Here is a 288,358-nt window from a genome sequence, read left to right as displayed (position 1 = left end):
TATTTCATGTTTATTATACACGACATGACAACTATATACAAGAAAAAAAATCATTATTCGAGTTCTAAAATTTTGTAAAAGAAAAAACAGCCAGGGTAATATTAAATTGAAAAACCTGTTTTAATCCACCTAGTGGTGCAATTGTGCCTTTCTCATTTATCCAAACTATAATTCCTTAGCTATTTTTTTTTCTCTTTTTTTAACGACTTAGAGTGAGTCAATCTTTTACCTTTTTTATATTGTAACATAGCATATGGATATTCAATTAGCAAGGGACTGGAAGGTGTGAAATATTTTTCAATATTAAGAGCCATAGTACTTAAGGAAGAGCGAGGAGTTGAAGGAAGAAGGTTTAGAAAAGCGTGGAATATGGTCATATGGTTCTTCTCCCTGAACCATCGAAATAAAGAACAACAACCCCTCACTCGACCGGTTGTTTCAACCAGGAGCTAACACCGTACCTGCTACTGTAGAATCGATCCCTAATCGTCCAGACCATAACAGCATTAATCGTTGGTTCAGCAACATAAGACCAGCGGCAACATCGCTAAACTTCAAAATGAATGAAAGAAAACATCAGACCCCAATCAACTAAACCTGCACACTGTGCATCAAAAAGCCTCCTTCCCTGAGTCGTCAGCGGTTCAGAAGATGCTGAAAATATCCGGTGGGTCCTCGACGGAGGTGGCGTGTGGAACCCGAGACCCTCCGGGTGTCAGAATCCACTAGAAACCAATAGCTGCCACCTTTACTCCTTCTACAGAAGCAACAATATCAGGTCAAAGGTTCTCCGAGTTCACACGCGCAGCAGACTCATCGCCACCCGTCCTACCGACTTCCGCAAGATCAGCATCAGCATCATTTCTACGAGAAATAGAATAGTGGATATCAAATGGAAGACCAACGGCATGAGAGCTGGAAGGTGGAATTAGACACCATCCTGATTGAGGTCGCAAGAAAGATTAACTGCCATCGCTGTATCGCCATCATTGAGGCAGTTAATACCGCTAATTTACAAAAGTATCACCTTTCTTCGTGGTTGATCCAAATCCACCTTGGTTCATTAGCCCCATGTTTTAGGCCTATTACCGGAGCCTGCGGATGGCCGGTACTAACCAATGCTCCCCCAGCCCTTCCGCGATCGCTTAACGGTTCCTTCGCCATACACGATCGGGTGCTTGAAAAATTTCCAAGGGACTTTCTCTCTCATCCAGAATCTTGTAGCCAAACGTCCACTATCGTTCAGCGGGTCCTTCGTCAAAACAAGACAGGGTGTCGACACACAGAACAGACGTCCATCTTCATCATTCAACTTGTATAAAAATCTCTCACGGTTTCCAAGGTAGTTGGGATAACTAAACCAGGTGCGCTACTGTCGTCATGTTTTTCAGTGGTTGAGTTCGACTGAATTGACAACGGATATACCTCTACCCAGTCAAACCATTCCGGAATCGATTCGGACTTCTGAGTTTATTCGGTATGAATACCAGCTCAAATGCATCAACCGATTGAGTCGGAATCGGTTGTTTTCTTTGAGCCAGATTCCATACTGAATCCATTCAGGATTTCGAACCGGTTGTGGTATGGATTTGACGGATAGTTTTGACCAACGTATCCGGTTTGGCGGCGCTAGTGTTTGTTCGATCATGGATGTCTGTTCTCTGTGGTGTCGAAGAGGAACAAAGTAGTCTACCTTCTCATCTTGCTCTGAGAAGAAGCAAAAATCGATCCGCTAGAGCTATCGGAAAAGCCATTAATTTTGCCTACCGATCTATATTTAATCCGTCACACATAGCGTTGCATCAATCTACTGTGTAAAATAGTGATGAGCCACAGCCACACAGCCAAAATTACACCCGCAACTGGCGAATCGTGTTGCTATTCACTTTTCGAAAGGTTCCGCGAAACCAATTCAGGACGTGCAACAATTACTAAAAGATGGAGATGGAGCTTTATTTGGCGGATGTTAACACGGCAGGCTGTTTCGAGTTCAAATTGTCTTTGTTTAGAAAGTATAGGATACTCTCGGTAGCCGGCTACTGAGAGTTCCATAAAAACGTCAAAAGCTAAACAAGATCTTTTCTGTTTTCCAGCGATCATGCACTCGAAGACTAACTAAACAAGTGAATAATAAACTATGCTTTACAAGTCGCATCGCTTGCTTGGAGCGAATCCTAGACCCTTCTAATCCATTGGAGGATTACCTATGGTAGAATCTGATAAGTTCTCTTCCTTCCGTTAAGTAGGTGAAGCATCAACACTTCTCGTCTAACCTATCTTTTATTCTTTCCCGTGAACGATGGAGATGGGGGAGGCCGACAAAGGTGGCTATCATGCTGTTGAGATTTCAATACGAGTCGGATTGGTATGAATTGCTACTTACTACTTCCTAAGTAACTTTTGTTAGATAATCAGCGATTAAATATGAAGAAGTTATTGTGCAATCCGCCAAAATTATAGTCACAATGCAACGCAGTAAACTTATAGCGTAATACTACGATGATGTCAGCTCAATAGTCTACATCATAAACTGCATGATATTTCCGAACGAAGCGGACTACCGGATTGTATACTCGCATTCTTCTGAAAACGTCCCTTTCCAGTTGTTTTTAACTCTACCAAGGGAACGATATTGTTTTTCCCTTTTTGGATTCAACCCTACTACATACATGAACTCCGCTACACTGTGGGGCTACTGGAACAACCCTTTCTTTCAAACGGTATTCCCTGAATCAGCAAAAAATCAGTCTTATCTCATCGCAACAAAACGTTTCACAATAGCCATTTCTTCAATCCGGAGTGCAAATGTAGGAAACTAACCGTCCTGTGGAGAGATGCTTTCACATTCTTTACCATGTGTGCCAGTGCGTTTGCGTAATCGCACGGACATGGAAGTCTTAAAATTGTTTCACGTTTGTGTAGTATTGTTTGGCACGCGAGTACGAATGCATTTGTAAGACTTCGTGAGCGTGGTCGTTGAGTATTAACATAAGCAAATGTTCGTTAGCGTGAGCGAATGCGTAAGCATGAACGCATAGGTGTGGGCAAATGTCCCTTGTTATTATAAACTTGATTAGTGTTTTCAGAGCAGTACGAGTAATTGGCTGTCATAATAGGGCTACAAAACTGTGTGGAAATAGGTCAACTGACAGCACGGCAGGATGTCTTGTTTAGGAGAAAGGAAACATGCTAGGCATTTTACGTCCGCCAATTATCGGCGTGGTAAAGAATCGGCAGCGTGAAGAACACTTGCTTCGGCGTATAGTAAAATGTAACAGCGAATGCGTCGCACATGTCTATCTCTATGTTGTGGCAATTTTGCGACCAAATATGAAAGGATTGTCGTCGTTCGCAAATTAATTTCTGGCATGTCGTTACCACTGCTCATCACAAGCATCTAACCAAACTAGGGAAGCTGTTTCCCATCCTACCCGGAGTGTACTTACTCATTAGTTTTCAAACCGTACGGGAATCTCTTTTGAACGATATATTATTTACACAAAAACACGCAGGGAATGTGATTTGGATCCTCTAGCTGGTAGATAATACTTTTGGCTTGTAGCAACGCCAAAAACGACTCGGGTACAGCAGATGATGGTGACAAACGGCTAATGGGTCAGTTGGGCAATTTAACCATACCTATTTGCTGTATGAGTGGAATGATGCTCAGACAGTAGACACGCAAAAATGTGCGACAGCACTATCTGTTTTGGAAGGAACTTAATTCATTTGTTACTACATAAAGTATTATTTATACCAAAAGCATTTTTGATATGACAATTCAAGTTGAAAAATGTGACCGTTAACAAAATATTGCACATGGTAGGAAAAAAGGGAATGCACTATTGATAACAGCCTTCCATGTGCCAGGTTTTTTCGTGCACTAACCCTCTTCTGTACACCGTATACACGACAAACGCTCCAGTTTTGTTCACGTACGTACGCAACTGTTTGCTCGCATGTGAATAGAGTAATTATTGTTCCAATTTGCGAAACGCATGATTCATTTACAGACACACTTTTCCCTTTCTGCGCAGGAAAGTTGGAAATGACAACCTTTGTGGTTTTTGTGGGTGACAAAAATACCACTTCCATTCATGGAATCAGCTTGCAGGACAGCTACGCTCTCCTCAATTCTGAGGAATGATGGAATGTGTGTGAAATGAATGTGTGGAATATCGAAGAAGGGCACACTTATCATGTTTGGCAAGCAATTATTTGTCATAAAAGACCCGGGCGGATTGTAGAATAATGTTTCGAATTTGTCCGGGTACATCGGCGTGGTATTTTCTTGTGGACATTTGTCTCTGAACTCTATTTCAATATATAATTGGCAAGTGAATTTTTCAGACATGGACAATATTTTTTTGTTTGAAAAGAATATCAGCAAAATTGAGAATAGTTCCATAACATTAGACTTTTATTGATACCAAAGAAACTGATTTTTGTTGTAGATATTCGAAGAATGGCTATGTATTATATTCTATACCACAATTTTTGTGGAATATTTAGAATACCCTCAAGTTAAATAAATACAAATCCATGAAATCTTCCATATTTTTCCTGACTTTCCAAATTACAAAAATGTTAGGGATGTATATTAGCAGCGAATTGCTTTCTACAATATTCTGTAAGAGATCGATTGGTTATTTAAGTATTTGGAGCTGGGTTAGTATTGGGAGTTTGGTCAGTATTGGGAGTTGGGTATTCCAGCAGTGAATCGAATATGCAAAACGGGATTACTATTAGAGCTGTGCGCCGCCGCTGCCAATGATTTTCACATGCAGCCGATTTCAGAAAAAAATGATGAGCGCGCCATGATCCTTTTTTTGCTGCGCCGTCGATCATATTCAAACATGCGCTAATTCTATATTTGAGCTTAATGTACAATGAGAGTATGAAACCAGGTATGCTCTTTGTGAAATGATCTGCTTATTGAACATAACGCTTTTTCCCAGGTTTCGAAAGATTTTGCTAGTCATGCGGAAACAAGCTTTCGCACAGAGCGGCATTTCCGTAAGCATTTCAACTGTTGCCATATCTGCGCCGAAATAAAATCCGGCTATGCAACTATGCTTTCTCCTCTAAGGAGAAAATGGTTTTAAACCACGTTTACCTCTTAACGGCACAAAACCTTTAACTAAATTAGTTATGGAATTTGCGTTTCGACTTCCTGTAATTATGTTTTTGTCGGATTTTGATGAGACGAAGTCGAAACGCAAATTCCATAACTAATTTAGTTAAAGATTTTGTGCCATTAATACGTAAAAGTGGTTTAAAACTATTTTCTCCTTAGTGGAGAAAAAATAGTTTTTGATTTTTCTCCAGTAAGAAGAAATCGTGCATATCGCATTGACTTGCTAAGTTAAATCAAGTTTCCACTTCATTAATTCTCACCAGCTTAATCAGAACTCTTTTTCATGCGGGACATCACGCAGGATTAGGGGTTTGCTGCGAAACACAAATCGTATTTTCGTTTTTAGAGCTAGCTTAGTCCTGATACTAAGTTAGTGTTGGATACTGATGAGACGAAGTCGAAACGCAAATTCCATAAAAAATTGACTACTACTAAGTTATACTGATATTATAAATGTTTTCTATCTGAAAATGTCTAAGGACCACGATGACATCAGAATTTTCAAAATTAAAATATGCGTTTTCCGAAAAAATGAACTCCTACTTTTTAACTGAAAAAATCGCAGAGTCTTTTAACGCAGAGTCAATTTAACAACCAGTAATTCACGAAATGACGAAACATTACTGTGTTCCGTTTAATATTACATGAAACATATACTTTACATGCGCAATGACTTAAAATTACACTTACTGCCATTGAAAACAACCGCAATATGTGGAGTAAAATTACATGATTGACGAAAATCAACGTCATGTAAAATTAAAATCATACACAAAACTAAGTCATTTTTGATGCTCGTATATGTCAGAGTCCGAAGACGTAAATTTACACGATTTTTTCTAGGTGTGTATTTCAAATTATGTGTCTTGAACGCTAGACGCAAATGTGCATTTCATAAAATAAATGTCCTGAGATAAGTGGCGGTTACAATGTTGATAGAAGTGAGGTTTTTAGAGTAGAACGCATCTTTTTACTCTTAACTGCGAACCCAAAAATTTGCAAGGTGCTGTTTTGAACTTTTCTTCACAAACTACCGGACGTTCACTTGCAGTGTTGGCGTGGTGTATACGCATGGTGGTTTATTCTTGCGGTTTAGTACTTTAGGTTACTTCTCTTCGAAGAACGCATCAGTGGCCAGTGCACGTGACCCAGAACGATATTTAATTTAATATCGTGGCTAATTTTTGGATAAATAGATAATATACAAACACGAACCGACTGCGTGAAGCGGTTTGAACGGGAGTTCCATCCTGAGAAAATTTTTCTTTAAAAATGATGCTGGCGCCTGATTCCATGAGAAACCGGCCGACCACAAAATATGACCAATCGTCGATTCGAACGATACGTTGAAGTTGAGTTCGGTTTATGAATCTCCTTGATTTTCTCTGACAATTGCAATGTTTTGATACGAGAGAATTTTTTTAAAAGGGCGTAGACATTTCTATGCGCAATAATTTTTAATTTTTAATTTTTGCTCGATTACTATATTTTATACAGCAAAACTTTCTGACAACGAGTTACAGGGAACAAATATATCTGTACGAAAAAAATATACACTGAAAAAAATGTTGTGTCATTTTTCATAGAAATGATAATTTGCGTTAAAAATGTAAATTGAAAAAAAAGCCAGCTCTCTAATTGTTTATATTTTGTCAACAAAAACGTAAAGAAAAAAGATACATTTCGAATGTAATTGTATGATGGAGAACTTATCGGTAAAAAACTTTTTTATCGTTTAAATCAAAAAGCATTTAACAAAAATGTTCCAAAATGCGATAGTTTTCGAGATATTTGGAATTTTGCTCCAACATAAACAGATAGTTCGTGTGATTATGCACTTTTTAAAAGCTATTCGCGTTACCCTATCATAAAGCGTCAAATGTCAAATCTAATGTTTATCGTTTTAAAGACGTATAAGAAACTTTTTCAGTGTATTTGAATCATGGAGAACCTTTCAATATAAGTTTTCCTAACAACAACCTATTTTTATAATTCATACTATTTGCAGTCAAAAATACAACTTTATTTTTGATTATGATTCTAAACGCCATTTAAAATCAAAATGCTAATAACAAAAAATTTCTAAAATGTCGTATTTCTCGAGAAGTTTTAAATTTTGTTTTAACAACACAATTCTTTTGTTTTACCCTCTCGCAGGTTGATGGGATTGACGGTATTGTAAACATCATCAAGCCACAATATATTCAATAGAGTTATCTAAATATAAGGACCTTCGCTCTTTTTAGTTTTTATTTGCACCAAGTTCTACTACTAGAAGTTAATTAGTTCTCATGTTAATATTCCACCAAACATTATGACTACTGAGGATTTGATTTATATAAGAAGCCCGCTTCAAGATGTTGATTACAATACGCCTCGATAGTGGTGTGTCGGGGAGGCCGGGAGGGCTGATATGAGCCTTTTGTCTGTTCTATACCTTTCCTCTATTCACCAGCTCATAACCAACAATCAACCAGTAACAAATAGATAATTGAGAAAGGATGTGCTATGTGTGGTGATTGGCTATTCAAGTATTAGTAGTGTTTGAAGTACTAATGTATGTCTCATGTGATGATCATAACTTCAGCTGTATCTTGTACCTATCTAATCTATTACATCTCTCATATATTGTCTTTTATTTCTTCTTTTCGAGTCCTATACTGCCATTCTACACCCGCCTTCAGCTGGGTCAACAAAGATGGTGATAGTGAACGTCTTAACACTCACACATTCTCAAACGCGGTCTCAGCGGGAACCTACAAAAATGCCATCGTGCACGCGATAACGAATCGGTCATGTCCGAAAGTCTATCCTTGATCCTAGAAGCCTAGGTCCATGCCTTCAGCTGGACCAATTGAGAAAATACGCCCATACCTATTAGACAACACGTCTCATGGCGACATGACCGGGAACCCTATCGATATAAACGATCCCACTCTCTGCCAGAATTCAAACCGCGCACTGAAAATTTAATATCAGACTCACGGTTCGCGCAACCATTCAAGAACACACGTTACAAAATCACGTCAGCGCACAAACGTTAAAGCCCCTCGCGATTTTCCAAGCAACCTACGAACTCGCAAACATGATTACACCCCGGTGATAAGGTGAAAATCTCAGCATAAGCATAAGCATAAGCATAAGAGATCGCCCGTAGTTGCTACTCCGTTATTGACCAGAACCAAATTAGGTTGCAAAATGTTGATTGGAACAACATGCTTGGGAATAACATGATGAGCCACATTGTACAATCTATTCCGATCCCTGCATGCTGATCAATACCAACGCCGGCTACGTCCGAATGCAGATCTTCTGGGAAAGGAAGGAATGTTAGTTCGATACATGTTGCTACTAGAGACCGAGGAATCCTCTGCATCTCCACATGTATCACGGGAAGGGGAGAGTTGTTAGTGAGTGTGCCAATAGCGTTATCATGTAATAATTGCTCTGGGCAGCCGGCTGCCGAGAATTTGGGAAATTTATCATTTGTTGTATTAATACGATTAGCAAAATAAGCAACTTGAACTCCGGATAGCCGGCTATAAGAAGCACTGCTTATATTTTTTAATAATATTCAATCACGCGACGAATTTATTCGTGGTTTCTATCGTGTCGGTGCTGATTTTACCCGGCGATCGTTTGAATAAAATGAGGAATCTTATACCGAAGGTTCATCAGACTCTTCCATAGATGTCGCGGAGTTGGTAGTTTGGAAGGAAATAAGGTCTAGGATTCGCTCCAAGCAAGCGATGCGACCTGTAAAGCATAGTTTATTAGGGATCATCCATAAATGACGTAGCATTTTTTGAGCAATTTTTACCAGCCCCCTCCACCATCGTAGCATTTCGTCACAAACCTCTAAATACTCCCTGGTAATTACGTAGCTTGACGGTAACTCTCCCCCCCCCCTGTCCCCGTGATTTTTTTTTAAATAAAAACCGATGTTAGTCATTCCCCTTTGAAAAAGCTACATAGCCTGACATGACCCCCTACCCTCCCGTCGTCACACATCATCACAAAATGCAAAACTCTCCCCTCTCCCATATAATGCTACGTCATTTATGGATGATCCCTTAATTTGTAGTTCAGTTAGTTTTCGAAAACACGATCGCTCGAAAAAGATCTTGTTTACTTTTTTGTTCTTTTAAAATCTGGGTAGCCGGCTACCGAGAGTATCCTATGTTTTCTAAACAAAAGCAATTTCAACTCCACACAACCGATCGTGGGAGTATCTCTACGATATATTTTTTGGGTTGCAAACTATCGAGTGATAACACGTTATACAGACAAAGAGTTATGATAGCTCTAGATGTTATAAATCAGCGAAAGTGTTTCCTATTTCTAATATCGGATTGTTTGTGAAATACATGTATACGAACGATTATATCGAACATTGAAGGGAAATACAAAGGATCGTTAACCTGATGGACGGGCTTGTTACCAAAAACGGAACTTGAAATTAGATTCATTAAAACAGACGCGGCGAATTTTCAGTACGTATTGATCCGCGTTCATCGATACTAGTCAAATTAAAGTCTTATTGGAGCTGATTATTCACTTACCAATAGCGTTTTCAATATAATAAACTTTCCCCAAAAGTTGAACAAAATCTATTTTCACACATCGTCGAACCTCCTGTGTATTGAAAATGTCCAAAACTATTGATTGTCAACTGCCAATAACTTTCCCTTCAATATAAAACACTCCCGAAAAGTTGGCAAAAAATTCGATTTTGACACATCGTCGGACCCCCCCCCCTGTGCTTAGAAAATGTCCAAACTATTGATTTTCAACTGCCACAACATGTCCTTCAATAGTTATTTATTTCTAAACAATTGAAATTTAACCGCATCAACTTCAACTCGAATAAACTATAGACACTCATAGTAATAGACCAGCGAAGGTACTTTTATCGAGCCAAACGAACTGTCAAAATCCGGAGCCAAACGAGCATGACGTCATTCAATGCAAACAAGCAGAACAAGTATTGCGATTTTATTTAAAAAAATATATTTTGTTATTCACAGTAGGCTTCACTTTTCGTGTTCGTATTGGTATTTCACAATGTTATTTAGAAATATATTTATTGTGTTCAATATAACTACACAAAAAACATTTTAGTTATGCTCGTTTTCATCAACTTTGTGTTGGATTGGATTGGATTGGATTGGATTGGAAATTGGATTTTTTTCTCAATTTCTTGTTGCTCAGTATCAAACATATAACTTCTCTTTTGATTCATATATTGAACCACTTGAAAACTTATTTTGATAAAAACAGATGATCGAATACAGTCGAGCACGTTCGAGCTTGCACATTTTTGGGTGATGCCAGTTTAACATGCTTGTTTTTCTAGTTGCCAGTTTTGCGATTCCTACATCCGCGAGTCTATTACCATGAGTGTCCATAGAATAAACGGGAAAGTAACGCAAAATGTATCGCGATAACCACCGATGAATTATCGACGATGACGATGAATCCGACGATTCATTATCGTTAACGGAGTTTCCGATGACGTTGACGGGTGGTTAACGTTATCGACGATGACGATTAATTATCGATTAACAACCCTGAACCTTAAGGTTCGCCCAGGTTAAGTCTTCGGTACGGAGCAATACCTCGACCTAGGAACTTCTAGCATGTTGTTAGTCGCCTCTTACGACATGGGAGCAGTTCCCAGAGGTTCTATTCTTGGCTGAAATAGTGCAAAAAGATTTCAGCCCGCCGGACACCACACGGCTTTATTCTCAAACGTCTCCGCATTGCCCAAGAACTTGGACGAGATTGGAGAAAGGAATTGCGACAATACCTTTTGACGTACCATTCAACAAAGCACCCTACGACTGGAAAATCGCCAGGAGAAATAATGTTCGGTCGCCGTATAAAAAGTAAACTGCCAATAATTTCATCGTTTCAAGAAGATGAGAATGTTCGAGATCGAGATGCTCTCATCAAAGAGAAAGGTAAAGAGTACGGTGACATACGTCGTAGTGCGCGAAAGAACGATATACAGGAAGGCGATCAGGTGTTGGTTAAACGAATGCGGAAATCAAATAAGCTAGATACCGATTTCTCTAATGAAGAGTTTATTGTTCGGCGTAAACAGGGTACTGATACAGTTGTCCAGTCCACAGAAACAGGAAAACAATACAGACCAAGTGCCGCCCATCTTAAGAAGGTTGGTGACCGACAAGACATCCCTCACGAAGTTTCAAGCAGAGATGCATCCGACACCTCATCAGAAAATATTACAGTAGACAGACGAATTGACAAATTAGGTCAGAATGCGAAATCACTACCTCAAACGTACTCAGCAGACACTAAACGAGTAAGACAACAGCCTATTAAGTATCGGGACTATGTACCACACTAAGACCGGACTGAAAATAAATAAATTGTTAGACTACTAAGCAGAAGGTCATTTCATTAGCGTAAGGGGGGGTTGTAGTATATTACGACCTGATTAAATGTTAAGCTAGATAATAAAGATGTCCCACCTTTTAAATACTATTGTAACATGGAGAATGAGGACGACCTGAGAAGTATTGATCTTGGTTTCGGCAGTGGAAGAGAGGAGGATCATAATTTCTTGGACTTCGACGGACACGGACGGAGATAAGGGAGTCAATACTACAATTGTAAATGTTATTTCCCACAACAAAGATTACAATCTGATTATGATTCATATTTGGGTTTATCAAAATATTAAGAAAGTTCAGTCGTTGACATTCACAAGGACGTAATGATTCTTTGTCTTATGCAAAACAATCTAAACAGGGACTGGGGAGTACACAAGCCCCCCCCCCATCCTTTCACCCCCTGACCACGTCCATGGTATTCAGCAATTCACTCCGAACATCCCACTCAAAGGCACCAAGTCTCTGCGATGAATATATTCTCATTTATTTAAGTTTTTAATGTCGATGTCGGTGGTGCACCGGCAGTGTTGGAAAAAGTAACCAATTTCTGCATTTGTATTCTACTACAAGTTTCAAAATCGCTATAACTACTCTTTGAAAACTCGTAGCCAGCTACGGTCTTCGACAAAGTTGCCAACCAAGGCCCGAACTATAGTTTTATAAAGCTGGCCTTTCATACTGAGTGAAACAGCGATCCTTAACAACGCAAACGCAAAACAACTAACCTCCCCACATAAAATCCCATACAAACCCCGAACGCAATGCGCAAACCCGGGAAGCAACCAACCGCTACCAAACCCCGCACAGGCACCTGGGACCACAAAAGGAACTCAAAAAGTGCTGTGCCCGCTAGTTTTAATCATTTTGAAGTTTTCCCATACAACCGCGAGCCACCCTAATATACACACAGACATTTTCCGATTTCGACGAACTGAATCGAATGGTACATGACACTGGGTTCTCCTGGCCTCGGTTAAAAAATCTATTTGTAGAGTGATTACCCTTTCTTCATATAATAAAGGCAAAAAGCTGGCAAAGTGGTTGAAATTCAAATTAATTTTTCATCATCAAACCGCCCTTGAGTCCCCGCCCTCTCCAGCTTTGCAGTCACTTTACCGGAAACAGTATCTTACAAAATCTCGAGCACCTTTTCAAATGGACGCAAGTAACACTGAGAGCCTCTCTTTGTCTACTTTCTCTTTGGTTTACCACGACGTCATTACAACACTTTGTACTAATTTTCCAGTACATATCGAAAGCCGACGGTTTTTACTACAATATTATGCAAAGAGTAGAGTAATAAATGTTGAAATGGCCGAGTAATGAACAGAAGAGAAAGACCTCAAAGAGAATCTCTCACTGTTACCCACGTCCATTTGAAAAAGTACTCGAGAAATGGTCAGACTTTTGAGACAGATCATAACTAAACGTACACTTAACAATTCTACCTTCACTAGCGCCGCATAATCGGAGTTTCCTAATCTTCTAAATTCGACTAACCTTCAGGCAGTACTTAGCCTCCAGAAGAACTTTCCCGAAGACATAACGATTTTTAATTATCATGATACTGAAATCAAAAAATTGAAAGAAATGGCATGTTCACTAGCACTGTCTAGCGGATGAAATTCGAATGAACCTTCATATCATTGAACAACCTTTCATCCCCAAAAACTACCGAGAATAACATCTACCTAAACCATAAGACCTTTGAGATAGAACATAATCTTCCATATACTATGGTATGCTATTATGCATTTTAGTGCAGCCTAGTGGACAAATCTAAAAATAATTTATTCATTGACATGCAGCATTTGATCTACTGCGGTATATTGTCAAATTGAAACACTAGGGCTGCCTGGCTTGTTATTTTTTCGAGAGTTGTCCTAATGGAGCTTTAGAGCTAGGTTCTCAGAAGTGCTCCCCGTCAGAATCACATACTACAATTTGCAGACGAGACAGGCAATATCGGCCACTAAAACACTGCTTTAGGCCAATTGTAGCGGGCCGTGATTCTGAATGTGATATTCATTGTACGGTTCAGGTATGTGCGGGCGTAGAGACTCGCGATCGCGTGTGTCATCGCGATAGACTCGAGCATTTGTACGTTAACGTTTTCGATCGCGTGTGCGTTTGTACGTCGCGTGTGCTAACATGTATGTAACTTCGCGTGTATGAATTCTATTTTATGCACGTGTGCCTTTCGCATATTCACGTGGGTTCTAGTGGATATGAGCTTTATTTTTTTATTGGTCCTACTGAATGTATACACCTAAGTTATTAGGACAGTGAGTAATGGTTTCCGGACGTGATCGATCCATGAACGCACCGTGATAAGGTGAAAATCTCAGCACTCATAAACTTACCAACACGATCTCAAGTGTCAACCTACAAACTCCCGCGCTCGCGCCATCATGAATCGGGATCGTCCGGAAGTATCTATCCTCGGTACATACAATCTAGGTCCTTGTTAATTAATAAAAAAATAATAAAATTGAAAAATAACTACCATATCCACTAGACAAAACGTTCCATGGTGACATGACCGGAAACTCTAGTGATATGGGGTAACTCTCTCCCTGTCAGAATGTGATCCGTACACCGAAAACTAAAGATCAGAATGACGGTCCGCGAATATATCAATCGCCGCACGGTTTCAAAATCGAATTTATACATGCGAAGTCACATACACGCGACAAACACGTCAACATACGAACGCTTAAGCCCTTCGCGATCATCTACGCACACCTATGCCCGCGATCGCGTAAACTTGATAACACTGCGGCAATTGTGTGAACGTTTTAGTACTTACGAAGTTACAAACGCGATCTCAAACGCCAACCCGCAAATGCGCGATCATGAATCGGTCACGTCCGGAAATCTTTAACCTTCATTCTAGCAATTTAGGTCCATACATTCAGTTGGACCAATCAAAAAAAAAAAATAAAGCTCATATCCTCTAGACCACGCGTTCTACGACGACATGATTGGGAACTCTAATGATATGGAAGAGCCCACTTCCTTCTGGAATCTGAACCGTACACAAAAAATTAAGTATCAGATTCACGGTCCGCGCGCGATTATTCTAGAACACACGCGAATATGCAAAAGGCACACGGTTATGAAATAGAATTTATGCACGCGAAGTTACACGTTAGCACACGCGACATACAAACGCACACGCGATCGAGCACATTAACGTACAAATGTTCGAGCCCTTCGCGATGATACACGCGATTCCGAGTCCCTACGCCCGCACATGCCTGAACCGTACAATGAATATCACATTCAGAATCACGGCCCGCTACAATTGGCCTATTGGTTTTATTGGGAGACATTGCCTGTCTCGTCTGCAAATTGTAGTATGTGATTCTGACGGGGAGCCCTTCCGAGAACCTAGCTCTACAGCTCCAGTAGGACAACTCTCGAAAAAAAAAAAAAAAAAAAAAAAACAACGCAATTCTTTTGTTTTATTACGACCGTTTCAGAAGTTATCCGCATTTATCTATCAACTACAATAGGTTTTTCAAAACGCCAATAATATTTCCAGTAACTTTCTCTTTGACATCAAGGTGATATTGTAAACCATTTGAAAGCTATACGAAAGCAATCAAAATACTATTCAACCATAGCGTCTGATGATTTAACTAAATAGTTCGATCATATTTTGGTTGTTTTCATGTAGCTTTCAAATGGGTTATAATATCGCCCTAATGTCAAAGAGAAAGTTATAGGAAATTGTTTGGGTTTTTCGAAAAAATTATTGTTGTTGATGGAGAATCGCGAATAACTTTTGAAAAGGTAATAATAAAACAAAATAATTGAATTGTAAAAAAAAATTAATTATCTCGAGAACTACCACATTTCAGAAAAAAAAAATTTAAGAGCATTTTGATTTAAAATGGCGTTTAGAATCATATTCAAAAATAAAATTGTATTTTTGACAGCAAATAGTATGAATTATAAAAATATGTCAAAAGATGTTGTTAGGAAAACTTTTTAAATGAAAGTTTCACCATGATCCAAATACACCGAAAAAGTTTTTTTACGTATTTAAAACGATAAGCATTAGATTTTTGACATTTTATGATGGGGTATCACGAATAACTTTTAAAAAAGGCATAATCACACGAATTAACTGTTTATGTTGGAACAAAATTCCAAATATCTCGAAAAATATCGCATTTTGGAAGATTTTTGTTAAATACATTTTGATTTAAAACGATACTTAGAATTATATTCTGTAATAAAATCACAGTTTTGTATGTCAATCAGTATGGAATTTAAAAACATGTTTAAAGTTATTATTAGAAAAACTTTTTTACCTATGATTTCTCCAACATACAATTATATTCAAAATATGTCTTTTGTTGAATGTGAATGAAAAATGTGTTTTTTGCAACTTAACTTTTTAGCACAAATTTTTATTTTAATGAAAAATGACACAATATTTTTACAGTATATAATTTTTTCGCACATATATATTCATTCCCTGTACCTTGTTCTCAGAAAGTTTTGCTGTATAAAATACAGTAATTGAACAAAACAAATTAAATTGTTGCACGTAGAAATGCCTAGGGGAAAGTGAGGCAATATGAGCACCCTAAGGTTGAAGGCAAATATATCTGCAGCAAAACATACAAATAATCCCAAATTATCCTCTATTGGTAGAATACAACATATTCTTCACATGCAGTTATTAAACGTTCTGAAGAAAATTCAAAATCTTTGAAAATAATCGTTGTTTGTAATGATCGATTTTCGGCTTGGTAAAAACCTTGTGGGGCAATATGAGCAATCTTAAGGGGCAATATGATCATGTCGCAAAAAATTACATTTTATAACAAAATTTAAAAATTATTTCACTTATAATTAATAAGAATCATATTTTCTATTAATTTAGTGACATTTAGTTGCCAATGAAATTCATCTTATAGTTTTTAACAGCATTTTCGGAACTATTAGATACAAATTTCCATTTTGTTCTAATAATATCTTTGCGAGTAATTTTCTCGAGCAAATATTATTATTCATCGTTCGTAGTAACTTCAGGTATTAAACGTTTACATAGGGATAACTTTTCCGGATTTAATTCATAAACTTATAAGAGATTTGCGTGGTGCTCATTTTGCTCCATCCTGTAGAGCTATTTTTGCAATTTTTTTGTGGTAACTATAAAGTCTTGTCAGGCCCGTAGCCAGGATTTTGTTTCGGGAGGGGCTTAAAAAAATTGCATGAAGCTTTTAATTGTGACAATTTGATATAGTCACTAGAAACTAAATTAAATTTTGAAAAGCTCATAATGAAATGAATTTCAAATCTAAGACAATCCTAAAAATATGTTCATTGTCACAAGAAAGGTTATAGTACTTACTCTCGTTACAACAAAGTATATTCTAGAGTTCACAGTGTTTATGCGCTAACCGAATATGGCAATGCTTGACGGTGCTGGAAAACACTAGGTGTTCCAAGCTACACCTTTAAAAGGCGTAGAAGATGCTAAACCGAAATGAGTAGAAAAATATCCATAAAATGTTCGAACGAAGAGAATGTCGAAATTCGCACAAAATCTTCTGATTTAGCGAGCGATTTGTAGATGCCCAGAGACGGTTCAACTTCTATTTTCTTTGTCTTGCGTTCTGCGAGTATTACCAGTTCTATTTAAATGAAACTATTTTCAAGACTAGCCTTGGTCTGGTAGATTAGAGCCCCAATTAAGAAGGATTTTTGGTGATCAATAGGATCAAAATATAAATTTAAATGATTAAATAAACTGAAGGAAACTGCCCACAATTTAATTTATTAAAGAAAATTGTCTACAAATCGAACGAAAACACTGATTACTAATATCTTCTAATTTTCCTACAAGTCGCCAGTCGCCGTGCATGTTTCGTTCACCGTGCTGTTTCAAAATCACGAAATTTAAAGAACTAGCTCCCTGAATCTATCGGAGAGATCCAGATCCCAAATCCTCTCGTTTCATCGTTTTATTGAAACATTCCAACTAAAGTTGAATCAAAATTTTAAATACACGGTAAGTTGATCATATAACGTGCACTGGTGCCAAACAAATGTCCTCAACTACTTATTCTCGTTTTGTTGCTAATAGTTTTATATTATTTCTAAATTGTGAAGTATTTAGATAGGTATTTTTACGGTGACTATGAGAGCGGTTTTCATTTTGATAAAAAACAGGGTTTGAAGTCATGTCAAATCCACCTAAACGCACGGTAACTGGTGACTTGACGGTACGTGAAATTTGTTAAATGTATTACCAAAAGAACTAGAATGTCTATCTTCTGACGTCGCAAAAAGCAGAAGTAAAAAAAATCGCTACGCTTTAGCAGGCTATAGGCACCAGTGAATCAAGCTAGCTATTGTTCTATATCAGTGCACATACAAATTGTATCGTTGCTCCTGGCTGCGGAGTGAAATGAGTTTGCCAAATGAAGCAAAAGTGTCTGTGCTACGGGATAACACGAACAGTTCAGGAAGTGGAACAATTAGTTAAAGTGAAAATGGAGCTTAATCTCGCAGAAGTTACCTATATTCAGCTACATCACGTAAAAAACTGTGTTTTGGTCACGTTTAGAAGCTTAGCACAGGCCGAAAACTTCATTGCAAAGAACAACATGCAACACGAGGTCGAATTTAATAACACCAGAATCAAGATCCCCGTGCATATGGAAAACGACATGGTGGACGTGCGTATCCATGATTTGGCCCCGCGCACGAAGGAAGATGTCATCAAACGAATCATGTCGCAAATGGAGAAGTAGAATCTATTACGAATGATATCTAGAAAAAATTTTTCACCGGCATTCCCAACGGCGTTCGTATTGTGAGAATGCGAGTGACTAAACCAATACCTTCTTACATGACTATCGAATGCAAATCACCGAAGGATGGCGTGACCTATAAGCAAACAACGCTAATCACATATCCCGGGCAGACCCCAACATGCCAATTCTGTAACTATACAGCCTACTACGGAAAAACATGCGCCGAAGCAACTAGTCAAAACTCATCTACTACAGCCAACTCTAACTAGCAGCCACCGATACCTTCAGATAAACCTAAAACAACGATCCAATTACCCAATAATGCAGGTACAACGACCACGACAACCGCTCCCAAACCAACAACTAGCATCGCCAATAAAGAAGCAAATACCGATGAAGACGGATATACAACAGCGACCCATAAGAACAAGAAACAAATAAGAACCTCTGATCGTGAACAGCAAGAAAGCAGTACCGATGACGACATGGACGGGAACGATAACGCGAGAGAAGGCAGACTGAATGACCCCCAAGCGGCCTCACCACCAAGGAAAAAGATCTCAACACGCAGCAGTAAACTGCGTCAACAAGATCTGGCAGACCGACATTCTTAGATTTTTTTTAATTTTTACTTATTGACCCACGGCTCAGTTGTGCTAACGCATTGAGCCGTTTCAAATAAAACTTTAGATTGAAAAAAAGAACTAGATATTATAAATATGAACAAGCTCAATAATTTCAGCATCTTTTTATTCCGACACATGGACGGGTATACATCGCACTTACTTCACCTCTGCCGAAGAGTAACGTAGGTGTAAGGCCAACATTCTTTGATGATTTCTGTTGTTCTGTAGTTGAGTGCCCAGAAAATATAGAACAGCTGCTCTTGGGTCGATTTCAATTTATTTATTATTTTCTCTCTCTTTTTCTTCGTGATCTCTGCTCATCTCTCTCATTTTATTTCATAACGAACACAAATAAAACGAAAACATGAAATCGAAACATTAATCCCAACTTATTGACTGTAGACTCAACTAGTTACAACATTTTAGTCGCTCTCAGTGATAGGCTACTGATGTTTGTTCACTTTATCGTCACGTCGTTTTTAGACTTACATGAACATTAATTGGAAACCATCGAAAGAAACAGAAATGCTACTGCTTACAACATTAAGTTTATTATGATTGATTGACTAATATGTGGTTTAGCATCAATTGACATCCGTTGAAAAGTAAGAATAAAATTACAACAGATAGTCCTACCGCTACTATGTACGTTTCTGTATATCAACAACATTAGTAATATACGACGGTATACAATTCGTGGGTTGATGAGCACCTCAGAAAAACCACTGTTTTACCACTTTTTGGCTTGTTTATTTTTTGGCGTTTTTCTTGCTTATTGTTCGATTGTTTAAAATATCACTACTTTGCGGACTAATAATGTTTAAATACGGAACGCATTCTCTGCATAAAATGAAATTGAGTGTCAACCGAAATACTTTACTATTGCATTAAAATGACGCGAAAACAAAAACTGTCTTCTCGACTATATTGTCATCAACTAACGGAAATGTTTTTGTCTAGCACGCTTGAGTGAGATGCCTGATGTTTCTACTAAGTGTACAGTGCACTAACCTATTACAGAAATTCAATTTGCTTATGCTTTAACTAACTTTATTCTGGCTAATATATAACATGATATCTGAGTTTTGTTAGACACAACCACTAGCGATAAAATTCTCATTTTGGAACAGTTTTTGAGCTCACTTTTCTATAAAACTTCTGCATTTTATTATATATTTCGTTTATTTTATTCGGTTCAATGCATTAGCTAAATGAAGCCTTGTGTCTTCAATATATTTCCATGATGTGAACAGTGAAAGTGATAAAACGTAAATGGTTGTCCTACAGATCTTGTGCGAACAACTAACGATTGCGTGTGGAGAACTATTTACTAGGCTGGGAAATATTTTTTCTAACCAACAGTGTCGCGGTGGTTGTTCATTTCTATCTCGTACACTTCCTTATAATCATAGTGGTTACTGCCATGTCCATGTTCGCGAATTTCTGACTGGTGTCGACTTCCTCAATGATGGTGCCGACCATTGATTTTGAGATACTAGACGCAGTTTTTGCCGTCAATATTATCCGAACAGCAGCCAAAATTTGGCAAATGTTTGTTTTTCAGGAAATGGTTTTGGAGACTATGTATATGCAAAGATATAATGTGTAAAATAATACTATCGCATTCAGTTTTTACGTGCAGGGTCAGGTTGGAGGAAATATGTCTGTTCACCTAGATTTTCACCACAAAAACACCATTTAATATATAGGGAATTACTTCCTAGATGTGTCCTTTATAATAAATACCATTTTTTTTCAAATGTGACAGGAATCTTTTAATAGCCACGGTGCAAGTAAGTGGTATCAGATCTTGTAGCCGAGCAATGATTTTCTCATCGTCCATATATATGAGGATCAACCACATGTTTCAAGTTGTTATGCAAAATGACTGGTCTCGCTGGGCTAATTTGTTAAATGGCATCAGTACTGAACGCCTGACATGGTTAAACTCGTTAAAGGCGATGTTCGTAAGCATAACCTCCATATTCACCTTCAGCAAATATTTCACATCATGAATGTTGCTCCAGCCAAATACGGAGGCTATTGACTTCAGGTCTTTTCGCATAAGATCGATCTTATGCGAAAAGACCGGAAGTCAATAGCCTCCGTATTTGGCTGGAGCACTACTTCTTGCTTCTGCGACTCAATCATTCGACAGATCCCCACAGCAAGAATTAAAGTAACAGTTTCTTTTGTTCTTCCGACGAGTCACACAACATGAAGGGAACTGTTTTATCACACTCAGCATACTGAGTAGATATCCTGACCGCTGTCTTCGGTGGTTCGAAATAGCAATCTTCCTCACAATTCTCACATTAATTTGTTGAAACCAAACAAGACACAATTTTTTTAAGAGTCACCGAAAAACATGTTATTTCTTAAATTTATTTTTGAAAATTTTCGGGGGGGGCTTTAGCCCCCTAGCCCCCCCTCTGGCTACGTGCCTGAGTCTTGTTAAATTATTTATGTTCGAAATAGTTATAAAGACCTTAAATATTACGGAGATGTATGCCGTTTTCAATTACCGCACACATACGTCATGCGAATGCTTATTTCATATATCTTGAATCTTATAACATTTTCAGTTCTTTGACATTCCGTCAGATATTTGTATTTTTTGTGATTTAAGATTTGTTTTAGGTCACAATTGAAATATTACGTCATCTAATGGTGACTGACGGAGCATTCGTGCAAACAAAAAAATCGAAAAATGTTCATAGATTCTTGGAAAACGGGGGTGCTCAACTCGCCCCACATGGCGATATTGCCTCACTTTCCCCTACGCCCTTTTAAAAAATGCTTTTGTTTCAAAATAATCTTATTGATTATGGAAAATGTATAGTCTTCTATGCCGGTGAAATGGGTAAAGTTTCATTGGGATCTAAGATAGTCGGTCACGATTTTAACGATTTTCGAACGGATCTTCGTGGAATTCCTTTGTCAATAACGTGTGATATCAAGACATGCTTCATGGTTGTTCCCAAATAGTTTCACATTATATTCGGAAGACCTGCGACCTCAACAAAGTAGGGCAACAAGTTAAATGGATGTTGCAGCCATCGATTTATTGAAGATGATTTTCAAGAGGTGAATCATATCGAACAAGGTTAATATTGGATTTTGACGATTCATTGCGGATATGATCGTTAAAATCGGTCATATGAGTCGCCCGCAATAAATTTTTAGAACCAAAAGGGCTAAAAACTTTTAAAGGTAATATTTCCGTCCAAATTTTTTTGTTTGTTCGCGAAGAACATGTCTATACAATAGAAAATACAATAGAAGTATTCCATTGAAATTTTAATTATCTATTTTAGGGGGCCCGTTTTTGAATTTGACTCAGCAGTTACAACACGTTTGTTGATACGTTGAGGTCTTATAACAGTTCTCCGATGTCTTTTCTTATGATAAAACCGATGGAATTATTTTTCTTAACTGCTTCTTTTCCAAAACCTTCCGTTAATGCGTATTTGCACATTACGTGTGCACTTAAACTGGGGCGACCTTTCGATTGAATACTTCCAAAAACAATCAACTAGACAGTACACAGTTTTCTTTCACAAATGCTGGAGAAGAATGATAATGAAACATCAACATTTGTTGCACCGAGTCTATACGAAATAATATACAAGCGGAGACACACAGCCATTGTCCTAATTCTGACTAATTTCTGAAACTCAGCCATCCGGGCCATGGGAAAATGTAAGCGGTTTGAGCGGTTTCCATGCCATCCACCTGAGAAAATGGAAAAGACAATCAGTTGAGCAGGGGAAAGTCATTAACGTTCAAAGAGTCAGAAACATTCTCATTTTGTGGACTTTTGAGCAGAGACCTAGTATATAAAAGATAAACGGAATCGCATCAAAACACACACACCAAAATAGATCCATGGTCAATCTCCCAACCAGAGAAAGTTTAGCATAAATTGTAGTTTTTTTGCCCACAAAAGTCGAAGCCGCAAATTGCTGGCTAAAGCACAGAACGGAAAATTTGCGTCTTGTAAATCACAGCTCTCACTGCTGTCTGAAGATAATCCCCATAATTTTTGACTGAGAAGGAAACCCTTGCACTACCACTTCTATTGGCGAAAAATGTATTTCTTTACATTTGCAGTTTAAGAAGTAATTCAAAGCTACTGAAAGCATACTAAACATAACAGTATCCTCTGCGTTACTTAAAATAAATATATTTCATCCGATCCTTTTCCAGTTTATTACAAGTATTATCCTCGTAATACCTTTTTATACCAAGAGCACCGTTTCAAGCCTTTCGTTGTGGTTGTTGTTTTTGAGCGCTTTCTGCGGCAGAATTTTTATTAGGTTCTTATCGCTGCTTGTAGAGCACCTAATTTGTAGCAAAGCAGTAGGTATCGGTTTGTGACGATAGTTTTTCTACGATCCCGTTTCTTCTGCGGAAAGATTTCACGGTGGATTAGAGTTGAGTATAACTTCATTGCTAAAAAACGGATGATAAATAAAATATAGCTCGGCGACAGTTGTGTTGAAGCGTCCATTAAATTCTGCGAAATGATTTGTGCTGATTTTTAATGCTGAATTTTATTAACATCAATGTAGATATTCACCAACGTAGATAAGTGCTGATTTTTGTTCGATTTGTTTTGTCACATTAACGTACATTCAATAGAGTTATTCAAAATTTTCCGTCTTGCCCCACCAGTACACGTATTTTTTAAACATTCGTACTTATTCACGCATAAATAAACTTACCTGTTATTTCCACGAAGATGTCACATGAAAGTTACTTTATCGAAATAAAAGAAAGAATCCGCGAAAAAAATGATTTTTTCCATGATAAACCTTAAAATCGCAAAGTTTGAAATTACATCCGCACGAAGCTGCACTACTGATTATCAATATTTGCTTAAATTGTACGCGTTTAGCAGTATTCAAGGGATACTAAGTGTTTCATAATTCAAGGGTATCCATAATGATAGGGTACACATACAATACAATGGAAGTTTTAATGTTATATCCTTAAAATAACCATGTCTTACATACAGTTGTCCTAAGCGGCTCTCATTCAAAATTTTCCAAAATTTGATATTTTTTTATTGCATTTTTTGAAAGGTACACTATATTGTGTTAAACGGGCTTTTCGATCTGTGCATCAAAAAAGTTTCTACAGACCATTGTTGGACGCGGCGTCAGAGGCTAATCGTGAGTTATTTAACCACAGAAACAGTGAAAAACGAAAATTTTTGGTCAAATTAGTTGAAGTCACATTTTAGGCCGTCATTTTTATTTTTTTAATTTTGAGATATATTATCTCAAATTCTTGTTTATAAATAACAAAACATTTTTTCCTATTTTTGCTGAAATACCACTTTTTTAGAAGGGATTTGCCATATTGGATCGGCCATTATGAATTTTGAAAAACTGACTTCAGATTCGTTAGCAGCCGTAATTGTTACAAAAGATTGACATTCTACCATGAATTATTCATCGAAATTTTTCATAAAACTTTAAACACGTTTATCTCAAAACATGATTTTTCATTCGTGTGCTCCGTCGTTATACATATGTAAACTAGGCTTACCACCAACCGCTCCCGTATGGCAGATGCAGCTATTCAAACAGTGTTGCTATGATTAATAATAAAATCCACTTGTTTTGATGTCATGCTGCTTCTTTAGTTAATAACTTTTCTCAGTGAATTTTTACAAATTTAAAATGTTCCACGAATGTGTTCAGTAGAAGAATACCTTTAGAAATATATAGTGTTCTCATGAATTGATTGATGAAGTGATTTTTTAAGAATTTGTTTTCAATTTTAACCGATTTTCCATACTAATTTCCATATAAACTTTGAAATTTTTGGAGGGTCCGTAGACTCAACCGATTGGTACCAAAATTTGCACAGTTACTAAGGGCCATAAAAGGAATCAGTGGACCTTGGTGGAGCTAAAAGTCAAAAATTGAATCAGTCTAGTGTTTACCGTAAATATTCAACCACTCATTTAACGTAGTTGGCGTGTATTGGAAGGTTTGTGGGCACGATATAAATAAAACAAACGCATTATTGTTTCATCCCTAACGGTACTGTTTCGCTAGTAATGGGCACTGTTTTAACTCTCCTCTGTTTCAAATCTCCTCGGTTTCCCCTACTTGCCCCTGGCGAAAGCCTGAGCCACCGTCCACGATACAAAGCATAAAGTTTATTCCATTGATGGGGTTACTGCATTGACTCTTCCGTTTTTTGGTTGATCGATAAATTCTCGGAATAACAAACCGGTAGGTCACAATGAAAGATCCAAAACTTGACTTCTTACTGCAGGATACAAACCGACTTTGAGGGTCGGTGAATAACTGGCATGACATTGGTCGGGAATCGGCAACGAAAACACTCAAATAAAACATTATAAAAATCGCTCGTCAAGAAACTGTCTGACAGTCAATGGTTGTCTGACTTTAGAGCCTTATTGTTAGTTTTGTGTTTCAGATCAACCCTGAGGCAGTGGACAGTACGCAATTTAGGAATTCAACGCGCTCCTAACCTTAGACAGAACGACACCACGGGCGCCATTTGTTTTTTCGCCTTGAACACATTTATAAATGAAGACGAAAATATAAGCTTTTTGACTGTTTCCTTCTATGTTTTTCCATTGGCCCACAAAGAAATCCAAATTTTGCTTACTTTTTGGTCATGTGAATGAGAACCTTCCCTTTAAATAGACATAATTTGTCTGTCGGATCGTAAAATAACCATATAGTGAATTTACAAGTTACTTTTCCATAAATTGTTAAAATGCTATGTTTCCGGGGAAACCAATTCCATTGCATTAGTTGCCGTCCAATTAAGCGTAGTCGTAATTATCGAGTGAAATTCATGTAAACAATTACAATTGGTCATTAATCACGTTAATCCCGCATATATAAGTCATTCTTATTGCCAATATACTTTCCGAATTACGCATTCAAATGGCTGAGAATTAATTTGTGCCAACAGTACTAGCGAATCACAGTACCGATTTCCATTTTATGGCTCTCATTCGACATCGGCGACAATATTAATTTCACTTCAATTGGTTCCATAATTATAACCGTTGTGTAGGATTGCTTTCATGAAAGTGTACCTAGCGCTAAATGGATTTTTTAATGGATGCAAAATAAAATGTTTGCAACTCGTATCCATCACCGTTTTGATCACCGCAGGACACTGAGTCCTGCGAGTTCGTCGTTGAATGCAAAGAAACCTGTTTCACGGTCCGTTTAATTTATTGTTCATTCATTAATCAAGGAAAGTTTACAAAGTACTGGGGATCGTAAAAAGTGAACCATTAAAATTTAAATTGACACGCATGTCGCCGCCGGTCGCCGTGTAATATAGAAGCGAAGCTTTTATGGGCACACATATGTATGTAAACCCTTCGATTCTACTGGTGGCTCAAAAAGCAATTGCGAGTTATGAATGGGTTGAAACAATGACGTTGTCGGAAGCCTAATAGGTACAAGCTACATGTTTGTTTATGAATTAGTTTTCCGCAAGAGAATACAGTAATGTTTCGATTATATCACGGTCGGTCTGTATTTTAGCGTGATATATTTGATGCGTGATATATTCAAAACAAGCCAAAAAATTACATTCAAGCATTAATCCACGTATTTCTATAAACAGAAAGTAATGAAAAGGTCAAGTTAGTCAAAAGAATAAATCATAGTACGGTAATGGGCCTATTTTTGTCATGCTTCTATAATCACTCTACCCATTTGAAGCCGTTGGCAGCGTCTGCCATCTTTGTTCAACGCATTGGGTAAAACGGTATGGAATCAGTGGATAATTTTTTCCCACACAGCTTCACCTTACGTAGCACATACCGTTTTTTAAAATAGTTGAACCACCCAAAACTAAACTTAAAGGAAGCCGCCACATTAAGGTTTTGGACAAATATCTTGACTATTAAAATCAGCATATTCGAAAAGATTACGATTCAGATCTCGTAGTTTCAACATCCATAGAAATAGTCCCATCACCAATTGTTGATGCTGTCCTTTCAAAAGAAAAGTATTCACATCGATTCAAGAGAAAATGCATATCTAGGCATACCTACCATATCTTGCGTAATTTGTTTTTCTCATTATTTTGCTGGATAAAATTTTCTGACATAGTGGACCTAATTTTCATAGCTTTCAATATTACTTATCCTCTTAAAAGCATTCTTCTACATTTTCTCCCTATATTTTTGAAATAGTTGACTGCCAAATGGTCCCTCCTTTGTAGCGATCGTATCCTTCGATGGCTAAGTATCCTCCCGAAGATTCCTTCAAATTTTTCCTAAACGGTTTAAAATGTGATGTTTTCGCATTATGTAAAACTTGGTTAACTTCCGATATAAATCTCAACTCAACAACACGATTTTTATATAATTCGTCTGGATCGAGAAAACCCTTATGGAGGAGTACTTTTGGGGATTAGAAAGTACTATTCTTTGAACCGAATTAACCTATCTTCGACACCACGCATTGAAATTGTCGAAAGTTATAATCAAAGACATTTGCATTGCTTCCAACTACATTCTTCCTAGAGCCCCGGTAGAACACCGAACGCATTGGAATCCTTACCAGCCCCGCGGCTAGTTATAGGAGACTTTAACTCGCATTCAACATTAATCCACGATCTTTGCGGCAATTTTAACATGACCATCTTAAACACAGGGGAAGTGACGCGGATTCCTACACCACCAGTGCCCGCAAGCGCGTTGGATTTATCGCTATGCTCGACATCGCTACAGTTAGATTGCATGTGGAAGGTGATCCCTGATCCCCACGGCAGCGATCATTTGCCTATCGAAATTTCAATTGCTAACGGTTCAAGACCATCAGAAACAATCAATGTGTCGTATGACATCACACGGAACATTGATTAAAAGAGTTACGCAACCGCGATATCCGTTAAAATCGAACCCACTCAAGAACTTCCTCCGGAGGAAGAGAACAGGATTTTAGTTGGCTTGATTCTCGACAGCGCGAATTAAGCTCAGACTAAACCAGTACCCGGCCCGAATACCCATGGACAGTCTCCCACCCCGTGGTGTTATTAGCGTTATTAGCGCCGGTTCGTCGACGGGTTAACGAGAGAAACAGCGATGGGCACTCTTTGGGGTACCGCTCGACGTATACGTAACCGAAACAGTTCCAACGAGAACGTGGAATATTCAAACCGCTGGATATTCGCTTTTGCCAAGAATATCTGTCCGGACTCTGTCCCGATACCGTAATATACCGCGCCGCGTCGCCTAACGATACCGCAAACGAAATACCGTTTTCGATGGTGGAGCTCTCACTTGCTCTCTTGTCATGCAACAATATCGCCCCAGGGTTAGACAGAATCACATTTAACTTGCTGAAAAATATGCGTGACACTGCAAAAAAGAGCTTGTTGATCTTATTTGACAAGTTTCTTGAAGGTAACATTGTCCCTCATCACTGGAGGCAAGCGAAGGTCCTCGCTATCCAAAAAACCAGGAAAACCAGCCTCCGACCACAACTCGTATCGACCAATTGCAATGCAGTCCTGTATTCGAAAGTTGTTCGAGACAATGATCTTATTCGCCTCGACAGTTGGATCGAAGCAAATGGCTTACTGTCAGATACACAATTTGGATTCCGCAAATGCAAAGGGACGAACGATTGCCTTGCGTTGCTTTCTACAGAAATCCAAATAATCTATGCTAACAAAGAGCAGATGGCACCAGCCTTCTTGGATATTAAGGGGGGTTTTGATTCAGTTTCTATCAACTTTCTGCCAGAGAAGCTGCACCAGCATGGTCTTTCACCTATTTTAAATAACTTTTTGCTAAACCTGTTGTCTGAAAAGCACATGCACTTTTCGCATGGCGATTTAACAACATCACGATTTAGCTACATGGGTCTTACCCAGGGCTCTTGTCTAAGTCCCCTACTTTACATTTTTTACGTGAATTACATTGTCGATTGTCTTGCCAATCATGCACGCTAAGGCAACTTGCAGACGACGAAGTGGTCTCTGTTATAGAGTCCAAAGCTGCCGATTTGCAAGGACCACTGCAAGTTCTTTTGGACAATTTGTCTGCTTGGGCTCTTCAGCTGGGTATCGAGTTCTCCACGGAGAAAACTGAGTTGGTCGTCTATTCTAGGAAGCGTGAGCTGGCGCAACTCCAGCTTCTATTAATGGGTGTAAAGATCAATCAGATCTTCATATTTAAATATGTCGGGGTCTGGTTCGACTCTAAGGGTACCTGGGGATGTCACATTAGGTATCTGAAGCAGAAATGCCAACAAAGGATCAATTTTCTCCGGACAATAACTGGAACATGGCGGGATGCCTACCCAGGAAACCTGATCAGGTTATACCAAAAAACGATATTGTCTGTGATGGAGTACTGGTGTTTCTGTTTCCGCTCTGCCGCGGACATACACTTCATCAAACTGGAAAGAATCCAGAATTGTTGCTTGCGCATTGCCTTAGGTATCGTGCACTCAACCCATAAGATGAGTCTCGAAGTGCTGGGATGCGTTCTACAGCTGAAAAATCGATTGCTCATCCGATGCGACATTTTGAACCCGTTGGTGAACTTCGAGAGGCTCAATTCTCAAACCCAATTTATGTCCTTGTACTTTGACTACATGGCACAGAGCATCAATCCTTCTACTGTTTCTGCGGAATTCTTCGACACACCCATGAAGGAAGAGATTCGTGGAATCCCGGACCATATAAGCTCGGAAGTGATCCCCAATATATTTTATAATAAATTCCGAGTAGTCGACTGTGAGAAAATGTTCTACACTGACGGATCAAATCTTCATTCAAGCTCAATGATCCCGTTTCAGTTTACGCCGCAGAGTTAGCTGCAATTCAGTACACCCTTGGGATCATCGACACTCTGCCCACAGATCACTAATTCATCATTTCGGACAGCCTCAGCTGTATCGAGGCTCTTCGTACGGTGAAGCCCAAAAAGAAATCCCCGTATTTTCTGGGGAAGATACGGGAGTCCTTATGTACGTTATCTGAAGAATCTTATCAGATTACCTTTGTTTGGGTCCCCTCTCATTGTTCTATCCCGGGCAATGAAAAGGTCGACTCTTTAGCAAAGGTGGGCGCATCAGATGGTGACATACACGAAAGACCAATCTGCTTCGACGATTTTTTAGTATATGTCGTCAGAGGACACTCAACAGTTGGCAAACCTCGTGGAGCAATGGTGAACTTGGACGATGGTTACATTCCATTATCCCAAAGGTATCAACGAAGCCTTGGTTCAGGGGGATGAATGTGGGTCGGGATTTTATTCGTGTAATGTCCCGACTTATGTCCAACCACTACACCTCAGATGCTCATTTGCGGCGTATTGGGCTTGCGGAGAGTAGTCTGTGCGCTTGTGACGAGGGCTAAGCACGTCGTCTGGGTATGCGCCGGGTATTTGGACGCCAGGCCTCAGTTAAAGAATTCCCTTCGGGCCCGAGGTAGACCACCCAATGTTCCAGTCCGAGATATGCTGGCAAATCGTGATTTCTCCTATATGTCCCTTATTTATACTTTCATAAAAACGAGAAATATCCCAATTTAGCCCCTCTCTTTTTATTTCTCGTTTTTAAAAGTTTACTCCTGCCGTGTGGAACCGATTAGCTCCAGACTGCCACTATGTAACCGCCGTCGACCTTACCACTACGGAAACTGAAGCGAGAGCGACTCGAGGACTCGAGGCTTTTGAAGGATTCCCACGGGTCCGAAAAATAGCATCCGCCAATCCGAGCTACTAGACTGAGGCGCTAATATGTTTCGCTGATCTCCCGTTTGTCCAAAAGTTACAAGTTTTGCTCTTCTCTTCCGGTCACCATCTACGCCTTCTCTCCCCTGTCCTTGATACAACTGCTTCTACACCGATTTTGGAAATAAACCCCCCTCTAACTATACTCTCTCTTTACCAAGCATAAGTGTCCGATAAAAAATCAAATTTGTATTCCGTATTCCTAGTTTTAAGATAGTTGTAATTTTACCTCTTTGTTAAAACTATTGTCTCCCATCTTGTAAATAGAATTGTATCCCTAGTTTTAAAACATCTGTGAAATTTCTCAAAAATATTTGTTCCCCCCTTTTGTGCACCAAACTATATTGCTTTTAAAAACACTGAAATATTTCGTAAAAAACTATTACTATTGAATTCCATATTTTCATAAAAAATCTTTTGCTCCGTCTCTTGTATATAGAATCTTATTTCTGGTCTTAAGATAGCTGTAAAATTTTTCTCTTTTATAAAAAAAATATTTCAACTTTGTAAACTCCTAGTTTTAAAATATCCAAAATGTAAAAACAAAAGAATTTGGCACCGCCAAGCTAACGCATTTGTGCCTATCAAATAAACGAAATGAATAAAAAAATTCTCAAACCCATGTGTCCTTGTACATCGGTTATATGGCATAGAGCATCAATCCTTCAACTGATTCTAGGGTATACTTCGAAACATCCATGAAAGAAGAGATTCGTGGAATCGCGGACCATATACGCTCGCAAGTGATCCCCATTATATTTTATTATAAATTCCGAGAAGTCGACTGTGAGAAAATGTTCTACACTGACGGATCAAATCTTCATTCAAGCTCAATGATCCCGCTTCAGTTTACGTCGCAGAGTGAGCTGCAATTCAGTGCACCCTTGCGATCATCGACACTATGCCCACAGATCACTACTTCATCATCTCGGACAGCTTCAGCTCTATCGAGGCTCTTCGTGCCGTGATGCCTAAAAAGCAATTCCCGTATTTTCTGGTGAAGATACGGGAGTCCTTGTATACGTTATCTGAAAAATCTTACCAGATTACCTTTGTTTGGGTTCCTTCTCATTGCTCTATCCCGGGTAATAAAAAGGCCGAATCATTAGCAAAGGTGGGCGCATTAAATGGTGACATATACGAAAGACCAATTTGCTTCGACGATTTTTTAGTATATCTCGTCAGAGGACACTCAACAGTTGGCAAACCTCGTGGAGAAATGGGGAACTTGGACAATTTCTGCATTCGATTATCCCGAAAGTATCAACGAAGCCTTGGTTCTGGGGAATGGATGTAGGTCGGGATTTCATTCGTGTAATGTCCCGGCTTATGTCCAACCACTACACGTTGGATGCGCATTTTCGGCGTATTGGGCTTGCGAAGAATAGTCTCTGCGCTCATGGCGAGGGCTATCACGACGTCGAGCACATTGTCTGGGTATGCGCCGGGTATTGTGACGCCAGGTCTCAGTTATAGGATTCCCTTCGGGCTTGAGGTAGACTACCCAGTGTCTCAGTTCGTGATATGCAGCAAATCGCGATCTTCCCTATATGTCCCTTATTTATATTTTCATAAAAACTACAAATATCCCAATTTAGCCCCTCTCTTTTATTTCTCGTTTTTAGAAGCTCCCTGTCCTGCCTTGTGGAGCCGATCAGCAACAAAGTACCACTATGTGACGGCCGTCACGCTTACCAGCGATTCTCCGCAGATCCGATGAATCCCTCCCATCAATCCTTGTCTTGACGCAAGCCTGAGGCTCTACGTTATTTCGCTGATCTCCCGTTTGCCTGAAAGTGGCAAGTTTGGTCTTCTTTACCTGTCCGCCTATTCTCTTCTGTCCCTGATATAACTCCTGCAACACCGATGTTGAAAATAACCCAAATTTTCATTATGTATTCCTACTTTTAAGAGATCTGTTTTTTGTCATCAAAACTATTCTTTCCCACCTTGTATATCGAATTGTATTCCTAGTTTTAAGATTGTTGTTAAATTTCTCATAAAAACTTGTTCCCCTTCTCATATATCAAACTGAAGTCTTAGTTTTAAGATAGCTGTAAAATTTTTCGTAAAAAAACTTATGTTCCCTCTTTTGTATATTAAACTGGATTCTTAGTTTTAAGATAGTTGCAAAAAAAATCAAGCAAACTATTGTATCCCACTGTTGTATATAGTATTGTATTTCTAGTTTTAAGATAGCTGTAATAATTTCACTATTTTATAAAAAAAAATATTTCAAATTTGTAACCTCTTAGTTTTAAGATATCCAAAATGTAAAAACAAAACAATTTGACACCGCATTTGTGCCTATCAAATAGGGGAGAGGGGGTAACAGTGAAACACATTTTTTCTACGATTTAAATTTGATGATAATACATGATATTTGGGTTGCCAAAAGTGGTACATAGTACCACTCTATTATTAAGTAATACATAGTGGAACCCGGGGCTATTCGGACCTACCTAAGCAAATCGCCCTTTTAGGTGGATATATGTGAAAAAATAATCGGTCAAAAGTCCTAAATGTTAGTTTGAAGCCTAAGCTACATTTTGGTGCCATAAAAGTTCATTTACACCACTCCATGGCAGCACAATGTGGCGATTTGCAAAACTCTACGTTTTTCCATCCTTTTACAATGTAGGGGTAATTCGGACCTCCCTACGGGGCAATTCAGATCGTCATTTTTTTTTTGTTTTTTTTTACAATGTAACTGTATTTACCCATGAAATATTTATTAGAGAAACTCCTTAAGAAACAAAAAAAAAATAAATAAATTTCGATACAAAAAATTAATTTGGTTAGTCACAGCTGTCAATTGGCGCATCATGTATTTTCTTTGCTATGCCGTGTGTAATTGCCTGCGAAGCCGCAAGCCGCTAAACAGTGTGTGATAGAATAGGGGGTCCGAATAGCCCCGTACGCTAATTTCGCACAAAAGTGGTTAGTGTGTTGAAAATATCTGTGTTTTCATCCAAACAAAAATCATTCCATACAATAAGAGCCTCAAGCTATCTTAAGTACATACCTTTCATTTTTGCCTTTCTCATATAGAAAGGTTATGCAATCACTCTGAAAAACGCCAACCTAATCCCGGCCCGGAGGGCCGAGTGTCATATCCCATTCGACTCAGTCCGTCGAGATCGGAAAAAGTCTGCATGTGTGTGTGTATGTGTGTATGTATGTGTGTGTATGTGTGTGTGTATGTGTGTGTGTATGTGTGTGTGTGTATGTATGTGCGTATGTGTCAAATAATGTCACTCATTTTTCTCAGAGATGGCTGGACCGATTTGCCCAAACTTAGTCTCAAATGAAAGGTGCAACCTTCCCATCGGCTGCTATTGAATTTTGGATCGATCGGAATTCTGGTTCCGGAATTACGGGTTTCAGAGTGCGGCCACACAGAAATTTCTCATAAAAACTATAGGAAAAATTAAAAATAGAATTTTTATTTTTGATGCTAAATGTATTCAAGGTGCATAAAACGTCGAGATTTGATGCAAACACGAAAAAAAATTGACGAAGATTCACTTTTTTGGATTTTGCACATTTTTGCCTTTCTCATATAGAAAGGTTATGTAATCACTCTGAAAAACGTCAACCTAATCCCGGCCTAATTTTTTTTTCGACTCGCGTAAGGTTTCTGGATTTTAACAGGGGCGTAGTTGATGGTTTACGGAGAGGGGTTACACCCCTCCTCTACTGTTCACTCCCCTCCTTTAAAAATCTCCTTAAATCACCCCTCAGACCACCCCTCCCTTGCAAACCCATCATCTTTAAACCACCACTATATTACAAAGCATACCAATTTAAGCTGGGGAGTCGTTCGTTCATGGGACTTTCGCCCTCCTCACATACCCATCCCCGCATGACAAAATGAGTTAGCAAGCAGATAACATTGATCTAATGCTGATTAGGCTAATGGAGTATATTTTTTTGTTTCAAGTGTTTCACCGTCGACACGTAGCTCATCAAGTTCGTGGCTGGCATGCCATTGTGTATAAGTGCAAAGTGTACTAAGAATGTAATGGACATTTCCACAATTATGTTGAACATAAAAAGCCTCCGTGCCATAGTTTAGAGAAATGAGAAAGGCACAATTGCACCGCTAGGTGGATTAAAACAGGTTTTTTAAAAGCAAAACATCGATACACAGTAAACGAAAAACTTGTGAAAAATTGTATGTTTTAGAATAAAACTATCCAATTTAATTATAAATTTAATAAAAATTAGGCATATTAGAGCGATTTTAATTCTTGGCTACGAATGTATCCCGAAACCGTTGTAGGGTTAATGGACAATTATTATTGTAGCAAAAAGTACTACCATTAACTGCACTCGCAACACCCACTGTTTGATTTCGGGTCAATAGATTGGTTTTTATTGTTTCTACTTTCCGTAGATTTCTACTCGCTTTGCTTTGGACACTATTTGCTGTACGCTTTTGCTGAGTTTTACGCGTTTACTCTGACCGCGGCCTACGTATCGGTTTTAAAATACCTGTCGAAATTAATATTTTAAAACAGAAAGTTGAACCAATATTTTCCGATAAATTGCTGTTGACTTAATTTATTACTAATTATCATTAAAAATAAATCGCAAAGAGATTTGAGATGTGAGACACGTATTGTTGAATGCTCTCTCATGAATGTTCTTTTAAACATAAAATAATTGAGTCAGTTTACGAATCTGAAGAGACAGAATTTTATACAAGAATGAAAAAAATACTATATTTGAGCACCAGAAAATACGACGAATTCTAGCGATTTAAAGGTGCTACCATTTGGTACGGTTATATGTGTCTTCCATTCGTATCACGAAGTATAAAAAAGGCTGGGTTTTGTGTATAGACAGCGTCAAGAAATGGTTGGGTTGTTTTGTTCAAAACCCGAACCCGACCCGACCCCGACAATTTCTAATTTGAAAAACCCGAACCCGACCCGAGCCCGAATGTTCAAAATTTTAAAAACCCGTCGGGTTCGGGTCGGGTCCGGGTTTCGGGTCTAAAAACCCGAACCCGACCATCTCTACCATATATGCATATTAGCTGCAATCTACAAAATTTGTCCAAATTTACCAATTTTGCAAATGAGATGCAGTTATCAGATCTCTCTCAAAATACAGCAACACGTGTAAAGAATTAGAAATTGTGAAATATGAGGGAATGAGACGATTCTGACCATGCATTATTATTTCATTGCGAATGTTTCATAGTTCCTGATGATCAACTGTTATTTTCTCTCCCCTAAATGAACTGAATAGAAAAAGCTTTGAGCGCAATGCGCAAACCCGGGAGAAGCCAACCGTTCCCACATTTTGCACCGGCATTTGGGAATACAAAAGGAACTCAAAAAGTGCTGTCCTGAAAATTGACATGAGCCACTCTAAGGTTTATGTGCATAAAAATCGCCATATAACAAAGTTCCTAAAGATCATGCTTTGGGCCACTATGGACAGGCACGAATATTAATTTACACTAAAGAAGTTTTTTTGTTTTGATCGTCATACTGAAAAAAACACGCACATAGATAATTAACAAAATAATCGTACTGGAATCATTTTCTTTTTTTTTAATTTAAAATTGATGCAACATTTTTCTGTGTGATAGAACCCGAATTTCAATCATTTTATCCGCATGAATAGTCAAATAATAAATGTGTTGTGGACAATGCACAGTGGTCCGAATCCAGAATTTAGGATGACAAAAACATTTGTGACTAAACTACTGGTTCTAGAGATTTTACGTCTTCGGAACAAATAATCTGTGTCAAATGGGGCATCTTTTGAGATGGGTGCTATTAGGGTGGTCCTTATTGTTTGTACGATCTGAAAATTATTTTCGAAATAAGAAGAGATAGAACAATGAAGTGTTCCGCAAAATTGTAGTACAACCTTTTTCACGCAACTTTGCTAAGGACGTCTTATTTGTAACTTTAATGGTTTTAATTTTACAGCTATTAAAATGTTGTGTGATAGGGTATCCCTAATAAAATCAGTTTTGACATTAAAAATGTCTTACTCCACTATCTGGGGCTAGGTGTCATTCTAAAATCTAAACTATCTCCCATGTAACGAAACTATGTAAGGTTTGCACGCTTATAACTCCGATATTACTAGATGGATTTTAATCATTCATACACCAACCGATTCAGAAACACCTAACTTAAATATTGGTAATAATTTAATATCTCCCCAATAAAAGTAGACTTTTAAAAATTGGTAAAATTAAAAAGTTCACGGAGAACGGGAAAATTACCATTCGTGAGGCAGATTTCTCAGACACAGCCGTCATTAGAGGGTAGGTTAGTGGCTCAATCACACACGAAAAGTCATAAATAGAAGCAACGCATGTCCGTTTAAATCAGCCCGGGGACAACTTGACAGCTCCCATATATTGAACTCATAAGCAAATTTTGTGGTGATTTGGTGATGTCATGGCGGCTCGAATGGAGCAAAATTTGAAAAAGGCGCATCCCATTTACTATTTTCCATATCTAAAAAATAATCGATTTAAGCATTTCTTTCATCAAATTTATTTCGCTGTTCACATTAGAAACTGCCCTCATTCTCCCATACTTAAACAGAAACATAGATTCCATTTGGAATTTAAAAAATCCGAAAGAAAATAAATCGATTTTCGGAAATACAAGAAGATGACTTTCAAAATCAAGCCACTACCACTTATATTGGAATTTCCGAAAATCTTCCGAAACTAATCAACATCTCCTAAGGCATGAAATCCTCCGGTAGAGCCGAGGAGAATGCCAGAATAATTCTGAAGGGATCCATACCAAAACCATCGCAACATCTTCCGGACAGAATTATTGCAAAAGTCGAACAAAACTCTGGCCGAAGTCGAACAAAATTGTACATTCCTGGCAGCATTCTTGCTGAAACCGAGCACTACTGGTTTGATGCCAGAATTCTGATAAAAGCACACAAATTTTATTCAAAACCAATTTTGCTAAATGTGTAGAAAATCCTACATATATTGTTTATTCTCCCAATCAAAATGCTAGAATTCTTGACGTTCTTAATGAACTTGAAACAAGATGTCGCAGGTTCACGAATTGTTAAGCTTGGTGATTTACTTTCATTGGCCAAAAAGTTTTTCATTTATATTTCATTTATAACACCAATGATTTACCGATTACAAACTTCACACAACAAGAAAACCAAAACATTTTTAGGAAGGAAGAGAGCCGGTTGCTAAAAACAACACCTTCCAGCTAAATCTATAATAAGATTTATGCAACTTTGCTGACGGTTTCCAATCAGGGATAAATTTAATCTCTAATAATATTTTTCTTTATCCACATTTTGGAATACGCTTTTTCTAAATGTTGTTCTAGCCGCATTGACGGCGTTCATAACACACGTAACGAAACACGCTTTTCTCTTGAAACTTTTTCGTGTCGTTGTTCGTGGTAGTCGTACAGAAAAGGCATACTAGCGCCACCATCAAATCGGTGGTACATATATGAAACAAGCACTATCTGTCAAGTTGTCCCCGGGCTGGTTTAATTCAGTTTTCAGTCTTTGTCTGACCAGCGAGCTGTACGGACGCTTTTGTATACGCGCGTAAGCAAGCAAAGTCGAAGTGACGTGGAAAAATACAGTGGATTTATTTTTCGTTTCCCGCGAGTGTGACAACCGGCATAGACCGGGAAAGCATTCGCTGCCCTTTTTCGGCTGGGTAGCGCCGACGGGAGTAAACATAGAGTCGCCAGCAGAAGGTTAACATTGACGAACTCATATATGTTGAAAAAGAGTGATATGTAAATTGTAGCAAATTTCCCGTGTTAGTGACAACCGGCATTGACCGGGGAAGCATCTGCTGCCTTTTCATTTGGATGACGATACCGGGAGTGAAAAAACCGCACACGAGAAGTGACAAGAACGGTGCAAAAACCGCCATCAGAAAAGTGACGCCACTGGTAGTGAAAAAGCCGCCATTAGTGCAGTGAGGTGGCTGGAGGTTTTTAAAAAAACAAAGCGATCGTATGTGAAAAACTACTATCGGAAGAAAAATTGACGTTATCGGTGAGAAAAACCACCATTGAAGATCCCGCTGGCAGTGAAAAAACCGCCATCGGTAGAGTGACGCGGTCGGCGATCAAAAGTGAAACGGTCGTGAAGCAATCGTGGAAAAAACCGACGTGGTGACGTGGTCGGTGTGTGAGTCGAGAGAGACGCAATTGGCTGTAAAAAAAAACCTGTCGGAATAGTGACGTTTTTGTAAAACCGGTTATTGTTGCCAGTGCACTTTATTTCTCGATTTTCTCTGCAATAAAACATTGAAGTGAGTGGCTGTTGGGAATATTTTGTTCGGCCGAATGGCCTCATCATCGACATACGGGCTGCCTCGACCGCCGGATGATTACGGAGCAGGCCTGCCGAGATGGATGGATGCGGAAGGAAAGCACGGAAAGGTGATTGTGCTTCTACTTAAGGCTGCTAATGAGGGAATACTACCGAAAAATCATCTCTTCACAGTGGGTAAGTCGATCCAATTATTAATCGGTGGCGCATATACTGCTACTACCGAAGCCAAAGGTACTAAATATGTTGTAAAAGTGCGAAATCAGGAACATGCCTCCAAATTGCTCGGTATGAAAAAATTAATTGATGGAACGCCGGTCGAAATAACAGCACACCCCACGCTTAACTATAGCAGATGCATAGTTAACTGTCCAGAAGTAAGCGATATGACACAGGAAGAGCTACTAACAGAGTTGGCTCCTCAAGGAGTAACGGCAGTGCGTCGCTTTACCAGATTGGTGGACAATATGAGAGTGAACACGTCTACAATGGTACTGACCATGGAAGGAACAACTTGGCTACAGCATATTTTCTTCGGAGCGCTTAGAGTGGCAACTCGTTTTTATTATCCTGTACCCATGTTATGCTTTAACTGTCTTGAATACGGACATACAAAGGCTCGATGTAAAAGTGCACCACGGTGCCAAAATTGCTCGGCACATGAACACAAAACCGAAGAGTGCAAAAATACTGAAAATTGTTTCCACTGCAAGGAAAGCCACAAACCGACCGACCGTAATTGCCTGATATACAAACGAGAGAACGAAATCATCCGGATAAAATCCGAACAAGGATTATCGTTTGCGGAGGCCAAAAAACTATACGACAGCCGAATCGGTGCTAAATCGTACTCCAACGTCAGCAAAAGACTGATCATACAGCAAGAAGATAACAAGGACAAGGAAATCGCGAATCTGAAAGAAGAAATAACCGCCCTACGGAATCAACTTGCTGCTGTGATAACCGAACTAAAAGGACGCTCAAACTGCCAATGCCAAAAAACCGACGAAGGAAAAAAGAAAAAGAAGGAACTGCAGAAAAAACGCCAAAAAGAAGTCTCGCCGGAAACGCCAACTGGATCCGAATTTCGTCCCCCACCCTTGAAGAAGATAACTTCCGGAACAACTAAAAATACTGAGCCCGATCACCCAAAACAAACTTTTTCGACACAGTTAACACTAGAACACACTTTTGAAACAGAAATTTCCGATGTAAACACAGACGGTATGAGTATAACGGACAACGAATCTGACAGATCTGACACTATTGTTATCAACCGAAAAGGAAAAAAGAAACTTCTCCGACCTAACAATGACGCAATCAAGCAATAAACAAGCAAGAAGACAAAGAGACCAGTATGTTGATAACACTTTCGCTATACAGTGGAACATCGCCAGTTTGAGACGCCGACTACCTGAATTACAACTGCTAATAAACCAGTACTCACCCTGTGTACTGGCGCTGCAGGAGACCATGACCCCGATAGATTGCGCCCCCACCATTAAGGACTATGATTTGTACTTAGTTGAAGGAATAATAAATAACATTAAACACGGAGTAGCACTGGGAGTGCGAAGTGATATTCCCCACAAACAACTACAAATTCGAACAGAGATGCAGGCAATAGCTGTACAAATTGACACAGGTTCGAAGTCAACAATTGTAAGCGTGTACATCCCTCCAAGCGAACGATCAAACAGAAACATAGAAAAACAGCTCAGCGAACTCATACTTCAACTACCAGAACCAGTAATATTAATGGGAGATTTCAATGCTGCTAGCACTGAATGGGGATCCAAGCATACTGATCTGAGAGGGAAAATGATAGAACAGTGGTGTATTGACAAAGGTCTAGTTTTCCTCAATGACGGCACCCACACCCGAATAAGTCTAGCTGATGGATCAACTTCTGCAATCGATCTTTCCATAATATCCTGGCAAATCTCAGCCAGATTTAGCTGGCAGGTGGAGGAAGACAATCACGGCAGTGACCATTATCCCATTAGATTGGTTACTGGCCGCTCGTCTCCGACAGTCTGTGCAAGGCCACGATGGAAATACGACAACGCCAACTGGGAGAAATTTCAGAACGAAATTAAAGATAACATGGACATATCGAAAGAATACTCCGCCTCCGAATTCAGTCAGCTTATCTTCAATGCCGCCAAGAAATCAATCCAGCGAACTAGTGGTCGCCCAGGACCTAAATCTGTACCATGGTGGAATGACACGGTAAAAAAAGCCATTAAGTACAGAAGAAAAACACTTCGAGCACTACGACGATTGGATGACAAAGATTCAAGAAAAGTACAGGCGCTAAAGGATTTCCAGGAAGCACGAAGGGATGCTAGAAACGCTATTCAAGAAGCAAAAAATTCGAGCTGGAAGAAATTTGTTGAGGAAATCAACCCAACCACTACATCCAAGAAGCTATGGGAAAAAATCAACGCACTAAGCGGAAAACGGAGAAGCAATAGAAAATATCTGCGAATTGACGGCACATTCACTGACACCCCTGCCAACATGGCCAATTCACTTGCTGATCACTTTGCAGCAGTATCGGCAACTGATGGCTACTCGAAAACGTTCCAGGAACGTAAGGAACAAGAAGAGAGAAACGTACCCAACTTCAACACAGAATACTCACCACTGGATGCTAACTTCAGCTTTAGCGAATTAAACTGGGCACTCAACAAGGCTGCAGGGCTATCTGAAGGTCCTGATCGAATTGGATACCCACTGCTGAAACATCTTCCCGTACAGGCGAAATTGGTTCTACTAGACATATACAACGGTGTTTGGAGTAGCGGTAACATTCCAACCGAGTGGAAAGAGGCTACTATTATACCACTCAAGAAACCCGACAAAAAAGGAACCGAAGCAGAAGAATACAGACCGATATCACTAACCAGTTGTGTCGGTAAAATTCTTGAACGGATGATAAATCGGCGATTGACTGAGGAAATAGAATCAAATAACAGACTTGGAAACCGACAGTTTGCCTTTCGTCCAGGCACCGGCGTGGACAGCCATTTTGCTCAACTTGAGACGATTCTAGAAGACGCGCTAGAATCCGGCATGCATGCAGATGTGATAATGCTGGACTTATCGAAGGCATTCGACAGAACGTGGAGACACCCAATTATCTCTACTCTCAGCCAGTGGAACGTTGGGAGCAGGATGCAGAAGTATGTCCACAACTTCCTGAACGAAAGATGCTTTAGAGTGTTTGTAGATGGTGCACTTTCTGATCGACGACCACTTGAGAATGGAATACCACAAGGCTCAGTGATTTCGCCAACTCTCTTTAATATCGCCATCAACTCCATTTGCGAATGCATCCCGGAAGATATAGATATACTGATTTACGCGGACGACTTAATCATCATCGCTGCTGGAAGCTTCCCACGAGCCGTTCGAATAAAAGCACAAACTACACTAAACTGTGTGCTAACCTGGGCTGAACAGCAAGGGCTTGAATTTTCTGCTGCAAAGTCCAAACTGCTCCATGTATGCAGTGGCGGTAAGCACAAAAACGTCCCAGACTTGAAAACCCCGAAAGGCATCATCGAAAAAGTAGGAAGTACAAAGGTACTAGGAGTACAAATAGATTCAAATCTGAAGTTTATGAAGCACGCTGATTACCTCGTCAAAAATTGTCAAAACCAACTAAAGATACTAAAAGCAATTAGTAGAAGATATGCTAGCGGTAGCCGTCAAACACTTATCAGGATCTGCAACAGCATCCTGATAACCAAAATTACCCATGGATTCGGACTATATAGTAGGGGTGGTGAAAGGGTGATGAAACGGCTTCAACCGATCTACCACACTGCGATTAGAACTATCTCGAAAGCACATATAACCAGTCCCATACCTTCACTACTCGTAGAAAGTGGACAAATGCCTTTTGAATACCTCATGACCGGTTGCCTCGTTAGCAAAGCATGCAGCTGGCTGGAAAAACGACCAATAGATGAAAAACTGATCTGCCCTATGGTCAGAAGGACATCAGAGTGGCTGAAGCGGTTAACATCACGTCAACTGCCGACCATCAGTACCCTTAGCCGAGTAAGCGACAGAGCATGGAATTCATCCGAACCTGCTATCGACTGGAAAATAAAGAACCAACTGAAAGCTCATGAAGCCCCAGCAAAAATACAAGCTGTATTCAACGAGATGCTAACGAAACAATACTCCACATCGACAAAGTTTTACACCGACGGCTCGTTAGACGAGAAGGGCGTCGATCTGGGAGTACACAGTGAACACACCAACATCTCTATGCGCATTCCGGACTGTTGTACCATTTTTTCAGCAGAGGCATTAGCACTTATGATTGCCGCTGAAAATGCACCGATCTCTGGCCACACGATTATATTTAGCGATTCAGCGAGCTGCATTCAAGCTATTGACCACGGAAAGTCCCGACACCCGTGGATACAGGCTGTCGAATGCACATCGGCTGATAAAAATATCACATTCTGCTGGGTGCCAAGTCACTCTGGCATTACTGGAAACGAAAGAGCAGATCATCTAGCCGGTGAAGGTCGAACCAGAGAGTGCAACGATATCCCAGTACCAGCTAAGGACTTCGTGCAATATGCCAAAGCTCAACTCCGACAAGCATGGGATGCAGAATGGAACAACTGTAACACTTTCACGAGAAGTATAAAATCAACAACCGCGGCCTGGAAAGACAGGAATGATTCTTCAGAACAAACTGCTATCACCAGGCTCCGCATCGGGCACACAAAGCTGACGCACGATTTTCTCCTGGACCGGATAGACAAACCACAATGCTGCGGGGAAGACCTCACAATACGGCACCTACTGGTAGACTGTCAACGAAATCAGCAGAGTAGGGACCTACATTTTGCCAACCTGACTTTAGGTGAAATACTTGGACCAGATCATGAAGAAAAATTGATTGAATTTATGAAAGAAGAAAAATTATTAGATAGTATTTAAGTTCACTTTGTTAAATGAAATGTAGTTATTTATTTTTGATTGATGTGACGAATGAATAAATTTAAAGTCACATAAATAAAAAAAAAAAAAAGTTTAAATCAGTTGTTGCTCTTATCCCATAAGAGCAACATCTCCGGGCGATGCAATAAGCGCTATCGATTTTCGGCAACGTTGGTATTTGCACACACTCGCACCTAAGTGACTAAACCATATACGGTTAGTTTATAAATAGAGGTGACGCGTACACGTTTGAATCAGTTTTTGTTCTTATGTCGAACGGGTAAGATCATGGCTGCAGCGTCTGGGCATTTTCGGTAGCGGTGGCCGTGTGCGGATTTTTCGGGTACCAGCACGGTGTCAGAATGATTTGCAAAGTGGGTGGACGGGGTGGTTTGGATTTAATTCAATACGGTGTGTGCTGCTTAAGAGTGTTGCGTTTGAAAAAAATATATTTATTTTTATGCATGCGTGTGTGTTGTAACTTGTTAATCCATGTTTACGGCGCTTTGTAGCTGCGTAGGGTAAAGAGCCTATTGGTGTTCATGTTTCATATTTCGGTTATATGTTTTTTATCAGTAAGGCATCTGACAACGTGCTTTTGTAGTTATTGCACTGTTCAGCAGCGTAGTATTTTATATAGGAGAGTACACTCAGGTTTTTTTACGTGGATTTTGAAATTTACGCGGTTTTCATTAAAGCGTTTTTTTTTAATTTACGCGGTTTTCATTTACACGGCCTGTATCCCCTGAGTGAAAAATCTGAGTGTAATTGCATCGGAAACAATCACATTCCCAGCAGAACTTTTTGTTTTCTAATTTCAAACACTTTTGTTTCGTACTGCACACAACGGAAAATTTTAAAACAGAACTTACCGTCCCAGCAGCAGTTGAAGCGGGTGTTCTTTTTCGATTCAAATTCAAGCCATGTCTTAAGCGTTACTGGACTTAAAATTGTTTTCCCAGTTTATCCAGTCAGAATATCTGTCCTACCCTGTGTATTTAAAACACAGTTCTAATTGCGTTTTAAAGTATACAACAAATAGAACGGTTGGGTATACTAATTTAAATTTTAAAATAAATCTGTTTTAAATTATGAAACAAACCGCTGAACTGAAGATATAATTATGTCAGTCCTATTACCACATAAAACACCTATATTACATAAAACGCTGCAGAATTGGTTTAATAATACAATGTTTACACTACAGAGTTATAACACGTTTTAATAATTAGCAACAAGAAAAATGTCACCAAGATAGCATAAAAACCCGTTTTAACTGGTAGTGCGAACGTTGCATAACAATGTAATTTATCAAATAATTTCATTTTTTCCACCACTAATCGATCAAGAAATACTTAAACTTAAGATTGTTTTCTTAAGTTCATTAGTACATTACTGAAAATTTAAATGGAAAATGAAGTTTCATATTTCATGGAGAATCTGTATATTTCCGTTGGCGGGCGTGGGCTTCCTCATCACAGCTCTCAATATGGAACTTTTCTTTTGAATATATTTTCTGGACAGACCAGCCTATTTTTACTAGATGCACACCTAGAAAAAATCGTGTAAATTTACGTCTCCTGACCCTGACATATACCAGCATCAAAAATGACTTAGTTTTACGTTTGATTCCAATTTTACATGACATTGAATTTCGTAAAGCACGTAATTTTACTTTACATATGGCGTTGTTCTGAATGGTAGTAAGTGTAATTTTATGTCATTGAGCATGTAAAATATATGTTTCATGTAAAATTAAACGGAACACGGTTATTTTTCGTCAATTAGTGAATTACGGCTTGTTAAATTGTGTCATGTTTGCAATTACGTCAACGATAAAATTCAGAATTTTTTGGTGTGTGGGTCAGCCAAATAATGCCAATCACCTAGTGAGATACTTGATTAATTAATAGACTACCGTTAAAAGACCTTCAATAAATTATGTTTTGATGGGGAGGGTATATAGCAAATTGTAACATATGAAAACAGGCGAGTGAACAAGAACGTGAGTCGATATGTGTGATAGATAAAATTCATTTGCACGCTCTTGAAAAAAGCTACATTTTTAATGTCACCGTGGTCGTGTCCTGTACACAACCCTTTAATTTTTTTCGTTATAACTTATTAAATAATTTTTTTCCGTCAATAGCGTCTTCACAAAACTTTTAGAGCTTAATAAGACAAATATTATTTATATAGACATATTTGAGATAGCTCATTTAGCTCAAAAGTTATGAGCATTTTTAGCAAAAAAACACAACCTTTTCAAATGTTGATATCTTAAAATGGAGCAAGTGAAATTGATTTCTTTTTTTGTATTCGAAAGACCACAATTGATAGTATGTTTTATGAAAAAATCTCAGAGGTCATTTTTGTTTAACTCATTTTATTTTAGTTTGAATATTGAGAATATTACTACTATTTGTAGCATTAAAAGTAAAACGGTCAGTGTAACCTAGCAACTATTTTTAAAATAAGATCAGATAGATAAACAACATCTCAAATAAAATAGCCCGAGTGTGGCAAAGGGCCCACTGAGTTGTTGTTTCTAATGTAGTGTGATGTTTGGCTAGCCATCCTAGTCACACATATTTTAATTTACAGTATCAACTTTGTTAGCTATTTTCGGAAAATTTATGAATAAGAGAAACGAAAGATGTTAAAATCGAAAAACAGATAGGTATTCTAAAGTTAATCATTCGTAAACTTAGAACAGAAAGCTAGAGCTAGGCAGGATCATATGGGCATGATCGAAAGGAAATGTTAAGAATCGGTGGTCGATGACGACGTTTTAAGAAGGAAACACCAAAGTGGCGTGTTGGAAAGACGACAAATCGTTAAAGAAAAGATCGAGCCTCCGAATTAATGCGCCATTACCCAGTGGAGGCAATTCCAATGATGGCAACGCGACAAGAAAAGTTTTTGATGAATGGAGTTTGTGAGATCACGGGTTTGAATGCAGATTTATTGGATCAATTAGGTATCATTCTCGCCGTTATCAATAGCAAAGCAAAAATAAACGCCCATGTTTTTGCATGCTATTTGGAAGCAACGATAATGATTTACGATCACAAGTACGGTTGGTTCCTCTATCTGCAACCCTTCATTAACTTTTGGTACTTGGTTCGTCTATCGTCAAGCATGCTTTTCTTCCTGTTGGTAGCGTATGTTCCATGTTGATGTCCGAATCTTTTTCAAAAACCAAAAATATCAAAAAACCAACACAATACTCTTGTTTAACATTAATTTCTACGTAAGAAACAACTCACTTGATGTTTTTTACGTTGATTAAATGAAATGTACTGAGGACGAAAGACAATTCGTTTCCGCAGAACAACACGCGAAAACATAAACGACGTCGTAACTAATACAGCTGCTTCACGGCAACAGCCGAAATGATAGTCGTCAACGATGCTCTCTACCGTGTATCTAATTCACGGAACACGAGCTACCTCTGCAATAACATTGCAAAGATACTGCCCTATACTTATTGTACACCCGTACCTGTTTGACCCCATTCTACTCTATGTATTTCTATGGTTTTCTCGAAACTTGCGGATAGACTTATTCCTCGTTTCTAAAGCCTTTTCACTGAGGCATTAGAAACGAGAAATAAGTCTATCGTAGAAAAACTCTAGTAAGAGAACTGCGGAGAGAAAAACAGCATTTTTGGCAACGTATGTCCCGGCATTGTATGGCAACACGTCCAATGTTATAAGGATAGGCAATGTTCGATTGGATCGCTTTTTGACAGCTAAACGCGAATCCAATCGATTCAAAATGGAGTCTCCGCAGTTCTCTTTCTAGAGTTTTTCTAGTCTATCGGCAAGTTTCGAGAAAACCATTCAAGAAAATTTAGCAGCGTTGCCAATATTGAAGATGTATTAAAAAAATTGCGGCTTACTTCGGACCCTATGATCTTGTTGAAAAATAGGTCAAATAATGTTCCAGATTTCTAGATCTTCCGGATGCTACCCGGATCTTGATTACTCGTGACAAATTAACAGCATGCATGGGCCTTTCGCCGCACTTAAGCAGGGTGCTGGGAAGGTTTTCCGATTCCCAAATGGATTCTACCATGGCTGTGACTAAAATAATAATTCAGCGGACTCTTCGCCACATTATGACGTAGTGCTGGAAAGGTTTTCCGCGGCTCAGGCGAAACGAAATACATCGGAAACAACTCAGCGGGCCCTTCGGCACACTCGAGAGGTTTTATTTGAGATGTTGTTTATCTATCTGATCTTATTTGAAAAATAGTTGCTAGGTTACACTGACCGTTTTACTTTTAATGCTACAAATAGTAGTAATATTCTCAATATTCAAACTAAAATAAAATTAGTTAAACAAAAATGACCTCTGAGATTTTTTCATAAAACATACTATCAATTGTGGTCTTTCGAATGCAAAAAAAGAAATCAATTTCACTTGCTCCATTTTAAGATATCAACATTTGAAAAGGTTGTGTTTTTTTGCTAAAAATGCTCATAACTTTTGAACCAAATGAGCTATCTCAAATATGTCCATATAAATAATATTTGTCTCAATGAGCTCTAAAAGTTTTGTGAAGACGCTATTGACGGAAAAAAATTATTTAAAAAGTTATAACGAAAAAACTGATTTTAATAGGGATACCCTATCACACAACATTTTAATAGCTGTAAAATTAAAACCATTAAAGTTACAAATAAGACGTCCTTAGCAAAGTTGCTTGAAAAAGGTTGTACTACAATTTTGCGGAACACTTCATTGTTCTATCTCTTCTTATTTCGAAAATAATTTTCAGATCGTACAAACAATAAGGACCACCCTAATAGCACCCATCTCAAAAGATGCCCCAATTGACACAGATTATTTGTTCCGAAGACGTGAAATCTCTAGAACCAGTAGTTTAGTCACAAATGTTTTTGTCATCCTAAATTCTGGATTCGGACCACTGTGCAATGTAGACACATTCCACGCACTTGTATCGCTTACCTCATAAAAATAAATCTGCTAATATAAGTAAAAGTTGTTCTGAAATATGTTGGTATAGGTTTAAGGCTCCCAAATCATAGATATATAGAAATTTTTCAAAAGAATTTTATAACGGTCGTCGATGAAAACCAGAAATACATTTATGACTCGTTTTTAATAATTGAATTGATTTTTCCGTACCACACCGATAGGTTTGTAATAAAATTTATTTGGAATAATCTTATATTCCATTTAATTGTTCACATATTGTACAAAGATTTCATCTTCGGACGCAGATTTATTGAGTGAATTGATCGTCGGATAAAAGGGGGGCAAAAAATGACCATTTTTGCGTTGTCCCCTAACGCAAATATCATGTTTTTTCAATTTTCCATGAAAACAAAGCACGCTATCTATGAAATATTTTCAGAAGCTATTAGTACTCATCAATACCTTTCTAAAAATATGCTATTTGTATATAACAAGCTTTGGAATAGTGCTTTCAGAGGGGTGCACTGAAGTGTTAGGACGCTTTCCGTTGCAATACGACAAATCTTTCTGCAGAGTTACTTTGAGAGCCTACAGAACAGTATATGGACATAAAAGATATAACCAACCTATTTCAGCAATACCGCAGCCATGCAGTGTCATGGGTGGTCTCAGGGGCGGGGAGAGGGGGGGGGGGGGGTTCCATTAAGGGAGAGGCCTTGTAATATCGAAAAATTATCAAGTTTTTTATTACATATATCAATAAATAAACTATCTAAGGATATATCAACAATTTCAGAACAGAGTTCGAAGTGATTTCAAAGATATAGAATGGAACGCATTAGAATACCGAATAAGCATGAGAGCGCGCGGAAGAATTTGTTCATAGGGAATAGCACTCACTCGTCGTCACATTCTTTCAAATTAGCGGGATAATTATTGACCACTTGGAACTAACCCGGTTTGTCTTTTCGGGATAGATTTTCTTTAACATGAACCAAACATCGTAGTTTAATGCAGTTTTTTGATGTTTTATAGCACTTTAAATTCAAATTGTTATACTGAGGATACGCATTTCTTAGAATTCGCTAATAAAAGATACAATTTTACGAAATTCTCCAGTTTTCTATTATTTAGATAATTCAATGACAAGCCAGCCATCTGAGCCATAAGACCGCAATTGTGTAAACATTTTTAACGAATTTTTTTGTACTCTAGTATATCAAAATTTTCAAAAAACTGGATCTTACCATTCTTTTCCAAAAATTGCGTAAAACGGCTACATTTTGACTAATTTCCGCAATCATCACTAATAAGTGTCGTCTTGCAGATCTAGAAACAGTTGTGCAAATGCCAGAGGATGAACTGGAAGGGCGATATTCTCTTTCGAATTTTTTTTTTTCAACCGTATTACTCGTATTTCGCGACAACATTATATACAATATGCAAATATAATAACTGCTCGACTGAGTATAATCGTTTGACAGTCTTTCCTTTGTTGAATTGCTTCATAGTCACAGTTGTGTATTTGTAACGTAACAAAATATAAATATTGAACAACCCTATGACGTATTTTATCTGCCCTAATCACCAGTCACTTTTATTTTCAAGATTTTATAAGGTCAAAACACAAAGTCAGTGCACCAAACTTACATGAAAAAAACTTAGTTGGTGAATAAAATAAAAAATTTTTGAGTCATCCTAAGAAACAGTTAATTTTATTTCATATATTTTCCTATGTCAATCAGGAGCGGATCCAGAAAAAAATTTCGGAGGGGGTCCAAAATTTCGACTTTAAAATGTTCATTGTACAATACGTAATATGTAATACCCTCATTTAGTTAAACTCAGTTTTGGTAATCGAATCTGGATTTTGAACTTAGAATGAATTTAAGAAAGAAACTTTTTTATAAATTCTTATGATGTTAAAACTTTTGGGGGGGGGGGGTCCGGACCCCCAAGACCCTCCACCTGGATCCGCTACTGATGTCAATAATATATTAAACTTACCAAAACTACTTGAAACCACCTTTTTCGATCCATTAGATCCGCTACTGATGTCAATAATATATTAAACTTACCAAAACTACTTGAAACCACCTTTTTCGATCCATTAGAAAGAGGCGATTGTGGGCTACAATCTCTTCTATACCGCGCCACACTGTGTTATGCGGTGTGTCCTGTTCTCATTTCATATTAATTTGATTTCTTAATAAAACACATGAAGGTGAAACTAGAAATACATCTGGTTTGGCGTTTCAAATCTTTATTTTGAGTTATTTACAGGTTCAGAGGTAATATACATCGCTTTGTTTGAGCTTCAACAAATTCTTCAGTCGCGTTAGGGGACAACACTTCATATGCGACCGTTTGTGTTCATTTTAGTGTTGTCCCCTAACGCAGCGTTCGCAGCGGTCGTGAAAAAAATTTCTTAAAGACTCGAAAATCTAAGTATACAGTATTGTTCTGTGACTATCGATGATCAAATTTCTAGAACAAATAGATGCTCTAAAGTTTGAGACAGAGCAGGTTTTTTGATAAATACAAGTGTAGGTTAGAAAATCAATTTTTTGCGCTGTTGTCCCCTAACGCGACATTTTCACCTCTCAGAATGAAAGGACAACCTGAAAAACATCGAATCCATAACATTAACGTTGTGTTAGGACTTTTAAAGTATTCAATTAAGTTTTTTGAGACATTTCTGATTGATATTCATTAATTTCAATTTTGACGTTCTTTGGAAACTGCCTATCTTATAATAAAAACTTTTTGCAGGATTACTTTCCCATCGTGATGCACATAATTGATTTTTAAGCGAGGCTGATTGGATTGACATCATGGGTTGCACAAAATGCAATTATCAGGCGTAAGCCGACTGTAACGGAAAAACGGACAGCATGATTGATAGGCGATCTGACATTACACGAACGAATAAAAACTCCGGAGAAGGATTCAATTGTGTTACCCTTCATGGGTGTTCAGCCGGCTTTCGAATATCATGCTTATCTTATGGTCATTTGTATCGTGAATTTTAAATCAGAACGGGTGTGAAAAAAGTAATTACCTTTTCACTGACGAGTCAAATATGATTAACGAAAGGCAATATGGCCGATGACATGATTCCGCGGAAAACGATGCAGTAGCGTTCAGCGAAGTGAACGCGTCCGAAACGGTGTCTATAGAGTCTGCATGTAGAACGCGTAAATCTGGCATAATATAAACGAAGTAAAACGTCGACAAATGCGGTAAACTCCATGAAAAGAGCTCAACCGCATAGATGATTCGCTTGCCGCGTCAGCTTGTTATTGGCCTAACACTTCGGGGAAATTATTGAAACGGTAAGTTCACTTGGATTGACCCGAGGAAATAATTTTTATTCACATAAAGTTGTTGTATTCTGTCAATAAATTTTGGTTTGCCAAATTGGACAAATCGACAATGAATATAGGTAGCGTGAAACTGACAAACGCGTAAAAACTTTCGAATTAGTTTGTCATCTATTTCTCACCAAAATCAATTTCCCACGCCCGGACAGTAATTCATCAGTCCGGTCCCACCCAGCCAGCGGCTCCATTGCAGCCTAATGCGGGACGACTGAAAACCATTTCGTCCCATCATTTGCCGAATCAGAATAAATGAACATTCGCGCCGTCGGCAATAACTACAAATGGTTCTTTAATTCAGCACAAAGTGGCAGAAGATATACACCGGCGGCGACCATCCACCGGAATCGATGTTTGACGATGGAAATACCACCCGTGATCGGAGGCAGCCATCGCTTCCAACCATCGTCGTTCGAACGCAATACGGCGCAGTAATGAGTTTATATTGTTTCGCTCCAAAAGAGATACCCATCATTACGAGGGGGTGGAAAATGCTGATAGGCTTTCGGCGAATGAGTCGTAATTGTTTCTTCTGCTGTGCAATAATCATTTGCGCTCACTGTGCATTGTTTTTGATCCCCGACGGTGGTGCTGACACGACACGGCGGTAATAGTAAAAGCGGATGTGGAAGGATGCGAATTGTTGAGCAAGTGCTTACGAGACAATCACGTCTCTCGTCTCGGAGTTTTGGGTGCCGGCAGGGCAATACTGAAGGTGCTATGTTTAATTGCTATGGAGAACAAGAATTAATGTACGGCGGGTTGTTAAGCTTTGAAGCCATTACAAGTTCTTATACAGCTTTAAGCTCATTTTACTTTCCCAAAAATACCCAACAGTTTCAAAAACACAAGAAACGAATCGATGCAATCGATTGCACAACTAGCGGTAGGTAATGACAAGGGTGTAACCGAGGGGTTGACGTAGGACTATTCGTTGGAGTATTATGTGGTTGGTTTCGTGAAATAGGGGCGCAATACAAAATTTGTAAGGGTTCATATTAATCATTTGAAAATGTTTTTTCCTAAACAGTAAAACGTTTTCATAGTTTAAATCATTTAAATCATTGCAAACCATTCGTTTTCGAGCTCTCCATCGAGACAGAAGTTATTTTTTTCTAGTCCGTGCTGTGTATAACGACAAAAAATAGTTCTAATCCGCATTCAAGGTTATATTGCCAGTTTGGTTCGGTCCTCAGCCTTTTGTTCGCGTGTGAGGATTAAACAATAGTCAGCTGTATAAGCTGGATCGGTTCATCGTTGGACACCAGTTTAAAGCTAAGTGGTTTTTGTCATTTGTAACACATTTATTGCTTTCTTCCGTCTGCGCGGACGTTGACCCCGTGCGTTGACGTTTTCTGTGGTTCCCTCTCCGGATGGTCAAATGGAAGTTGAATCGGGTTCAACTCCTAAGGCTACCCCCCGGCCCAAATGCTATCCAGAACTCTCAACTGGCCCATTTGTGGTCTTCTTTCGGCCCAAGACAAAATCACTGAATTTTCCTCAGATTTCTAAAGACCTGACAGAACGGTTCTCGGCTGTGACCGAAATTTCAAAGGTCCGCTCGGACAAGATAAGGGTGTTGCTAGCCAACTCAAAGCAGGCAAACGATATTGCTTGCTGTGAGGACTTTACGCGGGATTATAACGTGTATAGTTCAGCTGTAAAGGTACAATCCGAAGGCGTTGTCACCCGTGAGAGTTTGACGTGCGAGGATCTGCTGAAGTACGGGGTTGGCCGTTTTAGAGACCGCTTACTTCAGCCAGTGAAAATAATTGAGTGTAAACGTTTGCACTCAGTAGTAGTTGCGGGGGATGGTTCAAAAACATACCCCCAATCAAACTCTTATCGGGTGACCTTCGTTGGTACCGCTTTGCCGAACTACATCCTCTTACACAAGTCTGCCTGTGCGTCTGTTTGTACCACGGGTCATGAATTGCACAAAGTGTAAACAATTGGGTCACATAGCCATCCATTGTAGCAATAAGGCCCGCTGTGGAAAATGCGGGGAGAATCAGTAAGAAAGCCGAAAAGTGTCATTACTGTACGAAGAGTCTGCATGATATCTCGGCATATCCCGCGTACAAACTACGCGGGGATAAACTGAAACTTTCACATGCAGGACGATCCAAACATTCTTTCGCAGAATTGCTAAAGAAAGCCACGCCACCATCCTCAACCAACATCTATGCTCACTTGCCTCCTGACAAGGGCGAGGCTGCATGGAAAGATAGAAACAGCTCTAGTGCTAAATCCTATTTCTGTTTTCAAATTAGTTGAATTTAACAACAAATTCCTAAAAATAACAAGCGATTTAGTTAAAATTCAGCTTTTATTTTTCTAATTAAGTATTTGTTTTGCCTTTCTCATATAGAAAGGTTATGCAATCACTCTGAAAAACGTCAACCTAATCCCGGCCCGGAGGGCCGAGTGTCATATCCCATTCGACTCAGTTCGTCGAGATCGGAAAAAGTCTGTATGTGTGTGTGTATGTGTGTATGTATGTGTATGTGTGTGTGTATGTGTGTGTATGTATGTGCGTATGTGTCAAATAATGTCACTCATTTTTCTTAGAGATGGCTGGACCGATTTGCCCAAACTTAGTCTCAAATGAAAGGTGCAACCTTCCCATCGGCTGCTATTGAATTTTGGATCGATCGGAATTCTGGTTCCGGAATTACGGGTTTCAGAGTGCGGCCACACAGAAATTTCTCATATAAACTATAGGAAAAATTAAAAATAGAATTTTTATTTTTGATGCTAAATGTGTTCAAGGTGCATGAAACGTCGAGATTTGATGCAAACTGGAAAAAAAAAATTTTGACTACGGTTCACTTTTTTGGATTTTGGCACATTTTTGCCCTTTTGCCTTTCTCATATAGAAAGGTTATGCAATCACTCTGAAAAACGTCAACCTAATCCCTAATTTTTTTTTTGACTCGCATAAGGTTTCTGGATTTTAACAGGAGCGTAGTTGATGGTTTACGGAGAGGAGTTACACCACCCCTCTACTGTTCACTCCCCTCCTTTAAAAATCTCTTTAAATCACCCCTCAGACCACCACCCCATCCAGCCCTCATACCCCTCCCTTTCAACCCCATCATCTTTAAACCACCACTGTATCACAAAGCATACTTATTTAAGCTGGGGAGTCGTTCGTTCATGGGACTTTTGCCCTCCTCACATACCCACCCCCGCATGACAAAATGAGTTAGCAAGCAGATAACATTGATCTAATGCTGATTAGGCTAATGGAGTATGATATTTTTTTGTTTCAAGTGTTTCACCGTCGACACGTAGCTCATCAAGTTCGTGGCTGGCATGCCATTGTATATAAGTGCAAAGTGTACTAAGAATGTAATGGACATTGCTACAATTATGTTGAACATAAAAAGCCTCCGTGCCATAGTTTAGAGAAATGAGAAAGGCACAATTGCACCGCTAGGTGGATTAAAACAGGTTTTTAAGAGAAGGTTTTAGTTAAATAAAATCCAGGACACAATCCATCAAAACAGAAACTAAAAAAAATTGCATTTTCAACTTTGTTTGCGGTTGAATTTAGGAATGAAAGCAGCATTCTCAACCAAATAGATAAAGAATGCTATTTTGTTTTTTCGGGGCTGTGTATATATGCTGTGAAAATTCAGCACGGCGAATAACAAAAACCTTTACTGAATTTTATAACCAGAAACATTGTTAAAAACAGGACAGTTGTTGCTCATGTCAAATTCACTTGAGCGAACAAAATAAATTGTTAGTAATTGGTGTTGTGGCAGATTTTTGCATAAAATATTTTGTGAATTAACGTTGTTTAGTTTTAGTTCAAAAGGATTATTGTCAATAAGTAGTGCACAGATAAAATGAGAAGTTAATGTTGCATGAAATTGTTCACGAAAAGTGTAGTATTTTGGTTGAAAATGATGGTAAATTTTCATTTTTCTCTTATATTCTGGCCCGGTGGAGTGAAATTGTGGCAATGTATGTATTGTCAAGAAAGAAGACTTAATATCAGTGAAACAATTATAGTATCATCGCATAATGTATTTATTTAGCATGTTTACGTCCGTTTAGTTCCCCACGTATAAGATGTGTCAGGGGTGGATGTTAAGCGCCATTTTGAAATCCAAGATGGCGACTTCTGTTTAATCAAAATTTTTGCAGCACGATCAGTATAGGATTTTTTAAAAATGACTGACGAGTGAGTGTCGATGATTGATGTTTAGCGCCATTTCAAAATAAAAAATGGGGACTTTCAGTTTAACGAAGTTCGGAAAAACCTAATCATTAAGGTTATTCTAGAAATGGTTCGGATGAGTTGTTTCCAGAGACAGATGTTTTACGCCATTCTAAAGTTGGCAACTTTACACGCAGAAAAATTAAGCATATTTAAACCAAAAATATGTGTTATTGAATCCTATCATTTATTGTTTATTACTTCATATAATAAACTTATTGGTCTGAAAATATTTTTTTATCGCAACAACAATAAAATTTTGTTTTCAATAAAATCATTTTTAATTCCAGTAATTTTGTTTTAATTTCAATAAAATATTTTTTAAAAAGAGGAATAATATTTTTTTTGAAACAATAAATAAATTTTATTGAAATTAAAATAAACAAATTTATTGTCTCCCGACCAATAATTTTATGATTGAATTTAATCCATATTTTTATTGAACCTACAAATCAAAGTTAAGTGAAATTTTATAATCTAATCACAGTTTTTTCGAAATGGAGGTGACGAATAGGTATTAGAGGTCGATGTTGTTTGAGGTTTTATGTGATTAATCCAGAAATTATGACAGATTCAAATAAGGAATATTTGTCAAAGTTTGTGGTTTACGTTTTTAGATCCCATTTACGGGAATATATTCCTAACAAGAAATTGTTATAAGCCAAGGTTAGGAACCATGGAAAAATTCTCGCAAATATTCCTCAATCCTATTCGAAAACAACTATACTGAATGAGTTACAGAATTATATTCATTTTGATCGGGTAAACCCTTTGCGACGCGAGTTTTTTTTCATTGTTAATACTGTTATTTTTAGCTTTATATAGGTTTTAGGGGTCACTAAGATTCTGATTCTGGCGTCAAAAATGTAAAATTCAAAATGCGGATCCAGTATAACGACTATGCGACCCAAAAAAAACGTGAATCGAGTTTTATACTGACGGTAACAAAATTTGCCAAATTCGTAAAAATGGTTGCCATTTTGTAGGCGCCATTTTGAATTTAACTCTCGTTAATCGAGTTTTATGCGCATTTTTTCGAAAAAACTGACCTACGAAAATTTTTACAAAAAATATATTATTTAGTTCAATATTTGAGATACTTTCAAAAAATGTTTGAGTCTCTAGGACTTTTAGTTCAGACACAGCCGAATTTATTGTAAAAAATAAGATTTTCGAGTTTTAATTGTTTATAACTAATAAGTAATTAACAAATTCACATATTTTTTGTGTTAGTTATACTCCTTACATCCGTACAAACATTGCGACGCGGAGGGACGTGTACGTCCCTCCGCGTCGCAATATTTGAGGGTGTTGGGGAGGGGGGGGGTTGCAAAGGTTTCAGCATGAAAAAAAAACACTTTTTTGAGATTTTTTTAAAACTTAGCGTAAAGCGAATTGATTGAAACTTTTATACATCACAGTGAATTATTTCAATAACATGTTATAATTTTTCTATGCAAAAATATCGACAAACGACTCGGTGACGAAGGTTTTTGTAGAACGCCTCTGGAAAAACATAATTTGCGGTGTTACCTGCCATTCAAAAACTACTCAACCGATTTCTTTCAAATTTTGCATAAACATTCTATTAAAAAAATACCTAACTCCTAGTTTTTAAGATAAATTTTCAATTAGGGGTTTTTGAAATAAATCGGTTGAGTAGTTTTTGAATGGCAGGTAACACCGCAAATCATGTTTTTTCCAGAGACAAAAAGCTTCGTCACCGAGTTGCTTGTCGATAGTTTTGACTAGAAAAATTACAGCATGTTGTTGAAAAAATACACTATAATGCACAAAAGTTTTGATCAATTCGCTACACACAAAGTTCTAAAAAAAATCGCAAAAAAGTGTTTTTTTACGCTGAAACCTTTACCCCCCCCCCCCCCCCCCTTACAGAAATTTTCGTTAAACCGGAAGTCGCTATTTTGGATTTAAAAATGGTACTAAACATTGTCCTCCGCCACCCTCGTCAAAACCATTTCGAAAATACCCATATTGATTGTATTCTAAAGGACTTTAACTGAATCTAATTAATGTCAAAATATAAGTCTAAAAAGCAGGAATTTTATTTTTTTAAATCAGTAGAAAAAACGCCAAATTTAACCAAAGCTGTCGTAAATTTAAAAACGCTTTTAATCCACCTAACAGTGTGATGAGACATTTCTTATAACTCTTATCACTCTCTTCGGATATTATATCGTTTGAGAACATTTAGAACTTGATGCTTCGCGATGTTTTTGATAACACATACTACATGGGATAGTGGCAGGACTCAGAGAATCACTCAAATCAGCATAGGACAACATCAGTGCTAGAAATCTCAAACCAAATCAATGGGAAGGCGAAAAAATGGCCCATAAAATAGACATACAAACGAATTATTGCTAATGCTCTGTTAATAAAATATCTAAATTCCTCAATCAATGCATTGTGGTGGGAAAACTGATTTTTCTAAAGGGGTTATGTATATTGTACTGAGCCAAAAAAATCGATTTTTTTTTAATCGATTTGAAGTTTATACTTTACTCAAATTTCCAACGCGACTGAGAATTAAGAAATCAACGCTTTTTCTTGAAAAAACCCACCATTCCACTATGGGTCACAAGGGCGGTTTTTCGGTACAAAAATCAATAACTTCCAAACCGTTCATTTTAGAGAAATTATGTCTGAGAGAATATTTTTGGAAATTAAATTTTCTTACTTTTAAAGCAAAATGTAGCTATGGTGGTCCTCTCAAACATTATTTTCGAAAAATTATGTTTAGAACTAAATGGTGTAGCAAGGTACTTACTTCAGCAAAGTTGTAGAAAAATGTTTTTCAAGTAACATTTTCAAATACATCAAAGTTATAGCATTATAGCATTATCGGTTTTCATGTTATAATTATTTTTCTTCTTTATCTTAGGGTGTCATTTTAGTGTTTCTGAAAAAGTCAGTTTTTTAACTATAACTTTTTAAATAGTTAGTCTATCTTCATACTCTCTATGAAGCAATTTTAGTACTCTTCATTGCGCATATTTCTGCTGAAGAATGTGAATCGATATCATTTTTCGTTATCGAATTACGATCATTTTTTTAAATAAAAATGATAGTTTTCAATGACCTCTAACTCAGAAGGTTGCAAAAACTAGCAGCTAAATTTGTACTCTTTCGAAAGTGCATCAAAAATACTGTAAAATATCTCAAAATCAACTTTTGCTTTTTTGTCGTTCAGCGAAAAATGTTGACATCAACATTATGATTAAATGACATCAGCATACGGCTGTTTTTAAGGGTCTGGTCATTGCCATTTAGAACCTGCTTTACTAGATCAAAAAGTCGAGTTGTTAAATGATTTTTTGAGCTTGTCAAATATATGTACACAAATATTGAAAACGTTAGGCTCAGACAGATATTTATTTTACTATTCTACGTAACTACTTTATTATCATCGTCATCACAATCGTCTGAACTCTCGATCGAAGCAGATCGTTTTCTTGTGCTGTGCATAGAGTGGATCAATATAAATATATACATTGTGAAGGCCAGTCATTGTTTGCGGCAGGCTTTGTTCGCCGGTGCATAGGTTGGTGAAGTGAATAGTTCAATAACCGGACAAGCCGCTATATAAGCTAAGTATCTTTTTTTTTCTCATTTCCCTTTCCCCCGATCTGTCGCTACTTCTTAGATCCCTTTCCCCTGAATATAAGTTTCATCTCTCGTTTACACCACGTGCTATCCTCGTGCCTAAATGGCCGAGGGCGAAGTAACATTGGATGGGAATGATATTCCCATGGATATACCGGATAAACCCGAAATTACTCCCTCCCCTGATTCCCCCAGTCCTCCTCGTATTAAAACATACCCACCCAGTTCAACTGGGCCCTGGGTGGTCTATTTCCGGCCCATTACGAAATCGCTTAATATTTTAGAGATCTCACGGGAGCTGACTGCTAACTACCCGGCCGTAGCTCAGATAACACGTGTTAGAGCTAATAAGATACGCATATTAGTGAATGACCTCGACCAGGCAAACCAGATTGCTCGCAGCGAGCGCTTTACAAAGCAATTTAAGGTGTATATACCTTGTTTGGCAGTGGAGATCGACGGGGTCGTTGCCGAACCGGGTTTGAAGTGCGAAGACGTGTTGAAGTATGGAGTTGGTTGCTTTAAGGACCCCTCACTTGAACATGTGAAGATTCTGGAATGCAAGCAATTGTATTCAGCAAAAACTGAGAATAATAAGACAACTTATTCATTGTCAGACTCGATTCGGGTGACTTTCTCCGGGTCTTCCCTCCCCAACTATGTCCTCCTGGATAAGGTTCGTCTACCGGTTCGCCTGTTTGTACCGCGGGTAATGAACTGCAGCAATTGCAAGCAGCTGGGCCACACAGCCACCTATTGTGGCAATAAGAAAAGGTGCGGCAAATGCGAGGGAGAACATGAGGATGATGCTTGCAGTGGAGAAACTGAGAAGTGTATTTACTGCGGGGGCCTTTTCGCATGATCTTAAATCATGCCCCGCGTACAAACAGCGCGGGGATAAAATTAAGCGCTCCCTTAAGGAACGCTCGAAGCGCTCTTATGCAGAAATTCTTAAGAATGCTTCGCCATCTGTCCCTTCCGAAAATTCCTTTGCTCTTTTGGCTGGCGTTGAGCAAGAATCTGACGACCCACAAGAGGGAACATCTTTGGTTAACCCAGGGGAGTCCAGGAAGAGGAAAAATCAAGCTTCCCCTAGATTGCCTCGTAAGGGTGCCAAGGTGTCATCCACTCAGAGTGCGCCAACTACAATCAATAAATCCAACGGAAGTGATGCACTAAAGCCGAAGCAATTTGCTCCAGGACTTGGAAATTTTAATTCTAACAAGGAGTATCCACCACTTCCAGGGACACCAAAAACCCCAAGTGTTCCCTTTTTTCAAACAAATACTCAGTCCAGTAGCGGACTAATGAAATTTTCTGACATAGTGGACTTAATTTTCACAGCTTTCAATGTTACTGATCCTCTTAAAAGCATTCTGATACATTTTCTCCCTATGGTGCAAACATTTTTGAAACAGTTGACTGCTAAATGGCCCCTCCTTGCAGCGATCGTATCCTTCGATGGCTAAGTCATCAAACGAGGTCACTGATTCGATCACTGTCCTACAGTGGAATTGCAGAAGTATCCTCCCGAAAATCGATTCCTTCAAATTCTTACTAAACAGTTTAAAATATGATGTTTTCGCATTATGTGAAACTTGGTTAACTTCCGATATAAATCTCAACTTCCACGACTTTAATATAATCCGTCTGGATCGAGAAAACCCTTATGGAGGAGTACTTTTGGGGATCAAAAAGTGCTATTCTTTCAACCAAATTAACCTCCCTTCGACACCAGGCATTGAAATTGTCGCTTGTCAAGTTCTAATCAAAGGTAAAGACCTTTGCATTGCTTCCATCTACATTCCTCCTAGAGCCTCGGTAGGGCACCGAACGCTTTGTAATATCACGGAATCCTTACCGGCACCGCGGCTAGTTCTGGGAGACTTTAACTCGCACGGTACGGTATGGGGCTGTCTTCATGATGATAATAGATCAACATTAATCCAAGATCTTTGCTACAATTTCAACATGACCATCTTAAACACGGGAGAAATGACGCGGATTCCTACACCACCAGCACGCGCAAGCGCGTTGGATTTATCGCTATGCTCGACATCGCTACAGTTAGATTGCAGGTGGAAGGTGATCCCTGATCCCCACGGTAGCGATCATTTGCCTATCGTGATTTCAATTGCTAACGGTTCAAGACCATCGGAAACAATCAATGTCTCGTATGACCTCACACGGAACATTGATTGGAAGAGTTACGCGACCGCGATATCCGTTAAAATCGAATCCACTCAAGAACTTCCTCCGGAGGAAGAGTACAGGTTTTTGGCTGGCTTGATTCTCGACAGTGCGAATCAAGCTCAGACTAAACCAGTACCCAGCGCGAATACCCATGGACGGTCTCCCACCCTGTGGTGGGATAAAGAGTGCTCAGAGCTGTACGCGGAAAAGTCCACTGCATATAAGGCCTTCCGGGAAGACGGGTTACCCGCTAGCTATCTACAGTACGCGTCGTTAGAAAGGCGAATGAAGAGTCTAATGAAAGCCAAAAAACGCAGTTATTGGCGCCGGTTCGTCGACGGGTTAACGAGAGAAACAGCGATGAGCACTCTTTGGGGTACGGCTCGACGTATGCGTAACCGTAATAGTACCAACGAGAATGTGGAATATTCAAACCGTTGGATATTCGCTTTCGCCAAGAAGATCTGTCCGGACTCTGTCCCGGTACAGAAAACGTGCCGCGCCGCGTCTCCTCACGATACCGCGAACGAAACACCGTTTTCGATGGTGGAGTTCTCACTTGCTCTCTTATCATGCAACAATAACGCCCAGGGTTAGACAGAATCAAATTCAACTTGCTGAAGAATCTGCCTGACACTGCAAAAAGGCGCTTGCTGAACTTATTTAACAAGTTTCTTGAGGGTAACATTGTCCCTCATGACTGGAGGCAAGTGAAGGTCATCGCCATCCAAAAACCAGGAAAACCAGCCTCCGACCACAACTCGTATCGGCCGATTGCAATGCTGTCCTGTATTCGGAAGTTGTTCGAGAAAATGATCTTGTATCGCCTCGACAATTGGGTTGAAGCAAATGGCTTATTGTCAGATACACAATTTGGCTTCCGCAAAGGCAAAGGGACGAACGATTGCCTTGCGTTGCTTTCTACAGAAATCCAAATGGCCTATGCTAACAAAGAGCAGATGGCATCAGTCTTCTTGGATATTAAGGGGGCTTTTGACTCAGTTTCTATCAACATTCTGTCAGAGAAGCTGCACCAGCATGGTCTTTCGCCAATTTTAAATAACTTTTTGCTAAACCTGTTGTCTGAAAAGCACATGCACTTTTCGCATGGCGATTTAACAACATTGCGATTTAGCTACATGGGTCTTCCCCAGGGCTCATGTCTAAGTCCCCTGCTCTACAATTTCTACGTGAATGACATTGACGATTGTCTTGCCAATTCATGCACGCTAAGGCAACTTGCAGACGACGGCGTGGTCTCTGTCACAGGGCCCAAAGCTGCCGACTTGCTAGGACCATTACAAAATACCTTGGACAATTTGTCTGCTTGGGCTCTTCAGCTGGGTATTGAGTTCTCCACGGAGAAAACTGAGTTGGTTGTTTTTTCTAGGAAGCGTGAGCCGGCGCAACTCCAGCTTCTATTAATGGGTGTAACGATCAATCAGGTTTTAACATTTAAATATCTCGGGGTATGGTTCGACTCTAAAGGTACCTGGGGATGTCACATTAGGTATCTGAAACAGAAATGCCAACAAAGGATCAATTTTCTCCGAACAATAACTGGAACATGGTGGGGTGCCCACCCAGGAGACCTGATCAGGTTATACCAAACAACGATATTGTCGGTGATGGAGTACGGGTGTTTCTGTTTCCGCTCCGCTGCGAACATACACTTCATCAAACTGGAGAGAATCCAGTATCGTTGCTTGCGCATTGCCTTGGGTTGCATGCACTCGACCCATACGATGAGTCTCGAAGTGCTGGCGGGCGTTCTTCCGCTAAAAAATCGATTTTGGGAACTCTCATATCGATTGCTCATCCGATGCGACATTCTGAACCCGTTGGTGATTGAAAACTTCGAGAGGCTCGTCGAGCTTAATTCTCAAACCCGATTTATGGCCTTGTACTTCGACTACATGGCACAGAGCATTAACCCTTCTTCATATACTCCCAACCGTGTTCGTTTCCTAGATACTTCTGATTCTACTGTATTCTTCGACACATCCATGAAGGAAGAGATTCGTGGAATCCCGGACCATATACGCCCGCAAGTGATCCCCAATATATTTTATAATAAATTCCGAGAAGTCGACTGTGACAAAATGTTCTACACTGACGGATCAAATCTCGATGGGTCCACTGGCTTCGGTATCTTCAACAATACTATCACCGCTTCATTCAAGCTCAATGATCCCGCTTCAGTTTACGTCGCAGAGTTAGCTGCAATTCAGTACACCCTTGGGATCATCGACACTCTGCCCACAGATCACTACTTCATCATTTCGGACAGCCTCAGCTCCATCGAGGCTCTTCGTGCGATGAAGCCCAAAAAGCAATTCCCATATTTCCTGGGGAAGATACGGGAGTCCTTGTGTACGTTATCTGAAAAATCTTATCAAATTACCTTTGTTTGGGTCCCCTCTCATTGCTCTATTCCGGGCAATGAAAAGGCCGACTCATTAGCAAAGGTGGGCGCATTAAATGGTGACATATACGAAAGACCAATCTGCTTCAACGAATTTTTTAGTATTTGTCGTCAGAGGACACTCAGCAGTTGGCAAACCTCGTGGAGCAATGGTGAACTTGGACGATGGCTACATTCCATTATCCCAAAGGTATCAACGAAGCCTTGGTTCAGGGGGATGGATGTGGGTCGGGATTTTATTCGTGTAATGTCCCGACTTATGTCCAACCACTACACCTTGGATGCGCATTTGCGGCGTATTGGGCTTGCGGAGAGTAGTCTGTGCGCTTGTGACGAGGGCTATCACGACATCGAGCACGTTGTCTGGGTATGCGCCGGGTATTTGGACGCCAGGTCTCAGTTAAAGGATTCCCTTCGGGCCCGAGGTAGACCACCCAATGTCCCAGTCCGAGATATGCTGGCAAATCGTGATTTCCCCTATATGTCCCTTATTTATACTTTCATAAAAACGATAAATATCCCAATTTAGCCCCTCTCTTTTTATTTCTCGTTTTAGAAGTTTTCTCCTGCCTTTTGGGACCGATCAGCTCCAGACTGCAACTATGTAACCGCCGTCGCACTTACCACTACGGAAACTGAAGCGAGAGCGACTCGAGGTCCGATGACTTTTGAAGGATTCCCCGCGGGTCCGAAGAATACCATTCGCCAATCCGACCTACTAGACTGAGGCGCTAATTTGTCTCGCTGATCTCCCGTTTGCCCGAAAATTGCAAGTTTTGCTCTTCTCTCCCGGTCACCATCTACGCTTTCTCTCCCCTGTCCTTGATACAACTGCTTCTACAGCCCCCTCTGAATATCTTGACCAAGCATAAGTCTCCGCTAAAAAAGTTCAAATTTGTATTCTGTATTCCTAGTTTTAAGATAGTTGTAATTTTACCTCTTTGTTAAAACTATTGTCCCCCATCTTGTAAATAGAATTGTATCCCTAGTTTTAAAACACCGGTGAATTTTCTCATAAACATTTGTTCCCCCTTTTGTGTACCAAACTATATTGTTAGTTTTAAGATAACTGTAAATATTTCCTAAAAAACTATTACTATTGAATTCCTTGTTTTAAAATTTTTCATAAAAAAAATCTTTTGCTCCCTCTCTTGAATATAGAATCTTATTTCTAGCCTTAAGATAGCTGTAAAATTTTTCTTTTTAAAAAAAAATATTTCACCATTGTAACCTCCTAGTTTTAAAATATCCAAAATGTAAAAACAAAAGAATTTGGCACCGCCAAGCTAACGCATTTGTGCCTATCAAATAAACGAAATGAATAAAAAAAAATCATCGTCATCCTCATAATTATTATAATCACAATCATCAACATCATCAGCATCGTCGTCGTTATAGTTATCTGAATCGTGTCTCTTTTCTCAAAGTGCTAACTCATTTAATATTGAACTTATTTCAGTGCGTTTACTGTATCGGGATCTTCTAACTGCAAGAACCGGATTAGACGAGTCCATTGCTCTAAAGAAAACATCTTCCATGTTCGCGACTCTTGAACAATTTCTACCGTGACTCAGTCGATCGTTCCGAGCCTCAGCTCCTTGTTCGCTCATGAAACTTGTTGGTAATGGAAGTGTTGACATAATATAAAATGTAGCGCATTTTGCCTTAAAAAGCAAATGAATTAAGGATTACCCTTCATTCTGTTCTAAGTAAGCGACGAATTTCTGTGAATGCTGTTTTGGGAGGAAGTGCAGTTTAAATCTTTTGTAGGAACTGTTAACGGCTTCTCAAAATATTTCGAATTTTTATCGAGCACTTTCGTCTCAATTCGATTACTGTCTTTCCAAAATTGATCAAACCTTTTACATGTTTTAATTGTTACAGCTTTTGCATTCTGAGTGAACTTATTTTTTTCATTTTGTCCCACATCAAATTATCTCATTATTTCCTCAAACACAACTTTTATTTTATTTTTATTTTCACCTTTGGCCACTTTCCAGAGATCGAACAACTTTATTTTATGCATTTTAACAGCACTAATAATACAAAGCACTACACGCGTTGATCAAAGCAGTCGTCGGCTACTGCGATTCGATTCATGAATGAGATTGATACCAATTAAACTGTCACGACTCGTGGTGTTGTTGTTTATATTTGACATCGAAGGGCAAAAATGCTGACTTTGATTTTGAAATATTTTATAGTATTTTTGATGCACTTTCAAAAGAGTACAAATTTAGCTGCTAGTTTTTGCAATCTTCTGAGTTAGAGGTCATTGAAAACTATCATTTTTATTTAAAAAAATGATCGTAATTCGATAACGAAAAATGATATCGATTCACATTCTTCAGCAGAAATATGCGCAATGAAGAGTACTAAAATTGCTTCATAGAGAGTATGAAGATAGACTAACTATTTAAAAAGTTATAGTTAAAAAACTGACTTTTTCAGAAACACCCTAAGTTAAAGAATAAAAATAATTATAACATAAAAACCGATAGTGCTATAACTTTAATTCATTTGAAAATGTTAACTGAAAAACATTTTTCTACAACTTTGCTGAAGTAAGTACCTTGCTATACCATTTTGTTCGAAAAATAATTTTTCGAAAAGAATGTTTGAGAGGACCACCCTAGCTACATTTTACTTTAAAAGCAAGCGAATTTAATCCCCAAAAATATTCTCTCAGACATAATTTCTCTAAAATGAACGGTTTGGGAGTTATTAATTTTTGTACCGAAAAATCGCCCTTGTGACTCATAGTGCATTCAAAGAAAATTAACAGTGCATATTTCCAGACTTGGTTTTATTTCCAATTTAGAACTATTGTGTTTTTTACATCCTAGATTGCATGATTCAGTGATCGAAACCCAAAACTTCATGAAGTATTTGAAATTATTAAATTAAAATTTGTGTTTGCTATTGAAATTGACAAAATGATTGTATTTATAGTATATAGTCCCTTTGGCGATTGTTTACTTTTTCGGTCCCACCTATCAGCATTGAAGTATCGCCCTTACGTTTTTTTACAATACCAATTTTACAATTGGTGGGGGTTTGGTGAAAATCGATCTTAATGTCTAAACGGCATAATTCCGAAACCGTAATATTTGAAGTTTTAAAATTATGCAGAATTAATTTTTCAGAAAATAGTAACAGAGCAAATAAGTACCAAAGTCCAAAAAAATCAATTTTTGTCAAACGTTATGTTTTCGAGTTTACATCAAATCTCAATGTTTCATGCATTATAAAGTCATTTGGCATCAAAAATACAAATTTGATTTTGAAAATTTTTCATTTCAGTTTATATGGGAATTTGTTGTGTGATTGCACTCTGCAACTCGTAACTCCGGAACCGGAAGTCCAATCAATAAAAAAAATCAATAGCAGCCGATGGGAAGATTGTACCTTTCATTTGAGACAAACTTTGTGCAAATCGATCCAGCCATCTCTGATTAACAGAGGTCACATTTTTCCACATACACACATACACACACATACATACAGACATACATACACACACAGACATTTTCCGATCTCGACGAACTGAGTCGATTAGCATATGACACTCGGTCCTCCCGGTCGGGATTAGATCGACGAATTTTAGAGTGAATGAGAAAGGCAAAAACATTTTAAGCAATTGTTGAAATTTATGCATTTTTCGTTGAGCAGTTCTATGTTTCATAGAATTAAATCAATTTTAACTAATAATTCCTATTAAATAAAGACCCTTATTACAGTACATCTCTACAAAAACGAGATCAATTTGAAAATAAATCTGAGGATTATGATTGATTACAGAACTCTGGAATTTTCTATTGGAATGTTTTCAGACAGGAATTTGATATTGATGCTATTAGACAACTGTGAAATCAAGACCAAGAGATCAGTTACATATCAGGACCCCATTCCGACAATTTATCAAAAGTCCTCATGATGTTTACAACAGGTTATCAATCTACGGATCAGATAATTGTTATTGTAATATTGAATTAAATCAGTCTGCATCAATAAATTTTCAACTTCAATCCAATTTTTTTTTTGGGTGTTGTGGGGGGGGGGGTTGTATGGTGTTAAACCCCAAAACCTTCTCTTGGCTACGCCGTTGCTTGGAGTTATTTATTTCGCTTTTCATTTTCCGATATGTTTCAGATCGATCCGATGGTTATAAGTTAGCAAAATTGCAGTCAGAAAGTTCGCACAAATGAACATTTTTGTACTGATAAGTTATCAAGTTCCTTCCAGATAACTTGGAAGTGTTCGGTGATTATTTCTAGCGGTTGTAGATAGTAAAATGAAATACAAAATTCGTTTTATCGAAATAATGTTTGGCTTATTTCAATGGATTATTACTATATTGAACAATAAATAAGCGACAAAGAGTAATCAACAAACAACAAGCCATAACTTTTAAAGTATTCAAAATAGATATTTGAAGTCTTCAGTAACGTTATTCGCAAAAGTAAGAGCTACAAATTTGCTGAAGGTATCATTTCGATATAATCACTTCCAAAAAAATTTGTGAAAATATCTCACTCATAGGGGGATTAATCAGCAAAAGCACAATACCAAAAGAAAGGGCATATTGCCTCCATTAAATTCTCCGAAGATACTATTGACCTAAAATAAGCCGTTTTGGCGTTAATAATAGATTACATGTTTTTGGTCATATTTCTGGCTATGGGAAATGATAAAAATCTTTCGTCCGCATTTAATGTTAAATATCTGTTTTGATAATAGTCCGATTTCAACAATCTATAGCTTGTTCGAAAGGTATTCGTTAAAGCTGTTTAAAACATATAAATTGTTAATCTACATTGTCAATTTCGACAGATAATTTAAAAAAACTGCAAAAAACGCCATTTTTGCGCATTCAAACATTCATATCTTGGAAACTAAACATCAGAATCAAAAACAAATTAATAGCGTTCATACTGTTTTTTAGTTCTTTCATTTAAAATTGGTTTGGATAAGATCGGTTCAGCCATTGCTGAGAAACACGAATGAGAATTTGTCCGATACATACACACACAGACACACACACACACACACAGACATTGTCCCAAATCGTCGAGCTGAGTCGATTGGTATATAAGACTCGGCCTTCCGGGCCTCGGAAAAAATCTTGAAAGTTTGAGCGAATTCTATACATTTCTTTTATAAGAAATGTAAAAATTGACATTCTAAATTTAACTACGAAAAAATTTAAATTTAAAAACAGAATGGCTTAAATTTAAAACTGACATTTGTTGAAATCAACTGAGGAAAAAACTAGATTGAACAAAACAACCTCCCTAAAATTAGAATATTTTTTCAGGAATTCAACGAAATAACTAGATAATTTTAATGCAAAAAAGTTTTGAATTTAGAGTATATATTAGTTGAAATAACAGAAAATAGCACTAAATTCAGCACAAAATTTAGTTGAGAAGATGGAGTATGTGTCTCCGCTAAAAGTGACAGCATCATTTTCTCGCCAAATCAGCAGAGAAAACAGAAATTCCAACTAGCATTTTAGCTCTTTTCAGGAAGATCGAGAACAACTAATCAAAATCAGCAAATTGAGAATTTTCTTAGTTGTCCTGAATAATAACTAATTCAATTCAGTAAACCAACTAAGGTTTTCGCATCTGAGCCGAATTTTGGTTCTCCGTGTGGTAACCCACAAGAGGGATCATCTACTAGGGCGACTAGAAAATATAGGAAGAGGAGGAACATTTCCTCTCCTAAAGTTCCTTGGTCACCTTCGGAGCCCCGTCAAGGTGTCCCTTGACGGGGCTCCGAAAGTGACATCTATTGGAAGAGTTACAACCAAACCGAAGCATGTAGCTCCTGGTCTCGGAGGATTAAGCTCAGAGAAGGAGTTCCCACCACTTCCAGGAACATCAAATATCATTCGAGAATAATCACGGCACTGGAATTATCAAACTCTCGGACATTGTGGACTGGATAATAAAAACTTTCAATATTACTGATCCTATTAAAAGTCTTATGTTAGCTTGTCTCCCTACAGTGAGACCATTTTGGAAGCAGTTGACTGCTAAATGGCCCTTCCTTTCAGCGATTGCATCCTTCGATGACTAACTCATCGAACGAGGTCACGGCTTTGATCGCTGTTTGTTCTACAGTGGAATTGCAGAAGTATCATCCCAAAAATAGATTCTTTCAAATTTTTAATAAATAGTTTGAGTTGCGATGCATTTGCTTTATATGAAACTTGGTTAACTTCCGTTTTAGATCTCAACTTCCACGATTTTAATATTATTCGCCTGGATCGAGACACCCCCTTTGGAGGTGTGCTTTTGGGGATTAAAAAGTGCTATTCCTTCTACAGAATTACCCTTCCCTCAATAAGAGGTATTGAAGTTGTCGCATGTCAAGTAACAACTAAAGGCAAAGGCCTTTGCATAGCTTCCATATATATTCCCCCCAACACCGCGTTTGGGCACCGACGGCTACAAGACATCTTAAAATCCCTGCCAGCACCGCGACTAGTTTTAGGATACTTTAACTCTCACGGTACAGCATGGGGTTGCCTCTATGATGATAACCGGTCTTCCTTAATTCAGGATCTTTGCGACGGATTCCTGCTCCTCCAGCGCGCCCGAGCGCCTTAGACTTGTCCCTTTGCTCAACATAGCTGCGGTTAAATTGCACGTGGAAGGTAATTCCTGATCCCCACGGCAGCGACCATCTGCCGATTGTAGTCTCAATCAATAACGGTTCAAGGCCGTTGAACTCAATCATTATTTCGTATGACCTCACATGAAATATCGATTGGAAGAGCTATGCTGCCGAGATATCCGACAACATCGAATCTACCCAAGAACTTCCTCCGGAGGAAGAGTACAGCTTTTTGGTTGGCTTGATTCTCGACAGCGCGAATCAAGCTCAGACTAAGCCAGTACCCGGCGCGAACATACAAAAACGCTCTCCTAATCCGTGGTGGAACAAAGAGTGCTCAGACGTGTACGCGGAAAAGGCCGCCGCGTGTAAGACCTTCCCGGACGACGGGTTACCCGCTAGCTATCGACAATATGCGACGTTAGAAAAGCGAATGAAGAGTTTGATGAAAGCCAAGAAACGTAGTTACTGGCGCCGGTTCGTTGACGGACTAACGAGAGAAACATCGATGAACATTTGGGGCACGGTTCGGCGTTTGCGAAACCGAAACAGTACTAACGAGAGTGCAGAATATTCAAACGATTGGATATTCGATTTCGCCAAGAAGGTTTGTCCGGATTCCGCCCCGGCACAGAAGATCAACAGCGCCGGGTCTCCTCACGATAACGCGAACGAAACACCTTTTTCGATGGTGGAGTTCTCACTTGCTATCTTGTCGTGTAACAATAAAGCTCCGGGGCCAGACAGAATCAAATTCAACTTGTTGAAGAATCTGCCAAGAGACGCTTGTTGAACTTATTTAATGAGTGTCTTGAGGCTAACATTGTCCCACTCGATTGGAGACAAGTGAAGGTTGTCGCCATCCAAAAAACCAGGAAAACCAACCTCCGACCACAATTCGTATCAACCGATCGCAATGTTGTCCTGTATCCGGAAGTTGTTAGAGAAAATGATCCTATTCCGTCTCGACAATTGGGTCGAAACAAATGGCTTACTTTCAGATACACAATTTGGCTTCCGCAAAGGCAAAGGGACGAACGATTGTCTTGCGTTGCTCTCAACCGAAATCCAAATGGCCTATGCTAGCAAAGAGCAGATAGCATCAGTGTTCCTAGATATTAAGGGGGCTTTTGATTCAGTTTCGATCAACATTCTTTCAGAGAAGCTGCACCAGCATGGTCTTTCAGCGACTGTAAACAACTTTTTACTAAACTTGTTGTCGGAAAAGCACATGCATTTTTCGCATGGTGACTTATCGACATCGCGATTTAGCTACATGGGCCTTCCCCAGGGCTCATGTCTAAGCCCTCTGTTATACAATTTCTATGTCAACGACATTGATGAATGTCTTGTCAATTCTTGCACGTTAAGGCAACTTGCAGACGATGGCGTGGTGTCTGTTACGGGACCCAAAGCTGTCGATCTACAAGGACCATTACAGAATACCTTGGACAATTTGTCTGCTTGGGCTATTAAGCTGGGTATCGAATTCTCCACGGAGAAAACTGAGCTAGTTGTATTTTCAAGGAAGCGTGAACCAGCGCAACTACAGCTTCTATTAATGGGTCAAACTATAGCTCTGGTCTTCACAGTAAAATATCTAGGCGTCTGGTTCGACTCGAAAGGTTCTTGGGGATGCCATATTGCGTATCTGAAACAGAAATGCCAACAAAGGATCAGCTTTTTTCGTACAATAACCGGAACATGGTGGGGTGCCCACCCAGGAGACCTAATTAGGTTGTATCAAACAACGATACTGTCGGTACTGAAATACGGATGCTTCTGCTTTCGATCCGCCGCGAACATACATTTCATCAAACTCGAAAGAATTCAGTATCGTTGTTTGCGTATCGCCTTAGTGTGCATGCAGTCGACCCATACGATGAGTCTTGAAGTTCTGTCGGGCGTTCTCCCGCTGAAAAATCGATTTTGGGAACTCTCATATCGATTGCTCATTCGATGCGATATCTTGAACCCGGTGGTGATTGAAAATTTCGAAAGGCTTGTTGAGCTCAATTCTCAATGTCAATGTACTCAATATCCCTGTACTTTGAATCAATGTTCCTGTACTTTGACTACATGGCGCAGAATATTAATCCTTTTTCTAACAATCCCAACCGTGTGCATTTCATAAATACTTCTGAATCTACTGTTTTCTTCGACACATCCATGAAAGACGAGATTAGTGGAATTCCGGACCACATACGCCCACAAGTGGTTCCAAACATTTTTTATAATAAATTCCGAGAAGTCGACTGTTCTAAGATGTTTTATACTGACGGATCAAACCTCGAAGGATCCACTGGCTTCGGTATTTTCAATCAAAAGTTCACCGCCTCCTACAAACTCAGTGACCCTGCTTCAGTTTACGCCGCAGAACTAGCTGCTATGCAGTATACTCTTGGGGTAATTGACACACTACCCACAGACCATAACTTCATCGTTTCGGAGAGCCTCAGTTCCATTGACGCTATTCGGTCGATGAAACATGGAAAGTAGTCCTCGTATTTTATGGGGAAAACACGGGAGATACTGATCCGAAAAATCTTTCCAGATTACCTTGGTGTAGGTCCCTTCTCATTGCTCCATTCCAGGCAATGAGAAGGCGGACTCCTTAGCTAAGGTGGGTTAGGCAGGGGCTTAGGCGAAGGTGACGTTTATGAAAGACCAATTTGCTTCAGCGAATTTTTCAGTATTACTCGTCAGAAAACCCTCGAAAGTTGGCAAAACTCGTGGAACAATGGGGAGCTAGGAAGGTGGCTACATTCGAGATGTGCTGGCAAGCCTCGATCTCCTCTATATGTCCCTCGTATACACCTTCGTAAAAACCATCAATATAAAAATTAAACTGCCCCTTATTTATTATCATTCTCAGAAGCGTCCTCTTCCACCTGTATCATACACCCACGATGGTTTGATGCGACTCGAAGGCGACACAAAACATCTCTGTCGAATGAGCCAACAAACATGGGACCTACAGCACGAACATCACACGCGCCACTCGAAGTGTTGCCGATCCACATCTGAGCCGTACTACGAAATCGTCTGGAAAAACCGCTACCGTCTTGAGGAGGACCACCCAACGTCCCAGTACATGATTCTCCCTGATGAAGGCCACCCGAGTCTGTAATCTATGCCGTTGATCTCCCGATGCCTGAAACTGAATTTTCTCCCCCTGTCATCTTTGTCCACCCCCCCCCCCACCTCCTCCCCTGATTCTTGTACCCAGAATTATAACCCCTACCCACAAATATCTTCCCGAAACATTTAGGTCTTCCTGTCGCTATTATTACCATTATTATATTACATATTCTCGTTGAAAATACCTAACTCTACTACCACATAAAATAACTCTAATTAATCTCCTCAAATCTTTAAAAAAAATCCAATAACGCCCTCTAGTTAATCCTACTTTTAAGATAGTTGTAAAATTGTCCCCCTTATTTCAAAAGTATTTCAGTTTTAAAATTGATTGAAATCCGAAAAGATTTCAAGAACGCTGGAACAGCCTGCTTCACTGATAATGACAAATTTTCTTCAGTGCCCGCTGTGATGTCTGCTACTTTTTTTTTGTGGCATAAATATTGGGCCTAATCGAAACAAACGTACACACGGAATAGGTCACCAAATATCCGAGGTTCTTAAAATATCCTCAAAGGCTCACACATTAGCCTTGACTCCTTTTATCTAATTTAGGGTCGATCTGTGTAGACACTTTAAATCATTACGTGAGGCCCCAAGCAGTGCAGAATTCACTTTTGGAGGCTTCCATGTAGATTGGTCTGGTGACGGTTCCAGATGTGAAGATAGCTGGAGCAGCACACGCATAACGCACGTCTGTTCCGCTCAATACCTCAAGCACATCTGGCGCCTTAAGAATTGTTATGTCAACATGGAATCAATAGCACACGTTGAATACTTTTCGTTCGATTTGTGAAAAAATATTTGCAATTAGTTGAGTAGGTAGGATGTTATTAAGGTTTATAATGTAAGCAACGCTTTCGTTTTGGAAATGTTGAAGTAACACGTAGACGTAAGTGATACGTCAAAACTCAAATAATCTGGTATACCAACCTCTGCCTTGCATATATTTCCAATCCGCAAAAAAAACTTCATCCTTTTGAGACAATTGAGCATAATAGTACTGTTATGCCGGTTCTATAGAACCACTAGGCAAATTCAAACAGCTTATCCGGGAACCTAAATATGCACATCGGATCGGAAGCACCTCTAAACTGACGTACGTCCGATTAAAAAGTTGGAGAAAACTTCGCTGCACGATGGAACTAAGCGGAAAATTCTTCCACATCTTTGTTTGCAAACCAGAGACGAAACCAAATAAAGAAACGCCGCATTTATCCGACTGGGTGAACTCGAACCGCAGTATTGGTGCAAAAACTTTTCAGATTACTTGTAACAAGTGCCGTGATAAGCTCACGAGTGTAAAACTCCAAAGAAGCGCCGTTAGACAGAACAGTTGATGCCCTTTGGGTAGATTCAGAATTTTTCTGCTAGGATGAAAAATCAGTCACTATTCCCTCTGAGTCCATGTACATTAAAACAGTATTGCTTCGAATACACGATGTTCGAGCGAACGAGCAACTTTTTTCCACGCTATGGGGTGGACATTTGTCACGAATCAGTTTTCAAATAAGGGCTCTCCATGGTGAGGAACCCTTACAGCTACCAACTATAAGCAGTAAGCACTTTGCCAGGAATCTTATCAGGTCCCGACTACAATGTGATATCAAAGAATAATTTATAACAACGAGGGTATTTATAAATAGACCATTGGACAGGTTTCACAAACTTTAAAACCAGGAGGCCAAGGATTATCTTCAACACGGTACTTCAACTCACTCGGATGGGAAAACAATTTTAGTGCAAATGCTGTCGAATGCTACCGAAGAAAGTAGTAATTCGATTCTTCGCCTGCCAATAAATTTTGTTCTGTTCTGCAACACATTTCTAGAACTTGAACATGATGGTAGTATTTATCAGGTATAAACATGAATTCAGCGAGAACAGGTGAGTATCAGCAACAATTTATTTCCATGTACAGCTGGATAAAAGTTTCTAGAGCTCGCGAGTATCATTTCTTTTTTTGTTTTGTTTATGTTTGTTTTTTGTATTTATTTTCTGGCTCCTCTGATTAGTTTTTCTTTTCGCGAGTTGTCTGACCCGCACTGGTGGCGAGGTATATTTCACAGTTATTGAAATTCAACGGAAATCGAATCGTACACTTCCCAAAGAGATGAAGCTGATGGCGAAACAAAGGTCAAACTCAATGCCATCCGTTACAAGGAATTTCCACACATTACTTCACGATCAAAAATAAACTACTCAATATTACTACGGTATCGCGAGCCTTGACCGCATCCCATATAACTAAGGTTCAGTCTGATAAGCTGAGAATGATTATAGGTGACCCTGAGCAGATAAACAAGATTCGCTGGAATAGAACTTCACGTGGGAGAGTCGATTTACGTCCTTGCTCAGGCGATAGAAATTGATGAAATGATTATCGACATGGGGGCGGACACTCGAGACTTTGCTAAAGTGTAGGTTTGTGAATCCAAGACTTCATGACTTCTTTCCCATCGGGCTCGTTTCGTGTGATCTATGCCATTTGGCAAAACTTTGTCCTCTTGGGTAGGAATTGTATACCGTTTAGCAATTTGCGTGCAAATATTTTCTTTTCCAAGTAACCTCGTAAAGGTCCCAGCTTGTTTGTTGAGGGTATCTTAAATATAACAACTAATGTTAACAGCACTCTCTGGGTCACTAAGCAACCCAAGTGGTTTAGGTTTCAATCAGAAAATAAACTACAATGTTAAATATACATGTTCCTCTTAAAAATATTTTTGTAACTTTTCGCACTGCAGTGCACAGTGGTCCAGAATGCAAATTTAGCAGAAATTTTACTCAAACTAAACAACTTAGCCTCTTTTAGTGTTTGGAGAAGTTTTCGCAGTTTGTGAGCCCCTTCTTTTTGTTAAAAAAAACAGTCAGATTGGTTTTAATTTTACAAAGATCAAAAAGTTAACTTTTTAATCATTCCAGCTAGAGCCAAACGATCTTCAGCGAAGTTGTAGAACGACAAATTTTGGAAAGTTTTGCTGAAGACATGTATGCTCTAGCTGTCAAACTTTTCATTTTACAACAAATTTAAAATATTGATAAATTCATATGGCACCATCGGTATTTAATGTTAACAGTTATGTGTCCAACAAAAAAAACACCTCTAACAGACCAACGAGGGTACCCGGGTACCCACAAATTGAAATGCTCATAACTATGGCTTCCTTTAACCGATTTGGACACTTTTGGATGTTTTGGATTCCGAAACTCGTCCACTTTTTGATTCTGTACTATAGAACTGGAATAACGGATCTGGTTTTTGGTAATCCGGATTTTCCGGAGTAATGTTCCAGTACTAGGATATGATTTGTAAATTTTAATAATGTCCTAGCAATATGAGTATCAAAACTTTTCAAATTGTCTCGGAAGTCTGTTTTTTATTGTTACGGGACCCTATGGCAAATTGGAAAAAAGAATTTGAATGGAATGGCCACTCACGGCCCCACGGGAACCTGCTCCGGAATGTCCGTTCCGGGGTCAAATCACCAAATGGTTCCAAAACCACGAGATACAGCCTACTGATGCAATTCCAAGAATTTTGATACCCATATTGCTAGTATTCCATTGAAGTTCGCAAATAGTACCCCTGCACATGAACCTGCTTCCGGAAACCCGGATTCCCGTGAACCCAATGATGTAACCCGATTCATTTTTACTAAGTCCAAAAGTGGATGAGTTCCTGAATCCAAAACGGCCAAAAGTATCGAAATCGGTTGGATATTACCTTAGTTATGGGCATTTTAGTTTTGTGGGTACCCACGTCGGCCTGTTACGTGGTAAAAAAATTCAGGAACCCCTCCTCACTCCCACCCTTACTATATCAAAAATATTATTAACCCAAAAGCTTGACTTAGTGAAGTTCTAAGATGTCACAAAGTTTCAATTTCCAGCTATGGATAAAACATTGGAATTTAATTAATTGAAACTTAAAAAGGTACCCGGGTACCGCGTCGGACACACAACGGTTAAGTGCCCTAATCAAAGATGCTAAATGCCATTTGAAAAAAGTTGAATTTTTTATATAAAAGTTCTCATAACTTTGAAACGAAAAGAGTTTAGTAGTTGGTGTTTTAAAGCAAATCATGCGTCCTAAAATAATCTTCAAGTTAGGGTACTTTAGTGTAAAATAAAAACTACAAAAGTTATAGAAATAAAACCGTTTTTTTAAGAAACACCCTTAAAGCTTACATTTGGATTTCTTGTGCAATGGAAAGTATAAAAGCTAGAGCTTGCATGTCTTTAGCAAATTTGTCTAAAATGTGTTGCTCTACAACTTTATCGAAAACAGTAAAGCTCGATCTCGAACCGTTAAAAAGTTCAATTTTAAATATTGTTAAAATTAGAACCACCCCAGGCATCTGTTTAAACACACTAACAGTGTGATAACACATTTCTTAGAACACTTAACGCTTTCTTCGGGTATTATATCGATTGAGATCATTTAGAACTTGATGTTTCGCGATTTTTTCGATAACACATACAGCATTGGATAGTGGCAGGACTCAAAGAATCGCTCAAATTAGCATAGGACAATATCAGTGCAATAAAACTCAAAGGTTAAATCAGTTTAATGGAAAAGCGAAAAAATTGCCCATAAAACAGAAATACAAACGAATTATTGCTAATGCTCCGTTAATAACATATATAAATTGTTCAATCAATGCATTATGTAGGGAAAACTAAATTTTCATAAAGGGGTTATATATGTTGTGCTGAGTCAAAAAATTCGAAAAACAAATTTTCGAATGGATTTGAAGTTTATACTCTCAATAGCGTTTACTCAAATTCCCCACGCGGCTGAGAACTAAGCACTGAATTTACAGCTCTTGATATCTCGCTACCTCTGAAGTGCATGCGTGCATAGTTCAAACTTCACTTCGACATCGACTTTTTCTAAAAATGACTTCCCAGTAGTATCTTTGATCTGAATTATTATCTCTAGTCCTAATGCCATAGAACAAATAAAAACTCTCTAAACCCGTTAGGGAAAATCATCATCATTACTGGAATTTTCTTTCTCACGAAACTTTACGATAACCTTCCGTCACTTCTATTAAAGTTTTTCAAATATTTTAGATTGTGAATCTTGTTAGGAAAAGTTGTTTAAGAAGCTTTGGTAATATTGTGTAGGAAAAAAGTTGAAAATTTATGAATTTTCTCCATCTGCAACATATAAACCCTTAAGTATACCAATTATTTAGGATACCCTTTTAACATAAACTATCGCACAAATGGGAATAGGCTCGCCGAATTTTAGAAGAAATCGAAAAAATAACCCCTTAAAAACTACCTAATAATTGGTGTAGTTCGATGCAATATGCAATATATCATCAGAAAATGGGATATACCTATTACTGTGAATTATAAATACAGTAAAAATCCGTTCTTATCTTCTCTATGGTGTATTTTAGGCTGACAAAATGTGGACATTGACTAAATCGCGACATTTTTTTTCATCATAATAAACTGAAGCTGTTAAAATAATCTTCCATCCCCTTGATGTAGTCTAATAACTATTTCGGAGTATTTAATATAGCCTTCTAGTGCAAAAATTTAAAAAAATGATTTTTTTTAGTTTTGCATTTTTGCATCTTTAAGATAAGGAAAACATGGTCAAGAAAGGATCAACTCAAATTCAGCCATGTTTGTCTGCTAGAACCCATAATAACATATTTTCATAGGGAGCTGATAAAATTGGGAGCTGATCAAATCGGTTCTTCAATGTATTGTAATAGATAGGCAGTATTCGAAGAAGTTTCTTGTGGACGAGTGTAGAACGACTTTGTTTCAACTTACTTGGAGTCAGCGGCGTAGTCAGAAATTCGTTTTGGTGGCGATTTGGTGAAAATCTAACTTACTGTCCAAATGGCATAATTACGAAGCTGTCATCTTTGATGTTTTATAATTATGGAGAATAAGTTCCTGTTTTAAGCAAATTTGTTGTTGTCATTTAAAACAACTTTATTGTAGGCATGAATACTGCGTATATGGAATATATCGAGTTATAAAATGATATTTACGAAGTGTTCCTTAATCTAGTTTTTCTAAAATAACTTTCTATTGTGAGCTTCACAAATATAAGCTTTGGATAAAATGTAAATTTTGTCGTTTATAAACAATAGGAGAGATTTATCATAAACAGTAAAATCATAATAATTTAATTTAAAGTTAAATAGAAATAGCCTAAAATAAGTTAATACCTTGAACACATGGAACCTTCATGTCTTCAACAAAGTGGTTTGTAACAGCACTGCCCAAAATTTTGCTGAAGACATTAAGTCTGCAACTAAATTTGTTTGAAGAGTGAATTCGCCACAAAGACTTCTTGGAGGATATAAAATTATTTTATCAAATGATGTGCTGTTTAACCCTTTCATGCCCAACTTTTTTCTAGTGCATGTAGGGTTTCAAAACTATTTTTCCTTGAAAAAAGTTGGGTCAAGAAACTCGAAAAGCCTATTTTCATGAAGATAGGTGCTTCCATGGCAGTGCTAGAAGTTGGTAAATTTTTACCTTCTAATACTCAATACAATTCTCCTAGAATAATTACAATAGTCCAATTACGTGGAAAACGTAGCCAACGTCAGTTTAAATTGATAAGTTTTATCAGTTTTCAATAATATTGCACCATAACGAAGATATATAAAAAAATCATTTTCCGTCGTCAACGTAAACTGTCCCTGGCAGCACTGCTCCATCGGAATCCAATCAGACTAATTGCAATAACTTCAGTTCAAGAGCTGATCCTTGTAACTGTTAATACTTAAATTAAAGGCAATAATCACATTAATGAGCCTTACTTGTTTTTGTGAGCAAATCTCACCTCAATCAAAAGTTATAGCTGTTTAAAAACGTTGTTGTCCACAAACAACATGGGCATGAATGGGTTAACGATTGTAAAATTCATCGAAAATACTAAACCTACGAAATTGGCGGAACGGAAAACGCCATTTCATAAATTCGTCTACTTTTGGAAGGTGGTTTTCTCGTTATTAATTCTATAACGCTTTCGTCTCAACTCGACGCATTCTCAAAATAAAAACATTTTTAGCGAATGTTGGAAGTTATGCAATTTTTCGGGGAGCAGTTCTAAGTTTCATAGAAATCAAAGCAATTCCAGTTTCGCTTCCTGTTAAAAAAAGACCCTAATCCATATTACAGTACACCCCTTCAAAACTGAACTCAATATGATAGGAAATTATGATTATGATTGATTTCAGAACTCTGGAATGAGTTTCTTTTGGAATGTTTTTCGGCAACTATTTGATATTGATGTTATTAGACAACTGTGAGATCAAGACCAATAGATCAGTTACAGATCAGGATCGCATTCCCACAATTTTTCAAAGGTCTTCATGATGTTTCAAACAATAGGTTATCAATGTACTGATCAGATAATATTGAATTACATCAGTCAGCATCAAAAATTTTTTAACTTCAATCCAATTATTTTTATTGTGAGGGGGGAGGTGGTATAATCCCAAAGCCTCCTCTTGGATGGTGTACTGCTTGGAGTTATTCATTTTGCTTTTCATTTTCCGTGAAATGTTTCAGATCGATCCGATGGTTATAAGTCAGAAGGTTCGAGCAAATGAAAATTTTTGCACCGATAAGTGATCAAGTTCCATCTAGACACCTTGGAATTGTTCGGTGGTTATTCTAGCGGTTGTAGATAGAAAAATAACATACGAAATTCGTTTTATCGAAATAATATTTGGCTCATTTAAATGGATTATTACTGTATTGAACAATAAATTGGCAACAAAGGGTAATTCACAAACAACAAGCCATAACTTTTAAAGTATTTGATGTCTTCAGTAAAGTTATTCGCAAAAGTAAGAGATACAAGTTTGCTGAAAGCATTATTTCAATACAATCACTTCCAAGAAAATTTATGAAAATATCTCACTCTTAGGGGGATTGATCAGTAAAATCACAACACCAAAAGAAAGGGCATATTGTATGCTTTAAATTTTCCGAAGATACTATTGACCTAAAATTATCCCTTTTGGCGCTAATAATACATTGAATGTTTTTGGTCTTATTTCTGGCTATGGGAAATGATAAAAATCTTTTGTCCGCATTTAATGTTAAATATTTTGATGATAATCCGATTTCAACAATCTATAATTCGTTCGAAAGGTATTCTGTACGAAAAAATATGTAAATTGTTTAGTTTCGTTGTAAATTTCGGCAGGAAATTTCAAAAATCTGCAAAAAACGCGATTTTAGCACCTTCAAACTTTCATATTCATTACAAGAGGATTTTACAATTTGTTTACTTGAGTTTTTTAACTGGTATAGAATTCTTAGTAGTGAAATATTGAAATAGGCTCAGATACCAAATTTCACAGCATTTTAACAATGTTTGACCCACGCCTAGGACGATTAAAATTTTTTCCATGAGAGAAAAATACATTAAATGCAATAACACGGTGCCACAAAATAAAAAAAATATGTTGAATGTACTTTTAAAGTGATCATTTGAAGTTTGTAGGTCTGGTCAAATCTAGTGGCAGATCACTTGTGATGCATTTTTAAAAATCAGCGAAATTAAATGTATTTCTTTCCATCAAAATATGCATTCTTACTGTATTTTGCATAGCGTGCTATGTATTTTAAAATTGCGTGTATGTCGTCGAAACCCTACAAATTTTTCTACACGTTAATTTTACGAGCGATTTTCAATTCTCTGAAAGTTTTAGAAAGAAAAGGAATTGACCTTTCCAACGGTATGCTATGTTATTTTGTTAAAAGTACTTCACGGTTTTGGGAGAAAAATATGAACGTAAGCATTATTTTGCATTTTTTTTTTTTGAAAAATATGAAAATCTCCCAACAGTTTTATTAGAAAACGTCTTTGTTTTTAAATAAATTTAATGAGATCATTTAATTCCGCATACAATGACGTATTTATGGCCAATCTCTGTAGGCCAGAGTTGTTATTTTTTTCCAAATTTGCTCGCATGAACTTTTAAAGGGACTGTCTCATATAAAATTTTCAAAAAATAATTTACTCAATAACTTATATATTCAAAAGTATGTGTGTGAACTTTGAACTTGAAATTGAGATAAATAATGGAAGATATAATTATAGAATCATGCGAGACAATACCTCACTAACTCTTTAAGAACTCATACGAGCAAGGTTGTAATTTTGAAAAAGATGATTAACTCTATCATTTTTCAACCGATTTTGATGATAAATATGTCGTTGGATGCAAAATTCTCTCTCGATTTTTTTTTCATTAAATTCTCTTTAATTTTTTATCAAAACAAAGACGCTTCTCTACAAGAATGTTGAGCAATTATCAAATTTTTCTGGAAAAATCGCAAAATTATGGTTGTTTTCATATTGTTGTCCCAAAACCACATAGTACTTGTGACAAAAGAACTTAACATAGCAAACCATTGGAAAGCTAATTTCTTCTTCTTTCCAGAACACTCAAATTATTTAAAATTGGTTGAAAATGACCGTGTAGAATTTTCTTTAGCGCCGAAAGTTTCGAAAGGTAGGTTTTTGCTATAAATCAAGATTTGTATTAAACAATTTTCATACATTATTTTGTGTTGAATCTGATGATATCTACAAATTAGGTCATTTGAAAAGTACAAAATCACTGTGGCACCGTGTGTAATATTTGAAGTTTCACTGGGTAGATAGTTTAGGAAACAATTTTAGTACTGGAATGGAAATATGTTCGTTTATTTTAAATGCTTACATTCCTGAAATGTTATTATACAAACGGATTTTTTTTGGGCTCGCTACAATTGCAGACGAGTGCCAGTTCAGTCCTGTCACCAAATTACTCTCGGATTCTGATGAGATGAAGTCGAAACACAAATTTCATAGCTAATTCACCGAGTCCGAACTTGACCTAACGAAAAAAAACCGTCACCGATCAACCCAGCACCAATTTGAAAAATGGTACTTATTTATATTTCGAATGCGATTTATTCCATATAAATAAATCTTATGGTAGTGAAAAGTGGTCCCTATCAGATCATCTTTAGGACTAATTCTTCCCACTTCATACCTCGAAACGCGAACTAAAACCTAACGTGTCCTGTTGTAATTGGATATCGGTGATCATACGATTTTGTGCCTCATCAATATGAAGTGAGAAGAATCATTAAGCGGATATTCTAACCATAAAATAATAGTGCAATCCGAAACCCGATCTACGGGAGTTCTCAATTTTGGTTGTACCTTGCTAACTTATGGGATTTTCGATTGATTCACACCGGTGTAGTGGAATGCACTGGAACTGCAGCATTTTTGCACTTTCTGGCAGAAGTGCAGAAAACTGGGTATGTTCCATTGACACTTCTGCTAGCAAGTGCAAAATCAGTGCACTCCACTACACCGGTACACATGAATCGAAAATCCCATAAGTTAAAAACACTCAAATTAGGTTTCGCTGTTCGGTAATTCTTTTGACGAAAGCTTCGGTAAAGATCAAAAGATAACCGGTTTTTCGGTAAACATGATTTATTTGACAGAAAATACGTCAAATTTCACCGAACAGTTTGTTATATACAAACGGTTTTACCAAAATCTGTAATTGAAAATACAATTCATTCGGTAATATCGCATTATTCCCGTATCCGGTACAAAAATACCGAACGTATGGTAAAATTATCTCTTCATTACTGAATTTCGGTAAATTCGGTTATTCATGAAAATTAACTGTCAAATCGCGGCCTTTTGTAACTTTGTCAAGAGTTTGGAAGAATGTTTTTTTGTTTATTCTTTTGTGGTCGTGCCCCAAAGTCCCTCTAAGCAAGGTCCTAGCATGCGTCAAAACTGTTAGTGGTAGTGAACAGAGAATGCCTATAAAACGTGCTATTGATGACGTAGATGCTACCATTCGCCCTTAGAAACCGTCACACATACGATCACAGAGTCAGTTTTCGTTTTGACGCATGCTAGGACCTTCCTATATAAAGACTTTGGTCGTGCCCGTGAGTAAAAGATGATCTCTTAAGAAAATTTCCGGTAAGCATTTCTTTAGTTCAAACGCAATGCAATGAAACGCCAGCTATAGCAACCGTTGAAATCCATCCATTATACATCCGTTACCGCTGCCATTCCGATGCATTGCAGCGCATAGATCTTTATTGATCGCAGTTAAAAATCATTCCAGGTTCTTTCCCGTGATTTGTTTCTACTATCGCATAGCCAATTTCCATTTTTTATTCAATTTAAAATTTCATTCAAGCTACTATAAAATTACGAAAGTTATACATTGTTTTTTAAATAAATTAAATCCGAACCATTTTTCATAATTAAGTTGAATTCAAAACACTGAATGTACCGAAAACGTCCGGTAACATTTGTAATAAAACTACCGAACTATTCGGTAGTTTTTGACAGATCAGAAAAAAATCTTGATTACCGAACGCTCTGTAACTAGTTCAATTGCCGAACTGATTACGGAACGTTCAGCTGTTGAAAGATCGGTAAAAAATTACCGAATACTGCGAATATTTCTAAGTGTGTACCCATCAGTTCACTAGTTGGTAGCGCAATGGTTATAATCTTCAAGAATATTCCCAGATATCTGGAAAAAGTGTTTCTTATTCTCCGTGCACAAGAAAGTAGCAAATACTTTGGCTCGAACTGTGATAGTATCGCAGCTTTATGTGCAGCATGTATGCTATTCGAGTAATTAATTGTAGTGTACCCCATGGAAGCCACATTATTCCTGATCTACATAAATTCCGACAATCTTGTCTTAAAGTGTCTAAAGCTTTCCTACGCGGTTGACTTCAAGTTAAACTGCAAAGTTTATAGCTAAAGTGATGCCCGGTTTCTGCAACAGCAGCTTGATATTTTCGCTAATTGGTATCAACTAAACAGATTGGTGCTTAATGCATCAAAGTACTCTAAAATGACCTTCACTCGTAAACGCAACCATAGTACACATATACTAAAGATTTTGGCATTATGCTTGATACCAAATAGTCCCTCTGAGATCACATCTCATATATAATTTCCAAGGAATTCAAACAACTTGGTTTCATATTTCGAATGACCAAAACATTTAAAAACATCTTCTTGATCTACCCTGGAAAGACCCAATATACTTTCCTATTTATTTATATTATTTGCTGGCTCGACACAAATATAAAAATTGGATATAGGTTTAAGGAAATGCTTGCAAGTAATCGTAGTAGGCGAAATGAAACATAAAATATGCTCAAAAAACATAGTGACTTCAATTCTCCTGGGAAAGTGTAATATACTGGTCAAATTATTAGATAAGAGGATACAGATTACGTGAAATTAACCTTGCAATGTAATGCAATTATTTGTGTTTGTACTTTTTGTCCGTATTTTTGATTGTTTGGTAATTGGAGTCCATATGTCCATTTTACATAAAATTGGAGCTACTTTACGCTAACCTTTTTACACAATCTGTATATTTGATCTAAAATTTACTCTTATTTTGGGATTGTAATGGAGCCCCTCTGTGAGGGCGACTTTACGCCAATTTTTAGTTCTTTATATCCCATATTCAATCTTGATATTCCAAAAAAAATTTCACCGAAGGTACTTCTGCCATATGTAAAACATCAAATAGCATCAAATTTAAAATTGCGTGATCGTAGTTCTTGAGTGTAATGTACAAAACATTCTATTTTTGGCGTAAGTAACCCCCGATGACGGTATAACACGAGCTTATTTTTTCACATCTGTTTTAGCCAAATAGATATTGTCATTATCCCATATGCTTGGCTCCAAATCAAGACGCGAAAATAGGATCACAATTGGTTCTACTGCCATAATAGGCACCATAACCTATCTTATACAAACGGTAAAGCACAAACATTCGCAAATTAAGCCCAATTAAACCAGGGTTTCGAGCTAGCTAGAATTCCGGAATAGTTTGATTCTCTCAAAGAGTAAACAGTTGTATTTTGTTTTGGTCCTGATTTCCTATTTACGGGAAAAATATACTTCATTGTAACAACAACTTCACCTTCTGTTGGACACCCCCAATGGCCTAAACATCTGAAACATCTTGTTCAATAAGCAAAACTGCGAACTTATTCCTCCAATCGACCGTTTTCCTCTATACCAGCAAAACAACAAACTATCGAAGGGCAATGTGCGGTCTGGCCACGCAAAGTTTTCAGATAAATTTGAATAAGGTCATTCTTGTTGTGACTTTTGGATTATGTATTTATCTTCCGACTATTCCGTATGCGGAGCGAATTTTGAATTTATTTCTGACGGACGTACCCCAATAGTGTCGTTGGCTACGATTTACGCATTGTAGCTGGGCGTCTTTGCATCCGGAATTAATTAAAATAATTCCTTTTCACTCGAGAAATCGAGTATTGCATGTTTCTACAGAATGTGTTAACTGAATAAATTATTTCCGGAGAGTAACATAAAAACCAAGAGACTAATTAAGTTGTTTTTACAATATTGTTCGCCCACAGCTTTTCTTGGCCTTGTCGTCGTGTGGATTGTGAACATCAAAAAGGCATGATAATTGAAATGTTATTTCAATGTCTGCGTCATTGAAGGAAGGCGGTTTCCTCTTAAATGCTGGACATTTCCATCCATAGTGAATCTTGTAAGTTTGTTTACTTCACGTTTATATATTTTGATTCCAGTTAAAGCTTTATTGTGTCTATGTTGTTCCTTATGTTTCGGTCGATCGATGGACGTTCTTTTTCACGTGGTGTGCTGTTCGTGTGCCGAGTAAAAGCTATGTTATTTTGCGGTATTTACCATGGATCCTAACCCAATGAAATTTACATATTGTACATCGCGTTCGATTCGGTGCCATATGCACGCGCGTAGCGAAAGGTGTTCCGGTGTTCTATCGAGGTGAGTTAAACATAGCCATGAGTTTTGGTTGTAGGTCTCCTGTTTACGGCATCGAGAAAGTTGAATGTTGATGCAATTGCGTATCGGTTTTCCACCGCATTGGTATTCCTGGTATACAATTATCCGCACTAGAACTTTTGTCTAGTTAAAAGCAACTTGAATTTAATGGCTGTGCGATGATTGTTTCCAATGTAACATGTTCAAGGATTGCATTGTATGAACAATCGATGTGATATATCCCAAAATATAACCTTCAGCTCATCGGGGTGGGTCGACAGTAGGCAACCCAAGGCAAAACACAAAATGCCCTCCAGTTTGATGAAATGTATGTTCGCAGCGAAGCAAAAGACTTCATCATCAACAACACAGGTTAAATGATGGAAATATTGCGCATTGCGTAAAACAGGGTTACAAGTTTTCAAAATAGCTTGCTCCTGGTTCAACACATTTGCGGAGGCGCTTCTGCCACGTGGAAGGCACCCTGGAACTCCTCGAATGGAATGTTTTTCGGGAACATGAGATTAAATGTTCTCCACCGACTACTAGTGTTTTACCTTCAGCTCTCTTCAGTCGGGATGGAACCGGGGTTTTGCTGCGGGCCAGGAAGTTGGTGATGACAAAGACAGTGCTCTGGTGGCTCCAGGTAGGAGCACTTAGAAGGCGTTTTATTAAAAGTGTTTGTATTTCACTTCAATAAAGTATTCATTGTTTCATTGGTTAATAAGCCTCTCTTTTAGAAGTGAACTGAAGTTCCCTCTCTCTCGCAACCAACAGCATAAAGTTCAAAGTTACTTTGCGCTCGTCCAGGACATGTCGCAAACTCAGATGATTCGCATTTCAAATGCCAAAATATTCTGACTCCTGCGGTAGCAGACAAAAGGTTTAAATTTCCGTCAAAATCTAAGCTGACTCATATGACCCAACTACACGCTTTTCTAAGCTTTCATCCTTCAACTCCTTGCTCCCTTGAGTACTATGGCTCTTAATGTTGAAAAATATTTCACATCTTCACAGAAAAATTGACTCACTCTTAGTCGTTAATAAAAAAGGAACGAAACGTTTCAATTATATTCTTTCCAAGCCACACACAAAATTTGATCGCGTTCCTTTGTTCTAAATAACTCCCACCGCACTGTGACCCTATCAAAATCAGATTTTGTGAGGAATTATGTCTAACCGATCGAATTGCATGTAGCACGTTTGGATCCTCCTATTTTGTTATCCATCAAAATTATCGGCATTACTTTCATCGTTGTTTTGATCAGGTCTTCCACGATGACATCGCACCATGTTCCAGTTATCACCCGGAGAAAAATACCTTCTGTGACATCCAGAGATGAACCGAACCGAGATATTTGAATAAGGAGACCTGATCAATTAATTAAAGCTGGAATTGCGACGGATCGCGTTTCTCAGAAAGAACGACCAGCTCAATTTTTTTTCGTGGAGAAATCGCTACCCAGCAGAAGAGCCCAAGCAGACAAATTGTCTAAAGTATCTTGTAATATTCTTAGCAAATCGATTACTTTGGACCAAGTAACAGGGGCCTCCCCATCGAAATATGAGCAGAAATTCACAAGATGTTTGTCGACATTACTCACATTATTATGTGTCTGACAGGAAGCCCTTTGGTTCGGCTTAATTGCCGAGGCGAAGCAGGATCGGTTTCAACTTTCGAATACAGTGATTTTTATTCACGGCATTATGACAAAACGATTTAAAAATTCCATGATTTCGTTGGTACTGTTTCAGCTAGAGTGCTCATCGATGTTTATCATGTTGACCCGTCGACAAAGGCGTCAGTAATTGCGTCTTTTCGTCGTCTACTCTTTAAAACTATCGCATGTTCATCATTCAGGCTTCATTCGTACGAGAACCGAACAACTCTATGTCGCACCTTTGGCATCCGGAGACCACGGGTGCGTCTACGTGTGTTCGTGCCGAATACTCTTTTAGTCTGTACATAAATGCAACCAAATCATGAATAACAAAGTCATAATGCGTATAGTGAAGAAAAAATCAAATTCCATCATGTAAGTGAATGAGTGATAATACATTTTGCACTGACTGGCTGTGAATGACGGAAAAATATGTTTCCATGTTTCAATGCACATACATACAGAAAGCTTTGCTCATGAATGTAAGTAGGTGTTAGCTCAATCGATTGCCCAACTAGTTTTCAGTTTTTTGTCGTTTCCTTATCTCTTACTGACTCGAGTGTATCCAGAAGCGGATTTGGGAGGTGTCTTGGAATAATTGTTCTAACTTGCTTCACCCAAATTAACTGATCAGTGATCACTTACCAGGAAAACGTCGAACAAACCAGTTGGACCAGACAGGACAGGGCAGTTTTGTTTTAAAATCAATAGGGTAAAGTGCTTGTTTTCATCCTATTAGGGAGGGTGCCTTATTAATTATTTAATTGCTCGGCCTACAATCGATGGAATGTTTATAAATTGGCATTAACAGCTTTGCTTCGTGATTAAGAACCAAGATAATAACACAAACGACCTGAAAACGATGAAATGCTCGTGTTTGAGCGCATCGAAAACCCGAGTTGAGTGTGTCTATTGTTACCCTAGTATTTGAATCATTGCGTTGAACAAAAACGGCAGACGCTGCTCTAACCAACAGCTTTAAATGGGTAGATAGATGCACGGCGAAAAGAGGCTAATTACCCTAATTTGACGCTGTGAGGTCTGTTGGTGGTACGTATTTATCTCACACCGACGCCATTGTTCCGTGTATTCCGGCTTACCCACAACGGTTAGCCGAGGATCAAGGCAGCAACTATTTTTGGTGGAAACGAACGAAAGCAGAGATCGCCACTCCTTTATCGATTTATGTGCAGCGGTCGTAGAAGCGGTTGAAAGGAGAACAACAGTTCGTCGACTGAAGGAGAATCAGGTGGTGAAGCAGCAGCAAAAAAGTTCAGATAGAATTAGGAAGTGGAAAGTGGAAGAGATAGAATAAAATTTCTGAAAGTGAGCAGAATAAAAATGAAGTTTCCATCGACTGTTCGGGCATTTTCTTCAGAGTCTCAACAGTGCTCACGGCAGAAACTGGCCGACACTTACAAGCGCAATCTTCTCTATTTCGAGATTTTTCAATAGAAAAAAAACCTGGAATGTCCTGCTTTGCTTCACCTCAATAGTAGGGGACGGTGGGGAGTTCTGAACCATGTGGAGTTGTGAACGCCGCCAATTACCGCTAAGCTATAAATGAAAAAATGTGGTAACTACTTTTAAATGTTTCCACTGTCATAACGTTACTTTCTCATTAGCAAGTGTTTCAATAATTCATGTTCTTCGTGAAGAGAAGCTTTTTTAATAAATTGTATTTGTTGTGTGGGGAGTCCTGTTATGTAGCTGATTTCAAAGCAAATTAGTGCGAAACATTCCTTGGGCAGTTGGCTTTCATTAACAAAAAAAAAATTGGATGAAACTTTAGTGTGTCGATGGAGATACGTATTTTTGAAAGATAGTGGGGAGTTGTGAACCATACATTATGATGTCCATCATAGTTTATTTTTTCAAACATGAACAGTATCATAATTCGAAAATCAGGGATGATTCATACATATTATGATTAAAAATATTTCATGTCAATTTTATGCGCAGAACAGGATTCTACCACAATTTTAATCATCCCGTGCCGCAACCGCGAATTCAGAAGGCTTGGCGCGAATCATTTTGTCACCTACGCATTGTGAATCAGATCACTTATCCATCTCATCTTTAGTTTAGAAATGTCTCAAATTTTATCTTCTATAGCCCTAATAAAATAAACCACAAAAATATTCCATTTCTTCTACTTTTTGCGATGGTTCACAATTCCCCACCAAACTAAAAATGCCGATTCCACGCATTTCACGCATTCTGCCATATCTCAAAGCAGATATCGATTCTTTTAAATTGCTTCAGCCTGTGGATGTATTAAGGTGTCCTTTACAAATACCAAGTCAAATTTCGAAAATCGACCAATGTTTATAGTAGTTATACCCCGAAAACAAAACTATGTTCACAACTCCCCACCGTCCCCTATACAATTTGTGTCTCTTACGTGCAGATCGAGTATACAATAGCAAAAGTCTAATATATGTAAGATAGAGATGGTCGGGTTCGGATTTTTGGACCCGAAACCCGGACCCGACCCGAACCCGACGGGTTTCGGGTCGGGTTCGGGTTCTGTAAATTTAAGCTTCTTGGGTTCGGGTCGGGTTCCGGGTTTTCAAATTTAAAATTCTCGGGTTCGGGTCGGGTCCGGGTTTTTGAAATTTTGAACTTTGGGGCTCGGGTCGGGTTCAGGTTTTTCAAATTACAAATTATCGGGGTCGGGTTCGGTTCGGGTTTTGAACAAAACAATCCAACCATTTCACGACACTGTTTGCGTCTATACACAAAACGCAGTTTTTTTTGTAGTAGTGAATTATACTTCGTGATACGAATGGATGACAAATATAACGGTACCAAATGTTAGCACCACTGAATCGCTAGAATTCGTGGTATTTTCTGGTGCTCAAATATTGTATTTTTTTCATTCTTGCATAAAATTCCGTCTCTTCAGATTCGCAAGCTGTCTGAATTATTTAATTTTTCAAACTAACATTTATGAGAGAGCATTCAACAATACGTGTTTCACATCTAAAATCTCTTTGCGATTTATTTTTCATGATAATTAGTAATAAACGAAGTCAACAGGAATTTATCGGAAAATATCGGTTCAACTTTCTATACTGGAATATAAATTTTGACAGGTATTTTAAAACCGATACTTACGCCGCGGCGACTTTTTCTCTACGTAAACAGTTTTGTGTGGTACATTCATACCCCAGAACTGAAATCGCTCTAATATGTCTAATTTTTATTAAATTTATAAGTAAATTGGATAGTTTTATTCTAAAATCATTCGTAAAGTACCCTGTTTAAAAATATTCGAGTTTTGACTATTTAATATTTCATTTTGTATAGAACAAGTCTTTGGAATATGTAAAATTCCCTTTTTTCTTCATATTGCTATAACTCCAGTAGTTTCAAATCGCTTTTGACGATTTATACGTCATTGTAAAGCTTATTGAATTTCCTTTTGAACGATTTTTTTTCAAAAACCAGTCAAAAAGTAGAGTAAGGTGGGGTAAATCCGACCTAGTAAATGGTTTTGGCTGTAAAATGCTCATTTTACATCGAATCAAGTCGTTTTATACACCAAATTAAAGGTGAAACTCCTGGGCAACTTTCTATATATAGCATTTTATTCGGATCTTGGAAATATTTTGAGATACAAGCGTTTTACGAAAATGTTCATTTTTGCTGTTTTCAAAAATGGTGGGGTAAACCCGACCCCCTATGTTTTTGGTTGATTTAGTGCAGGTATTATCCAAATTTTATGGTTTTTCAATGAGAAATCAATGAATGTTGTGTTATTGAATTGTAACATGAAGAAAATGGAGTTCAATGTCAATCTTGGAATGCTAAAATCACGAGCAATAGCACGTAATGATATTTCCATTTGCATCGCAGCAATTGCTTGACGAATACTATAATCATCACGTTTTTGAGTCTTTTGTCATAAAAATAATAAAAAATGACAATAAAAATATATTTCAATTTGATAAATAAACATTTTCTCAGCAATAAAGCGGTCGGATTTACCCCACTATTTAGAGGTCGGATTTGCCCCACCGCGTCATTTTTCATTACGATGCAATTAAAAAAAGTTTTGAAAAAGGTTGAACCAAATTCATCTAAGCACTTTGTAGGATTTTAATCAAAGAATTTAAATCAACTTACATTTTTTATGCAATCACTTTAACAATCAGAAATATCCTGTAGGCAATAATGCACAAAAGTCAAATCAAAAGTTTTAAAAACACACTTTTTGTCGTTTGAGCATCTCAATGTAGATTAATAAAATGCTGTCATGCCACCATTATGATTATTTTCGATGCTCTACACGACACCATTGATATTAGTTCGCGTAGTGCTTCTGATTTTCGGTAACAGAGGGGGGTCGGGTTTACCCAACGGTCGGATTTATCCCACCTTACCCTATATTTATTCTGAAGCTTTTTTGAAAACCAAATGCCAATACAAACGTCAAAAATACAGCAATATGCAGTAACGGAGATCAAACAGGAAGGCGTCAAAGGAACAGGTAGAGCCGGTGCATTGTAGGTGTATATAAAGTAAGTATGTTCCAGAGCCTGGGCGGCAGAAGATAACGAATGATACGTGTTGCATACTATATACAAATCATATTCACGAATGTGTTTTGACTCTTTCATCCGCAAAAGCAAAAATTACGATACCGATCCAAATGCATTTTCTAGTTACTTTGCTATAGTGCTTTGTTATATCAAATAACAAATAGGCAGATTTGGAACTTATACAATTTTACACAAGTTTCTCGCTTAATGCTTAAAAAAGATATAATAATTATAAAAAAAAGATAAAATAATTATTTTGAATTATGTACACATGACAAAACACTAACGCAAACGGTTTTGTGGGGTACATTTGTACCCCAAACAAACTTTAAGCGAGCACTGTTAAGTTGGTCAAAAGAAACAAATAGGTTGTACCTGCTTTAACGGAAGTTTAATAATCAAATTAGTTTATGATAAAGATTGCTTGCAATTAAAATAAACTGTAACGGAAAAATAACGATTTGAACTCACAAATTTGGTGGTACTATGGTGTCATTATGGCGGCATAAATTTAAAAAGGGCACATTATTTGTTTAAAAGCAGATAGTTTAGGCCAAATTTATTTTCTAGAGACTGTCTTTGTTCCATCAGACCTAAACCTAGCTTCACATCCGCCAGGTTTCGTTGTTCATGACACTCATATGGTGATGGTATAATAGGACCACTATCAAATCAGTGGGTCATATATGAAACAAGCACTTTCAGTCAGATTGTTCCCGGGCATGAGCCGGATTCCTTCATGAAAATACATGAATTTCCACGAGCTTAAGGAATTGATTGCAAAAATTTTGTGTGTTCTGTTGAAGCCATTAACGGATTTTTAAAAGTTTGGAGTCGTTCCGAGAGCTCCATTGGAGATGTCGAAGCATCTCTATTGGCGTGCGCACCGTGTAATCTGAAACATAAAATAACTTAGATACCCAATCATAGATCGTCCTAACGCTAATGATGGGACATCAAGAACACGTCAGAAAATCTTGATTGATACCCTTAGATACAGGTTTGATCGTTCCAACCAGTAACGTTGGTGACGTCATGTAAACTGTCGAATACGAATTGCCAATTGCCATAGCTTAGTTTAATACATGTAACAAATTATATGAAACTGCCTTGCAGAAATGGTTTCTGATAAAAAAATAGAAATTTTGGTTAAGTACGACGGGCAAGGTTGTTGGAAACTGTGACCATTAAGCTTTCCGTTTCCCCATGAATTAGCCGCCGATTTAACTTAATTTCCGGTTAAGATATCGACGATTTATAAGTTTCTCAGAACATTACAAATTAGACGTTCAATAATAGTAAATATAAATGCGGATTTTAATCGGCAGTGATTTGTTTTGCCATATGCAGATATAACTCAATGCGTATGGTGCTACTTCATATTCGAGTGATTCCACTATTCTTAGATGAGCCTAGGGTCCAGCTCGGGTGCCTGGAATTAAAAATTTTCGATCTTTGGTTGATTCTCCATATTAGCAAGTTGGATTCGGATCGGGCTTCTCAAATTTTGAATTTTCGGGTTCGGGTCGAGTTCGGGTATTCAAATTTTAAAATTCTCGGTTCGGATCGGGTTCGGGTTCTACAAAATGTTCATTCTCGGGTATGGGTCGGGTTCGGGTTTTTAAGTTTTAAAATGTTCGGGCTCGGGTCGGGTTTTTCAAATTTTATAATTTCGGGCTCGGGTCGGGTTCGGATTTTTAAATTTTCATGCTCTCGGGTTCGGGTTCGAAAAAATTGAAACCCGACCATCTCTAATGTAAGATACAACACAGTAGAACATGAAAAAATTGGAATATTTCTGGAATTTTCTTAACGCAATAAGGAGATGAAGCGAGATCTTTTAAAATGAATTTTACAATACTAGTTACGAAGCACAAAATGAATTTTGTTGAAGTAGTTTTGATACAAGATGGCGGCTTACAATATTTTCCCGTTGGTAAGTTTTTTTTGGAGAAGGATCACGGCCGGAAACCATTCACCCGTAATTTTGACCTAAAGCTTAAAATTAATATATTTTGAATCCTTATAACAATAGCAAGCGACGCAAGCAGCGTTTTTTTATATTTTGAATTTTCGCAAACTCACCCACAGAGTACTCATTCTTTGGAGAGAAAAAAACGCTGAAAATGTCATAAAAATCAACACAAAATTGATTATCTTGATAATATTTAAAAACAATTTTCAAAGGTTTGAACCACAACTACAAAACAAAAATGCTTCATAAATACAGAACAGTACTCGTCTTACGCGAACTTGCCTCTCTCGCAGTACTTGAAGCTGCTTAATTTTTATCTTCCTATAGTCAACTTAATTATTCAAGCATATTTAATATTCTAATTGCATGGGAAAAATAGTCGTTGACAGTATAATTTGATAGGTTATATCATTTTTCAACAATATTTCAAAACAACGAAGATATAGCATAATTTAATTTTTGCTGTGCACTGAAACCATTCCTGACAGCACTGTTCCAATGGAACCCAAGCACGTTAACAGCGACAACTACAGTTTTGGGGATAATACTTGAAATAATTAGTGCTGAAATAAAGGGTTATAGTCCCAGTTAGCCTTCCTCACTTTAGTGTGCAAATCTTGAATAAATAAAAAATTACAGCATGTTGTTGTTTGTAAACAGCATAGGAATGAATTTGAAATTCAAAGCCCAAATAATGGCATATTTGGTCAATATACTAGAGGTAAAAATACTTCAGTAGATTTGAGCACATATATTGCAAATTACCCTATATCCGGGGTAACTGGCAACAGGCATAACTTTTGGTCATCCCGAAATTTTTGATTTCGCAAGTATCATTTAGTATTGTTCATATACAGTAGGATTCCGTTTTTGGCAACAATATATTTTTTTCAGTTGCCTAACCTGGAACCTTACCAAAACTGGAACCTTATTTTAAAAGCTTTTATTTTCAAATTGTTACATCATAAATGTTACAAAAACATTAATTATATAAGAATATGTGAAATGGAATGAAAGAATGGAAAAATGAGCAACTTTCATTATTTTGGTGATATCAATTATTACAACAAAATATGTATTGAACTTTTTTTTAATGATTTACTATGTACAACAACAATGTTGCCAAAAACGATTTTTTTGTTGCCAAAAATGGAGCATTGCAAAAACAAAACGTGCTAAAAACGAAATCTTTCCGTACCAATTATTTTCCTCTATTCAACGAAGAAAAGAAAAAATATGAAAAGCTTTCGATTGACACCACATCACCGCCATTGCCGTCGTCTCTTTGAGCCATAATCTGCTAGCAACTCACGACCTAAAATTATCTACTGGCGGAATTGTGGATTCCGTGTGGATTCGTTCCAAGAACACCATTGGAGACGGCGAAGGAGCTCTACTGGCACATATGCCAATATATTAGAAACGAAAAAGTTATTCTTCACGTCATTAAGGACGAACATTCTATTCTGATACTCAACCGAGGTTGTCTACTGTTTCTTTGACAAAACGCTAATGCGCCATCAAGAATATATCAGACAATCCTAATTGATCCACTTCGGCACCAGTTTGGCCTGATTAAACCATGGCAGTTGTATGTGCAAAGATTCACAAAAAACTGTTTCTTGGTAATTTTTATAAAATCCCATTTTTTGAAAAGCAGTACATAGATTAAAATAAATTAAATTTTACGTCACAATGTATGATTTTGTGTTCAAATTTGAAAACACATCCCAACTTTAAAGTCAAATCCCAAACTTTGTTATATTCTAAATTATTGTGACAATTTCAAGTAAACTGTGCATCAATATACAGCATTACGTTCAGGAAGCGAAAATTATCTACGTTCAAAATCTCACTCTCTTGTGACTGTCAATATTTTGAAACGAGGTCGTGGATTGGGGTGTTAAATGTCTTATTCATCAATTTTCTTTCATTTTATTTCTTACTTGCTTATAGAATTTGTGAATGTTTTGAAATTCGATTTCGCCAAGCACTCAAATGGAAGGCTTTTTTTTTCAATTTTTAATAGATACTTCAACTACACACTCAATTCAGCACGTTTAGAAACTGGAATTTCAACAAAGTAAATTATTTCCCGTGTCTCGGCTATCAAATGCCACTTTTACTTATATATATAAAAAAATGTTTGCTGAGATCTCAGTAGTTAGGATCACGGAAACTTACATAAATAGCAGCTAATATTTGGCAGAAAAAATAACTGCATAGTAGTTTGAAGGCTAAGGATTTCAATAAGTTGAAAAAGTCAGGCATTTGACGAAAATTGATGTAAACAGTTTCGAAATTGTTCACTTATATTAGTCGCATAGTTTATAAAGAAAGGTTAACCGTAGACAAAAAGCAACAACGTGAGTTTTTTTGGTCAAATACCAATCGAAAAACAAACATTTTGAATTGCCAAAATTGAAAAATACTTCCCGAACAAATTATTTCAATTGGTATTCATAGAAAAATCGCATTGAGACATAATAAAAAATCCTACTTGAAATGTTCTATTTTTTGGTTTTCATGTCATACATATTTTTAAACACTGAATCGATCATAATTTGTGCCAATTGCAAATTTTTCTCTAAATAAATAAAAAATTAGTTTACAAAAAAATTTATCTTCTTGGATCAAAATATGAAAGGCTGGCGTCCAAAAGGAGGTAGCCCACATTTTTTTCCGAAATGATTTTGATATGGAGGGAGTTTTAATTCCCACATCACCCCCTTGGCTAGACCACTGGTTTTATTTCGTCGCACAATCGATCGAAAGACTCTTCTTTGAAGAACGCATTAGTCCATGTGGTCAGGAGCGACATTTAAGAGCCAGTATGTGTAAGCAGTGGTTGATGTGATCCGATTTGGGTGTATTTTTCGAAGGAAAGCGAAATAACTGTGAATGACATATAAGAAAGAAAGGAATTCCAAGAAAATATATATTTCTAAACAGGAAATCTTATGAAAAACACCGACTATATAGCGAATATCAGGAGAGAATTGAAACAGAATTGAATTTCAGATATTTCGCCAACGTCCATATCACATACGAATAAAAAAAAAATCGGAGAGTTCCATCCAAATCATATGTGACAAATTAGATCTTAAGTCGGATCCGATATCACAATGTACTGTCACTTTGTACATATCGCAGACTCAGATGATTCCCATTTGGTAAAAATGGCAAAAAAAATCCAGACTTCGGTAGAACTGCTTGCGAGATACACAAGGTGACTATACTCGATGAGTTGTTAAGAAAATTTTTTTATGAAGGTATCCTGTCCATGTTAAATTACCAGAAAATACTGAACAAACTTGTTATTTCGATGCCTGCGATGAAGGTTATACCTGTTGGAAATTTGGACGCTTCAAAAAACTCCCTGTGTCCATCCTTCAGAGCAAAACTTGTGCTAATCAGCATAGTCCAGACTGTCTGCGACAGTTTTCGAATCTCATCGAATTGAGTCGAAGATTTGAAAAATAAAAAAAAAATTAAATGCTAACTACAAAACGTTTTAAGATCTCTCAAGTTACTGAAAACTAATTTTATTCGATTACGAAGTCGATTTCCAATGTCATGGTATACGGGAAAGACAAACAAGTTTACTGATCGGAGCTCGTTTTGTATAGAATCCCACTATTCAAAGGTTAAATAAGAGGAGCAAATAACTAAACGATGCTGTTGCGTACACTTTAAAAAAAAACACTTCAAGATCTTTGAAGCAGCGTCAGTGAAAGAATTATCAGACCTTTTGTCATTTTTAACAAACATTAAAACATCACTGTCGGATTATTGGAACACAAATTGTCTCGTACATTTTTAGAAGATCTATTGAAAGAATTGAGTAAAACACAAAGTTGGAAAATATTCCACCGTCAGTGAAATATATCTTCTCAGTACTATATTAAACCACGATAAATAAATTTTCCTTTCTTGTGAAATATTTCTACGCAAAACCCGCGCCAATATTTCACCAACCACGTGCTCGATACCCACTGAACGGACCCCAGGCATAGGATCTCACGAGAAGAGAACCAGTTCGTACGAGATCCTACTCTCACTCTCTAGCGCAAACAGTCAGACAGCACCCAAAACCCCAAACGAAACGAAATGCTAGTGCGAGGAAAACATATCGTTCAGTTGGAAATTGACGGTTAGTGCGGCGCCATCGGTTGCCAAAATTGCCCTCCTTTGGTTAACTCGCGCGAAAAAACGAGACAGTGTGCTCTCTTGCTCTGCGGATTACCACGCGATGTACGACTTTTTCAGCCGCATTGTGGAGGCCACGCGGAATACCATAAACGCGCTGTCTGGATTTATGTGAGATTGCTTTTCCAAGGGTGGCTTCAGTGGTTGTGTCGCGTCAGGGCGGGAGAATATTCCCTTCACCCTACCCACACTATGCCGGTCGTTATGGGTAAAAGATTGGCCAGATGAACCAACACGGAAAGATCTACCGACTCCGTCCATACTGTCGAGTGACGACGAGTTTGCACAAGTGAAGAAGATTGTCCTTCTCGTATGGATCGCTAGCGGGAAACTTTGGAAAATGGGTTATATAGGATTATTAACGTCAGTTATTCTCGGTCGCTTGCGTAGTAGTTCATAATCTTGGGACCAGTTCTTCTTCCGGTGATAGATTGGTTTTGTTCGAGGATATAGAGAGTAGGCTTGGAGTCGGTTGGATTATGGTGAAGGTATGCAAATTGTGACAATTGCTGGAGCACCGAAAGGAGTATGTATCGAAAAAAGTGGTTGTTTCGGAAATTTGTCGACAGCTGAAAGTGATAGCGGTGTTTAATTATAGATGTCATCAGATATGCCGCACAATCGGCAAAGTGTATCGCAGTGGCATTTAATTAAAGATACATCGAAACAACATCAGTGGCGAAAGAGGTAAATCGTGCGATACACATAAGAAGGATTACGTTTTTTGGATTCGAACAAGAAATCGAGGATGGGATTCGAATTGTGTGTCTATATTATGTGCAGTGAATATTAAAAAGAATAGTCCATTGGAACCTCTTGTGTATATGCTAAAGTGGAAACAATTTTTAATGGTCATTCAGTGTATACTAAATAGAGAATTTGTACTTGCTATCAATCGAGAAGCATTGTGGAGTGTGTATCAGTGTATGAGGCCTACGAATAAGTGGATTATAAATTGGATTATCAATTCAATATAGTGTAAGTCCACTTGATCATAAAATAATTATTCTAACATCTAAAAATTAATGCAAAGCTTCGATTATTCTGAAAAGGGGTAAACCCAACTGTGATTCATCGAATTGACCATGGAAAACCAATTGGTGAATGATTCTTCCAAAGAGGGTCCAAACTCGTAGATATCATTGAATTTTGCAGATTAGTAGGTTAGAAAATCGAGTGAACAGACCATTCTGACTCAAGCGTATTTCCAGAAAAAAGAGTTTGCGGTCTTGGAAACAATTCTTCCAAGAAAACATTTTTTGAAAGTGGTTGATTCTAAAAAGTGAAAAAAGTTTTATTTTTGTCTCAAAAATTACGAAATAAAATATAAACGGTAAGGTGGTCCGAAATCGACTGGTGGTCCCAATCCGACTCGACGACATTCCTCAGTTTTCGTGCTTCCGTCGAATTAATCAGTGGTGGTTTTTGAAAGCTTCTAAATAGCCAACAATTTGGAGCTATGCCGCCATTCTCCTCTCGTATTCTAACCTATGGTTTTCGACCATTATTAGTTTTGACAGCTGTTATTTTGGTCTTTTGGGCAGAACGGAGCGTAATAGTGTTGTTTCTTCACAAGAAAAACTCAAAGATATGTTGTTTTGATTCTTTAAGGCCTTGACTTTCAAACACAGTTATAAGTTTATATCACATTTATCCTTCTGTATAAACGACAAGTCATTTTTCAAGAACAGTCGTAGTGGTCCAAAACTTACCCACTAAGGGTGGTTCAAAACCGATTCCCATGATTTTGCACTTTTCAGATTATTCAGTGTGTTTTCGATTATTTACTTGAGTTTTATTGACTGGCCAACAACGTCCACGTACATCAAGAAGAATTTCAACTCTAAAATCATTAACATCGCTGATGGAATCAGGTTTTGAGTCTCTTGAGCTTATTGTAAAGGCTCCGTTGCGCTATCTGAAGAAGAGAGGTCGACCACAGGGTTCAACATCAACTTTGACGTTAGATGCTGAGTTAGGAAAAGTAGACGAAAAAGAAAAGCAACAGAAGAAAAAATCAAAGCGAAAGAGGAAAAAAGAAAATCACAAGAAGATGCCAAACAGAAAAATTATAATCAAAAAAAGAAACTGAACAAAAAAGAAGAAACGAAAAAGCCGTTGAAATAGTAGCTACGACAGAAATGAACAAAGAAGAAGGAAGAGATTCATTTTGCTTTCATCAAGAAACACATTGTTTATAAAGTAGATGTAAACTAAAAATTAAGTTAAAAAATCGATTTAATCCACCAAACAGTGAGATGACACATTTCTTACACATATCACTGTTGGCTCATTTATTTGTTTTCAGAACTCACGAGAAGTTGGCTCTCAAATAGAGGTGCGATGAACATAGCTTGGAGTCATGCATGGAAAAAACCTCAAATAAACCGAATAAATCGCAGAAAATAAATAAAACAAATAAAATAATAAAGCAAAAGATGAAAAAAAAAAGTTCAAATTTATGAAATGATAAGGGGAACCCAGGCCAATTCTGCCCTACCTAAGCGAATCGCCATTTAGGTGGATAGAAGTGAAAAAATTCACCAGTCAAACGTCATAGTTGCTAATTTGAAACCTCAGCTACGTTTTGGTGCCATAACAGTTCATTTTCACTACTCCATGGCAGCGCTAGGTGACAAATTGCAAAACTCTACATTTTTCCATCCTTTTACAATGTTAGTACAATTCGGTCCTCCCTACTGGGCAATTCAAACCGTCATTTTTTATTTTTTTGCATTGGGATTATCTATGAAAAATTTATTGGAGAAACTCCTTAAGAAGCCAAAAAAATAAATAAACTGGTTAGTCACAGCTGTCGGTTGGAATATCCTGGAATATTGGAATATCTTTGCTGTGGTATATGCAATCGTGTGCGTAGCCCCAAGCCGCTGAACGGTGGTTGATGGAATAGGGGGTCCAATTTAGCATTCTGCTTAGTTACTGACACATAGCGAGAAAAGTGTTGAGAATTTTTTTAATTTTTTGCTTCAAATGGCTATGTGGTGGGATTTTCTAAAGTTATCTTCAAATAATTTTTTTTGTGTAAAACTATCATTTCATTTTTAAAACAAAAATACACGAGTTGTGAGAAAAATGTAGTTTTGGTTTTAAACTTGAAACATAGCATATTTAGCAACACTGTAACCAGAAATAACTATTTTTCTAGATTCCCTGACTCATTTCCTTCAAAATGCATATCACCAATTGTTTATAAACCAAATGAAGCCAAATATATGAATTAAAGTTAACTGTCGTAGTAGCCCCGGGTCCCCTAACATAAATCAAATTAATAAATTAAATAAATGAAATTGTTTCACCTCAAATGAAAATTGGATAATATTAAAAAACCAGTTATGAAATTAAATTGTTTCAAACTAACAAGTAGGATGAAATGAATTATAAAATAGCTGAATAAAATTAAATAAACTGAATAAACTTAATAAAATATATGAACCGAAAAAACAATAAAATAATGAAATGAACAAAATTAAAAAATGAATTAATTGTATGAATGAAATGAATTAAACGAAAGATAAATGAATTAATAAAACTAGTGAAATAAATAAAACACACAAGATGAATAATATGGACAAAATTAACCCTTAAACTTTTTCTAGCGCATTTAGAGCTTTAAAACCGTTTTTCCTTAAAAAATGTTGGAGTAAAGAAACACGAAAAACCTGTTTAAATTAAGATATGTGCTTCTTTCAATCCTCAATATACATATCCTGCAAGGTTATCAATAGTTCAATTGGTTGGAAAAATTAGTCGAATTCAATCTAAATTGATAAGATTTATCAGTTTCAAAAATATTTTAGGGCAACGAAGATATATCAAACTGTTTGAAAACGTTGTTGTTTATAGACAGCATGTGTATGAATAGGTAAATAAACGCAATGCAATGAATAGAATGAATAAAATAAATAAAGGGAAAAAAATTATGAAAAGCATAAAAAGCAAAAAAAAACAGATCAAAATGATAAATATAAGATATTAAACGTTATTAAAATGTTAAAAAATTGATATTCTTGATCAAATGAATAAAATGTATAACCAAAAAAATTTGTCAGATTCTTAAAGTGAAGAAAGTGAATAAAATGTGTGAACTGGAAAGAATGATTAAAAAGCATGACATGAAAAAAGTGAATAAAATTAGTGGATAGGAATAAAATATATGAAATGAATTAACCAATTAGAATGAATCCAAAGAATGAAACGAGCAAAACAGATAAAATGAGCTCAAGTGAACAAAATGAATGAAAACAACGCTGAATGCAAACAGGATAAAAATGAAATGACCATATATTTAAAATTAGTAAAATATTTAAAATAAATTAAATAAACAAAACAAAAAAAACGCTTTTAATCCACCTAACAGTGTGATGAGACATTTCTTATAACTCTTATCACTCTCTTCGGATATTATATCGTTTGAGAACATTTAGAACTTGATGCTTCGCGATGTTTTTGATAACACATACTACATGGGATAGTGGCAGGACTCAGAGAATCGCTCAAATCAGCATAGGACAACATCAGTGCTAGAAATCTCAAACCAAATCAATGGGAAAGCGAAAAAATGGCCCATAAAATAGACATACCAACGAATTATTGTTAATGCTCTGTTTATAAAATATCTAAATTGTGGTGGGAAACTGAATTCTCCTAAAGGGGTTATATATTGTACTGAGCCAAAAAAATCGAATTTTTTTTTGAATCGATTTGAAGTTTATACTTTACTCAAATTTCCAACGCGACTGAGAACAAAGAAATCAACACTTTTTCTTGAAAAGGACAATACTAGCAGTGATACCATTCAAAGACAATCAACAGTGAATATTTCCAGACTTGGTTTTATTTCCTATTTAAGAACTATTGTGTTTTTTTACATCCTAGATTGCATGATTCAATGATCGAAACCCAAAACTTCATAAAGTATTTGAAATTATTAAATTAAAATTTGTTTTTGCTATTGAAATTGACAAAATGATAGTATCGCCCCTTTGGCGATTGTTTACTTTTTCGGTCCCACCTATCAGCATTTATCGCCCTTACGTTTTTTTACAATAATTACCGTTCTACACCACCGATTTCGTCCGTGTTTTTTTAATAGCGATCATTGTTACTATTTACAGCTGGTATCAGCTTGATAATCCTAAAAAATACGAAAATAACAGTTTCGCCTCTAAACTGCTAGCAAAAAAAGTATCGCCCTGTTTGTTTGCATGGAGCGTGGAGGGCGAAACTTTAAATAAACAAACAAAAATACAGTTTCGCCCGTTGTATTTTTTGCTGTAGCTTAAGAAAGCAATATCGTAGAATCCAAATTTTTAGATAAATTTGTTGCGTTTCCAAACCCTTCAAACATATGTTCATATTTGGCTGATAAAATCGGGGTTTCAATGTATTATAATAGATATTCAGCATTCGAAGAAGTTTCTTGTGAACGAGTGTAGAACGACTTTGTTTCTACTTACTTGAAGTCAGCGGCTTAGCCAGAAATTCGGTTTGGTGGGGGTTTGGTGAAAATCGAACATATTGTCCAAACGGCATAATTCCGAAACCGTAATTTTTGAAGTTTTAAAATTTTGCAGAATTAATTTTTCAGAAAATAGTAACAGAGTTCGTGTCTTTAGCGAACATTGTTGAGACTTTATTGTAGTCATGAATATTAACCTGAGAAATTGCACCATAAATACTTCTTGGACGATACTAAACCTCCGAAATTGACGGTTTCAAACTGATGCTATCTTACTGTTTTTGAACATTTGACCTATACATATAATTGGTCATACAACAAAAATCAAATGCTCATCAAAAGCGATCAGGACCTGCTAGAGTCGAATGGAAATCGTCATTTTTCATAAATTTCTCTCTACATTCGGAAAGTGTTATCCTCGTTATTAATCATATTACGTTTTCGTCTCAACTCGACGCATTCCCAAAATAAAAACTTGTTTTAATCCACCTAGTGGTGCAATTGTGCTTTTCTCATTTGTCCAGACTACGATTCCATGGCTGGTTATGTTCAATTCAATGGTGGAAATGAGTATTACATGTTCAGTACGATTTGCACATACATACAATGGATCGACAGCCACGATCTTGAGATACTATGTGATACTGAAACATCGCTTGAAATCAGCGGCGGATCATGGAGAAAGATCTGGGAGATCCGGGTCCTTCCGAAAATTTTCTACTTGTTAAGAAATTTTAAACTAGTTTTAATTTTAAACTAGCAACCCCTCACTGCATACTCCCTCCGGGCCGGTATGATTGACGATTTTTAGAGTGATTGCATAACCTTTCTATATGAGAAAGGAAAAAATGTACCAAAGTCCAAAAAAGTCAATTTTTGTCAAACATTTCAATGTTTCATGCATTTTTCATTTCAGTTTATATGAGAATTTGCTGTGTGATTGCACTCTTCAACTCGTAACTCCGGAAGTCCAATCAATAAAAAAAATTCAATAGCAGCGGGAAGGTTGTACCTTTCATTTGAGACTAACTTTGTGCAAATCGGTCCAGCCATCTCTGAGAAACAGAGGTCACATTTTTTTCCACATACACACATACACACACAGACATTTTCCGATCTCGACGAACTCAGTCGATTGACATATGACACTCGGCCCTCCCGGTCGGGATTAGATTGACGAATTTTAGAGTGAATGAGAAAGGCAAAAACATTTTCAGCAAATGTTGAAAGTTATGCATTTTTTTGTTGAGCAGTTCTATGTTTCATAAACATAGACATCAATTTTAACTTCGCTTCCTATTAAATAAAGACCCTTATTACAGTGCATCTCTACAAAAGCGAGCTCAATTTGAAAAGAAATCTGAGGATTATGATTGATTACAGAACTCTGAAATTTTCTATTGGAATGTTTTCAGGCAGGAATTTGATATTGATGCTATTAGACAACTGTGAAATCAAGACCAATAGATCAGTTACATATCAGGACCCCATTCCGACAATTTATCAAAAGTCCTCATGATGTTTACAACAACAAGTTATCAATCTACGGATCAGATAATTGTTATTGTAAAATTGAATTAAATCAGTCTGCATCAATAAATTTTCAACTTCAATCCAATATATTTTTTGGGTTTGGTGGGGGGGTTGTATGGTGTTAAACCCCAAAACCTTCTCTTGGCTACGCCGTTGCTTGAAGTTATTTATTTCGCTTTCCATTTTCCGATATGTTTCAGATCGATCCGATGGTCATAAGTTAGAAAAATTGCAGTCAGAAGGTTCGCACAAATGAACTTTTTTGCACTGATAAGTTATCAAGTTCCTTCCAGACAACTTGGAAGTGTTCGGTGATTATTTCTAGCGGTTGTAGATAGAAAAATGAAATACAAAATTCGATTTATCGAAATTATGTTTGGCTTATTTCAATTGATTATTACTATCTTGAACAATAAATAGGCGACAAAGAGTAAACCACAAACAACAAGCCATAACTTTTAAAGTATTCAAAATAGATATTTGAAGTCTTCAGTAAAGTTATTCGCAAAAGTAAAAGCTACAAAATTGCTGAAGGCATCATTTCGATATAATCACTTCCAAGAAAATTTGTGAAAATATCTCACTCATAGGGGGATTAATCAGCAAAAGCGCAATACCAAAAGAAAGGGCAAATTGCCTCCATTAAATTCTCCGAAGATACTATTGACCTAAAATAAGCCGTTTTGGCGTTAATAATAGATTACATGTTTTTGGTCATATTTCTGGCAATGGGAAATGATAAAAATCTTTCGTCCGCATTTAATGTTAAATATCTCTTTTGATAATAGTCCGATTTCAACAATCTATAGCTTGTTCGAAAGGTATTCGTTAAAGCTGTCTAAAACATATAAAGTGTTAATCTTTGTTGTCAACTTCGGCAGATAATTTAAAAAAACTGCAAAAACGCCATTTTTACACATTCAAACATTCATATCTTGGAAACTAAACACCAGAATCAAAAACAAATTAATAGCGTTCTTACTGTTTGATAGTTCTTTCATTTAAAATTGGTTTGGATAAGATCGGTCCAGCCATTGCTGAGAAACACGAATTTTTCCGTTACATACACACACAGACATTGTCCCAAATCGTCGAGCTGAGTCGATTGGTATATAAGACTCGGCCCTCCGGGCCTCGGAAGAAATCTTGAAAGTTTGAGCGAATTCTATAAATTTCTTTTATAAGAAATGTAAAACTAAGCACAAAGCCTAGCTGCGCTGGCATTTTCCAACCGTTTTGCCTTTCTCATATAAAGAAAGGCTATGCAATCACTGTAAAAATCGAATTTTGAACCGAGGCCCGGAGGGCCGAGTGTCATACACCATTCGATTCAGTTCGTCGAGATCGGCAAATGTCTGTGTGTGTATGTGTGTGTCATTTAAACTCACACAATTTTCTCAGAGATGGCTGAACTGATTTTTGCAAACTTAGTTTCATCTGAAAGGTATAACGCTCCCATAAGCTGCTATTGAATTTTTAGTTGATCCGGCTTCCGGTTCTGGAGTTACGGGTTGAAGAGTGCGGTCACACAGCAAATTCCCATATAAACTAGTACCACCATGATGTTCAAATGATGTAAAACATATTAAAATTGATGTAACATTACTCTAGTTGGCGGGTCTGGATCACTAATGATCAATCAAAGCAGCTTTGACCACATTGTCCATTTATGACGGTTCATGACGCCCCCGGAGAACCCGCCAAGTTCCTAAGCTAATATCACACCCATTCCCCAACGAATTCTCTACCGATTTTCACAAACTTGATTTCAAATGAAAGATACAGTAATACCATGGACTGCTGCTGAATTTCATTCGGTTCTGACTCTTGCTTCCGGAGTTACAGGGGTGTTAGTAAGGATACACTGGAATTTCCCATATAAATCGGTACAATCGTAATACCTCAGAGGCTAAAAACTATTGAAATGGTCACCAAATTACTAATCGCAGATCTAGATCATTGATTGCCAATCAAACATTCTTTGAATATATTGTCCACTATCGACGATTCCGGAAGTCCGGAATTCCGGGCATATTCCACAATTAAAGTCACATCGGTTCTTCGGTGATGACTGAACCGATTTTCTCAAACCAAGTCTCAAATGGAAGGCAAAAAACGCAGTTGAGTATTGCGTCGCCGCCCCTCCCCCTCGCCTTGCCCTTACATCTCCCTCCTTCATCACTACCGTCCCCTTGGACCACCCTCACGCCCGCATTTCCTTCATCCACCCCGTATACCGAAATAAGATGAAGGATTTCTGGCGCATCCTCCACTCCCACTCTACTAACCCCCCATTCCCTCCACTTTCAAACCCATTCCACCAACATTTCAAATTATAATCACATGAAGATAACATTGAATTCATCCTGATTAAGCTAATTAAATATTATTCTTTTGCCTTTCTCATATAGAAAGGTTATGCAATTGCTCCAAAAACCGACTTTCTAACCGAGGCCCGGAGGGCCGAGTCTCATATAACATTCGACTCAGTTCGCCGAGATCGCAAAATATCTGTGTGTATGTGTGTATGTATGTATGTATGTATGTAAATTTTTTTATAGTAAGGTTAAAAAAGCTTCAAAAGCCTGGCCTGTAGTGTATTGGCACTGTGTGGGACTCACGACTCACGTTCGTGCCTAACCACTAAAAACATTCCTTACTTTTTACGCCCTTCTTCCCCACGGAACTACGTCATCGTATTACTTCGTGGGGGGGTTCGTTGCGCTTTCGTCGCACCTCTTTCTGCTGCTCTATCTCGGAGCCTCGCTTGGTTCATGGAGTGACACGACCTATGAGCTTTGATTTAACTCTCGGTTCCTCTCCTGCTTCTTGTCTCCATCCATTACGTCGCCGTTTATTTCTCGTCCCTGTGGTGAGCCGTTTAGGTGCTGATTCCCTGAGCCATTCAGCTCATGTTTCCGTGAGTCATTCAGCTCCCGGCCTCATCACGATCCGCTTGGATAGTACTCAACGGTGAACTCATCCTACTCCGACCTATGGTTCCCCGACGGAGGAATTTCCCCCGACACCGATACCCGCTTTCTTGAGCCGTTTGGCTCTACTAAAATCTTCCAGCTTTACCGCTTATCCTGCTCCGATTGAGAGTTCCCCGACAACGAAATTTCTTTCGTTACCGGTGTTTGTTTCGTGAGCCAATTAGCTCTTCTTTTCGTCACTATTCTGTCGGGTAGTCCACGGCGCCGAATCAGCCCTATCGTGAATTCCCCGGCGGCAGACCGCTCCCGATACCGATGTACGTTTATGTGAGCCATTAAGCTCCCCGCCTCGTCTACTCGGTCTAGTCCCCGGCGGTGGACCTAGCCTACTCAACGGCCAGCCAGCAGATGCTGAGGTCCATCCAGCGATTCCGGGTAGAGCGTAGCTTCCGGTTCACTGGCGCCCCAACGACCCACTTCTGGCTATTCGATGCGGTCTACTCGGTCTAATCCCCGACGGTGGATCTAGCCTACTCACGAGCTACCCGGTAGAGTGTCGAGGTCGGTCCGGCGATTCCGGTCGAGCCTGACGTCCGGTTCGCTGGCGCCCCGACGACCCGAGCCCGGTGCTACATCGCGTACTACTCAACTGGTCCCCGGCGGTGGACCCAGTCTACACCGTCGGTGAGTTTCCCGGCGGCGAAAGTTCTCCCGAAACCCTATTTGTGGTTCTACTGCGGCGTTCTAACCAATGTCGTTACTTTGTTGGTCCCTTCGCCACTTCCTTTGCAGCTCGGAGAGTATACTCGTAACAACTCTGTCGACAGCGTCCCAGATATGCTCGTCGCGGCACATCTCTTCGACGATATTATCTACTGTTATATCAGGCATACCCCTTCGGACTTCTTCGAATCTATGTATGTATGTATGTATGTATGTATGTATGTATGTATGTATGTATGTATGTATGTATGTATGTATGTATGTATGTATGTATGTATGTATGTATGTATGTATGTATGTATGTATGTATGTATGTATGTATGTATGTATGTATGTATGTATGTATGTATGTATGTATGTATGTATGTATGTATGTATGTATGTATGTATGTATGTATGTATGTATGTATGTATGTATGTATGTATGTATGTATGTATGTATGTATGTATGTATGTATGTATGTATGTATGTATGTATGTATGTATGTATGTATGTATGTATGTATGTATGTATGTATGTATGTATGTATGTATGTATGTATGTATGTATGTATGTATGTATGTATGTATGTATGTATGTATGTATGTATGTATGTATGTATGTATGTATGTATGTATGTATGTATGTATGTATGTATGTATGTATGTATGTATGTATGTATGTATGTATGTATGTATGTATGTATGTATGTATGTATGTATGTATGTATGTATGTATGTATGTATGTATGTATGTATGTATGTATGTATGTATGTATGTTTTTTTTTTTTTACAATGGAGAAGACCTTTATGTCCTAGCCCAGTACACGTGCTATTGGTAGGGTCCAATCTACCGCACGGGGTGCACTGGGGGCGTGTCGGACTCGAATGGTGACCAGCCATTAATACCGACTAAACTCCATTGGGCTTCGCCATCATTCCTCCCAGGAACTACCTCTCGGTATTACTTCTGGGGGGATGGCTGTACTAAATGTACTCATTCACTCTCACTCACGCGTTCATACATCCTGTATGAGGCTTACTTGGGTGCTCTCTCAATCGCACTTTGATTCACTCTCAAACACTCCCACATGAGGCTGACTTTTGTGCTCACCTTTTACATTCCATGCGAGGCTGACTTGTGTGCTCACCTTACTCATTCCTTGCTAGGCTTACTTTTGTGCTCGCCCTACCCATCCATGTGAGGCTGACTTGGGTGCTCACCCTATCACCTGATTCACTCTCAATCGTGCCACTCTATTGTACCTTTGTCACTCCCTCTGGCATCCCATGTGGGACATTTTTCTTAGGCCCCACTTCTGACATACCATGCGAGGCTGACTTTTGTGCTCACCTTTTTCATTCCTCGCTAGGCTGACTTTTGTGCTAGCCTCTACCAACCTGTGAGGCTGACTTTTATGGTCACCCTTAACATGCAGTGTGAGACTGACTTGGATGCTCACCCTTTCACTCCTCTGCCACGCCATGAGGCATCGATAGCTTAGTTCCAACATACTACGCTACGACCCTCCCGTCTTGGCATGAGGCAGTCCACTTATACGCCTATACACTCACTCTTCTGTCTTGCTTCGGGGTGGCTGGGTTTACCCCTTACGCGGTTGCCATTCGCTGCGCCAACCTGCCTCGGCATGAACAAACCATTCACTCTCTTATTTTGCGCTTGGCCTTTTTCGCTCCAGCTAACCAATCACTAGTTAGCCGTGCCCGTCGTCTGTTGCTCGGTTCGCCAGATTACCTGTAGCCTACTGGCAATCTGGATGGTAGCAGCCGAGACTGCGTTCCACTTCTCCACCGATTGACACATCCGCTGAATAAGGGTATCAGGGGTTGTGTCCCAGCCACAGACGTCAAGCATTGCTCTTCTTTCGACGTCGAACCGATGACATACGAACAGTATGTGTTCGGCAGTTTCATCTACACCTGGGCAGTCCGGGCAGACTGGGACCTCCGTGTGCCCGAATCTGTGGAGGTACTGACGGAAACAGCCATGGCCTGACAGGAATTGTGTCAGGTAGAAGTGAACTTCTTCATGGGGTTTTCCCACCCAGCTCGATATGCTAGGTATCAGCCGGTGAGTCCACCTGCCTTTCGAGGAGTTGTCCCACTCACGCTGCCATCTGGCGACCGAGGTCGCCCTGGTGCGCTCGCGGGCTCCCCTATTTCCACGTAGCTCAAAGCACTCCTCATCTTCCCGAATGACCAGCCCGACTGGCATCATGCTCGCTATCACGCAGGATGCATCGTGTGATACCGTGCGGTAGGCAGATATCACTCTGAGGCACATCACGCGGTAGGTGCTCTCCAGTTTCTGTAGGTAACTGGTTACCCTCAGTGCTCTTGACCATGACGGGCCGCCGTACCTGAGGATAGATACGGCAACGCCTGCCAGTAACCTACGTCTACTGGCGCACACCTTTGAGCTGTTGGACATCATTCTCGATAGTGCCGCAACAGCAGTCGACGCTCGTATAGTCGACATGGCTGCCGAAGGTCAGCTTGTCGTCTATAATGACTCCGAGAGACTTCAGACTTCGCTGTGAAGTGATCGCGACTTCTCCCACATGGATAACTGCATGTTGTGCCGACTTGCGGTTGTTGACGATAACTACCTCCGTCTTATGAAGAGCGAGCTCCAGGCCTCTCGCGCTCATCCATTCCTCCACCGTGCTAATCGCGTGTTCTGCGGTTAGTTCTACCTCAGGAATTGACTCCCCGTAGACCTCCAAGGTTACGTCGTCGGCAAAGCCGACGATCTTGACCCCAGGAGGGAACTTCAGTCTCAGAACCCCGTCATACATGAGGTTCCATAGCACCGGGCCTAGGATCGAGCCCTGCGGGACTCCGGCGGTAATCGGAACCCTTTTCTGACCGGCATCGGTCTCATATATCAGTACGCGGTTTTGGAAGTAACTTTCCAGGATCCGGTACAGACCCACCGGTAGGCTAAGCCGGTGTAACGAGAGCGCGATGGCATCCCAGCTTGCGCTGTTGAATGCGTTCTTCACGTCAAGTGTCACTAACGCACAGTATCGAATACCTCGCCTTTTTCGTTGGATCGCTATCTCGGCAGTATTTATCACTGAGTTGAGAGCGTCCACTGTGAACTTACCCTCCCGAAAGCCAAACTGGTTGCTTGACAGACCGTCCGTACCTTCCGCGTACGGGGTGAGCCTGTTGAGGATGATCCTCTCAAGCAGTTTGCCAGTCGTGTCTATCAGACAGATTGGTCTGTACACCGATGGGTCGCCTGGCGGCTTCCCGGGCTTCGGCAACAGCACCAGTTTCTGCCTTTTCCATCTATCGGGGAAACGGCACTCGTCAAGGCATCTCTGCATAGCTAGCCTGAACATGTTCGGGTTCGCTATGATCGCTGCCTTGAGAGCGTTGTTTGGAACTCCATCCGGCCCTGGAGCTTTGTTCATTGCTAGGAATTTAGCCACTGCGAGTAGTTCTTCATTCGTCACTGGAGCCACCATTTCGACCGTGCCCGCACTGTCTCGTAGTGCAGGTGGCCAGGGGCTTGTGGCTCGAGACGGGAAGAGTACTTCGATAATCGTTGCCAACCGGTCCGGAGACCGTTCTGGGGGTGAGGAACCCCCTTTGGTCTTGGCCATCACAATCCGGTAGGCGTCACCCCACGGATTCGCGTTGGCACTCTCACACAGGTTGTCGAAACACGCTCTCTTGCTGCTTTTAATAGCCTTGTTAAGGGCTAATTTCGCAGCTCGAAACACTTCACGGCGGTTCTCTCTTGCATCCTCGGTGCGAGCTCTTTGCATCCTACGTCTAGCTCTGAGACAGGCTGACCGTAGAGCTGCAATCTCGGCACTCCACCAGTATACCGAGCATCTACCGTTTCTTGGCAGTGTTTTTCTCGGCATAGTGGCGTCGCACGCGCGTGATAGAACAGCTACCAGCGCATCCCCGCTTAGACTGTCGGTGTTGGCCTCCAGTCCCAGGGCCGCGGTGAAAGCTTCGCTGTCGAAGTGATTGGACTTCCACCCGCGTACCTGACAGGGATCTCCCGCCCTCGGATGCTGCACACCATAGTTGATCTTAAAGCGGATTGCTAAATGATCGCTATGGGTGTAGCCTTCGTCTACCCTCCATTCCATGCCTGGAGCCAGACTCGGGCTGGCAAAGGTCAAATCAATCCACGCCTCCACTCCGTTTCTACGGAATGTACTAGCGGAGCCATCATTAGCTAGCACAGTATCGAGTTTCGCAAACGCTTCCATTAGCGCTTGACCCCTGCTATTTGTACAGCGGCTGCCCCACTCCACTGCCCAAGCGTTAAAGTCTCCCGCTATTACTACCGGTTTCCGGCCCACGAGGTCCGACGAGAGCCTGTCGATCATCTGGTAGAACTGTTCTATTGGCCACCTTGGTGGGGCGTAGCAGCTGCAATAGAACACACCATTGATCTTGGCAATCGCCACACCCTCGGCGGAGGGGTGTATTACCTCTTGAACCGGGAACCTTCCCGTTGTACAGATTGCCACCATTCCAGACTCGTCCGACACCCAATTGCCGTTGCCGGCAGGGATGCTGTACGGGTCTGATAAGAGGGCGACATCTGTCCTCGACTCCGAGCCCGACTGCCACAGCAGCTGTTGGGCTGCTGCACAATGGTTAAGATTTAGCTGTGTGACTCTCACGGCCAAGGCTGGAAGAAGTCATTTCAAATGACATTTTTATGCGAAAGTTCGGGAAAAAACCAACGCGACCGCCATGCTGCAACTGTACCTAAAGCTGTTATGCATGTAAATGGACGAGAGAAAAGCAAAAACGTTCGTGCTGCTGAGCGTGCCTGTTACATGTTCGGGAAAATTCGGTTATTCGGCTTGCTGCCGTAGTAGGGTTTCGTTCGCTAGCTGTTGCGAATGTATGTGAATGGCCCGTGTGTTTAACTTTCATCATCCGTTCCGTTGGAACTGTTGCAAATAAATTTCATAGCGGCGGTGCAAAATGAATGTAGTGAACGACAGTCATGGCTTATATTTGCAAGATTGGAATGTGCGGCAGTCCTTTTTTCGCTTGCTATAGGAAAGCAAAATATTAGCGGTCACATAGTATCGTTGAAGGTAAAGTTGTTGGCCACAGAAAATCTATAGTTTTGTATATTTACAATGCGCAGAGGGGGGGGGGTCCGCTGATGCCTCAAAATGGAAATGTTTTCAACTTTTCTGTGATGAGGAGGAAAAAGTTGTCCGTTGAAAATCAATAGTTTTCTACATTTACAATGCGCAGGGGGTCCGTGTCAGAATGGAATTATTTCCACCTTTTTGTAATGAGTTTTATATTCTGGTTGCAGTTGAAAATCGAAATAGTGAACTGGCGCCTTTCGATTTTTCTCCTGTTTAGCTCTTGCCCAACTAAAGCGCATCTGGTATAGATGATGGGCAAGTTGATTCTCTAACATGTACACAAAAAAAAACAAAAGGCGCAAGATCGAAGTTCGATTTTCAACTGCAACCAGAATATTGAAGGGGAAATTGTTGGCCGTTGAAAATCAATAGTTTTGTACATTTACAATGCCCAGGGGGGTCCGCCGATGCGTCAAAATGGAAATGTTTTCAAGTTTTCAGTAATGAGTTTTATATTGAAGGGGAAATTGTTGACCGTTGAAAATCAAAAGTTTTGCACATTTACAATGCGCAGGGGGGTCCGCTGATGCGTCAAAATGGAAATGTTTTCAACTTTTTGGTAATGAGTTTTAGATTGAAGGGGAAATTGTTGGCCATTGAAAATCAATAGTTTTGACATTTACAATGCGCAGGGGGGTCCGCCGATGCGTGAAAATGGAAATGTTTTTAGCTTTTTGGTAATGAGTTTTATATTGAAGGAGAAATTGTTGGCCGTTAAAAATCAATAGTTTTGTACATTTACAATGCGCAGAGGGGTCCGCCGATGCGTCAAAATGGAAATGTTTTCAACTTTTTGGTAATGAGTTTTATATTGAAGGGGAAATTGTTGGCCGTTGAAAATCAATAGTTTTGTACATTTACAATGCGCAGAGGGGTCCTCCGATACGTGAAAATGGAAATGTTTTCAATTTTTTGGTAATGAGTTTTAGAATGAAGGGAAAATTGTTGGCCGTTGAAAATCAATAGCTTTGTACATTTCCAATGCGCAGGGGGTCTTCCGATGCGTGAAAATGAAATGTTTTCAGCTTTTTGGTAATAAGTTTTATATTGAAGGGGAATTCTTTAGCCGTTGAAAATGAATAGAAGTTGTTGGCCGTTAAAAATCAATAGTTTTGAACTTTTACAATGCACACGGGCAACCGCCAATGTGACATAATGGAATCTTTTTTATGCAATAGTAGCATAATCCGGTTACAGAATGATGGTATTGCAAGACAAAATTTTCGTCATTCTTCTCCTTTAATCAGGAAAATATATTGTTTCATTAATAATTTTGTGCCAATATAAAAGAAACAATTAGACGAACAAAAATCATTTTTTTTCATATTCCACCATTACATTTTGGAATATTTCCATAGTAGAAATCTCAAAAGGATATGTTTTCGATCATTTTTACCGCTACCTTGCAGTATTTTAGTCACAAAATAGCGAAAACTCAGTTTGTTTACATTAGCGATTTAGGCCAGTGTTGCCACAATTAAATCTGTACCGAGAGTTCAAAAAAAATTTCTATCTGTACTCTTCTATCGAAAAAAGGACCGGATTCTGTACCCAAACAATAACGAGGTTGTTAAAATTTTCCATTCGGGGAAATCAAACCAGACATTCTGACTCGGTTGTTTTATTTGAGCTGGAATTCCGCAAGAACCCAGTAAACTAAAAGGCGGCGCCGTAACTTGCCGTTCACTGTAAAAGTAGTGTGGGAAACCAGTTAGAATTCCGGATAAGTTTGACTGGGTAATGTCAATATCAGCTCCAGCTCAAATTCTCACTGCCACTTTGTTTGCCAACCAAAGGTGGCCAACAGAGTGGCGGCGAGAAGCTGAGATGGGGTTGGAAATATCAATAAGATGCGAGAAACCGGCTTGCAAAAATTCAAATGGAGTACGTCAGAGTAAACGTATGCACTCTGAGAAGATTCATTCAGCTTTTATTAGACATCATCCCTTTGATTTGCTGGAAGCATGTTTCTCGCATATTGCATTATAATGTCAGCTTCAGTTCAAGCTCAATCAGTACCAGCTCCACTTCAGATTCTTTCCATCACTGCTGCCTAAATCAACTGTTTACTGGGATGCATCGCAGGGTTAAATTTTTTTACCTTGCTGTCATGTTAAAAATCTGTACCAATCTGTAATTTTTTTAAAAATTTGTGATCTGTACCCTAACAAAAAAAATTATACACAAACTTTAACCCATATAGTCCAACGATTCTACATATTGTATGGATGATACTCTGAACAGGTCGTTAGGCTCTTGGATCATTAGATGTTTATTACACACAGAAAAAAAATGTCGGTAAAAATAAGAGTTTTTAACTTTTGTTTTGAGTACTATTCTTCATTTGCTTAAAAGGAAAACTTTTACTTTGATTATTATTCTTGATTAATTTAAAAGTTTTACTTTCAACCTAATTCAGCTTTTTGCTGGTGGCTGCGTTTTCAAATGCGCACTCTATTTTGACAAGTCGTTTGTACAGTGTCAACTTTGACAACTCGTCAGCGGTGTCAATTTTGACAAGCGGTCTCATCAGCCTTGAGTTTCACGGCTATCATGTATCCTGCTTATTTATTTTCTTAATAAACGTTAAATGTCTAATTCAAAATTTGTTATTTTATTTTCAAACGCCTTTTTCGATGATTTTAATTTCTTCGTGAATTCATTTATAAGCATGTTTTCAGCTGTTTGAAAGTGTCGAGAGAATTATACGATTTGAACCTCGGCTCTTACCTAAATTCATCCCACATGAAATGACTAATAATAGCACACGAAACTTGCTTTTAAACTACCCGGAAAATCATCTTCTAACGATACAGTACCTAAACCTAGACCTAAACAATGTTTGTTCACACCTGATTTTGAATACAAATTTGTAGGAAAATTTAGCACCAAGAATTGACAATTGTCAGCTACAGCTGCATCTGCGTTTACCGAAGAAATCGGTTGCAATTCACCTGACTTATTAGTTTCGACTAGATTTAGTATCGCTGATTGGTTTTACTCAGTTTGATAATCGCCCAATTACATTATAAGACTGATTAATTGCCGTATTGGTCGACCGATTTTTGTATGCCGATGGCGAGTAGCGAATAGTTTTGAATAGCAGATGTTCTGTATCCACATTTCGAGTTAAGTGCCGCTGTTGAATGGGACTACAGTTGACTACCGTAGCGAAATCAGTTTAGTTTTTCAACTGAAAAACTATTTATATTTGACGTTCAATTTTAGTTGAGAGCAGAAGTGAACGCCTACCACGATCAAAAAATTGAATCTGGAGGACGGTTTGTCAAATTTGACAAGACGGATGATTTGTCAAAATTGAAATTGGACGGACGACTTGTCAAAGTGGGGTGCGGATTTGGGGACGCAGCCACCCACAAAAAGCTGAATAGTTGGCGTTGGTTGTTTTTTGCTAAGAGCGGAACACTCTTACTTTTACCAATATTTTTTTTCTGTGTGTAGGGATATCGTACAAAATCTGTACCAAAAATGCTTCAGAAATCGGTACCTTTCTAGATAAATCTGTACTTGCGGCATCACTGATTTAGGCCCTTATGAAAGATCTATGTCGAAGTGAGAATTGCGCATCAAAAGAAAAATGAAAAAAGAAAAAAAAAAGAAATTGATAGCAGATTGATGGGCTCTAGCAGATAAATCAAGTTGATTTCGAGTAAATCCTTTCTTGAGCATAATTTTGTTATCTTAGAGATCCGAAAAGAGTTAAGTGGCTGTATCTAGGGACAAAACAAGAATATTTTAAGAGCATCGGTTGATTAAAAAGAAAAAAAAAGTATATTTCTCGATTTTGTCAATGTCCCCGTTTTATCAGCCAAAAATTCACCAATGGGCTGATAAAAACGGGTCTTCACTGTATTACCATTATAAATCACAAAATGGTGGAAACTCGTCAACCGTTATACCGAAATGAAAAAAAAAACTGGAGAAAGTAGCTACTTGAACAAATTACATTACTGTAATTAAAATTAATCGATAAAAGTCATATTGCGGAAATTGTTCGAAAAAATACATCACAGATCGTACAATAAGCATAATATATTTTACGTTGCAGGGAAAAACATATTTCTGCCAAACCTTCTGCAAATAACCTTTTCATCCGTTTTCTTCGAGTAATTGCAATTTGCAAGTTAGTAAATAGTGTAGGCGGCAAAGCTTGTTGTTGCGCATAATTATACTATTATTACTTAACTATTGATTTTCAATGGCCAACAATTCCCCCTTCAATATAAAACTCATTACCAAAAAGTTGAAAATATTTCCATTTTGACGCATCGGCGGACCCCCCTGGGCATTGTAAATGTACAAAACTATTGATTTTCAACGGCCAATAATTTCTCCTTCAATATAAAACTCATTGCCAAAAAGCTAAAACCATTTCCATCTTCAAGCATCCACGGACCCCCCTGCGCATTGGAATGTGAAAAAACTATTGATTTTCAACGGCCAACAATTTCCCCTTCAATCTAAAACTCATTACCAAAAAGTTGAAAACATTTCCATTTTGACGCATCAGCGGACCCCCTGCGCATTGTAAATGTCAAAACTTTTGATTTTCAACGGTCAACAATTTCCCTTCAATATAAAACTCATTACTGAAAACTTGAAAAAAAAACAATTCCATTATGACGCATCGGCGGACTCCTCTGCGCATTGTAAATGTACAAAACTATTGATTTTCAACGGACAACTTTTTCCTCCTCATCACAGAAAAGTTGAAAACATTTCCATTTTGAGGCATCAGCGGACCCCCCCCCCCTCTGCGCATTGTAAGTATACAAAACTGTAGATTTTCAATGGCCAACAACTTTCCCTTCAACGATACTATGTGACCTCCAATATTTTGCTTGCAGTCCTTTCCTATAGCAAGCGAAAAAAGGACTGCCGCACATTCCAATCTTGCAAATATAAGCCATGATTCTCGTTCACTACATTCATTTTGAACCGCTGCTATGAAATTTATTTGCAACAGTTCCATCGGAACGGATGATGAAAGTTAAACACACGGGCCATTCACATACATTCGCAACAGCTAGCGAACGAAACCCAACTACGGCAGCAAGCCGAATAACCGAACTTTCCCGAACATGTAACAGGCACGCTCAGCAGCACGAACGTTTTTGCTTTTCTCTCGTCCGTTTACATGCATAACAGGTTTAGGTACAGTTGCAGCGTGGCGGTCGCGTTGGTTTTTTCCCGAACTTTCGCAATAAAATGAAATTCGAAATGACTTCTTCCAGCCTTGGTGGCGGGAAACAAAACTGCTGTGTGGCGGCATTCACGCACACCAAAGAGATTACATTCATTGAACGACATTCATACGTACACCAACCATGAAATTCGTGTATGACTTTCCTGCTCGGGCAGCAGCGTGAAAGTTTGTAAGCTTATGGCGTTCACAAAAAAATGTCACGTTTCCAGCCCTGCTCACGGCTTCTTCTTATTTAACTCGCCGAAGGGACACGAAGGTCCGCCCATAGCATGTTTATGGGCTTGCTTCTTAGCGGTGCAGATAAGGCACTTATATGCCTTAGTGCACCCCCGCTCTTTATGTCCCTCCTCGCCGCAGCGACGACATAGCTTGCTCCTATCTATGCCTTTGCATTCGTATGCTTTGTGGCCGGATTCAAGGCACCGATAGCACCTATCCACTGAAGGCGGCTGGGGTATACTAATAGGGCATACCGACCAGCCGATCTTCAGCTTCCCTTTCTCGGTTACCTTTTTGGCATCCGCCTTCAGTAGCCTGAGGTAGGCTACTTGGGTGCCAGAGGGTCCGTCTCTCAATCGCACAGAGGCCCGCTCGATTGTGACGTCGCAGTGCTCCTTGACGGCTGCGACGACGTCTTCTGCGGTCGTGAACTCGTCCAAGTGCTTGCACTGGAGAGTTGTTTCCGCACCTAGCGACCTGATTTGGGCGCCCTCACCAAGGACCTCTTGGGCCAAGGCCTTGTATACTGCACTTGATTGTGCGCCTCGCTTCAGCACCAGGAGCATCTCTCCCGTGTTGGTGCGTCTTACGCTACGCACATCCTGCCCAAGGGCCGAGAGTCTTTCGGCCGCCTTCATCGATTTAAGGACATCGGCGTATTTGTCCTTGTCGGTTTTTAACCACAAGGCTTCGCCTCTGTCCTTGGCCTTCCTCGCAGGTCGCGGTACCTCCGGTTTCGGTGCCGGCTTTTTCTTGGTGACCAGCGTCCAGGGGTTTGAGCCCCCCTGCCCCGGTCGTGCCGGGTTGCTGGTACCATCGCTCTCCACAGCGAGGTCACTCTCGCCCTCGCTTACCTCACCCAGGCGGCGTTTGACCTTGACGGTTGCACGCCGAGTTGTGTCGGTTTTGGCACCCTCGCCTGGCGACTTCCTAGGGTGCTTCGCATTCGATGCCGTCTTGCGATTGCCCTTTCCTTTTCCCTTCGAGGGGAACTCGGTCGCCGCTCCGATCGACGTGGCTGCTCCGTAGAAGGTAAAGGCCACTGTCTGTGAACCTCTATCGACCTTCTCTCTTTCCTCCCTATTGGAGGCCACTGTCTGGGTTTCTCTGTCGGGCCTCTCCCGACATTCCACCCTCTCAACATAGGCCTGTTGTTCCTGTCTTGCGACACGAACAGCTTTCCGGAGCTCCAGGAGGCTCAACTTCAACTCCTTGGCTATATTCTGCTTTGCGCTAGCGAAGTCGATTATAGAATCGAGTTGCTTCGCTACTTTGCGCATCGCAGATATTGGCCCCTCCGATGCATTGGTAGGGCTATTGCCTACCGCCGCTGGGGGGTCACTGGTGCTTTCGGATGCAGCACTCATCGCTCCACTACTCTCCCCACGGGGGGGAGACCTCGCCAAACCACCTCTAGCGAAGGGGTTTGGCACCTCCGATTGTTTTGTATATTTATTTTTGCTCTCCATATCAAATCCCACGAGTCGCGCGAGAAATAAATGTCCGCCACGCCAGAGCTCCGCATTAGCGTGGTAAGGGACGCTTACTGTGGGGGTTGCCCAGGTACCCCACAGGCTCCGTTAACGATCGAGCATCTTTTTCACCCCCTCGATCACTCATCCCTCGGCACGGGTCGCTTCACGCCTTGGAATTGGGGTTATGCCCTACCTTGCTTTACGTGGTGATCTCGGCCCGGATCATCACAACCATCCTCCTTTACCAGGGCTTTGGACCTGTAGCTCTGGTTCTCAATAGTTCCATGTACGTATGTTATTCCAGACATGCTACTATTGAGATCCGTCATTCGCTAGCGGAGTTGTATGTATGTATGTATGTATGTATGTATGTATGTATGTATGTATGTATGTTTGTATGTATGTATGTCTGTATGTATGTATGTATGTATGTATGTATGTATGTATGTATGTATGTATGTATGTATGTATGTATGTATGTATGTATGTATGTATGTATGTATGTATGTATGTATGTATGTATGTATGTATGTATGTATGTATGTATGTATGTATGTATGTATGTATGTATGTATGTATGTATGTATGTATGTATGTATGTATGTATGTATGTATGTATGTATGTATGTATGTATGTATGTATGTATGTATGTATGTATGTATGTATGTATGTATGTATGTATGTATGTATGTATGTATGTATGTATGTATGTATGTATGTATGTATGTTTTTTTTTTTTTTTTTTTTTTTTTTGAGAGCAGTAAAAAAATTTTCAGAAAAACCCTGAGTGAGGAAAAATGTACAAAAACCCCATTGTCAGGGAACGGGTTTGGGCTGCCATCACCCGACCCGCTAAAAACCACTGCTCTTGCCCAGAACCTGATTCCTCCCCGGCACTACCTTGCGGTATTACTTCGGGGAGGGGTTTTTATGTGCATAGCACGCACTCTAATTCAACTACTTCCTAGTTCGTTTCTTCCGTAGGGTTACAGCCCCACTCCTCTACACACCACCAATTCTCTACCATCCACACAGACTGGCAAGCTCTGCATGGCAGTCGGAAAGCTGGCTGTGAGTCGAGGCTTAGTACTCCTCCCCTACGAGTACAGTCTGAGCGGCAAACTTCTGACTGTCTAATTCACTGAGCCCTGCGGCTCGCTTGTGCCGGTTAGCACCGCAACTCCCTTCTCGCACCATTCAACGCCGTTTACTCTTTGAGCACCAGACTTGTTCGCGAACTACTCGGTCTAGTCCCCGACGATGGACCTAGCCTACTCCGACGGAGAATTCCCCGGCGAGAGAAGTTCTCCCGAAACCGAGCCAACCAACCAGATGTCGAGGTCAGTTCGGCGATTCCGGTGGAGCAGAGCGTCCGGTTCGCTGGTGCCCCGACGACCTGCGACTGGTGGTATTTCGTCGCGGTCTACTCAGTCTAGTCCCCGGCGGTGGATCTAGCTTACGCCGACGGAGAGTTCCCCGGCGAAGGAGGCTCCCCCGGTACCGATTCTTCTTTTGTTTTAGCACCACAATTTCATGAGCTCTTTGGCTTCCTCTCGTTCCGTTTCGCCCGATCTACTCGATCTAGTCCCCGGCGGTGGATCTAGCCTACTCAACGGGCCATACAGTAGGTGCTGAGGTCTATCCGGCGATTCCGGTTGGAGCGTAACTTCCGGTTCACCGGCGCCCCAACGACCCACTGCTAGCTCTGCGACGCGGTCTACTCCAATCCCCGGCGGTGGATATAGCCTACTCACGAGCTACCCGGAAGGATGTCGAGGTCAGTTCAGCGATTCCGGTGAAGCTTGACGTCCGGTTCCCAGGCGCCCCGACGACCCAACTCGGTGCTACATCACGCACTACTCAACTGGTCCCCGGCGGTGGACCTAGTCTACACAGTTGGAGAGTTCCCCGGCGGCGGAATTTCTCTCGAAACCCGATTTGCGGTTTCTTGTTGGTCTCTACGCCACTTCCTCTGCAACTCGGAGAGTATGCTCGAGACCACTCTGTTGACAGCGTCCCAGGTATGTTCGTCACGGCACATCTCTTCGACGATATTGTCCGCTGTCATACCAGGTATACCCCTACGAACTTCTTCGAATCTAGGGCATTCGAAGACCACGTGTTCCGGTGTCTCCTGCACGGTCGCACAACCCGGGCAAAGGGGTGACGAAGCATGTCCAAACCGATGCAAGTACTTCCGGAAGCATCCGTGCCCGGACAAAAACTGCGTCAAATGGAAGTTCACCTCTCCATGCTTCCTATGTACCCAGGCCGATACATTTGGGATGAGTCGGTGGGTCCACCTTCCTTTCTCCGCGTTGTCCCACTCCTGTTGCCATTTAGCCAACGAGTCCGCTCGAACCTGTCTCCTAGCGTTACGTGCATTTCTCCGCTGATAGCATTCCACGTCCTCCGCCAGGGTAATGCAGATGGGGATCATCCCGGCGATAACGCATACTGCCTCCGACGATATTGTTCTGTAGGCACTCGCGACTCGTACGGCCATCAGTCGGAATGTCCTGTTTAGCTTTTCACGGTTCCGCTTGGTTTTCAGCGCAGCACTCCAGGCAGGAACCCCATATCGGAGTATCGATGACGAAACAGTAGATAGCAGACGTCTCGTGCTGCTTCTCGGACCGCCGACGTTTGGCATGATTCTCGCTATTGCGTTCGTTGCCTTCGCCGACTTTCCACAGGCGTAATCAACGTGGTTGTTGAAGCTCAACCGGTCGTCGATTATAACTCCCAATTGCTTCAATGCACGTTTCGATGCAATCACGTGCCCTCCGACGTCGATCTGCATCCGTTGGACCGATCTGCAGTTACTGACCAACAACACCTCCGTCTTGTGGCGAGCTATTTGCAGCTTAACCCCGTTCATCCAGCTCTCGATCGCGTCTATTGTCTCCGTCACCGACACCTCCACTTCTTCAAGTGTCTCACCCATCACCGTTAGTGACACGTCGTCCGCGAAACCTACGATTTTCACTTTCCTAGGCAGCTGCAGCGTTAACACCCCATCGTACATCCCGTTCCAAAGGGTTGGACCGAGAATGGAGCCCTGAGGAACGCCCGCTGTGACACGCAATGACTTCTGTCCTTCGCTCGTCTCGTACAGTAGCACTCTGCTCTGAAAGTAGCTCTTCAGGATCTGGCACAGATAGTCGGGAACCCTCATTCTATGCAGCGCTGCAGCGATGGCTTCCCAGCTGGCACTGTTGAACGCGTTCTTCACATCTATCGTGACCACAGCGCAGTATCGATCTCCTCTTCGCTTCTGTTTAGATGACTTCTCGGCACTCTCGAGCACTATCCGAATTGCATCCACTGTCGATGCTCCTTTGCGGAAACCAAACTGCATCTTGGACAGTCCGCGCTCACCTTCCGTGAATTTCGTCAACCTGTTAAGAATGATCCTTTCCAGGAGTTTTCCGAGTGTATCCAGCAGGCATATGGGTCTGTACGAGGTCGGGTCGCCAGGTGGCTTCCCTGGCTTCGGCAGCAACACCAGCTTCTGGACCTTCCACATTTCGGGGAAGTTGCCTTCATTTAGGCACTTCTGCATCACTATCCTGAACATGTCCGGATATGCCAGGATCGCAGCTTTCAGTACCACGTTTGGTATTCCATCCGGACCAGGGGCTTTCTTTGGTTTTAGGCGCTTCGATGCTTCTACTAGCTCGTCGTTAGTCACTTGCCGATCCATGTTTGTTCCTTCTTCCTCGCCGTGCGGTGACGGTGGCCATATAGTTGGATCGTGCTTCGGGAAAAGACCCTCGACGATTATCTTCAGCTTGCTCGGACACATTTCGACTGGCGTCGTTGGACCCTTCATTTTCGCCATCACGACTCGGTATGCGTCACCCCAGGGATTGGCGTCTACTTCTCGGCTTAGCTCCTTGTGGCACTCTGACTTGCTAAGTCTGATCTCCCGTTTTAGAGCGGCCCTAGCTTCCCGAAACGATGCCTTATGCTCTTCTCTATCTGGTTCCGATCTTGCTCTTTGGGCCCGCCTTCTGGCTCTGAGACAAGCAGCGCGTAACGTACTAAGCGTCTCGTTCCACCAGTAAGCTGGACGCCGTTTGTTGCGTGGTTCCAGTTTTCGCGGCATTGTGGCGTCACAAGCCGCCACAATCCTTCTTGTTAGGTCAGCCGCATCCACGTTCTCGGTCCCGCCGTTCGGCCGAAGTGCCTCAACAAAGAGGTCTTTGTTGAAGGCTTTCGTCTTCCACTTTCGTTCGCCGGTCACCCTTCTCTGTACTGCCGCGGGGTTCCGTTGGCCGATACGGTAGCGAATCTCCTGGTGGTCACTATGCGTATACGTTTCGCATACTCTCCAATTCATGTTCGCCGTCAATGAGGGACTACAGAATGTGACGTCTATGATGGACTCCCTCCCGTCTCTCCGAAATGTACTAACAGAGCCTTCATTGCACAATCGTACGTCTAACTTCGCTAGAGCTTCCTGCAGGATACACCCTCTTGTGTTGGTTACTCTACTGCCCCATTCCACAGCCCAGGCGTTGAAGTCACCACCAATGACTACCGGCTTCCGATCGATCAACTGCTCGGTTAACTGCTCCAGCATTAGGCTGAACTGCTCTACTGTCCACCTTGGGGGAGCGTAACAGCTACATACGAAGATGCCGTTGATTTTGGCTATCACGAAACCCTCATAGGAACGTTCTACCACTTCTTGGATAGGGAATCTTCCCATTACTTGTATCGCTGCGGTTCCTGATCTATCCGCCACCCAGTTACCGTTATTAGGGGGGACTTGATAAGGCTCTGCGATCAAAGCGACATCGCACATAGTTTCTGTCGTAGACTGCCACAACAGTTGCTGTGCGGTATCACAGTGATTCAGGTTTATCTGGGTCATCTCCATCACCGTTGGCCTGCAGTCGCCTTCTTGTACGCTGGGCATTTAAAGCCACCCGTCTGATGGTCGTTCCCTTCCGCTGGGGTGCAAAGCAAGCACTTCGGCCTCTGCGTGCAGTCTCTCGCAAGATGGCCCGTCTCTCCGCATTTCCAGCACATCCCGGATCTGTCCGGGCCTTTGCAAGCCCCTGCTAAATGTCCAAAGCCTAAACATTTGAAGCATTTCTCTGCTTGTTTGTTTACTCGTGGGGCGGCTCTCAGTAGGCATCTCGACCATCCAACTGTAACCTTACCTACCTCCAGTGCCTTGTCTGCAGCGGTTACCGGTAAACGTATCATCGCTATCTGCGTTCCTCCGTATCCCTTCCTTAACCGGATCGTCATGTGCACCTCGCCCAGTTTGCACTGCTGCTTCATAGCACCTCTCAGCTCGTCTTCCGTCGTTATTTCGTCGAGGTCTTTGCACACGATTACCATCTCCGGGCTTAAGGCTTTAACTTCTGCCTTTCCGCCCATTGATTTAGTTATAGTCTCCTGCAAGGCAGAGCTACTAGTCGTAGTATTCTTCTTAAGCTCGAGGAGCATCTCATTTTTTTGGGTACGCCTGACTCTTAACACGTTTTCCCCCAAATCTTTCAGCTCCGGGTCCTCTCTGACCTTTTTGAGCAGTGCTGCGTACGTAGTCTCGTCATTTGCTTTGACGAGCACGGCTTCTCCCTTAGGCGCCTTCTGACGAGCCGAGGGTTCTGATTTCCTCTTCTGCTCCCCTTTTCGCTCCTCCTTCTTTTTTTGCTGTTTCCCGCGTTTCTCCTTCCGACCTACAACGGTGCTCCAGCTTTCACCCTGTAAGGTGGCGTCCTTTTCTTCGGCAGCAACAGCATCCTCGAGCGTCTGCCTCTTTGACCCGCCTGGTCTTTCTTCTCCTGGTGAGGATCTTGTCCTCTTTGGAGTTATGGGAACTGGCGTGTTCTCCACTCCAATCTGCCTCTCCTTACCCTGTTTCGGAGGGGCTAGGATGATAGTAGCCTTAGCCGACGCGGATGCTCGCTCAGCTGAATCTGCCCTCTGCGTTGCCGTATCGTACTCTTTCACGGCAGACAGTAGCGCCTTCCGGATTTTGATGACCATCTCCTTAATGTCTTTGTGGACATTGTTTCTCATGTCCACGAACTTGTGGAGCTCCTCCACCAAGTGCCTCGCTACCACTACCTTTGGCGTTTGTGGGGTGTAGCTCCTTCCGCTCTGCTCCGGCTGTTTTTGTTGCTGCTGTTGCTGTTGCTTCGGCTTCCCCTCCTCCTGCTCTTGCTGGGTGACTTCAGCTACTATTGGTGGTGGTGACCTCACCAACCCACCTCTGGCAAACGGATTTGCCGTGCCTGCTCCATTTATATCGGTTGCTTGTTGTTTCTCCATTTTATTTTATTGGGTCCCAACTCCGGGCCGCTATCTCCACTCGCTGCACATAGTCGCCTCTCGTGATCCCATGATTATCTATGCTGCCGAAAAGCAGCAGTGAGGTCATGCAAGGGTTGACACCATCTCTCATGGGGAGTAGTGTTCAGAGCCGGATCGGCGTAAATCGGGAATGCTTCAACCGAACCTAGTACCACCAACCAAATGATGGCGAGATTCGAACGTACCCGGAGACCTGCCAGGGTTTTGTTAGAACGGAGGCAGCCATGCTGTTAGCCCACTCGCCATTTCAAGTCGGTGTCATCCTTCCTTACTCAGGGAGTAGAACAGCACGTCTGTCAGCCCTAAGTCGCCATCCTTTTCGTCATCCGTGTCCTGTCCGTTGCCGTTCGCCATGGCCAGTATACCATAATCAAGATGTTACTGGCGTCGATCCTGATGTGCCGGTTGGCACTCCGGTTGGGCTAGAGTGCTTTTATTGCCCAGATCTTAGATTATTGGAATCTTAGGATCTTAGCAGAAGCGGCACAGACTCGCTTCGTCGGAGCTGCTTTCGGAGTTATGGCATTTTTTAGAGGTTCAGAAGAGCCCAATCTTAGCCCCACCATATCCTAGCAAAACTCCCCAACTCGCAGTAGGGCTGTGGGGGGGGGGGGTTCGTTAGGCCCCTAGACTCCTGTCCTTCCTGTCCCTGCTGCCCCCCATGTATGTATGTATGTATGTATGTATGTATGTATGTATGTATGTATGTATGTATGTATGTATGTATGTATGTATGTATGTATGTATGTATGTATGTATGTATGTATGTATGTATGTATGTATGTATGTATGTATGTATGTATGCATGCATGCATGCATGTATGTATGTATGTATGCATGTATATATGTATGTATGCATGTATGTATGTATGTATGCATAATGTATGTATGTATGCATAATGTATGTATGTATGTATGTGTGTATGTGCGGATTTGTTAACAAAATGTCCACATCGGTTTCTCGGAGATGGCTGAACCGATTTTTACAAACTAAGATTCAAATGAAAGGTATAATATTCCCATAGGTTGCTATTGAATTTCATTTTCAACCGACATCTTGTTCCGGATTACGAGTTGAAGAGTATGGTTACAAAACAAAATTTGTTCATTTGTCCACATCGGTTTCTCGGAATTTTCTGAACCGATTTTGACAAACTTGATTTAAAATGAAAGGTCCATCAGTTGCTGTTGAATTTTGTGTGGATCCGAGTTCTGGTTCCTGAATTACAGGGTGATACGTACGATCACGCACCAAATTCCGATTCTAACGAATTCTGCGATGAATGTAAAAAGGTGAATTTTTTTCCAAAATGTAAACACAACTGTTGTATTTGTAGATCTAGGTCACCAACAGTCATTCAAAGTCTCTTTGGCCACACTGGCCACCATCGACGGATCCGGAAGCATCCAAAGTCAGAATAACGGTTATATTGGTTTCTCGAAAATGGCTATACCGATTTGATCAACTTAGTCTCAAATGAAAGGTGTTGCATCCCCGGAAACTGATATTAAATTACATGTCCATCCGACTTCCGGCTCCGGAGTTACGGGTTGTGGAGTGCGATCACATAGAAAACTCCGATTCAAACCGATACCGCGATGAATGCAAAAGGTGCTCTTATATATACTTACCAAGTGTAATAAGAATGAAAGACATTTCCATAATGTTCTATTGTACGAACCAGCTATTAAATCATAGTTTGGAGAAATGAGAAAGGCACAATTGCACCTCTAGATGGATTAAAACAGGTTTTTCAAATTTCTAATTGTTCTGGACAAAATAAGAATAAACCTTTCTAACGGTGTGCTATACTATGTTTTTTGTAAAAAATACTTTACGGTATTGGGACAAAAATGTGAAAATTACCTGAAAAATTCCAGGATTAGAAATGTGCTCGAATGAATTTCTAAGGGTTTCATATAAAATTTTCAAAAAAGTGATTAATTTGCATGACCACATATACATTCAAAAGTATATTGTGTAAACGTTGAGATTAAAATTGAAAAGAAAATAGAAAGATTTTTTTTCCTTTTTTATTTCTACTAATATGTAGTCACATTTTCTTTTTTGCATTTTAACGACATTCAATTAGCTAGTGATTACTGGGTAGGGAAAGTTATGGAAATTTAGAGCCATAGTACTTCTTTTTTTGGTTCATCGAGTAACTACAAGTCTGTTTGATTGAATTTTATGTTACAGACAATTTTATCAAGAGTTAGCATGTCCAGCTCATCGACGTGGAAATGGTTGGATGTCCGCTCTTCGAACTATCGTATGTTAGTTCTGCGCTACTGAAAAACATTTTTTGTTCGTTCATAATGATATAAATAATGCTTCACATTACACATGAGGTCCATTGTTGCCTTGCCTTCAAAATCGTAGAACAAAATTTCTTTCGGTTTGAGCACTTTACACCAGACGCCAGACGAGGATGTGTGAAATGTGTGCACCCGTTTTACTCCAATTCTTCACATAACTCAAAGTTGAAGTTAAACCTGGTGCTATAAAAGATCAGGAAATTGATTGAATAAATCTAGAATGAAGGCACGAAACGTGTATACCCGTTTTCTCCAATTATTCCCATAATTCACATTTGAAGTTGAATCTGGTTCTTCATTTTGGAAAGGACTGAATGCGACTGCCCAAAATAGCATTTCTTATGTAAAAATTTTTAGGGAATCGATTAAAGATAATGGGAATAATCACACGAATCGCGTATACCCGTTTAACCCAAGTTCTTCCCAACTAAACTCAAGTGTTTAGTTAAACCTGGCTCCACCTTTCAAAAAAAAGTTGGATGCAGCTGACCAAAAGCAATAATTCCTATGTAAAAAGTCCAGGGAATCTATTGAATTCTGCGCAAAAGTCAAGTGTGAGGACCAGGTTCTACACTGAAGTCTTTTTATGCGGATTTTTATGCGATTTTTTCTGCCACTTTTTTATGCAGATTTTCAAAGTTTTTCGTTTTTTTATGCGGATTTGCAAAGTTATGTGATTCTTTTTATGCAGCTTCCTTTTAGTTTTTAGGGAATCACCTGAAACGAATTTTATCGAAAGATAGATCCTCGTGAATGCACATGCTCAATCAAAAGACATAAAATGTTCATATTTTTATTTTAGATTATTAATTACTAGTCTTTGGGTTGAGGATATGAGAAGCTTTCATGATGTCAGTGAAAATAAAAACAGAAAATGACTGAAAACCTTTTCGACTTTTTAACCGAGGCCTGCAGAACCGAATCTCTTATACCATTTGACTCAGTTCGGCGAGATCGGAAAAAAAGTCTCTGTGCGTATATTTTTTTTACTTGGTGGTAAAGCTTTCACGCCGACCCAGCACACGTTCAGTAGTTAGACCATACTACCGATTTCGTCCATCGTGTGCCAGAGTGAGCGACTGTGAACAGAAAAGATAACTCTAAACCCTATTCCTCTAAACTCCACCAAGAATTCCGACATTTGCCTGATCCCCCGGATTCCATTTGAAATGACTACTTCGGGGGCAGGCGTGCTAATGCACTTCACTTGATTCCAGGTCTAGCTGGTCGTGCTAGATTTCGCTTGTCTCATAATCGCCATATCAGTTATGCACAGCATGATATTCTATATGCCCTCCTCTCTACGTTGACCAGTTGGATGCCGTGGTTGATCCGGCATTTCCGGTTGGCGGGTGGCTTCCGGTTCACTGGTGCCCCGACGACCCTGGTGGTTTGTCGCGTTCGGTGCTATTCGGCGTATTCCCCGACGGTGTAGCTAGCCTACCGCGGCGGAGAGTTCCCCAACGAAAGAATGTCTCCCGCAGCCGTTGACGGACGCGTTATTCTTCCTTAGATGCAGTCCAGCGATTCCCGTTGGAGGATTGCGTCCGGTTCACTGGTGCCCCGATGATTCAAGCCGGCGATTCGTTACGGACTACTCGGAATAGTCCCCGACGCTGGATCTTTCCTACTCCGACGAAGAGTTCCCCGGCAGTGGAAAATCTTCCGAAATCGATGCTACACGGGCAGATGCCGAGGTCGGTCCTGCGATTCTGGGGTATGAGGGTGACTTTCAGTTGACAGGCGCCACGACGACCATCTTTCGGAGTTACTTCCCGATCTACTCGAACTAGTCACCGGCGGTGGGCCTAATCTACTCCGACAGAGAAATTTCCCGGCGTTGAAATTTCTCTCGAAATCGTTATCTCAATGCTGGTCGGTTAGGTGCCGAGGTCAGTCTTTCGATTCTGGGAAGTCACGGTTCCTACAGCATAAGTCATAAAGTAACTTTACGCTTGTCTGGACATGCCGCAGACTCAGATGATTAGCATTTAATGCCAAAAGATCCTGACTCCTGCGTTGCAGAAGACAAAGAGTTAAGTAGCCGGGAAACTCTAAGCTTGCTCATATGACCCTACTCCACGCTTTTCTAAACTTTCTTACTTCAAATTTTTGCTCTTCCTTGAGTACTATGGCTCTTAATATTGAAAAATATTTCACACCATATGTGTTTTTTATGCGGATTTTCAAAATTATGCGGTTTTTTTATGCGGATTTTCAAAGTTATACGGTTTTTTATGGTTTTTTATTCGGTACGTATCCCCCGCATAAAAAAACTTCAGTGTACCTTTCAAAATGCGGCTGATCAAAAGTAGTAACATTTATATAAAAAGTCCCAGGAATCGATTTATTTATATGTTCAAGGTTCTCAAAAGTTACCTTTAGAACTGAGTACTGGGCTACGAAACGAACATGAGGCAGAGGTCGATTAGGATCACAATATACAACGGAGTGTTAACACTGCAACTGATCAATGGAATTAAGATCGTTGGTTTTGCATATGACGTTGTACCTGTCGATAACCGGCAAGACTCTCGAGGAAGTGTAGAGTTGACGGAAGAGACAACAGACATCGTGGAAACCTGGATGGCTTATGTGAAGTTGCAGCTGCCTTGCCACAATAAGAAGGTAGAGCTGGTCAGCAACTTTTAAAAAATCCAGCGTGTCGTGATCAGCGTCGAGGGACACTCAAATTCATGCGCTGAAGCACCTGGGTGGGTCGATGATCGGTTAAATTACAACAGTCATATCGACTATGTATAAGAGAAGGCTGTGAGTACAACGAACGTTGGCAAGAATCATACCGTATATCGGAGGAGTAAGATGCAGCATGATACGCCATACTGAAGTATGGCGTACCGGCCTGGGATGCTGCGCTGAACTCAATGCGGAACCGGACGAAGTTGACAAGCACGCTTCGCCTAATGGCTTTTCGTGCCGCGAGTGCGTACAGATCGATATCGTCGGAGGCGGTATGTGTAATTGCCGGGATGATTCCCATCTGCATCACTCTGGCTGAGAACGTGGAATGCTACCAGCGGAGAAATGCACGTAATGCAAGGAGGCTGGTCCGAGCGGACTCGTTGGCTAAGTAATAGCAAGAGTGGGACAACGCGCAGAAAGGAAGGTGAACCCACCGACTCATCCCAAATGTATCAGCTTGGGTACATAGGAAACATGGAGAGGTGAACTTCCATTTGACGTGGTTTTTGTCCGGGCACGGATGCTACCGGAAGTGCCTGCATCGGTTTGGGCATGCTTTGTCACCCCTTTGCCCGGAGTGTGTGGTCGTGCAAGAGACATAGGAACACGTGGTGTTTGAATGCCCTAGGTTCGAAGAAGTCCGAAGCGGTATGTCTGGCATGACGGTCTGGTCTGGTGAACTGTCCGACAGTAGAGAGTAGGTCCACCGCCGGGACTAGTTGAGTAGTAAGCAAAGTAGCGTTTGGTTCGGGTCGTCTGGGCGCCAGTGCACCGGACGTCAGGCTTCACCGAAATCGCCAGACCGACCTCGACCCGGACTCGCTGGATGGACCTCAGCGTCCACTGGCTGGCCCGTTGAGTATTTCCACCGCCGTGGACTATATCGAATAGATCGGGACGAAGCGGGGAGCTAAATGGCTTGCGGAAACGAACATCGATATCGGGAGAAATCTATCGCCAGGAAACTCACGGTAGCCTAGATTCGCCGCCTTGCACTATCCGACTATATCGTTATGAAAATGGGAGTTAATTGGCTCAAGAAACAAACACCGACCTGGAGAAATTTCGTTGCCGGGAAACTTTCAGTCGGTATAGGATAATATCCGAGTCGATCTCGACCAAACTGCGAGCTAAACAGCTCAAGGAAGCGGGTATCGGTGTCGGGAGAAATTCCGCCGTCAGGGAATTATCGGTCGGAGTAGGGTGAGTTCACCATCAGGGACTGTCTGAGTGGTCGTAATGAGGCCGGGAGCTGAATGACTTACGCAAACATGAGCCGAATGGCTCAAGGAATCAGCACCTAAACAGCTCACGGGGACGAGAGCTAAACGGGGATGTAATAAATGGAGGCAAGTAGCAAGACCAGAGTCGAAAATTGAATCAAAGCTCATAGGTCGAGCCATTCCATGATCCAAGTGAGACTCCGAGATAGAAGAAAGAGTTGCCACGAAATCACAACAAGACCCCCCCCCCCCCACGAAGTAATACCTTGACGTAGTTCCATGGGGAAGGAAAGCGTAAAAAAGTAAGGATTATTTTTAGTGGTTAGGAACGTGAGTCCCTTACAGTGCCAATACACTTGAAGCTTTTTAAACCTTACTGTAAAAAAAACACACACACACAGAGACATTGTTCCAAATCGTCGAGCTGAGTCTATTGATATATGTTACTCGGCCCTCCAGGCCTCGGAAAAAATCTTGAATGTTTGGGCGAATTCTGTACATTTCTTCCATAAGAAATGTAAAACATTTAATAGTAATTACTACATTTTTATCATTTATAGCTTAGCGGACATTAACGGTGTTTACAACACTCCACCGTCCCCTAGTATTGACTATTGTCAAATCTACACACGAGAATCAAAACAAATATTTTTTCTCATTTTATGCTATTGTAGCATGTTAAAATTATACCATCCGCCGCGTTCTTTGCTGATGCTGTATGGTTGGCGGAGTGCACAATTGCGAAAATGTTGCGAAGCGAACGGAAATAGGTGAAGCAAATGATTTCCGGCCTGTCGGGCGTTTCCTTGGTATAATAATTCTACATCACTTTCTCTCTAGCATATTCCCTATCCTTTGCCCCTGATCGATGAAGCTATGGGCAACCGGTTCTATTTCCTCTGCAGCTATCTATGAATATGCCATCCGACAAAATCATCATCATCAGGCCACGTAACACATCCACAATCCTACGCCTCACATGTATGCTGAGGTAATATACAAAGCAGCTCGAACATACGGCAAATGACTAATGAGACCGATGTCATCCAGATTTGAGTTACATAGCATTGCGATTCAAATGTTAAATAAACGAATTGATTTGAAATTCCCTCAAACATAACTGAAAGGATCCTTCATTTTCCAACAGATCCGTTTTCTTTGTGTAATGTGATTGATTGATTGATTAGTTTTCCTTCTTTCCGCAAATCAATTTCAGGATCACGATACCAATTCTTCATTACTGAAGGAGAACTATGGATTCCCGCATTCAACCACCGGAAGTACAAGAATAGAAAGGAGAGTGAAAAATTTCAATTAAATAGCATCAAACGTCCAGCGATATAACTATTACAAACAAAAAAAATGCTGCATCTGTTCCCACCACTCAAACAGTGCAAAACCAATTAGACAGAGTGAAAAATGCAGAGCGCAATCATCGGCGGTCTATTCTTGCTGGCGAATCTACATCTCAATCATCACAAAGCGAACGGTAAGTGGATATTGTACCGATGAAGATAAAAAAATCGTTTCCCACTTCTAGATAGCACCGTACGAGAATTTTCGGGTCATCGAAATCAAACATAGCATTTTTTTCTCTACTGCGTGCTTGGTGATGATGACCAGAAGCACGAATACCGATGACCGTAAAATAGAATTAGCGCAAATCATTATAAACTAAACTCTAGAAGCAAATTACTACTTGCAATCAGCTAGCAGCCCGATCAGAAGGACATAACTGATTTATAACACCTGGAGTTATTTATTTCAAAAATATTTTGAAACAGAACCTGTTATAAATGCGGCTGGTTAGATGTTAAAATAACAAAAAATAAAACAAAAACCTGGCTAATGATAACAAAATTGTAACAAAATTTGATATGATTTTATCAAAGTTAAAACTAAATGAGATATATTTTTTTTCAAAAGTATATACGTCCTCTGTGAGCCCGATCAGAAAGAAATAACAAAATTATTACATACTGTGTTACTTTGTTATGATGACAAGTTGTATAATAACTCTGGTCTCGTTAGTTGGCAAAATAACACAAAACTTAACAGAAATTCTTCTCGTAGGTCAAAAATATGACAACCTGTGATAGTGTTCTATCAGAATTATAACAAATTTTGTTAGGTTCTCCCACGGCCAATATTGCTTGTATTACCTATTGTATAGTATCAACAAATTTAGCGTGCAGGTCTAAAAATAGAATAGAAAAGAAAAATATAGTATACATTAAGGCGTTTTCGTTTGGCAGCAAAAAGCTTCATGTAACAAAAGCTTTTTATAGTTTGGTCAAATGATTGCATACATGCTGGCTGATTGTTAATACAAATATATGACACGCTGATGGTTATTTGTGGGATTATAGCGATTTGAACCTGGGTATTCTGAGTTTCATGTGGATGTTTACTGCATGAACCAACGACGTTGCTTTCGGATGATGTTTAATGTTAGCATAATATTCCTCGCATCCGTCAAGGGCAAAACGATTATAGATGCATCTTGTATCCAGAACGCACACATTGAACTTTGCAAAAGCCTAAGGACTGTTTGTTTTCCTTGTGCCATACGCTTTGTTTTCATGCAGTTTTACTCACTACTACAGCTGTCTATATTACGATAGATTGAATAGCTTTATAGTATCTTTGCAGATTAGGAAAGTGGGGCTATTTTTAGATTCTGAATAGTGCACTTCGGCGCTTCTCTTGTACGTTAACATGTTTTACACGATTTCTAGTAATAATGTCGATGCGATATGGTAACATTGAGCGGATAATTTACATACGTTATTTAACGGAGAATACGACAAATGTTATTTATGATTACGAAAGAAACAAATTCCAAAGTTTCGAGCTTTGCTTTTTGAAAATTCAAGAGGTTTTGTTATTAGCACTTTTAATATGGGGAAGATTAAGCAAACCAGTACAATTATCTCAACCTAATAAATTCCTATAAATACAAATCTTTTACGGTAGTGCAATCTATCAACTGCGAATATTATAACAGATAATCAGAAAATTCGAGAAATTGTTGAGGAAAAAAAGTTTAATAACGACGCTTGAAAAGAGACTTCAGCGTATTAGTAAATAGACGGTCATTTGTGTAATGTAACAATCATTCCCAGTTGATTGATTGATTTGTTTATTGGGGCTTTAACCAAATGGTCATTTACCCGGTTTACAGTGTACCGTTAGCGTTCAAAGATAACTGTGAAAGAACATATGTATAACTTATTATAACATCGTCGTTATATGCGTACATTAAATCGTATTAGCAGTCCAATGATATCACCAGAAGATATAAACTTGATATATGTTTTCTTGCCTTGCTGATTGGGATATCACAAAGATAACACAGTGAGTAATAAATATCAACATGAGATATAAATTTGATAGCTTTCTGTTATGTCGTTCTGATCGGGAGCCGGCGCTACGATCGGCCAGCAATCACTATACCGGCCTTGCGTGCAAACTTGGATACAATGCATAGTGGTCCAGAATGTAAATTTAGCAGAAATCTTAACTTTTTGTTAACACTAAATAAATTAGCCTTGTAATATGTTTACAGTTGTAGTTGTTGAACTTTTGCAAGGCTCTTCTTTTCCTTTGAACAGTAGCTTGGATGGTGCTAATCTTGGCAAATTCTTAAACTGAACTTTTTAACCGTTAGAGATAGAGCTTGACTGTCTTCGATGAAATTGTAGAACAACACTTTCTAGATAAAACTGCTGAAGACGCACACACAGAACTGTAAATCGTAAATCGGTTGATAAATAAAAGCGCGGCTGTGTTTTTTGTATTGCATTTGATGAGTCCTACAACCTAAACTAGGTCTCTTGAAAAGTTCATGTTTGATTTTTAGTAGTAGCCTGTGATAGGATATTACTACCTTCTGCAGTTTCTTGGAGGTGAATTTACTACAACTTTACAGAATACATCCATTTTTAATGATACGAAAAATAAGAGGATAATTCAACAAAAACTCTACGTTCAAGTTTTTCGCGTTTTAAACCACTGTGTGACAGTTTCTGATCCCATATAAGCGGTGCCAGAAAAATGTTCAAAGGGAGGAATAAAAAAAAAGTTCAGAGACCGCATTTGCATTGTTTATGCCAAATGACTTAAAAATGCATGCAACGTCGAGATTTTAAGCTATCAAAACAAAAACAGAAATCGATTTTATTGGGACTTAGCTGATTTTGCTCCATTTTGCCTTCTGCATATAGAAAGGATATGCAATCGCTCAGAAAATCGACAACTTAATCACGGCCAAAGCTTTTTCTACTAAGATAGGTTTTCTGAAACTCCTGCGGGTGGATAGCTAGGAGTGTGCGGTTGGGTGTTACACTTACATACCCCCATCCCTTTCACCCACCACGCGCACCCACATAAATTAGTGGGATGCGGTAGGGATTTACCCACTCCCTTCACAATCCCCGCAGACCAAAACCAGTCGGCAGAGGACAACGTTGAACCAATGCTAGTAAAGCTAATTAAATATTATAGTTTCAGCTCATCAGGTTCGTGGTAGTGTAGTGTTTATATATAGGTACCAAATGTAGTAGACACTTTCACAATTATATTGTACATTGTGGTCTGGATAACCGAGAAAGTGACAGTTGGACTAAAAAAGATTTTTTGTTTTTGAGGGGACAGAAAATATTTCCGGGGTGAAAGAAATCACACATGTTCTTATTAGATATTCTAATAGTATATCCTACGTTTAAGGAAAAAATCTCGAAATTTCACCTAAATTAGAGCTGTAACCCTCTTAGTCACTCGAAAGTGGTGCACAGTGTATGATATCTCGCTGCATCGAGCGTTAAATTCGTTTATCTCGAGATCTGATTTTTTTAAAGTGTCTTTGAAGGGATCATGATATCTCAAGATCCAATGTACCGATCAAACAGAAATTTCTAACTACTGCTCTTGATTGTAGCGGCTAGTTCGTGTACGAAAATATTTATAATGTCCAGACGTTTCGACCGTTGGTTTCGGCCTTCTTCAGTGGAAATTATAGGTATCGTTTTTTTTTGTTCTTCGCGAAGAACAAAAAAAAACGATACCTATAATTTCCACTGAAGAAGGCCGAAACCAACGGTCGAAACGTCTGGACATTATAAAAAAGTAGTGTTCGATATTATTTATTGACTGAAAAGCCGGATATATCCCTCATTACGAGAAGTTATGCATTGTAACAGTTAAGAACAGTTGACAGATTTGTGGATGCAACTTAAACAATAATAGCAATAGCAAAATCAGTACCTTCAAATCAACAGCCAGTATCATTAGCGATATTAACACTACGGGTTCTTATTATGATCCGTAAGTGGAAAAAACAAGAATAAACATCTCACCACGAACACCATGCCAGCATTAAGTATGATAATAACGGCAACAACAGTGAAGTAAATGACCTCCAGGATAAACTAGGCGAGAAAGCAAACGTTTCTCGGGATGACAGAAGGTCTCCACGCGCAATAGCTAATTGCGTGCGTATGATCTGCCGGATACTCACTAACTTTTGTGCGTGTTTTAGTTTTTATTATAGAGGTTTCATCCTTAGGGTCGCCTCTTTTTTCGGAATATAAAAATGATTCAGATTAGTCGAACCCAAGTAAGCGCACCATTTATCACGATGCGTTTGGACAGCAGCTGTATGTATAGTTCTAGGACGTGGGTCGTAAACACTGGTTCAGAATGCTGAAAAAACTGACATATATTTTAATTGTTTTGTGTGTCATTGTTTCGGAACTGTTCCCATCAAGAGAATTTTCTACAATATCAGTTTCGTTTTCAGTGATTATTTGGTTGGTCATCTCAAATTATCAAACCCATTCAAAATAGCTGCGGGCCTTCGTGTGATACCATATGGCATCACCAGACAAAAGTGTAAGATTGTACCCTAGGAGTATACAATTTCTGAATGGATCAAAGCATAGATAAAACATTTTTGTTCTATGAAAAATCACAATTCGTTCGACTGCCATGTGGTAATCATTAAAATGCTGAGAAAAAAAACCTGGGTTCTTTCGTTTGTCTCTTGCGGTGAATGAGTTAAAATCATTATCTATTAGTCTCAATCTTTGAATAACCCAGCTCCGCAATATAACTGTTGTACTAATGAATCGCATAACAAATGCGTAGGAGTAAATCAATTGCCTTGTACACAGCTCACCCCGGTTAGATTTCCAACCCCATAGTTACACGGAAAAAATCCGTTCATAAATTCATGAACGAAAGATCTCGATTTCGTATTTATAAAACCCAAGAAACTAGTTCACCCCGAGCATGTACATGGTGTTACATTCGAATGTTTGGTTGGGTTATTGTTTTTGTACCCTGGACTTGTCTAGTTTTGGTTATGATTCTTGTTCATAATTTAATAATACACAGGCGACGGTCAAACGATGTTCATGATTTCTGGAACTTATTTGCGATATTTGTGATTTCTCGTCCCGTTATCGTGCTATTTTATTACTGAGTTTACTATCGGGTTTTTTTTGTCAGACTTGCAGGATTTGTGTTCATGATTTCAGGATCGTAGTGGCAATTTTCATAATTTACTTTCACGTTATCGTGATGTTTTAATCATGTGCTGAATGATCCCTGTTCATGATTCCAGGATTTTAGTCACGATTTTTGGTATTTTATACACGAGTAATGTGAGTTATGTTCATAATCTCAGGAGCTTTGTCATAATTTCTATTCACATTGTGATATTTTAGTTACGAGGAGAGATTTATGTTTATTTATGTCCATGATTTCAAAATGTTGGTCACAATTTTTGATATTTTTATCGCGAGTTGTGTGATTTATGTTCATGATTTCAGCAGTTTTATCATGGCATTCGTAATATCTCTTTGCCTTATCGTGATTTGTTATGTTTTGGTTACTATCGGTTTAATTACTCGGAGTAACGTAACAATATGAACTGGATCATAAAAGTAAAGCTTCGCGGTATCTTGTTCTGTGAACTATATCACGAGCACGATTTGTGGTGCTCAGCGCATTTTTCGTTTGCTGTCCAGACAACTAAGCCTTATCAAATAAATAAGATGTTCGAGATTGTAGTAGTTTGCAAATATCTATTGCTTATACCTATTACTGGTCGCTAACAGCGTAGCCTTTCAAAAAAAGTGCATTGAACAAAAATGATTCCACGGAGAATATTCCACATTTTGTGAAATAGATCTTGTAAAAATTCCATTACCATGGTGCATGAAATCGAAAATGATTAAGAATATCTACTAACTATAACAAGCATGCAAAACAGATCGTAAATCATGTACTAGGAATCATGAACCAGTTCACGAATTCATGAATAATATTTCATGATTTTGTGAACTACTTGACGAGCACGAATGGTCAGACTTGACTATTGTACTAGGAAACATGAACTAGTTCACAAATACATGAATAATGTTTTATAATTTCATGAACTATTTCACAAGCACGAATGGTCGTGACTAGTGCACTAGGAATCATGAACCAGTTCACGAATACATACTTAATATTCCATGATTTTTTGAACTTGCACGGATATCGGCTCGTAACTAATATATTAGAAATCATGAACCAGTTCACGAATACATAAATGGCAAGTCGTACCTATTATACAAGAAATCATGAGCCGAATACATAAATCATATATTATGAATTGGTTAATTGGGATTGAAAGGAATCATGAATAAAATTCCGAGGATCGCGAAATAGTTCTCGAGATAAAATCAACAATGTTTCAATGTTGTGAACTAATGTCCCTAAATCTATGAATAACATCATGAATCGCCCTTTGGTTTTATGAATAATATTCATGAAGTTGTGAACTTGTTTATATACAGACCGTGACTGAAGTTCATAAAACAAAAACAAATATTTCCACTAATAAAAGTGTTACTGAAGTAAAATTGAACACAATTATAAATAAAACACATTTTTTCACGTTCCTGTTTTCGTAACGATAAAACATGGTTGATCCAGAATTCATGGCGGTTCTTGACGATTTTGGGAACAGTTGTTTTCCGTGTAGGATTAGATGGACACGTCACCTAGTGATTAGGTAATTTTTTGACACTTTTCGTGTAAATTTAATTCACTTTGTATTGTTTACATTGCGTAAGTTTCATTGGCAATTGTGCAACCATTATATAAATGGCGTCGGAAAAACAAATTTTCCGCACGAATACAGAAAATCAATTACTGATTAACCCGCATAGTCTCCGCATGGATGACGAAGCTTAGTTCAAAGAAGATTTCCGTCAACTTCCTGGGTTCATTTTCATCACTGCTCGTCGTAAGTGCGATGTCCCTGAGGAAGTCAGAGAGCAGAAGATTTCTAAGTTTACCAAAAATACATGATTTGGCAGGCAATTTGCTCATGTGGAAAGCAGAGTACCCCGTTTGTGACAACCAAAATGGTCAATGGGCAGGAGTATTTGAAGGAATGCCTTAAAAAGCATCTACTTGCATTCCTGAGGTCGCACAATGATCCATTGCTTTTCTGGTCGGATTTAGTCTTGTGCCATTAATCGAAGGATGTCTGGAGAGACACAAGCCTAAGGAGGTCTATTTCATGCCAACGCATCTTAATTCCGCGAACGCACCGGAATTGCGGCCAATTGACGAATACTGGACCATCATGAAGCAGGCAGTCTGGAAGGATCCCAAGGAAGCAAAACCGGATGCAGAAATATGGGGAAAATGGATTTCCACACAAAAACAGGTCCAAACATTGTACAAAACTTTATAAGCGCTGTTAAGAGAAGGTACATGCATTTGGATATGATTTTGAAATTATATAAAACGAACATGGAGAAAGTTAATTATTATGTTTTATTATATTTCCTGAAAGGTTTGAAAACGGTCGGTTGAACTGGTTAATTTTAACTAATCTTTTCTTGTGATCCAATTTGATTCCGTGCACCCTTTTTTAATGAAAATATTCTCCTGAAATGAGTGCTAAATTTACAGAAAGCATTAAGCTAGACGCTCAATATTATACGAAATGTTGAATGAAATATTTTGCAGCAATTTTGTTGCTTTATAATCAAAATAGGTAGTCGATCTCCGATGTTAACGTCTTGTTCGCCACAAAGCTTGAGCTTTCAGGAATTCGGAAAAGCCCGGTACTCATGATAACGAGTTGAAACAAATCAACTAACCAAACGAACAGACCGTATTAATCAACTACTTTCAATCCAGTACGTGTTACATTAAATCCTCACTACTGGTCTCTAAAAGTGTAGAAGGCGCACACCCTCCTATGCTAGTTTGAAGCAAGCCGGAATAGCATTGCCCCTGTCAGAAAAGGTACCCTCTCAACCGGACTAATGTTGTTGATTCCGAAAAATAAATCTTTTTTCTTGACCGTAATTTATTGCATTTGACTGAAACCGGCAGGTACGAAAGCACACTTTTAGCAAACGCAGGTTCCTGTTCATTTTGCAAATTGAAGAGGGAAATAAATTACTCGCAGATCCGAATGGCCCCCTTCGTTTTGTTCGCGTGCCGCTACTCAACATAATGGGTCCTCAGTAAAAAAATGCCTAGCGTCATGTCGCATTCGCTTCTATTCCCGCCTCAGACTGCACACATAAGTTCCAGCAGAAAATCAATCTCACTTACTGTGAAACGTTTTTTTTTCTTCGACAGGAAGTTTGTTCCCTCTCTCAACAAAGAAAGGAATTGGATCATTATCCAGGACCTGATGAATTTCGCACGCTAGACAACCAATATTCCTTTTTTTGTTTGGCAGAGTGCGGCGTTAATTACGGATAAGAGGCAATAATTTTACGTTAGCGAATCACAGAATTACTGAATTTATGGTTGCTAGAAAAGGTTGTGGATTGAAATGATCCCCGTCGAGTTGATCTTTTGGCGATCGCAGCGTAATAGACCAGCCTTTTGTACCTCCCTTCAAACAAATTATTTTGAAATGTATTTCATTAAAATTAAATTATATTTGATCAAACATTATTAGATTTAATTAAGTTTCGATTTACCTCGTCTATAGCTTTCTGTTAATTCGAGTTTTAAATATTTCCCACCATTCCCGTCTATTCCGATGTGCATGATGAGGTTAGGTACTCAATCTTTTCACAGTTTCAAACAAACTGCCTGCAAACGCTTCCGACACTTATCGTTAATCTTCGCTGCTCATAAAGCTAATAAACGATTCAGCAAACTGGCTGCATAATGCTTGATGACCAGGTTATAAACTTCCGGGTGCCAGGTGGGGTCGTGGGTGGATGAAAAGGCTAAGAAAGTTATTGCTTTGATGCGGAAAAGTTTTAAGTGAAGCCTTTCTGGCCCAATCCTCACCGTCACTTCGTTTTGAGCGAGGGTGGAATCTGAAAACTATACCCGACAAGATGTTGTTTGTTTTTAATTTAAAACTGAAAATTAATTATCACTGCTCGGTGTTGCGATAAACGTTTCATCGGAAAGTACAAGTTTTGCGTGAAGATCACTTCGAACAATTTAATTTTGTTAACTCTCTCTTTCTCTCTCTTGGTTGTGTATCGATGGAGTGTCTCCTGGAGGACAATTAAAAGTTGAAAGAGATTCACTTAATTAACCTGGTGTATTTTAGCTGGCAAAGAGAATATGTAGGTACCAAACAGTGGGTGGATGAGCAGCAGTGAAACAAGCTTCTGCCAGGCTGAATGGCGTATCCAAGTTAGCCATGGATCAGATATGTATAGAACCTTTTTATTTTTCAAAAAATCAAAATTTTTTATTACTTTATCTGAAAGTACAATTCCTTTAGAATATTTTCCCAAATTTTTATAGAGATCCGAGGAATATATCGAAAGTTGCAGTGCTTTCAAGTGCGCTTCGTCTACGGTAACTTGAAATTTTAAAGTCGATTATCTCGAAATATCGTTTATCCAAAAATGATTTTCCCGTGATTACGATTGCCGAAAAACCACTCAACCGATTTTCTTAATTTTTTTTCAATTGATCGTAATTAATTTTTCTCGTACCTGTATGACTCCTTTTTTGCCTTTCACATGTAGAAAGGTTATGCAATTGCTTCAAAACCGACTTTTTAACCGAGGGCCGAGTGTCATATACCATTCGACTCAGTTCGTCGAGATCGGAAAATGGCTGTGTGTATGTATGTGTGTATGAATGAGTGTATGTATGTGTATATGTGCGGATATATTAGCAAAATGTCCACATCGTTTTCTCGGAGACGGCTGAACCGATTTTCACAAACTTAATTGCGAATTGAAGGTACAAGGTTCCCATCGGCTGCTGTTCAATTTCATTTAATTCTGATCTCCGGTTCCGGAGTTACGAATTGAAACGTATAGGTTAGGCTGGCCAGAAAAATAATGGATTTTTGAAAATTCAATCGGCCCACACCTAAGTCGATTCCTAGTCCCACCAGGAGTCCTTGCTCCAAATTTGAAGCAAATCGGACAAGTCTAGCTACCGGACCAACGTGCCTGAAGTTTGTATGGAATTTTTCAACAATTTACATGGAGAAAACCCACTATCTCACATTTTCACCGCTAGGTGGCACTGTATGCATTGTATTATCACTGTAAATGAAAATAAGAAAGATAATTTAACTGTGTATAACATTGTCGAAGACTGCTAGTCAATCTGGCTTTGTTGAAAGAAGTTATTAAACAATTAACGAAGTGATGTCTGAGTCAGTTTTGCATGGGGCCTAGCAGTGCATGGTTGTGTATCAGTACTTGAGTCCCGCGAACTATGAATTTTTGTGAAATAATGGTAAGATTTAGCTGAATAGTGTCTTCGGAAGAATTGTAGTAAATAATACGAGTTAGGTTTTGGTTAGAAAACTTTAGTTTCAACTACGACCGCATAGAGGGCACCAACGCTAACTTTTTATAGAAGAGAGATAGAGTATCAAGATGTTTGGAAGAAATACTGAAACATACCTGTTCTATAACTTTGCAGAAGATACCAAATTTCTATCTCTCTCCGTTGAAAAGTTAGTGTTGGCGCCCTCTAAGCGGTAATATGTGAAACTAAAATTTTATAATTAAAACATGACTCGTATTATTTACTGTAATTCTTCTGAACATACTATTGAGCTAAACCTAATGATTATATCACAAAAATGTTTAGTTCGTACGAATCGAGTACTGATACACAACTGATACTGTTAGGCCCCATGCAAAACTGGCTCAGACATCACTTCGTTAAAAGTTTAATAACTTCTTTTAACAAAGCCGGATTGACTAGCAGTCTTCGACAATATTATAGACAATTAAATTATCTTTCTTATTTTCATTTACAGTGATAATACTATGCATACAGTGCCACCTAGCGGTGAAAATGCAAACTAGTGGATTTTCTCCATGTAAATTGTTGAAAAATCCCATACAAACTTCAGGCCAGTGGTGCAAATTTTCATTTTCAAATGCCAACTTTCAGCTCAATGAAACCCAACCATGATCCAAATTCAAAGCATCCCTTAATCATTCACTTTCAAGTTGGCGGGTTTTTCATTACCAAATCATACGTTTTCATTTCAAATTGATGCTTTTTCATTCACCAACCAAAGTTGTCATCTGCTCTGTAGAGGCCAGCTTAGGTTAAATGTGACATATCTTGTGTTTTGAAGCTTACATGAACAGTAAGAAGTATGTTCCGAGTAGTTTTGCTTGAAAAACCTAGTCAATATCCCAATACATAGATATTCACAGGGTCAATGAAATCGAAAATGAATGGAAAATGATTGAACAGCTCGGCTGTTTGAATGAATGATGCAAACGAAAAACTGCGAATTGAACATAGTAGGGCATGATTTGAGATTTGTTCTTCCTTCAATTTCAAAACAACCTGGTGAAAATTTGCAGCTCTGCTTCAGGCACGTTGGTCCGGTAGCTAGACTTGTCCGATTTGCTTCAAATTTGGTGCAAGTACTCCTGGTGGGACTAGGAATCGACTCAGGGGTGGGCCGATAGGGGTCAGTTTTTCCTGTCACTCTAGGCACATAAAAAATCTAGTTATAGTTTGTCCACATCGGTTTCTCAGAATTTTCTGACCGATTTTCACAAACTTAGTCTTTAATGAGAGATGCAACGTTCCCATCGGCTGCTATTGATTTTTTGTGTATCCGACTTCCGGTTCTTGAATTATAGGGTGATGAGTACCATCACACCGAAAATCCCAAGTTCAACGTATACAGCAATTAATGTAAAAAGGTAAACAATTTACGAAATTGTTAGTCTAGTTACTTAGAGTTGTAGTTCTAGTTCACTAACGGCCATTCAATGCCTCTTTGGCAACATTGGCCCCCACAGATGGTTCCGGCATTCCCTAGAAAAATGGCCATCTTTGAAAATTAACAAATTCACATCGATTTCTCGTAGATCGTTAAGCTGATTTTCATAAACTAAGCCTCAAATGAAAGGTGTACGATCACCAGACTGCTGTAAAATTTTCTACGGATCGGTGGTATTGTTTCGGGAATATAGACTGAACTGTACTGTCATATATGACATTCACATATATAAGCCGAAACTGGAAAAATTTCAAAGCAGGCAATACAATAAAGCTCAACAATCGTATTTATGTATTTTTGTATTTTTGATGTCAAACCTCTTTAAAATGCATGGAACGTAAAGATTTGATGTCATCTCCATGGAAAAAATTAAATGGAATCGATTTTTTGGAACTTGGTTGATTTGGCAGCTTCCTGCCTACCGCATACAACAAACTTATGCTGTTGTTTGAAACCCAACTTACTAATCGAGGGCCGGAGGGCCGAGTCATATACCATTCGAGTCAGTACATCGAGATCGAAAAATTGTTATGTGTGTGTGTAAGTGTATCTATACATGGTTGTGCACATCGGCTTATTGAAGATGACTAAACCTATTTTTACGAACTTAACCTCAAATGAAAGCAATGTTAATCCGACTTACTGTTCCGGTGTTACGGAAAAATAAGTGAGAACACACAGAAAATATTATATCACAGAGGCATGAAAGGTGAAAATGTTGTTTTAGAACATCTGCTAAATTGCTTGAATTTATAAATTTAAGTAACTTGTTGCCTATTTCTGGAGATGGCTGAACCGATTTTTACGATTCAAATAAAAGATATAATTTTCCTATCGGATGCAAGTGAATTTCATTTTGATCTGACGTCTAGTTCTGGAGTTACGAGTTAAAGAACACGCTTACATAGAAAATCTTGTTAAAATTTGTCCACATCGGTCTCGAAATTCTCTTAACCGATTTTCATAAACTTAGTCTTAAATGAAAGCTAAAACGTTTCCAACTTCTAGTTCATGAATTACAGGGTGATGTGTACGATTACGCATAAACTCCCGATATCAACAAATACTACGATGAATGTATCAAGGTGAATTTTTTTCTAAATGCGACCACAACTGCTTGAATTTTTAGTTTATTTATTTATTTATTTCCATTTTTCATCTGACCCATGTTGATCTACATGAAATTTAATGTTGTTGTATGGGAAAAGCCCATTTCAAGGTTCACTTCAGAAGCAGACCTCGAATGCGCGTAAAAACCCATAATCTTTTCGCATGTTTTTCCTACAATAACAATGAACTGACATTACAAATTAACAAAATTACATACAAGGTATACAGCATTTCAATAACATTACAGAAATATTTTCACATAATCTTATAAGCTAAGTCAATCTCCTAAGTCTATTCTTGAAAACATCACTAGAAACATAAAAATCGAAATGGTCATACACACTATTGAAAACATTACACATCACCCTTATGGGTTCGTTCTGACCGTACTCGGTGCGCTGAAAGTCTAGTCTTAAAAAGTTACGTGATCTAAGGTTTCTGGGGGGTACGTTAATGTTGATTTGTGAGAGAATATCTGGGGCATCCATTTGGCCAGTCAATATTTTCCAAACAAATATCGCTCTGGATGTATTTCGCCTTTTTGCCAGAGTTTCCATATCGAGCAGACGACAGCGATCAATGTATGGTGGTAGCTCTGTTGGGTTACGCCACGACAAAGTTCTAAGAGGAAAGCGGAGGAATCTTGCTTGTACTGCTTCAATTCTGTTAGTCCAAATGCTCGTATAAGGACACCAAATCACTGCGGAAGCTTCCAGGACAGACCGAACAAGTGAAAAATACAATGCCCGCAGACAATATGGATCAGTAAACTCGTTGGCGATTCTTATTATGAAGCCAAGGTTTCTATTTCCCTGTGCTATAACGTGAGAGTAATGGTTTCTGAATGTCAGTTGCGAGTCCAAGAGTACACCAAGGTCTCTGATAACTGACACTCTCTCTAGCAATTGGCCGGCGATGTTGTAGCTCCAGAGAATTGGATTTTTTCTGCGCGTGAAAGATATTATAGAGCATTTGGACACACTGAGAGCCAACAAGTTGCGATTACACCAGTTACAGAAAGCATCTAGATGTCGCTGAAGTTCGATGCAGTCCTCTATTGACCGCACAGTTCTAGGTCCCTAACAGTCATTCAATGTAGCTTTGGCCAAATAACAATTACATCGGTTTCTCGGCTTGACCGATTGGACCGAACTTAGTCTCTTAGAAAGCTGGGGCTATTCCCATGAACTGCTATTAAATTTCACTCCGATCCGAATTATGGTTTCGGAGCTCCGGATTGTGGCGTGCGGTCGCATAGAAAATTCCGATTCAAACCGATACCGCGATGAATGCACAAAGGTAAAAATGTCTCTAGAAACAACTTACATTTGTAGTTCTAGGTCGCTGTCGGCTAACCGAAGTCTCGTTAACCACATTGACCATCATAAACAGTTCGGGAAGAGCCCCTGAAAAGTGGCCACCTATCGAATTTCACAAACTCATATCAGTTTGTTGGAGATGGTTGGTCCGATTTTCACATATTTAGTCCCGAATGAAAGATATATTATTCCCATAGACGTCTATTAAATTTTATACGAATTGGTTATATGATTCTGGAAATATAGACTGAACCGTCCGGTGACATATGAATTTTCCATATAAGCCGGAACTAAATGGTTTTCAATGGGAATGATCCCATGAAATTTCAGAAATCGAATTCGTATTTTCAATGCCAAATTCAGCTTTTTGTTATTGGCTGCGTTCTCAAATGCGCACCCCATTTTGACAAGTCGTTCGTCCAGTGTCAATTTTATCAATCCTAGCAGGCCCTGTTTAAAATTGATGAATGATTGGATGTTGGTGCGTTTGCTTATAATTACCTTTTTCACTACTTCGCGAATCAATTTAAACACTGACCAATTAGTTCATAATCGTATTTCTGGTTATATGAAAACTGCTGTAAGTGTCGATATTTAAACCTGAACCGTTTGTCATAACTTTGCCCAAAGCACTGAGCGAACAGCTCGGGCCCAGTCGATATTGATGATCATGATCGAATGTAGGCTTTCGGTTTGTTCGATGTTGAGCCGCCAGCATTTTTCTCGATTGCACACAGCCAGCAATTGCACGGTGTACTCCGAAGTCGATGGCTAGTTCCAGGTTATGTTCTAAACATAACTCAGGGTAGTTATCTCCGTGAAAACGATGTGACCTTTTAAGTCACATAAATACTTATAAACATGTACAGACCGATCTGAAGCTCGGGCCTCGGTATCGCAAGCTCGGCCCGCTGAATCATGCTTTCGAAGACGAAATTTGGAATGATTAAATAGGAACAACTTCATATCAATTTACGATAAATGTTTTTAACCACCAGATTTATCATAATCGTCATCTTGGACAATTTGCAGGGTAAGGATCCAGTCTAGATGTCGCATTGCATGTGGTGCAGCAGACTTTCCTAGAAAGGTTTCGATGTTTTCGATGGGAAACATACCTGTATGAAAATGTTTACAACACATGTAGTAATTGTTCACATTTCGGTGATTCATGTTTAAAGTTTCGAGTCCCCGCGCTTGCCGAAATTTCTCACGCGCAAAGTGGCCAGTAGGAAAGGAAATCCGGTTTTGACCTTTCCACAAACTGAATCCAAATCCGTCCACAATACAACGTGATGACATTTGGATTCGCTATATGTTTTTCAAAACCGTTTAGCAATATTCCCTCTTCTACGCAAATGATGATCACAACGAAAAAGGCTTCTAATAGCAAACGCACAATAGCAAATAAAAAAATTATTTTTATTGTTTGACACGAGAGCGAATTTTAAATAGGCATGCTGGGATTGATAAACTTGACACTGGACGAACGACTTGTCAAAATGGGGTGCGCATTTGAGAACGCAGCCACCAACAAAAAGCTGAATAGGGTAATTTGGGGAAAGATGCCGCACATTTCTTAAAATCGATCCTGCATCGAAATAAACCATTCAATATTTGATAAAATCATTTTTATCAATTGCGACAAGTTTCGAAATACTGTGAAATGATTTTTTTCATGAAAAAAAATTCATCAAATTTCCATGAACATTTTTTTTAAAAAAAAAAGGTCATTGCGGGAGAGATGCCGCATGTGCGGGTGAAATGCCGCACCATGGTCACAAACTAAAAAATGGTAAACAAAAGTATTTTTAGCTATCATTAATGTTTTTGTGATTAGGGGTCTTCAGCTGAGTTTCATGAGTTTGATTACACCTATAAATCGGCCAGCACCATCATTTTTCTTAAGGGTAATACCATTTCTAGAAACATTTTGTATTCAACATTTTAAAAATATTTTATTTTTGCAACCTTGTGTAACGGTTAAGTTGAAGTAACTTAATTAAGGGTACTGTTTATTTATATGTTTGCACGAGCAATATGTTGGTAGGGGTTCCTTAAAAGCAGTTTTTGGTTGTTTCTTCCAACAATGTATTTATATAGCTTTGGTTTGTTCTTGAAAGATTGATTTTAAAAAGCATCAATTCGTCGAAATTTTCATTTTTATCTCAAGACTGACATCACTACAAATCAATGTATAAACCGAAGTAACTAATACTTAGATACATATCGCCCGTTCAAATATATAGATAAAAAGACTTATATTTTGATGCGGCATCTCTCCCAATTGTATGGGAGAGATGCCGCACGACGACATTTTCCTCTGAAATTATGGATGCCCGTGCTCATGATCAGAATGCCTTCTAAAAGGTCTAAGCTACTCAACCGATACATGATTTACCAAAAAAAACTCGAACAATTTAAAAAAACGAAATTTTAATGTGGTACTGAAAAACTTTCGACACTCCGTGATGCAACTGGACGCACATAATCATTAATAAAAATGTTGTAAATTTATAATAAGGATTATTTTACATCTCTAGTGTTGTAATTCTTCAAAAGACAAACTCACAATATCATATTATCGTATAAAAGTGACCCTATATACGAGATATAGAAAGTGCGGCATCTCTCCCGAAATTACCCTATCTCTAAAATGCATGAAGCTTCGAGATTCTATATTATCTCGATATTTTTTTTACAAATTCGATTTGGTGTTTAAACCTTTTGGATATAAAATATTTGTCCTGCACATGATGCGAACATTACCCTTCTTCTCCTATCAGCTGATCAAGGCAACCAAACTATGTCTCAAACCGCCAATTACTGGTTATGATGGCTCAAGCTTTCGACTTCTTTTTTTCTCGTTTATAGTTGTCATGTCATGTATAATAAAAATGTACTATATACATTGGACAATTTATAATAAACATAATCATCCATGAAATCCTAGTGTTCATGATTGAGAAAGGCCGGTGGATTAAAACAGGTTTTATACATAAATTTTTGTTTGTGGATGAGAATTTTTTAAAACAATTTTTAGAGCTTAAAACACCGGTTTTTTAGGAAAAACGCTCCCCAAAGCAGGAAAATATTATTATGTATTCAACTAATCGTTAAGGTACGAGAAATACTCATATACTAATGGAATTTTTGGAGTTTTGGGATTTTAGTTGATCTATTGGTCTTCAATCGTGATCACCGTAAACCTCTTAAATAAAAAAGGGTTACAAGGAAAAAGCCATAACTCCGCCAGTTATAAATATATTTTTATAAACTTATGCATACTTTTTCACTGAAAAGAGTACTACCAAAATATTATAAGTTTGATGTAATGAAATCATGGCTTGATGCCGTGACGTAAATTCAAACTTTCTTGTCATGTTTCGCATAAAAAGACAGATTAGAGTGTTTTCGACTAATTTTCTATTCAATTGAACTAATGTGAATATTCTAGAAGTATATGGAGCTGTTAGAAAAGCATTTATCTTGATCAATTGATTGTTTTTGTGCTTATTGGCAATATCAGTTTTAACCCTCAAAAAGGCAAGCTAAAATTGTGAAGTTTAAAAGTGTTTCCTGTCTGTGTTTGTGTCGTGAAAAATCCAGCGAAAAAGTTCAGATTGTTCACATTGCCGGACCTGTGTGTAATTACCAGCCCCCTGGCAACCCTATACCATCATATGGAGTTTGACAGCGACCGACATATATGGGGCGTTATAGCTATAAAGCCCCAAACAAAGAATTATGTTCGGCACTATGCTCGATATTCAAGCATTCCACACGACGTTTTGCATCTTGTGGGATGATTTAATATCATATCATTCAAAAAATCGACATTTTGTAACTAAATAAAGCTTCTAATCATTCGGTTCAAAATCAATGTTTTTGCCTTTCATGGCAGTGATGCTGGCTGTACAGAGACGTCGTCCTTGACAGGAGGCTGGTAATTACCCACAAAAAATTTACGCGCTCGCTTCGCCATCTGCGCTCGGGTAGCGGAAAGTATTTCCCACATTGCAACTCGGCGCATAGTGAGATGAAATCGAAAAGCCGTGCCGAGGGCCGGTTGAAGTTAGGCAGTTCCCATCAGCAATATGGATGCAAGCTGGTATCATTGCTCAGAGCCGATGAAAAATCTTAATATAGTTAAATGCCATTTCTGTGAGCGCGCGGCTGATATGAAAGTTTTTAGGCTGGGTTCGTTCCAACTTGGATTTTGTCAATGGACAAACAAACTTGTTATGGTTTTGCGACGACTGTATCATCACGGTTAATAAGTCGAAAGAGCAGCATGCGTCTGCCGAGAATATGGCGTTGACAGTTTCGGATTGCTTCAATAAATGCTTCAAGGATGTACAAGACCAGCTTCGTACTACCAACAACCCAAGTAGCAATTTTTGTTTCAGTAACTATTTCATAACCACTTGGCAACAAAAAATATGTGCTGTTGCGACTGACATCTAACTTTCAGCGCGACCCAAAAAGCGCAGTTTTAGGCCGAATTTCAACATAATATTTATTGAGCAAAACAGTAAAAACTTGTTGCCGGTTCGTTGCAGTAACGATGCTAGCATAGCTAAATGAAATCATATTGTTTTCAACATGTTGATTGTAGGTCGCAACAAGATTACTTAATCATACCTTTTTGCCGATCACCTGGACTGTCAATCACAACTGAAAAGTAACCTATTTTCTTATAAATATGTTAAGATTATGTTACCAGTGGAAATGAAAATGAAGACCAAGTCCAAATATATGCTGATAATTTAAATATGAACAGTAGTGTCATTTTTCATATCAAAAATTGACAATGAAGCATCAAATTGCACTGCGCAGCAGAGTCTATCGAGTGATATTTTATTCTACTTCTAATTATTTCAAGCGCTCTTGGTGAAACCAAATCCGCAATAGTATTTAAAAACCATTTTTCATTAGGAAAACCGAAACATGCTAAAAATCCAATATTATTCAAAGAAAACACACATTAAACATAAATCAGGGACACAAATTGCTTTAAAGGTAAACATTTATTAAGGTTCGCGAGCCGGTTGAGGTTTTATTTCCAATATATTAGAAAATGGAGCATATAAGCAGTATGGCTTTCAACCCATCCAAGGCCAAATTAAGGATGTGATTTTGGTGAATACGAAACAATATGCTTAGCATACGGTTTGTCTTCATTGAGTAATTTTCAGTTTGCATCAAAATATACCTTTCCTTAATATGACCCTGTACTATACTATTCTTGCTGAAACGTTCTAGTTACAAAGTCGTATTCTTGTCATGCATACGTATCAGGCACATATCGTCATTATACCTTGAATCACAAACTCATATGTATTAATGAAAGGCATTCGCAACACTGAATTGACCAATTCATAACTAAAGTTCAGCAAAACAAAAATTAAGTTGTATTTTTGTTTCCATTACGTTGAGAAAATTCCCTGTTGCCACTTCATGCGCTACACTTCATATTATACAGGCGTCGAACTGTACGGTGGCGCCAACTATAACATGTTCGGTGTATCGGTAAAAATATAAACATGTGACATGTATGAGTTTAATGAGAAATTTTAAAAGGAAATTATTCTTTTACCGCCAAGGTAGCATTAATACCAATAGTTCAACTATTGGGTCATACTCCTAAAAGAAGCGCAGGGAAATATTATTACAAGAAACAATAACATAATCAATATCCACTAAAATTGGAGCTATTTGAAACAAACGGTAAATCAAATGTATTTATACTTGCGTTTCATATAAAAATCAATGGATAGGAATAAGAACTCAATTATTATAGGAACTGAAATTGGGCGCGATTACAATATGAAAAAGAAAACTTTAATGTTTTCCAATAAAGAGGAACTGATAGTATTTGATTGCTGTAATGCTGCTGCTTTCAACATTTTTCCAATTGGATTATTTGACAAACTGAGTTCGCATCTGATCATTAATTTGGGTCTAAAAATGCCGGAATTTTGTCTAGGAGGTTTGTAAACGGTATCTTTTCAATTGGCGTTCTTGAGAAATTCTTGCATTCTTAGACCAAATGTCAGTTAGCATAAGTTATTTATAACAAAATCTATAAGACGCTTCACAGATTAAACAGGGAATTTGCTTAATAGGTTGCTATTGTTTTCGGAAGGTACTTTAACTAAACGATTTGTCTCAAATTCATACTGCTCGTTCCGAACTATCTACCATCCTTCTTGTTATTAGTTCCGAAATTATTTTAAAATATTATAGTTGGCGCCACCGTACAGTTCAGTGCCTCTATAATATCAAGTGGAGCGCATGAAGTGTCATCGGTGAATTTTCGCAATGTAACGGCAACAAAAATACAACTTATTTTTCGTTTTGCTAAGCATTTGTTTTGAGCTTGTTGATTCAGTGTTGTGAAAGCATTTTGTTGATACGTGTGAGTTTGTGCTGAAAGGCGTAATGATGATATATGACGGATACATACGTATAACATGAATACGACTTTGTAAACTGAAACGTTTTTAGTAAGAATTTTGGTATTTGACAACTGTGAAATTGTCATAATACATATCACAAAATCAAAATCGCAACTAATTTTCAACAAACAATGCAACATCAGCAACCAGTTCGGAACATTAATGAACATGTTCTAGCTGGCAACATAAATGACTATTTGGTGATAAAAGATGTTATGAAATAACCTTGATGTTATCTATGTTCAACCAGTGCAACAAAAATAACTTTATTGTTCTTTCCTTGCAACATAGTTCGGACTTAGACAAATAAAACTAGTGGCGATTTGCTACTTGGGTATGTAGTCAGAGCTATTTCAGATAAGTTGCTCTCGAGCCAATCGCCGGTTTCAAGATCACTTTATCCAAATATAAAGCACCCTCGTGAACATGTTACCAAGGGTTTGCCCGACAGAAGATCCGCGCTCATCATTACTAGTGGAACTCGACTGATTAAAAATCTACCGAAAGTCATTGAAACAGTATCAAAACCAGCGGACTAGTATGGAGTCTAGCTATCCCGCATTGCACCGAAGGTTTGAGAAGATGATATTGCTGCCTTGGTTCGGGAGTGTTTACCTGACTCCTAGCCTGTTGTCATTAAATTGGTAAAAAAGGACACTGATTTGTAAACACTAACGTTTGTGTCTTTTAAAGTCGGTGTCGATCTCAAATATAGCGACAAAGCGTTGGACCCCTCGATTTGGTCGAAAGGGGCGTACTTTCGTCCATTTCATGATGAACAGCGTTCTTAGGATTTTTTGGGACCGAGTACAGGTACCCCGAATAGAGACACCGTTATCATCCCAAACGGCAGAAACTTCAGCGCTGCTTGTGACGGACTCGCAAGCAGAATAAAAACTCAACCAACGGTGGACTTTGGGGCCACTGATTGTAGCTCACGCAGCAGTCACAAAACTACCTGTGGCGGGGTGCTCGTCGCGGTCCATCGTCGCGGTCCATCGTCGTTTGAAGGCGTAACTGATCAAGGATATTCTAGGGGCATGTTTCGAGCAGGTGTGGGTGCGAATCAAACCGTTCCTCCTGGTGAAGGTTGTTAGACACCACCCTCCCCTGCATATTGTGCTAGAAGCATATCGAGTGGTGTATGACTGTAACACTTCCGACACCGTCAGCTATAATTTTAAAAGAGTTGACTACTATACTACCCATGATCGCATATTTGTCCCGTTTTCTATGGGATTTCCTATCTTTATGCGACTGACTTCGATCTTAGGCAGTATAGCATTATTGACTTTCTGTCGAATATTCACTGGAATAAAATTGTGGGCAATGATGATATCAACGCAGCAGTCCAGACCTTTTCCAATGTGTTGAGCTATGCTATTGATCGCTATATACCCAAAAGTACCGGCCATCACTCTAGGCACCCAGCATGGCAAACGGCCGAGCTGAAACGATTGAAAGCGACTAAAAGGGCCGCACTGAAAAAGTACTCTAAGCATGGGGGTTACGTGCTGCGACAACATTACTTATGTGTTAACCAGGTGTATAAAAAGACAGCTCCTCCGATTACCTCTTCGCCGGACTAACTATGGAGCCAACGGTGCCGTCATTGATTTACAGCGGACTTTCAACAGAATTTCATCCAGATCTGACTTTCACATCCTGCGTATTAGAATACAAACTAATTTTATAACTATTTTAAGAAACTATAATTAGGACCACTCTGTGTCTGTTGATATTAACTGTAAATAAATAAATAAATCCCGTTGTGTTCTAATGTGCCTATAAATTTTCGAAAATAGAAAATCATTACCTCTCCTAAGCTTCCTCGTAAAGGCCTGAGAATGTCCTTTGATGGCTCCTCGTCTCGGAAATCTTGGAAACTAACAGGAATTTCATGGGAAATTAAAAACCACAAGTATCCCTATATTCCATTCCCATGATTTTCCAAGGTTTAACACGATGCATTCGGTTAACTTCCCACGTATCTTCCACAATTTTAGCATTTTTCACCAAGGCCAAGTTAATCCTCGGTACCAGATATTGAAGTTGTTGGTTGTCAAGCCCAAATCAAAGGCAGACATTGTTCCCCTGTACATCGCACCTCAGCTGGTTCAAGTAGACGGTATGCCATAGGGTTGTCTTTACATTGATAACCGATCTATCTTACTACATGATATTCGCAACAATTTCAATATGATCATGACTAGTCCACCACCACGGCCAAGCGCGTTGGATTTATCATTATACTCGACTTGAATTAGTGTGCCTATTGATTGGAACAGCTACGCGTCCACTATATCTGAAGCAATCGAATCAAAACAAGAAATTCTTCCGGTGGAAGCATACAAGGTTTTAACTGGCATGATTATTGACACTGCGATTAAATGCCAGACGAAACGAGATTCGGCGCAAACAGCAGTGGACGGACTCCCATTCGTGGTGGGTAGAGAACACTCAGAATTATACGCGAAAAGCTCCTGTAAGGTCTTTTTGAATGTCGTATCGCTCGATTTTTTTTTCGAATATACGCAACGTTAAAAACACAAATGATAAATTTAATGAATACTGCAAACCCGGTTATTGGCACCGGTTTGTCGACGGATTAACGAGCGAAATAATGTTTCGTCTGGTGCAGGACAGGTATGCATCACTTCTATGTTAATTATCATGACAGGGTGATTATAAAAGATGCTGCGCTGCATACATTCTCCGCACAAAACGGAACGGATGGTTTTATATTTACCCATCAACGACCATGTCCACATAGCTACCGTTCCAAGGATGCTCACCATTCGATGGAGCATAGGAAGCACCCCTTACGTTTTCTGGGAAAAACATGGGAGTTCCTTAGTTCTTTATCTGAAAAATTGCATCAGATTACCTTAGTTGGAATTCTTTTGTATTACTCCATTCCGGGTAATGACAACGGGGACACTAAGATTAGATTTTTTTCTGCATATCGATCTGAATTCCTTGTTTTAAAATGTAGATGTGTCAAAATATATTCCCCTTAGTATTACTAAAAAATAAGTTTAAATTTTAAACAGATCCTAATTATTACACCATATTTTCAAGAAATTTAAATTGTAAGCCAAAAGAATTTTTATCTCCATAAAAAAAATTAAATTATTGTGCACCAAAAATTTCAGACGCATGCATTTTGTGCGCAAGACAAATATGCGGTTAATTTAAGGTTTTAGTTTGTTCCAAACTTTCGAGTGGGTATTTCCCTTCTCGGTTGTTTTCGAGTACTACCCACACTACCCACGGTATCCGCCGGCCCTAAACATCGATGAGGTAACAGCTGAGTTATGACCTGTCAAAGTAATCGTTCCCACCTCTTGGTAGTCATTGTAACTTTTACCCCTTTGCACAGTGGTCGCAATGGTACCAAAACGTGCGTTTAATTAATTGTGCTCTAGGAGTTGATCTTAGTGATTTGGTGTGTTGGGAATACTTTTTAGTATGTAACCCCTTCTTTTGATGTATACTGAATTGTGATTAATCCACCTAAAAGTGAGATAGAAAATTTATTTCTGCTAACTTTCGAGAGATAAAGTCATGATGTCAATGACAAAGTTGTAGAAAAGTTTACTACAAGAAAACTTCTTGAATATGCGAATTCTCCAAAATGTAACGGTGTTGAGATAAAGCGCGTTGTTCGTGAAAGGCATCCAAAAAAACATTTTTTCATTATAACTTTTTTCCGAGTTTTTTTTTCAATTCTTTAAATGTTCTAATAAGTTGTTGGATTTGAGAAACTAAAGAAATTTGTCGAAAATTTCAACATTTTTTTTAAAAACTTAGGAGTTATTGAATTAAATAGTTTAAAAATACCGCCATTTTGAACGTTAATTACTAAGAGATATGGAAATGTGGAAGACATTTTGATTCTATTAGAAAGACAGTGAAAAGTACTACAAGAAAAAATAGATCAATTGGCCTGTATGTAAAAATTACTTTCCAGCAATTCATGTTTTGTATTTTGTAACAAAATAAGTAGGGCTTTTTCAACATAACTTTTTTGGTGATTTTTTCTATTCGTCAAAAGCTCTAAAAAATCATTGAAAGTGTCAAAAAGCACATATGAGACCAGAGCTCTTAGTTTCTGTAATCTCAAACTTACAAGTTATTTATAAATAAACACGATAACAAATGTGAATATAGTCGTGATTCGCAGGTTGGGCAACAGCCTCTGTCAATCTAATGAATTGGATTCGCTAGGTGGACCGACTGACAAATGCCAAAAACTCCCCGAAGGAGACGTTAATAATGTAAATGCATCCGTTCACATTTCTATTTACTGTCTGGTAGATTGTCAAAGAGATTTTGGCGTTCTGAAGTTTTTCAGTTAGACAATGGTCAAATTAACGCAGGCCGAACTAAAAAGCGGTCCAGGAAAAAAGTGACCAACCTGCAAATCACGACTGTACTAAAAGATGCGCAAATTTTTTTGACAGTCGTAAAAACCACTACAAAAAGGTGTAAGCCATTTTCATACAACGATTACGTGGTCAGAATTTCCATTACATTAATTCTTCTATTTTTCAAATTGCGTTTGATCCTTCAAAATGCATGGCAAACATTGAATGATTAAATATTTGAAATTAAAATTCGACTGAGTTGAAATATACACGTGAAAATATTTTTCTAAAGTTTTTCTGGCAAGTCTGGTCCTGAAATGCAATTCTGATTACGAAATCGTTTCGTGAAAACGTCATCTAATACTTTTGGTTATGGTTCTTACTCCTGCAAATACTGTTCAAATTTGTGCACGTCTTATAACATTAACTTTCAAAGTTGTATTAATTTTTTAATATTTCGTAAATTTACAATCACAGAAACTTAGAGTTCTGGATTCATATGTGTGGTTTGATACTTTCAATGATTTCTTAGAACATTTGACGAATAGAAAAAATCACCAAAAAAAAAGTTATGTTGAAAAAGCCTTACTTATTTGCTCACAAAATTCAAAACGTGCATTGCTGGAAAGTAATTTTTACATACAGGCTAGTTGATGCCCGCTGTAACTAGTATTTTTTTCTTGTAGTACTTTTCACTGTATTTCGAATAGAATCGAAATATCTTCCACATATTTACATATCTCCTAGTAATAGACGTTCAAAATGGCGGTATTTTTAAACTATTTTAATCAATAACTCTTAAGTTTTTAAAATAAAAAATGTTGACGTCTTCGACAAATTTGTTTAGTTTCTCAATTTCAACAACTTATTAGAACATTTAAAGAATTGAACAAATTTCGGAAAAAAAAAGTTATAATGAAAAAAATGATTTTTGGGTACCTTTCACAAACAACGCGCTTTATCTCAACATTGTTACATTTTGGAGAATTTGCATGTTCAGGAAGTTTTCTTATAGTAAAATTTTCTACAACTTTGTCATGACTCTATCTCGAAAGTTAGTAGAAATTAATTTTCACTTTCACTTTTAGGTGGATTATTCACAATTCAGTATATATCAAAAGAAGGGGGCTTACATTCTAAAAAAGTATTCCTAACACACCGAATCACTAAGATAAACTCCTAGAGCACAATTAATTAAACGCACGTTTTGGTACCATTGCACAGTGGCTCAAAACAGCGTTTTGAGGTACTTAATTCAATGGAGTCAAAACTATCCATATTAGCGATTTCATATATTCTACAATGTTTGTGTGTGTAAAAATCGCCATCTTTTGGCAACTTTTTTTTTTAATTGATCATAGTTGGCTACAGAAAATTTAACTTTTGAATCGAATCGAAGCTGTCTTCAACAAAGTTGTAGAGGAGAGTATTTATAAATTTTGCAGAAGACATGTTGTCTCTGTCACTCATAGTAATCGAGTTTTGAGAAGTTCTCTATGGTGAACTCTTTCATTTCCTATTTTTACTTATAGCATCTTTATTTCTGATTTTTTGCGTTGACAATGTTCTAAAGATTTTTTATCATCACAAAACACACAACTTTTCCGAAGAGACCAGGTAGCTGTGAATGCTGTGTAAAGACTTATAGCTAATTTTGATTTAATTTTGGCCTGTTTTCGAACCCGTGTAACTTCACTATCGGCAAAAATTGTAATTATACTATCAATTATTCTGTCCTTCCGGCACACGCGCTAGTACACAGAGTTCGCGTCACTCAGGAAATCAAGCGAAAGCGTATTTGAATACCAGCGCCTACTCGTTCAGTGAGCCATTCACGCGACTTTAGGAGAGCCAGTCATAAAGTATTCAAAAAAGTATAACTTTTGAACGGGTGATTATGTACAAACAATTTTACCTTCGATTTGTAGATAAAACCTAGTCCTATCAGAATAATTAATAGTAAAGTTACAATTTTTGCCGATAGTGAAGTTACACGGGTTCGAAAACAGGCCAAAATTAAATCAAAATTAGCTAAAAGTCTTTACACAGCATTCACAGCTATCTGGTCTCTTCGGAAAACTTGTGTGTTTTGTGATGATAAAAAATACCTTAGAACATTGTTAACGCGAAAAATCATAAATAAAGAAGCTATAAGTAAAAATAGGAAATGAACGATTTCACCACAGAGAACTTCTCATAACTCGATTACTATGAGTGATAGAGACAACATGTCTTCTGCAAAATTTATAAAAATACTCTACTCTACAACTTTGTTGAAGACAGCTAAGCGCTATCTCTTTCAGTTCAAAAGTTAAATTTTCAGTAGCCTACCACGATCAATTTTTTTTTAAAAATAATATTGCCTTAAGATGGCGATTTTTACACACACACAAACATTGTAGAATATATGAAATCGCTAACTGTTTGACACGCTGTTTGACTCCAATGAATTAAGTACCTCAAAACGCTGTTTTGAGCCACTGTGCATTGCACAGTGGTCCAGAATGCGAATTTAGCAGGAATTTTAATTTTTGCTAAAATTAAATGACTTAGCCTTACAATATGTTTGGCAAAGTTGTTGTACTTTGCAAGGCCCTTCTTTTTGTTTAAACCGATGCTAGGGTGGTTCTAAATTTAGCAATATTTAAAATTGAACTTTTTAACGGTTTGAGATAGAGCTTTACTGTTTTCGATGAAATTGCAGAGCAACACATTTTAGACAAATTTGCAAGCTCTAGCTTTTATACTTTCCATTGCACGAGAAATTCAAATCGTAAGCTTTAGGGTGTTCCTTAAAAAACGGCTTTATTTCTATAATTTTTGAAGTTTTTATTATACGCTAAACTACCCTTTGGACAACTTGAAGATTATTTTAGGGCGCATAATTTGCTTTAAAACACTAACTACTAATCTTATTTCGTTTTAAAGTTATAAGAACTTTTATATAGAAAATAAAACTTTTTCAAATGTAATTATCTTCGATTCGGGCACTGAACATTAAATACCGTTGCTTTCATATGAAATAGCATTCTTTGTAGTATAGATCACCAAAAATGGCAAATACGATATTTTTTATATCTTGCAATATTTGCTCAATAAATAGTTTATTTTTAATAAAAAGTGTATATATATATATATATATATATATATATATATATATATATATATATATATATATATATATATATATATATATATATATATATATATATATATATATATATATATATATATATATATATATATATATATATATATATATATATATATATATATATATATTTAACTTTCTAACGAGTGAAGCTAGAGGTTCAATATATTAAGACAAATTGTTCTCCTTCAAAATATAAAATGCAAAATTTATTCAAAGAAAACCATTTTTTAAGAAACACCCTAATTTTTTTTGGTAAATTTCTTATGAAATGAAAAGTACACGACATAGAGTTTCAGTGTCTTTGACAAAGTTTTTTAAAATCTCATTTTCTTCAATTTTCTGGAAGACAAAGAAACTCTATCTCGAACTATAAAAAAGTTAATTTGCTGATTTAAAAAAAATAGTACCACCCTACCCACTATTTAAAATAATAGAAAAATATTGTAAAGTGCAATATTTTATCATGAAAACGAAACTACATTTTTTTATATTTTTCACCGTGAAAGTAATTTAAACATATTACAAAGAGTCAATTCATGGAAAACCAATTTTTTAATATAACTTTTTCAGTTTTCATTCTTTTCCGACGTATCCTTCAGATGTTTTTCAGAATTTTTGAAGACGAACATTTTCTTCTAGTACACCAAAACTCTAGCTTTTATTGTTCAGAAGATATAAGCACTTAATATATCAAAAATAGATTTTTGACGTAGGACTACGTCTTTGTTTTCGATATGGGGGTGCACTCTGCAAATTCTACAAAAATGGTATGTAACGAAAAGTGGTCCAATTTTAAACGCATATAATTCAGCCATCTCACGATAAATTTTCAATTTTTTTACGCAAATCGCCCGAAATACTTCTAAGAATAGATTCCAACAGATAAACCCAAAGATTTTTGATATCATAGCATTAAAAAATTAAATAATATACAACCTTGTCAAAATATCGCGCATTAACACACAGAAGATAGCGCTTCCCAAGCCCTGTACGACAGATTGGTGTACCTAGCGCGCTACGCTTCTATGAATGACGTCATCATCGACTATTTAAAGAACGGACTTGGCCAGACACGCTCAGTTCCCTGTTGAACGGCTGGCGAAGCAGATCACTGCGCTGTGTTTTTTACAGTCAGTGTAGCTGAGTTAGAAGTCCGTGACACTGGCTGTGGAGTGACGCTACACTGTGTCGTCCAACAGGCGACCGCTCAGTGTTGCCACAATTAAATCTGTACCGGGAGTTGAAAAATCTTTTCTATCTGTACTGTTCCATAGAAAAATCTGTACCGGATTCTGTACCCAAACAATAAGGTTGTTTTTAAAAAAATATTTTTATTATTCATATTTATCATTCGGGAAAATCAACCAGACATTCTGACTCGATTATTTTATTTGAGCTGGAACTCCGCAAGAAACCAGTTAGAATTCCGGATGAGTTTGACTGGGTAACGTCACTATCAGCTCCAGCTCAAATTCTCTCTGCCACTTTGTTTACAGTGGCGGCGAGAAGCTGAGATAGGGCTGGTATTATAAATAGGATGCAAGAAACCTACTTGCAAGAATTCAAATGAAGCAGGTCAGAGTAAACGTAGGCACTCCGAGTAAATTCGCTCGTTTTTCACTTACATATCATCCCTTTAAGGACATTGTACATGCGAGCCACAACAAAGCTCCTACGCCACACAGACCCCTCTCCCCTGCCTAGCCATGTATCTGACATGAGCAAATATAAAAATATGTTTTTCAACACACTAACCTTGCTGGTGTGCCACGAAACTACTACTTAAGGAAGCTAGAATATTTTCCTATGCAATCAATCCGAGTTTTTGACGGAATTCCATCTGTAGCTCCTGTTTTGTGCGAAAATATAACCCCTCTTCACTTGGGGTTTCTTTCGAAACACTCTTTTTCTCGTTTTCATTGCACTTTTTCAAATGCACTTTTTTCACACACCACTGCAAAAACACTCGCGAAAATTTAATCGTTTACTAACAAAACCTCAAATTTTCTGCCAATGTACAGATGACCAAAGGAAAATGTTCGGAAACTCTCATTTGTGCGTTTGAATTTTCACTTCAGATTTCAGTTTTTCCTAATGTAAACAAGCGAGTCGGTGCCTAGCAACGTGGCTTCCACATATCTTCACCTTAATTTGCTGGAATAAGGTTTCTCGCATATCGCATTCTAATGTCAGTTTCAGTTCGGGTTCAATCAGTAACAGCTCCACTTTAGATTCATGCCATCACTACTGCCTAATTCAACGTATACTTGCTGTTTGCTGGGATGCATCGCAGGGTTAAATTATTTTACCTTCCGGTCATGTAAAAAAAATCTGTACCAATCTGTACTTTTTTGCAAAAATCTGTAATCTGTACCGTACAGAATCTGTACCAAAAATGCTTCAAAAATCTGTACCTTTCTAGATAAATCTGTACTTGTGGCATCACTGCGACCGCTCCAACTGCTTCCTAAATGCCGCTGTAATGTTGCCAGTAAATTTTTGGTTTAACTAGCACATGTATTTGCTATTTGCGCTTGAAATTAAGTAATGTAGTGGTAGTAATAAGCTTCCCATTTTGGTTTAAACGCAAGGAGAGTTTTTAAAACAGGATTTGATTAATTAGTTTAGCTCATCTAAGCAATTTTATCAATTCTGTAATTTAAAAGGAATTTTACGGAACTTGGTGAATTTGGCCCCACTTGCAACTGGTATAATCAACCTGCACAAAGTGTTGCATAACGCAGGGCTGTTTTTTGGAACAAAATCATTCAGCCCTTCGCTATGCAAAATCACGATATTATGACAGATGGGCTAAGCGCGGCCGTTCCTTTCAATCGGGAAAGGCCGCGTGGAATTTTGGTGAAACGCGCTAATAGTGTCGTGGTGGTACTAGTTGTCTCTTTCGCTCTACCCATCATCATCAGCGTTGACTCATTTTGCATTGTACGCTTGGGTTCAATGTGTTGGTAGGTAAGGGAACTGGCGGTAAAATGAACACGTTAAGCAAAGTCATTATTTTCTAACTAATAAGTGAATGAGATATTACAATCACCTTATATGTTTCTTGTTAGACATGTTTTGTACATAGCTGGTAAAAATACTTCGTCATAAACACATTTTTTCAAACATGATTCTTGATTTCTAACCATGTCCAAAAATGAGACATGTTTATAGCGAGTGAGTAAATTGAACATGTGGCGTTGGTAAAATGAACAGCTTCTGGTGACTTGCAAAATGTCCTGTATGTATGCAATGCGCAGCGTTAGAAAGCATTTTTCCGATCAATGCTAATATCCCAACAAATCATGGGCTTTGCATACACACAGGGCATTTTGCAGGCAAACAAAAATGTGACGGAAGAATTGAATTTTCATGACGTAATATTAACCATTTTACAATACTGTGGCATCGAAACACATCTACAAACTTAGGGTTATCCAAGGGTGTTTGAACTTTTAGGATCTGTTTGAGAGCAACTAGAAAGCTTGGTCTATACATGAGATGTGATTATATTGTCTAAAATTTGATTTTTCTTCACCGGTCCGGGTGTTTTCCCCACACACTAAGTACTAAGAAAATAAATATTTTACATTAAGTAGTATAGTCCTACGTCTACAGTTCGTGCAACCCCATAGGGCTGCCCCTTGTAGTGTTTTTTTAAATCAATTTTGTGAAATTTTAAAAAATATCGTATTCGCCATTTTTTGCTCAATTATAACTCTAATCATGACCTTATTTATATTTCAAAAAGAATTATCTTGAATGAGTTATATTGTTATTCAAAAAAACCCATTTATGGCGAAAAAGTGCTCATAACTTTTCAACGGAAATAGTTAGATATATGGTGCCATGAAACAAATTATTCGCCTTGAAACAATCTTAAAGTTGTTTGAAGACTACTTCAGTTTTAAACGAATACAGCAAAAGTGAATTGAATAAAACTGTATTTCTAAGAAACACCCTAAGCTCCGACTTTAAATTTGTTGTAAAATGAAAAGTATGACAAATTAAGCTTACATGTCTTCAGCAAACTTTTCCAAAATTTGTCGTTCTACAACTTCGCTGAAGGTCGTTTAGCTCTAGCTAGGATGATTAAAAAGTTAATTTTTTAATCTTGGTAAAATTAGAACCACCCTAACTGTTGTTTTAACAAAAAGAGGGGGCTCATAAATTACGAAAACTTCTCCAAAGACTTAATAAGGCTAAGTTGTAAATTTTTTAGTAAAATCTCAAAATTCCTGCTAAATTTGTATTCCAGACCACTGTGCATTGCGAACACTGTGCTTTGGTATACCGGTGTATTCATTTAGTCTTAAAGTGTCACAATTTGGTAACGCAGATCGATTTCTAAATTTTGGATTTACAATGGATCTAAACTCAATACCATATCGTCGAGGTAAAAAATACCCTATTATCCTCGCCTCATGTTAAAAAGCAGTCACACCACATCTTTCAACCATAATTTTATTGTAAGAGTCAATTTTCACTCCTTCTGTTTTGATCAGGAAGTGCAACGACGAGCAGTCTGTTTAAACCAAAGCTCAATAAATTTAATTTTGCCAAATCGCTATCACAGCAACTGCACGTGATAATAGAGCCCGGCAGATGATATCAGAAATCTGATCACTGTTGCAGAAATGATGCGTGTAATTCGAAGAAACTATATTTGTTACAATCCAATGAACACCCATCCCTGATGTTTAAGATTGAAGCAATTGGTATACTCTATCACTATAAGCTTTATTTGCTCAATCAATTTGCAATATGAGACATTGTTCGTATGTAATAAACTATTTGAGTTCAATTAGTTCATTACCTTACGTGAAAATATTCCATGAATGAACTTTCGTATTATGGCTAGATGTGTTGCTTATCTGGCATTAAATTTCGTAAAGTAAAAACTATGCATATATGTGGAACTAATTATTTCTGTGAAATGTATTAACTTTTAGCGGAGCTACTCTACGATATTTATTATTAAAATACCCCAGTTTAAAGTAATTATGGATTCGCCGCTACAACCAACAATAAACGTCACTATCATTAGAGCATTTATAAAAGTTGTAGTATTTTATCCTACCGAACTGCATTTTAAAATGCAAATTGAATTGCTAATTCAGTTGAATGACATGGGAAAAGTTTTCAGAAATTGCCAGTTTTATCACTGGTGCTTACAACCATTTTGTTGGGATAAAAAGATCCAACGTGGACACTATTTAATCCACTAGCTCTAGTATAGCCAACGGCAAATTCAATTTCAGCACCATCCAGGAAGCCACGTTGTCATGGTATGGGAAAAGTTTTTCGTTTGATCGTGGACTATCTGCAAAAGTGCGAAGGTTTTTCCGCTTCGGCACTGCGGAAATAATTGGCAGGTACAGAATGGGACCCAAGTTTTCTTTTCTCTGTCTTCCCCAACGCATCTCTCCAAGGGAAACTGGTTTAAATATTTGATCGGTCACAAGTTGAACGGTAGGTACGTGTACCATTATTTATTCTGGTCAATCCCGAGATTGGAATTGCTTTGCCAATTTTCAGGTAAGTCTTCCCCCAGTGTCATAACGACGAAAACGGTTCAAGCGCAAGCTTTATTCGGCACAGATCCCAGCCAACTTGTGTGCTGCGGCTTACACTTCGATGAAACATGACAGTATGATAAAAATTTAGTCATAAAACGTGCAGTAATGCTTGCCAAGAGCCACTCAGTGAAAATCTCCACACACTACAATGGACTCAAGATTTCTGCATCGTGAAGCACGAAAGAAGATTCGTTCTTTGCATTTTATCCATGGGAAAATCAAACGAAATCTTAGTTCTTCGCTGTAAAGTAACCTCGAAAGCTGAGAGAATTCGATTTTATCGTCCATGCTTGAAAATTCCTTAATCCTGAGCAAGATGTTACAAGCAAAGCGCACGCGCTTTATTTTTTTTTTATTTTTTGAGAATTATGTTTTTACGAAGAAAACCACAAACCCGCCGGATGTCAGACTATATACACATAGAAATAACATTTTTGCAGCAGAGCTCAGATAGAACTCGAGTGAATATTTGTTTTAATAAAAATCCATACGCTCAACGAGTAGATGTTGGAATGGTACAAGTGGTTTTTGGTTGATATGATGGTTGGATGTGGGGTGAACAATAAGTCCACGATGAGTATACACGACTCTGAAACTGAAGTAAATAAAATGAGAATGCCTATGAAACTATGTATGTAGAAACCAATTTTCGTTTATATGAGTTTAATAGATTTCGAAACTAACTGTTCAAATGATATCAAACAATCTGAATAGGTTGATATTACGTACGCACCTTCCAGTTTATTTATAGAAGATATTTAATATGTTGCATCGATAAGCATTGGAGCTTCGAAAGTGTATCAATTTAAAATAATACGTGAATTAATAAAAGAGTTGTGACTCGAAAAAAACTATTTGAGTTGAAACTCTTAGCACGTTTTGCTTTTAATTTGAACTAAAGATTGTTTCTGTTTCAACCGGACGCCAAATTTTTCCCTTTCCAAGTGGATGGCGTCTAAGATTACTTTGACATTTATCACAATATAAATTTTTTTTAGAAAATTTTAGACGAACAAAACTGCCAAAGTTTATAGAATTTAAACAGTAATACTTGAGCATTTTTCATTATTTACCAAATATTTTGAATTTCATTATTCTACTATACTATCGAATAAGGCAAAGCTTCAAGATCTGAGCTTGCTTTGACATTTGCCACAAGCAGGAGTTTGTGAAGTTGGGTTTTAGAATTCAAAATAAATGTTTCGGGCATCCCGCTTTTGTCGTACTGAACCTCGGATTTTTAAACGAAATGTAGGACTAATTACACCAAATTGAAGTTGAACTTATATGAGAAATCCGAAAAAATTATATGATATCCCGTATAAAAATGAATTTCGAAAATATGTAGATTATGAAAAGCTTCCTGAGTTTCAAGAGACCGGAAATAGTTTATACAACATGTTCGTATCCATAGGCTTGCTCTAAAACTCATTCATACAATGCCTCTGGACAGGGTTCTTTGCAAAAGAATATAACGTTTCAAAAATTGCTATTTTCAAGGTTAAATTTGAAATTTTTTCAATGTATCGATTACAAATGAAATAGCAAAGTCCTATTTCAACTTCATCCAAGACCCACTTAGAAAAACTAAACGGACGCGAATTTCATAAAGTAGGACCAGACTTAGAGAAATTTTAATATTTCAACGTTGTTTCTCCAAACTAATTTTCATCTCTAGTGGACAATATCGTCTCGAAGAGATGTGCCACGACGAGCATGTGGTCGGTGTTAAGTCAGACCGGACTAAGTCGCAAAACATCGAAAAATGAGTTAATCATTGCGCTGGTTAAAGAATTTCTTCAGCTATATTCGACTTTTGCCAGTTTTGAAATATGAAACATCAAACTATAATTATGGTAAACATTATTTTCCAATTATAACATAAAGGATGCTGCGATGTAAACTTTAAACTCGTTTTTCTCGAAATCAATACATTGTCACTTAGTCCGGTCTGACCTAACACCGACCATATCTGGGTCGTTGTCAACAGAGTGGTTACGAATATACTCTCCGAACTACAAAGGAAGTGGCGTAGGGACCAACAAAGTAGCGTCATTGGCTAGAAAACCGCCGTGGAACCACAAAAAAGGGGTTTGGGAGGAATTCCGCCGTCAGAGAACTCTCCGACGGTGTAGACTAGGTCCACCGCAGGGGACCAGTTGAGTAGAAGTGGGTTGTTGGGGCGTTAGAGAAACGGAAGCTACGCTCCACCCGAAATCGCTGGATGGACCGCGGCACCTACTGGCTGGTCCGTTGAGTAGGCTAGGTCCACCGCCAAGGACTAGATCGAGTAGACGAGGCGGGGAGCTTAATGGCTCACAGAAACGTAGGGTTACTGTGCGCTAATTTATCTTAGCACCTCTATTCATCCCACCCATTTGCACACATTAGTTAGAGCAGTGTCTGCTCTCTCTATTCTACGCATTAGCTCAAATGGTAAGATGAATAAGGGTGTGTTGTACTCGACTTTTCGCTTCGCTTTAACGCGAATATTTTACATTTTCCAAGCCAGATTTTTTATTGATCTGCTTCTTGGGAACGCAGCAAAGATGATCAACATATTTCTAAGTAATCCAATCAGTGTAAGCCGAGTTATTAGCGAAATAGTGTGACATCGTGACTAATGAGATAAATAAGGGCTCGTGTACCCTACCGATGTAGGGTACAAATGCCACAAATGCGCTGAAAGCAGTGAATTTTTTTTTGAGCGCAAAAAAAAACTCGAATTGAGTGCCCCTATTGTTGCGCTACGATTTGACTCAAAGCGCTGAACAAAGATGACAGACACTGCTCTAACCAACGGCTTCAAATGGGTAGAGTGACAATAGAAACAAGGCGAAAATGGGCTCATCATCCTATTTGAAAATATAAAAACTGTTTCAAATTATTTGCTTTCCTAATTAAAATAATTGTATTGAGATAAAATCTCCCAAGTGTGCAAACTATTTTCAGTCGGTCGAGCTTTTTATGTGAAATTTTGTTGTCGGTTGATAATGACCAATAAAAAAATACGATTCGGACATATTCTTGAAATTCGAATTATTTTCAGAGGTATGGCTATTTCCTTTTTTAACATGAGTGTAGATTTTATTTAATTTAGTAGCATCGATACTACTCATTGTTTCACCAGTTAAAAGCAACGAGTTGTTGTTCCAACTAAAATTTTGAATGGCGGAAAAAAGTTAACTGCAAAAGTAATTAACAATTTTCATAAATAAATTGAAATAACGGTGGCATCTCAATCGATTGTCAATGTCATTTTGTGACATAACTTTGAAAATAATTCGAATTTCGAAAAACTGTTCAAATTGAATTTTTTATTTATCGTTGTGAACCCCCAATGAAATTTTACAGGAAAAGTTCGACTGACCAAAAATCGTTTGTATACTTGGGATCTTTCGACTCTATTATTAAGTCAGTTTTGTTCTGTATTCCACACATCTATGTCCTACTAATTACACTTCGCTTGTGTACCATGATGAAAAAGATCTGATGCAGCAGTTTCCAGTAACTATCTACAGCAGCAGTTAAAATTGAGTACATGAATGCTGCTGTTAATGAAAGACAGCAAAACGCAAACAAAAAAAAATGCCGCAAACAATGTACGAATCAAAATTCTCACAAAGCGAACATTTTAAATTCTGACATGCAATGAGGCAGATTTTTTTTGGGGAACGCTGTTACGAAGCAAGTGGAAAATCGACATATGACCGTAGGTAATCGAAACAGAGTTTCAGCGCTTATAACTATTATTACCCTTTAAAAATATGTGATGGCATAGATAACTTTTTAATTGTACAAATATAGGAAGATAGGTAGTTGCCAACTATAATCTCAGCAAAAAAAACTAATTGTTTTTTCGTTGAAGAAGGCACAATAAACTGTTTCGGATTCCACATTCTCATCAGCAAACCAGAGATTCTGTGCTTGTCTTCCGAAGCATCACTTGGAATATGATAGTTGCTTAGTTCATGCTAGACGTATGACTTTTTGAATTTAGGATTGAGCGTCTCATTTAATTGGCACCAAGATGGTGCTAGTTAGTGATAAGGATAATCCGAAAAGCTAAAAACTATATAATATAAGGCTCAACATCAACAAAAAAATGCACATTTGTAAAATTTAAGGACCTTATAATGCATGTTGTAATATGAAAAAGCAGATTTTTTTTGATTGGCGTGAGCAGTTGCTGTAGACCACCTTGTTCATATCTTCGTAATTTAGACTCTACGCACACTTTATGTTCAGGTCTTTTACGTGCGTAAATCAGAAATCGAAACCACATAAAACAGACATTTAGGCTAGAACTATTTTTATGAATCTGTGTAAATTTTCAAATTGATAAACGTTGAAAATCAGTGTTTCACTATTGCCATCCAACTTCATTTTATCGATCACTGCGCTATCTACAACCGTTTGCTAAAAGTTTTCCAGACATCTATTTTGTTTCGAATTTTAGTGACAGATGCTTAACCACATTCGGAATTAAGTGTGTCTGTTATCTGTGGCAATACTGTGTGTCTCTCAAGTGTTATGATGCTGTGACGCATCTGCTCCGAAAATCTAGAAACCGTGGCAAAAGTGTATAGCGCGGAAGCAGATTTTGTATGCTTATCCCCAATTAGTCTGTAATAAAAGATTTAAATTGCAACTGGTCCAAATCTATACTTATAACTTAACCGGCCCATGGATACCGCTCTTGAAGCTCAAAGAAAAACGCTCGGTATAATTAATATTGATCGAGGCTTAACGAAATATTATTCGGCCGTAAGGAATACCTTGAAGATACGACCTATCCGCTTGCGCATTGTGGTTGGTAGCTTGAAGTTAACCTATTCATGCCCCTGTTGTTTGTGGACAACAAAGTTTTTAAATAGCTATAACTTTTGATTGAGGTAAGCTTTGCTCACAAAAACAAGTAAGGCTAAATATTGCCTTTCATTTGAGTATTAACACTTATAAGGACCAGCTTTAGAACTGAAGTTATTGCAATTGCCAAGGACAGTTTACCTTGACGACGGAAAATGAATGTTTCATATATCTTCGTTATGTTGCAATATTATAGAAACTGATAAAACTTATCAATATAGACTATCATTGGCCACGTTTTCCACGCAAGTGGACCATTGTAAATATTCTAGGAAAATTGTATTGAGCATTGGAAGGTAAAAATGAGCAGCTCCTAGCACTGCGGAGGTAGCACCTATCTTTATAAAAAGGGGCTTTTCGTGTTTCTTGACCCCACCGTTTTCAAGGAAAAATAGTTTTAAAACCTCAAATATACTTGAAAAAGTTGGACATCAAAGGGTTCACAAATGCGATTATTTGCCATAGTCGCTTTACGTCGAACTAACGTGTTTGTGTCCCAGCTCGTTACGTAGAAGTAGTTGGCGTACTTACTGAGATTATTGGTCTAGTTGAATTTGTTTCGCGGGCCTTTTATTGTATCAGTGACAGGCACGTATCTAGAGGGAGGGCTAGGGGGCTAAAGCTAAATGTTTTAATAATAAATTTAAAAAAAAACATGAGTATCAGCGATGTTCAATAATTTTGTAGCTGGTTTGGCGTGAACAAATTATTGAGAAAAAGTTAAAGAAGATCAAAAACAATGGTCACGAAACTCAGTGTGGCTTATGCTTCTGTCCGAGCCATTGCGAAGCGAACGACAAATACATTTATCATTGTGTGCCTTGTCTGAATAGCAAATGAAACTGCTACTATACTTCTTGCCCTAGTGATCTGTCGAGATGAGTGAGTCGCAGAAGCAAGAAGTGGGTCTCCGGCCAAATACTGTGATTATTGATGTCTCGCATAAGACCGAGTATTCGCGATGAAGAACATTTTGTGAAGGTGAAAATGAAGATTAGACTTACGATAGTCACCATTATCGAGTTCTACCATGTAATGTATTCTGCGTTCATAGCGTTCAACAAGTTGGTTCAGACGAAATCATTCATTTTGAATAATTTAAAACACATGACACAGTGAGTGACAATGCTATAATTAAGAGCTTCATATATATTAACGGTGAGAGAATCAATGTTCGGTTGGAAGATCAAATACCGCTTACTTTCAGTTACATGTCAAATTTGGGAGAAATGCAGTACAAAACATATTGCGATAGTACAATTACACACAGTATTCTTAGCACATATCAATGACAAACGTGTATGTTCCAGTTCTGTTAAAAAAGCGGTATATTACGGTTTATCCTGGTCAAAAACCGCTAAACACAAACAATTACCAAATATTTATAACGGGAAAAGCTGCGTCAAGTATCTCAAAATCTACAGCCAGCACGATCAGTGAGGAAATTCACCTTCCTAAAGACAACAAGCAGGGAAGAAATCAGACGTTCTTGAGCATAAAGGCAGCAACAACGATGATGACATGGAAGCCCAAGTAACAATTGAGGTTTTATGGTAGTTTTATAGCCACCCATAAAACTTAGATTGCACTTGTAGCATGCTATAAAACTTCAATTGTTGCTTGGGAGTGTTCAATGGCGAGATAGATATAAACGACCCCCTATACGCAGTTGGCGAGTAAAAAATATTTCCCCGCCTTATTAACAGGTATTCACGTGTAATGGCTAAGAGCTTGCGCGAGATCTACTGGATAACCATTAAAACTCGTTTTATTATTTTTATTGTTGGAAATAAATATAAATAGATAAAGAACCACTGCTCTGATTGGCTAAAGCATTGAGCCGAGTCCGCTAAACGAATTATTTAAAAAAGTTTAAGTTTTATGCACTAAACCTCCCCAAAAATAACGGCTTCATCGCAATTGATTGTCATGTTTAACAATACTCAGATGTAATACTCGATATTGGCAACTCTATTTTATATTTTAAATGACAAGTAATTGAATTTATATATTAGGTCTGTGCACTATGTACTCTTAGTATAAATAGTAGGCATCGCATTCATTTTCATTGGCACTTAATTCCCTTTCATGCAAAGAATTCATTCCATTTTAAAACACTGTTGCGACTAAAATGTTGTGACTGGTTGAGTCTATAAGTTTCATAATTTCGATTTCATGTCTTCAATATATGGCAGTCCCATGATCTATTTTTTGTTCGTTTTGGAATAAAATGAGAAAGATGTTCAGAAATCACTGAGGAGGAAAAAAGAACCAGCTTATATAAGCCCCAAGAGCATCTCTTCTATCTTTTCTATGCACTCAGAATGAGTGCTTTCGGAATTCGGCTCGAATAAAACGGCATTTTTGAAAGCACCTTACATCTTCGTTACCCGCACCACGTTCAACGTTATGTGCAACAACTTTAATTGAAATTGTTTCCCAAGTTTCGGTAAAACAAACGTGTAATCAAAAAGCATTACAGATTTCTTCAAGAAGTCATGCATCTCTTCCAATCTTGATGATGATTGTAAAAAACTTGAGCTAATTAAAAACGAATCAATTACTGACGAACTAAGTAGGCCTTACACAGTGCCGTTGACAAAACTTTTGCAAAAGGTTCACAGGAATCGGATATATTGCAGTAATTTAAAAACAGAGAAATCTAAAATAAAGTCTCTTTGGCACAGGAGAAGCTAGTTCGATGTGTTCTCTTTGATTTTTGTCGGAAGCAAGCGTGATGCCAAAATTAATGGCCTCACCCTTATTTATAGTTTCTAGTTATTTTGGTGGTCTCATCAATAATGCATTTAACAAAATTTACGTAAATTAAAAGATAATACTAATCAGTACAAAGGGACTTCCTTTCGATTAGTGAGCAGTCCGTTATAAATTAAAAAAAAAGATAAGTAGATAAAATTCTGGCTAGATTAATTCATTGTAACATATCTTTTGTATTGTCAATAAATCCATGAATTCCGAAATAAAACCTATAAACACATGGCTTAAATATAATATTTGCTTAATCTAGGTAATCTTGTCGCGTTCCAACGGTTCACAGAGGCGTAACTAACTTCAAATCCTGGCCAAAATAGAAAAAAAAATATTGTTTTTGTTTATTTGTCAATATTTTCAGCTTAAATTGTTCTTCGAAACATACTCTAATGTTTTGCTTAAAAAGAAAAGCGTTTTCGCTTGATATTTTTTGTATGAAATTATTTGAATTCAGTGTTTTTATACACATTTTATTAGCTTGAAAGCCATTATCCCTAAATTTTTCAGATTGCTCAAAAACTAATTACCCAAAGTCAATATATAAATCAAAATTGTGTGAACTCCAGCAACTACAATCAATTGGGGCTAATTTTAACTTTTCTTTGTCATTTTTGGGTAGGTTTTATAAGAGTGCTCACTTTTAACAATTTTCCACATATTCGTTAGTAAAAAAAAGTACCTTGTCGGGCATTATCGGGAAAATTTATTAAAAGGAGAAGATTATTTGGAGTGTCCTCTCACTGTTCCACGACGAAAACATTCGGTTTTTTATAACTGTTTTGCTCAAATTTAAGAGAATACAATTAAATAAAATAGTTTAAAAGATCTTATACGAAAAGAATAATTTGAGACGGCGCCGGTGGTTGAGTGGTAAGCGTGACCGCCACTCATTCCACTTGGCCTGGGTTCAATTCCAGCCAAGCTCATTGAGATTTTTCTGAGGTGAACAAATCTGTGGTGACGTCTTCCTTCCGAAGGGAAGTAAAGCGGTTGGTCCCCGGTCTATGAGTTGATTGATCGATATCTAGTCCAGAAGTGAAGTCACCTCTCTGGCGTCGGTAAAGAAGAAGTAGTATCCAACTTCTATACTTACTAACAAATATCCTCCTCCCGTGATACTTGTGGAGTGCACAATAGTGCGGCCTCTAGCAAAATCAAGTATCGGACTAACGATTCCTTCACTTTCCTCCCGCGATCTACGTTGGGGCCTGGCCGGCGCCGGTATTGATCAATAAACAATTTAGGATTACCAGGAGTTCAACATTAAAAGATGTTTCGCTACTCCCAAGCACAATTATCTACTTATTCCCTGTGCAACTTCAGCTAGTCCAGATCGATAACGGAGTAGCGGCCAGGGGTGGTCGCACAAGCTCAAGCTCAAATTTATATACAAGAATGATTTGATTGAGTCCCCCACATAATTTTTGTTGGATTGTGTCCATTAACCAAATTGAGCTATTATGACCACGATAGCTATATAAAAGTGTGAAATATAACTTCCACTAACCTTGCTATATGAAACGTAACGTACACAAGTTGCCTTGGAAACGTAAGCGAAGCATCAAATAAATTATGCAATCTTCTCATTCCAGTTCCATGTCTCCGGATTGCAAGTGTTAACGTGAATAATCCAGGCTGAATACGATAATCACTTGGATAGATTTCTATTACCGAATTTACAAAAACTTGAATATTTTTTGTACTATAAGAAAGCCAGAAAAGCAAAATAAAAATATGAATTTGAAACAAAATGTTTTATTTTATGAAAACTGTTGAAAAAGACTAAATCTCAATGCGAGGTTTCCTCAAACTGATAGATGACTCTAAAAACGCGTTTAAATTGAAAAATAATAATGCTCGTGGAATTCGTTCATTTTAGGCTTTGCATCACACTGCAAGGAGGTTTCATATTTTTATATTTTGGTCAAAAATTGTCTAAAACTATGAAAAACCATTTTTCATCACTTGTTATCGTATAAAAAACATGTGAAATAATTTTGGCCATGGATTTGATATAATTACGCCACTGTGCGGTTGTGCAAGATTGTAAGTCAATAGAGTTAAATTTTTTTATTTATGCTTCGTAGAGAAATCAGTAGTTTTTTGGACACACTTTACATGTGAACAAGCAAAATAACTGGTGTGCTTGTTGCCCTAGTTTCAAGGATCTAGTAGAAGAATTGTCTAGAAAAATCAGCCGGATATAAAAAGTAGCAATTTCATAAAAAATAGGTTCTGTTACAAAATCTGAATACTAAAATAGATAAATAATTAGTTGTTCTCACTTCTCTGATAATATCGCCGAAAATATTATAAATTCGAGTTAAATAGGAATTGAACCGTTGCCGTGCAGATCAGAAGATTTGTAACGAATTTCGACATTCTCTTGTATTTTTATTCAAACAATTGAATTCTAACTGACACTGCGTCTTAATGAACTAAAAAGAAAGTCGAAGAAGTCGCTATAATCGTTAAAGTGATGGGTCATCGAGGATGAAGGACACGGGTTGTTGCGTAGAGGTTAATTTGATAGAAAATCGGGAACATCATAATCAGCCAGAAGAAGCTTAGACACGAAGGTAGCTTGCAACGCGTGTCTATGATCTTCTAAAGTGTGTAGTCCTAATGATCGACAACGGTCTTCGTATGGTGTCAGGTTCAGCATATCGTTCCAAGGCAATTAACGTAACGCATATCGTTTGAATCTGCGCTGGACAGCTTCAATTCTTTGGCTCCATGTTGACTACTATTCAAGCTTAGACGAAACGAATAACCGGCGCAAACACCTGGGCTCTGAGATATTCTCAGAAATTTATTTCACGTATTGGTTGTTTTTAAATGTCGGTACGTCAGATACCTTTACGAAATACTGACAAGTTAGTGTAGAAAAAGAAGAGCTGATGAAAGCCAGAAAAAGGAAATTTTCGGCGCTAGTCCGTTGACTAGTTGACAGAAAACATCAATGAGCACACTCTGAGGCACAGCCAGACGTATGCGAAACTAAAATAGAACTAACAAAATCGTGGATATATTCGAACCCTTTGGATATTTGAGGTTTGTCGGAACAGAAGGCCTGCCGTGCAACGTCTTCTTTAATTGCCGCAAACGAAAACCCATTTTCAATTATGGAATTCTCACACGCTCTTTTATCATGCAAAAACCATCGCCATCCCAAAACTAGAAATTTTACAAGAATTTGTAGGCCGCTTGAAATGCTATCCTGTATCCGGAAATAATATAAGAAAACTGTCCTTTTCCGTTTCGACAATGGCTTTCTGTCAAATTCAGACAAAAAAAAATTTCTCGGATTTTTTTTTGCACGATTTCTTTTGCTTTCCTTTCCAAATTGTTGTTATCACACACTATTCTTTTATAAGCACTTTGATTATTTCAAGATCTTGAAAAAACATTAAGGTAAGCGCGCACACCAATAACGATACAAATTTATTTCGCTTTCCTATAAAAGACAAAAATATAATGAAAAATCCACGTGGACATTTCCAATTCCCCCACATCCCTCCTCATGGACAAGCGTGAACTTTCTCGTGACCCCTACCAACCCCCAAATTGTCCATGTGGTATATGCCCTTAAGCAGCTTTACGCGGTCGGATAAAATGGAAATAGAAATATGGAAAACAGATGAAATAACCAGGCACTTGCTCTGTGCAAAAGATATCTGTTATCAACTGAAACAATTATTTGAACTAAAAGTTATAAATCCAGCAATCGAAACTTTTTAAATTACTTTGTTTCAATATATTTCTCTACATCGAATCTAATATCTTCTCGCCGTGAAAGTAGCTCCTTTATGCCATTGCGAATCGACACAAAATGTGTCCGCTTCTGTTAGTTTATTCCGCGAAAACCCAAAAGGAAAACAAAAACAGTCCCGCCGTTCTGCTGCTGGTGAAATGTGAAGTGACCAAGGTCGACCGAGAGGCGCCCGAGAAGAGGCAACAGTCTGGGAAAAAGGCGCCGATAGACATCGGCACGATAGAAAACCGAAAACAACCGAGTTTGGTTCTAATAGTGTTTGCTGGGATTTCCAGAAAAACTGGTTATCACCAACGACTTGCTGCAGTACAGCAAAATGATTGATTTAGAGCTTTTAATACTCTTACTTATACTTGGATTGACTTAACGAGAACTTGGAGAACGGGATCAGAAGTTGAACATGGACAGTGTGATCAGAAATATGATAAATAGTTTCGGTGCTGAGGGCTGTCCTGGCATAAAACGAGAAATAGACGCCATAGTGGAAAATATAGGAACAGCAGACATGCACTAAAACTAGTATCTCTGGATGGACACATTCTTAGTACGAAATATTCTCTATCGGCTGTAGATAAGATTGACTTTTCGCTTTAATCTTTTTTTAATTTTATTGGCATTTAAGGATACCCTAGGACACAGCATTCTAATAGTTTTTAAATTAAATTAAATTTACAAATATGACGTCTTCAGTAAAGTTGCTTAAGTTGTCTACAATTTTGCTAAACAATTATTTACTCTCTCATCTTATTTCGAAAATAATTTTCAGATCATACGAATAATTAAGGTTACCCATCTCAAAAGATGCCTGAATTGACACAAATCTTTTGCCCAGAAAACTTAAAAGCTGTAGAACCAGTAGTTAGGTCACAAATAGTTATGTCATCTTAAATTATGTATTCAAATCACTGTGCATTGGTAGTAAAAATGCTTACGTCTGAAATAAGCCAGTAAACGAAAAGGCGAGTTAAAATATATGCTGGCGAGCGATTGGCTGTTGAAACTTCGTTCTAGGCTACCCGCCATCGCTTACCGTTTACTATGAAAATAATGTGACAATGCTTGTTTACCATCATACAATAAGATAACACAATAAATCGGAATTGTTGTTCATTTTGAAAATCGATCAGAAAACTGGTTATTTTTGCAATCTATAAGATAAAGCGACCCGAGCAGGTTTTCAACAAAGTTTTACACAAGAGCCATACTTGCTCGCGTTCAACAGCGGTTGAATTTCAGAAAGTCCTAAGAAGACTGATAATGGCATCAAGATTCCTGTTCTATCCATGACAATAACCTGACAAATGCGATTAAAAGCTGTGTTCAGCCTCGAACCGACACGGTTTCCTCGGTCGATTCAAACCGACGACATCGTGCTAGCAAACCCCCTAGAGCCAGCGAACAGATAGAAGATTTTGATTACATCAGTCAACACAACGCCAGACATCTCAATCAGCTGGCTTTTCATGATTTATTTGTCCTTAAGATTGTTTTCTGGGCTCGAGGGACGATGCATTGTCGGTTCGAGAAAGGCAGCTCGCGAATAATCCTTGCGGAATCGAATTTCGTGCTGCGCTGTTTCGATAGTATGTTGCGTAGTAGATTGGGTTGGCCACCGTTGCAGTGGTGCTTTGTGAGCAAATGCAAAACTGAAGAAAGCCATAATTTAAAACAAGACGTGACGCCTCGTTGCCATTCAAAGAGCAGCAGCTGGTTGGTTGAATTTGATCCTTGAGATACGTTTAATGTATAAGGGTTTCCGGCATGCAGTCTTTAAAATACTGTGGACAGATTTTTACCTTCTCTCCTACGTTTCGACAATGTATTTTTGACAGTGGCGGATTCAGGGGGAGGGTTGTGGGGATCCGGACCGCTCCCGAAATTTTTTAAATTGTTGAGAAATTCTTACAATTTTAATTCGTTCTAAACTGAAATTCATTCCAAACCAGATTCGACCATCAAACATTAATTTAGTTAAATGAGGTTATTACATATTACGTAGTGCACAATGACCATTTGAAAATCGAAATTTCGGACCCCCTCCAAAAAATTTTTCTGGACGCGCCCTTGATTTTTGACTTCCCCAGGGATTGCTACAACGATCGTTTTTAAGTTTTGTTTGAAATATGTTTGTAAATTTTTTGTCTACTTACAATGTTTTCTGTTTGTGATCTTTTTGTGAAACTTAATTTTTCGTATTGCGAATCTTTTCTAAAACTGAAAATTTTCAATTACGCGGTATCTCAAAGGTATGCTTGATTATCTCGGGATCGACATTAACGGCCTCAATACCTTTAATGAGAATTAATTTTTAAGAGTAAATCAAGTGCTTCAAAAACCTCTGAATATCTTGACCAAGCATAAGTCTCCGCTAAAAAAGTTCAAATTTGTATTCTGTATTCCTAGTTTTAAGATAGTTGTAATTTTACCTCTTTGTTAAAACTATTGTCCCCCATCTTGTAAACAGAATTGTATCCCTAGTCTTAAAACACCTGCGAATTTTCTCATAAATATTTGTTCCCACTTTTGTGTACCAAACTATATTGTTAGTTTTAAGATAACTGTAAATATTTCCTAAAAATTATTACTATTGAATTCCTTGTTTTAAAATTTTTTCATAAAAAAAATCTTTCGCCCCCTCTCTTGTATATAGAATCTTATTTCTAGTCTTAAGATAGCTGTAAAATTTTTCTTTTTTAAAAAAATATTTCAACATTGTAACCTCCTAGTTTTAAAATATACAAAATGTAAAAACAAAAGAATTTGGCACCGCCAAGCTAACGCATTTGTGCCTATCAAATAAACGAAATGAATAAAAAAAAAAAGTGCTTCAAAAAGACGAACTACACCATTCTCTCAGAAATTTTCGACATCTGAGATACAGTCACTCCGCACCACAGGTAGATCAATTACACCTACAAGAAATTTGGGACATCGTTTTCCAGATTCCAAGAACTCTGACAATTTTCCATCAGCAACGTAAACAATCCGGTTAATCGACAACCACGAAGTTTGCTGCTTTTGTTGATAACAATCTCACAGTAATTTGAAACCTATCAGTTAGGTTAGGGGTCATGCCAGTAGAATCGTAGCACTAGCTCTACATTTGTTCTGTGCACTAAAAAGTCTGTCGAAACAGAATGTCTATTTCCACAAGGAAATATAATACAAAAGCTTTTCAAGGCTGTGTCCTTCGGTGCAGTGATAAGCTTCCTACTAGATTTCTAAAGGTTTTTCTAAAGGAATCTCAAGCCTAGACTAAATTTTAAGTCAGATTCACTATCAGTGACCCATGGGAGATCTTTTTAAAAAAATTTAAGACGTGTAAAGCTAAATTACTGATATGATTTATTAATCCTGTTAAGACAGATGTCTTTCGTTTAATTCCACTTCTATAGTGGCATCTGTCTTAACAGAATTAATTTTGACATTCCACTCAGTCGCTCAAAAAGTTTTGAATTTTGTAAGAGATTATAGACTGATATGACATTGAATTTCTCAATTGCTTTTTCTGGATGCAGAACAAACGTAAATAATTTCTGCACAAAAATCTTACATCTATAGTTTAGCATATTCATGCTTCTTTCCAAAGAACTCAAAACTACTCCAATCGGTCTAGTAGTTTTTGAGATATCGCAAAAACAAATTACAGGTCAAAAATATCTCGATCTGTACATTTTTTAATATCGATGGTAATAATCATTAGTACTTTGTCAACATCTAAGATCAGTTTATTTTGTATTTTGGAAAGGTGGAACTGTAAACCGTTACCAACAGCAAAGCAGAGCAGTCTTAAGAGCTACTGTGGTCCGCTAGGAGGTTGATAACAGTCTGTTTCTCCGAACATAACCAGCCTAGAGGCCATGTGGCATCCGGTGCACAGTGGGAAAAAATGGACCCAAAACGCGACTTTTTTTGAAAAGGCTGGATGTCGTTTACCAGGTAAGGTTTTTTTATGTAAAAAGGGCTGAAAAATTGATTGCTAGTATTTACAACGACCGCACGGTACGCTATCATACCCGTTTTGCCCCAATTCTCCTTTTCGTTTGAGTTTATTTTCAAAACTGAATATATAACTCAAAAGAAAGTTGGAAACGGCTGACACAAATTGATATTTCTTATGTAAAAAGTCCATAAAATCGATTGAAGACATTTAGAATCATCTCACGAAACGTATACACCCATTTTACCCCAATTCTTCGCAAAACTAAAGTTTGAAGGTAATCCTGGCTTTATATTTCGGTAAAAGGCTATATGCGGCTGATCAAAAGTGATGATTCTTATGTATAAAAATCCAGGTTATCGTTTGAATATAGTTAGACTGGTCGCCCGAAACGTATGTACCCGTTTTACCCCAATTCTTCCCATAACTCAAGTAGAAAGTCAAACCAGGCTCTACATTTCAGAAAGAGGCTGAATGCGGTTGATCAAAAGTAGTATTTCTTATGCAATAATTCCTGGGAAATCGATTGAAGATAGTTAGAATGGCCGCACGAAATATGTGTACCCGTTTTACCCCAAATCATCCCATATATCAAGTGGAAAGTTAAACCTGACTGTGCTTCTCGAAAAGAGGCTGAAGGTGGCTGATGAAAAGTAGTAATCCTTATATAGAAAAATCCGGGGAATCGGTTGAAGATAGTTGGAATGGCCGCACGAAACATTTGTATCCGTTTTACCCCAATTATTTACATTATAAAAGCGTGGTGATACACCTTACTCAAAATTTCAGAAAGAAGCAGAAAGCGGTTGCTCAAAACTATTTTTTTATGCCAAATAATCCAGGAAATCGATTGAAGGTAGTTCGAATGACCGGACAAAACACGTGTATCCGTTTTACCCCAACTTCTTCCCATAGCTCAAGTGTGAGGTTAAACCTGGCTGTACTTCTCGGAAAGAGGGTGAAAGCGGCTGATGAAAAGTAGTAATTCTTATGTACAAAATTCCGGCAATCATATCGAGATAGTTAGAATAACCGCGCGAAACGTGTATATCCGTTTTACCCCAATTCTTCACATAGCTGAAGTGTGAGGTTAAACCTAGCTCTGCTTCTCTGAATGAAGCTGAATGCGGCTGATGAAACGTAGCAATTCCTATGTAAAAATTTCCGGGAAATCGAATGAAAATAGAATGACCGTACGAAACGTATATACCCGTTTTACCCCAATTCTTCACATAATGTATGTGTGAAGTTATACCTTACTGATTGTTTCTGCAAGAGGCTGTAAGCGGCTCACCAAAGTAGTTTCTCTTGTGTAAATCAGTTCAGGGAATCGATTGAAAATACTTGGAATGACCGCACGAAACGTGTTGACCCGTTTTACCCCAATTCTGTCCCTTACACTTGTGTGTGATTTTACTTACCCAACATTTCAGAAAGAGGCTGAAAGCTGCTGATAAAAAGTAATTTTTTATGTTAAATACTTCAGGGAATCAATTGAAGGTAGCTAGAATATCCGCACGAAACATGCGTACCCGTTTTACCCTAAGTTTCTCTGATAACTCAAATATGAAGTTAAACCTGGCTGTACTTCTCCGAAAGAGACTGACTGCAACTGATGAAAAATAGTAATTCTTATGTACAAAAAAATCGCGTTCAGCCTGTTTTTGAAATGATGAGTAATGTATAACTTCACACATACGTTACGTGAAGAATTGGGATAAAACGAGTCAACACGTTTCGTGCGGTCATACTAGCTATCTCCAATCTATTCCCCGAAATTTTGTACCTAAGAATAACTACTTTTCATCAGCGGCATTCAGCCTCTTCCCGAGAGGTACAGCCAGGTTTAACTTGACATGTGAGCTATGGGAGAAATTTGGGGTAAAACGGGTACACATATTTTATCCAGTCATTCGAACTATCTTCAATCAATTCCCTGGACTATTTAGCATAAAAAAGTTACTTTTAATCAGCCAGTTTCAGCCTGTTTCGGAAATAACGAGTAAGACATTACTTCACACATACATTATGTAAATAATTGGGGTAAAACAGATACAAACGTTTCGTGCGGTCATTCCAGCTATCTTCAACTGATTCTCCGGATTTTTCTGCATAAGAATTACTACTTTTCATCAGCCGCATTCAGCCTCTTTCCGAGAAGTACAGCCAGGTTTAACCTCACACTTGAGCTATGGGAAGAAGTTGGGGTAAAACGGATACACGTGTTTTGTCCGGTCATTCGAACTACCTTCAATCGATTTCCTGGATTATTTGGCATAAAAAAATAGTTTTGATCAACCGCTTTCTGCTTCTTTCTGAAATATTGAGTAAGGTGTATCACCACGCTTGTATTATGTAAATAATTGGGGTAAAACGGATACAAACGTTTCGAGCGGCCATTCCAACTATCTTAAACCGATTCCCCGGATTTTTGTATATAAGAATTACTTCTTTTCATAAGTCACCTTCAGCCTCTTTTCGAGAAGCACAGTCAGGTTTAACTTTCCACTTGAGATATGGGAAGATTTGGGGTAAAACGTGTACACATGTTTCGTGCGGCCATTCCAACTATCTTTAATCGATTTCCCAGGAATTATTGCATAAGAAATACTACTTTTGATCAACCGCATTCAGCCTCTTTCTGAAATGGAGAGCCTGGTTTAACTTTCTTCTTGAGTAGAATTGGGGTAAAACAAGTACGTACGTTTCGGGCGACCAGTCTATCTATATTCAAACGATGACCTGGATTTTTATACATAAGAATCATCACTTTTGATCAGCCGCATATAGCCTTTTACCGAAATATAAAGCCAGGATTAACTTCAAACTTTAGTTTTGCGGAGAATTGGGGTAAAATGGGTGTATACGTTTCGTGAGATGATTCTAAATGTCTTCAATCAATTTTCTGGACTTTTTTACATACGAAATATCAATTTTTGTCAGCCGTTTCCAACTTTCTTCCGAGTTATATATTCAATTTTGAAAAGAAACTCAAACGAAAAGGAGAATTGGGGCAAAACGGGCATGATAGCGTACTTTACGGTGATTTTAAATACCTGCAATCGACTCTTCAGACATTTTCACATAAGAAATATTAATTATTGATTACAACACTTAGCCTTCTATCAAGCTATTGAGTAAAGTCGCGTTTTTGATACTTTTTTCCCACTGTGCGGTGGGTTGAAGTATCTCAACCAAGAATTGATCCACTGGGTTCCTGTTCCCATGTAGTAAGAGGCGACTGAAAACAGGAGTCCTCAAGTCAAGGTGTTTCTCCGTGCAGAGGACTGAATGGCTGGCAGGACTAAAATATGCCAGTCGCGCACGGAGAGTCGCGGGGTGCTGTGTTACGCGAATCTCTGACACAGTGGACGTTTGTTTCTTCGCAAATCGTGGCATTCAAATGATGGTCATGTCCCTAATACCCATTTCGGGGTTCGCTATAGGCGATTATAATTCAGCGTGTTTGGTATCTTTGTTTATTTAGATTATAGTGGTTTTAACCTTAAGGTCATTCGCCTCTTCGGGTTAGAAAAATCTCTTATGAAAAATTTCTAACCCTATGTGCGGGGTTGGGACTCGAACCCAGGTGCGCTGCGTACAAGGCAATGAATTTACTAACTACGCTATGCCCACCCCCCCATGTTTGGTATCTTCTACTTGCTGTACTGATGATGAAATGTGTAGTGCTGTAATCGAGTATGATTGGAGCAGCACAAAGTAATCTTCAGCATAAACGTACAGCAACTACGAATCTATCCCGCCTTGCGCAGGAAGGAAAAGCTTCCATATCTTTCGTTCAAGATTCGTATTTTCATAAAGGAAACTTTTAACCCCGTCTTCGTAACTTTCAACAAAAATGGCATGAAAAATCCAGGTGAAATGCCTCGTGCATGTATACTTGCGAATAGTGCTATTGACGCATGTCTTATATCCGACGTCACAACTCGCGATATATGTGCTGTCACGGTAAATATGACTGTTGATAAGGTAAACAAGAAATACTTCTATTGTTCGGCATATTTGCCGCATAATGAACCATCACCTTCTGATGATTTCAAAAAGGGTTGTATCGTAATGTGATAGAAATGGGTTTCCCTCATAATCGGCAGTGATGCAAATGCCTACCAGATAATTTAGGGCAGCTCAGATATCAATTTGAGAAACATCGAATTGATGGAATTCTTAAGTAGTACAAATCTGCACATTCTTAATGCAGGAAACCGCCAAACATTTGCACAAGCTGGGGGAGAAGAGGTGTTAGAAGTTACTCTCCCATCTTTGATCATTTGAACGTCTCACTAGATATCGTCACATATCGTAATTCCAAATCTACGCCAGGTTTCATGGGTATCTTCCGACGATTGAATCTCAGAGTGACTTGGATGAGGTCGTGGAGAAAATAAGCTCACTCATAGTAGGTGCATACCAAGAGGCTCGTCCGCTTCGAGTTATGCGTGCTTCTAGAGGAACACCTTGGTGGAATACCGAACATGTTCGACTCAAAAGGTTATGTAGAAGAGCTTCGAATCGCAGACGCAGGTACGGCTCAGAAATGCACTTCGATCCTTCGATTAGTGGTTGAAAAAGCTTCTGCACAAATGACTCAAGTCTCAACAAGACTAATAGATTAAATAAGTTACTTTCGAAATCGAAAGACTTTTATGTCAGTTCAATTTGAACTGCTAATGGTGAATACTCGTTTGACGGAGATGTAGTACTCAACTGTCTTTTTCGACACACACTTTCCAGGCTGTACGGAGCCATCAATTACGACTGCCCCTGAGTTCTTTTCAGGTAGTACTGATTCTTAGGCATTTGCTCGTAGAATTGTGACAAATGAATCGATCAAATGAGCGAATGTAAGTTTTGCTCCGTATAAGTCGCCAGGAAAGAATGGAATCGTTCCAGTTCTACTACAAAAAGGATATGAACATTTCAAGCACATTTTACAAAAGATTCTCACTTGTAGTCTTGCAACAGAATACATTCCATTAGCGTGGCGGGAAATAACTGTAAAATTCATTCCCAAGAATGATCGCGTCACTTGTGAGGAGGCAAACAGCTTTAGACCGATCAGTGTGACCTCCTTCCTGCTCAAATCAGTGGAACATTTAAGCGACCACTATATTCGGGATGTTAGCTTGAGCGAGCACCCGCTGCATGCTATGCAACATACATATCAGCGGAGGAAGTCTACTACCACCCTGTTACGCAAATTTTTTCTCGATATTGAAGGTGCTTTTGATAACGAGTCTTTCGAATTCATTTTGGAAGCAGCACGAGGTCATGGGGTACCTTCATGTATCACGAACTGGATACACGCAATGCTTAGGAACCGACATCTGTGCACATCGTTAAGACAAGTAGAGATAAGGAAACTGAGTGTCTGCGGATGCTCTCAAGGTGGTGTGCTGTCACCACTTCTATGGAACCTTGTTGCCGATGGCTTGTTGAGGAAACTTAATGAGCTTGGGTTTCGCCGATGATTACCATATAATGATCACCGGTATTTGCATTAACACACTTTTTGATTTGATGCAACAAGCCATATGCGTTGTTGAGCAATGGTGTCTTCATGTTGGACTATCAGTTAATCCAAATAAAACATCAATGGTACTTTTCACACAACAAAGGATTACAACCGGAGCTCGTCCATTGCAGTTCTTGCACTCTGAAATTATTATCGCAGATCATGTTATGTACATTGGGGTAATTCTTGATTCAAAATTTAATTAGACAGCGCACATCGATTTCAGGATCCAGAAAGCCTTCGGCCAATGTAGACGGGCTTTTGGCAAATCTTGGGGACTCAAACCAAAGTACATTTAGTGGATCTACAGAACAATTTTTAGACCAATACTGACATACGGGTGCCTTGATTGGTGGCAGAAGGGAGAATTCATGACAATCGAATCAAAGCTAAACCATCTTCAGAGGATGGTCATGATGGCGATGGCAGGTACGTTCTCGACAACACCTACTGCTGCTTTAGAGGCACTCTTGAACATAAAACCACTACATGTGCTTCTAAAACAAGAAGCACTTTCTTGTGCTTAACGTCTTAAGATTACTGGACTCTAGAACAGTATCCCAATAGATCGTGCAATTAGCCACACAAGACTGTGGCACCAAATGATTACTTGGGATGAGTATACACTTGCTTCCAGTGACCTTTCACTCACATGAACTTTCAATGTGAGAATTCCTCTTCGCGAGGAATGGCTGTCTGGCTGGATGGAACGACAACTTGAAGAATACGTAGCTGATTATACTGCCGATTCTTTGTTAGAGGGCGGAGCTGGTGCTGGTGTCTATTGTCATGAAATGAGATTAAACCAATCTCATTCGCTTGGTAGATATGGTAGATAATGTACCGTAGTCCAAGTAGAAATTTTTGACGGCGCCGGTGGTTGAGTGGTAAACGTGACCGCCACTCATTCCAATTTGCCTGGGTTCAATTCCAGCCGAGGTCGTTGAGATTTTTCTGAGGTGAAAAAATCTGTGGTCACGTCTTCCTTCAGAAGGGAATTAAAGTCGTTGGTCCTCGGTCTATGAGTTTGGTGGATCGATATCTAGTCCAGATAGTGAAGTCACCTCTCTGTCGGTAAAGAATAAATGATCCAACTTCTATACACTTACTAACAAAAATATCCTCCTCCTGTGATACTTGTGGAGTGCGCAGTAGTATATACGGCCTCTAGCAAAAGCAAGTACCGGACTAAGCATTCCTTCCCTTTTCTTCTGCGATCTACGTTCGGGCCTGGCCGGCGCCGGTATTGATCAATACTTTAGGATTACCAGGAGTTGCACATTGAAAGATGTTTCGCTACTCCCAAGCATAATTATTTACTTATTCTCTGTGCAACTTCAGCTAGTCCAGATCGATAACCGAGTAGCAGCCAGGGGTGGTCGCACAAGCTCAAGCTCGTATTCCAAGCAGAAATTTTTGCGATTCTGTGTGGCGTACAATCAGAACTTCAACAGTGAATTTGCAGTAAAATAATCTATTTTTGCTCTGACAGCCAGGCTGCCCTGAAAGCACTTAGTTCGGCAGAGTCGAGATCGAAATTAGTAATCGCATGTCGAACTCAAATCTAAGAACTTAGCATTTCAAATGCTATCTACCTTCTATGGGTACCTGGTCATTCCGGTAATACTGGAAATGAATGGGCGGACAAATTGGCTACAGCTGGCGCTGCGACTGACTTCATTGGTCCAGAACCAGTTTTACCACTGTCGATAAGTTGGATAAAGCACAAGATTCGCTCTTGGGCTGTATTCGAACATACAAACCATTGGCGTAGCTTGCAAACTTGCGTTCAAACAAAGACTTTTCTACCGGATGTGAGTCCGAAAATGTCAAAGAATGTGTTGCAGTTTTCCAATCACAACTGCAGTATTCTAGTCAGGGCACTGACTGGACATTGCAAACTCAATTATCACATGGCTACTATTCAGTGCGCTGAGTATTACTCATGTGATCTTTGTGAATCCGAATACGGAACGTGATGTCATGTGATACGAAACTGCCCTGTAGTATTCAATTACGTATCCAGATTTTTGGTTTTCCATACATAGATGAACCTGTGTACAGAGAGCTGAAACCGAAGGATGTGCTATTGTTCCTAACCCAGTGTGGTAAAGAGCTATAGTTTTATCCGTATTTGAATGACAAAATATCCTTGGGGTGTTGTCGTTCTGTTATCTCAATATCCCCTCGGGGGTGTTTATATATGGTGAAGGCTCCGAAAATGGCAACCACAGGCGAAATTTTTTTCATCGAATTTTGCGCCAAACTGTTTTTCCGTGTGTATATAACCTCCAATAGAAAATCGCAATTGTACAACAAAATTATATGATAGCGAGTTATAGGGAATTAATTCTACTGTGTGAATATTTTTTGGCAAATTTTTCAAAACAAAAAATTGAAAAATGCTGTTGCAAAAAAAATGAATCTTTTGTTAACACAAGCCAAAAATTAGAATAAACTTTAATTGCATTATAAATAAGTTATTAGTTAGAAAGCATTTTTCACAACTACTTTAAGTATACTTCTAAATTTCCTAGTATTTTTCAGTCATAAATATAATTTTCTTATACAATATTAATACTAAATATCATTTTGACACAAAATGCTCTTAAGAAAAAAATTCTAAAATATTTTGTTTTTTTTTCTTCCTACAAAAAAAATCTAGCAGCGAAAATACGCCCTTTTAATAAGTTACTCACAAATACCAAACGCTAAAAAAACATTACACGTTTGAAATTTAATTAAATAAAAAAAGGTTTAAAAAATAATTGCATTGTGGAGGAAATAAAAATAAAAGATTTTATAACAAAAACTTGAAACATATTTAAAAAATCTTTTAATTTTTAATTTTAATCTATTTTTTTCTGTAAATAATTTAGTTATGAAATGTATTTCAAAATGTTTGCCCAATTCAAAAAGCTCATGAAAAATTGTCCTTCAAAATGCAGATGTTTTTAAGATATTTTAGATTTTCTTTCAACATAATGTGTTACTTAGTGAAATTACGACCTTTTCATAAGTTATTCAAGTTTGTTCATCAAAACCAATATGTTTTTCAAAATAAACATGAAATTTCCCATTAATACTCAGTTCCCAGATCAAGGATGATTTGTGTACCACTGTCTCGATATCCTTGCTTCAATAAAAATACAAAACTGTAATGTGACAGATTTTGGTTGAAACGTGACAGATCATTGAGTATACTCCATAAAATCGAAATAATAGTTTTTCTTCAGGAAAATTATATTTCAAACTTTTCTTTGTTTTCCAAGCTTCAACTTAAAGCAGTGTTCATGAAAATTTAAGGGCCAACGGAACAGACTTTTTCAATTTAGTTGGGTCACCTCTAAACTCACTGCGAAAATTGTGTAACGTGACAGACGTATCAAAATGACAATAAAGCGAAAACCGTTCATGATACAAAATAACTTTTGTAGAAAAAATGTGCGGCTTAGTGGCCTTAATAATGTGCAATTGTGATAGAATCTGATTTTATCGTTTTTACAGACTTATCTTATGAAATATGCGTGAACTTGTAACGTGAGAGACAGAAGCCTTGACCATATCCGCTCACTGTTTCAATAAATTCTAAATCCCTACGGGGGTTGGAAGTTTAATCCCTGCTATTGTAGCATCTACGGATCATTCAGCATCCCTCCGGAGGTGCAGAATGCTCTGTTTTAAATGTTCTGTGTCGTTATTTTCCTTACCCCTAACCTGATGACCACTTCCCCAATCCTTCCCATCAGGAAATGATGAAAAGACGATTCTTGGCAACGCACAAATCTCCGATCAACATGGGAATCGTGCCATTTGAGCCAGACGCAACCGATTCCTGAGCGTTTCTTCCTTCGAACCTCTTGCTCTGATATGTTGTATTTTGTCTTTAACGCATTTACAACACACTACTCGATCCATTATCGCTTTGATCAATTGTACAAACTTGTTCGTAAACCCACATATGTGCATAGCTAATCTAGATCGATTGTATCACGTGCGATTTTGAAATAATTAAACAGGTTATGAGTTGCCAGATTGTGTCGCATAGTGCGGTGTTGCGAATTCCCGCATCCGTACCGCGACGAACTCGTCGTTGAACCTAAACCAACAAGCCGAACAGTTTATCCAAACTTTGACTGCGTGCAAGGTTGATCAATCAAATCCTTAGTATTGTTTGCTTATTGCTATGAAACATAAGTAATGTATCCATGTTAGTATCAATTTGGTACTAAGTCGGTACCATATTCTGATGAGTCGAAGTCAACACGTAATCCATGATTTACTGATATTCACTTTAATGTGTTAGAGAGCAATATTTCAAATCGAAGTATATTTGAGAACTTCTTTCCGGCTTGTAACTAGCAATCAACGATCATTATTCAAGTTAACTGGAAACAATTTCTTTATACGCCAAATGACATCACGTTTTTGGACTGAAATTTATGCGGGATGCTCTTATTTGTCGTTTACGGCTAATTGAAATTTTCGTTATATATATTATATATTCTACCCACAACTTTGTTCGACACGTACTCGCATGTTCTGAAAGTACCGATAACCGGCAACCGCCAATGTCGATTCGTTTATTATCACCTTCCAAGCAGCGGTTCTATATTTACATGTTTGAGCAGTCAATCTCACCTCATCGCACACGTTTCTGTCCCGCGAGCTCAATAAGAGCGACATCAATCAAGCATTGTTGAACAATCTTCATCGACAAACAGAAAACAGTTGCTCGGAATACGTATATAAATCAAAAGCGCTATTTACAAAAGCACCGACACGTTTTCCACTGGCGCTGGGAGAGGCGAACCAAAAATTGCGTGACGAGTTTCCGTTTCCTCTCTATTAAGCAGAACGCATCTCTTCCTTCGCCGAAATATTAGCATACGAGCATACGAACGATGTTATATGTTTATCAAATTGAAAGTGCCCTCACATGATGTTATTACATGTGATGCTCGCAAATAGCCATATGAAAAAGGTCATAAATATTTTATTATTCTCGGAATCGTACTATAAAAGAGTAGTATAATTGCGTTTGCCGCTGTTATTTCTATGGTTAAATTAACTAAGCTATGTAACAAATTGAACCATAAATATTAGAATAATCATTATGTTTCGATAACACCTGCTGATGGAAAGAACATAAAAAGCCGAATTAAAATACTACCTGGAATTGCGGCCCATTTAATTTTGCAATAGAATGTATTGGACATTTATTGCGTACGGGAAGCAATTTGTAAGGTTCATCTAGAAAAGAATATATTAGAAATATATTCTTTTATAGATGAAACACCATACTTTGTTTATTCAACTATTAGTACACAGCTAAAAAGTAAAACTGGCACCGAACCTCTCATACGATCCGAAGCTCTCAACTTTCTTTATTTAGCTTGATGAAAAATAACATGTTCCGACGATTCGCTCTAATCTGGACAATTTTCTTCGATTCTTTGCAGGCATCGTCAGCACCGGCGGTGACGGAAATTCCGGCCTAGCGCAGCAACTAACCGTCATCAAAAAGTTTTCCCCAGATCCATATTTTGACTTCGACGTGCCCCGGAATATCACAACCCGTGTGGGTCAGACAGCGTTCATAAATTGCCGCGTCGAGCAGATTGGAGATAAATGGGTAAGTGGATGATTTTTCCCCTTCGCTAGGAATAAATTTCATCGGAGACGTGTTGTCATGGAAAATTGCCGCCGGAAAACACGGTGGCATTAAAATTGGCGGAAACGACAATCTGCTCCGGTTGCAGTATACTTCATGGAAGTGGATGGATTATCTGATTGGTGTTTCTTTCCATCGTAGCATCGGTTCGTGTTGTTGTGCTGTATTTAGGGTTCGTCGCGGTTGCGGTAATTACCGCAACCGCGCGGTATTTACCGCACCCGCACCGCAAAATCTGCGGTGCGGTAGGACATTTTTTCCCGCCGATGCGGTGCGGGAAAGAGCTTTTACCGCGCGGTTTTACCGCAACCGCACCGCAAAAAAAAATTGATAAAGTGATAATTTTGGTTATTCTAAATTGATTAACGGACTGCTATTACGAAAGAAAATCTAGCTGTGTCCGAAATATTTTGACGCTATTATTTTTACGACATATTTTGGACACTAGTTATTTTATACTAAGTAAGACTTCACAAACTAATCATTTCAAATACATAAAATGCAAGATCCAGATAGAGACAAAATTATTAGATCATTTAAAAACAATAAATTTTTACTCTTAAACCCAATTTAAAAGTGCATCACTTCTCCCGATTTCTGTTGGAAATCGTTGAATTATGAATCGTTTCCGATATCAATTTTTCACCTGTGAATTTTGATTAATTTAAAGAAATTAGAGATAAAATAATTATGCTGGGACTCAAACACAACCCAAAGAATATAATTATTTTCATCAAACCAAACGAATTTGAAGTAATTGACAGTAAAGGATACAAATGTATTAAATCGTCCAAAATAAGGAGAGGTCCAAATTAGTATGATTATTCTATCACTCGTTCATCAACATCGTATTTCTATCTTCTTTGATTGCTGTGTAAATTCAATGTGAGTCAATGCAGTCAACTTTATTGGACTCTTTCTCAAAAACTATGCTACATAACTTTTTTTCGCGTACTTCCATTCAAATTTACGATAGTTTTCTACCACATTAAGTCCTAAAATGTTTCAGTTAACCCTCCAGCACCCGCGCGAATGGTTTCCCGAATGAGCAGCCGCTGTTGCTGAAAGAAGATTTCGCTAGAGTTTCGGAAGGTGTTACACAAAATACAACGGCGCGTGTGCTGGAGGGTTAAGACTATTTTGTAGCTTTTTTGAAACTATTTTTGCCAAATACCACATCGTTTGACTCCTGTCCACTTTAATTGAAGTTTTTGCCATTTTTAGCAGTTTTTCTAATGTTCAGTAATTCTGTACCGGTTGAGACCGGACTCCTGATTGGATGTAATGTATAGAGCATTTTTTTTGTCAAATATGGCGTCGTTCTTATTGATGAAATACAATGCTTTTATTTCACTGTGTTGGAATATATGCGCTACTATATATAAGTACTGGTATTTCGACTTTAAATTGTTTTGTTGAAATTCCTTTAAGAATGAAAGGTGGTTTTTACTACGTAAATGCGAAAATCATCCATTTCATTTTCATATGTCAAAAACATTGAAAATATGAAAATTTAAACAAAAAAATATGCAACTTTATTTCTTATTACATTTTTATTCCACTTTTTTCAGTTAACTGAAGGGTTGCTAAAATAAAAGTTTTCCTATTACTGCAGTAAAACGTTTTTGAATGTATAATGTTTGCCTTAAAATGAACGGAATTTTATTAATAGAAAATGCAAAAGTTGATTTTTATTTCATAATATTTACATTCTGATGAGTCTCTTAAAGTTAAATTTCGTGTGAATAAGAATCACATTTTATTATATATGGTTACACAAATGTACAATTTTTCAACACTATTTTTAAAAATATAAAAAATTTACCGCATTTACCGCATTACCGCGCGGTGCGGTGCGGTAAATAAAGTGCGGTTGCGGTAAGCGGTGCGGTTTTGATATTTTTTTGCGGTTGCGGTGCGGACAATCCATTTACCGCCCACATCCGCACCGCGACGAACCCTAGCTGTATTGAGTACAACAAATGTTAATTTTCCCATGGTTCTCGTGCTCCTGTTCCCTCTTGCCGGTGCTACTGGTACCCACGAACATTGAACAGTGTTATTGTATAATCACCTGGATTCAATCAGTTTTAAAATTAATTCAAGTTTCTGTGCAGAATGTCAGAAAAGCCAGAATTTCGTTGTATATCGGAAAATCGATACTGGAGTAAAAAACAGAACACCAGTGTGCTAGAGATCATTTTTAAGAAAGAAGCGTTCAGGTTATCCGAAATCTTTCAGTCCAGAATTTCGATGGTTAAAACCCCCTCTAAATACAACAAAAATTAAGAACATAGAACTAGTGAATGAGATTTCCGCGCAGTCGATCCAATTTGCTGGTTGTAGTACCACATCTACCACAGTGGATGGCGGAGAGCGAAATCGGAAAATGAAAACAGCTTTCTAGTGCTTTGTTTGGGGCATCGTCATACAATGGTACATTTTCATTAGCATGTTTTACTTTTAATGAACTCGATTATTATTACAAAAATATTTGAATTTTTATTTTAGTGTTAGTTTTTGTTATAGAAAATGGTAACATTTAAAGGGACTTTTGAGAACAAGGAAAGAATTGGGGCTAAATTTTGGTATTGATGCCATGTAGATTGGTGCCATGCCATGTCATTTGGGATTTATAACATGTAGATTAAGGACATGTAGAGTTACCTAAAATCCCATAAATTAAGGCTTCATCGATATCTTCGAAACAAAAGGATGTAGTTCAAGATCCTCAATTGTTCAACGAAGATTGTCAATTTACGAGTGGCTACTAAAATACTGAAAAATATGTTGAAAAAAAAATCGTAGATGTCACCTACTATTTAGTCCACCTTAGCTTTAGAATTCGCCTATTCATTACTGGAGATGGAGTAATGAGAAAGAGATAGACTAATGAGAAGACAATCTCGTAAGATTTATCACATGAAGCACGCAAGAACTCTTGTATTTTCCCTCGAAAACACGGGAACTGCTTCCAGGATTCATCAAACGGAAAACTTAAATGGAGTTGATGATGTCCGAAATGATGAAGTTAGTACTCTTTGGTCAATTTGTTAATGACCAATGAATAATCGCTAATTCCACAACATAAACTGAAGCAGGATCATTAAGCTTGGGAACGGGCATAACATAAATGGTAAATGAATTGCCTTGCACGCAGATCACCTACGTTCGATCCCAACCCCGCACAGAAGGTTAGAGATTTTTCTAAAATAAATCCTCACCACAAGAACATCGTTAGAGAAAAAGTTTCTCCAAGTATCAGGTGTAACGAATTTTACGTCTCTGAATTACGATGTCTGTTTTGCAGTGGGTTCACGGTGGTACGCATTGACAACGCATGGAGCCTTCCCTCTAAATTGACATTTTCCATATACACGGGAATCTTAATTCTAATCTTAAAGTCACTTTCAACAACGTGTTTGAGATTGTTCTGCAAAATGAATTTTTCTGCTTGGTCAAACATATTGAATGATGTCAGTACTGCATTGCGTAGGTGCTAATGCTGAGGAAAGGTGATTTTCGAAAGCCAATGCTTCATGTGCATCTTTCGAAAATAGATCGTAGATCATTCGAACTTCTACGAAAATCGCCTTTCATGGACGTTGGCAAGATCTTTATCAATGCCATTCAGGTAGAAGTTGTAAAGAAGAGTCTCAAACAAAAACCTTGTGGACACAAGAAATTATACGAATAGTTATTTAGAATTACACGAAACTATACACTCAGGCAAAAAATACAGCGAATTTCATAGGGATATGGTATAATTTTTAACCACAAGTAGCACGTATGTAAATCATAAGATTATCTTATGAAACGGCATTTATTTTGTCAAATCGGATTGCTATGATTTCATGTTCCATAAGACATCTTTGAATTATCATAAGACAATATTATACATTTCTCTTATATTTATGAGAATCATAAGATGCTCGTTTGAAATTCTAGCGACTGGCATATGCAACAACTTATAAAATGTTAATGTAATCGTATGTTCTTCATAATAATCTTATGAAAACATAGTTTTGTTACTTTTCTAGTCATCATAAGATGACTAGAATCTTATGAATTTCACTATGCGTTTTGCTTAGTGTAGGAATGAATGGGGAAGTTTACCCGAGATAAAAATTGCTACAGAATCGTAAGTTCTCTAATTGGCCAAGATTACAGAAACCATTTGCTATTTGGAACGCATACTAGTTGAATTTTTGTTGAAAGCAGCGCAAGAAAATAATTCATCGCGAAAAGCAAATTGAATTTTAACAACAAGCCTTTACCTTCACCAAATTTTCTAGTTGTAGTAAAAAAAAATCGGCCGATATGAATTGTGGTCGAAAGCTAGTTATCCCGGTTTATGAATAACAATCACATTACACATTACTTGTCTCCATTCCCGTGAATCAATGCTTTTCTGTAGAAAACAGTTTTATTAATTCAATTATCGACTCTTTTCTAGATCATGTTGACTCTTCAAAATATTGAGTTTGTTTCTGTTTGGCCAAAGAGTATAATTTTGACACTACACACCAATTAATTTTTGCAGTTGTCACTAATTTTTCACTTTCAAACAGCTGAACAATCAGTAATCCAATCAGTAAAAGTTTTGTTTACTGATGATCGGTAAACTTTCAGTGACCACTCAATTGTCAAAATTTACTAACTTACTCATCACTAAATAACGAATTTTGGTAAAATTTACAAAAAAATCGTAAAAAATAAATCTAACTGTCAAATATTACAAATCTAGCGGAAATTTTTGCAAAAATAAAGGGTACTGACCAGTTAATGATATGCATAGAATACAGGATTGGTATACGTGCAAAAAGTGCAATATTGAAACACAATATAGATATTCTAATAACTTCTTGGAACATGTGAAAAGTTTTTGGAGTTGGATTCAATAACTGCACAAATTTGAGTAAGATTTTCTAATTCCATAAAATATCCCAATGTTTGTTTCACCTTCTTTGTCAGTGTACTGTCCTTTAATACTACTTTTCCGATGGATTTCGAGTTCATCGATGAACCGTCACACTATCGTGAGAAATTGAATGAAGCTCTGTTATAAGGTCAAAATAGGTATCAATTCCGTAGATTTCGCGAATTAATCCGTAGATCCGTAGAAAGGATAGAAATCCGTAGATATACAGGAAAATCCGTAGTGTTGGCCACCCTGACTCCTGCAGAGCTTTCGCACAGTAGTCTTTCCTATGTAATGGTACGCTGTCACTCAACAGAACTATTTTTAGGGGGCGGGCGTAGAGTAGTTGATAAATCGATTGCCTTGTACGCAGCGCACCTGGGTTCCAGTCCCGACCCCGCACATAGGGTTAGAAATATTTCATAAGAGTTTTTTCTAACCCGAAGAGGCGAATGACCTTAAGGTTAAAACCTCTACAATCGAAATAAAAAAACGAACTATTTTCCCTCTCATTTCCATGGTTTCTAGATTCTATGGAGCACACACCTATCCATGCGACAGCGCGCTTAGGTTCATTGTGTCCTTGTCGCCCGGTCCCACGAACACTTCTGCAGCTGCATGGTTGAAAACAATCCCATTTGATTTTGACGTCTTTGTTTATTATTTTCCACCAGCTAGTGATGTAGTGTTTGTGTCATGTGACGTGTACGTACATGAGCCGTAGAAAAGTCTATACACTGGTGAATGTATATTCGTAGCATTATGCCAGGTTCATTTATGCCGCCTAAAACAGAAGGGCTGTCTAATTTTAAAGTCAGGTTAATAATGAAATGATGTTTTGCTGTATTCTTATTTTTTGTTCTCTTCCTATCTTATCCACTACACTTTAAAAAAGCACTGTTTTTGAGCGACTTAGTGGAATGTTATATTAAACACTTTTTATGATTTCTTCCGTTTAATTCCACTGTTTTTTCGCTACAGCTCGAGCGATTAAAAGTACAAGGAAACCCTCATGGTCTTGTCAACTACGATTTAAGGCCATTCGGAAAATTAAGCCGGATCTCAATACCTTGGATAGCGATTTGGCGCAAAACTTCTTCATCGTCGATGAAATCTATTGGATTTTCAAATAAATTTTACAATGCTCCTGCTCACGGCAAGGTTGAAAGATTGTGTGAATAAGTTTACGAAAAAATATGATTTAACAAGGTATCTGTTCCTTCAACAGGAAAACAAGCGTCTTTGTGACACGATTTTTACGCTTCATTAAGTTCCAGGTCGGTCATTATGGTAGTATAATTGCTACAATTATACAACGACAATTGAGTTTATTAATCTGGAGCTTAATCCCGATCAGAATGAAATAACAAGATTGTAACAGAATGCAATTTTCGTAACATATTGTGTTATAAATTTGGTCTCGTTAGTAGTTAAAATAACAGAAAATTATAACAAGTAACAAAGCGAGGTATAGTTTTGAAATCTTTTTGTTATGTGTTTCTGATCGGGATCCGCCATACTGTAAGCAGTTCCGTCCAATAGAAAAAATGTTGGGCGATAATATAACTCAAACTAAAGATGAGGGGAGCAGTCACCAGCGACATTGGTCAGATAAAGAATTGGTGGAATGTTTCAGTTATTTTTTAAATAAACTTTGTTTCAACCTTAGATCATTTATTTATTGAAATAAAGGTAAAAACGCTTTTAATCCACCTAACAGTGTGATGAGACATTTCTTATAACTCTTATCACTCTCTTCGGATATTATATCGTTTGAGAACATTTAGAGCTTGATGCTTCGCGATGTTTTTGATAACACATACTACATGGGATAGTGGCAGAACTCAGAGAATCACTCAAATCAGCATAGGACAACATCAGTGCTAGAAATCTCAAACCAAATCAATGGGAAAGCGAAGAAATGGTCCATAAAATAGACATACAAACGAATTATTGCTAATGCTCTGTTAATAAAACATCCAAATTCCTCAATCAATGCATTGTGGTGGGAAAACTGAATTTTCCTAAAGGGGTTATATATTGTACTGAGCCAAAAAAAATCGATTTTTTTAATCGATTTGAAGTTTATACTTTACTCAAATTTCCAACGCGATTGAGAACTAAGAAATCTACGCTTTTTCTTGAAAAGGGCGATACTAGCAGTGATACCATTCAAAGAAAATCATCAGTGATTATTTCCAGACTTGGCTTTATTTCATATATAAGAACTATTGTGTTTTTACATCCTAGATTGCATGATTCAGTGATCGAAACCCAAAACTTCATAAAGTATTGGAAATTATTTAATTAAAATTTGTTTTTGCTATTGAAATTGACAAAATGATAGTATCGCCCCTTTGGCGATTGCTTTACTTTTTCAGTACCACCTATCAGCATTGAAGTATCGCCCTTACGTTTTTTACAATAACTAACGTTTTACACCACCGATTTAGTCCGGGTTTTTTCAATAGCGATCATTGTTACTATTTACAGTTGGTATCAGCTTAATAACCCTAAAAAAAATACGAAAAAAAACAGTTTCGCCTTCTCTAAACTGCTAGCAAGAAAAGTATCGCCCTGTTTGTTTGCATGGAACGTGGAGGGCGAAACTTTAAATAAACAAACAAAAATACAGTTTCGCCCGTTGTATTTTTTTGCTGTAGTTTAAGAAAGCAATATCGTAGAATCAAAATTTTTAGGTTAATTTGTTGCGTTTCAAAGCCCTCATTCGCATGTATGAAAAAAAGCCTTATGTTTACATTTGTAAGTATCGCCCTTTTCATAAAAAAGCGTTGAAATGAAATGGCAGCTCCTGATACCACGCTATCTCTGAAGTCAATGCGTGCATAGTTCCAAATTTTACTTCGACATCGACTTTTTCTAAAGGTGACGCTAATCCTAATGCCAAAGAACAAATAAAAACCTCTCGAAAACGAACCGTTTGGGAAAATCATCATCATTACTGGAATTTACATTTTCACGAAACTTTTCGATAACCTTCCGTCACTTGTGTTAATGCACTGGGTGCACAGTGCTCTGAAAATCTAGCGAAATCATCTTAGGGCACCAGCGGATCTAATTCAGAGCTATCTGCGCGACGAGTTAAATCTGTAAAGAATACTAAAAATTAATTTCTATTCCATAATTTTCAGTTCAGCAATTCGAGAGATCGTGCTCACCGCAAGCCATGAAAAATAGACTACGTTGTGAATCGATGGTCACTATTTATTAAAAAATCACGGTTAAATAAAAAATTAAACTGTTAAAAAATTTCAAATAGTTTACAATTTTCACAAACTTATTAGGAAAAATTGTTTAATAAGCTTTCATAATATTATGTAGGAAAAAAGCTGAAAATTTAAGTATTTTCTCTATCTGCAACATATAAACCCTTAAGTATACCAATTAATTGGTATACGAATTGGAATAGGTTCGCCAAATTTTGGAAGAAGTCTATAAAATAACCCCTTGAAAGCTACCTAAAAATTGTTGTAGTTCGATGCAATAAAAAATCCCCAAAAATGAAATGTACCTATTAATGTGAAACACAGTGAATAATACATACATTAAAAGACCCATTTTTATCAATCTCATGGTGTATTTTAGGCTGACAAAATGGGGACATTGACTAAATCGGGCAATTTTTTTCTTTATAATAAACTGAAGCTGTTAAAATATTCTTCTCGTCCCTTGATGTAGTCTGATAACTATTTCTGATTATGATGAACTTTTTATTTTTGCATATTTCCATCTTCATGATAAGGAAAACATGCGCAAGAAAAGATTTTCTCGAATTCAGACTTGCTCGTCTGCTAGAGCCCAGGCTGATAAAATCGGGGTTTCAATATATTATAATAGATATTCAGCATTCGAAGAAGTTTCTTGTGAACGAGTGTAGAACGACTTTGTTTCTACTTACTTGAAGTCAGCGGCGTAGCCAGAAATTCGGTTTGGTGGGGGTTTGGTGAAAATCGATCATACTGTCCAAACGGTATAATTCCGAAACCGTAATTTTTGAAGTTTTAAAATTATGCAGAATTATTTTTCAGAAAATAGTAACAGAGTTCGTGTCTTTAGCGAATTTGTTGAGACTTTATTGTAGTCATGAATATTAACCTGAGAAAATTCACCATAAATACTTCTTGGACGATATACCGTCAAAATTATTTTATCAAATGATGCGCTGTTTAACGTTTGTAAAACTCATCGAAGATACTAAACCTCCGAAATTGGCGGTTTCAAAATGATGCTATCTTGACCTTAAATTACTGTTTTTAAACATTTGACCTATACATATAATTGGTCATACAACAAAAATCAAATGCTCATCAAAATCGATAAGAACCTGCTAGAATCGAATGGAAATCGTATGGTGTTAAACCCCAAAACCTTCTCTTGGCTACGCCATTGCTTGGAGTTATTTATTTCGCATTTTCCGGTATGTTTCAGATCGATCCGATGGTTATAAGTTAGAAAAATTGGAGTCAGAAGGTTCGCACAAATGAACATTTTTGCACTGATAAGTTATCAAGTTCCTTCCAGACAACTTGGAAGTGTTCGGTGATTATTTCAAGCGGTTGTAGATAGTAAAATGAAATACAAAATTTGTTTTATCGAAATAATGTTTAGCTTATTTCAATGGATTATTACTATATTGAACAATAAATAGGCGACAAAGAGTAATCAACAAACAACAAGCCATAACTTTTAAAGTATTCAAAATAGATATTTGAAGTCTTCAGTAAAGTTATTCGCAAAAGTAAGAGCTACAAATTTTCTGAAGGCGTCATTTCGATATAATCACTTCCAAGAAAATTTGTGAAAATATCTCACTCATAGGGGGATTAATCAGCAAAAGCACAATACCAAAAGAAAGGGCATATTGCCTCCATTAAATTCTCCGAAGATACTATTGACCTAAAATAAGCCGTTTTGGCGTTAATAATAGATTACATGTTTTTGGTCATATTTCTGGCAATGGGAAATGATAAAAATCGTTCGTCCGCATTTAATGTTAAATATCTCTTTTGATAATAGTCCGATTTCAACAATCTATAGCTTGTTCGAAAGGTATTCGTTAAAGCTGTCTAAAAACATATAAATTGTCAATCTATGTTGTCAATTTCGGCAGATAATTTGAAAAAACTGCAAAAAACGTCATTTTTGCGCATTCAAGCATTCATATCTTGGAAACTAAACATCAGAATCAAAAACAAATTAATAGCGTTCATACTGTTTTTTAGTTCTTTCATTTAAAATTGGTTTGGATAAGATCGGTTCAGCCATTGCTGAGAAACACGAATGAGAATTTGTCCGTTACATACACACACACACAGACACACACACACACATAGACATTGTCCCAAATCGTCGAGCTGAATCGATTGGTATATAAGACTCGGCCCTCCGGGCCTCGGAAAAAATCTTGAAAGTTTGAGCGAATTCTATACATTTCTTTTATAAGAAATGTAAAAATGCACAAATTTGAAAGTGCCCCTATCCAAATATTCTAGCCGTTAATGCGTAGCATCCTGGTCACTAAATGGGTAAAATAAGCGATATTTTTACATTTCGAAACCTGTGTTCAAGAACGGTGGCAAAGATGTCACAATTAAGAGAGGGGGAAATTCTCAACAGCGTTTGAGTAAAAGCAACAAGCTCGACCAATAACTTTTTTCCTGATCCCACGAAATTATAAGAATTTATTATTGCTGAAATAAAAGTTTGATGCAAGTCCGAATAACCTCGTATGCTCATTTAGCACAAAAGTGGTGAGCGTCTTGAAAATATCTGTGTTTTCACCTAAATAAAAATCATTTCATAAAAAAGAAGCCGAGCCTCAAGCTTTGTAAAATACTTACCTGTTATTTTTTTTCACTTTTATTTGTGGCTTTAATCACGGTTTTACCAAAATGAAACACGTTGCATCTCCTTTCGAAAAAAAACAAAGAATGATAGGGCAGCTGACCCAATAGTTGTGATAGCAGGTATAGTTGTGATAGTGACGAAAATTTATTGTTTTAATCATATAAATAACGTTAGGACAGCAATTGACTCAATAGGTCGTTAACAAAAATGGTTAACAAAAAAAATGGTAAAAACAGCAATATCAGATTATAAATTTCATATTCCGAATATTACTTAGAATACTACAAGAATTTATGCAGTAATAGTATCAAATATCTGCATAAAATGCTTTTTCTTTGCGGACTACATAACGACGGTAGCGCACTAACTATTTCAGCAGCAGTAGTTTTTTTTTTCTAAGCGTATAACTAATTGAAAACAAAACCGACCGTGTATATTTTTACACATACTTTCTAACAAGAAGTTAAACTGTACTTTCCAATATCATACATTATTGTTTTGACTATTCATTCGCACAGAAACGTGTATTACAACTATTGGGTCAAGATAACCTACCATGTCGGTATAGTTGTAATAGTAGAGCCAGTGTTTTACTAACTACATAACTAAGTGAAAACAAAACCCACAATGCATATTTTTACATATGCATTATAATACTAAGCTAAACTGTATTTTCTTATATCAAAAGGTATAGTTTTGGCTATTTTTCCCATGAAACGTGTATTACAACTATTGGGCCAATACGGTCTGCCATGTCGGTATAGTTGTAATAGTAGTAGTTTTATTTCTAACTGCAAAACTAAGTAAAAACAAAACACAATATGTATATTTTTACATATACATATAAATAAGTTAAACTGAACTTTCCAGTATCAAAAAATATAGCTTTGGCTATTTGTTCGCATAAAAACGCACAACTATTGGGTCAAATCAGCCTGTCATGTTGGTATAGTTGTGTTACCTGTTGCATTAGTTGTTCTACCATTTCCGTTCATCTCTCACTCCAACTACCACTGATATGAGAATGAAATTAACTTGACACTTGTGTTTCTTTTTATTTCCACATACATACATAGTTTGGGAGTATGCAACATCTTTTTTTCATCCAATATATTCGGGTCGTTTTAACGAGTTTGACAACTTCAAAGTAACAAGTGAAAATGAAACTGATGAATTCACATGGTTCCCGGGAATTCAGATTTCTCCCCCGGTTCCGGTATGGGGACACTAGTTATGAAATTCAATGGAATACTGGCCAAATTGGTATAAAAATTGTTGCAATTGTCACAAAAATCTGTTATTCATCACTATAGGACCATATGATACTTTGACCTCGGAGCGGCCACCTACGGCCCCATGGGAACCTACTCCGGAATGTCCGTTTCGGGGTCAAATCATCAAATGATTTCAGGACCCGGTCCTCTGAAGCAATTCGATGGATTTTGATAACCATACTGCCAGTATTCCATTGAAATTCACAAATGATATTCCAATACTGGAACATCCCTCCGAAAAATCCGACATCCCGGCAACCAGATCAATTTATACGGTTCATTTTCACAGAGTCTAAAAGTAGGTGAATCCAAAACATCTAAAAGAGTCAAAATCGGTTAGAAAATGTCTTAGTTATGAGCATTTCAGTTTTGTAGGTACCCGGGTACCGTTGTCGGCCTGTTACGGGGTAAAAAAATTTAGAAGTCCTTCCTCAGGCCTCTGTTTTCCACATCATCAATTTTATTCCCCAAAAAGCTAAGCTTGGGGACGTTCTAAGATGTCACTAAATACCAATCACCAGCTTCGAGAAGAACACTGGAATTTCATGGCTTGAAATATGAAACGGTATCCGTGTACCCTGTCGGACACATTACTGTAAAACCAGAAATTTGAAAATAAATTTATAATTTGTTATACTATTTATACTATTATACTATTAAAATTTTATAATGTTTAATGTTCGAATCATTATATTTTTTTAAAATGGTACGAACTAACTCATGTAGATAAGCGAAAACAGATATTACAACTATAGGAACACTATCACAACTATTGGGTCTTACACAGCGTTTCTTTTTTTTAATATTTTGCAAAAAGTAGAGGTTTAAACATGTACGGATTTTTTTTAGCTGTAGAATTGAAAACTTTTCAATATAAATACAAATACAGAGCATATATAAGTAAATTTGAGTTAGTTTATTTTTAAAACTGCATAGGCGTTGGCATAGTTCACCCAATATTGGGTAATCTCCCCTATTCAGCTCTCAAAACAAATGTTTTAGAACGGCAGATCCACAAATATATACAGTCAGAAAGTCTTACAATTGTCTGAGAAATCGAGGTGGTCCGAATTGCTCCCACGGTCTTAATAGCTCTGGGTTTCCCTAAAAGTTGCCTTTTCCCACAAACCGATGGTAACCCATCTTCAAACCAAACCACACATAGAGCTCCGTATCAAAGATTTTCTCCAGATGACTCATTCTGCACAATCATTTTGGCCAGTGCATAAACATCCAACCTCCCATCGTTGGCAATCAGCGACTACGATAAAAATGAGTCATATATATTTTTTACTATGCTTTACCTTTTCATTCATATCAAACAATCATTTTAGTTTCCATTGAAAAAGACCGCCAAACACGGTCGAAACGTCGGGCAGTTTTAAAAATAAGTCGTTTGCTCAAGCTGAATTAACTGAGAAAGTCGTAAATATTCACATAAATTCCATTTCCAGTCGGTACAATACTCAAATTTAATCTACTTTTTTTGGTAATAAGAGTGATTTTTATCTATTGTAGTTTATCTCGATGTGTGAGCAACACTATGGTGATATTTTATTCTGTGACAAATAATATTGCTTCAATTGGAAATTATTCAAAATCTTGTGCTCAATGTTGTCTATTAAGATAAAAAGCTGATCTTCTTATTTGCATAATTTTAATGACGTATACTGTATCTATACCATGACTTTCAGTAAAATGAAATGAGCGTTGACACATATCTTAGGTGACTAATTGATCCGACATTGGATTGAGATAAATCCATCATTGGAAATGCGTCCCAGATAACCATTCGTGACAACTAAGGCTTGATTCAGTTTCAGCAGTATTATCCACTGTGCTAGGAACATGCGTAATCACGGGCAATTATTGATCCACCATTATGACGCTAATACTTCATAGGGGATTTGTCCATGAAAATAAAAATTAATATTCAGTATACAGAGCAACACTAGCGCACCAGGGATAAATACTGGTATATGAAAATGACACGGAAAATGTTTGGCTTTGAAATGCCAATCAACGTTACGCGGTAGGTGCTTTTATAATTTGATGCTTTGCCAATTACCTAGCATGAAATTTGATTCCGTGCGTGTTCTGCCATAATACTCATGGTAATTAAGTAGAGTTCGTCACATCAAAAATTAAATTTAGATAGCGCAATCGACACCGAGATCAAAGATGCGATTCGCAATTTAACGCACGATAATTGCAACAAATATCAAATTAGCCTCCGATTTAACTCAATTTAACGAACGTATATATTAGGAAGACTGCGTTCAATCCTCGGTTTCCGAATTTCAAAGTTTGTTCGGAAACACCTTATTAAAACCATTTCTTCCATTAATCATTTCTCATGGTGTACTCTAGGCAACAGTTGCGGTATGTATTTCGCTATGCCCGATTCAAGTAAACCTATTAATCATGTACTTCTTATGGGAAAGCATACTTCTATAGATGTTATATGCTTTTCGTACGGGCAGGCGTTATGATTCAACTTTCCCAGGCGGAACCTTCCACCGCAACCAATGAAGCGTTGGGACTAGCTCTCTAGACATACGAAACGAAGTGAAATGAATATTTTTCTTTATTCTATGATGCTGCCTTCTGTGGAAAATTTACATCCTATTTGTTTACTATTCTTCAACAGGTTTCCTGGATAAGAAAACGAGATCTACACATCCTGTCAGCGGGAATGGTTGTTTACACCTCCGATGAGCGATTCCAGGTGAGTGAGGGTGATTTGGAGTATGTAAATGAGATTGTTGATTAGATTATTTATAAGCTTTTCGTTTGATTGGCGTTCAAAATAGTATAGGTTGCACCAAAAGGTAGCGAACCTCTGAATAACCTCTGGTGTTTTATATTTTTATATTGAATCTCGTAAGCAGACAGATATGAATATGTATAAGTCTTGAAAAATTGATGACGTCAAGGATATAATGAATGGATACGCTCAGAACTGGGAGTTCAAAGTTTTCTCACATATTCATCCCAAACCCCTTTGTTCAAAAATCTTAATTTATTTTATTCATGTCTCTCAGTGCAGAAAACACTTTGGCGTACATATATAACGATCAACATAATACATATATTTGAACCTATTTATCTGTATCGTACAAGATATACCTGTTGAACATGGCACAGCAGAGACACACAGACTAAAAGGCAAAAAAGAATGAGTGGATGCTTGCTGAAATTATGATTAATGATAAAAGTAAACAAGAACATTGTTGATAGCAACACATATATTATCTTGGAGTAAGTCTCGATCAGTGGGTATGAACACACAAAGATTCGTCTTGATTAACCAGTTATAATTTTGGATGGATAAATTACATGAGTAAAGCTAGTACATCTGCCATGCGTAGGGTTCGTCGCGGTGCGGATGCGGGCGGTAAATGGATTTCCGCACCGCATCCTCAAAAAATAATAAAACCGCATTGCATTTACCGCACCGCACGGCGCGGTAAAATTGATATATTTTTGAAAACAGTGTTGAAAAATTATCCGTTTGTTATGCATGACCATATATAATAAAATGTATTCACACAAAACTTAACTTTGACGGGCTCCTTAGAATGCAACGTTTATGAAAAAAATCAACTGTTGCAATTTGTATTAATATAACTCCGGACATTTTAAAAAGATGATATCGAAACAAGGTAAAATATTGTCATTCCTCAAAATATTAGCATAGCCCTGAAGTCCTACGAAATGTAACTGAGTTTCATTATTATATACATACGGAAACGTTCTTCCGCAGGGATTCATAGGAAAACTTTTATTCATTTAATGTATTCCTCCCTAATATTTTCCCATATGCTAATGGAAAAAAACTTCAATTGAAGTGGGTAGGGGTCAAAAATTGTCCAAACTATGTGAAATTTGGCATTTGAGCTTTTTTTTTCAACCCCCGGTCGCGTTGGGATGGTGGGAGGGGGAGGGGGGGTTTGTCAGAAATACTACGTTATTTACAAGGGGGAGGTTAGAGTTTTGTGACAAAATGCTACGAAGGCAGAGGGAGGGGTCGAAAAACGCCGAAAAAGCTACGTCATTTGTGTACGGCCCCTAATTGTTTTTACTACCTGCGAGTGATGCTTCAAAGTGAGACAGTTTAGCATCTTGTGCACTGCCGTTATAAGCATATATGTCCCATATTCTATGGGATTCCCTATATACATGGCACAATTATGCTTAGAGCGGCAGTGTATGTCAGAAATATTATTTATTTAGCCCATTTATGGATCCAACTAGGAATTGTTTTCCGAGGATGTCATTCATTCCTTCCCAGTGCCTTCCATAAATTTGCTTCTTTTGGCGAGGTTCTTCATATTTTGAAGGAACTTTTTTGTTTTCTGATATAGTGGAGATGAATGTTGTCATTCATTTTCAACGAACACAATTGTTTTTGATACATGGCGATATCATTTTTTCGTTGTTGCGTTACCGTTCACACAGATAGTACCACGGCTCCTTCCTTCCATTTTATTCAGCGTTGACGACTCGTACACCGCCAGTATTTCCTGTGAATAAGTTTAGCGTATTCCTAGCTGTTGCAAGTCAGAACGCGAGTTGTGTTTTCCTATTACCATCGAATGACGGAATATTACTTACCGGGTATGAAATTCTGAAGAAATCGTTATCCCGTCGGTTCTCTTCTTGGAAGCAACCTATTGCTGGAATTGTTTTATTACTGTTGAATGGTATTATTTTCTAACTAGAGCACACCGACTCGATGTTGCAGGTGAATCGTACAGTGTTCGCTAGCTTCTATTCCATATCCATGCTTCCACCTTAGCTATTTGAAAAAAAAATAAAAGCATTATTACCTACTTACGGTTCTCTCGAATTAAAATTCACCGTTTCCATTGAAAATTACAAATTACAGGTGACTTCATATGACTTCATACTTGTATTTCGAGCAGTGGCGTAACGAGGAGAGGGTCCTGGGGGACCTGATCCCCCTCAAAAAGCTTGTGGAGAAATTTTAAAATAGTTTCTATTTTAATTTGTTCTTAACTCATAATCATTCCAAACCTGATTTGACTATCAAGGCTGATTTTAATCAAATTAGTCTATTCCATATTACGTATTGTAAAATGAACATTTCAAAAAAAACTTAACTTTGACAATTCCGGGCCCCATTCGAATTTGTTTTCTGGATCCGCCCCTTGTTTCAAAAACGAAAATACTAGTTGTGTTTCTAAGCAAACCCCTAATCCTGCGCGATGTCCCGCAAAAAATGGTTCTGGTTAAGCTAATGAGAATTATTAGAACCAAAACTTGGTTTGGCTTAACAAGCCAATGTAATATTTGCACTTTGCTATATTTCTCCTTAGTGGAACAGATTTTTACCACTAATGAAAAATATAACATAGAGAAAAATTTTAGTTACAAGATGATTCATAATAATTTTCAAATTCTTTCAAACATAGTATGCAGCTAAATCGAACCATTATTCCGCAAAAAAAACTTTCGTGGGATTCAAGTACTGATTCACCACCTGTTAAGCCCCATGCTGGGCTGACGGTGAATTAGAGTTATCGGATAAAGCTCATATTTGACATATGAGGTATGAAAAGCCAACTATTATTGGAGCTAGTAGTGTTCCGAAAAAGTCAAAATTGTTGCCGGTCTAGTGTACAATATAATTTATTGAAGTAGAATACTTCTAACGTTTCAATATAAGGGTCCCGTTTTAAAATTTTCTGCCGGAAATTTGCCCGATTATTTAAACGTGAATATCTGCCGTTGCACTGAATGGAAAAAAAAGATTATTACGCTATCTGATTGGAAATATGTACAACAATTCTGTATCCAATTCGGTAGTATGTACAATTACTAAAAATAGCGGAAATAATGGATTTTATGAAAGTAGTAATTATCTGATCCATGATTGGTCGATACAATTCGCTCAAAAAGCAAGCGTTGCTGGGACTGCCTCTTTTTCATCGAATGAACTGCGATGCGTATAAAAAGGGAACACAAGAAAATTTCGTTAGTTTGTGTTCTGACGTTGTAAGCGTAGCAGCTGCTGCGTTTCATGCCAGCTCGCAATCTTCGATGGTAGGTAATAGATACCATGACTGCCGCCAGACGTTGCACAGAGGAGTAACTGGGGTCGAATCCTGGCCAAAACTATTTATTGCGGCTATTGCTGTTATTATGCCTTAATATGAACTACACATAGAAAATTACTGGTTTTTGAGACTATTTGGCATCTATCCACTTACCAGTGCAAGGGTCAATTTTCTAGATCCTTCCGAATACTAGTATTTTCGAGGTGATCTTTGTGAATACATTTGTTTTTCCCGCTGCATGAATAGTTGGTTAGTTGAAAAGGAAGAAGAAAAGGGATACCTGTGCACATATTCATAAAGATCCATTTTGTCAAACATAGTATTTGACCCTGCAGCATTTTGGCGTACCTCAAATTAGTAAAAATATCAATATTTTCAAATCGCTTGGAATTTGTGGATCGGAAGAGATTGAATGTTTTTTGAATAGCCGGAATCTTGTTTTGTAATGTTGTTGCAGCAACTTTGCCGGATCTTGCCGCATAATGTAACTCTTTTATCATTCAAATTTGGAATAACTTGTTTAAAAAAGGTGTTTTTAAAGCTGGCCCAATAAACTGCAACACTACTATTTTCGGTTATTTTTAAGCGCAGGTTATAAAAATAGTTGTGTTATATTACGGTTGTTATGATATTGTCTTATTTATAACAGTCATCATCATTTGAAAGCGATTTTGCTGGAAATATAATAAAAAATGATTAAAAATCCTTAAAATATCACCAATTTGCATCCATGCAAAAATTCTTTAGCATTTTTTGGCATACTCTTTATTTTGCCATAATATGCAGTATGCTTTAAGGTATCTAAAAAAATATAACTAAATAAAAAATCGAATTTTTTTTTTGGGTTATTGGCCAAGAATTTGTTCTAGTTACTCCTCTGTGCGCTGATAGCATTTCATTCTAATCATGAAATGATGAGCCAGTTTTATGCATACACGGAAGATACAATGATAACACACCACAGAAAAAGCAGAAAGCTCTTTTTTGCAGAGCTGAATAAATGGGCTGGTGATGCACAGTGGGACGGAATCAAAAAAAGCCGGACATTATTATTTGCGACGAAACTATTGGTTATGGCACTTTGATGTCTTCGGAAAGGTTTCTTCATTTTTTAAGTAGTTTAATATAATGTTGGAAAATTTTTACTTAAAGGGGTATATAAGCAAATAAAAAAAATAACTTTGCGAGTTGTTGCCAAAATTGATAGTCATGTATGGAAAGTTTGTAGACGAAATAATTTTATGAAACTTTGTTGAAGTAGCAAAATGGCTATCTATTAAGCGAAAAAAATTATTGGGTGAAATTGAAGTACATGTCATAATACCCCCTTAAAAAGTGTTTTTTCATTGTAACTTTTTTATTTGATTTTTTATAGTTTCTCCATGTTCTATAAAGTTGTAGATGCTTTCAAAATACACCTTTTTGCGGAATAGACCAACTCGCTATCTCTTCGTTTTTAGGGTGTATGTATGTTTTTTTTTTTTGGTTTTTTGGGCTATCTTTAAGGGGCTATGGCTTGTAGAGCAGCAGGTAGTAGCAGCTAAATTTATTTTTTTGATGTTCAGCAAGAAATACCCTATTGATACATATATAAATCATAGCGGGATCTAATAGGATCCTTGAAATAATGCGGGGTAAAATAGACTAGCGTTTCAATAAATTATTTGTATTATGAAGCATGAAAAATAAACTATTATGCGAAATTAATAAACATTTGAAATATTATAGTTCATTCCATATATTCCGACATTCAAAGTTAATTTTTTTGTTATTAACATGCTCATAAGTCATCAGTGTCCTACCAATTATCTTCTTCGTCATTGAATGAACAAGGTAATAATATAACCGAGTATTCTAAGCAACGAAATACCTATAATAAACGACTTTTCCGGAAAGTTTATTTACGAGTTTATAGAGCATTTTTACACTACCAGAGAAACTTCAAATACTCGGTCCTCGGAGCAAACTGAGAAAAAGTTTTACGTATCATCATGCTATAAACACAGTTAAATAACGTCCGTAAAACAGATTATTGGTATCCACATTAAGCCCGGTTTCTTTTATGTGCGGCTAAATAACGCAATGCGCATTTTACTTATTTTGTTTGCGAATATCACGGCTACATAAGTGAAAAACTTCATTAATGTGAAAACTCCACTCTAAAATACCTTGCTTGGTTAAAGGTTATGATTCATAATTTATTTATTTCATAACTTATGAACTCCCAAACGGCTTGACCGATTGCCGTAAAAATTCATACGTAGTAGACATTTGTTATGGGGCGTGTTTATGTGCTATTGGTTTGGAATTATCTGCCTGCCAGATGGCGCTTCGGAACAAATTGTGTTTTACTACTATTTCGTTGAAAGTCGCAGCAACGCGCGATGGGTATTAGCTAGTTATTTATGAAAACATGGGGTAAAACGCGCCTTCTAAGAATATATGATCATAGTTTAGCTATAGAACTTTAATTGGGTGAATTTAATAAATATCATCCAACCAACAATTTGTTCCCCTTCTTTTATATTAATCTACATTCCTAGTCTTAAGATAGCTGTAATTTTTTTGTAAAAAATAATTATTGTTCAATTTTGTATATCCAATCGTATTTTTAGTTTAAGATAGTTGAAAAAAATGTTCCTCTCAATATTAAAAAATATTTGTGCATTGTAACCTTTTAGTTTTAAGATATTCAAAATGTTAAAAAAAATAATTTGGCACCGCCAAGCTAACGCATTTGTGCCTATTAAATAAACGAACTGAATAAAAAAAAATCATTCAACCAACATTTCCCCCTGTAATCGCAGTGATAACGCTTCGAAAAATGTTCAAAATTTGAATTAATCACAACAACAACGGGACAGAAAGCTTGTTGGACTAACACGTAATTTTGTTTTTCGTTGAGATTTCACAAAAGTGTAGTTTTAAATCGTCTTAGGTTGTGTAATTATTAGGTTTTCAAAACAATTATTCTGTTTTAGATTAGAAAGATAGGTAATTTCATTACCGATAAGAAGTAGCATACATGTTAAGTTGTTAATAAGAATGCTGCAATTTTTACTAATTTGTCATATATGTTGGAATATTTTAGGTTTCGTTGTACGTGTACCGATACCATTAGAATTAACGATGTAGCTGGTTTTAATATAACCTATCATAGTCAGATAGTCAAAATTGTAACATTCGCATTAACAGAATAAAGTATATTCTACTTCACTCCGGTTATGTCTCTGACATTACCCACCCATCTTTTTTTTACATTTAGCCTAATTTTATTAATACTGCACGTATCGAGTCAAATCTTAAACTAATGAAATACGTACATTATCCAAACAAATCGCGGTCAATCCATTAAAGTCCGACTTTTAGAGACCTTGCCACAGAGCAAATAATAATGTTAATGTCGGAATTTTGATTACTTTACGGTGTAACTCGTGTACAAAATCAACTCTACATGATGCATATTAATAAGATAAATATTGAACGATTTAGAAGAATCAGTCAAAATATACTCAGTCATTTCAACACAACTGCAAAAACCGTTCTCCTAGAACAGAAAATACACATGAAAATCATAGTTGGATACGAAAGGAAAAGTAAAAGTTGTTCTCATCGACTAGCGTCGATTGTTCATCGTGCAGAGCTAACTCAACTTATTCGTTGAGTTTGCAATTGCGTATTCACATTCTCCCGGAAACCCCTCCCTTTGTGATGAATACTGAAATAAACGCCCTACATGTCGTTGAATCAGTGCGAGTGATCATCCGAAGCGAAAATAAAAATTAATATTCTCTGCGGGTTAAAAAATATTGCAGACCGTAGCTTCTGACACATATTCATATTCAGAGCACTAGTAAAATCAATTTTTTGTTTATTTTTTATAGAATTTTTATAGATGTTTTTTTATAGAATACTGAGCTGACTGGCACTAAAAGGCAATATATTGTATTTAATTCGGTATAATTGATTTGCAGGTAACACGTTCCGAAAAATCGGAAATCTGGACAATGCAAATCAAGTTTGCCCAGCAGCGAGACTCCGGCGCGTACGAGTGCCAAGTCAACACAGTGCCTAAAATGTCGATGACATTCCAGTTAAATGTAGTTGGTGAGTATCGGTGATGAAAAAGATAACTGTAAAATTGGTTATACTTAGACTGTATCCAACAGCACTTATTGGTCCAGCACTCAGTCACCCTCGGAAGTTTATTTTTTCGGACCAGGAAGTGCATGGTTTAGTCTATACATGTTTGCCTATCGTTGGAATCCATATGAACCAACTTGTGGTTCTGTTTTCACACACTAGCCACAAAGAAAAAAAAACATTTCTTATTCACCCTAACCACATGTTCTCTTTCTGCTCTTAGAAGCTAAAGCTCTGATCCTTGGACCAACCGACATATACGTGAAGATAGGGAGCGCAGTGACACTGACCTGCATCATCACCCAAGGACCACACGATCTGGGTACAATCTACTGGTACCGAGGTAACAAATGTTGATTTTTCGTTGCGGTTTTGTGCTCTCGCTTCAGCAGAACTCTGTCTCTTCCATTTGCCATTGCAGGGACGAACAACATCAAGCCAACGGAAACTCATCCCAACGAGACGTCAATAGCATATCCTCCACGAATCTCGGTAGATCTCAAGTGGACCGAAGCTTTAACATCTAGGTAAGTTCGTTGCCTGTTTTGGACATGAGTGCTTTCTCAACGTGTTGCTTCCCATCACCTCATACGTGTCTTTCTTCGGAAATGAAAATAAATTGGCTTAGAAGTGCTCCGGTTGGGAGATTTGATCTTTATCAAATGCTTCCGAACCGCAAGATATATTTGCATCGTTGAATAGGTTTGATGAAAAATTGACAATCTGTGGACTATTTTATCGGCATCACCGAGATTTGCACAGCGCACCGGTCAAGAAAAAGTCTGAAATTCGAAATATATCAGCTAGCGGAGTTGTTCCAATTTATGCATTTTGTAACATTGAATTTTACATTTCTGTTGTAATAAAATTATGAAATTTTCTCTAACTTCAATACATTTTTCCAGACTAATATTTTATACATTTCTATTATTTTTATACATTACTATTATTTTCTATAATTTTTTATTTTTTGATATGTTGTTTACTTTCTGAAACATGAGTGATTTCGTCAAAACACAACAACAAGCAATTAGTTGCGCTTAGTGCATATAAATGGGAAAAAATACCTTTCTAGCCATAGATCGTCTGAATCCGTTCACGAACGGCGTAGATATTAAACGATTTATATTTTGATTTCTCACTTATTAATTTGCAATAAATAAAAATGAGATCATTACATGAACAGTATTGCTTTCCTGGTGTTTTCTGGGAAAAACTAAACCAGTTTTGTACATCAGTGGAATGAAAACACATCTACGTAATTTAAGGAATTCAATTTTTAAATCATTTTGTGAACGAACTCAACAATAAATGAACTACTTCTCAAAAATTAATATGTAAATTCACTTCAAAGACAAAACAATGTGAAAGTTCATTTCAAAGTGAAAATTTGTCCAGATTTGAAGCATTTACCCGTTGGATTAAACATTGCGTTTAGTCGTGAGGTAGATGGGGTATTATACTAGTAGTATCAGAGAGAGCATCTGTGTTTTTGAATCCCAAAATTATAGTGAAAATTTGACTTCTTTTACAAGATTTATGGGTTGCTGCTAAAAATTACCAGTTGCATTACATATAATAAGTATACAAGGAAAAAAAAATTGGAGATATTTGTATTACGAGAAAACTGTAGCTAACTTATATTTACACCCTGTTTTCCCCTGAAGATGAAGGGTTATTACTTCGAAACGTAGCACTATGGAGAGTCATGTGACCAAAAATCGAAAACTACGTACTCCAACTTAATTCAATGCATTTATATATATGGGACACTGAGAAGACTTGATTCCATTTGCTATTTTTCAATCCAACTCCGTAAAATGATAAAAATTATGTTTTTTTGGATTTATAGTTTCTAGAAATGACTAATAATCATGAAAAATACATGGACATGTTACACTGAACAAAAACTATGAGCATCTCTGGAAAACATCAAACAAATGGAACAAGTTTAGACTTGATCCCACACAAGACAGTTGATTGCTCTTGGAAAATATATTTTAAAGAGCATGTAGCCCTATTTCAATAATCACCCTACCCTAAATGAAGCCTTTGGTGAGAACAGCGTCTGCCATCTTTGCTCGGCGCATTGGCTCTAATGGTAGTGCGATAATTGGGATACTCGATTTGAGTCTGCGCTCAAACAGAAAAATATCACCATTCTCAAACCATTTTTGTTATTTTATTGGAAATTAATAAATAATGAAATAGTGTGGCACCCTCCGTAATAGGATCAAAAAAGGCACTTTACCAAATTCAGTTTTAGAATTGGATTGCGGTATTGATTAGACTGTATGTTGTTAGGATTGAGGAACGTCAAATGTAGGATGCATGGTTGCTTCTTACCCTGTAAGCAATTACAGATAAATTTCTGCTTTTTTTAAAAAAATCGGATACACATTTTTAATTTTTTTGTATGATAGAAAAAGCATATACATTGTATTGGAATGTACATTTAATGAAAAATAACGGATCAAAGTCCAAAAATATCCACAAATTAGTTCCAGGAAAAAGTCTCCCAAAGACCCCCTGAAATCTCGATGGAACATGCCAGTGTGATGATTCTTCTAACTCATAGCGAAAGTTTCAGTTGTCCATATTAATCTTATGCTGAGAACGCTTCGATTGAAGTTGCAATACCATAATTAGTAGACTGGTGTTTGCTAATTATGTTCACGTTTCTTTTGAGTGCTCCATATTCTACACATAAATTAACAAGGAATACAATCAGTGTTTTTGCATTGGACAGATACTTGATATGACTACATGTTTGCTATAAGCAATGCTGTGTAACTAGAGATGACACAATTTATACTGAAATCACCAATGTACCTATTTCATGATCAATGTGACTAAACAAATTCGTTTCATTCTTTGGATTCAATCTTATCAGTTTATTCTTTTCCTGAATTTTACTCGTATCGTTCATCTAACTTATTTTAATCACTTTTTCATGTTTTGTCTTAGTCACGTTTCCTAGTTCATACATTTTATTTACTTTCTCCATATTAACAACAAATTTTTTTGGTCATGTTTTTTTTTATTTCATTCCGAATATTGAGTGGACACAATTTAATTTATTTATTTTATTCATTCGATTTGTTTTATTGGTTTTATTAACCCCTGCATGCCCATGTTGTTTATAAACAACAACGTTTTCAAATAACTTTAACTCTGGGGTTGATCAAGATTTCCTCACAAAAACAAGTAACTGTGACTAGGGGGAAACTTTTATTTCAGCGCTAACAGTTACAAGAATAATCCATAGAACTGAAGTTATCGCAATTGTCCTCATTGGATTCTACTGGAGCAGTGTTCCCAGAGATATGAAAATGTCCTTGTCGCAAAATATTTTCAAAACTGATCAATCGTATAAATTTAGATGATCCTCGACTACTATTTTCGCCTAATTGAATTAAAGGGCGAACACGAAATTATTGCGACACATTCAACAGGGCATAACTTTTTTACCATTGGGTAAAAATCAACCAAATTTTGCACACTTTCTCATTGATGTGTATTGTTTACATGCTTTCAAACTCGAAGTCGTGTTTTTCGATTCAACGAAAATGGAGGTGAACCAACGCGAGTCGAGAGAACAAATTCTTTCCAAACACCTGGTATTTCCTGACCTGTCGCACCGGCAGTTGGGAAAAATGTTGAACACTCACCATTCAACCGTCTCCAGAGTGTTGAAGCGGTTCCAGGAGCGGTTGACGTTGGACCACGGCAAAGGAGCTGGAAGAAAATCGGGACCGGAGAACAAAAAGACGGAGGGAAAGGTGAAGCGGATGATTAAAGAAAATCCCAACGTCTCAAGCCGTGATTTGGTTAAAAAGATCGGCATGTCGCAGAGCTACGTCCAGAATGCAAAGAAGAGAGCTGGACTACATACATACAAGGTACAGAACTTCCCAAACCGCGATGAGCGGCAACAATCGACGGCTAAAACTCGGGCACGGAAGCTCTACGAGAAGATGCTGACAAAATATAGCTGCTGTGTGATGGACGACGAAACGTATATAAAAGCTGATTTTAAGCAAATTTCGGGGTTGGAGTTTTTCACCGGCAAGAGCAAGTGCTATGTGGACGACATATTTAAGAAGAAGAAAATGTCGAAGTTCTGAGGAGTGAGCCTTTCGTGACAAAGGGCACAGTAAATGGCGAGATCTACAAATCTGAATGCCTCGAGAAGCGCCTTTTGCCGTTCTTGCAGCAGCACGACGAAGCTCCGCTATTTTGGGCCAGATTTGGCATCATGCCACTATTCTAAAAGTGTCCTGGAATGGTATGAGGCTAATTCTGTCAATTTTGTTCCAAAGGACATGAATCCGCCAAACTGTCCGGAGCTGCGCCCGGTGGAGCAGTACTGGGCAATGAAAAAGCGGGAACTTCGGAAGAGCAAGAAGACAGTCAAAAACGAGAAGGACATGTTAAAAAATGGAAAAAAACTGAGAAACTGGTACCGGATGACACTGTAAAGACTTTGATGGAGGGCATCAAGCGAAAATACGTTCAATTTTACACTCAAGGCTCCATCGATTAACTTTTCTTTTCTTTTGATTTTTGAAGTAAATATATGTATAAAATTACCCTAAAATTTTGGTTTGATTTTAAACATTATAAGAAAATTGGCATGATATTTTCGGTGTCGCAATAATTTCGTGTTCGCCCTTTACTGAAAACGTTGTAGGTGTGTATTGAGGATCGGAGGTTAAAAATTGAGCAGTTTCTAGCACTGCTAAAGAAGCACCTCTCTTGATTAATGTAGGTTTTGCCTGTTTCTTTTCTCCAACACTTTTAAAGAAAAACGGACTTGGAGCAAGCGCTAGAAAAAAGTTGGACATGAAAGGGGTAATTTTATCCATATTATTCATTTGATCTGTTTCATTCATTTTTTTAATTTAATTTATTTTTTCATTTCATTCTATTAATGATTTCATTCATTTTATTCATTTCATTTATGTTATTCATTTCATTATTTTTTTTTTCAGTCCATAAATTTTACTCTGTTTCTTCATTTTAGTAATTCTGTTCAGATATATTCTTTTCATTCATTTCATCCAATTTGATAGTTTGAAACGCTTTGATTTATTCTACAAATTTTAAATCCTTTTTTTTAATATTGTCTAATTTTCATTTGAGCAGTACTAATTTATTTATTTATTTGCAATTTGGAAAACGATCAGGTTGATTTTAAGTGGGTCTTCTACTCGCGAGCACTTTTTGGGAATAAATTGCAAAGCATCTACTCAATTGATTTAGCAACTTTTTTTAAAAAAAAATGCATATTTTGGCTTTTCAATTTTACTTTTGAAGACAAGAAGAAAAATCTCTCGCGACCTTGAAAATTGATTGAAGACATCGATGTTGAAACTGCATGAGTCCCGCTTAAGTAAAATTTTGGCAAATTGGGTAATCTGTATTTAGAAAACTCATATCTTTTATAGTCGTAGTCACGTTGGCTATGTTTAGACGAGAGGGATTTCTTTTATTATATAATTTGAAAAAAGCTATGTAACGATTTGTGATAATTTCCAATATTTACGTTATTTTTTTACCTATTAGGGGCTATAAAAATGGAACAAATTGACATTTTGCAAATCCCTCTCGACCAAACATAGCGGTATGCTTTCTGAATAATTTGAGAAAAGATTATTGAAATCGGAGCAGTACTTCTATGAAAAGTCTTACTTGACCGCTTAAAAAACACTACTTTCGGGAAAACGCGTTTAAAGATAAAGTACGGTGTATAACTCGATAGTACCGGGTCCGCAGAGCTCACCTTCCTCGTCACGAAAATGTTCTTGGTTTTGCACATTTTGCTCCGTCTGTTGAATTCGGGCCTGTTTTTCCGCGACACCCACTTTGCGTTCAGAACGAGTTATACGTTCACCGTCGTAAGATTGAACATCTGCCTGCCAGAATTTGTGCATGTGTTTTGGTGCTAAGGTCCAGATTACACTATTCTGAGACTCATTGTTATTTTGTGTGTAAGCTCCTAAGCATCTTTCTAATAAATCATTAGATGATAGACTTTCGTAAATCCTGATACGTTCGAAAGTTTCTAAAGTTCCTTTTACTTCAGCCTGACGCCACCTGCACCAACTGTCCTCGCCGGGTGAACACTTTGAGTGTTGGGGATTTTCGTTCGATGACGAGCAGTGTTCGAGGGAAGCTCACATTGGGCTTCGCATATGTTCTACAGAATTTGAGTTTCTCCAAATCGCCAGCCCATAAAATTTTGTTAGCTGGTCGATTGATTTGTTCTTCAACTTTCCCTTTCCTTTCCCACTGATACCTTTGTTTTCTTTCTTCGTAATCTCGTTCCCATACGCTTCTCAACATGTCCGACGCATTATCTCTTCCGTACGATAATCTCGTCCCAAACAAAAAAACAAGAAACCATTCACAGATGCTCACATATACATAAACCGTCCAGAATGGACCGGTGAATTCTTTAAACAATGATTTTTCCATAGACAAGCGCCATCGTTGTGCACCGTGCTTAGTATCTCAGAAACGGCCTGATATGGGTATCTTTCGGTTCCCAGAAACATGCCAAGGAATATGATTTTTACCAAATCCTTTTGGTGATGATTTCTCAGATACTGATCTGATGAAACTAAACAAAGAAAAAAAATCGATTTTTTTAAACCATGAGAGTAGAGGACCCCCTTAAGTGGCTGTTCGACTTTTACGGTTTATGAATGAGAACGACTACCTGACGTTTCAGCCATTTGCTATGGCCTTTTTCAAGGTAAATATGTCATCATTCTTCGTCAAAACATACTGTTCCAACGATCCGAAAGCTTCAGGGAAGTAGCCAAGTTTGCGAACTGAATTGACATCTGTTTCTCTGACATGTCTGACTCGATTACTAGTCTGAAAAAAGCTACCTATTGACTGCTATTGAATTTCATGTGGATTGAAGTTCTGGTTGCTTCGTTACGGATTGAAGTGCACGAAAGTCATATCTAAACCGGTACAAGCATTATGTCTAAACGATGCGTAACTTACTGAAATGAGCTCTAAATTGCTTCAAGTTGTCAGTCCAAATTGAAGTACTTTTGTCCACGCTGACCACTGTGAAAGGTTCCGGAATATCCGAGGCAGTACCCTTATTCATCAGAGACGGCTGAATGCGGCGATTCTCACAAGCATAGTCTCAGATGAAAGGTATAATCTCCCCATAACACCGAATTTTATTTGGGTCGAAGTTCTATTTCCCGATGACACAAATTTCTCACATAAACCTGAACCTGTTCGCCTTTGTCATATTGAAAGATTCTGCAATTGCTCCCAAAACTGACTTTCTTACCGTAGTTCGGAAGACCAACTCGACTCAGTTCGTTGAGTTTATAAGGGGAAAATATACTTTTGCATAAAAAATATAATCCATAAAGAATTGTAAAACGATCCATAAAAAGTTGTCCATGTTCCATAAAACAAAACTGAAAATCCATAAAACAGTGTGAATGATCCATAAAAAAGGGTGATTTGATCCATAGATTATGTAAAATTGAACCATAAAATGGTCGCAAACGAGCACTAAAACAGTAATAAAAGAGCAATTAAAATTACCCAATGCCCCATAAAAATATTGGAAATGTTCCATAAAATGATACATTTTGCGCCATAAATTAACTGACATTGATCCATAGAATATTAACAATATACATTAAAACACGTCGACATGTTCCATAATATCGACAAAAATGTTCCACGGTATTACAAAATGGAGCAATAAAATGTTAGAAAAAGTTCCATAAATTTGATGAAAATGTTTGCTAAATAATTTTTCTTGGTCCATAGAAGATGTAAAAATGAACATTAGAAATGATTCATATATCGAACAACGGTAAATTGTGGTTCATGGATATTTACAAAACGATCCATAAGAAAAGAAAATGTAAAAATCCATTGATATGTGCTTATGCACTAGTGTATAAAGTGTCCGTTTTTGCTTCAGATAGTTGGTATTAGCGACTCATGCCAACCTGTGTCAGTGGTCTAATAACTCTCAGCGCGCTAATATTATAGATACGCTGCCGTTTAAAGAGTTGCCATAATGATTTCAGGTTAGCTAAGGTCAGTTACCTGACTAGTGGGATACGGAAGCTGAAGTTTAACTATAATGTAGGCATTGTTTGTTGTAGTTTGACATTACAACCAAATGTAATAAACTTTATTATTAGTTCGAATAGCAAAAAATTCGCATGAATTCATTAGATTTAATTTTTCTAGTGCATAAGCACATATTAATGGATTTTAACATTTTCTTTTCTTATGGATCGGTTTTGTAAATATCCATGAACTAATGTTCATTTTTACATCTTCTATGGACCAAGAAAAATTATTTAGCACACATTTTCATCAAATTTATGGAACTTTTTCTAACATTTTATTGCTCCATTTTGTAATACCGTGGAACATTTTTGTCGATATTATGGAACATGTCGACGTGTTTTAATGTACATTGTTAATATTCTATGGATCAATGTCAGTTAATTTATGAAGCAAAATGAAGCATTTGTCATTCACACTGTTCTATGGATTTTCAGTTTTGTTTTATGGAACATGGTCAACTTTTTTATGGATCGTTTTTCAATTTTTTATGGATCATTTTTGTTGTTTTAGCGGCGCAAACTTAGGGCTGCCGTTTATAAGGTATTTTGAAAAGAACTGATTTTTAACAAACTAAGGCGCACATATCACACAGAAAATCACGACTTGAACCAGTGCCAACGTGACATCGTAAAGGTAAACCGCATACAAATCGATACAAAATTGCTTTGATTTGCAGGTTTATATTATTTAAGGATATTCATCACCTCATTGAGAACATTGTCCATCTTTGATGGCACTGCTCGAAGAAGTTGTATCTAATATTCAAAATCAAAGTCATATCGGTTTCCCCAAGTAGCCGGAACCTATTTTTACAAAATTAGTCTCAAATGAAAGGTACGTACGTGCTATTAAATGTCATTTGGATCGGGCCTTCAAGTTTTTTTAGCAACTGAATTTCTTCATCAGCACAAAATACCCAAGATTGGAACACCCACTGATTCGCCGCGAAGGATTTTTTGAAAAATATCTGGTCGGAACTTCACAGTTTGAAACTAAAGTTTTTTTTGTTTTAAACTGTGAAGTTTTTGCTGCACTTGATGAACCTCATAGATTTTGTCAGATATTTAACATTGATATTTTGAACGTCGCACCCCTCTATTTTGTCAGAATGAGCTAAAAAATGCAGATCCTTTTTTCGATTTAATAAACATTTTGTATTTGTTTTGTATCTTATGAGAAAATAGCATTTTTTATTGAAATCTTCCCCTAGTTCTCCATACAAACTTTGGTTTTAAACTATGAAGCCCCATTCCAATTTGTTTCAAAAATGTTGAAGCGCAATATTTTTGTAAATTAGTTTCGCTGTGTTATTTTTGATGCAAATCAACTCTTCGGGATCTAGTGCCTTTTTGCATTTCTCATATATTCAAATTCTCATATAGATAGATAAGTTACAGAATTAGAATTTTTTCCATTCGTCGGCAAAAATAGACTTCATATCACCAAAGTAGATGAAATGTCGCCTATTTCTGCTTTCGAATGAAAATTTCAAACTCTGTATTCGACCTTTAACAGCAAGGGAAGCGTGTGTTGTATCGTTTTCCAATTTTTCGGAACACGCTAACATCCGACCTCATTTTTCCGCGGTATAATATGATATTACCAAAAAACAATAAATAAATTAATTACTTTTCCAAAAACTTCGCATTAATGAGGTGATACTGATCGTAGAATTAAAATACTGCAGAAGCGTGGAGAATTAATTGCTGTAATGTAATACATTATTTGTTTTACCTGCGTTTTGATTATTACGAGGTTAAAAGCCGCGAATTCATCACGCTTCGATATTGCATTGTCAGTAATTCGTAAAACTACGAGTGGGAGGGTGGTAATAATTTCCGCAAAAAAATTCTGCAAATTAACAAACATTCAAATTGGTCATCTGAGAGCTATTAATTGCTACTATTGCACTTGTGCATTTTCGATCTGTTTCCTGTTACTACTGTAACAGAATAGCATTTTCAGCTTCGTTGGAGTGACGTGAAGTCAAAGATTAACTCAAGATCACTAAGTTCCACACAAGCTATTGGGAAACAATGTGGTAAACTCGATAACAGTATGGTTTTGCTGTCTTTTTGATAACAGGCAGAGTTTACAATTTTCCCAATCGTGAACAGAATAAGGAGATATTTCACCTACTTTGACCAGCAATAAAAAAGCAAACATACGATAGAACATTGGTTGCTCTCCAACTTTTCTCGACAAGACAGCATTGGATCTCATCTTTTCGCGGTATAATTTGAGATGATATTTTCGCGCCTAATGTAAAACAGCCGAATAACTAATGGTTTCGCAGAAAATCACAAAAATGAGTAGATACAGATCCTTAGAATGAAAATATTTCAATAATGTGGGGAAATAAATTCTATAATGTAATATATTAATGGTTTTTCTTAAAACTTAATCTATCATGAGGTTCAAAGCTGCGAAATTATCAAGCTCCCATACTGCATTTTCAGCAAATTCTCGCAATTTCTTGAAAGGTGAAAAGTTGGGTCCGTGCCTACTAAGGATGAAAAAGCTGTTCGATGAACTGCTTGTCGTGAGAATGAGCAAATATTTTAACCTCTGATAACAGGCGTCAATCGCATAGATAAAATGCCATGGATACTGATTAAACAACGTCCTGAAAAATCGTCGTAATAAAATCATCGCATATAATGTTTCGTTCGTTAATTAAAACGAATTTTAAATGTAGGAAACTCATATTTCCAGAAGAGCAGAAGTCCAAAACAAAAGCAGGTAATTTTTTGTATGAGTAAAAGATGAATCGATTATTATTGCCACACTTTCAAACTAGAGCAACTTTTTTATACTAGTTCAAAATTATCTAAATTTTGCCCAGATTCTCTTGTGTTGTTCATATCGACTCACTTGTGCAAATGTCAGTATAATTCAGGTTAGGTAGGAAGAAAATCAGTAAACCGCAAACAACAGTATTGGGTTCTTTCCAGTTTGATGAGCAGCCGTGCGAAAGCAGAAACATCTGTACTCCATCATTGTTGTTGGTTTTGGGGTGAAAATTGTCATCTGCTTCAGACGATTTCAACAGAAATGGGCTTCCGCTCATATCAATGTGAGAGGCTCAGAATTGATGGAGTATATAAGTAGTTCAAATCTCCATATTCTGAATTTTGGAAACCGACCAAATTTTGCAAAGTCTGGGAGAGAGGAAGTGTTCGTCATAACGCTTTGCTCTGAATGAGTTTCATATGAGCTGGAAAATTAGAAGGTTCCAAATGAAACTGAATCGTCTCTATTGAATCATAAATATACATTTTTCGATCATCTTGTTGTCACGCTCAATGTGGTAACACATATCGTAACCCTAAATCTACAAATTGGACCTCTTTTTGGAAAACTTGGCGACTAAATTTCATGGATATTTTCCAACAATCAGTCATCTAGACGACTAGGATGAAGTCCTGGATACGATCATTCATAGTAGAATCCTACGAAGAAGTTTGTACACTTCGTACTGTTAAATCTAGGGAAAACCCTTGGTGGAGCGCTGAGCTTGAAAGAATGAAGAAGGATATGAGAAGAGCGTGGAAACGGTGTCAGCGTGATAATTCCAGGGCATTCAGGTCAGCTTTTGGTGCATTTAAGAAATGTTTTAGATCTGAAGGGCGCGCTAGCTGGCTAAACTAATGCGTTAATGTCTCTGGTCTGAACGAGGCTAGTAGGTCAAATAAAATTCAAGTCCAGTTGAATATCCACTGCACACAATGCAACATATAGTGTGGGAAATTCACAATCGCTCTGCTTCACGATCTTGTTTACATCATTGAAAAGGCCTTCTCGCTCAAGCAATCTAGCTTGGTTGTATTCCAAGGTTTTGAGGGTGCTTTTGACAATGTGTCCTTCCAGTCTATTTTGGAAGCGACGTGCGGTCATGGGATACCTGCATGTATCTCGGGTTGGATAAACGCAATGCTTAGTAACCTGCATCGGAACAATATTTGACTTAATGCAACAATCATTAAGGGCTGTCGAACAGTGGTGTTGACAAGTTAAACTATCAGTTAACCCAAACAAAACTTCAATGGTTCTTTTCACGAAGAAGCGAATAGCAACCGGGTTTCGTCCCTTGCAGTTCTTTGATTCTGAGCTACTGTGAACAGATCAAGTCAACGTTTTTTTTTTCAAATAACTTTTTTTTCTTTGAAAGTGCCGAACTTGAATTTTGAATTAGGTAGGGAACATAATTACCTATCTTGGAACAAAATTTCATCCAAATCAAAGATGTTTTTTAATCGACTTTAAATTTATAAAATCGATTTATTTCAGTGTAGGAATCGATGAAGAATTTTTTTCAATATTTTTATTCGAAAATTTGACTAATTTTGTGAAAATCACTCCAACAACTTTTTATTTTGTAGGATTTGTCATTTCTAGACTATAGCCATTTGAAAAAAAAATTGGTAAAAGAAGTTTGACTCTTTTCAAAAGACAGTCTAGATCATTTTTGGAAAAACAAAGTATGCAAAGCGGCTTTTTGTGACAATGTTCTCATGTACAGAAAGTTTCATTAAAATCTGAGAGGGTGCTGCCAACATTTGTTCGAGTGTGAGTGTGCGTGTTTTTTTACAGTGAAGTTTAAAAAGCTTCAAAAGCCTGGCCTGTAGTGTATTGGCACTGTGTGGGACTCACGACGTTCGTGCCTAACCACTAAAACAATCCTTACTTTTTACGCCCTTCTTTCCCACGCAACTACGGTATTACTTCGTGGGGGGATCGTTGTGCTTTCGTCGCACCTCTTTCTTCTGCTCTATCTCGGAGTCTCACTTGGTTCATGGAGTGGGTCGACCTATGAGCTTTGATTCATCTCTCGACTCTTCTCTCGATTCTTGTCTTCATCTATTACGTCGCCGTTCAGCTCTCGTCCCCGTGAGCCGTCTAAGTGCTAATTCCTTGAGCCATTTAGCTCAAGTTTCCGTGAGTCATTCAGCTCCCAGCCTTATCACGATCTACATGGATAGTCCCCAACGGTGAACTCACCTTACTCCGACCGATAGTTCCCTGACGGAGAAATTTCCGCCGACATCGATGCGAAGCGGCCTTGAGCCATTTAGCTCCCAGCTTTATCGAGATCAACTCGGATATTATCCTACTCCGACTGAGAGTTCTCCGGCAACGGGATTTCTCTCGGTACCAATGTTTATTTCGTGAACCAATTAGCTCCCCTTTTCGTCACGATTCTGTCGGGTAGTCCACGGTGGTGAATCTACCCTACCGTGAATTCACAGGCGATAGATTGCTCCCGATACCGATGTACCTTTCTGTGAACCATTTAGCTCCCCACTACGTCTACTGGGTCTACCTAGCCTACTCAACGGGCCAGCAAGTAGTTGCTGAGGTCCGTCCAGCGATTCCGGGTGGAGCGCAGCTTCCGGTTCACTGGTAACCCACCGACCCACTACTAGGTATTCGACACGGTCTGTTCGGTCTAATCCCCGGTGGATCTAACCTACTCAACAGCTACCTGATAGGATGTCGAGGTTGATCCGGCGATTCCGGTGATGCCTGACGTCCGGTTCACTGGTGCCCCAACGACTCAAACCAGGTGCTATGTCGCGTACTACTCAACTGGTCCCCGACGATGGACCAAGTCAACACCGTCGGAGAGTTTCCCGGCTGCGGAATTTCTCCCGAAACCAGATTTGTGGTTTCCCGGCGGCGTTCTAGCCAATGGTGCTGCTTTAATGAGCTCTTCGCCACTTCTTCTGCAGCTCGGAGAGTATACTCGTAAGTACTCTGTTGAAAACGTCCCAGATGCGCTCGTCGTGGCACATCTTTTCGACGGTATTGTCCACTGTTACACCAGGCATACTCATATGAACTTCTTCGAACCTAGGGCATTCAAATACCTGTCTCTTGCACGTCCACACACTCCGGGCAAAGGGATGACGAAGCATGTCCAAACCGATGCAGGTACTTCTGGAAGCATCCATGCCCGGATAAAAACTGCGTCAAATATAAGTTCACCTCTCCATGTTTCCTATGTACCCAAGCAGATACATTTGAGATGAGTCGGCGGGTTCACCTTCCTTTCTCAGCGATGTTTTACTCCTGCTGCCATTTAGCCAACGAGTCCACTTGGACCAGTCTCCTTACATTACGTGTATTTTTCCGTTGGTAGCATTCCACGACCTCAGCCACAGTGATGCAGATGGGAATCATCCCGGCATTTTCGCAAACCGCCTCCGATGACGTCGTTCTGTACGCACTCGCGACACGAACAGCCATTAAGCGAAATGTGCTTGTCAACTTCGTCCGGTTCCGCTTTGAGTTCAGTGCAGCAGCCCAGGCCGGTACGCCATATCTCAGTATTGAGGAGACACCCGCCAGGAGACGTCTTGTGCTGCCTCTTGCTCCTCCGTGATTCGGCATGATCCTTGCCAATGCGTTAGTTATCCTCACATCCTTCTCACATGCATAGTTGACATGGCTGTTGTAATTTAACCGATCGTCGACCATCACACCCAGGTGCATCAACGCACGCATCGATGGAATGGATTGTCCCGCGACACTGATCTCGACATGCTGGATTTTTTTACAGTTGCTAACCAGCACTACCTCGGTCTTGTGGTGAGCCATTTGCAACTTGACGTCAGCCATCCAGATTTACACGATGCCTATTGTCTCTGCCGTCAACATCACCACCTCCTCAAGGGTCTCGCCGGATATCGTCTGGACAACATTATCTGCTAAGCCGACGATCTCAACTCCCCTGGGCAGTTCCAGTGTTAACACTCCATTGTACATTATATTCCAAAGCGTTGGGCCGAGTATAGAGCCCTGAGGTGCTCCCGCCATGAACTTAATCGATCTCTGCCACATGTTTGTTTCGTAGACCAGTACTCGGTTCTGGAAGTAACTTTTCAGAACCTTACACAGATAGTCCAGAACCCGCATTCTGTGCAGCACTGCGGTGATAGCCCCCCAACTAGCACTGTTGAACGCGTTCTTCACGTCTATCGTTACCACGGCGCAGTAGCGATTACCCCTTCCCTTTTGCTTCAATGCTTTCTCCGCGTTCGCGATGACTGTGCGGATGGTGTCCACCATCGATATCCCTTTCCGGAACCCGAACTACCTCTACGATAATCCGTTCTCACTTTCAGCATAGGTCGTCAGCCTGTTGAAGATGACCCTTTCCAGGAGCTTATCAAGAGTATCCAGCAGACATATAGGCCGATACGATGCTGGATCTCCTGGTGGTTTCGCTGGTTTTGGCAGCAACACCAGCTTCTGGATCTTCCATCTATCCGGGAAATAATAGCCATCGTCCAGGCTTATCTATAGGGCTATCTTGAACATGTCCGGAAGCGCCAGGGTCGCAGTCTTCAGTACCACGTTGGGAATACCATCCAGCATTCTTCGCTTTCAGCCCTTTCGCCACAATAAGGAGCTCGTCGTTGGAAAATCAATTGTCACCAGCATCTCCACCATCTGCATCAACGTACGGTGTAGGCGGCTACGCGATTGGGTCGTGCTTCGGGAAAAGACCCTCCACGTTAATTTTCAGTTTGTCGGCACACATTTCGATTGGCGTTATTGGACCCTTGATTTTGGCCATAACGACACGGTAAGCATTGCCCCAGAGGTTCGCGTCTACTTCTCTGCACAGCTCTTCTAGCAGATAGAGTTACTTAATACTATCTCGCGTTTAAAAGCGGCCCTGGCCACCCGGAATGTTACCAAGTGTTTGACTGCCTCAGATCTTGCTCTCTGAACGCGTCTTCTGGCTTTTATGCAGGTAGCCCGGATGATGCTGAGCCTATCGCTCCACCAGTACGTTGGACGCCGGTAGTTCCTCGGCTCCATTTTCCTCGGCATTGTTACATCACATGCCCTCGTTACTGTTTCCGAAAGCTCATCGGCACTCGGAATTGGAATGACGCAGTCAGCACGAAGTGCTTCCACAGAAAGGTCCTTGATGAAGTCCGAAAATACGTTCAATTTTACACTCAAGGCTCCATCGATTAACTTTTCTTTTCTTTTGATTTTTGAAGTAAATATATGTATAAAACTACCCTAAAATTTTGGTTTGATTTTAAGCATTATAAGAAAATTGGCATGACATTTTCGGTGTCGCAATAATTTCGTGTTCGCCCTTTACTGCTCACAAACTCGCCAATTCATGTTATCCATCAACGAAGGGCTGCAGAATGTTATATCGATGATGAATTCTCGACCGTCTGTACGAAATGTGGTAGCGGAACCGTCGTTGCACAGTCTAACATTCAACTTCGCCAAGGCTACCAATAAGCTGTAACTTCTTATGTTGGTCAGTCTGCTACCGCACTCCACGGCCCAAGCGTTATAGTCTCCTATAACAACCGGCGTTCGTCCGACTAACGAGTCGGTTAGTGCGTCCAGCATCCGATTGTACTATTCTGGTGTCCTGCTCGGGGGAGCATAGCTGTTAATCCTAGCGATCACGAAGCCTTCGTGTGTGTTATCCACCACCTCCTGGACAGGGAAACCGCTTATCACTTGTATTGCAGCCATTTCTGCACTATCCACCACCCAGTTACCGTTATCGGGAGGAACACGATACGGCTCTGCAATAATTGCAACGTCGCACTTCGTTTCTATTGTCGACTACCACAACAGTTGCTGTGCAATGTCACAATGATTGAGATTAAGCTGGGTTATCTCCATCGTAATTGGCCTGCCTTTGCCTTTATGTACGCAGGGCATTTGAAGCCAACCTTCGTGTGGCCCGTTCCGTCCACCGGTTTAGAGATCATGCACCTTGGTTGCTTCGTACAGTCTCTAGCAACGTGCTCCTTTTCTCGGCATTTTCTACACAGTGCAGACCTGTCCGGGCCCTTGCAGTTCCTCGCCAGGTGTCCGAAGTCAAAGTATCGCTCCAACTGCGTGGAAACTCGCGGAGTGATTCTCAGCGAGCACACCGACCATCCGACTTTCACCTTACCAGTCTCCGCCAACTTGTTGGCAGCAGCCACCGGAAGTCGAATCGTAAGATACCGTAAGATTTCCAAATCCGTATAGTTGCCGGTACATTCACTTTGCACTGCTCGATCAGTACACTTTTCAGTTCCTCAATAGTCGTTATCTCATCTAGACCCTTGCACTCGACTACAGCTTCCTGAAACAGGGCTCACACGTTCACTTCGCACACCAATGATTTAGCAACGAGCTCGCGGTATGTCGAGCTCTTGACGGAAGGATCCTTCTTCAGCTCGAAGATCATCTCGTCCTTCTGAGTACGCCTCGTTCTAATAACGTTCTCTCCCAACTCCTTTAGCTCTGGGTCCTGTCTCACTTTCTTGAGAAGAGCGGCGTAGGACGTCGTATCGTTCGCTTCGACGATCAGTGCATCTCCTTTTGGCGGTATTCTTTTCTTCTTCTGCTCCCTTTTCGCTCTTCCTTCTTCTTCTGCTGTTTCCCGTGTTTCTCCTTCCGACCTACAACGGTACTTCAGCTTTCTCCCTGTTGGGTGTCGTCTTTTTCTTCGGCAACAGCCACAGCATCCTCGAGCGTCTGCTTTTAGGGTCCGCCTGGTCTTCCGTCTCCTGGCGATGATCTTGTCCTCTTTGGAGTAACGGAAACTGGCGTGTTCTCCACACCAATCTGCTTCTCCTTACCCTGCTTCTGAGGGGCTAGGAAGATAGTAGCCTTAGCCGACACCAATGCTCGCTCAGCTACATCAGCGTTGCCGTGCATACCAATTCACAGCAGACAGTAGCGCCTTCCGGATTCTGATGACCATCTCTTTAATGTCCTTATGGACATTGTTTCTCGCATCCACAAATTTGTGGAGCTCCTCCACCAAATTCTTCGCTGCCACTACTTTTGGCTTCTGTGGGGTGTAATTCGTCCAGCTCTGCTCTGGTGTGTATGTGTGTACACAATAGACTGGTTCAATTTTTGGCTATTAGCTTCACCAGGCTCTACTGATTCCTTTTATGGCCCTTAGTAATTGTGAAAATTTTTGTAATGATCGGTTGAATCTACGGACCCTCCAAAAACTTCAAAGTTTATATGGAAATTATAATGGAAAATCGGTTAACATTGAAAATAATTATGCTATATTTTACTCTAAGGAGGAAAATTTGGTAAAAACCAAAATTTCTCACTAGGGTGAAAATTTGTTGGTAAACACCAGTCTTTGTACAGAAGGGCACAAAACCTTATTTCATACTCTGTTGCGTTTCGGCTTCGCCTCATCATAGCATAGTGCTTTCGCATAGGCCTGCTAAGCCAACACAAGTTTCGGCTTCACTGTGTCTCATCGGCATAAACAGAACTTCTGCTCGAACGGGACATCACGTTTGATTAGTCGTTCGATTAAAACACATAGTGTGTTTTAGTTTTAAGGGATTTGCATCAAGCCGGCGCTAATCTATTCCGACAATAAGTTAGTGTCGGTTTCTGATGAGGCGAAGCCGAAACGCAACATAGTATGGGATTGAAAATAAATTCTTAAAAAATCACTTCATCAATCAATTAATGAGAACACTATATATTTCTAAAGGTGTTCTTCTACTGAGCACATTCGTGGCATATTATAAGTTTATGAAAATTCGCTGAGAAAAGTTATTAACTAAAGAAGCAGGATGACTTCAAAACAAGTGAATTTTATTACTAATCATAGCAGCCCTGTTTGAATAGCTGCATCTGCCATACGCGAGCGGTGGGTGGCAAGTCTAGTTTACAGATGGATGGGGTGGCGATCTGAGTGGGGTGACAACGGGTGATCTAAGAGGGGTTTAAAGGGGAGTGGGTTGATCAGTGGGGGGTCACCCCTCTCCGTACATCCCTAGTTACGCCCCTGTTGAAATCGAGAAACCTTATATGCCAGTGGGATATGACATTCGGCCCTGCGAGTCGGGATTAGGTTAATGATTTTCAGTGTGATTGCGTAACCTTTCTCTATGAGAAAGGCAAAAATATACCAAAATTCAGAAAAAAGTCAATCTTTGTCAAATTTTTTTCGAGTTTGCATCAAACTAAACTTTTTGTATCATTTGCATATCAAAATGGTACCAGTTTACATGGAAAATTTCTGTATGACCGCACTCTTAAACCCATAACCCATAGAATTCAGATGGACACAAAATGCCGATGGGAAGGTTGTACCTTTCATTTGAGACTAAGTTTGGGCGAATCGGTCTGAGAAAAATGAGTGACATTTTTGACACATACGCATACACATACAGATTTTTTCCGATATCGACGACCTGAGTCGAATGGGATTCCGATCAGAATTAAATAACGAGATTATAACAGAACACAATTTTTGTAACATATTGTGTTATAAATTTGGTCTCCTTAGTAGTCAAAATAACAGAAATTTATAACGAGTAACAATGCGAGATATAACTTTGAAATATTTCTGTTATGTGTTTCTGTTCGGGATATGACACTCGCCCGTACGAGCCGAGATTAGATTGCCTTTTCTGAGATGACTGCATAACCTTTTTATATGAGAAACGTAAAAATATCAAAAGATTGTCCAATAAAATATAAAATAGTTTTCCCGAAGACATAGATCTGGAACTGTCAGCGAAGATATTTGGCTTTTCCATCAGGAGAAATCCAGCGTTTTTTTTCAAGATTTTCAATCGTTCGTAGACTTATTTTGATCGAAGCTGTAAAATGATTTAACTCACGTAGTTCGCCAGCGCATAATCTTATTGACGTAATAAATCTGACACGTACGAGACCCATGTTTCCCACAGCCGCCGTCTATAACTGGCCCAAATTGAATAATCTCATTTCTTTGCGGTATTTACAGACTGAAAATTCTCGACGCCAAACTTTCGGATTCGGGCAACTACACCTGCTTACCCACATCAGCGGAAGCCAGCAGCGTCATGGTGCACGTCCTGAACGGTTCGTATTTTTCACGTCCACTTATTATTGAATCATGCACAAGTTGGGAAGTGCTGCGCTCCGACTGCGATGATGAAAGACGCGGTACTTTTTCGAAAACAAAATACATACATCCTACATAACACTTACCGATGGTGTACGAATCCCAATCCATTTCAAAGTAACGATTCGATAAGCTAGAACTTTTGTTGATTCCCCGAAAACTACATTGTATTTGGCAAACATGCTTTATCTATTATTGTTGGTTGTATTTTGTCATTTTCAGAAGAGAATCCGGCCGCGATGCAGCGTGGGGGTACCATAGCCAGGCACTGCGCCACAACCTGTCAGCTCCAGCTACTGGGCCTGTTGGTGTATCTGTTTTCGCGCTATCATCACCCAAACTGGCCGCCGCACTCGTAGCACTAGCTGTAAATCCCTGCGGGTCGTTTGCTCATCCACCGAGGATTGGCACTCCAGCCCTAGTCTAGTGGAAAAATGGTTACCCATTTCCGAGTGCGTGAAATTTGTTGGTGGTTGCTATTTTTGGTGGAACCAAAAGTAAACTACCGAGTTGTGTACATAGCGGATGATAGAACGAGTGAATTAGTTTTGGTGCGTAGCAAAAAAAGAAAAGAAATCGATTTCCGGATGTCCGCTGGAGAAAAAAAGGATGCAATTTCGTGAAGCTAGGTGAGGCTCAGTATATATATTCTCTTTTCAGAACTGAATGACGACGGTTGAGCTTTTGATTAAAGTGTTGACGTTCGATCGACGTATGAAAACAAGTTTTAATGGAATAATATAGGAGGGCTAAGCATGCAGCACACTCATCCGATATACGGACTAGATACACACCCTTGTTAGAATTAATCCAATCGGTGTTGTGCAAAAACGGCAATGACAATTTGTGCTGCTAGACACAATAAATAACTTATGCTGTTGAAGGACTACCTAGTTGATTGCATGCTTCGTTCGGAGGTAGAGCACTGAAATGTAATCGTATTTGAACTGAAATTTAGGATGTCGCCCAATTGCCATGAAATAAATATTCGGCTTCTGCCTTCTGGAGAGGGTCAATCGTTCAATCTACGATGCGAAATTTATCTTTGCCCCCTTGGATTTATAGTATTTATAGTGTAATATTTTTAACTTAAACTCACAACATTCAAAAAAGTGAATGTTATTAAATATTATTTACTTTTACAATGCAGTAATTATTTGACTTGGTTCTGATCATGTACTTGAACCTGGACTTAGATATAAGGGCTCTTGGAGACTTGGAGTTTTGGGAACTGGTAGACTTTGAGGCTTGGATTTGGGCGTAGACTTGTTTTATTTTCAATTATTTTATGTTTGGTATCATAAAATATTCAGTAAATTTAAATGATTTTATTTTCTCTGTTTTTTTTTTATTTTCAGATTATTGCACCGTAAAAGCTGAAGAAATGTGATTTACCACATTAATATAAAAATAGTCAAATAGCGCTAGATTATCGTAGACGAGTTCGATTCAATAAATATGGACACTGTACATATGTAGCAATTAAGTTAAGATCTATCATAAGAAAAAGATGAAAAAAAGTTGTTTTTATTACATGAATAATGCAACAAGAACCCGTTTATTTTACCGACAAGACCAAAACGTGCGTAGCTGTGAATATGTTGAAATAAAAATGAAATGATTTAGTTGCAAATTAAATGGTTTTTCATTCTATTATTATCACCAGCTCTTCGCAAATATTGCAAATTAAACAGAGATAGTTAAGTTTAAATGAAAATGATTTTTTATTCCAAAACAATAGATTACCTCATGCTGGTCATGCTGGGAACGTAAGTATGTAACTATTATTTCCACAATCTAACCTAAATAAGCATACAATTTTTTCAAATCAATAACCGAACAAATGATATTTTCACTTTTGTCAACGAACTACACCGATGTAGTCGGTGCTACAAATTTGGGTGTGTTAAGTCTATGTCCTTTCTGCACTACACCGGTTTGGCACCAGTCAAAAACGAAAATGCCAAAAACAATAGGAATTTCCATTCGATTAGGTGAAAACGAAATGTTAATTAAGGAAATGGAGTAAATCATATTCCACTCTGTGCTCGGATACCGTCAATTCCGTTGCACATTCGATTGGTTTTTGATATTTGATAAAGATTTAGTGAGTTGCACTGTAAACCAGATCGAACTGAAAGAAGTATTGGAACCGCTCCCTCTACATGGCGAGCAATGTGGATTATGGTTGAACAATAAAAGTTTAGATTTATTAAATTTATGGTCGCTTTCTCTAAAAGCTACTAGCTATCGGTTATGCAGATTGTTTTTTAAAGGTGAATAATGTATTCGGTAAGTGTTCGTTATTTTACCCAAAATCATTTTCGCAATGATATAGTCTGGCTCGGTTCAGATGGTTGAAGCACCAGAATAATCCGAAAAACGACTCGCAATTAGAAAGAATAGGAAAAGAGACGAATAGTGTGTAGCCAAAAATACCTAATTGAACAGATTAACAGCAAAGCGAAGTCTTGGTACTATATTTTAACGCGGTACTTAGCCTTCCATTTCAACAGACTTTATCGCTTCCTACTGTATAGTAGATGTTGGAATTCTATCCATCGCTGGTATGAAAATGAATAAAGGTATCAAACAATGGGCGAAATTTGAGCCAAATTGGACGATATTAACACGTGTTCCAAAGAGGTTATCTGGTTTTAATTTTATATGGAAATTACATATATTTTTTCATACGTTATTCCTTTTTTCTTTTGCGACTAATATGTAGTCACATTTTTTACATTTTAACGATATTCAATTAGCTTAAGATTACATTGGTTCTCACGGTAAACAAGTCTGTCTTTACTAGGAGGCATGTTGGAGGACTTGAGTGATTCGTAGTTATGCCGCCTAAGCTCGACCCCCACCAACAGAAGACAAAAGTTAAGCCTGTTGGATATTAAGCCTGTTTCTAATGATCCTGCCACTGCTAGTTTTTCGATCATGTTTCACATCCTTGCTCTCACTTGAGTAGGCTATGGATATAAATTTTTCCCTACGTTTTATATGGTCAGGTTAGGTCAGACCGGACTAAGTGACAGTGCATTGATTTCGAGAAAAACGCGTTTAAAGTTTGAATCGCAGCATCCTTTACATTATAATTGGAAAATAATTTTTGCAATAATTCTTGTTTATTGTTTCATATTTCAAATCCGGTAAAAGTGGAATGTAGATGAAGAAATTCTTTATCCAGTGCTATCATTAACTCATTTTTTGATGTTTTGCGACTTAGTCCAGTCTGACTTAACACCGACCATATGGAAACTCATAACTTTTTTCAAAAAGATCGAAAATTTTTGAAACTATTAATATGATCCAATGTCGCTCAAATTTCAACCAAATTTTTCGTTGATATTGATCCATTTTTACCGGCGATGGACAAATTCCAGCATCACAAAAAATGACTGGAACCCTAATGTACAGGACCTCGAAGTTGTCCAAATTTGATGCAAACTTCCCTTAAGGGTAATTTTGGGATGTTATATTTATATTGGATGCTTCCTTTTAATTTTTGCCTTTCTCAATAGAAAAGTAAAAATTCGTCGAGTACAAGGCAAATATCTGTATGTGTATGTATGTATGTATGTGTATGTATATGCGTGTATGTGTGTCTTTGTGACCAAAAATGTCACTCACTTTTCTCAGAGATGGCTGAACCGATTTTGACAAACTTAGTCTCAAATGAAACGTACAATGTTCCCATCGGCTGCTATTGAATTTCTAATAGATCCGGCTTCCGGTTCCGGAATTACAGGGTAATGAGTACGATCACACAGCAAATCCCGATTTTAACGAATTCTGTGATGAATGTAAAAAGTGAAAAATTTTCCAAAATGTGACCACAACCGCTTCGATTTGTAGTATTAGGGCACTAACAGCCATTCAAGGTCTCTTTGGCCACATTGGACACCATAATCGGTCCTGGAAGTCCCGGCGGAAGTATCCATATTCAAAATAAAGGTTATATCGGTTTCTTGAAAGAGAAGAGAAATTCAATTCATGCCCGCCGCGATGAATGAAATGTTTGTTTCGTTTGCTTCGTCATTCGTTCTCCCGACGTAGTGCATTCAGGTTCGGATAAGTTCGGTTTCAAAAGCAAACTGAAGCAAACTTTCTATGCTAGCTGTGAGAGGGATTATTGAGCAAAAGTGCACCAGATATAGATTAGGCAGTTCACTTATGCTCGAAAATGTAGAAGATACCAACTTCTGCCTTCAAGCCGTCCGCATAATAACAAATGAATGCTTTGGTTGGGGAAGGATTTTATATTTCATATTTCCTCTGTATTCAAGCATTCGATTCTGCATGAAATTTCAGTCAGTTGGAAAGTTAATGAATGAGGGAGGCAGTGAATCTGAATGTTGATTTCGGTAAATACAAGCAGAAATAGGTAACTGATTTTGAAATTTGGCAGCACTGGTTGCGTTCCCGGAAACTGATATTAAATTTTATCCCGATCTGACTTCCGGTTTCGGAGTTACGGGTTGTGGAGTGCAGTCACATAGAAAATTTCGATTCAAACTGATACCACGATGAATGCAAAAAGGTAAAAAAAAATCTAAAATGGGTGCCAAATAGCTTACATTTGCAGATCAAGGTCACTGACAGCCATCCGAACATTCGTTGACTACATTGACTACCATAGAAGTGCCCGGGAAAAGCGGCCATTTATGAAAAGTAACATACTCACAACAGTTTAGTGGAATTTTTCACAAACTTAGTCCCAAATGATAGCTATATTATCGCCACAGATGTCTATAAAAATTCGTGTGGATCTCTTATAGGGTTCCGGAAAAATAAACTTAACCGTCCGGTCACATATGAAATTCCCATATAAACCGACACTCAAATTTTTTTCAAGGCGAGTACTCCATGAAATTTCAGACATCGAATTCGTATTTTTGATGCCATGTTTAAAATACCTGAACCGTCGAGATTTTATGTTACCTCGAAATTTTTTTTTTCATAAAATCGACTTTCGACCGATTTCGCACATTCTTTCAATGGCTGTTTCGAAAAATTTTCGTGAGCAATTTCTGGTGCTTAGACCGTTTGGGCATAAACCATCCTTCCTACAAATTTTACGAAATGTGTATAGATATATCATTTTGGAAAAATAGTCTCATTTTATAAAGGGAGTGTAAAGATATCGATTTCAGAGATCGATGTTTTTAATTCCAAAAAATCGACCGGAAAGATTGGATAAAAATGTGTTTGTCGAGGTGAAATATCAGTTTTGGAAAAATCGCATCGATCTCCATTCCACACACACACTGAAACATTATATAAAGACAAATATCCTAAGAGTATGTTAATTCACCCCCTTCTAATTTACCCCTGGGGTGAGTTCACTCTCGGATGACAACCTCTGATGTAGAGCGAATCAGTTATAATCTCAGAACGGAAAGCTAGGACTGGGCAGGTCTACACGGACATTATCGAAAGGTAATATGAAAAATCTTTTGCTTCCTGCTGGTATGCGTTGAACGTTCACCCAAGTCTACCGCACGGTCTTTGAGGCAGTTGACAATATCCAGGTATAATTTGCACGTAGCTTCCTTCTTGTCCGTCCAAACACGTACTATACATTTTCGTATGTGCAGGATTATTTAAATCGCTTTCTGGCCTACATGTAAGTTTTGCAGACATCTGTGACCGCAATACTTAAGAGGACAGAGCGAACAGCCCGAGTACTGAGTATATTATGCTCTAAGGGCCGGGGCAATTCTAAACATGTTGTAGATACCCAACCACTGGCTGGAGCCCTTTCCTTAAATCCGCCTTGCAAACTGTGGCTTCAGCAACTCTCAATATCTAATAGCATTTCCTCTTCTTCTTTAAAGTCGATTTTTAGCTACCAGAGAAAAGCCTAATTAACATTGGGACCATCCATTGATACCTGAAATACTTTTTTTAACAGACTAGTTCCGAGACCTTTTTAAAGGAGCGGAGCAAATCCGAGGCTTTCAACCACTTTAAAAATTTTGATGCCATATATCTGGTTGTTATCTTGCTACTCTTAGTGTCAAAATCAACCACAACAAATACGGCTTTGTTTATCGATTCTTCCAGAAGCATGCTAAAATATGGGACAATTGGAAACATCAGCTCATTTTGTCCCACCCGAGATGCATTTTGCTTGCAATACTACTATCAGGAAACGTAGGGGACGGTGGGGAGTTGTGAACCATGGGGAGTTGTGAACACCGTCAATTCTCGCTAAGCTATAGATGATTAAAATGTGGTTACTACTGTTAAATGTTTCTACTGTCATGACGTCACTTTCTCATTAGCAAATGTTGCGTTAACTCATGTTCTTTTTGTTTAGGTAACTAGCGACTAAATATACCAACCAAAAAGTTTTTTTTACTCGGTTTTATTTGTGGTATATGGAGTCCCGTTATGTAACTGATTTCAAAGTAAATTAGTGCAGAACTTTCCTTGGGTAATTGGCTTTCATCAACAACAAAAAAATGGAAAAACCTTTAGTGTGTCGATGGAGATACGTTTTTTTCGAAGATATGTAAAGTGGGGAGTTATGAACCGTGCATTTCAGTGGGTTATAGTATTTTTTTAAGTAGAACAGTATCATAATTCGAAAATCAGGGATGAATCATACATATTATGATATGAAAATGTTCAGTTTTATGAGAAGAACAGGATTCTGCCACAATTTTAATTTCCCCATGCCACAACCGCGAATTCAAGTGTCTTGGCGCGAATCATGTTGTCGCCGACTCATTGCGAATCAGATCACTTTTCCATCTCATCTTAAGTTTAGAAATATCTTAAAATTTATCTTTATAGCCCTAATAAAAGTAAATCACAAAAATATTTCATCTCTTCCACTTTTCGCGATGGTTCACAACTCCCCACCAAACTAAAAATGCCGATTCCCCGCATTTCACGCATTCTGTCATATCTCAAACAAGACAATGATTTTTTTTTGAATTGCTTCAGCCTGCGGATGTATTAAGGTGTCCTTAACAAATACCAGGTCTAACATTGAAAATCGGCCAATATTTATGGTAGTTATGCTCCGAAAACAAAACTATGTTCACAACTACCAACCGTCCTCTACTTTTCAAAAACGTAACATCTTTTTCCACTACACGTAATGACGTATTACTCATTATTGTCTGTACACAGAAAAAAATATTTTGCGATTTTAAATTTATTTTCATGCAATATTTGGAGCATGAATATAAATGTGTAATTAAGTTCCACCACAAATACACACGAGTCGGCGAGCTTTCTTCAACGAATTTTATTGTAATTTTACACGTTGATTTAAAACCAATATTGCTGTAAAATGACATGTAGTATCACACAAATGAAAGTGTACAATCGAATGCTTTTGGATGCTCCAATTGAGTGCATTGATTTTATCTTAATTTTCAATCAAATTTTTGATTCAAGCTTTGTATGTTTACATTCGTATTGATTTACATTTACATTTACATTTCATTATTTTTTTATGTGTGTGTATCAGTAATTGATTCACACGAACTAAACATTTTTGTGTGATAATGGTTAGGTTGGGGCAATAGTATATTAAGAGATTTTACTTAATGCAATATTCCCTTTCTTTTGGCGTTTTGTTTTTGCTGATTAATTCCCCTAAAAGTGAAATATTTTCATTCATTTCTTGGAAGTGATTATATTGAAATGATGTCTTCAGCAAATTTGTAGCTCTTACTTTTGCGAATAACTTTACTGAAGACATCAACTATCTATTTTGAACACTTTAAAAGTTATGGCTTGTTGTTTGTCGATCATCCTTTGTCGCCTGTTTGTTGTTCAATATAGTAATTATCAATTTAAATAAGCCAAATATTATTTCGCTAAAACGAATTTTGTATTTCATTTTTTCTATCTTCAACCACTGGAAATAACCCATGAACAATTCCAAATTTTCTAGATGGAAGTTGATTACTTATCGGTGCAAAAATGTTCATTTGCGCGAACCATCTGAGTGCAACTAACTTATAACCAGCGGATCGATCTGAAACATATCTCGGAAAATAAAAAGCGATATAATTAACTCCAAGCAATGGCATAACCAAGAGGAAGCTTTGGAGTTCAAAACACCCCTCCTCCCCCCAACAACATAAAAAAATTGAAATGAACAGAAAAATTTATTGATGCTGACTGACTTCATTCCATATTACAAGAATAATTATCAAATCAGTATATAAATAACCTGTCGTTTTAAACACCATGAGAATTTTCGAATAGTTGTGGGAACGGGATCATGATCTGTAAATGACCTATTGGTCTTGATCTCACAGTTGTCTAATCACATCAGTATCAAATACCTGCATGAAAACATTCCAATAGAAACTCATCTCAGAATTCTGAAATCAATCATAATTCTCAGATTTTCTATCATATTGAGCGCACTTTTGAAGGGATGTACTGTAATATGGATTACGGTCTTTTCAATAAGTAGCAAAGTTGGAACTGATTTATTGTCTATGAAACATAGAACTGCTCACCGAAAAATTGCATAACTTTGAAAATTTGCAGCACATTTTATTTTGGGAATGCGTAGAGTTGGGACGAAAACCTCTAATGGTTAATAACGAGTATAACACTTTCCTAAAGAATTGGTCTTTTTATGAAAAATGGCGTTTTCCGTTCGACTCTAGCAGGTCCTGATCGATTTTGATGAGCATTTTGTTTTTGTTGTATTACCAATTATATGAATAGCTATAAAAAATGTTCGAAAATAGTAATTTAAGGTCAAGATTACATAATTTTGAAACCACCAATTTCGGAGATTTAGTATCTTCGATGAATTTTACAAACATTAAACAGCACATCATTTAATTAAATAATTTTGGCGCTATATCCCCCAAGAAGTATTTATGGAGAATTTACTCTTCAAACAAGTTTAATTCTTGGGGAACGCGCATAGCGTATTGGTAAATCGATTGTTTTGTACGCAGCTCACCTGGGTTCGATTCCCAACCACGCACATAAGATCAGAGATTTTTCCAAAAGATATTTCTCTAACCTGAAAAGAGACCCTATGTTTGAAGCTATATAATCAAAATTTAAATAAATAATTCGAGATTTAATGTCTTCAGCAAAATCTTCAGCAAAAAGCAAATAAAATCAGCAAACTTCAGCAAAGTGCTATTACAAACCACTTTGTTGAAAACACAAAGGCTCCAATGGGGATGCCACATTGAACTCTGTGCTTCGGTCAAAAAATCTTGTTACCATCTGTAATGACTAAAACAGAAAAAAAATCTGTGAAAATCTGTGATAAATTTTCAGAAAATCTATGAAAAATCGCAATATTTCCAAACATTTGTCAAATTTTCTTAAAAATGCCAAAAATCTGTCATCTGTGAAAAAGAATCTGTGGTCAAAAATTGTGCAAAAATCTGTGACATTACAGAAAAATCTGTGAATATGGTAACCCTGAGCTCCATGCGTTCAGGGTATCAAAATACTTCAGCCTATTTGTATTAACCTTTAAAATAAGTTATTATGATTTTACTGTTTAAGATAAGATGTTTAAGATCTTCTACTGTTTATAATCAATGAAATTTACATTTTATAAAGCTTACAATTGAAAGTAGTTTTAGAGAATTTTAAAACTCGATATACTGCCTACACGTAGAATTCATGCCTTCAATATTTTTTTTTAAATGATGGTCTCAACAAATTCGCTAAAGACAGGAACTTTGCTACAATTTTTTGAAAAACTGATTCTCCATAATTTTAATACTTCAAAGATGACGGTTTCGGAATTATGACAATTGGATAGTAACTTCGATTTTCACCAAACCCCCACCAAACCGAATTTTCTGGCTACGCCGCTGACTCCAAGTAAGTAGAAACAAAGTCGTTCTACACTTGTCCCCAAGAAACTTCATCGAATACAGCCTATCTATTATAATACATTGAAGACCTGATTTGATCAGCCCCCGATTTAGTCTGCCCCCGATTTTGTCAGTCGCATATGAAAATATGTTTAGGCTGAATTCGAGTAAATCCTTTCTTGAATATGTTTTCCTTATCTTAAAGATGCAAATATGCAAAAAAAAAACATTATTTTAAATTTGCGCTAGAAGACCCTTTTAAGAAAAATTTATATTAGATAATCAAAAATAGCTATCAGACTACATCAAGGAAAGGGAAGAATATTTCAACAGCTTCAGTTTATCATAAAGAAAGAAAAAATATGTCCCAATTTAGTCAATGTCCTCATCTTGTCAGCCCAAAATACACCATGGGGCTGATAAAAACGGGTCTTTACCGTATTTATTATTCAAAGTGTCCCACATTATTAGGTACATCCAATTGTTTAAGGATATTGTTATGAATTGCATAGAATTACACCAATTTTTTGATAGTTTTCAAGGGGTTATTATATCGAATTCTTCCAAAATTTGACAAACCTGTTCCCATTCGTATTCGTGTTAAAAGGGTATCCTAAATTAATTGGTACACTTAAGAGTTTATATATTGCATATTGAGAAAATAAAGAAATTTTCAGCTTTTCTCCTACACAATATTACAAAAGCTTATTGAACAACTTTCCCTTGTAAGGTTGTGAGAATTTTAAAGCATTTGAAAAATTTTAATAGTTTTTTTGTGTAAAAAACGAAAAGTGACCGTCGCTCTACAACGCAATTTATTCTTCTATGGTTTGCGGCGAGCACGATCTCTCGTATTGCTGAACTGAAAATTATGGAATCGAACTTTTTTTTCTAAAAATTATGGAATAGTTTTTAGAATTCTTTTCAGATTTACCCCGCCAAAAATCGCGCAAATCGATCTGAATGAGACCAGCTGGTGCTCTAAGACGATTTCGTTAGATCATCAGAGCAACGTGCACCCAGTGCATTAACGTAAGTGACGGAGGATTACCGACAAGTTTCGTGAAAAAGACAATTTCAGGGAATGATGATGATTTTCCCTAACGGGTTTTCAAAGTTTTTTATTTGTTATTTGGCATTAGGATTGGCGATAATAATTCAAATTTAAGATACTACTGGATAGTCACTTTTAGAAAAAGTCGATATCGAAGTAAAGTGAACTATGCGCGCATGCACTTCAGAGGTTTCATTATATCAAGAGCTGCAATTCCAGTTCTTAGTTCTCAGTGGCGTTGGAAATTTGAGTAAACACTATTGAGAGTATGAACTTCAAATTGATTACAAAACGATTTTTTTTGGCTCAGCACAACATACATAAGCCCATTTGAAAAATTCAGCTTTCCCTACACAATGCATTGATTGAAGAATTTAGATATGTTATTAACAGAGCATTAGCAATAATTCGTTTTTATGTCTATTTTATGGACAATTTTTCCGCTTTTCCGTTGATTTGGTTAAGCCTATGAGATTTCTAGCCTTAATGTTGCTGATTTGAGCGATTTTCTGAGTCCTGCCACTATACCATTTAGTATGTGTTATCAAAAAATCGCGAAGCATCATGTTCAAAATATTTTTAATCGACATAATATCCGAAGAATGTGATAAGAGTTATAAGAAATGTCTCATCACACGTTTAAATAAAAGCGTTTTTTTATTTGAAAACTTTACATTTATTTTTATTGTAAAGCAATTCAAACACGTACGTTCTTAAAGCCATTTTATGTTTGAGAATAACATTGTTTGTTTTGAATAAATCTTAATGAAACTGACAGCGTCGAAACGTGGTCTTCTCGCACCGTTGGTGGTGTTTCAGATTCGCAACTCTCAGAATATTTTTCAGTATTGACTCTCTAACAATAAATTATCCTCAATAGTTTTATAAAGCAGATCAAGATTTCAACATCCTCTCCTCACCAAGGTTGGCGCCCCAGACAGAGACCAATCCTGATGCTACGGGCCTGTAACCTTAAATAATGGTTTAGAAAAATAATGATTTCTCGAAAATGCTTGTCATTCTTTGAGAGCTATGGAAAATCGTTCTAGTGAAAATATAGTCATTAGAAAAATGTATTCCTCATTTTAGAAGATTTTTTCTTGGATTTACTCACAAATAACCGTAAGCGTACAATAATTTTACGTCTACCGTAATTGTGTAAATAAATAAGGCCAAGGATAAAACCGGTTAGATAATCCTCTTGCCTACATTTGACCGGTTGTATGTATGCCGACTTAGTTGAACCAACCTCTGCTCTGTTGTCAAATAGAACGGTAATGTTTGTCTCCGAGGCATTAATTTCAGCAACATAGAAAACCGCATTGCATCATACGACTCTGAACCTCGTTTGGAAATGTTCAGGAAACCTAGAATGTACACTGTGCACATCAGTTTATATGCGTCGGAACGATCTTCTATGTTGGTAAATAACAATCGATAGAAAACCACAACTGTTACCCTTCATCATCGCCTGGTTGCTCTTCGTTAGGTGAAATTCAATCATATAAATTTGCATAATGAATTCTGTTATCTGATGTAATCGTATTTCTAGAAGCGCTGTCGCCTCGTCTTGCTTCAACTCGACCGCAAACAAACAGGAATCATAATGGAATCGAGTCAGGTCTAACAGCTCTGCCGATGGCCAGAAACGCCTTCGCCGAGAGTGTGCGAGGAAAATGAGCGGAAATGATAAAAGTAAAGCATTTCAATCAGAGCAGAATCCGTTTGCATCATTTTTCCCTTCCTGACGACTGAACCCTTTCCGACGAGAAACATACTTGCTTGGGAAAACTGATCGGAACGAATGGTGCACAGGGCATGAACTTTATGCGCTTACTAAACGGGAGTTTTCTGGAAACGACCTAGGCTCGGATTGCACCAGCTGGATCAACCAAAACCAAACACCAGCCGAAGTCTTCCTGTCGCCCCGAGGAAATGAGTTGTGGACTTCCAGTTCCTCAAAACACTGGTGACCTCTTCGATCCCATTTAGCTTCGTGAAATGAAGAAAGGAATTTCAACAGTTTTTTTTCGGGGTTTCTCTGCTGCACAAATATTATTCTCCTTGTTAGCCACCGAGAGGAAGTGTGAGGTTTCATTGCTGTCAGCAAGTTACAAGAGGAGCGTGGGTTGGTCAACACAAAGGAACGACATTCTGTTTGCGGACCAGTTTCAACGGGTGGGGGAAATGAATTTTCTTCATTTCCGTACCATAATATAACCAAGTAGCAGCAGAAAGTATTGTTGTCGCAGTTCCGTCTCACGCGGAAGACTTTCGAGTCGTGCTTGCACCGGCTTTTCTACTCGAACAAAACCTCGGCAGTGCCGGTTGCCTGCCGTTGTCCCCAGAATGAAGAAATATGAGGCCCTGGGTAGCAATTTATGGGCGCAAGATTTCTTTACGCTTTGATGTTTAAGCGGAGAGCGATAATTCAATTTTACGGCTTAAAGTTATCGCATCAGGTGGGGTGTTTCGGCCAAGGTAAATCATTAGTTTTATAGTCGCAATGATATAGAATTGGGGCTACACAGTGCACATTAATCATTGGAGCAGTTAATGATCATTCAAAGACATAACTGAAATAATTCTTGGATTAGGGGTTGTATGCAGGAAAACAATGTTTTTGAAATGTACAAGGGTCAGCTAAAAATTCTGTTCTAAATGTGAATTCGGAAGCTTTCGCTAACACTGACCTAATTTTAACATGATAAGGGGTGTCTCCAATAAAAAGTTATCCAATGCGGGTGTGTGACACTAGACATACGTTAGGCATACATACGTTAGGCATAAGTACGTTAGGCATAAGTACGTTAGGCATAATGGACGTTAGGCATAATTGACAAAAATATGAAAGAAATCGAAGGATTTCTTTATTACAGAGATTTCAATATCATGCTCCTTTTTTGGGTTAATAAATAACTACGCTTTGCAATACTATGTCTTCGTTCAACTTTCACAAGAGACTGCAAAATAAAAAAAACACCATGGTAGATATTTATCCATTAGAAGTGTAGAATGCTTTTCTATTATTTTCCGTAAATAAGCTGGATGCTTTCTCCATTTAAGTGAGCAGTTTGGATTCAAGCACTTTTCAAGACTGATTGATTTAATTCCCATAAATTTAAAAATAAAGCAAAATAATGAGCAAACATTAAATTTTGCAACCTATGGAAACTTGGACTGTTATGGAAACGGATGTTACCTTTGTAACAATACCTTTTTTGTTTCGGTAACTGGCGGTGGTCAGCTATTTTCGTCCGCGTCCCTTATCACCTATTTTGTAAGGTGATTCATCAACGGTGCTATCTTTGAAAATGAACTACCTTGGTTATTCAACTAATTTTTCCGATCTTATTTTATTGCAAATAATTATTTTATAATTATTCATTATATCCAGAATTGCACATAGTGTGTCGTATGTAATTTTAAATGTTCTTTGATTTGTTGGCATTGCAAGGGAACACGTATCCGCCGGTTAATGCCAATCTAGCTAACATCTCTTTGGACTGAGCAAACAAATTTATTTGTTTGTGTAGTGTTTATTTGACCAAATAGAGAACTAATCCACTGGGCATTTAATGTGAGTGAGGAATACGCATGGTATTGTCTGAGTGAAAAAATGGGAATTGATAGTTTCTCGAGAAGAATCAGAAACCAGCTACCAATTCGCAGCAGTCATACCAGCACGAAGAACATACGTTTTATTGTCATATTCATTGGCTCACTTTTAGGCCAATAAATCAATTAAATTAAACCAATAATTTATGGGCCATTTTATATTGTCGGCAACACTCCCGACAGCCGGCTGTCCGGAGTTCAAGTTGTTTTCTATGAAAAAACTCTCGATAAACAGTTATCCAGAGGTTAAACACCTTCGCATCACGAACATTTACGTATCCTAGTCAATAAACTATTCAAACTTCTTATGCACGAAAATAAATTCTCAGTCGCATCGCTTGCTTGAGGCGAATCCTGACTAATAACTCACCCACTACCCAACCCGTGGTACTTATGAGAGTGTCACTGAGTCGGGGCCTTCCGTTAAGTAAGTACCACATCAACACTTCCTTTCTCATATCCCAAGCTACGGTAAAGATGGTCGTGGCCAGCAATGGTGGTTCTCAGACGAAATTCTCGCTTGGACTGGATCAATTGTTATTCCCAAACAATGCTCCTCAAGTAGTCTGGCTGGAAATGAGAGTCATCAGTCTGCAATCTACGAATTATACCGTGCTTACGCAACGCAACGCAACGCAATGCAATACCTTTTTTGTTTCGGTAACTTGTCACAATACAAGAGAAAATTCTCCTTCGTATCAGACAGTTTCCGTAATTTTATCTTTGATGGCCTCAAGAGTATAGTCATTGTGCTCAATAATATAAGAGATAATCAATATCAAAGCAGCAATATTCGTATATTTCTTGAATGATTAATAAAACTCATCATTTGTTCTTGCATGAACTGTTCTTCAAGATATATATTTTCTTCTTGGACAATTGCACCATGCATAGGGTTGCCACCTCTGGAGAGGCTTAGACCCGGAGATTTTCACTGACCTGGTGGTGGATTTTGAGCGGAACTAGACAGAAATTGGAATCAAAGTGATTGCTCGGCATTTTAGAGCACTTTAATCGCTTTATTACTACGTTAAAGTAAAGCCACAGACTAACAGACATAACACTATAAGGGAATTCCCTCGAAAAACATCGATCCGACAATTTTCCCAGAACACTAGCTCCACCTTTTATTCACAATCCCAAACACTCATTTACTGGTGGGTTACCCCTCATATTTGGGAACAATTTTTCACTAGTGGCCTATCCCCCATATGCTTGTTCATATGTCAGTGGCGCCATAATTTCAAATGTGGCCACAGTCCCAACTACAAATATATTTAAAATGACCGTTAAAGCGGGCAAAGCTTTGTTTTTGAGTGTTATGTCTGTTAGTCTGTTGTAAAGCTGTAAATTTTTCGCATTTGAGGACGTTTTGTCGGTTTAATCTGGTGTAGTATTTCACTTCCCCGACTAAGTGCCAAGAATACAAAAGCACCAGCTACTCTCGCTGTGGAGGATAAGTCGAACGTGCATTGCTCTCCTTCATAACTAACGGGAAAACGAGAACAAATGGGGCATGACAGCGGCATCACCTGAGAAGCACTATGTGGTGTCGGTTCGGATTCTCACCTCCTAAGCCAATAGTTAGGGGTCGCTGCAGGAGTAGCAACAATACCGGAAGAACTCCATTGATGTTGACCTAGTCAGTTGAATTAGAACAAATCTACCATACCTTGGTGCAGGTGGTTATAAGCACCACTAACAGTGAAGTGATTTGGTAAATTTGCAGAAAATTAACTTTTTTACTCCATTTTGAGCGACTTAGTGGGATGCAACACACCAATTGGGTCATTAAATGAAGAATAAAATTCTTATATTATTTCTTTTACCAATGGAACTCATCTTTCTAAATATGACAATATATATGCTCAACCTTTAAAACTTCAGAATGATTTTTAATTCATTTTCTAAAAAAATGAAAATACTTCCTTGTTTGACACTATCGGTCTTTCTTGACGGTGACTTTAGCCACATAGGTTAGCATTTTTGACAGTTATCCCAGCAAATGTATAGGGATCAAGGTAGTTCAATGGAAGGTGTTTATTGTGAAAATTTAATTTCATAAAATAATTTGCATTTGTTATTTTGCATATAAAAATGTGAAAAAAAAGTTCGATTACGTATCTTTAACGTTGGCTGTATCGAAAAAAAATCAAAAAAGGATATGGCCTAATGACCCAATTGTAGCATATAGCGAAATATTACTTTCCTTAATTTGTAGTTAATTTGATTTGTTTTTCATTTTCAATGCTTTGTAAAAGAAATCAGCAATATTTGGAGAACTACTCTTCGCCACCTTGAAACGAAGGGTTTAGTCGGGCAAAATAAATTTGACCCAGAGTAATAGTTCACTTAGACCTTTTAAATATTTTGTAAAGAAACTATTAATTCCAAAAAAAATGAAATTATACTTCTTCCCACTAAACCCGGAGAAATTGATGATAAGCCCGGAGGCCCGGAGATCCAGTGGCGGAGCTAAGGGGGGGGGGCGAAGGGGGCAACCGCCCCGAGCGGCAAAATCAAGGGGCGGCATTTCCTACCCAACAAATTTCTATTTAATTTTTTAGTAAGTTCCATTAATAACGATAAAAATCAAATGCGGGTGAAACGCTTGAATTTATATTATTTTCGTGACTATTGACAATTAAAAAGACAAGGGATCGGGACAACGGATGTGATCGAACAAAACTAAATACATATTGTCTCTACCTCAAAAAGTATACTTTTTGTTTTCAATCTTTTAATTCTATCGGAAAGATGTTTCCTTTCCTGTCACGTTTAATAGATATGTTGGTCCAGCATAGTCGATAAGACAACCGGTCTAATAGGTATTCCATAGAAGGTTAGTTTCGTATGGTAGCGTACGTTATTTGACCGAATGCTTTTTTTTGAGTGAGTGGATCCGAGAGTTAAAAAACGATAAGGCCGTTGGGAATGGCGGAACCCCGGGTGAACTTCAAAAAGTCTAAAAAGTGGCCGGCTGTGAGAAGCAATCCCATTCGTGATCGGGATGATCTGCATGGTTGAAAGAATGCCTTCCGATTGGTTGAATTGACTCATATGTACTATCTTCAAGAAGCATAAGCATAAGCATAAGAGATCGCCCGTAGTTGCTACTCCGTTATTGACCAGAACCAAATTAGGTTGCAAAATGTTCATTGGAACAACATGCTTGGGAATAACATGATGAGCCACATTGTACAATCTATTCTGATCCCTTCATGCTGATCAATACCGACGCCGGCCACGTCCGAATGCAGATCTTCTGGGAAAGGAAGGAATGTTAGCCCGATACATGTTGCTACTAGAGACCGAGAAATCCTCTGCATCTCCACATGTATCACGGGATGGGGAGAGTTGTTAGTAAGTGTGCCAATAGCGTTATCATGTAATAATTGCTCTGGGCAGCCGGCTGCCGAGAATTTGGAAAATTTATCGTTTGTTGTATTAATACGATTAGCAAAATAAGCACCTTGAAGCCGGCTATAAGGAGCACTGCTTATATTTTTTAATAATATTTAATCACACAACGAATTTTTTCGTGATTTCTATCGTGTCGGTGCTAATTTTACCCGGCGATCGTTTGAATAAAATGAGGAATCTTATACAGAAGGATAACTATTTATTGCGACATTATTTAGACTATTCCTTCTCTACGATATATTTTTTGGGTTGCAAACTACCGAGTGATAAAACGTTATACAGACAGAGAGTTATGATAGCTCTAGATGTTATAAATCAACGAAAGTATTTCCTATTTCTAATATCGGATTGGGGAAATACAGAGGATCGTTAACCTGATGCACGGGCTTGTTACCAATAACGGAACTTGAAATTAGATTCATTAAAACAGACGCGGCGAATTTTCAGTACGTATTGACCCGCGCTCATTGATACTAGACAAATTAAAGTCTTATTAGCGCTGATTTGCGAACAACTTTTACGGTATTGTTTTCTCGGCCATTCTGCTACTATCGGCAGAAGGCTGATAGCTCCCAGTCGTTGCCAGTCTAAGGACCAAATGTCATCAATAGACTTAGACTCGCGTGGAGGCATGCGATAGAATAAAAAACTAAGCAATGAAAATGACAGCAAAACACTTATTCTTCGTGCTGACATTACTGAAGGTAATTGCCAACCGGTCCCCGATCCCTCTCGCGAATTGTCAATGCTCAAACCTTATACATGATTGAAGTCATCATTCCACTCAAATAAGGCCATGTGTTTTCCCAAAGCACATTGAATGCTCTGTGAATCAGTTCCCCCGTTGGTAAAACAAACCCTAAAGAAACATAAAAATTAGTTTGCTCAGTCCAAAGAAAAGTTTGCCGACCGGCAGATACGTGTTCCCTTACAGCGCCATAACATCAACGAACACCCAAAATTTACATGCGACAAAATATCTGCAATCCCGAATATAAAAGACTCCAAACCTCTACTCATTTGCAATAAAATAATACAGTAAAAAAACAGTTGAATATCCAAGGCGGCTCATTTTTAAAGATAGCACCGCCGATGAAACACTCAATAAAAAATAGGTGACAAGGGACGCGGACGAAATTAGCTGAGCACCGACCGGCTTGTTTGCCACCTATTTTTCGGGCGAAGAATTTTGGGCGACACCTGGTAGTCGCTAGTCGCTGGTGAAACGCCAATTATTTGAATGTCAATTTTTCTTATTGCCATATTTTTTCACTTTTCGGATCGAATTTTTTTCTCTGAAAAACCATTTTTCACTATTTTTACAATGTACACTGTGTTTCTAGATGTTTTCTGTACACTTTTATTGTCCTTGCATCGGGAATCGACGGCCCGTAATGCGAGGAAAAGATATTTATCATTATCCGAAATTCAATTTTCACAAACTGTCACCACTCGCGTCTGTTGAAAATATGCCGAAAAATGCTTTTATAAACCACTTCACTTTGTATAATTGTTAAATTGCACCGTTATTAACACTTTTGATAACCGGGAGACAGTAAACTGTGCAAAAAATGATGCAAATTAACCGACTCGAAGGGAGCTCTCCGAGAGTCAGCCGCTAGCGACGAAGATACACACTCTACCCATCTAAACAACTTTATTGGAATATTGGAAAGATGTTAAATTTTATCTACGTCCAAATTCAACATCTTTGACTCAAATGGCTGTTGTTTTGAGTGGAGAAATTCGAACTCAGACCTGGACGTAATAGTCTTATAACAGCAGCTCTCATATGTACTATCTTCAAGAAGGACTACAAACTCGAACATAATATGTTCCGAGGCATAACGATGTCAATGCCACCTACCAGGAAGTCTCTCATGTTCTTTTGAGGAGACTGCGCCTGTTGGCTGAATGCTTTGTCGGTGAATATTAAAGCGGGTTTCGAGAAGGACGATCAACGACGGACCAAATGTGACAAATTCTGGATATATTCCGGGAATACAACTTGCGGGCTGACCATCTGTTTGTGGAGTTCAAGGCGGCATACGATTCAGTAAAACGAAATGAACTGTGGCAGGTAATGGTTCAGGATGGTTTCCCGATCAAATTGATTAAGCTGATTCGTATGACGCTGCAAGATCTGATGTGCAAAGAAACGGAACTGTCATCACGAGATCTCACATGCTTCTTGGCTTTGCAATCAACACCGACATCATTGGCGTTGATCGCAGAGCAGTGGAAGAGGCATTGTTGCCTTTTAGAAGGGAAACTTCAAGAATATTGCTGACAATAAACTCTGACAAGACAAAGTACATGGTAACTGTCAGAGAATGGCGGTCGTATTGGGTTCGAGGTGGAAAACGATGAGGTACAGTAAACCAATTTATATATTTTAGAACACTAGTGACCAAGGGTAACGATGTTAGCCGCGAAGTCAGCTAAAGTCCCACAGCCTAAGGATGCGCGCAAAACTTGTTCTATTCAAATCACTGATACTCCGGGTTGCTCTGTACGGCTATGGATGTTGAAGGAAGCAGGATATCGGGGCATGTTTGGGAGACAAATTCTCCGTTCAATACTCGGCAGCACAGTAGAAAATAGAGCATGGCGCAGACGCGTGAACCCCCAACGGTACCAAGCATACAACCATGGTGACATAGAAAGGCTGTTAAAACACGGCAGACTACAGCGAGCTGGGCTTGTAGTGCGGAATGACGAAAGAGAAACCAATTAAAGTTATGACCAGCAGAGAACCTAGTAGAGGTCGTCGATTTCGGGCAAATCCCGATTTCGGGGCAAACTGTGTACAATTGAGAAAGATTCGCGTGCGGTGGGTGTCTATGAAACTGGCGGTTCAAGATCGAGTAACCTGGAAGTCCAAAATACAATCAATTATGATTCGGATTGTCCGGATTGTTTGGTCTCTAGATCACTAATGGCATTTTCGTTTTTGACAGTGCACTACACCGGTGTAGTCGGTGCTACACTCATTCAAACTTGGGTGTAATCAGTCTATCTCTTTGCACTATACCGGTGTAGCACCAAGAAAAAACGAAAACGCTATAAGATAATAATGACGATTGTTAGTTTGTTTAGGCAAAGTAGAAATGATGACAGATGCACTTAACCGCCCTTTCACCTAGGGACGTTTGACACCTTGTTATTAGTATTAAAAAATTATAAATACTATTAAAAAAATTGTCGACTTGCACCATGATCAATAATTTCATGGTGCCGCAAATTTAAAAAAGAACGTGCTTTTCAAATGAACCAGAAAAGGTGCAAGTCTTGTCAAATACAATACAAATCCACGTTTGATTAAATTAATATACCCTCAAAATCTAGATTTATAGCAAAAAACTATTTCTCGGGTCTAAAAATTAGTTGGCGGTCATTTGTCATGTTCTTTTGTTAAAAGTATAATGCGGTATTTTTCATAACAATCAGTTGAAAAATGGAAGCGTTACTCATTTTTTTCTCCAAATTAGAAACTTTCTTGCATGAACTTTTAAAAGGACGGTTTCATATTAAATTTACAAAAAATCGATTTTTTCGCCCAATTATGTATACATTTAAAAGTATGTATGTAAACTTTAAAGCTAAAATTAGGAAAAACAACGGAAGATATGATTATAGAATCCCATAGTGCGCGACAATACCTCTTTTTTGCGTTCATTATTCAAAGGCAGTACCGCTTAGATTTATGTTACCTCAGCTCATAATTTGTAGTTTTAGGCACACATTTTAGCATTGCATATATTATTAAGCTTAGAAATATATCGTGATATAAAGCACACTACTGTTTATAGTATATTATTTTTTCATTCAAGCTGTCGTTGACATTTGTTCTCGTACTGACTTTAGCAGGATGTCGTCTAGAATGTGTCAGTAAATGATGGTAGGTTTTTGAATCAATGTTGTCCATTGAGACGCGCGACTATTCTGTCGGTAACACTCACTAACCGCTCAAGAGTTCATGCATTCAGATTGTTTAATGCAGAACTAAATCTCTAAAATTTTTAATAAAAAAGAGTGTTGAGTAATTTACCTAATTTTCATGAAAAAATCGCAAAATATTGATTGTTTACACATTGTTGTCCCAAACCCGCAGAATATTGTAAACAAAAGAACATAACATAGCATACCGTTGAAAAGGTCTTTTCTTCTTCTTACCAGAACACAAGAATTGGAAATCGTTTAAAAATGACCGTGTAGAATTTCTTTTAGCGACGAAGGTTCCGAAAAATACGAAAAATCATTTGCAATATATCAAGATTTTGAGGGTATAAAATAATAGTTATATGTGCTAGTGCTCAAATGAAATTTAATAATCTCAATAATTAGTTTTATAAGATAGTTTTGCCTTAGCCAAAACGTATAGTTATAGATAAACGTTATTGTTTATAAACAAAATTGGTTTAATAGGGAATTGTTTCTGTGAAAGTTTAGCTAGAGAATTTGAAAAGGAAATGGTTGATCGCCAGTAATTTACAAGAATAATATTTTAAAATGATGTGTCCAATTCTTTTATCAGTTTTTTTAAATAGGGTTACTCTGCCCTAATTCATCTTAGCACCTCTATTCATCCCACCCATTTGAACATATTATTTGGAGCAGGGTCTGCTATCTCTATTCAACGCATTAGTTCAAATAGTAGGATGAATAGGTGTGCATTGTATTCGACTTTTTGCTTCGTACAAACGCGAGTATTTTACATTGTCCAAGTTATATTTTTATTGATCTGCTTCTTAGAAACGAAGCAAAGATGTTGATACTTATTTAAGCGCAATCCAATCATTAAAAGCCGAGTTATCAGCGAAATAGTGTGACATCGTGACTTATGAGATGAATAAGGGCTCGTCTACCCTATGTAAGTTTTGAAAATGTGTTACATTTTTTAAAATAATTGTAATGTATTCAATAGTAATTGTTTTAGTAATTTCGCCATTTTTTATATATAATTTTAAAATTAGTTAATCTTGCACTTATATTTCATACTTTTATTTTATGTGTAGGGTAATTATAGCTAATATCTTTTAAGGTTCAGAGGGTTTAGGCACCAATTTTTGCTATAATTAAAAGGCCGGAGCGAACATGTGAACGGAGTCCTAGCGCCACCTTTCGAGAGGAAATTAATGCGCAGCACTACTGCAAGGACAAAATATTGGCAATAAAATGTGAAAAAGTTCATTTTTATGTAGACATTTTCTAATACTTTTATCATATATGTTTCATATGAATAGGCGGGAAAAGAAACTTTTGAAAATTCATTATAAAAGGGGCGGCAAATTTAATTTTTGCCCCGAGCGGCAAAACACCTCGCGCCGCCACTGCGGAGATCGTTCCCGAAAACCGGAGTCTCCGGGTCACACCCGGAGGGATGGCAACCCTAACCATGCATGTATGTTAGAACTAATTTAAGATAATCTACATGAATTATACCTCAAAAAATGGGATTGATTTTAACCCTAGAACGTTGCACTTGGGTACAAACGTACCCCACGCGTTTGATCGCAATTTTCGCAGGTAGACATGCAAACAAAAGAAATGTATAATACATCATTTTCTTCGTTTTTTAATTGCGAAAACAGCTGTGTAAGTGAATGTACGGAATTTATTGAATCAATGTTACATACATTGGTATGAACAAAAAATCGCGGTTATAATTTTGCGAATATTCAACCCATTTAAAAAAATTAAATAATTTTAAAAGATGAAAGAATGCTCTAGAAACGTTAAAAAATGAAATTTTGATATTTTTGAAAAAGTGCAATTATTTGGAAGAGTGGAAGTTTAAAAATCGGGTTTTGGAAAATAAAATGAAATGGGTTGTAAACTGAAGTAAAAAACTACAAGGGGCAGCCTAATGGGGTTGCACGAACCGTAGACGTAGGACTATTCTACTTAATGTAAAATATTTATTTTCTTACTGCATTTAGAGTAATAATAAAGCAAATATATTTCTTACGAATAGTTTAGGCACAACCAATAGAGCGAGTAAAGGCGCTATAACCTAGGCTTATTAGCCAGAGCAAGGTGTAAATACCTCTGTCCCATCCCAAAGGACCAAAGGAGTGACACTAACCTTCTTAACAAAGTCACTCCCAACGATTTATTATATCCCCTTCAAACTGAACCGGTCGGTACGGTTGTCCTCGTTTCTTCCTCCTTTAAGACAAACAATTCGTTAATTCAATTATTCATTAAATGAATAATTTAATTGCCGTCTATTTTCGAAACATCCTCAAACCCAACTCTGCACAGTAGGCCTGGCCGTTTTAATATTTGCGAAATATGAAAATATGCTTTAAATATTAATATTGACAAGAAAAACACTACAGAATAACTGCAGTGTTTTCCAGGATGCTTTTCAATACTGGCTGTGTAAGGGTTAGAATAGAATAGAATAGAATAGAATAGAATAGTTTAAGCACAACCAATCGACATCGAATGTTACATATTGAACCAAATCTTCTTGGTTATCAGGTCATTTCATTTGTAGTAGGTGATCGAATCCGATGAAACTTATTTGAGAAGATCTGAAGAAAGAAGACAGTAAACCGTGACCGAACTAATATCTGGAACTAAATCTTTATAGCACAAGATCAGCTTTTAAAAATTGTAAAAACTTTTCGATTGTGTGTGATAAAAAACCTGGACCGGTGAAGAAAAATCAAATTTTAGACAATAAATTACATTTCATGTATAGAGCAAGCTTTCTAGTTATATTTTGCCATTATTGTAGCTAAAGTAAGCATACAAATGTAACGAATGCAGCGGTCTTAATCATATATCGAAATTATAAATATACAAGCATCGAAAACAATTTTATGTGTACTTCGATGCGTTTGTAGTATATGTACCTATTAGCAGAATCAAAAGAAGATAGGCTGAGTGGAAATGAATCGCGTGAAGTGGAAATGAATCAATGAATTGATCGAACGTTAATAAAAAACTTTCGTTGTGCTTTCCATAGATCAGCATAAAATTGTTGCTAAGGAAGTTTTCGTCTTTGCGCAACGAAAGCACAGATTGCTACCATGCAGGTTATACAAGCAACCGCTAACAAAGAGAGATGCCACATTGAAATATGTGTTTCGGTCAAAAATATCTTTTTACCATCTGTGATAACTGAAACAAGAAAAAAAATCTGTGACAAATTTCCGAAAAATCTGTGAAAAATCGCAACATTTTTAAAAGTCTGTGAAAATCTGTGAAATTTTCATCAAAATGCCAAAAATCTGCCATCTGTGAAAAAGAATCTGTGATCGAAAAATATGAAAAAATCAGTGACATTACAGAAAAATCTGTAAATATGGTAACCCTGCTGAAACATTAGATATACCAACCTACATATTCGCCTCAAACATTGAACCCAAGCGCACAAAGCAAAATGAGTCAACGCTGATGATGATGGGTAGAGCGAAAGAGACAACTAGTACCACGACACTATGTTAACCGTGTTTTCAAATGGAGCGCGAATGTACTAGCAATTTTGTGTACGAATAATTATGTTCGAGATTGTACATAAAAGTATGCTGGAAACGAGCACAACAAAAAAGAAAGCGTAGTGTTTGAACGGTCAAGCTCAGTCGCGTGTTGGGGGACACTTGGTAGTGTACCTCCATAGCCAGTGTAACAGACTTCTAGCTCAGCTACACTAGCTGTGAAAACACAGCGCTGTGATTTGCTCCGCCTGCCGTTCAAAAGGCAACTGAGCTTGTCCGTGCAAATCCGTTTTTTAAATAGTCGATGATGACGTCATTCATAGAAGCGTGGCACGCTAGGTACACAAATCTGTCGTGCCGGACTTGGGAAGCGCTATCTTCTGTGTGTAAATGCGTGATATTTTGACTAGGTTGCACATTATTTAAATTTTTAATGCCATGATAGCAAAAATCTTTTGGTTTATCTATTGGAATCTATTCTTAGAAGTATTTCGGGGCGATATGTGCAAAAAATTTGGAAATTTTTCGTGAGATGGCTGAATTATAAGCGTTTAAAATTGACACAGACGAGCAAATAGCGATCGTGCAATCGCAGTGCCGGTTGATAACGAAGAACTACCGCAGGACGTCGTTCGTGCTGGACGACGAAAGTTAATTTCCGCTCTCGAAGAACCACATTCCAACTTACTTGTAGAAGCAGGATACACTGAAAATGACATCCAGATAGCCGAGTTGAAGCAAAACATCGCTCTACTTGAGCACAGCATATCGAATCAACACCACTTCGATGTAAACAAAGTTAAAGTGCTAGATCAGCACTACCGAAAGATTGATCTTCCTATCTTTGAAATGTGTCACATAATGAATCACCAAAAACCTGTCAGGAAAAAATATTTTAAATAACGATGGAGAAACGTATTTGTTATATATGAAAATTATTAGGTTGAGTAGGCGTAAATCAACTGTACGATGACCTTGGCAATTTATTTGAGGTAATTACTGACAATGTGATAATAAATTTATACAATCAAAAAAGCAGATTAGAATATTCCCCCATTAACCCTTTCATGCCCAACATTTTTCTAGTGCATGAAGGGTTTTAAAACTATTCTTCCTTGAAAACGATGAGATCAAGAAACACGAAGTCTTTTTTCATAAAGATAGGTGCTTCCCTTGCAGTGCTGGAAGCTTCTCAATTTTTACCTTCCAATGCTCAATACAATTCTACAAGATTCTACAAGGTAGCACTGCTTCGTTGGAATCCAATCAGAGTAACTACAATAACTTTAGTTATTGAGCTAATCTGTTTAACTGTTAATGCTCAAATGAAAGGCAATAGCCATAATTATTAACCAAGAAACATCTTTTTTCGTGGTTTTTATACTAACTGACCTGTCCTGAGTGATGTCCCGGAAAGCAAATGCAGAAGCTCTGGTATACTGACGAGTAAGCGAAAACGAACTCTTGTCTTTGGTTAGGGAGCAAACGCCTGGCATAATGCAATATTAAATCCCAAAAGGGAAACCTGGATTAAACAAATTACGCATTATGGGAACAAAACCTAAATTAAATTAAGTTTATATATATACATATACATGCATACATATATATCTATATATATATATATATATATATATATATATATATATATATATATATATATATATATATATATATATATATATATATATATATATATATATATATATATATATATATATATATATATATATATATATATATATATATATATATATATATATATATATATATATATATATATATATATATATATATATATATATATATATATATATATATATATATATATATATATATATATATATATATATATATATATATATATATATATATATATATATATATATATATATATATATATATACTTTGATGTCTTTTCCTAGCACAAATCCCATAACTTTTTTGCGGACTCCATTCGGAAAATCGGGTATATTGTGACAACTGGAAATTGTTCACAAGCATGGTACTGATATAGCTAATTTTCGGTAATGTGATTCTTACAAAAGGTATTACCACATTTTGTACACTTTGTGAGATCCCTGCTGCATGTACAAGAAGTACAAGTGCTGTACATTTGGTCGTAATTCGTCAAAAAGTTGAAATTTTATGAACCGTAATTGATCACATTCAACTCGACGGCGAACATTTCTAAAGGCTAATTGTTTGGATAGGTTTCCAATGAAACTCCGTTTCCTACATTTACCGTGTGGCTTAGCTGCAACAAATATTTGATACGCATTGTGTGTACTTATGTCCGCCATGTTGAAAAATATGGCCATACTCCACCTATTCGTCCTTCTACGATATGAATAGTACATCGTTGACTTATCTAAAATGTTTACCCTTTCAACATATTGTACTTAAGTACAATTTGGAGATCTTCTTTTTCTGAAAGAATAAAAACAACTAGTTGTTGGAACTTTCCACTTTAAAATGTTTAAAAATTACTTCTGATTTAATGGTTATTCTCAATTTTGGTTTCAGATACTGCGCCTTTGGGTTTTGATTTTCATTCAATTCTATTACCGAATCCATTGAAAGTTTTTTTCTGTTGAAAGTAGTAACGCCGTCTTGTTCTTTCGTTTCGTCCAAGATAAAAGCATTATTTGATCGGAAGACCCGTAGAGCGCAGTTCCAGCTTCAAGATTTTTCTGTGACGAACTCCGGTGGCACTGTTTTTTTGTTAGTTTAGTTAGAATGGAAATAATTCCTTAATCGAACAGCTGTTTTGCCAACGAAATTAAGGTAAAGAAGTTGTCAAATGTGCTTCGTCGTCCGGTGTCATAGCACAGTGAACAGACATATCAGCTAGAACAAGTTTTTCCGAAAAACCTGTGTAAACATTTAAATGAAAATACTTTGAAAATCAGCATCGCATACAGGTTCGCATGCGTGAATCACCATTGTATTCAAGTTCGCAAACAATACCCGTATTGTCCATATACCTGCATACAGTCGCGATTTGATGGTTGGTCACTTTTTAACTGGACCACTTTTTAGTTGGACCTCCGCTAGTTGGACCACTGTCCAACTAAAAAGCATCTGAATGTCAAAATATCGTGTAAAATAAAATGTAAATGTTATGTCGGTGGCAGGACTCTGTACAATGAGTAAATATTTTTCTTTATTTTGTATGTTACTGGATGGATACATCGCAGCCGATCGGGCGAAAAAAACGATGTTTGAAGTTGATCGTTCTTCTTTCAGATTGATCGTTCTCTGAGAAAAACTTTCTCTTGACGAATCACGCGTTGTTCTTTGTTGTAATGATAACGATAAATTGATTTAAAATATTTTTCAGACAGAAACCAATTAGGAATGTTCATATTTGCTGTAAATTTGTTACTATTCAACTTTAGAAAGAACATTTTTTAAAAAATATATTTTTTATTTTATTTCATCATCTCTTGTTAGTCTTAACGAAATATTAATTATTATTAGGATGGGGAAAAGCCAGTTTGAGTGAAGCATCATGCAAATTCATCTCAGATTGGCGTAATACCCCCTTATATTTTCGGTTCAATAATCAGTACATATACATTACAATAAAATCCATTCCAAATTCTAGAAATAAATTACTAAAATGAAAATTACAATACAATACAAAAAATAATAAGAAATTTAATAATATATTTAACCATAGGCAAATCAAAAACTCTCAAAAAGAACCGGTTGACACGTTGTGATAACTCAGCTATCCATTACAAGATGTCGCTTTTGGCAAAAAAAACTCGAGCGTGATGTAGTGCGCAGTGATAATGTCAACAAAGTTAGAATGGTTTAACGGGTGTTTGACTTGTTTTTAGTCAATTTTCCCTTAAAGGGGTTACATATTTTTATCAGGATAGAAAAAATTGGATTTTTTGTAAATTAGATATTCTGAAATTACATATTACTGTTATTTTTATACACCAAGGAACTAAATTCCGAAGAAATCTTCGATTGGGCGACACTGAGGCAGTTTAGTCTGATTGTGGTTTTTGGGTATAAATGGGATCGAATGGGTATTCAGAAACGATTGTGTTTTTTGTGTAATGCGATGACGTTTTATCCGATCAAAACGCGTATTGTTCATCTGTATGAAGTTTTGTAGAAACGGGATCATAATTTTCTTTCAGAATTCGTCCTGGTACACATCATGATTGATAGCCAAACCACACGGCTTGAACCATGGCTTAGAAATAAATCTCTCGGGGGGAATGACGATCTATAACATCACTTTCTGTTCGAACTCTTGTTTAAACTTATATTTCATGCAAAATTGCTAAAAGGGAAATGTTTTGGACAAGACCAAATTTTTGTGCATAATGACATAATACCTAACAAAGTAGTGTTCGAATTCTCTCCGTCAGTAACTTACACCAACTTGGTATCTAGTTAGACGTTGTATCTAAGCTAGTACCCAAATTAGTACACCCAGGTTTTTTACGCGGTTTTTTACGAAGTTTTTTTACGCGGATTTTCCAATTAACGCGGTTTTGTTTACGCGGATTTTCCAATTAACGCGGTTTTTGCAAAAATATTCTAAGTCCTTTTGAATGCAAAAGACTTAGACTTTTTCTGAGCAAAATTTCTAAGTCCTTTCAAAAGCAAAGAACTTAGAAGAATTTTGGCAGTTTTTATTTTGCGCGGATTTCGCCATTAACACGGTTTTGGCAAAAAATATTCTAAGTCCTTTTGAATTCAAAAGACTTAGAAGATTTTCGGAAAGATGGAAGAGACGGGTCTGGAAGATTTCTAATGGCCCGCACCCCAACAATATGGGTATTTTCGGAATGGTCTTGAAGAGTAGGTGCCAGAAATTGATTTTTCACGCTATTTTGAAATCAAAGATGGCGACTTCCGGTTTAATGAAATTCGCTATAGCCCAATCAATATGGGTATTTTCGGAATGGTCTTGAAGAGTAGGTACTAGAAATTGACTTTTGACGCCATTTTGAAATAAAAAATGGCGACTTCCGGTTTAGCGAACTTTGCTATAACCCAATTAATATGGGTATTTTTGGAATGGTATTGACAAGTAGGTGCTAGAAATTTATGTTTGACGCCATTTTGATGATGATGATGATGATGGTCCCACCTCATACCCCCACAAAGGTGTGAGCTGAACGATTTATCTAAAAGATAATTAATATTTTGATCCATAACAAAACCAGTTAACAAAAAGAAACGGACTGGTTCAATTTGCAGACATAGCTATTCTTCAAAAGAACGTAACCAGATACATTTCGAATATTCCGCCAACAACCAGGGTCCATCAAGAAAATTTCCATTCCGGGAAGATACTTGATAGAATCGGGAATTGAACCCAATAGCTTCCATTTCCGATAATTCTCTGTAAGACTCCTCCCGCCTGACCAAGACATCGGTACTACCACCTGCTAAGGTGAGCAGTGACGAGCCTAGTGGCAGTGCAGAGTCCGGTCGAGTTATATCATCCACATCAGACCCCTTTATTGAAAGTTTCCTACCATTAACCTAAGGTAATCAAGGGATACTCCTATCCGAGAACATCCTTGATTGATCAGGAATTGAACCCGATATCTAGTAGTTATCAAAAGGAGTCATCAAGCCCCATACTCAACGAGCTAACTCCGTTATTACCACTATCGCAGCAATAACCGAAATTAACTCTATTGTCGAGCAAAGTCAACACAACTCCATCATCAAATCAGACCTTGATCACAACAAAAGTCTAAAAGCTTCGATTCAACCCGATGAGCTTTTAGTGCTGGTCACCATGTTCGATTTCAAGTTAGTCTCTATCTGCTTAGCGCGCGTGGCTCAGACTTTTGTAGACATCTCATTATTTTTTAATAATAATTGTCGGAATGATCTTGAAGAGTAGGTACCAGAAATTTATGTTTGGCGCCATTTTGAAATCCAAGGTGGCGACTTCCGGTTTAGCGAAATTCGCTATAACCCAATCAATATGGGTATTTTCGGAATGGTCTTGACGAGTAGTAGACAAAGATCGATGTTTGACGCCATTTTGAATTCCAAGATGGCGACTTCCGGGTTAGCCACATTCACTATAACCCAGTCAATATGAGTGTTTTTGGAATAATCTTAACGAGTAGGTTCCAAAAATTGGTTTTTGACGCCATTTTTAAATCCAAGATGGCGATTTCCGATTTCGCGAAATTCGCTATAACCCAATCAATATTGGTATTTTTGGAAGTTGAAGTTGTAGTACATATAGTTTTAATTAAACAGTTGAATTTACTTAAATTTAAGCAATATGTTTAATTTGAATAAATTCAATACCTCCAACTCCTACCACATACGTCTCTTTCCTTTCTATCTTACATTCTCACCGCACTTTCCTGGATGAACACATAAAAATATTTTGCATTTTGCTGGTTTATGATTAGATCTTATATTTGAGGGTGATTTAGATGATAGCCCAAATTTTTCATGCGAGAATTTCGGTAAACCGGAAGTCGCCATCTAGAATTTTAAAATGACGGCAAACATCGAAGTTTGTCTGCCACTCGTCAAAACCATTCCGAAAATACCCATATTGAATGGGTTACAGCGAATTTCGCTAAACCGGAAGTCGCCATCTTTGATTTCAAAATGGCGTCAAAAATCAGTTTCTAGCACCTACCTTTCAAGACCATTCCGAAAATACCCATATTGTTGGGGTGCGGGCCATCAGGAATCTTCCAGACCCGTCTCTTCCATCTTTCCGAAAATCTTCTAAATCTTTTGTATTCAAAAGGACTTAGAATATTTTTTGCAAAAACCGTGTTAATTGCGAAATCCGCGCAAAAAAAAACTTCCAAAAATAGTCTTTTACTGAGAGTTTTTTTTTGCGCGGATTTTCGAATTAACGCGGCTTTTTACACGGATTTTTCAATTAACGCGGTTTTTTACGCGGATTTTCCAATTAACGCGGTTTTTACGCGGATTTTCCAATTAACGCGTTTTTTTTTACGCGGTGCGTATCCCCCGCGTAAAAAAAACCTGGGTGTACTAGTTAGCCACTAAAACCCAAAAAGTCACACGTCTTGCGTGAACACTAAACATCTGCCTTATACAAAATTATTTCTAGATAGTAAGCACAGACATTGGTATAAGAACCAAACGCCTGGTACTGTGCAAAATTCCCAAAAGTGAAATATTTTTGTGCATAAGGACACCAGACCTAATAATGTATTTTTTAATTTATAATCTCTGTACTTACTATCAAGACATCACCCGGTATAAGCCAGTTGTTCAGTGTTCAAGCAAGATATGCGTGTTTTAGGATTTTACTGTCTAATTTAGGTACTAGTTTAGATACATCGTCTAACTAGACACCCAGTTGGTGTTAGTTACCGACGAAGAGAATTCATTCCCAGAAATATGGAAATTATCCTTTTTAGTGCCAATTTTTAAATGAGGTACTAAATCGGACATCCGAAACCATCGTGGAATTGTCATTATCGCATGCATTTCAAAATCATTCGAAAAACTAGTAAATGGCAAATCAGCAAATCAATCAAAAAACAAATAACAAGCAAGAAACATGGCTTTTATAAAGGCCGCTCAACAACATCAAACCTTTTAGAATTCGTAACATTTACTGTAAATGCAATGAACAATGCCAACCATGTGCAAACTCTCTACACAGACTTTAGTAAAGCATTCGACCGTATTGACATACCTTTATTGCTCTTCGAACCGCAAAAATATGGCATAGAAAATAAACTCTTGAAATGGCTCGAATCATATTTAACGAAACGTGAACAAACAGTTCGATTTCTGAATATACTTTCGGAACCAATTCCTGTCACCTCTGACTTATCCCAGAGTTCCCACTTGGGCCATCTTCTGTTTATTTTGTACGTAAAAGACATTACGCTGAAGTATTCCAAAACGAAATCAATCTATTCTACACATGGTGAAACCAACTAGTTTTAATAATAAAGCTGCATACCGCGACATGGGGATAAACGATGATGAACCTGACATCGCAAAGATTCAACATCGGCAGCTCGGAAAATAGGAAAGGATGTCGCGCTGTTCATCTCATCTCATCTCATCTCATAATCATCGGATCATTGCCAACACTGCGAACATAACCACCAACAACAGTTCTGCATGAATCAAGATGATTCCGCCGAGGTATTGATCGGATACTCACACTGGTTGAGTAAACTCGAATCACCAAAGGATACAGAGCCACTTCAGCCGACTCATTGGACTTCGAACCGTTGTAGTAATACTACTGAGTTGGCGCACTTGCCTCCAAGACAGTTAGTCTTGCTTCTACCGATCATCGACTACCATCCTCAGTTCTACCAGGCGCCAACGCAAACCACTTTCGTTCCATTCTTCGGTATGAAAACTGCATTATACCCGGCAATGCAATTACTAAACTATTAAATAACGATATGGATACGTATTTGTAATACAAAAAAAATATTAAATTAAGTAGATTTAAATCAATTGCACGACGAGTGACAATTAGTATTATGTAAGTACTGACGATAGTATAATAAATTTATATAATCAAAAAGCAGACTTTTTAGAACATTCCTACCAAATTCTAACCCGACTCCTCGCCTATCTTTTTTCGAGGTAAGCATTTCTAATTTGGCCTTCATATGGATAACTAATATATCTATTTTTTTTTTTCGCAAAACCCATCCTGGATTTGGTTTTACGATTTCACCTAGTTTGGGTGGCCCTTTCGGGAAATTTTGACTCATTTGCAACAGACGATGTGTTATGCAATATTACTTCCCAAAAGGAAAACTTGTCCAAAGTGAAGTCCCGGGAAGCAAACGCAGATGCTCTAGTTTGCTGACGAGAAAGCGAAAACGAACTCTTGTCTTTTGGCTAGGGAGCCAAACGCCTGGCATTATGCAATATTGAATACCAGAAGGGAAACTTGGATTAACCGATATGTATCCGACGCGGTACCCGGGTACCTTTTTAGGTTTCAATTAATGAGATTCCTATGTTTTATCCATAGCTGGAAATTGAATTTGTGACATCTTAGAACTTCACTAAGTCAAGCTTTTGGGTTAATAATATTGTTGATATAGTAAGGGGGGGGGGGGGGGGGTAGATAGGAGGAGCTCCTGATTTTTTTACTACATAACAGGCCGACGTGGGTACCTGGGTACCCACAAACTGAAATGCCAATAACTAATGCAATTTCCAACCGATTTTGATGCTTTTGGGTGTTTTGGATTCAGGTACTCATCCGCTTTTGGACTTGGTAAAAATGAATCGGGTTACTTCATTCGGTTCCCGGGAATCCGGATTTCCGGAAGCAGGTTCCAGTACTGGAATACTATTTGTGAACTTCAAAGGAATACTAACAATATGGGTATAAAAATTCTTGGAATTGCATCAGTAGGCTGTATCTCGTGGTTTTGGAACCATTTGGTGATTTGACCCCGGAACGGACATTCCGGAGCAGGTTCCCGTGGGGCCGTGAGTGGCCATTTCATTCCAATTCCATTTTTTAAATTGTCATAGGTTCCGTAGCAATAAATAACTGACTTCCGAGACAATTTGAAGAGTTTTGATACTCATATTGCTAGGACATTATTAAAATTTACAAATCATACCCAAGTACTGGAACATTACCCCGGAAAATCCGGATTACCAAGCACCAGATTTCGTGTTTTTGTCGATTAAGTGAGAAGAGTTTTTGGCTATTAGTGTTTTTTTAAATTCATACAGTTATAGTGTGGTAATAAGTCGTATGTTTGGAATAAAAAGCGGAGCATAATGCTGGAAAAATGAAGCAAGCAACATTCCCGAAGCCCGCTTGAAGGATAGTGTGTATGTGTGTTCTCCATTTGGCTGCCGCAGCGGTGTGAGCAAGAATCCCTCTCAAAGCTCAGGCAAAAAGGCAGCTCGAGTTGTCCCGTGATGTCAGCTAAGTATATTTCGTTTATGCGTAATGCTATGTACATACTTTATTGTTTCTAATAATTAGAATTATTGAAATAATGTATTTTTCGGCGTGTGCTTAAGAGTTCATAAAGATAGTGAAGTGAAATGAGAACACTTAATATTATATAGCTAAGCTGCCAACCCTGCTTGTAAAATTTGTTGGTGTGTGTTTTGAACTTCGGCGGCGTCTCACGGAGAGTGTCGAGATTTGCCCATCAGCAATATTGGGCAGTAATCTAAATATTATAGTACTAGAGTTACTCTATGCGACTAAAAACTTTTTAAAGTAGAGTAGAGATAAAAAGCTCGCCTGTGTTTTATCAAGTGGCTACGCTCAAGTATTTTCAGAGAGACAAGGCGACACGATACGAGAATAACCGATGGACATTTAATTTATGTATTGTTTCACGCAGAATTTTATTTATGCATCGATAGCATACTTTTATATCTGCCTCTCGTTTCTTCTTCTTTTATGCATTGGACATATGCGGTCTATCCACTCATTGAATGCATACTAGAATTATATGCACGAAAATGCATAAAATTCACAGCAGAAGAAGGGAGACCGTGACCGTAGTGGAAGGTGTGCTGACTGTGTGTGTGGAGGAATATTGGCATCCATGCACGGTGCTTGGTCGTCGCTGAGACGGAGCGGAAGGTGTGAATTTTGTTTTATACTCGACAAAAGAAAGTCTGCTGCATTTGTAGTTCGGTTGAGTGGCAGTATTCTAATTATTTCTTCTTTTCGATAGCTGGCCTTTGGAAAACTTTCGAACAATTATGTACCCAGTGCAAATCGAAAGACTGTGGGCCCGGTTGAGTTGAGCAGTTAACATAAAATCGTTTGAGTTATTAGCGAAAAAGACGGTAGACGTACACTACCGGTCAAAAGTTTAAGTTCACCCTACAATGTTAATGTAAAATTCAAAAAGCGATGTTTTTTCATTTATTGTTATTAATTATTATTATTTATAGGTTTTTTACGTGGCCGCGTAAATGAAAATCGCACGAATTTAAAATCCGCGTAAATGAAACCGCAAAAACCAAAGAAAATATTTCACATTCTTTATTCCGGATTGTTTGTAAAATACACGTATACGAGCGATAATAGCGGATTTGTTAACAATAACGGAACTTTAGATTCATATATGAAGACGTGGCGAATTTTCAGTATTCGTGATCATCGACACTATTCAGATCAATATCATATTAGGACTGATCTCCGATCAACCATTCATTTTTACGGCAGTATTTTCACGCTTCGATCCGTTTGCACTCTCTCCTTTTGCTACTATCGGCGGAAGACTAATAGCACCCTATCATCACCAATCTGATAACCAAATGTCATGAATAGACTTAGACATGCGTGGCGGCATGAGATAGGGATCTTGCGAGAACCATCTTATTGAATTAGAATCCGTTGCCATAAGTTTTGTTTCTAGTTGGTCATAATTATTTTTTATCGGTAGTTTCGAGATAAAAAAAGTGTCCCTAAGTATTCAAATTGGAAGATCCGAGGTGAGGCTCGACCATTTTCTCTTTTTTAACCCTTCGGAAGTCGCGCAAATGGCTCACTGAACGAACAGCCGCAGGTGCTCTAAGACGATTTCGCTAGATTTTCGGAGCAGCGTGCAATCAGTACACTAGCGTGACTGTCGGAAGGTTAATCGTGTGCCAAAGAAGCATGACATTCCACAGTGGCACGACGTGTGACAAATCCCCAAAAATCAATGTCTTGCAATTCTTTTCCAAATATTTATTTTATTTTTCACTTAGTTTGAATAAAAGTATCTCAAAATTTTACTGTAATCGGATGAAAAATGAATTTTTAACATGTCGTTGAATCAAGTGTTGTCGAAGATTTCTGTTTAATTCATAAGAATTGTTCGTACCTTCGAGCTTCAAATGGCAATATCTCAAGAACTACCTAATCGATCAACAAAAAGCAATTGAGAAATTGAATGTCATATCAGTAATTTATCTTTATACGTCTTCCAATTTTTGAGATGGTCTCCCATGGGTCACTTATCATGAATCTGACTCAAAATTTAGTGTAGTTTCAAGATATAAAGGCCTCATCTTGCGCATTTTTGTGCTGAAGTTGTCATATTTATGTCTTTGAAAATATCCATATGGAGACGCCCCGTAGCTCATAAATCTTCTTACAAATTGGTTACATAAACAACATCATATTACTGAAAAATTAGTGATTTTTACTATTTTTGTCAATCAATTCAGCTGTCCGCTATGATTGGTTACCATTATTAACGTGTATATTATCCCTTTAGTGACCAACGCCTTCACATGAGTTGACATAAAAGTAGTCGAAGAAAAGAACTATGGAATTTCAAAACTGATAGCAGAAATGGATTGAGCGACCCAAAATTAGTTAAAAACCCAATTTTTAGTCAAATAAACCAATTTTTAAAATTTTGTCACAACTTTGTATGAACAAGTGCTACTGTGCGCTCGTCCGGAAGTTTATATTTACTTACAGTGGCCTAGACGCCATGTTTAATTTTACAAGTATAAAACTAATAGACTCAAAAGTGTCAAATGTTCCCACCTATATGTCTTGCAGTGACACCGTTTCGTCAGTGAACAATACCAAGTATACTTTATGCGTGTACACCATGTAGCCGAGATGACGTCATATTGGCGTAGTCAACATAAAAAACATTGTAACAAAATTAATGAAATTTGTCTAAATTCAAACGAGGACCACTTTAGTTTGCAACAAATTAAAGAAAGTGTGCATTGTTTCTATTGTTTACTCCTACTGCTGTTTGTTGATGACATTTCAAGCGATTTTGACGTTGTCAATCTGGCCCCCATTGATCGGTGGAAAAACGATGCTGCCTATTGTCAAATTCCGTATGTGGAGATAAGGATGCCAGTTGCCTGGTGTACACATTTTACCTGTTCATGAGAGTGTGTGTGAAATGCGCGATGACTTTTTCACACCGCGAATGGTCTGTGCAATAAAATTTACGCTTCCCCCAGTCATCTCACCAGAATGAAGTTAAAACAAATGGTTTGTGCTCACATTGGTTTTAGATGGTCGTTCATGAAGGCGGTGGAGTGCACTGGAATTGCATTTTTAAGACAAAACAAATGAAAGCATCTGAAATGACCAACAGGTATTTAAATTTGAAACTATAAAACCGGTTCACTTCATCATCGCCCTGCTGTACGATCATTAAAACAGGATTTTGGATATTATGTTATCTCATATAGAGATGCTAACGTTGCAATGCAATAGAAAAGGCACCTGAATTCTGAAAACATTATCCACTTAAGAAATGTTAGGAGCGATAAACAAACGTGTTCTTTCGAGCAGAAACCCATTTGTTGTTGTTTCCATATGTTAACTTCCTTCTGTCTAAAATGTGCTAACATTCCATTAGGTTTGGTAGGGTACAGTGCCTATTTTCACCCAATTAGGTAGGGAGCCTCACTAATTCATTAATTACATGGCCTTTGATCGATGAAATGCGTACAAATTTGCATCAACAACTTTGCTTCATTGTTAAACCCAAAGACGGTCAAATGCTCGTGTTTAAGTACAACGAAAACTCGAAGCAAGTACCCTTATTGTTGCCCTAGCAATTGACTCAATGCGTTGAACAAAGACGGCAAACGCGAAAATAGGCTCATTACCCTACATTCGGTTTGAGGGAATAATGGAAGCTTATAATAATAACACAAAAACGTCACCTATCATGTTGATGATTGCCTGTATATGGAGCATTAGAGCGACAATAGAAAAATGACCCCTATCGGCCCACCCCTGAGCCCCGCCTGGAGCACTTGCTCCAAATTAAAAGCAAATTGGACAAGTCTAGCTACCGGACCAACGTGCCTGTAATTTGTATGGGGGTTTTCGACAATTTACATTGAGAAAAGCCACTAGTTCGTATTTTCGCCGCTAGGTAACACTGTATGCATCGTATTATCGCTGTAAGTCATATAAGCGTAGTCACTCACTCCTACTGGCTGAGATAGAGAAACTGGGAGCTTCACCTAACTTAACTAAGTTGCTTAAGTCATATCTCATAGTTGTCGGCACCCTATCTGTCAAACTGGGCAATAGCGAATCACATAAGTTCATTAACCTATCGGGTGTACCCCAAGGTAGCAATCTCGGACCCTTGCTGTTCTCCTTGTTCTTCAATGACGTTTGTAATATCCTTCCGCCAGGATGCAAACTTATCTACGCAGATGATATTAAACTGTTTCTCATTGTGCATTGAACTACAGCAGCCCCCCAGAAGTTTGAGATCATGGGACTTTTTAAGACATGACTATCAAAACACTGATTATGGACAGAACGAACCCATAAGGGCGATGTGTAGTGTTTTCAATAAAGTTTATGAACATTTTGACTTCTCTCTATCATGTGATGTTTTTAGAAATAGGCTTAAACGACTGACTTAGTGCATTTAGATGTAACTTAGATATTTATTTTTATTTTTTAGATGTATAACTAAAGTCAACGCAATGTAATGTAATGTAATGTAATGTAATGTAATGTAATGTAATGTAATGTAATGTAATGTAATGTAATGTAATGTAATGTAATGTAATGTAATGTAATGTAATGTAATGTAATGTAATGTAATGTAATGTAATGTAATGTAATGTAATGTAATGTAATGTAATGTAATGTAATGTAATGTAATGTAATGTAATGTAATGTAAAGTAATGTAATGTAATGTAATGTAATGTAATGTAATGTAATGTAATGTAATGTAATGTAATGTAATGTAATGTAATGTAATGTAATGTAATGTAACTTAACTTAGATACATATCGCCCGTTTAAATATATAGATAAATAGACTCACAATCCTATATGTCACTGTATTGGGTCCGTTAGTTTGTGGATATACCTTATTGAGAACCTATACCTGACGCAAATGATCATTTAATGACATTCCAAGGTGAAAAAAATACATTTTAGCTACGCATCTTCCCCCATCTAGTGCGGCATCTCACCCGCAATTTTGATGCGGCATCGCTCCCATTTATTTGAATTGTAAAAATATTACATTCTTAGTACACACAATATTCAATGGCTTGCTAGCCACGAACCTGAGAAGCTACGTGTAGACTCTGAATCACTTGACCGATAAAAATATGTTATTGTTTTAGTAGTATTAGTTCAATGTTGTCTTCCTGCTAACATATTTTGGAAAGCGAGGTGGGTATGTGAGGGGGTGAATTAACGAAAACCGAAGGTGGTGAAGGCGAAGGGTATGAAAGTTGGGTGAGTCTACGGGAGGAGGTTGAGCTAAAACCAACATCACGGACAAAGAAACACAGGTGATAATTACTTATCACTGACGATCTATTTATAACCAAATGAGGTTGAATTACAAAATTTTTTAAACAGAAAACCTCCTTCATAGCAAATTACAAAAAACAGCAACACTGTAGACAATCCTATCCGCAAATCTTCATTCTTCAAATAGCAATGTAGAATGAGAGTGCTGTCCGTTCATGTTTACCATCTGGAAAATTCCCCGTATCAAAATATACAAACATGCATGGTACCATTTCCCTACGGCATAATAATTAACTTCTCCCACCCTACCACTGTCAATATGGATTAGGATTTATTTGCCCAGAAATGGTAATGAACGTTTTGACACTCCATTCATTAAGGTTGAAATCAATTTGAAACTTTTCTAATCTGCTTTTATATCTTGTTTGTTTGCCTATGTATCTCGTTCCCATCTCACCGATCCTTTAGGACAACTTCCCCCGGTCCTACACTATTCTCCAGTTGCTCTCCACCGTGGGAATTTCGAACCCACCCTCCCCATGTTAGGAAAAATTGAGTGAGCTTTTTACGAGAGCATTCTTCTTTCACGCCCGCAGCTAAAACATGTTCCCTCCTTCCCTGAAGAAGAAAAAAATGCTCAAGAGTGGGTTGGACTGGGTCTGATATCTTTGTTTGTGCTGCTGTCGGATTTCCAACCGAAGGAAAGACAAGCAGCAAACTGCCCCCGAGAGCAACTTTTCGGAAGTGTTGCTAAAGTTTTCATACAGGAAAAATTGGGCCAAATTTCGGTTTCGGTCAACGACGGGGAACGAATATCTTACAACTGGTAAGTAGACGAAGTAAAGCCAGCCTATCGTGGCGGTAAGAGTTTGTTTAGTGCAACATCCTGTAGATCCTTCGGCCACATGTTGGCACTTTGCCTACCGCCTACAATTGGGGTTTTTCAAGTTGTGCTCCGAAGCATGAACTATTTGTGGAAATATTAGTCGCTTGGAGAGTTTTTACAAAGTTCAGATTTTGAGCACACTTGCTTGATTGGTTCTATTGGATATCTTTCAGAGAACTTTATTTTATTTGCTTGAATACTAAAATTTTTAATCTTATTTTCACCAATTTCGTTAATTTTAATGGAGATAGTTTGAAAAATCTGAAGATATTTAAAGTAATACGTAGAGAGTCTCCAAAGTCTTTTTAAAAAGAATTTTATTAATTTAAACCTTCCAAGTGGCTCTAAGGTACTAACGTAGCATTTTCCTACTTGCCGCTTTGTCGTGACTATTGTGGACGTCGTTTTTGCTGTCGATAGCTGAGCTGGCAGACCGCTCCAGATTATTGCCATGCATTATTGCCAGATTATTGCAGATGTTTGGAGGGAATGTCGGTGTTTGTTGAGTGAAACTTTTTCAGGTACTGCAGGTGAGTCAAAATTTTCCAAAACCACCCCTCCCCCACCACCCGAAATAGGTAAAACAATAGTAATACCCAAATCCAGATGGATTTCACGAAACAAAATTGTTTGACGAAAATATTACCATTTAAAGTTTCTAGCCCATCCCAAGAACTTTCTCCGGAGGAAGCGTACAGCTTTTTGACTGGCTTGATTCTCGTCAGCGCGAATCAAGCTCAGACTAAGCCAGTACCCGGCGCGAACATATAAAAGCATTCTCCTAATCCGTGGTGGGACAACGAGTGCTCAGACATGTACGCGGAGAAGACCGCCGCGTATAAGACCTTCCAGGTCGACGGGTTATCCGCTAGCTATCGACAATACGGGACGTTGGAAACGCGAATGAAGAATTTAATGAAAGCCAAGAAACGTAGTTACTGGTCCCGGTTCGTTGACGGACCAACAAGAGAAGCATCGATGAGCACTCTTTGGGGCACGGCTCCAAAGAAATCGAAACAGTACTAACAAGAGCTCGGAATATTCAAACCGTTGGATATTCGATTTCGCCAAGAAGGTTTGTCCGGATTTCGCCCCGGTACAGAAGATCTACCGCACCGCGTCCCCTCACGATAGCGCGAACGAAACCAGCCTCCGACCATAATTCGTATCGTCCGATCGCAATGCTGTCCTGTATCCGGAAGTTGTTCGAGAAAATGGTTCTATCCCGCCTTAAAAATTGGGTCGAAGTAAATGGCTTACTGTCAGATACACAATTTGGCTTTCGCAAAGGCAAAGGGACGAACGATTGGCTTGCGTTGCTCTCAACCGAAATTCAAATGGCCTATGCTAGCAAAGAGCAGATGGCATCGGTGTTCCTAGATATAAAGGGGGCTTTTGATTCAGTTTCTATCAACATTCTTTCAGAGAAGCTGCACCAGCATGGTCTTTCAGCGACTTTAAACAAAGTTTTATCATACTTGTTTTCGGAAAAGCACATTAATGAATATCTAGACAATTCCTGCACGTTAAGGCAACTTGCAGACGATGGCGTGGTGTCTGTAACGGGACCCAAAGCTGTCCATCTACAAGGACCATTATAAAATACCTTGGTCAATTTGTCTGCTTGGGCTATTAATCTGGGTATCGAATTCTCCACGGTGAAAACTGAGCTAGTTGTATTTTCTAGGAAGCGTGAACCAGCACAACTATAGCTTATATTAATGGGTCAAACTATCTCTCAGGTCTTCACAGTAAAATATCTAGGGGTCTGGTTAGACTCGAAAGGTACTTGGGGATGCCATATTCGGTATCTGTAACAGAAATGCCAACAAAGGATCAACTTTCTTCGTACAATAACCGGAACATGGTGGGGTGCCCACCCAGGAGACCTAATTAGGTTGTATCAAACAACGATACTGTCGGTAATGGAATACGGATGCTTCTGCTTTCGCTCCGCCGCGAACATACATTTCATCAAACTCGAAAGAATTCAGTATCGTTGTTTGCGTATCGCCTTAGGGTGCATGCAGTCGACCCATACGATGAGTCTCGAAGTGCTATCGGGCGTTCTCCCGTTGAAAAATCGATTTTGGGAACTCTCATATCGATTGCTCATTCGATGCGATATCTTGAACCCGGTGGTGATTGAAAATTTCGAAAGGCTTGTTGAACTTAATTCTCAGACCCGTTTCATATCCCTGTATTTTAACTACATGGCGCAGAATATTAATCCTTCTTCTTTCAATCCCAACCGTGTGCAATTCATAAATACTTATGAAACTACTGTTTTCTTCGACACATCCATGAAAGACGCGATTTGTGGAATTCCGGACCACATACGCCCGCAAATGGTTCCAAACATTCTTTCTAATAAATTCCGAGAAGTCGAACATAAGATATTTTACACTGACGGATCAAACCTCGAAGGGTCCACTGGCTTCGGCATTTTCAATCAGAAGTTCACCGAAGACAGTGAACTTTTGATACACAAACTACTACAAACTCAGTAACCCTGCGTTAGTTTACGCCGCAGAACTAGCTGTCATTCAGTATACTCTTGAAGTCATTGAAACATTACTCGCAGACCATTACTTCATCGTTTCGGATAGCTTCCATTGACGCTATTCGCTCGATGAAACATGGAAAGCTTTCCTCGTATTTTTTGGGGAAAATACGGGAGCTGCTGAGTGCTTCATCTGACAAATCTGTCCAGATTACCTTGATGTGGGTCCCTACTCATTGTTCCATTCCGGGCAATGAGAAGGCGGGCTCCTTAGCTAAGGTGGGTGCCCTAGAAAGTGACGATTATAAACGACCAATTTGCTTCAGCGATTTTTTCAGTATTAGTAATCAGAGAACCCTTGAAGGTGGCAAACTTCCTGGAGCAGTAGGGACCTAAGAAGGTATCGACGAAACCTTGGTTCAAGGGGATGGATGTGGGTCTTGACTTTATTCGTGTGATATCCCGACGCATGGCAAACCATTACACGCTGGATGCACATCTTCGGCATATTGTGCTCGTGGATAGTGGTATCTGCGCTTCTTACGACGGCTATCACGACATCGAGCATTGTCTGGGCGTGCACCGAGTACAATTCCGCCAGGTCTCGGCTAATGGATACCCTGCGGGCGACAAACCTACGTCCCAGTTCGAGATGTACTGGCAAGCTGCGATCTCCTCTTTATGACCTTCCTAAAAACCATCAATATACAAATTCAACTGCACCTTTTATTTTTCTTATAATTCTCAGAAGTGCCCTCTTCCGCCTGTACCATACACCCACGATGGCTTGATGCAACTCGAAGGCGACACAAAACATCTCTGTCGAATGAGCCAACAAACACGGGACCTACAGCACGAACATCACACGCGCAACTCGAAGTGTTGCACATCCACTTCTGAGCCGTACTACGAAATCGTCTCGAGGAGGTCTCGAGGAGGACCAGCCGGCATCCCAGTACATAATTCTTCCTGATGAAGGCCACCCGAGTCTGTAACTTATGCCGTTGATCTCTCGACGCCTGAAACTGAAAGTTTATAATTTTCTCCCCCTGCCATCTTTCTCCACCCTCCCTCCCCTGACTCTTATACCCAGAAGAAACTCTTATTTCATATTATGAGGGAAATCTTCAATAAACAGATTTACATTACTTTGAGAATTTATTAGATGTATGGTCCAACCTAATACTTTCTTGTTCATTTTCTGTGATCCGTGTTCAGCGACTAACGACTCCGAAATTTCTTCTTAAAGCAAATTATGAAACTTGGTTTGGTTCCTTTTTGCTAAGATTATGTGAAATGCATTCGATTTGGAAATAAAACGCAATTTGAGGGCAAGTAAAACTCTGCATCCATAAATTCTGATGATATGAATCTACCCCAAAAGCTAACAAACATGGATCCAAAACTCAAAGAGCTTTTTCTCTTCCAATCGTCTTTCTTTTAATGTCGATAAGAACAAACTTAATCCAAAATTGCAATGAAATCCGTCGTTTATTACGATGACTTGAACAGTCTACTTTAGTTCCTTCAAATACAAAGTTTTGAATGTAAGCCAATTGTATTTCACCAGGCAGGATAGGATCAGGAATGAGGGTCATTCTAGATTACATTAGCTATCTCCTAGAGCGAGAAAAGAAATAAAAAGGCACGAATACATGATAAAATCCGCTGCTACATTGAAAAGGTAATAATATCGAATAAATTTGGTCAACACCTTTCCAAAAAACTTTAACCGTTGTGTGTCCGACGCGGTACCCGGGTACCTTTTTAAGTTTCAATTAATTAAATTCCTATGCTTTATCCATAGCTGGAAATTGAAACTTTGTGACATCTTAGAACTTCACTAAGTCAAGCTTTTGGGTTAATAATATTGTTGATATAGTAAGGGCGGGAGGGAGGAGGGGCTCCTGAATTTTTTTACTACGTAACAGGCCGACGTGGGTACCCGGGTACCCACAAAACTAAAATGCCCATAACTAAGGTAATATTAAACCGATTTTGAAACTTTTGGCCGTTTTGGATTCAGGAACTCGTCCACTTTTGGACTTGGCAAAAATGAATCGGGTTACTTCATTCGGTTCCCGGTAATCCGGGTTTCCGGAAGCAGGTTCCAGTGCTGGGGTACTATTTGCGAACTTCAATGGAATACTAGCAATATGGGTATCAAAATTCTTGGAATTGCATCAGTAGGCTGTATCTCGTGGTTTTGGAACCATTTGGTGATTTGACCCCGGAACGGACATTTCGGAGCAGGTTCCCGTGGGGCCATTCCATTCCAATTCCAATTCCATTTTTCAAACTGCCATAGGGTCCCGTAACAATAAAAAACAGACTTCCGAGACAATTTGAAGAGATTTGATACTCATATTGCTAGTACATTATTAAAATTTACAAATTATATCCTAGTACTGGAACATTACTCCGGAAAATCCGGATTACCAAAAACCAGATCCATTATTCCGGTTCTATTGTACAGAATCAAAAAGTGGACGAGTTCCTGAATCCAAAATATCTAAAAGTGTCCAAATCGGTTAAAGGGAGCCATAGTTATGAGCATTTCAATTTGTGGGTACCCGGGTACCCTCGTTGGCCTGTTAAAGGTGTTTTTTTGTTGGACACATAACTGTTAAAATAAAAAGTTGTTCTAGAACCCCCGACCGATTATTTTGCCCTTAGTTTTAAATGTGGAAAAGTTCATTCTTTCATATCCTGAAGTTTTACAGATGCCGAATTTTTTTTTAATAAAGTTGTTCGACAGAGACACCGTGAAAATCTAAAAATCAATGCGCACGATTTGGGGCGTTAAGTTCTTTGCTGCTCTTTTGTTAGATAATAAAACTGGTTCCACGACTACTCATCCATAGTGTTTCCACCTCCGAAATTCAATGTGAAAAATTGACGAGTATCTTGACTGAGATTAGTTACGAATTCATAAACTAGAAAAAACGTCTTATTAGAACTGAATACTGAAAGTACTTGCTTAACACTCGGAATACCAAGGGGGTAAAAAAATGGGAACGCTTACTTTGACCGGACATATCTCAGCCGTTACATATTCGATTTTAAATCTGTCTTCACCAATAGAAAGGTATGTCTTTTGTAAACACGTCGAATTAAAAAAAAAGAAGAATTGAGTTGTCTACCGTAAGTTAGAGTAAAAAGAGTATAACAAAGTTAGTGAGAAAAAAAATGGGAACGCTTCTTTGACTTGCCATATCTTAGCTGTTTGCTCACCAATTTTAATTCTTTCTTCACCATTGGATAGGTAAATCTTTTATAAAATCAGTGAACAAAGAATGATGGAAAACAAATTTGTATAGCCGAAGAAATTGTAAAAAAACTAATTGAGAGTCAGTATAGACGAAATGAGTGTTTCTGTTCAAACAATCGTTTCTCGACCGTTTGTCAACCAATTTCAATTTTCCTTACACCAATGCAATCCTTTGAGTTTCTAGACTTGGAATATATGCAATAAATAGTAGATTTTCAAAAAATACTATACTTTTTCGAGTTTTTAGGAGATAGGATTTTTACAATGTACGTGGCATACGGTTGATTGAAATTCTTTGCGACTTGTTAGTTTTACGGTTTGAAAATTACCTGTTTACTGAATAGCCCTACATATTATACATGGATATTATTATGTCAAAATGTTTGCACAAATGTGGAGAAACACAATATTGTATGTAAGTTACTAAATAATAGAGTGTGTTAGGACGATTCAGTAAATACGAAGAAGTTCAGAATTTTAAAATATTCGTCATATAACTCTAAATTTGAAGCGATGACCTATACATTTTAATACACCAATCGATTGTAATTGATGGCGGCTACAATTTCTGAAAAAAACACATTTTTATATTTTCTCAAAAAAATAGCCAAAAGTACGTAGAAGTACAGAAATTTCATTTAGTTGGCAAATAACGTCGAATTCAAAGCGATGGCCTATACCTTTTTATATACCAATCGACTATAATTGATTTTGGTTACAATTTCTGGAAGAACGATTTTTATATTTTCCCAAAAAATAGACAAAAGTACGTACAACTACAGTAA

The 288,358-nt window shown here is 38.1% G+C and overlaps 1 protein-coding gene across 1 annotated transcript; it reads left to right on the top strand.

Annotated features, from left to right (window-relative positions):
* Nucleotides 1-100,763: 100,763 nt before the first annotated feature.
* LOC131682098 (zwei Ig domain protein zig-8-like) lies at nt 100,764-241,926 on the top strand. Its single transcript, XM_058963310.1, has 10 exons — nt 100,764-101,799; nt 137,360-137,632; nt 197,758-197,930; nt 212,683-212,760; nt 220,090-220,222; nt 220,482-220,601; nt 220,680-220,785; nt 240,162-240,259; nt 240,525-240,931; nt 241,661-241,926. Exons 2-9 carry the CDS (start codon nt 137,563-137,565, stop codon nt 240,659-240,661), a joined length of 915 nt encoding a protein of 304 aa, XP_058819293.1. The 5' UTR covers nt 100,764-101,799; nt 137,360-137,562; the 3' UTR covers nt 240,662-240,931; nt 241,661-241,926.
* Nucleotides 241,927-288,358: the final 46,432 nt, after the last annotated feature.

This window comes from Topomyia yanbarensis, chromosome 2 (assembly GCF_030247195.1).
Source record: "Topomyia yanbarensis strain Yona2022 chromosome 2, ASM3024719v1, whole genome shotgun sequence".
Classification (NCBI taxonomy): Eukaryota; Metazoa; Arthropoda; class Insecta; order Diptera; family Culicidae; genus Topomyia; species Topomyia yanbarensis.
This window is presented reverse-complemented; position numbering and strand designations above follow the sequence as displayed.

Bases quoted from the DNA above. Each gene is read 5' to 3' on its own strand.
- LOC131682098 (XM_058963310.1), top strand. From the start codon at position 137,563: ATGCAGAGCGCAATCATCGGCGGTCTATTCTTGCTGGCGAATCTACAT. The intron at 197,931-212,682 runs GTAAGTGGATGA...ATTCTTCAACAG, and splicing joins AGCAGATTGGAGATAAATGG to GTTTCCTGGATAAGAAAACG. The intron at 240,260-240,524 runs GTTCGTATTTTT...TGTCATTTTCAG, and splicing joins CATGGTGCACGTCCTGAACG to AAGAGAATCCGGCCGCGATG.